This window comes from Micropterus salmoides, unplaced genomic scaffold, assembly GCF_014851395.1.
Source record: "Micropterus salmoides isolate LMB-PRFRI ecotype aquatic unplaced genomic scaffold, ASM1485139v1 Ms_hic_scaffold_23, whole genome shotgun sequence".
Taxonomy (NCBI): domain Eukaryota; kingdom Metazoa; phylum Chordata; class Actinopteri; order Centrarchiformes; family Centrarchidae; genus Micropterus; species Micropterus salmoides.
The window spans coordinates 14,366,751-14,655,108 of record NW_024041484.1 but is presented as its reverse complement, the minus strand read 5'-3'; the positions used below and the strand labels follow the sequence as shown (position 1 = coordinate 14,655,108).

The following is a 288,358-nucleotide window of genomic DNA, read 5'->3' as shown; positions in this document are numbered from 1 at the left end:
TAACCCGCTATCAGCAAGTGATATCGGCCTGCTGATGTCTCACCCCACGTACATGCGATGCTTGGAGAGTGATTATGTTCGTGGCTTCTGTTTAAAGATGTTTCAGATAACTCCATAAGGAAAAGATAGTTTGTAGTCTCTGGCTTTGTTTCACTGCTTCCTGATGTGTGTGTGTTTTGTGCTGGTAAGCCCATCTGTGACTGACACACTCATCAGCCATAATTATCTGAGCAAGACCAGACTCTCTGAGTGTGCATCCTGAGAGCGTGTGTGTGTGTGTGTGTGTGTGTGTATACCTGCGTGCATTTGGTGTCTAATTACACTGACAGACAGACTGACACTCCATACACACTTAAACACACGCACAAAACCCATGCGCTTATCTGTATTTCACAGCTTTTGCAGAAATCATCTCAGATGTGAAACTCATGTTATATTTGGATTGGAAAACAGGGAGAGTAGGGAGAAGCAAAAAGAGTTCAAAATAGATGTGTTTCTGTCGCTCTCTTAATCTCAATGCCTCTCATTCACAGTTTTTATCTTATTTTCACCATTTTGCTTCATTCTTTCTCTCTGTCTGCTTGTTTAGAAACATTAACGTCACAGTATGTCAAATCCAGAGCTCTGCTACTGTACCTATTGTAAATTCTCAGGAGCATAGAAACCATGATTATTAGGCCTGCATCTAAAAACAGCATAGAAAGTAAGGGAATTAAGAAAATAAAAAGACACAAAGACGCATTTGTTGATGGTTGATTGTAATCCAGTGATCACTGATTGGAGGTCAAAGGTAATAGATTGTCTATGTTTTTATTCACCACTGCATCAATGTCAAGTGGAACAGCTTTTCTACCAGCTGCTTCCCTTCAACAAAATCATAGAGGAAAAGACAGCATCCATGTTTTATGGACTTGCTCTCTCTCTCCCTCACGCAAAGATACACATTCTTACCCTCACACTCACGCACACTGCTCACCGTGCTTCACCCTCTGACACTCTTCCTTACCCTGTTAAATTGTCACATCTCTCTTTTCTTATCCTCGCTCTTCCTAAGCTGTCAGACCTATTCTGTCTTTCTCTTCCCCTCGATGCTCTCTTTTCCCCCATCGTGTCATCCTCTCTCTTAATTCTTTGTTTGCTCACTTCCTCTTCACGTCTATTTCTTGCTGTAGCTGTGTAAGTGAGGGCGGCTTTGTCATCGAGGGTCACGTTTACCTTCTTGAACACAAGGGGATTTTCAAAAGCTGCCTCGTCAAGGGCCACACACACACACACACACACACACACACACAGCACCACAAAGCTGTTGTGTACCCGCCTTTGGCATGACTCATATACTTACGAATGTGTATTACCTATGCCTTGATCTAGCATTTGAACACATTTCCATGTTTATACATTAAAATCAGCAAATGCAATGTAAGTGCTGTGCACAAAAACAGTTCTAAACAGATCTGTTACATGCAAATGTGGATCTCTGTAAAAACAGTACAGAGAACACTGCCATGTTACAGGTTGGCATAAATGTATAGCATTTTATAGATTAAACACAGTGGCTAAAATGCTGCTATTTTATGCTACAGTGCTGTATTTCATTGGTCAGGGAAATCTGGTGGTTGTGATTCCATTTCTGACCACTGAGTGTCAGTGTTTGTCTGAACAGAATGTGTTCAGGTTTCCCCAAGTGCCTCTCTGCATTCTGTGTTTAGCTTTCACGCTGATTTGGTGACAGATTTAATTTCTCCTTCTGTGATGAAGTCCAAGGATTTGGTATTTCAGAGGCTGATCCTAAATCACAGTGACTACAAAAACTCTGTGTTTATAATGTTCTAAGGCTCGGCAATGGATTAGTATATCTCTGTGGCAGAAGTGACAGGCTGTATGTAAATGAACCTAATGCGCTCCTATTTACAGAGAAACAGACTAGAAGAAAGAGAGATAAGCAGGTAAATAAAAAAGACAGAGAGAGTAGGGAAATCATAAAAAAGGATAGAGAGAGGATATTTTACATGGAGGAGGAGCGGAGGAAGCAGGGAATAAGGATACAAATGAGGGAGAAAAGGAGGTAAGATGGGGGAGGTGAAAAAGTGAAAAAAGACACACAATAGACCAAACAGAGCAAAGGATAAAGAGGGCAGAGATGACAAAAAAGAAGGTGAAAAGACTAAAAAAATTATGGGAGCAGAGGTGACAGAAAGATAAATGGTGAGAAGATAAGTGAAAGGAGAAGGGAAGGAGAGAGAAGATGAGAAATAGTGAAAGGTGGAATAAGATAGAGGACCAGGGACAGAGAAAATGAGATAAGGTACAGCATACAGATGAGCTGTTACCGACTTGTGCTGTCATTTGACCCCGCATTTATTCCACTTCAGTTTCTGACTATATCTCCTAACATCATATTTTCCCTTTTTCTTTTTCACACAAAAAAGTGATGCACACTGCAAAACATTTTGGAAGAGAAATGCCCCCAAACCACTTCAAGCTGATTGAAACACACCAACATTTATAAGTATCAAGTATTATTTGAATTCGTTCCAAGGTGTATAAATCTAAATAATACGGTTAGGTTACTGCAATTAACTGGTGTTGCATGTCTAAACTATTCAGTCTAGTCTTAAGATTATTTTACCTTCACATTATATAGTGCTATTGATAATTTTGAAACAATTGGTAGGCCTAATTGTTGTAGTCTTTCAAAGCTTCTTAGTGGTCTAAATGTAAATTTGTGTGATATGTTTTTATTTGAATCAATGCATATTGACAAGGAAATGCTTCATCATCATCATCATATCATCACAATCATCATGATAACACAACACACCATAGAGTTCTGGGCAATGTAGTGTTTGAGGCCCTCAATCATCATGGCTGCTGCAGGTTTACGTAACAAACTATAATTTATTATTCTTTACACACACAGGCTATAGGAACATGTTTTAGCTAGCTAAGATACTTAGCTACCAACAACACAAGACCTGCTGACCAGGGGGTGAGAGGACAATTTTCTAGATTCATAGACAGAGTTTAGCCATTGCCTTTCTTTCACTTACTGTCCCTGTGAAATTAATGGCTGTGTTTACACTTATATTTAAATGCCTTTAAAATATCACTTCACCATATTTTCACACATGCCCTGAAGATGCAAATTATTAATTTAAATCCATATCTCAATTAATTTTACCTGATCGTCTTCTCCATTTCTTTACATTTACATTACTGAAGTGTGTCTCTAGTAATGCAAACATGATCTAGTAATGCAAACATGATCAGTACTGGACTGAGGGATGGGGGATAATCATAGGCCTCACACCACCTCAATCTCCTGCAAATATTTTTAATATGCAACTAGTCTTCATAAATGCAGCAAAATGTTAGGGTGTGGAGTAGGGCTGAAATGATTCATCGATTAAATCGATTAATAAAATGCATCGACACAAATTATTTGCATCGAGGCTTCGTTTAATCCATATAACTTTATAGCACACTATTTCGCACGGACATTTCCGTCCACCGTAAAATTAAACTGAATGAAAATGAAAACGGCGGCACCTGATCAGAAAGCAGCTGGTGTTTTGCCAGCGGACCACAGACAAGGTAACAGTAACAGCAACTTTAGCATTTAACTGAAATCATGATTTATTGTTGAGTTGAAGGCTAGCCAAGTAAGCCGCAGACCTCAGCTATAAATGTCCACACGTGCGTTTGTTGTTCTCGTCTTTGGGCCTTAAGTTATAACCTTACAGTCATGAGTTAACTGGGTGTCGGGGAGCTGCACCTTTTAACTCACTTCCAGCTCTCAATCCCTGCTACTTGCGTGTGCTAATTCATCCTTTCACCCAGATTCTCTGTCTTTATAATTGCCATCTTTATAATAACAAACAACAGCTGTTTCACGTGCAGGAATGCTCATTTCCCGTTGTACATTTCACGTGTGTTTTCTTGACAAAACGTGGTTTGGAGACCAGCGTCGGGTGACAGAGCCGCTGTCAGCTCGTGTAGTGTGTGACCCCCTGTCACTGATCAGTCACATAGTGTGAACGCCACAACGACTTTAAGACTCCCGTCACAAGACGGCAAGTTGTGTAGTGTGAACAGCGCGGCGATTGGCCGAAGCTGAAAGTCGTGTAGTCTGCACGAGCCTTTAGTATAACTTATATAGCACTCGAGTTATGTTTGTGTTTGTAAAACAGCTGTCTGGTTGTTGGTCTGATGTTTGCTGTATGACACTCTATGAATTTCTGAAAGGACCAATAAATATCACCTATAAACGTACACAGCTGATCCTGTTACCGCCGCCAAGAAAAGTAGTTCTTAAACAACACATCAATGAATTGTTGAAATAATCTATAGAAGCTTAGAATACTAACATCATCATTAGCTGCAGCCCTAGTGTGGAGGTCAGGGTGGTGGATAAGAGTTTGTCTTCAGCGCTGTTTTCACTGACCTGATGTCCCATCTCATGCAAGGCATTAGCCTTGATATTTTTATTATTTATCCAGGATGACGACCTCTCGCTAACGCTTTTTCCACTTGGTTTAGTTGCCATAACTCAATCTCAGCTTTTGGATATTGCAGAAATAGTAACGAATTGAAAAATCTTGTAACCCAACATCTTGTAGATGCAAATGTTCTGTCTGATATCCTGACAACTACAATATGGGCAGCGTGTCTTTCCATAAATGTTAATGCTGCTTGTTATTTCAAATAAGTTGCATAATAAAAAGTTATTTGTAAGAGATAAAGTTGGTCCTATAGCACTGCTTTAAAAAAAGACCTTTCGATGCAGCATTATAGGGCCCTCATCACTCTCAATGGCCAAACTCTTTCTAAGCCTCTTGCAGAAACTTTACCAACTACTGAACACAAAGTCAATAAATGAACATGACAAATAAACAAACATTACAGAGATATTAAAACCTAAAACAAAACAGATCATAGACGCAATAACACAAGAAAAGACATACATCAGGAATTGATACAGAAAACCATGGAGAGTTACATCAAAAACCATTTTGGGGATCGCTGGGCCAACACACCATATTAGAGACTAATATAATAATATTTATCTGAATCATACCCAGGCATAAGATAACACACTATTAATATAGGTTTATTTCCAGCCGATTAAAAATTTGAGAGGGAACAATAGTTCTACTTTAAGGAAGCAATATGCAATGAAAGCCAGATTTTTGAAGTTGCTCATAACTGAAGACACAACTATAAAATGTTAAAGTTTACATGAATATTTCAGGGCTTATATAAGGATACTTATGGAATAAAACTATTGAAAGCAAACAAACTAACCTGTTTTTGTGAATGCACTGAGAAATAACTCTAATAAGTGATGACTACTAAGTTTATACAGAAGGACTCTTTGGCAGTAACACAATTTTCATGTTATGGTGACACAACTTCCATTGCATATTGCTGACCTTTCAGGAAAACATGAGGACAACAGTATGGGAGAAGGGATGGATGAAAGGAAAGAAAGGAGGTGGAAGTCTTTAAGGAAGCGTGAAAACCTTTCCTTAAATAGAACTGAATGGAAAGATTGATAGATAGATAAAGGGACAAGAAGGAGGAGGAGGCAGGGGGGAATAGCAGCTTATTTTTATTTAATCCCTTGTTCGTTATAATCCCTCTAGGCAAATCGTCCATGTTAGAAAGAAAGATAGGAAGGGAGGAGTGAGAAGTAGGCCAAAGGGGATCTGGTTGGGGAAATAAAGTGCAGGAGTCTGAAGTTTGTAGTCCTTAGATGACTTTTTGTAGTCTTTGCCAGGAGACAGGGTTCTCTGAGATAGTGCTTCCATGCCATAGTAACAAACATTCACCTCTGTGGGGTGAAATCAGTCTGAAAATTTGCTCAGAAAATAAAAAGTTAGTCAAAGCAAAGTCTGTGGTCCTTTAAACCTCAACAACTTCACTAAAACCATTGTGAATACTTTTCTGAACCTGCCTAGAAGCATAGTCCAAGTAATACCATTTGTTTGACTTTTTCACCATGTTATGAGACTTTTGATTGGTCCAGATACTGATGATATTCATTTAACAAGCATTAAGTAAGCCAGGGCCTTGTTCCAATGAAAAGTGACAAATACAGCAAATTCAAATTCCAGTTAAAACGGTTTGTTCCCCAATGAACTAAAGTGATAAAATTCATTGAAGAATCTCACCCCTGGAGACTGTTATTGGTCCAGAGGAGACCCAGAGAGAAATAGATCTGGTCCAAATAGGGGAGAATATCTAACCACTCATGAGTGATTATTTTGTCAATCCATATGGTTTCCTGTTCCATTTAAACATCTCTAAGAAGTTTCAAGAGACACGGGACACAGAAGACTGAGTTTGATTTCCTATCAACATATAATCTGTATGTTTCCCCAGTATTCTCTGTCACAAAGTGCTAGAGAGGTGTTGACTATATAAATGACATCTCTTTATGTTTATCCACAAAGTTTTCCTCGTTTTGCCCAAGCTTTCCACCGCTACCTGTTTCTTTGGGGTCCAAGGGAACGTCAGAGGAGCATTAGGCCAGATGAGGTTGAAGGGATCTTGGCTGGGGTCCTGGTTTTTTGGGGAAACTGTTGGCTTTAGAGAGGTTGAGGAGGAGAAAGATGCAAACAAAATGAGAGCTGAGCACTACCTAATACCACAAATTATTCTCATTGTTGTGACTATTGATACATATCTGTCCCTGAAAATTTTTACAAATACTGACTTACCATCTACCATGAGTGTCTTGTAACAGATTAAATGATATGTTTCATACTAGAGAGAGTACTAAACAGTTTTTTGATGGCAGCCAATATAATGGTAAATTCAGCAGCAGCCAAGAGCAGCAGTAGGTGGTTGGTAGGCGAGTTGGAGGAATGATTGGTAACAAATACTGCAGTGAGAATAGCTCCAAATAGGAAACTCAGAGAACAGATAAGGTATGTGTACGTAAGGGGGTGGGACAGAAAGGGAGAAGGTTAAAAATAGAAAAGGGAGCAAGAAAGGAAGACACAAAGTGGGAGCAAGGTGTCAGTTTGAGAGTCAGAGGGAGATATACCATAACTCTCTGTGTGCATAAAACAAGCTCTTTCATCTCTCTCCTCTTCGAGCCCTTTTAATTTTCGCCCCTTCCAACCTTCACCCTTTGACATGCCAACCCTACCCCGTCTTGTTACTCCTTTAGGCCACAGAGGAGATCTGTTTGTCCTCCCTATCCTCCCCATCTCCCTCTCCATCTCCCATCAGTGGCTGCCTCTTTTTCAGCTCTCTCTGGTACTTGGCCATCAGTGAGGCATAGATGCAACCGTAAGCCGCAGCTGCAACCATCATGATGCAAACGATGCCGCACACCACTCCGGCAATCACCACTGTGCCAATGGCGCGGCGCACGCTCACGGGTCGGTAACGGGCGCGGACACAATCTGACGGTCCCTCTCCACCTCCTCCTCCTCCTCCTCCACCACCCGTGTTTGACGAGGAGTCATCACCAGTTTTGCTGTTGTCAGAAATTGGTGTTGCCCCACTGGGGTTAAGACCGTTCCTGCTGCAGGGAGGACTGCCTCCTTGTCCAGACCGGGAACCCTCACCTCCTCCTCCACCGTTCTCATCTTCAAGTTGGAGGCAGTAGTTGAACATTTCTATTGGAACGCCACGGATGTCTCGCCCACGCAGATCCTTCGGCAGCGTGCACTCCACCGCGTCCACCTTCCCCCCTGATGGAGAGAGAAAGAGGTGCAGAGACAGAAAGACAGGGAGAGGTCAATTCTAAAATGCTTTATGCCTGTAAAACATTACAAATTAACTGAGTGAGAGGAAAAGCCAGAGAGGGGGGTTGGTTGTACCAACACTAGGATGAGTCATACATCACTTAACACACACATAAAGTTTGCTGTGCCCTCCACACTAAGTTGGAGATAGCCTCAACTAAGCCCTTCTATAATTCATGAGATGACATGCCTAGTTTCAGCAGAGCTCTAGTGTGTGTGTGGAAGAGAGAAATATCTGAGTCACTAATTCCCACAAGTGGCAGGAGGATGGGGGGATCTACTTTGTCATCATCACATACTGCATTTGTCTCCACACATTGTAATGATCTCGAGGTTGCGTGTTAGAAAGCCATTGATCTGTGCCCTCAGATGCTTAAAGCAACAGAAACAATGAGATAAAGGATGAGGATCATAGAAAGACAAAATGAGGGAAGTGGTATTTAGCCCCCAGATGCTTTTATCTCAGCGTGTGACGAAAGAATCCCCTCTGCAAACAGAGCTCGCTCTCCAAATATCTCCAAAAATCCCAGCTCTGTGTGCTTGAAGTGGTTCGCAGGAGATAGAAGTCAACACAGGCTGCTGTCACCAGGAATTTCACACTTGTTCAGTGCTTTGTCTTCTTTCTGTAACACATATCTTGCAGATGATCTACCATTTTAACAGCTACTGTCATGCTTTCATGTTCACCTACGAAATGTCTCCTTGTAATTTTCTCTGCTGCTCTGATGATTATTAATGTAATAATGTAATGTCCGCTGCATGTCAGTCTCTGTCTGAAGTGCACCAAACTGAGCTGGAGAGTAGGGCCCAGCAAAGCAGAAGAGAGCAGAGTGAAGCAAAGAAGAGAATGGACGAGAAAAGAGAAGAGATGCTTCATTAGCGGGGCAGCTGAGGCCCGAGGCGCTGAGGTGAATGTAGATTTTTACACATGAAGAGAGCGGAGAACAGCTGTGGTTATCTGTGTATTAACAGCCTGGAAGTACACGTGGGCAATACACAATACACAAAATGAGTGTGGTAATGCGCATTCACGTGCCGCTGCAGTTGTATTATGTTGCTAGAAGCACAGGCACAAACAGAAAGACACACCTAGTTATCTCTAAAGTGAAGTCCCATTCTCTGCCCACTACTTCTTCACTCCTTTGCGCTCATCCTATCTCCAAATTGAAATCTAATGCACCCTTTCAAAGCACATCTACCTCTGTACAGCAGCCACTCCATCCAGTGTTTGAAATCGCGGAGGTTGCAGTCACATTCCCAGGGGTTGTGTCCCAGTTCCAGGTGTTGAAGGTTGGCAAGTGGCTCAAATGCTGCCCTCTCCAAACCATGAAGCCTGTTACCCGCTAGAGACAGCCACCTATATTTAGAATAAAATTCATTTATTCTCTTAACTCCAACAAAAGAGGAAAATTTCTCCCTTGTGGCACTGATTTAAAAAGCAGCTGATAACACCGGCAGCCACCACATTTACGGTAACACCACTAGTGGGCAATAATTCTGTTTTATCGTATGTGGAATTTCATTGTAGTTGTATATTGATAATATGATCGTATTGTCATTTTACAAAATTCTGTTGTCAAAATGAATGATTCCAAGCTAATTGTAATTAAAAACTAAAATTAAAAAAGGAGTTATTAATGTTTAATATTTAAATGCATGAAAAGATTTGTCTGAAGTAATGCTTAACAATGGAGAACAAGTCATTGAACATCAATTTGATTTTGCATACATTTGCAACATTTACACTTAAATTTGTAATATTCTGTATACTGATATTGGAGGAACATTCTTGGTAATATACATTTTATATATTGATTTCAGCCATATGACCCTGGACCTATTATCACTTGTGCTTTAGCTTTTGTACCAGTTCATTAGTTCCAACTAGCCATCAGGCCTGAATCAAAGTTATTACTTTTTAAGTTGCTGTCTTCTGATTACTCCAGCTGAAAAAAAGTATGTATTGCCTAAGTTTTTATTCTGTTATTTCCCACTATTTCTTATAAAATCATCCAGTGTATACTGACCTCCTCACCGAAGGATGGTAATAATATTCATAATGTCAACAATGTTATCTTACACTAGTGTTGCTCTGGGGGTCTGTAAACATGTCAGTGTAAGTCGACATATACCTGAGGCTCTGCAGCTCATCCAGTACCCCCAGAGGGACAGAGGAAAGACCATTCAGGGACAGATCCAGGCTCTGAAGACCCCCTAAACCCTGTAGAAACATCAAAATAAGCTCTTTGTTTATCTCTCGTTGCTCATACGTTACAGTACTGTACAGTACACATTTACCAAAATTCATGCTGCATTAATATTATTGGCTTATTTCACTGTTGACATGGGGCACACATCATTTGGTGTGCTAATCTTGTTTAATGTAAGGTCCCAAGTGAAGTTATGACAAAAGCTCATCCTGCAGACTGCTTTGGTTCAGATACAAGTGGATTAGGAAATGGTTTATTTTAATTTACAACCTGGACGGGAGCCCAGTTATGTATATCCGCTCAGGTTGGCTCTGCTCCTAAGCAGAGCCTGTAGAGCCTCGCCCAGGAGTTGAAACAGTGTATCAGTATTGGTGTCAGCTTCTTTCTTTATTCACATAGTATTTAAGTGAATTGACTGATCTGATATCTCACACAGTATGGCAGCCAAATGAGAGTGTTAATGCATTCTGAGAGGAAATATTTTATAAATTACTGTATAAAATCTAGCACAATGTCCTGTATGATTCTTAGCTTAAACGAGACCATTCTTGTCTTGTTAGTGAGCTGTACTATATACTGTACCAAGCATGGTGTTCTATAATCTACAGTACCCACCTGGAAGAGTTCTCTGTCCATTACTGTTAGTGAGTTGTTGTGCAGAGTCAGTCTCGTCAGGTTGGACATGTCCCTGAATAATCCAGCTGGTAAATTATCCAGGTAGTTGTTAGAAAGGTCCAGCTCCTAAAATACACAAAAAAAAGACATTTTCACTTTTAGACAGGTAGCTGATGTTCTTATTGAAAATGACTTGAAAAACAAAAGTGGAATCAAATAATTCTGAAACTCTTTTCAAGAAACTTTATGCAGGATGAATCTTTTTGAAATTGATAATTGATAAATGCTACCTTATTAAGCTGACACTCCTATTCAGAGTAACTCAGTGTAACTGGAGTGTAATCGGTAGGATAAGTGTTCAAATCTACATAGGTCACCAATGTAACAGGCAGTCAGAATGGAGGACAAACTCCAACTGTTTTTATAGTTTTACAGAAGATAGATGCTCAGCAGTGGAGAAGTAAATTGTCTTTCAGTTCAGCTAACTAGAGAGCTGAACTGAGAATAGACTCTCACAAGGTACCAAATAAACAACACAACATAAACAGTTTTACTTTTCATCAGGCATTGGCAGCACATTGACCTAATCCATGTCCCAACAGTAGTAGTATCGAATATTGGATGTAAACTGCAGCCAGATGTTGTAACTAATGAGGATGTTTTTTAACCAGTCATATTTTAAGAGGAATACGTGCAGGAATAGTAATAAGTTTTATATTTGAAATACCAATATGGCTGTGCTTCGCCCTAGAGATGCACCAATCCGATATTGATATGGGATATTGCGCCAATAGTGACTCAAATAGCTGGGTCAGGTATTGATGACAATGGGGCCAATCTATTCAATAAAATTACGCACATACTACACACTGTGTTAGCTGTGTGCTGGCAAACCTGAACATTTTGGTAGGTGAGCTAACATAGCATGGAGGGAACTAAAAACAAAGGGTCAGCAGTTTGGTGGTATTTCACGCTTGCTGTGCCAACAAATTCTATAGCTACTTGCAATATCTGCAAAGCCAATGTTCCGAGGGGTGGCGGTAGCACTGCAAAATATAACACAACAAACTTAATCATGCACCTCCAGAAGCTTCATGCCAAATAACACGATTCCCAGTCTCTTTCTCTACAGCTTACACAGGTATCGATTCCCAAAGCCCAGGTATTGGGATTGAAAAAGTTGGATTGGTGCATCCTTACTTTGCACACAATATGCAAAACCTTTCTTAGCTTTTCAGACTGAGAGCAAAGGTTGTTTGGAGTTTGCTTAGTATGGATCTCACTATATAGTATCACTTATTATCCTGGGGGGAGTTCAGTGTGCGAGTGTACGCCTCTGTACACGACGTAACAACACATACAACATGTTCAGCTGTTAAATAATGGGCTGCAGACCTCCAGGGAAGAGAGGTTAGCGAAGGCAGAGGCTCCCAGCGAGGCAAGCTTGTTGTTGGCTAGCAGGAGAGAGCGGCTCCCCGGAGGCAGGAGGTGAAGGGGAGGCAGGGAGGAGAGACCCCGGCCCCCGCAGTCCACCACCAGGCCATCTGAATAGCAGAGACAGGGAGAAGGGCAGGAGGAGGCTGGGGGCAGCAGCACAGCCAGGATGCAGAGGACACAGAGGAAGACTTGAGGAAGAAGGAGAAAAAACAAACATGATTATTTAAGTTTTCAAGTGAATTGTCTTTTCAGTGTGGAAAACAGTGAGGAGGAGGAGGAGTACAGAAGGACTGCAGAGAAGTGAGAGTGCAAGTGGGTGCATAAAGAGGAATGAAATAAAAGAGAGGGGCTTTAAGTGGAAATTATTATTAGAATTTAAGCCGAAGAATCAGAGATTTGTCATTTGCCCTGCCTAGCTGTCTCTAAAATGGTCTGTCAATCAATAAGTTACTTGGTCAGTTAATTGCAGTACATTTTGCTAGATGTATGTTAGAAGAAGAGAAAAAATTGTAAGGTGAACCGGAAGTACACCTGACACAAATGCTTTTACAGTCTATAATAATGCAAAAAAGAGTGAATATTCAAAAGAAATGGGGAAACAGAAAGACTTGGAGAGGGAGGTAACAGCAGCTCGGCGTAATGAAATACCTTCCTATGCCAGAGGCGGTTTTGATATGCTATTTAAATGCTGGAATAACACAGGATATTTCCATTTCCACCATTTTGTGCCACAGAACGAATGTTTTCATAGATGTTTGAGGTCTGATTCTGCTTGATCAAAAATATATATAGATATAGTTCCTGCTTAAGTCTTATTCTGCCTGAAAGTTCGCCACAGAACTGAAACATGGCCAGACTAATTAAGTGTGTGTGTGTGTGTGTGTGTGTGTGTGTGTGTGTCTAGCCTACTCTGTAGTTAGTTAGTATTTCCATGGCAGCATTCTATTCAGAAGCCATCTCTTTAAAAAAAAAGAAATTCTGTACTTTGTGTGTTTTGCAGTCAGCAGAGTGACACTCATGAGGGAAATCCCTTCTGTTTTATTTCATTTTCACCTCATTGTTTTCCCACAGACAGTCATTTCATCCTTTCCACTCATTATCGTTTGTCTCTGTTCTTTTTCTATTCAGCTTCACGTTTTTGTGGCCGTTTGTGTTTTCCTCTGTTTCTAGAACATTTTTTCTTTTGCTCCTTTTCTTTCTTTATGTGCAATTATCTGTTCAGGCTTTTTCGTTGATTTCTTTTCATATTGTATTTTTGTTTCCCTCTGTCTGTCTTTCTGTCTGTTCCTCTCGCCACTCTGTCGAATTCTGTCTCTCCTGCTTATGTCTCTTTATCTTTCTCATTCTCTTTCACTTCAGGTCTCTTGGCACTGCTCTGTATTCCCTCAGTGTCTCGTTACAGTGGCTGACTTTGTTTCCATCCAATGGCTTATCAGCACGACTTATTCTTTATCTCTGTGTGTGTGTGTGTGTGTGTGTGTGTGTGTGTGTGTGTGTGTGTGTGTGTGTGTGTGTGTGTGTGTGTGTGTGTGTGTGTGTGTGTGTGTGTGTGTGTGTGTGTGTGTGTGTGTGTGTGTGTGTGTGGGCATATGCTTGTGCGCCTGTGCGTGCATGTGTGTATAGTGCCAGCAAAGCGTGATATTAAGAAAACTACTCTGTCTAAACTCCAGACACGGACACAGCACTTTTTACTTCTTGACAAGAATATTTTCTTCACCAGCCGATTTCATCGCTTGCATCATCTGCATATTATTAGCATCTATTTCTCAGTGTGCCATTGCCTTTTGTCACACTATGTCTCACCCACTCCCTGTTGTTGTATTTTCTCTGTGTTTGTTTGTCCATCTGTTTTGCTCTAAATTTGCTTTCTTTCTCATTTTCACTCTTCTTCTTTTCACACACATTCAAGGCTTTATTCCCTCTCATCATCACACATATTGGCTGTCTGGCTCTGTGTGATGAAACTCTGTGAAATAGCCCTTTAATGCCAGTCCACATCGTGATGTGACTGAAGAAAAACTACGTGATGAATATCAGAAGATATGAGTGACTGTGAAATAAAAGTCAGAAATCATTCTTCTAAAGTAACTTGACTTCCCTCAGGGCCTCTGTATCTCATCACTGATAAAATGTTTGAAGTTTGTAATGGCGCAGTGAGAAAGAGAGTTCAGTGCGTGGTTTATGTATCCCATTCAAATCACCTTTTATTCCCTTTAAACTGGTCATAAATAGACTTCTGATGAGAACAGAATGTACCTCCTGGAGTCTTAATTCAAGAGAAGATTAGTAATTTAGCTCACATTTAAATTACATTAGTAGTACGCAATTCATGCTAATTAGCAACAGATGTTAATAAAGCTGCCGAAAATGATGGCTGCCCTTTAACCTCTATAAAATTACAGTATGTTAAAGGAATAGTTTGAAATTTTGGGAAATATGAAGCTACTCAGCAGCTGGAAAGCGTAAAGACAGGACACAAGGTGAGTCTCCAGGAAATTACTGTGCCATAACATTTTGTGCCACAATATTTTGTTTTTACACTTTGTTGTACGGATTAAACAAACAAGATAATTTGTTTTAACTAGTGAGCTTTAGGGGTTCTGTTTTGTTTTTTAACCTTTATACAAGACAAGGCTAGCTGTTTCTCCCTGTTTCAAGTCTTAATGATAATCTAAGTTAACCGGCAGCTGGCTGTAGCTTCATATTGTATTGTACAGACATGAGAGTGGTATCAATCTTCTTATCGAACCCTCGACAGGAAAGTGTCTAACTGTTGCTTTAATAATGTTCATCCCCACTGCTTTATGACTCAGTTTTGTCTGATATTGTTAATTTTCGCAGCAAATACAATAATACAATGCATCAGACTCAAAGTGCAAGGTTTCTGTGCAATACAATATTCATCGGATGACGGATATAATACGCACTTGGTGTGTAAAGGCCTTAGCTCTTGTTTTTTTGAAACTTTAAAGGTTCCATCGGCATTAGAATTTTTATTACATAGCACTACATTGTGGTTCCTAGAACACACACCAACAACGATCTTGAAATAGCATCTTTTCCAGACAGTGTTCACCTGCCAGACACAACATGACCTCCCTCAACCAGGACACTGCCTCATTTTGCATTCTGAACCAAAGGATAAGGAAAGACTGTGTGGCCATGTGAGAAAGATCAGGGCGTGAACTCTCTCCTGTTCCTCTGTCCGTTATCCCCTCTGCTCCGTCCTAGAGTATAATCCTAATCTCTGGGAAAATTAACTCCTCTTCATAAATGGAAGAAAGCAGAGATTTTGAAGTATCCTGAAGCGTCCCGAGCCATCTTACTTTGTAATGGAAATGCTTCAGAGGGCCAATCTTTCACTGAAGCAGCTCAGCACAGTAGCAGTCTGGAAGGATTTTGCTGAGAATTTTCCATAACCGGTTTGAAATGGTACAGTAGTGCAGACGGTTTGTGAGGACAATGTAGCTCAGAGTTAGAAGCACTGTTATACAACTGAGAGAGCGCAAAAGAGAGCCAGGGAAAGAGAAACTGTATATGTTGCTGCTTCTTCCTTATCTAATGTCAAATTTCAAATTGCGGTTATCTTTGTGTACCGTTCATCTTTCTCAGCCTGCGATATGAGCTTTATTTTGCAAGGGTATTCTTTTTCTCCCCTCGCTCTTCCTTTCCTCTCTCCTCACCACAGCCCCTCTCCTGTCTTCTCCTTCTCTTACTGTACATTATAACTCCTCCTCACCCCCTCCCTCTGTCCCTCAGTGCTGCAGCCTATCTTCCAACATTTATGAGTGGTTTTAGCTGCTGTCGTGGAGGAGGTGGATGTTGTTTCGGCTTATTTGAGCTGCTCCAAATCCTCTCTGCTGGAGCGCTCTACGCAGCCAAACCAGAAGGAAAATCTTCAGCCGCAGTCACAGGAAGATAGGGCGGTTCAGTCCAAATACGTTTGTGATTCTGTGAAGTTTAATTCAGTCCAAACAGATTTCAGACTGAATCTTTTAAAAGAATCCCCAAACACATGCCGTCAAAGTGCTAACATTTTTGGCAAATGTAGGCTGGCAATGCTCTCAGCGATGGGAAACAAACTAAAACACAGCATTAAAATGCAACAAGATGTTCCTGTTTGATTGAAGCAAGACTTCTTAGGCAACACTATTGCCCAGCAGACTCCCAACACCCCATTTCGTTGTCAGAAGTGACAAATGAAGTGAAGATTAAAAATTTACAGTCTAAGCAGTCCAAGATTGAGCAACATTAATAATCAGTTGGCTTAGAATTACATTTTAGAAGACTGAAAATAAATTATTCGAATTCTTTCTGTATTTGTCTCATATTATTGACTTTTGTATATATTTTAAAGAAAAAATCTGATTTATATCTCTTGGAATTGCTAAGGTGGATTGTAAATAGTAAATGAAAACTGAATGATTTCTTTTTTGATATTTTTTCAACCTCTTTTGTTACTTAAAAATTGTAAATATGTCATCCTTACTGTTACCTTCACAGACAAAAAACCTAAACCAAATTAAACTAATTCCTGGTGTCATATGTCACATAGTTGTCCTGTAAACAGGGTGATGTTTGACAGTGTCTCATAGGCAATATGTCTTGACAACTCCGGGGGCCTCGGTTGTCTGTAAGTTTATATCCAGGGGCCCGTGGGTGACACTGGACCCAGCTATGATGTCACCACAGCGGCACTTGTGTTACTGAGCCCAGTTGCGTGTTACCAGGGGCCAAGCTTTTTTCCATGCAAGCGAGAGACGCGCTGCTATCTTATTACTAGAACGACCAGCTGTCCTCTATGCAGCACACTCACTGTCCTGTATTTCTTGACTCTTTAATGTTTCACATCGTCCTCTGTGCGGGAGTCTGACCCACATCTATCCTGCTGCTGCAACAGCACACAGTTTAGATTTGACTCCTGTGACTCCCAGTACCAGATAGATTACCTGATACAGTATCCCCTCACTTATTGTAGATAACAATCCCTGAATATCCTCAGTGGGAGTTGTTGTTTACCATAAAATACACACAATTAACGGTAGTGCTCAAATGATTCCAGCTTTTTATATGTTTGGATTTCTCTGTTTTATATCATTGTAAAATGTACGCATTTGTGTTTTTTTTTACTGTGGTTAAACAAAACAAGTAATTTGAAGACATCCCCTTGGGTATTAGGAACTTGGAATGAGCATTTTAAAACTAAACAACTGTTACATGTCTGGTCTTCACTGAAACCCGAGACCTCATTTAGTTCGGAAAATAGCCTGTCTGTCTGTCTGTCTGTCTGTCAGTCATCACCTGGAATGGTTGTTTGTGTTTGAATGTCTATATACACTAACAGTAAACCACTTCATTATGTGCTTTTCTGTCTAAGGCTCAATAGAGATATAAAAGGATATATACAACTCATGTACACATATAATACTAACGTCTCCGCAATACAACACGTTGGGCTTGGCAGTACCACCACATTATTTCAACATTGACAAGGTAATGCTGTGTTACCGTAGCATCCAAGTGCTGTAAACGACTTTCAAAAGAAGAGAGAAGAGTTTGTGGTTCATGTCAAATCCCATCATTTAACCCACATTATCTATTTTCTCTCACGCACACAACCTTTCTGCCTGACTCTTCGGCACAACCTTGCATAATCTCTTACTCACACAGAGGAAGTCATGGTCACACACACACACACACACACACACACACACACACACATAGAGCAGTTGAGGATAAGCGGGAACAGAGGGTAGGGGTTTAGGCTGTACTCCTGCTGACAGGTTGATGAGGAGAGGGGAGGTTTACTTCTGTCGCTCTCTCAACCTCCATTTCTCTCCCACCTACTCTCTCTCTCTCTCTTGCTGTCTCCCCTGTCCATTTCTCCTGTGATGAATTCCGCATCGGTAAGACAGAATCATTATTTTGACTTGGAGGGATGAGCGGGTAATATGTAGTCTGATCTGCCTCTCTAATTCATGCTATCTGTATCAATTTGTAGTGACACACACACACAAAAGCTTGGCCAATGGGAAAGTATGACATGGAGTGACATCGTTTTTGTGATAGTGGCTATTAATTAGCCACTTTCACAAAATGAATCATTAAAAATGTCAGGTAGGACAAAGAGATAAAAGGATATCAAGAAGTGATGGAAAACAAATTATCAGTAAAGCATAAGGAGTTTCAGCAAATCTAAAATAACGGCTATATATATTTCGCTGTAACACCATCTCTTTGATGGATGTAGCATTGCTTTCTAGTGACCACTCAACTGGGCCTCTGTCCAAGGCTGGATACATTCAGAATTTGGAGAGAAAATGAAGGACGCTTGGCTTTTGATGTCGCATCTGCATCAGTGTGACTAGAATAGAATAGATTCTGTCTTGGATGTGTGGCAGGTCGTAATGTATGCCCACTCATTCCTCAGAAGGGATGGATAGACAGATGATATTGATCCAAAGCGTGCGCACACATGCACAGTTTTGATTTGGTTGTTTGGTTTTAGGGCTGTAAACCACATTTTTTATAGATCAAGAGACAGAAAGAGATAGATAGATAGATAGATAGATAGACGTAAAGTAGAAGCTCAAATCTTTATATTAGATTTGGTCTGTACAGTGCTTGAGATCGCTTATCTTTCTAATTGGATGCCCTTTACAGTGGCTCATGGAGTGTTCACTAAGACAAACTGAGCACATCACAAATGGCTATATTATCCAGGACCATTATCAGCAATTCACCATGATTACTTGAGAGTAAAGTACATTTTCGTCTCAGCAATGGGCATTGCTATGATCATGATAACTTTTCAGTTTCATGCTTGATCCATACTGGACTTGTTTTGAGTGTAATACTGTATCAGCATCGTTTTGCAAAGTGCTGAACTGGAGTGGTACTGTTTGTGGTGCAGAGGATTATCCAGATTTATCCCTGCCAATGTTCTTTGAAAGTGGGCCAACGCCATATATTTGTGTATTTCATCTGGTACCAAACTCTACTGTGGTCAGAAGAAAAGGGTAAATAAACGGGGGGGACTGTGCTCACAGACATGTGCACTAAGGTTTCTGCGTGCAACATGCACAGCTGGACCTAGTTCAGTCACCTCAGCAGTGGAAATTCCTACATGACGCTGGTAGCCGAGATGATGTAAAAAATCACCACCACAACAAACTCCACTTTAATCCCCTGATAACAAACATTACAAGCCACAGGCCACTAAGGAGGTCAGGGGTCAAAGCCGCAGTGCCCTGACAGAAGATAATATTTCTGTGTTCCTAGAAAGATCAGTGCTATAAAAAGTAGGACAGAGAGAGGAATGTTCAAATTGTCCCATGTTGTTTAAAAGTTTAACCTTTGTGGAGTAAATGTATTTACCTGTGATCCCTACTTCTCAAAATAACTATCACATTAAAATAGCTATTGATTGCATACTTGAAATTGCCAGATGCGTTGGATAGTTTGCCAACAAACTGTCATTCCAGTTTGTATTTAACTTCAAGTCTCATGTAACACTATGTGAAGGGATCAGGCTCCACTCCAAACCTAATGCTAAACACACACACACACACACACACACGCACACACACGCACACACACGCACACACACGCACATACACACATACACACACATACACACACACACACACACACACACACACACACACACACACACACACACACACACACACACACACACTCTGTCACACTGCTGTGGCTTCATGCCGAACCCAACATCCCAGCTGGGTTTCCCAAACTGCCATCATCTACTAACCACCCAAATGATGAGTTTGATTTGTTGGTATGTTTTCACCGCTGACCAGTGTCTTTAAATAGTTCAAATTAAACTAGCCTAATGTTGACAGTGTTGTAGCCAGTTGAGCTCTACTGTGGCTCCGTTCCAGACCTTATGCTATTCCCTTAGTCACCGCACTATATTACAGCTGTGCTCCAAGCATAATGCTACAACCTAAGTGACTTTATGATGGCTCTGTTCCAAACCAAATGTTTTAACCTCAGTCAGTGTATTAGATCTCCATTCAAAGCCAAATCCTCCTGCCTCTCGCCCTCTCTCTCTCTGTCACTTTCTCTGTCACTCTTTTAAATACAAGCTATGTGGTCAGTTAATCTGTCGGCTTTGTTTGGGACTGCGACAAGGTGCATAAACACACACACACACACACACACACACACACACACACACACACACAGTATGATCAGATAAGCTACAATGTGTGTTTATGTGTGTGTGAATAGGAATCATTTCATGCCTGCTTGTGTGCAAATGTGTGTTTGTTGTGTCAGATGAGAGAGTCTGCTGGGATCGTGGAGGCCTGGAGGCACCATATGGTCTCTGTGTCGCTCATAGACCTCTCTGTTCTCCTCTCTCGCCTCTCCTCCTTCATCCTTTCTTTTCCTCACTGTCTTCTCTCTTCCACTACGCCTCTTTGATCTTGCATTTCTCTTCCACCTCCTCTCCACTACCCACTATTGCCACCTTTTCTTTCTCGCTTTCTCTGTCTCACTCTTTCTGTCACTCACATTTTATATTCTCCTCGTCTCGTTTGCACTGTTTTTAATGTGCTCCTATTGTCTTTTTCTGTGGTGTTCTCTGTCATTTTTAAGCTCTTTAACCCTGTCGTCTTTTCTCTTTTTAGTGTCAGGATTTTTGGTAACTTTTTCAAAATAACCGTCTTTATTCCGCCTTCCTTTTATTTTTGGAATTTGCGTAGATGAAGATTACGTGACTTAAAATGAGAATCTTTCTCGAGAACATGGAAAGTTTTATAAAACCATCTACCAGTTGAATTTCCAGTTGACTAATAGGTGTTTTAGTGGCGAAGAAAGTAAACAATAAACTGTGGTGGAAATGCATTTATTGATCAAATTAAAAGATTAAAATTGGGTTTGAAAGAATCAAAAACAACCATTAAGCATCATCCACAGCCTTTCAGGAATGACATATCACTTTCTGTCTCATGTAGGTTACAACGTTTCATCACAGCTATACGGCCATTAGTTGAAAGTATGGCCAACACTAGCTGACACTGAAGAATACTTCATGAAACACTCTCTATTTTTCTTGTTGATCTGTTCTGTCACTCAGAGAGCTTCTGCTTTTGCCCTGCAGATGAAAGCACACCTTTGATTTTTGTAACACTTCAAATGTTTGCGCAATATTAACCATATATTGGAAAGAAACACATCTTTTGTGTCCTCTTTGTCCTTCAAATTCCATTTCTAAGGGAACTTCATCAGCATTAGAAGGAAACACATTCTTGATGATTTGAACTCTGTCATTCTCAGTACTGTATGACATATTTGTTGGCTCTGATTTGATGGGATGCATACCCCATTCTACTCTTATTATACGCGTCTTCCAGTGGCTCAGTACTTGTTTGTGTATGACAGTATGCAGAGCAACAGCAGAGATCAGAGAGCTTCTAAGCTTTGCAAGAAAAATACAGACAGACAGTGGAAAAGCAAAGGAGAGAGGCAGAGAAAACACCTGTTACAAGTATGCTTGGCAAGGTTGATAATGCACATTTCATGTCATCAAAGAATATTGAATTGAATTGACAGAGAGAGACTGATTTGGCAATAATGTGTTACATTTATGCCAAGAACGTCATCGCATGGAGGAGACACTGATGTTTTTGATGACTAATGGAGAATAGTTTTAATTCTTTTTCCTGAAAAGGCTTTAGTAATACTGTTAATGCAATATGTATGGGGATCAAGCTTAATGAAATACACTAAGAGAGGATAACTGAGACAGTGAATGGTGTTATATTGAACTGAATTTAATTTGGAGATGGATGGAAGGATGAAGAAAAGGTGAAGAGACAAAGAAGAGGTATGAGGTGGTTGGATGGAGATGGAGATGGAAAGAATCTGAGTGACCCAGAGGGACGTATATCTATCAATTTAAAGGCGGTGTGTGGAGGTTCTGACAGATAGTGTTGCCCTGTTATTTAGTGTACCCAATGTTACACAGCAGTTCGTGGGGGCGTTTTTATTTGCCAGACACCTCTGGAACAATAATACCTCTCCAAAAGGAAGACAAAGATTCCAATTTTTATAGACTCTTTTTTTTGTAAAGCCATTTATTTGCTGCATAGATTGCAACATGTGTTCATGCATGCACACTTGTGTTACATTAAATGCACAACAAAAGATAGCAAGAATGCAGAAGGGAGCTCTCATGTTTGCCTATTAGCTGTTGAATTGTCTGGAATCTCTCAGAGATCAGGATCCAACCACTATACTGTCTAATCCACCACACACACACACACACACACACACAGGCACACAGCTGTCGTATCTGTTGCTAGGCCACCCGACTTCTGATGGATTTTTGTTTTGACTGAGTGTACCCGTGGTATAAAATGTGAGATATGTGAGAAAAAAGAACACGAAGAGAAGAATGTTTTGGGAAAAGAAGGACAGGGGAAGTGAAAGGAAGAGGAAAGCAAAGGGGAGCAAAGAAGGGTAGGGTAAGGGTAGAAAGGTAAAAGGAATAGGAAAAGAAAGGTCCCTCGACTATCTTTCCCTCCCTATGCTGTTTTGTTTATACAGATTGCGAGCTATATTAATACATACAGTAATGTGGCATTTCACTGGAGGACTTGGCACGTGGCCACAGCATGCTCAATAACCTCATCCTTTGTGTGTGTGTGTGTGTGTGTGTGTTTGGGCAGGCATGCTAACATTAGCAGCTGTCAAAACAGACAGTGGTTCTTCCTTCCATGTGTAGTGAGTAATACAATAGATGGAAGTAAAATAGAGCAGAGATGAGTAGGAAAAGAGCACTATTTGTCTCCTCTTCTTGACAGTTTTTCACATCTTTTCGATCTGCTTTCCATTTTTGTTGACTCACCAGGTCTGGCCAGGTGGTGGGTGGTAGAGCTGGGCAGGGGCAAGCGGATGCCCCCAGGGGGGTGGATGTGGGGGGGCATGACACAGTGCTCTGCAGCCTTCCTCTGTCGGAGGGGCGGGGGGCTATTGGGGGGCGTCAAGCTGCCATGCCTGCAGCCTCCACTAGGGCAGGCGACTGCAAAAAGCGACACCAGAACACCTGATAAGAGAAAGAAAAAAGACAATAGATAGATTTGCCGACAGCAGTGAAGGCTAAAACAGCAGGACGCTGTGTGTGTGTGTATGCTCACATTTGTAAGAAGGTTTCCGCGAATACAGTGAAAGTGTATTTCCATGTCTTTGCGTATGAGTGTTTGCACCTATGCTCGCTTGTGTGCATATGTATGTGTGTGTGTATTTGCATGTGCGCAAGCATCAGAAACAGCCCCCCAGTATTTCATAGGCATAAATAATAGATCTGTGTCTCTTCGGCAGTTTACACAATCAGTTTTCCTTTACCACAGACAGACCCCCTATTGCTACTGTCTGGCACAGAAACTGACATGGAGAGAGAAACAAAGCGAGATTGACAGAGGAAAAGAGAGGAGAAGAAGCGGGGAGGAGGTTAAAAAAATGATAGAGAAAAAAGGTAGAGAGAACACGGTAATAATGACATAAACTGGGAAATACAGATACATCTGGAGGAACAAAAACAGAACATAGAGTGAAAAGGAGGAGAAAGAATTAACGGGAAGACTAATGAACAGAGACATTATGTCTGTGTGTGTGATGCCAAATGACCTTTGTGCAAGGCAGCAAGGAGCAGGAAATAGTAGAGAGCTGCTGGCACTCTTTGAAATCTAAATAAAGGTAAGACAGCAACAGTAAACCTAAACTGAATCCAGTGCCTGCTGAGTAAACAGAGACAAATATTTCAAGTTTTTTGGGGATAATGGTGTCTAACCGTTTCCATGAATTATATCAGCTCTGAAATTTCTGAGGTTATTCAGCAAATCTGTAAAAATAAAGCTTTTCCCATACAGGAAATCAGCTATACAGGACTATTCACGTCAGGCTATTGGACTGCAAGTTTCAGAAGACAGTTCTATAGCCCACAGACCTGGCTGTGATCGACTCATACGAAATGTCATAGAAAATTGTGTTGCAAAAGAAACAAGTATTGTTACTGTTGTCATATATAGCTAGTTATTGTTTTGCAATTGTTATTTTGTTTTCTGCACTAATATGGTGGTTGGCAAATGGCTGTAAGTGGCAATCAGCGGAATGAATGGAGTTATAGTGACATGAACACATAAAACCACTTTTCTCTTGATAAAAAAGTTGAAAAAAGCAATGACCCACTGCAATTACAGCAGTGTGATGAAACATATCCCACGCGCTTTGAAAAAGATGAGTCTTCACTGTTGAATCATTACAGTGAAAATAGGTATTACGAGTGGGAAATTACCATGGGAGAAAGCACGTTGGAACCTCAATACCACATGACTGAAGCACTCTGTTGACTCGCACCCCCTGGGCCAATCAGTGTAATTTTGAAAATGCTGGAGTGCTGCTGTGGGATGCGTCTTTTCCCAAAGTATCATCAAAACCCTATCAGCAGTGTGTGAAATATCGCGCTAATCAGATTAGGCTGTTGTTCACTGGTTAGCTCTTTGTGGGGAAAACTTAGAAACACGAGCAGGCTTCTTCCCACACGTCTTATTTTCACATTTTTACAGTTGAATGGAGGTAACTGTGTTACTGCACTAATTTGTGTGCATGCATGTGCAGTGATTATGTCAGCTTCCACCTGTTCCAACTTAAATAGGCATGCTAAGCCAAAATCATGTAGAGTAGTAGGAGGATAAGGTGGATGAGTGAAAAGAAAAGAAAGGTGAAAACATCATAGATGCAGTCACTCATCAATCTGTTCAGTTCAAGTTATACATTAGTGATGCACTGAAATGAAAATTCTTGGCCGAAGACAAAACCGAATATAATGAAAAAATTTGCCAAACACCGAACAAGTACATTCACATTTTTTCCATTTATTTTGCCTTTTTTTAGTCAATTACATGTGTCCATTTACTTTTAATGTACACATGTAATATGTTTTATACTTTCTGTGAATATAATCCAATTAATCTTAAAATTTACATCCTGTATAGACACCTTATTTTGAAAACTGGACATTGTCACATGGGTATCCTCTAAATTCATCAAGTCCAACCCAATTTGATAAATGTTGTATGTGTTTCTCGTATCGCGTAACATGAAGACTTCACAGCCTCTCTTCATGTAGGACTCTCATACTGCAACACTGGTCTTTGTACAGAGAGAAAATGATAGGATAAAGTCTCTAACCTGCCTGTCAGCTCGCTCTGTTCCGTTTCAGTGGATTTACCATAAAGGCTTGAATACGTGTGCATCCCAGATTCAGGTGCAGCTAGGTTAATCGCCTTCTCAGAAACGAGTGACAGAAACACTCAAAGCTATTCAGACAGTTTGTTGCCTTTTTTTCAATTCAGCAGAACAATGTCTGCAAATGGAGATTTTTGCGTCATTCTTGGACACTTTAAAATGCTTCCACAGTGCCAACATGTCAGCGTAATTGTTGGCCTTATGACGTATTAGGCCGAACACTGAAAGTTCTTGTTTTCCTATTTTTGGACTATTAATTTCATTGGCCGAACATTCGGTGCATCCCTATTATACATATGAGTTAGTGAAAACTGGAGGAGAGGAGAAGAAGTGGGGGAAGAGCTGAAATAAGAGAGAAGGTGATGATGAGGAATTCAGGGGTAGAAAAGAGACATGGATGAAGGGATAAAAGGAAAAAATGGGGGCGAGGTAGGAAATAAAACAAGTGTAACAGAGAGGACATTAAAATTCTCCTCCACAACCTCCTGAGTGTTTTGGTGTGTGTGTGTGTGTGTGTGTGTGTGTGTGTGTGTGTGTGTGTGTGTGTGTGTGTGTGTGTGTGTATGTATGTGCGCCCCAGTGGTGCTATTTGTGTTATCATTATTGCTATTAGTACCTGCCAGACACTGAACAAAATATAAAACAGTACAGTCTACTCTGTCAGCGCTCTCTCCCCTCTTTCATTATATTCCCTCTGCATAATGTGCTCCCTCACTTCCTCTTCCCCTCTCCAACATCCCTTCCTCAGTCTTTCCATCTTTTCTCTTTCTCTATGACCTTCATCGTTCAATATCCACTATTCCTTTCTCTCCTTCCCATCGCTCTCATTCCATCTCTCCCTCTCTGGCTCTTTTTCTCTCCTTGACAAAGGAACACAGGCATGTAACGAGGATATTCGGCAGATGGATTTCCTGAGTGCGATTAAAGTCACATTAGCCGGACTCTGCTGGGAAATTTGTGTTGTTCTTTTTAAATGAGCACATGAGCTTCATTTGAAATACTCAGAGCCGCCGATGAGAAATGCAAGAAACGAGAAGAATTTAAGAAGATTCATCTCTCTTCTTAAATGTAGTATTTATTAGAAGTTATTTATTATTACTGATTTAATGACTACTAAAATGGTAGCACTGTGTAGCAGCTTAAAACATGTAGTGAATATATGACTATTTGAAGAAGAAGTGAGATTAACAGACAGTTCCGATGTGAATACAACATTTCTCGCATACTGTAGAACATTTAACAAAGCAGTCTTCACACATTGAGATGAATGCTATTTTTCCTTTGTCGTAGTCATTCATTAAATTAAATATTTCAAGCCAAGTGATCTTTACTAACTCCTGTTTCAGCTTCAGGACTGTAAATGATACCTTGGTCTGTGTTTATTTTGATTTAATTTGGGGAGGAGAACAGTTTGGCTGGGGAGCAACGTGTAACTTTACAATCAGAAAGTTATCAATTGAGTCTGCATTGATGCAAAATGCTGAATATCAGGTTATCAACATGCATCATATTTTTTTAGCCTAATACTGATTGTTGTTTGTTAGCCTCTCATTCACATCTCGTTGTTGATTGCTTGCTTCTTATTTTTTCTATGCCATTTTGGAAATTAATCGGAGTGGATGAAAAAGAGAAAGACAGAAATAGCGTTTAAGCAATTAAACATGCACAAGAAAACAAATCTAATTCATCAGGGTGAAATGTGCTAAAATGTCAAAATGTGCGCAATCATGCCGAAATTGTCCTATAAATGATGCATTGGAGGTTTAGCAGAAGGTCACCTCTGCAGCCACATGTTCTGTTTGCCCATCCATTCCCGTCATGTTAAATGGGTGGTGTGGCAAGCCTGCCTCTCAGGCTATTCTCAGAAAGCTTTTTTTACCAATTTGACCTGGACACAGGGGCAGCCAAAATCCACACTTGCACCCATGCACACATTCGCCCACACACGTGTAAATGGTTTGGTGCCAGAGTGGCCTGCATGTTGGGGAATCAAGTAACAAGTAACCCCTCCTCTGGGCTCCTCTGTTCCTCTTCTCCCTCCTCTCTCTTTCCATCATATTTTGTCACTATGTTATTCCACTAACTGTTTCCTGTCCGCACTTAAGCCGGATTTATACTCCGCGGGGTGCTGCAGGGGCTTCATGCAGAGCCCCGACGTGCATTTCTTCAAAAATACCCTGGGGGCTGAGATAACAAGTATAGACCACCAGCTGTGGTTGGTCAACTTGGGCTGCTTGTGTTTTCTTCCACATATTTATGATGCCAGTGGGGATTGTTGAGAGTGAAGAAGCAAGATGGAGAAAGGCTCAGTAATGTTCTCTTATTTAAATTCACGCTTGCCAAACATATATATACAGCGAATCCAGTACAAGCATCCCCGCTGTGATCATCGCTCTCTAGCACAAAGTGAATAAAAGAATGTAAACACGATTACTGTGGGTTGATTGTATGTCTCACTAATCTACAGGAGCTAGACAAATTTCTGCTTTGCTTTTCCCGTCATGTCTCATCCACCCATGAAAGAAAGAGTGTAAACAAGATAACTTCAGGTATATAATGAATGCACAACAGCTGGTAAATGTAAAACATGGTCATTTAGTCTTGGAGCTGAAGCACGCAATGCAAGTTCATCCATTCGCATTCAATCATCAAGATTGAAGAGAAAGACAGAAATAACGTTTACCAAATTGAAATCCACCTGCACACAAAAGTACGTCTATCCACGTGTGAAGGCAGGTGTGTGTCCGCTGAATGAGTGACTTCACAGCTGTAAACACAGCCCAATTATTCACCTTCATCTCTACCCTTTACTCACACATTAGCATTTGGCAGTTGGCTGTTGTTTGATTCAAGCCTTGTTTAAGGGATCTGTGAAAGTCAGATTTTTTGACAAAACAAACCACACAGGGAAAAGAAACAAAGTCATAATAACTGAAAGGGTTGAGTTCATACTTGCTGTTGTATGTTCATGTGATTGTTTGTTTGTGTGCGCCTGTGTTGGTGTGTTTCCCTGTGGAACAGTGCAGGTTGCTAACAAAGGCAGAGAGGGGCAAGCCAAGCTCTCCTAAATCAATTTTTAATGGCTTCCTTACATAGGAGATGTGGAGAGATTGGGGCAACACACATAAACACACACACACAAACAAACACCTAAGCACATGCCCATAGCATGACAAATAGAGCCACATATGTGTTGACAGGCACATGGTGCAAAAATATGTCCTGATATATAATTACACACGCATGTAGGTATGCAGACACATGCTGACACACACACGCGTGCGCGCACGTTGTAAGAGTGTGCACGTGTCCAAAAGCACACATGTTTTGTTCAAGCATTCCCGTACATGTAAGCTTGAACACATGCGTCACATGCCACTGATATGCTGAAAGAAAATATGGTACATTTTTTAAAATACATCTAAAATTAATCACATGCATGTCAAACAGCACTAACCGTGGAGGTAGATAATGACAATTGTTGTTTTCCCCTGGTTTGTGTTGACTGCATCTACATTACTTGGAGGTCATTCTGACAATTCCCATTAATGTAGAGAGGCACAAGAGCCTTAAGGACATTAGGCTGGAGTGTATCACACCCACTGCATTATCATATAATCACAGTGGAGCTCTTTCAAGTTAATCACTCTTACATCACACCTTCAGCAGCTAAACAAAACAAAATATTACTGCTGTGTATTCACATTAGATTCATAACAAATAACTGGAGCGTTGTTTGAGTTAAATGTCGATTTTCTTATTTACATTAAGTCTGTATGGAAAAAGTGTCAAATGATATAATATTAATTGTACTGTAATGCCATACATGTGCATTGAAAAATAAATGGATGTAAAACATTTCCTGAGCATCGCGCCAGATTAAAAACTTTCTGAGATTCCCAAGATTTTAACTTTTAGGCCTAATTTGTGGTAAGAATGGTTGTATAAAAACATTATTTTCATGTTCCGCCAACCAAGCATAGCTAGAAAAAAACTTTAAATTAATTTATACATGTTTTCGTATATAAACAGGAAGTGACCAAAACTTTTCTGGGCATTTTCACAAAGTGATTAGCTCTCACTGCCATGTTTGAATACGTTATGGAATTATAATACATCTATGGGGGGTACATTTTGTGTATGTTCATTAGCCATGCTAACTTTAGCTAGGCTAGATTATGTGACAAGAGGTTAGGTACAAGCAGACAAAGAAGTAAGCTTCTTCCATAAGCTTCTATTAAAATCAAGTGGCTTGTAGCAGGAATAAAACACTGTTCCCTAATATCGTTATCATAAGTTTAGTCCAAACCATTTACTGTTTATGCCTTGCAGGGTGTGTTGTTATTTTCAAATATTAGATTTCTTTTAAGGTGTTTTACACTTGAATGGTTTGCTGCTGCCTGTCTTTGTCTATGTACTTTTATGCGTAGCTGTAAAATATAAATAACTACAAAATCAGGGAATGCTCCGATCAGAACAGAACCTCACTTAAATCCTACTCCCATACTTGTGTGTGAATACACCGCTGATGCTCTCACCCTCTCCCACTGCCCACCTCTGCAAGCTTTGCCCTAAAACCACAGCCCAAAAAATACCAGAATGAATGTGCATGTTGTGTGTATCCAGGAAACAGCTTAAGGGCTGACATTTTCAGCATCCACCTCCTCACAGCATGCACCTTTAGCCCCATCAAAATTGCCCATTTGTTTGTGAGGGGGCAAAGGCAAGTCTGCCTCTGTCTGCAGTCTACTTTGTGTGACATAGTACATCTTTAATTCCATCCGTAAAACGAGATGAGGAGCAGTTACATTGAAATGAAGTGTGTGTGGGAGAGACTTACAGACTTACCTTTTAACCAAATATCTCAGACAGTAACAGCCTTATAGATTTCTGCCATCAGCCACCCCCCCAAAAATGCCCCCCTCCCCCCCAATAAAATCAAAAATCAAAAATTTCTCACAGGGAAAAACATAGAAGGAAAAATGCTTCAGTTAAAGAAATCCATACATTCAAGATCCTGGTCGAATGAATAATGTGCGAATAATCCTTCTTTCTGTGTAGAGGCAACCCCCCCCAGCTTCCCCTTCAACCCACCAATGAATGGTGAAAAAGGAGGGATTGTGAAAAAAATGTAGTGAAGAGAGGCTTAGAGACACAAGAGGAGGGAAGAGAGGATAAGGTCCGTAGAGTGAGAGGGATGGAGACCGTTAATCCTTTTCTTCGGATCTATTCCCTATATAAATGATACGTCCAGCACTGTCCTGTTCGCTGGCTTGTGCACTGCCGTGTGTGTCTGAGAGGTGTGTGTGAAATAGAGAGACGGAGTGTGTGTGTGAGAGAGAGAGCGAAAGAGAGACAACGGCATTAGGTTGCGGGCGTCATGCGCTTCTGTGTGTCGCTATGTTTGTGATTCCTGCACTCATCACGCATCAGAGTGTGTGTGTGTGTGTGTGTGTGTTTACACTACACTTGAGGGCTGTCTTTCCGGTGTGTGTGTTTGTGCTCCCACCTCCTCTTCTTCTTTTCCGTATGTGTGTGCAGTCGTGCATGTGGCAAGAGAATGTGTGTGTGTGTGTGTGTGTGTGTGTGTGTGTGTGTGTGTGTCTTGTCAAATATAGTAACATTAGTGTATGCCTGCCTCTGTCTGCCTGCAGCTCTCCCACTGTGACAGAGAGAGGATGAGGGAGGTGGAATACAGAGAGAGTAATAATACAAAAGAGTGAAAGCTGAGAGAGAGAGAGAAGGAGTAGAAGTGGGAGGGAGGGGAGAGCATGGAGAAAGTAAAAAGAGAGAGAGGTGGCGAGAGAAATAGAGCAGAGGTTGGCTGAACGAAGATAAAGGTAGGAGGAAGGAGGAGAAAGAGGGAGGCAGAGGACATGGAGGGATGGAGGGAGATGGAAGGGGGAGAGACGGAATGAGAGATGTGAGAGAGAATGCTTTAGCAGTGGAGGGAGGGAAGGAGGGATCAGTTGATTTCAGTGAAGATGAGAATCTCCCTCTGCCACATGGGCTTTTCTCCTCCCTCTTTTTTCTTTTTTCTCCTCACGTCTCCCTCGCTCGGCTTTCATTTTCATTCTATTCCCCGTGGCAGCTCTCGTAACGGCTGGCTTTGTGTGTGTGTGTGTGTGTGTGTGTGTGTGTGTGTGTGTGTGTGTGTGTGTGTGTGGAGCATGTTTGTGCATATGGCTGTACGTCCACACATGTTTAAGAGCGCCTTGTATGACTCACAGTGTGGGGACAAAATGTAGGGGAAAACAAAAAAAAAATACATTTTAGGGTAAATGTTGGGATTATTGTTAAAATCAGGGTAAATCCTTAAGAAAGTATTGTCAGTAAATGCAATGCCCCCCAAGTTAATGTGTGTTCATTAGTGGAAGTCATTGTGAGAAAGCACAATGTTTCCTTTGGAAGACACCAGTGATCATGTCTGAGACAGACAGAAAATGGTGGGGTAGTAATGGGGGGATATGAATTGGTGGGGGGATTGTGTGTATGTTTGCACACAGCATATAATTACTTGGCTGCTTCCTTACATGAACTGACTGACTCACATACACGCACACACATTGTGCTGTTAATGAGCATGTGAATCATTTGTTAAATCATTGATCTATTGTCGAGTCTGTCGTCTTCCCTCTCTTTCTTATTTGCAAAGAGCAATGTTTTTCAACATTCAGGTAGCCGCTTCTCATTTTTAGCTGCTGCTGACCATATCTTTCACAGGTTAAAATGGCTCACGTCACAGGGGACTGTTGCCAATTAACAACCTTCTTGTAAAAGTGCTCTCTGCAGTTGGTGTCTAAGTGTAGCACAATAATCAGTGACATCTAAATGGAAGTTCAACCAAACTATATGCCCACAGTCCAGAATCTGTAACTGGTCATATTTTAATTCATCAGGACAAATAAATAAGAAATAAAACAACATAAGACAGGAAATAACATGCATTCATATATTAAAAATACATACCAAGATAACTGTAACAATATATCATAATATGGGTGTCAGGCCATGTTATCCTGTCCTTCTATTTACCTGTACGCCTTCCTGAGTTTGCACACATCACTGTCTGTCGCTCCACTCCTTTCCACAGACCAGCTAAAACACTAGACTGGTCAGCTGCCCAGCACACACACAAATACAACCTGAACATGAGTCCTCTGGTTTCCTCTCCAAATGTGGGCGCTGTGCTGGCTTCACTGGTACTTCCTCACAAATAGAAATCTGTTTTAGCTGCCAGTCACTGTTGTCAGTGCTGGGTATAGAGAACACCCTCATCACTGCTGGTTATAAAAGATGATTGGCTAGATTGACTGGAATAGCGGTGAATACAAAAGTTTTACTTTTGCTGTCATTGTTAAAGGACCTTTTGTAGTAGAAATAACATGCACTTTTATAGTAATCAATCAACATTTATTTATATCGCACTTTACAGCAACCAACCGGTGTCCAAAGTGCTTTACATCAACCGAGAATAAACAACACAGCATTCACTAAAAGACAAGAAAACAAAACAAAACATGAAGCCTAGAAAACAGTAAGCCAGATAAGGTTACCTAAAATCAGCAGAAGAAGAGGGAAGTTGTTGCACCACTACTGCATATTAAAATGTGTGTGTGTGTGTGTGTGTGTGTGTGTGTGTGTGTGTGTGTGTGTGTGTGTGTGTGTGTGTGTGTGTGTGTGTGTGTGTGTGTGTGTGTTATCCCAAAGGGGTAATTAGTCCTCTAAGTAGTCCTGCCCTCTCTTCTTCAGAGTGCAGGGGTCATTGACCAGAGTGAGCAACAGTGACGCAACCTTTCAGCTGCTGATAATTTAGTGCCAGCCTCAAGGACACTTTACGACGGTGGACACTTTGCAACAAATATAGAAAAAATGCTTAAAGGTCTACGCTGTGGAAAAGAGCTAAAATTTTATTTACGGTTTACTTCAAGTTTTGTTGAGCTCTATGTGGTTGTTGTAAATTAATGATATGTGTTCTTATGTAACTATGTAATAGCTATCTTACACTGACATTCTTACCAGCTGTCTCTTGTAAAGACTTCCTGGTTAAATAAAGGTTAAATAAAAAATAAGCATGTTGTAACTTTATTCACAAGTCCAGGGAAATGCAGTTGTTTAAGGCAGAGTGATAACGTTTTGTCAGTGCCTCCACATCTGATAGTTGACTAGCAATTGTAAAACACTTCTCTTGCTTACCCCTATACACCATCCTTATGCTACACATGGTCATCAGGAGATTTTCTTTGCATCTGAATCAGCCATGAGCCAATCTTATGGAGAGAGCAGAGACGGAAGCACTTGGATTTTATGTCTCGCGCTGCACTCAAAATTTGATCTGTTTCAACTTTGACTTTCGTTTTCAATGACCTTTCAGTGGGCAGCAGATGAAATGACAGCTGACTGTGATGTAACCTGAAAGCAATCTGTGATGGAAAGGACAGAAAGGGAGTCTTGAACTCAAGCCCTTCTTGATCATTATGTTCTTACTCTGACTTTTCACCAGAGGATATTTGCCACTGCCTTTTGTTTTTGACTGGAGTACGAAAAATTACTAACATTCTTACTTGGCTCGCTCCACTTTGCCTCTGATTATGAGTAGAGTAGAGAGCCTTAGCATTTGGAAAGTGATGAATCTGGAATTACAGTAGTAGTCAGCATTGCTATAACCAAAAATGTAAGAATGTATATATAGCACAAGATGTAAAAATTATGTTGTCATGGTTAAAGGTTTGTTTAATTCTAGAAACAACAGTTTGGACTGTGACTGTCCTAATCTCCGTAGACAGCGCATCTGAGACTTTGTTCCCTGACTGAGAGGCAAGAGGTTTTAACACCAGATAAGAACGCAAGGTGAGCTTGATTTATTTGGTCCTCCAAGGGATGTGTCCACTTTTTCGGGCTGTTTTTGTGTCTGGCAAAGAGGCCTTCTGGCGTGAGGATCCATTGTTAGTGCCAGCACCTCCTGCCAAGGCGACTTTTATGGCCGGTTCTGTTCCATCAATGATGCAGGAAATAACGGGGTATGAAAAATGATTACTGGCAGTGGTTTGCAACAAGAAAGTGTATTTTTTAACCTTTCTGTCTGGCTATTATACTCACCCAGCATTTCTCTAGCAGTTTTATTCAATTCTTAGCTTCTGGAACATGGGTTTATTTATTATCTATGAGGCATGATTAAATCCCAGCAGTACTTGCTGTTCGTTACCTCTAATATTGATGATGTATGAATTTAAACGCATTCTGTTGCATTCATTATAAGTTGCTATGTGAACTATATGGATATCGTCTCTCTCCTTTCTGCAACATCCCTCTTCTCTCTCTCTTTCTCCTCTACCAATTCTGTCTTCCCTCATCTCTATCTCTCTCTTTCTCTCTCTATCTTTTAACACCCCCACCCAGTCCCCCGCTCTGTAATTTACTGTGCTATTGGGTGAGTGTCAGTGAAGATGAATTGGCTCTAGTCTTTGTATTAACACCAGGTCTGGCCAGGCACGTTTAGCGCTACAACCACTACTTCCCGCACGGAGCAAGTGACTTCAAAGCACTATCCATCTTAACACACACACAGGCACACTCTCACACAAACACACACACACACACACACACACACACTGGTTGTGTATGTCCATTGTTCCATCCCAGGAGTCGTTTGTGTCTCTGTTCCCATATATCAGAATTTTCTGTCGTCTGAATCAGCCTCATGTTGACCAGACAGTTTTATGGCCCGCCGGTCAATATGGTCAATGGGGATTGCTCCATTAAAAATCAATCATGTTTTAATTCATGCCTTGAAACACAATTTTCCAGAGCCTTTTCTTGGACAGCCCATTGTATTCCCATTGCCTTTTGCCTTTTTGTTATTTTACAGCAAATGTCTGATATTCTTGTTTTCCTTCGTAGCTTAACAATCCAATTTTTTCTGCCTTTCCTATCAAAACATACTGCCATTCATTTTACAGTGCATAGCACATTAGTTTACACTCAAGAATGATTACTGTCTTATGTCACACCCCAACATCATGTTTATACATTAAATACATTAAAATGTTAGCCAGCATTTGTATATCATTTTCAAAAACCAATTGCTACATTATTACAATAAGCTGTAATGTTAGGATTGACAAGTCATAGTATACTTCCTAAAGAAAACTTAAAGGCTGCACTCCAAAAGCTTTCACTTCCATAATTCCTGGGGACTCACATGAGACAGATTTAAAAACAAAGTACCAGAGGCCAAGGTATCCTGACTTTTAGTTCCTAGTATGGGCAAAGTATGGGTCACCTCAGGTTTTCTGTTTAATATTTGACTTTAAATTCAGACTTTGGAGAACCACAGAAGACATTACACAACTGTTTTCACGAGTGGAGTAGAACTCCTCGTCACAAGTAAACTAAGCCTTATTGTTGGAGTGCCCCTTTAAGAGAAGAAGAAGAAGAAGAAGAAGATACTTTATTGTCACATACACATACATGTTATGAAATTCATGATGAAAGATGCTGTAGACGGTGAGGTTATTTGAACTGCCAAAACAGTGAAACACTGTGATCAGCAGCCACTCATTGAGATCAGTTATAGTTGAGCAATTTGAAATGACTATGATTAACCTATTTAATTATCAGCCTTTTGTTAGTTAAATTAGTGCCTGTTTTTGAAACACTATATTTCCTGAGTGCTGCTTAATTTCTCCCCATCAGACAAACACTTCTAGACAAGTTGCTTTCCCTTCAGCGGCACTGGTGCTTCTAGTTATCAGAATGCAATAATCAAATGTAGTAGCCTATATAGTGACTCATATAGTCAGACCTTGGCTTGTGATTCATACCTACCAAACATACACACAATTGGACATCGAAATTCGGATTTGTGATCCCAGAAACATTGGTTGGCAATTGCCTCACATTCTACTTTTTGGATAATGTGGCTGGAAGTGAGCATAGTGTCTCATTGTCAATAAAAAAACAGCAGTTAACACGTGAAGATGATGAAAAACAGGCCCATCTGTGGTCCTGACCTATAATGGTTTAAGAAACTGTGTGCAGCCAGCCTAGTCTGTTGTATTTCCCTGTAACACACTGTCACTGCAGGATAAATTAAGTGGTAAAGTCGACAGATTATGAAGTATTTTAGGTGCACACGCTCACTCTCACACACAAACACTCTCACTCACACACACACTCACACAAAGTTTATCCCCTTGGAGAGTCTCATTAATTTGGCCAAGTTGATTTGTTCTGAAAGGCTCTGAATTCATCACAGCCAGACAGATGGTAGAGAGGGATTTCCTAGAGGAGAGGAAGAGGGAGAGAGAGAGAGAGTGGTTGGTGTGGGGCAGACAAGAGACGAGAGGGAGGGAAAACAAGGTAAGTGGGAAGGGAGAGCAGGGTTGAAAGAAAGAGCCAAAAAGAGAACGACAGAGGCGCGGGGAGTAAAATGAAAAAAAGAAGGAGGGAGACAAGCAAAAAGCGAGTAAAAGCAGAATGGGGTGGAAAAAGAGTAAGGGATAGGGGAGAGATAAATAGGGGAGAGGTGAGCGAGCACCATCTGTCTTCTTAGATAGAGACAGAAACAGAAGAGTAGAGAGAGGAGAGAGGGATGTCGAGGGCGGGAACATGGAAGTAAAAGAATGAGATGGAAAAGGGAGGAGAGAGGTGAAGATGCGTAGATGTGTATATATATATATATTTCTCTGTTTCCATGTTTTTCTTTCCTTCACCTTAAAGGAATAGTTTAAAATGTCTGGAACTTTGTTTATTTGCTCTCTTTTTGAGAGTTAGATGAGAAGATGAATAACAGTGCCACGGATGTGGATTAAACCCAGAGCTGCAGGCAGGATGTGTTTAGCCTAGCTTAGCACAAAGTTTGCAAGCAGGGTGAAATAGCAATCCTGGCTTTGTTGCAGCAATCAGTATTTAGATGCTAATAATGGAACTAATGTGAAAGTGGTATTGTATCAACAAACTCACAGATAATAATCACCAGTCTCTGATGTCAACCTCAGCTCGACGAGCGTTACAGCACGTTGTTTTGTTTATGTGAAAATGATGGTTTTACTGAAAGTTACAGTAAAAGCCGTCACTCTTTATTGGCCAACAACAGCTGGGCGAAGTAACCGTGCACATCATCACACAAGTTCCCATTTGTCTGGACAAAAATCTAAACTAAAACGAGGATTTGACAATCCCAAAATGTGGACCAATTCCTTTAAAATTCAGATACTTATGTTCTGCCGTAATGAAACTGGATTAGGGAGGTAATGTAAAGGGGGTGATTACACACAAAAAGACCCCCCCCACACACACACACACACACACACACACACACACACACACAGTACCGTGTTGATCTCCTTTTACATTATAAAAGATTGAGTAGGTAATTGAATTTCACACCAAATTAGTGCCTCAAAATGTCGCCACTTTAATTCCTTTTTGATGTGTGATGATTATTTATTTATGGTTTATTCTATTAGGGACCGATAAGATAGACAGATAAACTGAAAACAGCAATCCAATGTGCGTACCATAGTGTTTTTAGCTATCGCTAATTTGCAACACCTGTCCCGAGAAGGGACATGGTAGTTGTGAGCACAAACTACCATGTAAACATTCGGAACAGAAGAAAGAGCATAGCATTTTGCATTCACTCTTTCAATCTTTCTCCATCACACACACACACACACACACACACACACACACACACACACACATACACACACATAGGAATATGTTTCTCCCTGTCTCTCCACTATGAATGATTTAGTGAGCGTGCCTCCAACAGGCTTGCTCAAGAAGGCTGTAAAACTAGGTTAACTTAAGGTAGGCTCTGCTGACTTAGAGGGTCCACACACACATACCCAATGTGTACCCAATTTAGATGTGTCAGTGGGTTTCAAACCCATTAACACAGCTTTGTAAACATATTACTTAATTTCTCTTTTTTTATATTTATAACGTAGTGTTTGCTTCTTGCTCCACAGGGAACGCTGTACCTGCTTGTCAGATTATTTTGCACACATGTCCTGTGGGTTATATTCAGAGGTAGTCAGTCCTAGCCAAATACTCGCCAACCTTTTTTATTCTTTTAATTGAAAAAATACCACGTGGCTCTGACATGCGCGCGCCTCTGTCTGCATCCTTGACGTTGGAAAAGTTGCGCATGAGAAAGTGAGAGACACTTCTAGAGAGAAAGATTATGGTGAGAGAGAGGAGGAGGACGAGGGAGGTAGGTTGAGTCATCAGCCTTCCGTCCAATCGCAGCCCCTCTGCCTGTTGCTTTGGTAACGTGATGTCAGTGCAGCCTCTGGCGACTCCTCTGAGGTTAGTGAGCTTCAGCACAGAGGTGTGTGTGTCTGCATTATTGTGCCTCTCTCTTGAAGTTGTCACAAAAAACAACCCGTAAATAGACTTTGAAAAGTATAAGGTCAGAGGTCAGGTTTCAGTGTTCATCAGTTCATCAGTAGGATGTCCTAACTTGTGTGTGTGTGTGGATATATGTGCATCCTTTTGGGTCTGTGTTTGTATTTGTCTGTGTACTTTCCTCAGAAAGTGTGTCTGTTTTTTTTCTATGTGTATTTTGAGTCTATAAGTTTAAATAGCTCTTTGAGTGCACATTTATGTTTTTTCTGTACGTGTTAGTGCATCAATTGCCTTTTCATGTGCAGACTTCTGTATGTAAGCGTGTGTGGGCTTGTGTGTTCAGACGTCAAGGATTTCTATTCAAACTGATCATTATAATCAACTGTTGCTGAACTTTTTTTTCTCTCTCTCTGAGAAATCAACCGGAATTTGCAATAACTCCTTTTACTGGCTGGATCAGTGTTTGTTGCCTGGCAACATCGGTTTATTGAGCACTCTCCATCAGAAAGTCATGGGATCTGCTCAGGCTTTGTTGAACATAGCAAGCACTGCTGCTTATGGGAAACACAATCAGTGGTTTTGGCATTGAAGGGTTACTCTGTTCTGTGTTCGTGGAGTGAGTTTCATTTATGTTCTGGTCTTGAAAAAGAAAGTGGGATGGGAGATATTAGTCAGATAAACGATGCCCTTATCCAGAGTGACTTACAACTGTAGGAAAATCTTCACTTCCTATATTTCCAGCATCACAAATCATCATCATGAAATGCTTATGTTAAATAGATTTTATTTAATATATAGTACAGTTTAGAGCTTACTGAATAAGCACTCAGTTAACATGTGCTGGACTCATGCAACAAATAAGAGAGTAATAATAATAATAAAAAGAAGAAGAAGAAGAATACAAGACAGTTTCTGGTCTACATTTCACAACAAAACCCAAACTGAGATCAATGTGTTGCCACTCTGCATGTATTTTCCTTTCTGGACCCATTGCAGTTAATTTAAAGTGTTGAAAGAGTTACAGGCGTATGTACCAATTACACTAGGAACACATGGGAGTGGGACTTTTTGACTGATACTACAAATACTATTGAGTCAAAGGAATGCAGTGGGAACAGTGCTTGAAAAAAGGAAAAAATGTTCCTCCTCTCACACTATTATCTGTCTTACTGATGAATGTTTGACATTTGTCGATATAAACTATAATTATGTGTTAGTGAGGGAGATAGAGAGAAAGAGAACACAAGTGACATTTCTAAGTGTGAAAGCTATAATCTCTGCACTGAGTATGTGCATTTGTGTGCAAGAAAGCAGAAAGGAGAGAGAGACAATAGAAAGAGAGACTTGATAAGGCTTTGAATTTGTTCAGATAAACAGTAATCTTGTTGTCCACAGTTCAAATACAAAACAAAGAGACATTTAAGACGTTTAGGCACAAAACATAAACATAAAGGGGCAGTTTCCCAGACAGTGTTTAAATTAGGCCAAGACTAGGCCTTAATCTAGAATAGTTAATCACTGCTCAATAAATGGCTTTCTGAAACGCAGACTAATTAGAGATTAAGAACACCTGGACTATGAAGTCTGGAACTAAAGTAAACAAGATTAATTTAAAACCACCTGTGCTAGTCTGAATTAGCTGGATTGAGGTTGCCTATAAAACATGGAATTGACCCAGAAATCCTAAAACATAAGGAACTGCAGAAGTAAGTTCAAGGAAAACAATGGCAGCAGAAAAGAGACTGTGATCAAAAAACTTCAGTGAGCATGAGAAAACTCTTTTAAAGACAATAGTATCAAGACACCTGGTCATTGAAGACAAACAGCACACATCTGCTGTGGAATCAAAGAAAAGGAATGCATGTAAATCCATCTGTAATGAATTTAATGCAAATGAACAAACATCAACAAGAACAATACAACAGCTTCAGGTAAGAATTGTCAACTTTTATTGCCTTGATAGCTGTATTTTATCATTATCTTGTGTTATCAATGGATTGACACTACAGTACTATATCCAATACAGGTTTTGTGGAAGAATATAAAAATCAACCTTAAAAAAACTGCTGCAGAAGCCAGAAGAGAGGTTTAAGACTGGTGGAGGACCTGCAAATAAAGCTACTGATCAGTTGGATGACTTACTGACAGGAATAATGGAGAACCAGCAACCTTTGGAGAACATACCAGATGACCATCTAGACAGTTCAGATGAGGGATCACACACACATACTACAATGGGTATATTTTGGCATTTCTTACACTCCTTTCAAACTTGTTTTCATTCAATTAGTTAAATTTCACATTTAATGTGCATTTATTTGATTATATATGAACTGAACTGTTCTTGTTTCAAGGAGAAAGTCAAAGGGACATAACTGAAGCACTGCAAGGTAATTTACCCTCTACATCCTCAGAAGCTAGGGTGGCAGTATCTGCCAGTACTGGTCACCAAAACAAGAGTCACAATCCACGAAAAGCTGGCTATTGACTTTCATAAACACAAGTTGAAGTACCTTAAGGAGGAGCATGAAATGAAAATGAAGATCCTCAAAGTAGAACTGGAAATGCAGATGAAGGAGAGAGATGCAACTGTCTCAAATATCACAACAACGCATGAATCTGAAATAAAAATTGTCTTATTAAATCATTTTGGATGTTTTGCATGTTTAATATACCAGACAAATACACTTACTTTTAAAATACAGTAATTTGCTCATTACATGTGAAAATGTATCAGATCCCAGCAGAAGTGTGAAAAGGTAATGTCAAAAATGACTAAAAGTGGCACAATGCAAAAGCATCTTTGTAGACAAGTCCTTCTGCGTGGCCTGTTCTAAATGGTGGTACATCTAGATGGTCATCCTCCAGTATCGGGATCTGGGCATCCATGCTGTTTCAGGTAGTTGTGAACGACTGTTGCAATGATAACAGTGCAGCATCTTTTTGGTTGGAATCGAAGGCACTGAAAGCGACTCTTCCAAACATGCACTCTAGTTCCCCTAGTGCGCCTATGAGCCTGGTTGTAGCGCCTTTGCTCAGTAGTTGTTGGGTGCAAGTATGGTGTAAACAGAATTCTTCTGAGCATATCCACTGTCTCCAAGCAATATTCCCTTGTGATCTCCTTTCCTTTCACACAACTGAGAACACAGATGAGTTAAGATCTGGGAATCATGAGTTGCACCTTTCCAATGTGCAACAATGTTTGAAAACTGTAACTGGGGAGTGCATACACCACATTTATAGAAAACCAGTTCTTGCGGTTACTGTATTCCTCAGCAAGTCATTTTGATTTTCTTAATAAATTAATCACAAACAAAATTGATTCATTTAACAGTTGATTGATTGCAGCTCTAGAAACAATCCTTTATTGCACAGGAGAACTTTTTTTTTTTTAGCAACTTTGCCGTGTATTCAGAGTCACTTAATACCCCAAGAAAAATATTGTTCTTGGTGATTTCTTGTGGTTTTCGCCTGGCTGCAGTGATGTACAAGTGTGCTCCAGGGTGTGTCAGTACACTGTGTCCTCACTGATGCTGGGTGTTCTCATAGAGGGCCATCACTTGGTGAGCACAATGTTATTACCAGCAGGAACGATGCCTAAACTACAAAAATAACACTCCAGCTTTAATAAACCAGAATTATCTTGTAGGTGTGAACTTTATATTAAGAGCTAGTGCTCACACATTCTCAAAAACACACACGCACACACCATCCTTCATGCCTTGTTTTCCTGTCCACAACTCTACTTCTTTTGTTGTCTCTCAACTCAGACAGTGAAAGAATGACAAACACACACATACTCTCATGCACGCTCACGCACAACCATTTGATCTCGCTCGCTCTATTATTGATAGCCACGCTTGGTTGAAATGGAAAGGGTTTCCAGCTCATAACATTATTAAAAATCTATTCATTCTCTTTCATCCCCTCTTCCTATCGTCTTGTGCTCTTCCTGTCCTCCCTCTTGTCCTTCTTCCTCCCTCCATCATTCTCTCTCCACCTGGGCCACCTGACTCCATTACATCAATTAATCTGTTCCTTTGATTACAATGTCTGTGCTCTGTTGATGACCTTTCTCTCTGTGTGTGTGTCCTTCCTGCAGCACACACTCTTTCTGTTTTTGGTCTGTTGTGTGTGTGTTTGTGTCTGTTAATGTGTACCCTTCATTCCTTTGGTGTTCTTCTTTTCTCCGCTCTCTTACTTTGTTGCTCTTTTCCCTTTTGTGTTTATTGTATCTGCTTCATGCTCCCATTATTAAAGCATACTGCTGTCTAGTGAGTGTGTGTGTGTGTGGGGGGGGGGGGAGACGGCAAAGAACAAAATGACCTCCTCACTGGTGGCCTTATTTTCAGTGTCCCCTCTGTACCCAGAGACTTAGCCATTGTGCCAGTTTAATGAATTGACTCTGTGTGTGTGTGTGTGTGTGTGTGTGTGTGTGTGTTTGTGTGGGCTTGTTTTACTATATTTGTGGGGTCCAGAAACTGGGATTCTACTATATTTGGGTCTGACAGCTGTGTGTGGACCAAAATGCTGGATACCACAAATTTTAGGGGTTAGATTGAGGGTTAAAGTTAGGCGTGTAGTTGTGATGGTTAAGGTTAGGGTAAGTGGCTAGGGAATGCTTTATGTCAATGACGGGTCCCCACGCAGTGCCACAGGGCTGTGTGGATGTGTTCCTATATATTTAGCCTCGACTCCAGGGTCTTGCTAAGTGAACCATCACCACCGGCTCTGCTCTCTGGTCATTTAACACAAGCTGACCTCCTGTGCCAACTCGGCACAACAGACACACAGACACACACACACACACACACACACACACACAATGTGTGAACACACACAGCCACCCATTTATAGAATTGCACAGTCATCAGACTCTGTTTCAAACAAGTGCAACTTGAAAATCATAGATAAATATTGCCTGACCTCTCTCCTTCTTCCACCATCCTTCTCTCTTTCTTCACAGTCTGTCAGACACTTGACACTCTTGCTGCTCCATTTAGCAAAGGACCAGCAAGCTGGTCACCTTTCCCTGTCTCTTTCAGTCTCTCTGTTCAGTTATAGTAAGCTTTTGTGTCAAGATTATGCAGCCCCGGTTCTTAAAATTCTGTTTAATAGCTGCATGTGTTATGTTCACTGGTAATGTTTTCTCCTCACGTGCTTCATTCAGTCATAGTGTGGGAAAGTGGTTGGGGTGAAAGGTGGAGTACAAAGCAGTAGACAGATGGAGACAAGGGTTTGCACCTTGCATCTGTCGTGTGTTTTGATGACATAAAGCACACTTTCTATTGCTACACGTATGATGATTCTAATATAGTTACACTATATATCTTATGTTTGCAGTTTTTCGCCATTAGTTTCAAGCATGTTCTGAGACTACAAATGCAGTGATCACAATTTAAAATGCATTCAGTTAAGGGTTTTGTTACTTACTACTTACTTACTGATATTGAGAGAAGAGAGATGAGAGAAAGGTCATCAACAGACGTTGATTTGACGCTGGTTGTACATATACCATTCACTCTGTCTCATAGACCATAAAACATGGATGTAGACTCTGTGACATCACCCATAGGTTTCTGAGGAGCCGTTGTGAAGCTCAATCTGGGCGACTCCTGCTGTCGTCTCTGACTCCAATTAATCTAAAAATTGGCGCTATAAGAGTTGACGCTAAGGAAGCCTGGTTGCTGAAACCACCTAACGGCTGGACTCATAGCGGCCAGCCTTTAATTATGCTTAACCTCCATGCAGTTGTCATGACGGGGAAAATTTGATATAAAGACCAAAACTGCTTTTTATAATAGGATGTAAACATTTATTTCTGTTATAAAGTTGGGAGAAGGGGGTCTATGGGGACTGACTAACTTTTAGAGCCAGCCTCAATTTGCTGTTTGATTAACTACAGTTTTTGCCCCTCTCGCGTGCCTTCATTTTGCATGTTGCTGCTTGGTCTTTCTATGGGTGTTTGGCATTTTTTTGTTTGTTTCCTCTGTCTTCCTACCCTTCCATCTTTGTTTCTGTCATCCTGTAGTTCGTTGACCCCTCGTTGATTACACATTCTTTCTTCCGATCGTTCACATTTCGCATCCCTCCTTCTCTTATCCCTCTATCTTGTTAGTGTAATAACCAATTAACTCTGTCTCTTGGTTGCTTAAATGTATTTCCTCATTAATTCATTTCCTGTTGAAAGCACACTCCACTGTGATTGGCAGCTCACATTAATTGCACCTCAGACTGTGAATGTACAAGATAGTCTGACACAGGGACAAACATGCACACACAAACTCATGAGCACACACATACACGCACGTACACGCACACACACTCTTTCAATTGCATGCCTGCAAGGTCATGCGTATTCTTGTATACACACTTGTATGCAAAGTGAACACACATTGAGAAATGCTTGCTAGCTGTGCACACACATTATGAGAAAAAATTTCTATTACAACACACACACACACACACACACACACACACAGGGATCAGTGTGATGGTTTTAATTAGATTTGGCCTATCAGCCTCCAACTCAGAGAGGGAAAGAAGGCAGATTACTGCTGCCCTCCATAATGGCCTTTCAACACTATCTGAGATTATAGTGGAGGGAGACGACTTCAAGGTCACAAGCACTATTGAGCAGAGGAGACGTGTGTTAGAGGCTGTTTAAATAGCCGAACAAAACAAATCACCTGTAGAATATCAACATGGACAGTCACATTTGCTTTTGGCACAAATTAAATGGTAGTGAATTTGCATCCTTACATGAAAAAAGTCTTCATGTGTGACAAAATGGCATATCTGGAATTCCTACATATCCACAGAAGAATATTCATTATTAAAAACCAATGCAGTTCTTTGGTTGTCCGTGCCTGTTAGTCAGTAGATTTTCAGCTAAACAAACTTCTATGTACAGGACTGATTACTGGCTGATTACAGCCACGATTCAGCATCACAACTGATTTACACACACACAGTCCAAACATACCCTGAGACACACACCCTCAGACAAAACACGACAGAGCCTTTTCCTTACAATATACAGACCGATCCCCATGAGTACATACAGCTCATAGTTTAGTCTTAGCAGTGATCCATAATTCATCACCTAATAGTGTTTTACAAGCATAATTGAGTGAGCTGTGTTCTTTTCAGCCTATAGCTATGAGCTTAGATGAAATACGTCTGAACATTTAACATACCATTGTGTGTTATTTTAACTCTTTAGCAACAAATGATGAATACTTTACATTTTTGCTGACCATTTTCGCCACCATATTGCTATGCAGTGTATTTCTTGTGTATTTTTTCCTACTTCTCCAGGCAGACACAAATTTTATATAGATTTTACTGTTCTAAAAAACATTTAATACATTTAGTTGGTTAAGGATTTAGTATTCGCCATCAGAATAATACCTGGCTCCAGATCATGACATAGAGAAAAGAGCAAAACATATCCTTGATAAGTATAAATAAATTAAAACATTTTGTGATTTTTTTTTTTCACTTCAAAAAAGAGTTTGGTTGGTCGCAAGCCAAACATGTTTTAGTTGGTTTGCAGTTCTGCTGGGAAAATAAGGACTGACTATAAAACCCTAGCCAGCTCTTACATGGCAAGGTGTGAGGTATAGAATTTAGGAAAAAGGGAGCACTGGTATTGAATTGGTATTTGGAGATACCTGAGTTGAGGTATCGAAATCGGTAAAGGGATGAAAATCTGTGCCTGCTTACCTGAAGCGAAGTACTGTATCTGTGATTTTTAGAGTGGACATTTAGACTGATGGCATAGTCTTTTAATATACGGCTGAGGTCTGGCAATAAAACACTAAATGTATCCAAATATATCTATCGTCAACCAACAAAACAGGTGACCTCCCCTTTCACTCTGCTCTCTGTTGTCCTCCCACTTAAACTGTCCCTTACTCTTCCCCTTCCCCCCAGCAACCAGACCTAAAAATGACTAGCCCATAAACTAATCTCTTTCATAATAAAGCTGTTTTGCCACCTGCCTCCATTAAAATAATTATTCTGCCCTGTGTATTTATTACGTACATGATGATGTGCATGTGTGAGTGGTTGGGTATTAGTGCACACTGTATATGGTGTATGTATGCGTGAGGATGTGTGAGGAAAGGTGGGTTTGTGTGCAGGCGTGTGAGTTTATATGTGTCTTGTGTATTGTGAGCACCGTGGAGGCTTTCCCTATGTGGCTGTACAAAGCACGCTGGGAGGAAAAACGCTGAGTCTTTGATGCTAATATGAAGTGTCATATCTTCCCTCGCAGTGTGTGTGTGTGTGTGTGTGTGTGTGTGTGTGTGTGTGTGTGTGTGTGTATATATTTGTTGTGTGTGGGGGTGAATACAGTATGTGTGCACTGAGAACTTATGCAATTGCAGTTCCTTTTTGCATTACCATGCTGACTAAAACGCTGATGGACGTGCAGCCCTAAGCTGACACTAGCAATCACTCTGCCGCCGTGTGTGTGTGTGTGTGTGTGGGAAACACACACTAATTCTTGGCTTAATGTTTTGTGACTGAGAGTGCTGTGTTGTAGGCAGAGGTTGGACGCACATATACCCGTGCACACACACACACTGTCTAAGAATAGTCAGTTCTGAGGCTCAGAAGGCCAGTTACTGTAAAAGGATTTTCATAAGTTGAGTTCTGAAGGCAGAGCTGATCTGTACAGAAGGCCCTCTTCTACTCCTCCAGCCTGAGAGTCGAGAGAGATATAGTCTCTCACACTGGGACGTTAATCGTCTCATCAATGTTCTTTCTTCTAACAGCTGGTATTAAAGTTTTCCTCTCCATTTATGGTCTACTATTGCTGTTACAACCAGTACTTCTAAAGGAATTACTATTTAAACTGAAAATATTACCGCAACAGCGGTGTCTATGACTACCAATGTGGATACTAATGCTATTTACATAGTTCTACTACTCCTACTGGTATTATTATTACTACAATATTAAAACTGTTATCAAAGTGTACAGTCTTCATATCAGAGAGAAGTGAGTGTAGCATTAGGAATCTTACTTTTCCCAGAGTTTTCAGATTTATCACAAGTTCATCATCGACCTTAGAAATACTGATTTGACAATACCTGACATAAAATGCTATATGAAAATGCCACAGTAGATAGTGCAACTCCCATGAAATTTTAGTTAGCACATATATACTTATCTTTATTATTATTATGTAAATCCAGTGTGTATAAATACTTTCACTACTCTCTCTCGATTTGAGACGTGATAGAAAGCCATCAACTATGCACTTGACAAAAATACAAAAGATGGATACATAGACCATGGATACAAAGGTAGAGAGTGCAATACAAAAAAGGCAATAATACTGGAAAGATCATGCGGGGTATCCACAGGTGTCGTACATTGTTTTCTTCATGCTTCCATGTCGTTGCCATGACACTATCAGCATGTGCTAATAATGTTTGCAATGGAGATAGAGGCACTTTGGGATTCAAAGCCCCGGTCACAGTAGCAGAGATGTTTCCCTTCCTCTAGCCGTAGAGTGCATGTGCACTGTATCTGCCACATCCTCCACTATCAGTACTGTAAATACTATAAAAACATTGTAAGCTCTATCTTCTACTTCTTCCTCTGCTCCCTCACCGTCCTCATCTTCCTCCTGTTCATTCCACTTACCTTTATCCTCTCTTGAACGTATCTATTAAACTCTATATTATATTATCTATTTGTATTTTATGTTAAGGTTTATTTCCCTGTACTTAATGCACCTCTCTCTCTGTCTCTCTCTCTCTGCAGCCATCGGTGTCCAGATGACTCTGGAGTTGATTGAGTCCAGATTCTGGGCCATCGCAGCACAGGTTGGTACATACAGGACAGGCTCAATGTGATGCAGTGTTCTCCACTGTAACAGTTCTTGCAAATTTTTGTGAATTTCTCCAGTAGTTCATTAACACTTACGGAGACAGATCGTCACCCCGTGGATCTAAGGAGTTTGATAATCATGACACTGACAAAAAGATGAATAAAAGCACTTCACTCTTGAATATAATTATGAGACTTCTTGCTATGTTTTCAGCTATATGCAACGTTTCGCTTTCGAAACAGCGACATTTAGTGGATGTAACTATCTGAAAAAAAGAATGATGAATGTCAGGTATCACTGCTCTCTGTTTGGTAATTAAACCCTGTGATTATTGCATTATTGCCTCAGTTATACTATTTTGTTTGTATTTTTAAGGTTATAAACTTGTTTAAAACAAGTTGATTGTGGTACTATACTGGCACTAATGGGAAAAGTTTTATGTATTTACGGTTCTAGCAATTATATTGAACAATGCTTGTGGAGTACAAACAACACAGTCATGCTGTTCTTCAGTTACTGAAGAATAATACCATCCCCCACCGCCACCCTCCCAAATAATGAGTCAGATTTAATTCTTGTCGGACCACTCTCATACTGTTTATTTTTCATGTCAGATTAAAGGATTACTTTAAAGTGCTCTAATTTCAGATTTCAGACTTGTAGGTTTGATTTTAACCAGTGTCAATGGGTGTGTTCCTGATTTGACTTTAAAATGTCACATTTACATTGTGTGCATTAACCGAACACTAAATCCCTGTAATGGAATATGTGTTCAATAGAAGACATGGCTATTGATGAATACACTGTCCACGTCAGAGATTTAACTCATGGTCCTATATTCACGAATATCTCTGTAAATCACCAGGCCATTTTGACACCAGTTATTACTCTATGACAAGAAGTCAAGGATTAACACAGGTCCTTTTTCTGCTCCATTAGCTGGCAATTACAGCATTTACTCTTTGTTTAATTCAAAGCTTAATGCAGTGCTTCCCATATCACTGCACCCACCTTAAAAGGAGTGCTTACCCTGCCTAAAATATAATTTTGAAGGATTAAATGTCATCATTAGAATTGTTTTCAGCAGATATTTTTTTGCGCTGCTCAGAGAATTTCACCACAGCTAGTTTCAGTGGGGGATCTAAGTGTCCTTTGACTTCCTCCACATCTTCAAGAAAAAATTTTAGTCAGGAAAACTTGCCTAATTTGGCGTAACACCTTTGCTGTAGCAGGTGTTTGATAGCTTGGCCGTTCCCCTCCTCTGCTCCCATGGCTGTAAATGACAGCAGTTAAAAAAGCATTAAGGCTGTGGGCTAGCCATTAAATGATGGATAGCCACCACAGCTAGGCTCAGCAGCAAATGTGTGTGTGTATGTGTAGGTGTTTATGTATTTTATTTATTATTTATTTGTGGAGCTGTGAAGAGAGTACTGTATATGTCTGTTAATGTTAATGTGTGTTACGTCGACAGTGACCATATGCATGACCATCTGTGCACAAGAGTGTTGTTACGTCCATATTCATCAACTAAGAAGTCATTATCATAATTTGTAGCAGCCTTGTTATCCACTAGATTTATGCTAAATAGGAAGTCATTCCCATTTCAATTTACTGTGCGCGCTTTCAACACTTCTCCAGCCTAAATTCTTAATTTTCTCTCCTCTCCTTCCCGCCTCCTTCTCAATTCTTCCACCATTCCCTTTCTTTTCCTCAGTGTCTGTCCTCCCCACCTTTTGTCATCTCCTATACTTTCTCCTTCTTTCCTCATCTCCTCTCCTCAACTTCCCTCTTCTCCTCAGATAGATTATAGGTTGCATAATCGTCTTATCTTCCTGTCATGTGCTCACTTTTGAACATCTTCATTTCATAGGGTTTGTGTGTGCGTGCACTCACGGTATGTTCTTGTTTTGTAGACCGTCTATGTACATGTGTGTCCATCCATGCCTGGATGTTCATGTGTATGTGTGCGCAAAATCCTCTTTGCGGTCTATTTTAAGTGTTCAGCTCCCTGGGGGGCGGGTGAAGATGCTGTACCATCTGTAAATCCCAAATGAAATTGGAAGTACAATAACCTCTCGCATGGCAGCCACCATCTACCTAAAAAGATGGTGACATGTTGGCTGTAAGTGTTAAGAGAAAGAAAATATCTTGAATTACATTCAGTCTTTGGATCTTAATCCATCTTGCCTATGCATTGTATAGCTGTAAAGATGTTACAAGCATTTTATTTCATTTTAGTATTTATATATTGTGTTTATGCAATAGTAATTATTCATGCATGTATTAAAAATTATTGATTTTCCCCATTGTTTAAACTACTCCATCGTTAGGTGTTTGTGAGAGACATTTTAACCACAATTAACTAATTATTGCTTTTCTAATCTCTCTTTCTAAAGTGCCAACAATGTCAAATTAGCTTCATCTTTATGTGTTTGAATAGAAATGATCATTGCAAGGAACTCTGTACAAAGTCTTCAGATTATAGGGGAAGAGTTACATAAGTGAGGGAACTCCCATCTGACCTTATAGCTACAGTATAAGGTCGGCTACTTTAAAATAACATGTTATTAGTTGATGAATATTTAATGAGTCAGGGTAGGAATAAAGTATGAGCTGCCGATGTTAATGGGAAAATGTTCTGACATCACAGCGCTCTCTGCTTTGTCTGCCGTCTGTGTGTGTGTGTGGGGGTGTGTGTATCCGTGGTGTTTAAAAGAGAGACAGTGAAATTGAAAGAAACAAGTATAAATACAAGGGAATGCTGCATCGCCTTGCTCCACTGATGTTATGTTCCCACAATGGTTTGATCTGTAAATTCTATAAAGATACATCACATTAAAATATAGTGTGAATACTACAGTGTAAGGACCCATACGTCTTTCACAGTCCATTGCTGCTATATTTTGCCTGACAGCAAGTGGTGATGCAGTGAAAGGCTTTGAGGTGATAGTAATGAGAATCAAAAGATGATAGATTTTTTGCCATTCACATCTTGGCATGCTCTTTATCTCATGACAAGCCCCTGCTTTTTTTCCCCTCCCCATATAATCCCATATTTGCTACTTGCATATTGACATCAGAACGGAAGAAAGCCTCTTGGATGAGAGGCAAAACCTCTTCCAGTAAATCTAAATACTTGCATACTGTTTCTTCATACTGTGTTTGTGATAGTGCTGCAGTTATTTTATGGTTTATAAAGAATGTCTTCAGAAATGGAGCAGCGTTCTTCAAAATGTATTTATGTGATTTGATCATTTGTAAAATCTGTAGTGTGTTGCTTACCTTGAGTTCAAGTGTGTATATGAGCTGACAGCAGAATCATCAGTAGCAGTGTGAAACAGTTCGATTGACGTTCAGGGAATGAGAGTGATAATTGATGCTTTCACCATCACCTTGACTCTCCCTGGAGCTCCCAGACGAGACATATTTACCAGCACGGGATCCGGGGGAACAGCCTCTTAAATGCTGCCCAGATTTAGAAAGCTGTCTCTGAGGTAAAGGAGCTGCATGAGACACAAACTGGTTGCTTGTAATGGAGATAACATACATTAAAACAAAGCAAGTGTTCAGGGCAGCTAGCTGAGAGGAACAAATTGTCAGTTTTAATATTAATTCCTTAGCCGCAAGATTGCAAATAATGAGGATGGCTGATCAGCCCATCTTGTGATCCAACACGTTTTGTTTTTGCTGGTCTGTGTCCCCAGAGAAACCATCAGGGTAAAAATTGTACACAGGAAATATCATAATGTAATTTTTCCATGAAATGTACCATGCACATTCATGCTCCCCTGAGAATGAACCTTTTCCACTTCATTAGCAATGGTGCAAACAAATAATAATCTAACGTATTATTAAAGTTTTCTAGGAAATTTCCAAATGAATCCTCTCACCAAGATAATACACAAAGATAATCACAAAGATAACTAATCATGACAAAATTGTATTTATTGTTCCAATTTCTGCAAAAAGATGCAGGAATAGTATGTTGTTTGTTAAGTCCAATACACATAGTGACCTTTAGGTTTCACAAGAAGGTCTTAAGACTTCTTTGGTTAGACTTGATGTAATATGCAGAAATAGATGATATAGTTTCCTTCAAACGTTCTCTCTCATCAAGCCATGCTATTTACTAACAGCATGTGGGGAAGGAGCATCATTTCTGTCAGGCCGCTCACTGAATTGTAGTTTATTTCAGGATGCAGCGATGGGAAGCACAGAGAAAGACTGACACTTTTCTGTAATAGGATTGAAAAGTGTGATAGATTGTCTCATTTACGGTTTGACACGCTCTATATAGCTCTGTATATAGATTCCAATGACATATTGTCCATAGACACCAATCCACACATACTGTAAGGCATGAGATGTGACCATAAAGTCGTGAGCAGAGCTATTGACATTTTGACTCATGACTTCCACTGATGGAGGAAATTGTTAGGAGGTGAAATGTACTGACAGTGTTTATAGAGGGCTTTTTGTCTATCTGCAAAGGCTTAGACATAGTAGATACATCCTATTATTATGGAAGAAGCAGCAAACACCAAGTGCAAGTTTAGCATTTTTCATTTTCCTACTTTGATTTAAATGTTCACTGATTTGTTAAATGTCTTTCCTGCTTGAAAACCATAAAGAAATTGAAAACAAATCAGACAAACAATGTATAAACTGCATATATATACATATATATATATATATATATATATATATATATATATATATATATATATATATACATATGCAGTCTTTCATCCATTCTTGAAACATGTGCATGTAATGAATGGCTTTGTCAACAGCAACAGTACCAGTACCAGCAACAGAGTGAGACAGTCTAGTCAGTGCATTGACTTACACATCATTAACTGAAGTAATGTTTCTCTCTCCACTTCTCTCTTTTTATTCTCTCTTTGTTCTCCTTTTTGTGTCCTCTCAGCCAAATGACACAGATGTAAGTATGCATAATTTCCCCTCTCCTCATTTGCCAAAACATCACTCTTGTTTTTGTACAGAACCAAATTTAACATCTTCAGCACCTGCTGAGCTCTGTGAAGTCAGCTTCACACCAGTTAAAACAGACCCCCCCCCGCACAAACACAGTCACACACAGACACAGACATGCAGAAATTAAAATGAAACATGCACAAACTTGCAAACAAGACACTCATGAGCCTTTTCACAGGTAGAAAAGTCATATCACACACAAATTAATGCCTTTTCACCAACACAGACACTTTTTTTTTCCCATACTCACATGTACACATGCACTTGTCTACGATGACATACGCTCAAGCCTATAACAGACAGAGCATGTGTTCAAATCATTCACTCACATACACAACCTCCTGTAAACACATGTACTCAACAGATGACACATATCACACTTCCAGTCATTTTCACCTTTATTTCTTCAGTGAAATCCTTCTTCTATTTTTTAATGGTGCAACACATTGCAAACGTTTTCTTTTCTTTCATCCTGTCTGTCCTCTAGTGCTCTAATATAGAGGGGACTTGTCCTCTACGGTGTGACAGCTTTGTAAGTATATCTTGCTGTTTGTCTGATATGTAGTGAATATAAATTCTCAAGCCAGCATGAATTGATGTTATCTTTTGTTACTGAATGGAGCAACAAAAGTAAAGAAAGTTGACTCATGTAGCTGTAATTATGAGTCACTTCATAAATTGTGGTTTGAACTATCTGAATAATTGTGCTTATTTTTATCTTTGTCAGCGGTTTGACACAGCTCTTTCCTTATGTAAGTAATTGCTTTCTCTGTCTCGTTCTCTCATCTCAGGATATCGAGTGCTACGTGATTGACAATAATGGCTTTGTCCTAATTTCCAAACAGCGCAATGATGTAAGTTCACACAAACACGCACACACACGCAGACACAAAGAACATGTGCTTTCTAGACTCTCTAGTCTTTGACTTGATTGTTTAAGAGCTCTTGTGCCTGTCAATACTCATTACATTCCAAGAAAAGAAACTCACAGATTAAAAAAAGTGTTGTGCCTATTTTTTTAGAAATACATTTATAAATCTCACAATCACTTACATTTTCCTTGTGATTCAGTCCCACCTCTCATTCTGTGAACCGCTGTTAACTAGTCTGTCTGTGGCCTGGACACCGTGTCCAACAGACAAACTAGGTATGACTCAAAACCACATGATATTTTTGCATTTCCCATTGCCTTGCATAAGCGTGCTTGGTGGTTAATGTTTAGATGGACTTCCATGACCTTTCGGTCCATATAAAACTTTTAAAAAAAAACATTTAAATACTTGTTTTTTACCCAATATTAGTAGTAAAATGAGTCAGTACTCATGAATCACAACAACTATATTAGCTTATATGCGCATGGGACAACAATTCCCAGCCCACAATTTTGCAACACAACAACACCTAAACAAATCAGCAATGTCACTTAATACTTAATACTTTACCCTAGCAGTGATAGTTTATAGTGAGTTTTTATACTCTTGTCTCTATTTAGTACATTTTTTAAACATCCACATAAAGTTCCAGAGCAGGAAGAAGCACTAAACCAATCTGATAAAAATCTTTGTGTGCTGTTGTAATTTCATTCATTTGAGCAGACAAAAGTTCATAAACTAGGAATATCTTTTCAACAGACAAACCTATAATAATATTGATTATGGCCATTCACTTTAATAAAAATACCGACTCCTACAATATGCCCATATGTGTTTTTAAGGTTTGAGTGAAATTATGTTGAAGGAATAGTTAGACAGTTTGAGAAAATACGCTTATTCACTTCTTTATGCTAAGGTAAGCTAACGAGCAGCTGCTAGCCAGTGCTTCATTTTCATTTTCAGAGTTTTTTGATGAATGAGTAGTTTGATGAATAATAATCCTAATCATTCATTTCACAGTGAGGTGAAAAGTCGAAAGGATAAACACCAAGGAAGGGAGCAGATGTTCCCTCTGTCAGTTTATCATAATATGAATGTATAATGTTCAGCCACTTCACACAGTGTTTTGTTTTTTGTTTTTGCCCTTTCTCTTTTCTGCAAGGCGGGAAGATTCTTTGGGGAGATTGATGGATCAGTGATGACCACACTAATCAGAATGGGCATGTTCAAAAGGTAATGTTTGGTTGTCATTGCCTGAATGGTAAACAGGATAGTTGTCTGTCTGTCTGTTAGCAAAGCACAGAGGGTTACCTAGTCCTGGAAGGGCCTGCAAGAGTTAAAGCATGTTCAACTTCATGTAAACCTCTCTAAATCTCAAAGGCAAGAAGCTGCAGATGCCCCCACATTGCAACATTAAGTGCATCCCGGTGTCTCATGCTCATAACACTGTGCATTTGAAACTGCCCCATGCATTTGATTAGATGGCAACGACATGTTGTATCACAGACAGAGAGGATTGCTGTTGAGTCTTAACCAGGAGGTTGGCTTGTTTTCCGCTTTTTGGTTCTTATACACCTAAGCCATGCATTAGTATGCATCTGAAGCCCATAGCCTGGAGGGCGTGCTTTACTGTCATTATAGCGACTCAGAAGCTTTGTTTTTATTGCTATAAATTGGTAGAGTCTTTGCCCCCGTGTTGTAAGCGCTGCTCTATGTGCCGAGTGTAACTAATTCATCCGTCTTTGTATTTGTGGTATAGTTATCCCTGCTGCTTCTCCCCTTTGCTCCCCTTTGAGCTTCTTTGGCTGCTCTGAAATTTTCTCCCTCTTACTTTTTTGCCCGTCTTTTATGTTTGAAATCTCATGAGTGATGTGCTATTTTTAAACAGCTAAAAGATTTTGTCATGCTTCATTTGACACAAGATGTTACATAACTGGCTTTGAGCATGCATGAACTTCACTAGCTGTGTGTGTGTGTGTGTGTTTTGTGTATGTTTGCACTGTGTATGTGCATGCATCTGCAAATTTGTGTATATTCATGTTCTTGTGCCTCTACCTGCATAAGGATCAAATATTCACAGTGTAGGAAAGCAAGAAAAAGTCAAAACACTAGGTCAATCCTTAAAAAGTAAAGTAATTCCAGCACTGATATGATTTTCTCGTAGGTTTCTTTCTTTTCTAAGTTAAGTTAGGGATCAGGGTTTCTACAAAGGTTAAGCTCAACTATACAATGCTGTGTGTAGAAGAGGGTAAGGGAATCAATGTAAGCCAGTGAAATATTGCCTGAAGAGCAACACAAAGTGTGTGTGTGTGTGTGTGTGTGTGTGTGTGTGTGTGTGTGTGTGTGTGTGTGTGTGTGTGTGTGTGTTTCTTCAGGGTGTCCTTGTTTGACTACCAGGCCATGTGTAAGATGAGCTCCCACTCTGTCAGCAGCAGCCGTCCACTTCTCAGTGTATGTACACTATACTCACTATGTATACAATATTATCACCATAATGGTCCAATAAATTCTGCTGTAACTATGATATATCTATCTCTTTAGCCGTTTTATGGTTTGGCTTCAGCCTTCAAGTGGTTCCTCTCCAACTTCTTGCTGTAAGTGTTGCAAGGGGCAACCAGAATGTCAGTATGTCCAAAATAAGTTTTTTTTGTTTTTGTTCAAGTTTGCTATTATATATCAACACACAAAATCACTACAGTTTGACATTTTGAGAACCATGTTTATTTGATTTCTTGCGAGTTGGATGAGAAGATCAATACCACTAACATGTCCGTCCCATGCTACCGTCAACACTCAGTTAGCTTAGCACAAAAACTGCAAACAGGGGGACACAGCTAGCCTGACTCTGTCCCAAACTAAGATAATCCCCCCACCTGCATCTCTAAAGTTCACTAATTAAACACATTACGAAGAATGAACAACTCGCTGTTTTACAAGTGGACAATTTTGGCTTGTGGCGGTAACTATCTCTAGTCTGCACTCCAGGAAGTCATTTTGTCCTGAAATAGTAGTACAGCAACCCCCCAGAAAAAACAACACGTAGTTTTTACAGTCTTTAAATGTTTTTAATGGATTAAACAAACAACATGTTAATTAGTGAGCTTTAGAGAGACAAGTAGGCAAATTCTGTTCCCGTTTCCAGTCTTCATGCTAAACTAAGCTAACTGGCTGCTGCCATATTTACTTAACAGACGTGAGAGTGGTCTTAATCTTCTCATTTAACTCTTGTTATCAACCCAGTTTGGCTTTTTATTTAGAAAAACTGCTTCAGCTTTTACTGTAATGACTTGGTAAGGCTTGGGAAGTCACTTGATACATCCAGCACTTCATTAAAAAGAACAGGCTGGTTATCCAGTTAAGAAAGAAAAAAAACTGCTACCAAAGCTACCAATTACTGCTGAATAACTTGAGGACCCATTTTAATATCCCCATGACACAACTTTGGGTCCTAGCCCAGTTTTGGAAAGCTGCATGCAATCTGCTTTGGTCTTTAATGATGGCCGCCTAATTGACTGTCTCTCCCTGTCCACTCTCCTCTTCTCTCTTCCACGCAAGGTTTCTCCTGGAGTTTAATATCTGTGGTTTCTGGCACACTGAGCATTTTGCTGAGGGTGAGCTCCACAAGAGAAAACGTGGCCAGTTAAGGTCAAACTCCATCCATCTCAAGGACAAATGTCCCTCTATATGTGCTCAGAAATGTCCAGCAATATTTATAAAGCATGTATATTCTGTAAATCATTATAACCTTCAGAGCAGTTCTTGATTTCTTCAATATTTGCATTATAAACCACTTATAAATAATGTAATTATTATCTGTCTATTCATTTAAGTCAATTCTAATGGCATACCAATCCTTATTTAAATATTAACATAAATGTAGGAAGTCTGGGCTAATAGTGCTCACCTTCAATCCTTCTTTCACTCCAAACAACATTTTGTTTACACTACATCACTCTGTTCTACCAGTCACCGCAAAAGAGCTACAGTAATGACACACATTATGGCAGTTCAATTGTGTGCCACATTGATCACCGGTCTAGAGGCCATTATGGATTATCAACATCGTGTCCTCTGATCTTCTCACCTCTCATCTGCCTCTGTCTCTTCATCGATCACATATTCTCCCTCCTCGGTACTCCACCTGTCAATCATCCACACTTCCTCGTACTCCACGTCATCTTCATCATCATCACCATCCCTTCATTCAGCCAAGGCATCTTTCAGCGTGTGTGAGTATCTGTCTTGTAGTGTTTTTGAAGAAAATCTGTGTCCTGTAAAACTTGGTAGTACTCTTCAAACAAAATTAAATTTGGCGTGTCTGATTGTGTAAGTCGATTTCAGTTGGAACAGGGGGCAACTGGCAAGTTCTTTAAAACAAGAACTAAGCAAAGAGTTACGCTTAAACTACTGTAATTCTGAGGAAGTCAGACAGAAAACATAGCTCACATCCAAACATGAAATTTTCCAGCTCTGCCACAGGCTCTTATATCTGCTTTAAAACCCATCATTTTACCTGGATGCAGACACCAAATTGAATTTTGTTTGGCGTACACAGCAACCTAGAGTACCTCTTGTCATGGTAAAACAGTAGAAAGACCAAAAAATGGTGAAAACAATTAAATAGTATCCTGTGTTCTCATGTCACATACTCAAAGCCTGTCAGTCAACCAACAAAACGTCACACATGCAATCTTACACACACTTGTTCACATTGCCAACCTTGAGACGTGACTCATATCTATTTCCCCATTAGCATCAGCTCATAAGAAAAAAGGAGACATCCTGCAGCCGTGTGACACCGAGTATCCCAGCTTCGTCTACGAGCCGTCAGTCAAAGAGACCAACAGCATTATTAAGTGTGGACGCTGCCAGAAGTAAGCACACATTCACACTCAAAACTGCAGTGCAGTCCTCCCTAGACCAGTCATATTAAATCGTCCTTCCAAAATCCATTTTCCACAGCTTTGCTCTGCTTTGCATACTGAGAGCAGTGCGTGTTTATACCAGAGTATCAGGAAGGGGGGAAATAACTAGAAAGGGATGGAATTAGATCAGGGTGCCAAAGGTTGCATAGAGACAGATGTGCTTGTGGAGAGTGAGAGAGAGACTGGAAAACTGAGAGAAGGTATTAAGACAGGTAAATGAAAAAAACAGTGGGAGGCAAAGGGAGGAAAGCATCACAGCATGTGTTTGAAAGTGAGAAACAGGGAGAGAAACACTGTAGTTCTGCAGTTACGATATTATTTCAGCCAGTTTGTGATCATAGGTTGAGTGTTAACGCCCTCATGAGGCCAAAATGGGTATAACGCAGCACAAACTCTGCTTGCAGGGCAAGATTCTTAGAAGTGTTTAGCTCACTTTATTTCCCAGTACGACCAACTCACGCAGTCAAGTAAATCAGATTTTAGACATATTTGGATTTATTATTATTTTGAAAAATAATGCACATATTAAAGCTAATAAAGTAATTAAGTATGAATGCCGTACATCACATAAGATGTTTTCTTTCTCTGTGCTTTTGTTTGTGTGCACATTTTAACACTTTTTATATGTACGTGTTTGTGTGTGGCAGGATGTTTGTGGTGCAACAGATACCAGAGAGTAACCTGTTGATGTTGGTGGTGCAGGCAGACTGTGACTGCTCCAGACAATACCCACCCATCACCATGGAGCCTAAGGAAGTAAAATATATCCTTTGGTATTTTGGTATTTGTGGAATATGCTGGTTCATCTGAAGAAATCATCCCACCTTAACACACCTACTAAATTAGATGTGTTCTTGTTTTGATTTTTATTAGCAGAAGAAAATGTAGGACAGAGCTCTGCCACATTTTTATCTTTACAAGTACATTATAATGAACCAAGATGTACCTATAAACATCATCAGTTGCAACAAGAACAGGATATCTTACCAGCTTCCCAACAGTGAACACTACAATTGTTTTTTGATTAAGCTTTTCCCCTTGCACTAGGCATCCCCTATTCACTTAACATTCCAGGCACACAACAGGGATGTGATTTGTGAAAATGTGTCATTTTCACTGCAAAACTTTTGTATTAACATTTCAATGTGAATTCAAGAGAAACCTCTCTTTTCCCCGTTGTTGCTCCTTGACCCCGCTGTACATAATGACTCAGTGAAGTGTGACAGGATGAGGTCCCAGAAGATTCGCCGACGCCCCGAGTCCTGCCACGCCTACCATCCCCAGGTCAGCTTATCATTGGTTCACCCCAAGAATGACTTTGGCTTTATCCACTGTCTCCAGCCAGTCTTTGACTAAGTGTCGATTTTTTGATAAAAACTTAAATGCAATTATTATTTTATTAATTTTATTAATCATGACTTATATATCTGCTATCATATTTTGCTTGATTGCATTGACTAAATATCTAAAAGCTTAAGTGGTGGCAGAAACACAAAGTGAAATCACTTTCTGTTTTGTCCCTGCAGGAGAACGCCAATGACTGTGGAGGAGCTGCTGTTATATCTCTCTCTGCCTCTCTCTTCCTCACCTGTCTCTCCTTCTCATCACTTGTCTCCTGATGATGGACGATATGGCTCTTTCACCCATTCTCATGTAAAGAATCAAGAAATGTGTTTGGACACCTGAAGAGCATTTTTTTTAAAGTACTCGGCACATTTTGCTCATCACAACCACAAACTTTGATGTGGTTTTTGAGCGTGCATTGGTTAACTCCTGGAAATTAATACATCTGAAGTGAAAACTGCAAAGAAAGTCAGATAATGGGCTGTTGTTGCCATGGATACTTTTCCAAGAGTTACTTTCTCATACACCGCCTTGCATCTCAAAATGAAAAGGGACTTAAGAGATGCAGGTGGTAGCTATGACGTGCACTGATGAAAGATTATGAGTCACAAGATGCAACAAAGTCCAGGGGGGGAAATATGTCTCTCATTTCCCTTATCCCAATATTGCAGACACGTGTGCATATTATATATGCAGCTGTAAGCATGCACACCTTGAATACTTTATTATACTGAATGCTTCATCTACAGACTTATACATGCTTTTTTAAATGTTGAATGAGAGAAGGGAGAGAAGGGCTACAGCAATATATGGTAAACATTGTTGTGTAACATCAGTGTTGCTGCTTGAAGTTTTACAAGGTTATTTGTGATATTAGTTTCTCTGAATCTTCTGCAAGTCTGAAAGTGTGATGGTTTAGTGCCAAGAAAGTAATTGCAATGGAGTAGTTATAAAAAAAATTCACAAATGGGAAAAAGATAATTAAACAAATCAGAATGGGCTCGTTCAGGTTTAAATTTTTGAGTTTTTATTTCGATTACATCCAGAAGATATTTGTTTCTGTGACATTTTTTTTTTAAATGTCAGCCTTTCTGTCTTTGTCAGCTGTGTCTTTGTGCGTACTGTATGTAATTATGTTTGTCCATTTGGCTAGACCTCATTTTGGAAACTGGAACTCTCACAGGGTATAGATCTACAATCAACATTGATAACACAGTGATGACCTTAAATTCAAAATGTGTTTTTTTGTGCACTGACATGGTTTCAATGCAAATCTAGTCCATAATGTATATCCCGCTAAAGACTCTCGTAAATGTTTCTGGAATTAAAATAAAAAGGGTTTTAGGAGGCGTTGATTTCCTGGAGACTGTGGCATTTCGATACTTTACTTGGGCCCCAATGTCATGTACATAACTTCGCATAAATAACAATATAATTTTAAAATTCATGATTAAAGCAACATAAAAAAATGATGGGAAACAAGATTTTTGAAAAGGTCATATATGTAAATGAATGGTGTAAATCTAATGGTATAGGGTATTTTTGTATTTGCTTGTGTTTCACATTTTGAACTTCAGCATTTCATTGTATTTTGGGCTGTGAGTGTCCTTGTAGCTTTTTCTATGGTATTTCTCAATCATCTTACAAAGCATGCTGTGCTTACTCTGATGACAAAATTGCCTGAGCATTTGCCTGTTTATGTAATAGACTTAGATACATATTGTGTGTGGGTGTGCATCATTACAGTATGTTCTGTCTAGCTGAGAGTAATTTTATTCATTTGTCTCATTTTTGTTTATAATTTCCACAATGCAATATTCTGTATATTGTATGGTTGACATGTGTCCACGGTGGATGTTGATTGACTGGAGCCATGATTTGTAGGAAAATTAAAGTATCCATATGTTTTTTGTATTGTATTTGTTGTTAAGTGTGTATTCTGTTTTGTTGTCAGTGATTAGTGTCAGTGCACATATAAAGATACTAATGTTTATACCAGGCTACAACAGAGAATCAGTCAAGGAATTGTATACTCAAAGAGTTATTTCATAAATGTGTCCTAACTCTTTAATAGAGTAGTGGATTAAATCCCCCCAAATGTCTGTCCACTACCAACAAACTAACCTACATTTTTCCATAACTGGAATTTCATCAACAAATTGAACTTATGCTCTCATAGCTAACGTTATGCTCTCATTTAAGAAAATGTGGTACACGAAGTGCCTGAAATGCTTGTAATTGTTTGAAAATTTGACTTATAATAATGTTGTATATCAGAATATCAATAAAGATATGTTATATTTACCTAATTTTGAAATATTTAAATATTTGCTGAACTGTGAGTGTTTCTGTGAGCTGAGCTCTTAAATCCATCTACAAGATACCATCACTAGACACTGTTGCTGTGTGTCAAGAGACAGAAACAGGTGCAAATATGGAGCACATTTCTTCCTGCTGGGAGCTGGAAATTATCATTTTAAGATGACATAAAACACCCTGTTAACACAGCAAATTTGTAAAAAAAAAAAAAAAAAAAACAATTCCCCACTCAATCTACCTAAGCCTACCTAACCTTTAAGTTAGGTTAAGAAGGAATATTGATTGAATTGGTCTTAAATAAATAATATTTATTAATGAATAAATAATAATAATATACTTATTGAGACATAAATGTAGCTTTGTATACTATATCATAATTTACATATTCATTCAATAAATCTAATTTAACATTTGTGCTGTCATGAAGAGATTGCTAAATAGGAATCACAGTGTTCCTGTTTAAAACACCACATTTGTGTTTAGCCTAAAAACACATATGGTCTGTTGTACAGTATAGCGGCCAGTGGACCAAACCACTGTGAGATATATGAGAGGAGCTTTTGTGTACCAAATACATTTACCAGACACTGATGGTTATAGTACAGTGGTTATATTTAATGGTTTTGACCAAAATTATTGCTAGGGACAATTCAGTAGTTGCTGGATGTTGGTAGGGACCATAGACTGTATAAAAGAAGTGTGTCCCTACAAAACTCTCACCCTTGGTATAACCCATTTGTAAAAAAAAATTGTGCTCTGTGGCTCTATAATCGCACAATCACCTCTCTGGTGGGATCATAAAACATGCAACACATAGCCTATCCTATAATGACAATAAACCTGCTCAGGTTTCCTTTTCATTTGACATAATAATTTTTATTTTTCTGATATGACATTTCAGAGTGAAGCCCATTTCTGTCAGAAAAAGATCAAAACAGAAAGACTACTATACATAATTACGAGAGAAGTCCAACACCTTCTACACAAAATTCATGAGCAAGTCAAGAATATGTAACTTTTTTTTTCTTGTCTGGGCTAAAATTGGCCTCTTGTAACTTAAATTGTAACTTAGAATACAGTGACAAGAAAAAAGCCACTTTTCCCACATGTGTGCTTGGTTAATTGTTACGTGTTTGTACGGCTTACAGCAGGTGTTGTAAGTACAGAGTTGGACCAGCAGGGGCGCTAGTTATTCCTCTCCGGCTCATTGTTTGTGGCTCACAGCTCTGCACCGCCGTGCAGAGAGACAGCGACGGGTCAGAGGAAAATGGCGGACGGTGTGGATCACATCGACATCTACGCCGACGTAGAAGAGGAATTTAGCCAGGTAATTAATCCACAGTTACCAAGACCAATGGAGCTAGTATCTGTATATTTGTGTAATACTTTATTGTTCTTATGATCGGAGAGTGGCGTGCTCTGCTGGTCCGCCGAGCTTCTCTGGCATAACGTTACAGGCCCCCCTTTCACCATGTTGCAAGCCTACATCCTCTGCTACAATTATCTGCTCGAAATGTTGCATGGGTGGCGTTGTCAACATTTAACACGGCGTATGCTGCACGTATTAACGGATAGGCAGGTTGCAAGTATATATTTTCTGTATATAAATGCTAAAAGCATCCGATTTTATTGTTAAGCATTCACAGTTTCAGGCCTCGGCATGGCCGCCGGTGGCGGGCTACCAAGCCAAACAAACGTACTTGCTAGCTAGCTAGCTAGCTAGCGTTAGCTGTTTTTAAAAAAAAATGTTACTTGATGAGTCGTTTGTGTTTTAGTTGAAACAACAAGTGTATGAATTAGAAATGCATTTAATGGATGTATTAATTGTTAGCTTTTGACTGTTTGCTTCATCTAAGTTAGCATCAATGTGTCTGCTTTGTAGATTTATTCGTCCACACACACCCCTTGTCTGTACAAGCGGGGGGAAAAGCTGTACCAGCCTAATATGGGATGCAAATAACTTGTTTGTAGCGTCAGATCATTCAAGATAACATAATGTTCACCGTCATCTTAACGAAACAGCTTTCATAATGTGTGTTATGTTGACCCGGGGCACGCAGTAGATGCATTCAGTTGCCCACGCTCGGGGGTTACGGAAGTCCCACAGCTTGTCGTTTCACTCTGGAGCTTTTTCTGTTTGTTTTTTTCTGTAATAAAAAAAATGGTGAGAAAATAAGTCTTGTGTATTAGGAAGTTACTCAGATACACTTGCAACTGAACTGTAACGACAAAGTAAAAAAAACATGGCCTTTTCAATGAGTATATCTACATGCTCCCAGTCTACAATTAGTAGTATCAGTAATCTTAATGCTATTAATACATGTAAACAATGAGTTTGATTTCCTGTATAACCTGTTCTACGTGGATACAGTTAACATCAACAGCACATTGTTCTCTGCATTGTCTGCACTGCGTCGGGTTACATGCACAGAAAATATGACTTGGGTGTTCACTTGCAGCAGGCACTTACTGAAATCAAGGTGTGTTCACAGGCTTACACTTATACGGTTGAGTTTACCTCTTTTGAGATGATCAGATTAAAGTGTAAACGCAAGACTACTGGTATTTAACGTGTTAAACAACCTCTAATCTATTTAATGTAATGCAACAACACAATGTAAAGATCTGTCTGTGAGCAGTAAACTTTACTGGGAATTAATGTAAAATATCCATGTACATTTAGCAATTTATTGATGCAGTCTGGCAGTTTATTTTTGCATGTCTGCCTCATGTACACTAATACTGATATATAAGTGAGAAAGTGAGAATTGCTAGAGCTGCAACAAGTCATCGATAAGTTGTCAACTATTAAATAAATTGGCAACTATTTTATCCGTTTGAGTAATTTTTAATATATTCTGATTCCAGCTTCCTTTTAAATGTGAATATTCTCACCAGTCTTGTTGAGCTGATTGATGCGAGTGGTCTAGTGGATAAATATGACAATAACTTTTTCTGAAATCACTTTAAAACTTGATTAAATAATTCTACAAGTTTTGATATTGAATGTCGTAGAACTTTCTCAGATTTACAGACAGATGAGAGGTGTATGATCACTGTTGTGAAACTGCTCATAAGGTGTCGCATGTTTGACTGAACTGTTACTATTTTGCTTAACAGGAAGCTGACTACCCGGTTCACGAGCAGATCGACCTGTATGATGATGTAATATCCCCATCAGCCAACAATGGCGACGCTCCCGAAGACCGTGACTACCTGGACGCACTGCCTGCACCAGGTGGCACAGAGGGAGGGAAGAGTTCCCAACCCAACGTGGTGTACACCTACACGGGCAAAAGGATAGCCCTGTACATAGGAAATCTCACATGGGTGAGTATCAGAGAATTCTGTTCAGGCTGCTTAGATATGTGGAGGAAAAGTATTGACATTTTGCGCTCTGAAACTGCAGTTAATAAATAGTAGCAACATATTCTTTAAATCAAAGACAGTCCTGGAAAACATTCTTGTGCCATTTCAAAGGTAGACCCACAGTATATCTACTGTGAAACATCTTCTCTTCTCTTATGCAGTGGACGACAGATGAGGACCTGACAGAAGCCATTCGGTCGATAGGAATCACAGATGTGCTTGAGATCAAGTTCTTTGAAAACAGAGCCAATGGCCAGTCAAAAGGGTGAGGTCTTTATTATCTGTGTGTGATATGACTGGACTACATCACAGCCCGCAATAGGTTAAGATTATTACTCTGCTCTTCATTTTACAGGTTTGCGCTGGTGTGTGTGGGCTCGGAGGCATCGTCCAGGAAGTTAATGGAGCTGCTGTCAAAGAGGGATCTACATGGTCAAAATCCCATTGTCACACCATGCAACAAACAGTCCCTCAGCCAATTTGAGATGCAGTCACGCAAAAGTAAGTAGGACAAGCACACACTTTGCATCAACATATTTATCGTATACTCAGCAAGAGTCAAGTTAACTTGCATGCTTGTCACCATACTTATTTAAAGACATCCTGTAAAAGAAATGTGCAAATATTCTGATACATCAGTAAGTCGACGGAAAATGCACTTGCACGGCAGCAAAATGGACATTAGATACATACATAGACTTCATGTACAGTCATATGCATGTTACTTCAGTTATTGATCCAGTCATGTCTAAATGTGCACACAACATACACACTTATTATTTATTGTATATTGAATGGAAAACTGAGTTATTGTTGTCTCATCATTTTACAGGTACCCAGTCAGGCCAGATGTCTGGGGAAGGCAAAGCTGGCCCCCCTGGTGCTGGTCCTCGTGGAGGTTTCCCCATGGGTCGAGGCAGAGGCAGGTTCCCTGGACCACCCGGCCCCGGAGGAGACCGCTTCCCCGGTCCTGTTGGGCCTGGAGGGCCGCCACCACACTTCCCTGGTTAGTTTGGTAACAAGTGCTTGTGCTTGGTATGGTAGAAAATAGACAATGCCCCGCTAAGTTCACTCAGACGCAGAATAATATTTAAAAGGGGCAGAAATCAGATGGAAGGGTAAGTAAGTAGATTCAAATAAGGACAGTTTATGGTATAGCAGGTCTAATTTCTATTGAATATCATAGTTTTTTAAAAATGTACTAGAATGATTTATAGTTCGAGTGTATGAGGTAGCCTGGCTTTGAATGTTAGCAGGCTAATCCAGCCACTCACATGTACTATAAATTGCAAGCTGTTTCCTAATCTAATTTCAACAATTGTTTTTACATTATAAGCAAGGTGTGTTCATGGCAGAAAAGATGTTTGGTCTGGTTCTCTACTGGGAAACGGGCTGAATTCTCTTTTCGTTCTCATTGAAACAGACAAAACAATCATACAGTCTCCAGCAGTAGAAGCAAATTCATGGATGGATGCTTTGGGAATACACACACATCATGAATCACACGGTTAGCTCACTAAATGTGTGATCTGTGATGTGTTTGGATCAGTTTATTGGGGATCACAGCTGGCGGTGGTTGTGCTGTATCACCTGTTGAGGTTTATGTGTCAGTGGAATCCTGATTTAGACCTGGTATTAACATTAAAAATATAGAGGCGTCTTGTGTTTTTGTTTTCTGGCTTTTGTCATTCATGTGGTGTTTCTTTTCTCTTTTTTTTAAAACAATAATATAGAGTCCAACAGATTGATATAATCATCAAAGTATGACAAGTGCCATGAAAACTTAACGTGAGATTAAGAAAAAATTGCGCTTTTTGTCTGGCAGTGCTGCTCTTGTTAGCATAGTCCAGGCTTTGCTACTACTCACACCCGCATGGAACCAAGGCTAGTCGCCCGTAGTGTGTGTTTCTAATGAGGGATCTTTCACCCATTAATCCTGGCAGGCCTGAGTCTTTGCATGTTACCCCTCTCCTTCTGGTTTGTTCTTTCTTTGTCCCTCTAGTTGAACAAATAATCCTCCACTGGCTGCAATTTTCTGCTCACAACACCATTCCTTGACAAGCAGTTTGCTCAAAGCTTTACTTGGCAAGCGACCAACTTTAAACTCCTCGCAAATGTTGGATTGGCCACCATATTCACTTAGTGGGAGAGAATGGAGTTGCCAGCGTTTCTTTTTTCCATTTTTGCGTCTTTTTTTCCCCTCCATCCCACCTTTTTCACATCTCTTCTGTCGCTTAGTGGCTGGTGCCCTGTGCTGCTGGGCTGTGACAGGCCGTCAGTTAGTAGGCGGGAGTTTCTGAAGGGAAGAGTTGTGATTGGTTTGCTTTCTTCCCCATTAGGCTCGGGGATGAGACCAGATCTGATTAGGCACCAAGATGGCCCTCTGATGGATATGAGTTTCAATCCCTTCCCGCCGGGGGGCAGGAACGGGAGCTGGCGTGGCAGAGGTGAAACACCTCGATTGATCTGATTGATTTGATCAATCACCTTTTTGTCCTAACCCTGAGCTCTTTATTGGTAGGAGTTGAACCCGCTCGGTTGACTGCCCCATAAACGGCTGATTTACTCACCAAACTCTAAATCCCTTTTTAATGCAGTTTCCATAAAGTACTGTTGGCCCTATGTGAGGCCAGAGTAAATATTTTTTGATGTGTTTGCATGAAACTAAAATAACAGAAGCACCTCATTTGGAGCTTTGTTAGCTTTGTTTGTTTTGAAGGCCATCCAGCATTCTGCCTACTCCTTTTTTTTGTTTTTTTTCCCACCCTTGTATGAAATCAAGTCAGAATAAATATAGTACTAATGTACCTCTTTTGCCTCGCAGTCCTCTAATGAGCCAATGTCAAGATAACACTTCCCTTTAAATATTTTCATTAGTTGCTTCATGCAGTTGGGTGAAAAGTCTTTTAACCTCCATTTGCCTTAAATGGCATTTCATGAGTGGCCCTTTCATGGAATAATCCATTTGCTCACTTCATATATGCAGTATCTCAAATATATATGAGCTTGCCACGCTGATCTCTTGGGCTTGTGGCAAGGTATAGCAGTGCACCTTCTCAATTAATTGTTAGGGCAAAAGAATCCAGCATTAAATGCTGAGCCTCTGGTTTAAAAAAAATAGCCTGCTTGAAAAAATTTGCTATGACTGTATCTCATCGTCTGTTCTTTTTCCTTCTGATTTCATTTGCAGCATTATTTTGTGGCCTTTTGACATTTGTTGTTCCCTGTAGCTATGGCTTCTGTCTGTCTTTGTCACTGTCCCTGCTTTGAACTGACTTAAGTACCTAAGGTTTATCCATAATGTTCATTTGAAGGAAAACATGGAAAATACAGGCTACTGCAGGACATTCAAATCTTGACCAGTAAATCAGCCAAGCTAATGTGTTTTGTTTTAAATCGGCCAGTTACATTTTCCAAGTACAACGAGTCTATGTGAATTTTACCAGCACACCTATTTCCCCATCATGTTCATCAATCAGAAATGTTTGAGAGCTCTGCCTGCCATAACATGGCCAAAAGATAGCGTTCACTAGATCTAACTCATGTGCTTCTGTTGTCCTTTGTGTTCTCTTTTAGGTGGGATGCAGGGACCCCCACGTCCCCCTCCTGGCCCACCTGGCCCCCCTGGCCCCCCAGGACCTCCACCTCCTGGCCAGGGCCTCCCCCCTCCCCTTGCTGGTCCTCCAAATCGTGGTGACAGGCCTCCTCCCCCTGTTCTCTTCCCTGGTCAGTTCGGCCAGCCTCCAATGGGACCCTTGCCCCCAGGACCTCCTCCTCCAGGTTACGGCCCTCCCCCTGGTCCCCCACCCCCTCAACAGGGCCCGCCACCTCCGGGACCCTTCCCCCCTCGTCCCCCAGGCCCCATTGGGCCGCCCATGGCTTTGGCACCACCTCCACATATGCCAGGTCCCCCACCAGGTGGACCACCCCCAGCACCCCATGTCAACCCGGCCTTCTTCCCCCCACCTGGCAACAACAACATGCCCCCCAACGACAGCCGAGGACCCCCTGGACCAAACGACCCATATGGACGCCCACCACCATATGAGAGAGGGGACTATGGCCCTGGAGGACGGTAAGAATGGGTGGTTGATTTGGAACAAATAATCAACACAGCAATTTATGTGATCTTCTATCGCAGTGCGTTGCCGGTACATCTGCTCAAAGTGTTGCTGTTTTTCATTCACTTCAAGAAATGCTGGTTTCCATTTTAAAGATTTTTTTTTTGTTAAAGCTAGTTTGCATTGGTTTGCGAATATAACACAGTTAACACATTATGTATCTGTAGGGAGATGGAGGCGTCACGGACCCCTCTGAGCGAAGCGGAGTTTGAGGAGATCATGAACAGGAACAGAGCCATTCGTCCAGCGCCATATCTAGAGCGGTCTCTGACGCCAGTGCAGGTAAAACACAGAAATATAGGAAACATACTATGCAAGCACTATTTTGATGTGTGTGCTAAAATTTTTGACAAACATGGAAAAAAAATTAAAGCCTAATGCAACCTTGTGTTCTCTTCAGCTGACTACGGCAGTGCTATAGAGACCTTGGTGACAGCTATCAGTCTGATTAAGCAGTCCAAGGTGTCAGCAGATGACCGCTGTAAGGTCCTCATCAGTTCCCTGCAGGATTGTCTCCACGGCATTGAGTCAAAAAGCTACGGTTCCGCCTCCAGGTAAGATGTGCATATAGTGCAGTAGCTGTTAAATGTTACAATGAAGAAGTTAACAAACTAAAAATAAATGTAAAACAACTTGTCAGATATAATATCTTGGTAATATTTTGGATCTAGCACAAAGAAAATGAGATTAGCCAGCCAGACTTGAAAATGCATTGACTATTTGCCTCCCGTTTGATTCCTAGTTTTAGAAATATTGTGTAGTCTATATTTGCTTGTATGACTATTTAAATAATGTCTTCCAAATGGGAATTGGCCCTGGAAGATTTGAAATTTAAAACTTTAAACCCCTGGTACACAGTCCAATGATGCGTCACGTCTCTGCCAGGCGAGAGCGTTCCAGGGAACGAGACCACAGCCGCTCCAGAGAAAAGAGCAGACGGCACAAGTCCCGCAGTCGTGATCGACATGAGGACTATTACCGAGAACGCAGCCGGGAGCGGGACCGCCATCGTGAGAGGGACAGGGACCGCGACCGCGAGAGAGAAAGGGAGAGGGAGTACCGACACCGCTAGCAACGGGAGGTGGGTACAAATTCTCCTGTGTTTTCTTCTGCAATGAACCCACTTATGTCTGTAACCTAAATTACATGGCAGAAAAAGTAAAACACCAGTGTTGAGTTTGAAGAAGTCCGCTTTGATTGCTCACCTCCTGTCTTCATTAGATTAAATGCTTCAGTTTAGTTCACAAACCCAAATTTGCTGAAAAGATTTTCTGTGCCTGTAACATGTTGGCAAAATTTAACAGGATGTGGTGTGCTTTCACCCACAATAACTAAGTCTTTGTCTTCATGAGCCTCATCAGCCAGAAAAGGCTTTTGAAACCTTTTCAAATCATAAGGTCAGATGGGGTTAAAACTTAAAAGCTCTGAAAAAATTGCATTATAGAATAACATCAATTTTAATTTAATTGTCCCTCTATAAATATTTGAGGAAGGGGACAAGGAGAGACGAGGTAAGCAAAGAAAAGACTTAAAACTCATTCCTTTTTGGTTTCAGGTAGGTGGAAGGTAAGTCTGCTTTCCTTTTTAAAAAATTCATTATTAGTGAACACAGTTGTGGTGTTGTGTATTTGCTCTTTCAGACTATGTGTGTAATCCGCTCTTAATGTATTCACCATGCTGCTTTGCACAGAGGGGTTTGTAAGAGTTGTATATATGCTGTGGTCAAAAGAGAAAATACACTGGTAGTTACTGGAAGTTGACTTTGTGGATGAATTGTTACTTTTTGGTCTACATGCCACTGAGCTTGGTAATGTGCAAAAAATTGTCAGCCACTTTTTGTATTCTGCCAAATAAATTTCAAAATAAAGCAATGTATACACCCACAGCATAGAAAGCAGTACAGACCTGCTGCTTATACATGGTTTTGTACAGGTTTTGTACTAGTTATTCTGCCTTTTTGGCAGTTTAAACTCTGTGTAGATACACATTTGCTAAACATCTGTTTGGCTCATTAAAAAGTGGAAATGTATCAACATTTTGGTTTTACCAGCAGCTGTGGCCTGTGGACCAAAAGAGTTTTTATGGATTGAATATCAAGGTTCAATACTTAATTGCCATTTCATTATATGTGAGTTTAGGGTAACTGAAGTGTATTGTGCCTGCAGAGTTGGTTCTTGTAACAATAGTTCCTTGACTGATTGGCTGATTTCAGATGTCAAAGTATCCAGTAATTTTACAGTACTTAGTACAGATGTAACAGTTTGTGTGGTCTATTTGTTTAGATTGGATTGTATTTTTAGAGGGGGGTGGGGTTACAGTGCTGTACTTGTCGATAGTAGGCCAATCTATACTTTGTAAATGTTCCATTCATAGTAATGTTGTATACATAATTGTCATGTTATAACTACCAGAAGGTGATTTATATATCAAAGTGTCTAATGATTTTTGGACACAGAAAATTTTGAGAATGGGATTGTGCCACATTTGCATGTCGGTAATATTGCCTGACATTTTACTTTTGTCAAATTGAATGTTTTGCAGCCTAGTGTTGCTCACTTTTGAACCATTGTACCTCAATTTAAGATGTTGAGGTGAGGTGGAAAAATGAAAATACCTTTTTTGATATGTTCTGCTCTGATTCATCAGTGGCATTGAATTGAAATGATTTGTAATTTTTTGGAATTTAATAGTATTGGTTTACATTAAGGATCAGTGCATAAGTAATTGCAGTATCTTAGAATTATATTATTGGCATCAGTAAATGACATGTAAGCATGGAATAATAAGGGAATAATGGGAAATAGAAAGCTAGGATCAGAAAATGTTTTCAGATATCTAGATTTTGTCACCAGGCCATCATTACATTTTTTTTAGCTTAGTTGCCTAATTCAGTTAAACTGAAGGATATCATAATTTTTATTTGTGAGAACCTTTAAAAAAATATTGAAGGTATACAGTAAAATAATTTTCAATGCAATCCAGCAGATACATGATTATATGCTAATTATTATTTGACATAGACTGATCCATAGAAGAAATTTATTTTACTATTTGGTTTTAATGTTACTTGTATGTACATTAAAATTATTTCAGTTTAGTCAGCAGTATTTTAATGATAAATCATCATAGGTTGGCATGAGATCATGCAAGTATTTTGTAGTATTTCGCCTCATAACTGGCTGTTAAGTCATGTTGTAGATGAATTTCTTTAAAACTATTTGACACCAGCTTGTTCACAAATATCAATACCATTTTGTCATTGGTGTGTTGCTCGCCAATTATTTGAGGTAAATAACTTTGAGGCACATTTTCTTGCTGGTGTTTTTCAGGGATTCTCTGTGTTAGGGTTTCACAAGTAATTTTGTAATCTTTATGGGAAGATGCTTTCTTCCATAGCGTTACTTGCGTGTTGAACAACATGATAACTTTTGCAAAGTTTTGGAACTGTAGTTGAAATATCTGGTTTGAAAGATTGTGTGTCATTCTGCTGTCCTTTACTGCCAAAGATGTCTGTGGTAGAGTGAGTCTAGTAGGTTACATGGACCCTTTAGCATCTCTGTACATCACCCCAAATAATATTTCTTGTGATTTTAAATGAGCTTTCAAACTTAAACTTCATTCACTCTTGACACCTTGATGTCTTAATGTTGTTGTGCTCACAGAGCAGGATAAATGCTCGATACATTACACATTATTTATATATATATATATATGCACTTTTTCACATGTGCCTCCGTTTCTCTCGTACTGAGAAATATTAACTGGGGTGGTTTTGCTCATGGAGTTGCTAAATTCTGAAAGCAGGCAAAACTTATACCAAAAGAATGTAATTTAATGTCTCAGTAGTCTGCCATGTGATATAAACGGTGTAGAGTTGTGCAAATTTTTAGCTGTCAGCTCCAGCTAAAATGATATAATTCTTGTTGCGCCCCATTGTCCGATAACTACCAAACAATTGTTACTGAAAAATAAGACTTTGTGTCCACCAGGAACCTCTTTACAAAAGATGGATTGCGATTACTTTTATTAAAGTATTATTAGATTTTAACTTTTTCTTATTTTGTTGAAGGGAGAGTATTTTTTCTGTTTCCTTTCATGTACAGCATATAATTCAGAGTGGCAACAGCTAAATATAAAAAAACTTGCGTTTTTAAACAAATGCTGGATTTTGATAATAGCAACAACAATGGCTGCAGTCTCCTAACTCACATTTCTTTATCTTTTGTTAGATAAGAGATCCTCAGTGGGCACAAGGCCTAATAGCTTTTGGTAATATGCATTAATTGAGTATATTTTTTACCTAAATGTTTGTCGTCTAAATGAAATGACTAAACATCCAAATCTGCCTGTGCATTCTTAGAGCATGTTAATCAGGGGAAAAAGAGAATTAAGCATTTTGGTCTTATTCCTGATAGTAGTATGGCTGTTTGTTGTGTCCACAGACATGCTTTAACCCTGTTTTATTTGTTCATATTGACATGGGGGAATGTACACTGTTTGCACCAGGCTGAAATTACTTTCCGTGCTTTCTCTTCAGTCTGTCTGTAGGTGTATGTGTGCTGGAGATCACAGCCTTGATGTCCTTTTCAAAACAAGCATGCAATTTGCTCATGTCAAACCAGGGTCAAACAGAATTTCAGTTATACGTCAGCAATAAGCGTTCAAGCCCATTTCCCCAGGGAGGAAATAGAATTTATACTTGAAGAAACATGACTATATGTGAGTCTGAGAGACGGCTCAGCTAGAGCAACTGTAATGCTTTAATTATGTTTAGTTCCCAAGTTGTGATAGTCAACAAATCAGCTATGTAGCTGACACAGTGAATAGAATGGTAAGTGTACATTTTCCACAACTCCTTCATGATTAACTATTTCCTGAAATACTGGGAGCTTCCTTAAGATGTAATGATGGTGGAAGCAGAGGTGATAATCACAGGCTTGATCCAGTGTCAAAGTTTAAAAGAAGGTTTTTTTTTTGTTTTTTTTTTAATGGTAAGTATTTCATTAGTTACATGTCTGAGTATTTAATTGACTGTTTGACTGTGGTTTGACTGTGACCCCTTTCATTTCCATCCTGTATTGGCTACACAATTTAATGGTACTTTGAACGATAAGATTCCATAATGAACTGAAGTTCAGCAATATGGCATATTTTAATATGGCAAAATATTTGTTAGCCTGATATATGGATGTAATTTGACCACTGAAAAAAAATCAGTCATGTCCATTCGCACTTGTACTGGATGTTATAGTCCCTTTAAATAATAGTGTGACAGAGAACCGTTGAGTTTGACTACTGTGTTGTGTAAAATACTATTGTCGGCTGATCTGTGTTTATGTGTAGCCATGACCCGTGTAAAACACAAACCTTTTTACAGCAAAAACACTTCCAGTTTCACCATGCCTTTTTGAATCTTTGAACCATGTAAAATAATCTGTACTCTTTGACCTGCCTGTAAGTAAGGCCTTTTCAGAGCAGAAACCAGTTCTAATTAACCCTGCAAAGCAAAACCTTGTCAACAAGGCTTAATAGACTTGACTTAAATAGTAAACTACCAAATTTCAAATGACTCTCTGTAACAGAACTGTTGCCATTTCATCTGATGAATTTAACATTTCTGTTAAGAGGTGTTTAAAATTGGGTAATAATGTAATCAGGGTCAGTGGACCATGGTTGACAGTGTAATTGACTGTTGCTACAGCCATTTCTAATTAAGATAAAGAGGTTGCTTTTCCAGTGGCTTGCATGCTGGACTTTGTCTTTCTCAATTTTTAGTACAAAATATTGCACTTTCACTCACTGGCATTATGTTTACTAGACCATAAAGGGATGTGCCACATTACATTGACATGATGCGTGCCTGTCTCTTCGTAGTTTTGTGTTTTGATCTACAGCTTGTCCTTTCTGTGTCTTCTACTCCTGTATTCATTTCCTGAAAACTTTTGCACTGTTTTAATGCTATGTGTCACAGTGTTTTAAAGTTTTCAGTGTTTTTAGCTCTGTACCGTATATATCTACCAGTTGGTTGTGAGGAAAAAACATGTACTTGAAGTAGCTAAATGACAAACAGGGTTTTTTTCTGTAGTTGCGAGAAGTGGCTAAAACAGCGGGGTAAAGTGACTTTGCAGTTGATTTTTAGTCTCGGTCTTAAAATAAAACTACAAATGACCCAATAAAAAGCTACTGGATTTTAAAAAGCTTACATTTATAAAACCTCGGAAAGCCAGTGAAAGGGACTATGCTAGCCTTTTAGAAAACATCTTTTGACTACAACATGTAATGTTTTCATTCCACACATATTTTACCAGTTTACCAATAAATTTCATAACTTTTGCAAAACAGACAAGACGCTACACAGTGCAGAACTGATCATGTTAGGCCAGATGCACTTTAGAAGACTATAGGCTCAGTTAAGCTCTGCACAATTAAAGGATGAGTCTTGTTGAACCCAGCAAAGCTTTGCCTTTTTAGATCAGCGTTTAGACAATTGTGTAACAAAAATGTTCATCTTCACTGTCCCGAGTCTTTAAATATGTTTTTATATATGGATGTCAATTCTTGCCTGTCTAAAGTGAAAGCATTTTATCTATGAATTTTCTTCACTTGCATATAAGCAATTTAAAATCCATGTTTCACCAGCAGGGATGAATTGCATTTAGGCTTAGACTCAACTAATATGGTTATATTTTCTGGTGTGTGTACAGATTTCAAATTTGCTTCTTGGATATTTCCTATTCAAGTTTGCATGACATGTTTCTCTGTCTGTGCTGGGGTTGGGAGCAATAGACCTCAGCTGAGCATTAAAAGAATAACACGTTCTGCCATTTATATGCCTTGTTTCAGAGACCTTTTAAGTTTTCCTGAGCTTTCGCCCCTTGTCATTATAAAATGTTCAGTAAGTGAACTGCAAGCTTGAGACTCAGTGATGGTGAATTGAACCCAGCCCTGGTGTGCACTATGTATGTGTAGTCTAGAGGTATAATGGAGGGGGGAAGGGGGATCACTGTTGGGCTGCCTCGAAACCAAACTCCACCCTTCATTTTGACACCTTTCAGCTAACGAGGATCAAGGATGAATGGAAGGAAAAGGAGGAATTTCAGTGCGCCACCACCTCCCCACCCTGCATGACCGGACAGGACTACAACCACCACCTCTTCCTCCACCCCTCCTCTCAGTCTCTACCCATGCTTCTCTCTGTCTGTTCATCTTGTCTGCCTGACTAAGAGCAGTGGATGGAAGACCCTGACCTGTGTAAGGTTATGTTATCCAAACACCTTCTATACTCATGGTAACTAAAGATGAAAGAAAAGAAACTTTCCAAACAGCTCTTTTATTTTTATGATGTTTTATTTGACATGAAGATGACTATGTGCGATGCTTTTTTGCAAAGAAACAATAAAATGGCCCACCAATCCCCCAACTAGAGGACACAAACATTACATCCTTTTTTTTTGTCTCGCAGTACTGTGTACGTTCAGTTTAGAGATCAGTTTTTATAGGCTACATATTTGATGTTTTCTCCCTACCCCTCCCTCATTCTCAATTATTCTTTTCATGGTTAATATGTTTGTAAATGTCTCTGCTTTTGATTAAAAACTAGATGGTGTTGTAATAAAAAATGTTTACTGAGGTACTCAATGCATTTGGTGAATTCCTCTACATGTTTGGCTCATTTATATTAAATGTATATTTTGGACTTCAAACTGTTTTTTCATATTGAATTTGTCTACATTTAGATTATATTTTTTAGCTGTACTAGCAAGTGGCTTTATGTTTTAGAAAATAGATCCTTGTCGTTTATTCCCTTTTTTGTTTTTTATTTTTCTTCAAATGGATAAAACTTTTTACAAGGTAAGCCATTAGATGAATGTACTTTTTTACGATGTGCATTGATTGGTGGATGGAAAAATATGTAGACTTTGAACAAGTTGAAGGTCTAGCTGTAGTGCTTTGCAAAATTTTGGGGAGCTCTGGACCCATACACCGTAAACCATAATGCTATTCACAGAGTGTTTTCTGTTTGTGTGTAATAGCATTGAGTAGCCAATCCAAATTTTCTTTGAAGTCTTTGTTTTGTTGATGTGAAAGGTATTAATTCTTACACTTAGAAATTCAGGTTCATTCAAGCAGCCATTGTAGTTACAACTAACATGGAGCTGGTCAACCTTCAAAGATCGATTAATCCCATTGTCGAAAGTTTGCCATTTCAAGTAAGTGATTTTTTTTTTTTTTTTTTTTTTTTTTGCTCCTATGTTCCACAACTAACATTTTTATGTATGTTCATTTTTAACACCACCCTGTGACACCATAGCTAAAATTCATATGTAATTTCATGTTTGTTAAATGTGGAATGTGCACCTTAACACTAATGTTATCGTGTGCAGTGGAACACATCTTTTCTCTTTTATTCCACCACCCATCATGTTCATATCTTGGTTTTTTGACAGTTTGTGATACTGAGCTTTTAGTTTGTAATAATTTCAGATGGTCAATTTGGCTAATAAGCACTGAGTAACGTGTGTGTTTTTACTGTCCCCAATCAAAATTTAAAAATATATTGGGCCTTAGGTGTCCTAATATTTGACCTTGATTGATTGGGGCATACCAGTTCTTAAATTTCACTGAATAAAAATGGGTAAACCGAGGTTCATGATGCTGTATCTGTTTGGTCAGGGGGTGCTGTGGTTTGTTCCAGTTGTACTCCAAAACAAAGGAAAATGGTTAAATTGGTAAATGGTTGAATGAAACAAAACACAAAATCACTGATAAACAAGTTAGGTAATACAACTGTTGAGATGGTCCCCTCTAGTCTTTATATCTAATGACCCTATTCTGTGTTGTGTGTGTGTGTGTGTGCTTTTTTTTGTGTGTGTTATTGGAGATTATTGGTTTACTTGTCAAGGTGAAACAAGGTTTGTTTTTTAAAATCCATCATGTTGCGTCCAATCCATGGCCATCCCCTGAAATATTTGATCTCCCAAGTTTGATGATTGTGAAAATTGTGGACCTTAATTGCCATCTAGTCATTGTTATGGCTTCAGGAATTACTCTGAACTCAGATGAAAAGGTGGTGTTCAGACTGTAACAGCATCCCAAACATTTTTTTAAGCCCTCACAATGCTTGTGAAATTTTAACAGTACACTTAAAAAAAAATAAAAATAAATAAATGATAAAGAAAAAATGGTGTATAATCAAGAATGTTAATCCCCTTTGCTCCTATAACCCTGTAAAAGAGAAATGAAACCAATTGTAAGTTGGGTTTTGGTGCTGGCAAACAATGTGAAAACATGAGAAATTTTGCACCTAAGGGGAAAAATCGTTATGCCAGTTCTCTTGAATAATTCCTGAAAAATGTCAATGCCTATGCGCCAGTTTTTTATTATTTTCACTGACTGGGCCTCTCAGTACTGTAAGTGTGTTCAGATCATGCATGATTGACATCTCTTGCCCTCTTCTGTTGCAGCTATAGGGACTTGATACTTTACAACTTGATGAATCTTTCAGGTACATTGACTCCTCCCAATGTCATCCTAAGCAGAGGCCTAATCAGCCATAATAAGAAGGTCTGTGTTCAGGGCTTTCATTAAAAATACTCAGGTGTCAACTTTGTAGATTTCTTGTGCTAACTTCTATCCACAGCGCTGAAGGTAAGTGTTTTCAGGTCACTGCAGAAGAAAAAAGCTCCAGTCTAGAGGAAGTCTGCAGCATCAAGCCAGGCCAACTCCACCTAACACAAGCAGTTGGAAAGTATCTTGTTTGTGTGTTTTCAGTATTTGACTTACATGCTGTAATAGTAGGATGATTCTCAGTGGTCATCTTAAGCTACCTTCATTGTAACATAATATGAAATGTTTAAACATTTAGTTGTGTGTGACGGAAAACTGGGGTAAGCAACTCAATAGATAAGTGGTAATTTACAGTTGATGTTTCTTTCTGTAAATGTAATTGATTGTACAGCTATGCAGACCTGCCAGTGAAAAAGCAGGACTTATCCTCAGGGCTGCAGGACTTTAAGAAGTTGTTTTACAACAGTTAAGCACTTAACTATTAATTGTCAAGGTTATGGGATATCTATTATTAAGGGCTCTGGGGGTTAAAGGTTAATGGGGTCAATTCTAGTTCATCCTACAATACCACCAGCAATGTCTTGTTCTAATTACACATTTCCTGTCACGGGAAAGGCACATTGCAGCCAAAACAAATAAATGGTCATTGGTCTCAAAAAATAAAAGATTTCTAAATTCAGTTTGGGTTTGTGACTTTAATTTGTACATGATGCATCTAATTAGTCGCAATGGTGGAATGGACTATCAAGTACTTAAAGCCAGTCAATGCAAATGAGATTGTAATATTCATGTGGTACACCGAGAGTCGTTTTTCCTGAACAGAAAAACGTTTCTCAAAATTCTCCCTACTGTTAGTTTTGAGGTTTAAGTGATAAAAAAATATAAAATGGAAAGGCAGGGATTAAAAGCCAAAAACTTGCATGATTTAAGAGTGTTAAAATGACGTAAGATCTTACCTAATTGAAAGCCATTATCTACAATTTAAGTAGACTCCGCTGTATTTAAGTGAAATATGGTTATATATGGTATATCGCCATTTTCAATCAATTTTGACCTCAGGTAAATGAGACCTCAGTCTCACGGGTACAGGACGTCGTGAGTTTGATAGTAATTTGGTTAATTTATTTTGCAATGTTAATAAACTGTAACAGACGATAGAATGCCGTTTCCAGTGCGTATGAGAGAGAAAACAAGGTGTACATATATATATTTTATTTTATTTTATTGATAGATGCAACATATTTGTTCGACGTTATAGTCGCCATCAGCCGGAACTTTAATGCCTCAATGTCGTTCTTCTACCGTACAACTTAACACGTTACACTTGTCACTTCCGGCGCTTGTTTGGCTGGCAGTTTGAAATGAGACCGCTGGCTCCATAAAGAATACTTGAACTGCTTAAATGGCAGGTTTATTTAATGTGGATACACGCTGTGGAACAAGAAGAGTCCTCTAGAGTGTACTGCAGGCTCAACTTCTCTGTCTTGCTACCGTACTATGTTCAAAAAGATGACTGAATTTGGTCCAGATTCCGGGGGGCGAGTTAAGGTAACGTAACGTTACGCTACAACCGTCTGGGCAAATGAAAACATTACCTCGTACGTCTTTTAGGAAGTTTGATGATTAAAAGAAGTATTAAAATAATCATCAGAACCGGTTCACGTATCGCCACCCATAGTTTCTATGTTACTGTTTTTGTTATCTTGTATTTGTGGATATTATAACAGGAGCGCGTTCAGATATGTTTTCCCTCTGTGATGTGCAGGGAGTAACCATTGTGAAGCCCATCGTATTTGGTAACGTTGCCCGCTACTTTGGGAAAAAGAGAGAGGAGGATGGACACACACATCAGTGGTCTGTCTATGTGAAGCCTTACAGGAATGAGGTTGGACATCCGGATCACATCACCATCACTGACAAACTAATTGGTTGAAAAGATAATTACCAACCACTTCTACTGTCAGGTTGAAGGTGTCTATATATAAATGTATAATATTATTCTTCCAGGACATGTCTGCGTATGTGAAGAAGATCCAGTTCAAGCTACACGAGAGCTATGGTAACCCACTGAGAGGTGAGCAGACCTTTACAGAACATGTATGAAAATATGACAAATGCAAGAAGGGTAAGAAGAACGTGATTAATTTTATAAGCATATAGCCAGTGTGTAGTGGCTTTATTGTCAGTCTTAACTCGCTGTTTCTCTTCCTTCCAGTGGTGACAAAGCCTCCATATGAGATTACGGAGACGGGATGGGGGGAGTTTGAGATCATCATCAAGATCTTCTTCATTGACCCCAATGAGAGACCTGTGAGGATGTGTCCTGGCTCCATACTAAATGCTAAAACTATCTTAACACTAAATACTCAACACCTGATGATGATGATGATAATTAATATTAAATAGATAGGAATGTTGAACTTTAACTCCCTGTGCTTATCTTGATTTGTGCTTGTGTGTGTCGTAGGTCACTCTATACCATCTGTTGAAGCTGTTCCAGTCAGACTCCAGTGCCATGCCTAAGAAAACAGTTGTTTCTGAATTCTATGATGAAATGGTACACCTGCTTTCATGCTGTAGCTTATGAACACAGTTACTATACTGCATCAATTTCTGTTGCTTTACTGTGAAAATGGTAGTTTCTACTAATATTTCATCTCATCACTATAAATGGTAAATAAAATAAATCGCATGTCGTTTCCAAAGTTGATGGACTTTTTTGAACTTATATCACCACATGGGATCCATATTTTGCTGTAATAGATGAAATTGGGGGGGGTTTGGCTGTAAATTGAGAGTTGTGTGAGAGTGACCCCGATGCACTTGACGTCTACTTTTCAGATCTTCCAGGATCCTACAGCCATGATGCAGCAGCTGCTGACTACATCAAGACAGCTCACCCTGGGAGCATACAAGCATGAGACAGAGTGTATGTACACACAATTAACATAGAAAAACAAGACACAAGTATGTATATATACAGACTAGTTTTGTCGCATTGCCCCAATTTTGACTTTTAACGTCAGTGCCCTGCACAAGGGAAAAATCTAGTTGGTGCCTTATACCATGCCTTGGTACCTATTGTGAGTCGGCGACATATTGTTAATGTGTTTGTGCCTGCCTGTGTCTGCAGTCATTGAGCTGGAGCAGAGAACCAAGGAGAAAATGGAAACCGCAAAGAAGAGAACCAGCCAGGAGATCACAGAGCTGAAAGACAAACTAAAAGCCAGCAGAGAGAACATCAACCACCTGAAGGCAGAGATCAGGAAACTGGAGGAGGATGGAGACCACAAGGAGCACTGAGAAATGGACAATGTTGCTTGTGGCTGAAACAAGCATTTTGTGATTGGTTCTTTACATATCTGTCACTTATATTTTTTTGGCCATAACAATGCTGGATCAGCTGGCTGTATTTTTGTTTTTGCAACACTGGGTTTGTCCAGTCATCTCGATGTAATTGAAGCTGTGTTTTTCTATACATCTACAAGTCAACCTGAGTTGAGGTCTGATCAGACAGATTCAGTGAAGCATCCCCATAGTGTTCACACATACCTAATGAGATATCCACATTAGTGTGGACAGTTTTGAATGTGAATAGCTCCGTTGTTTTTTACTGATCTTACCGTTTTCCATATAAAGTAAATGTGTTAACAATATTGCTTGTATATGTTTGTTCTGTTGTAACCTTTTGGGTTTGATATGGGTTGAGTCATAAAACATTTAAATCTGTTTTACACTGGACTATGTGCCAGGTAGCAGGTTAAACCCTGACTTTCATATCATGTGCCATAGAGTTCGACCTGCCTAATCCTGATCCTGTCTAGGTGTAATTTTACCCATTCACACTGACCGTCCCCATGTACAAATGATGGATCACTAGCCAGGTGTGAAATGGTTTAAACAAGTAGATTGGGAGCTTAGGAGGGGTTGGTAGCCTGTCAGCAGTTGATTGGATGCTTGTTTTTTTGTTAATGTACCCATGATGTTTTTCCCCTCAGAAATGAAAAAAATGATTCAAGTGAGTCCTTAAGAGTAAGACTCATTCTTTAAAGATTGCCAAGATTGGGTGTACTTCATATTCTATTGTGCAACACCAGAATATATACAGTGGGTACGGAAAGTATTTAGACCCCTTTAAATTTTTCACTCTTTGTTTCATTGCAGCCATTTTCCAAAAATCAAAAAAGTTCATTTTATTTCTCAGTAATGTACACTCAGCACCCCATCTTGACAGAAAAAAACAAATGTAGAAATTTTTGCAAATTTATTAAAAAGAAAAACTGAAATATCACATGGTCATAAGTATTCAGACCCTTTGCCGTGACACTCATATTTAACTCAGGTGCTGTCTATTTCTTCTGATCATCCTTGAGATGGTTCTACACCTTCATTTGAGTCCAGCTGTGTTTGATTATACTGATTGGACTTGATTAGGAAAGCCACACACCTGTCTATATAAGACCTTACAGCTCACAGTGCATGTCAGAGCAAATGAGAATCATGAGGTCAAAGGAACTGCCTGAAGAGCTCAGAGATAGAATTGTGGCAAGGCACAGATCTGGCCAAGGTTACAAAAAAATTTCTGCTGCACTTAAGGTTCCTAAGAGCACAGTGGCCTCCATAATCCTCAAATGGAAGACGTTTGGGACGACCAGAACCCTTCCTAGAGCTGGCCGTCCGGCCAAACTGAGCTATCGGGGGAGAAGAGCCTTGGTGAGAGAGGTAAAGAAGAACCCAAAGGTCACTGTGGCTGAGCTCCAGAGATGCAGTCGGGAGATGGGAGAAAGTTGTAGTAAGTCAACCATCACTGCAGCAATCCACCAGTCGGGGCTTTATGGCAGAGTGGCCCGACGGAAGCCTCTCCTCAGTGCAAGACACATGAAAGCCCGCATGGAGTTTGCTAAAAACACCTGAAGGACTCCAAGATGGTGATAAATAAGATCCTCTGGTCTGATGAGACCAAGATAGAACTTTTTGGCCTTAATTCTAAGCGGTATGTGTGGAGAACACCAGGCACTGCTCATCACCTGTCCAATACAGTCTCAACAGTGAAGCATGGTGGTGGCAGCATCATGCTGTGGGGGTGTTTTTCAGCTGCACGGACAGGACGACTGGTTGCAATCGAGGGAAAGATGAATGCGGCCAAGTACAGGGATATCCTGGACGAAAACCTTTTCCAGAGTGCTCTGGACCTCAGACTGGGCCGAAGGTTTACCTTCCAACAAGACAATGACCCTAAGCACACCGCTAAAATAACGAAGGAGTGGCTTCACAACAACTCCGTGGCTGTTCTTGAATGGCCCAGCCAGAGCCCTGACTTAAACCCAATTGAGCATCTCTGGAGAGACCTGAAAATGGCTGTCCACCAACGTTTACCATCCAACCTGACAGAACTGGAGAGGATCTGCAAGGAGGAATGGCAGAGGATACCCAAATCCAGATGTGAAAAACTTGTTGCATCTTTCCCAAAACGACTCATGGCTGTATTAGATCAAAAGGGTGCTTCTACTAAATACTGAGCAAAGGGTCTGAATACTTATGTCCATGTGATATTTCAGTTTTTCTTTTTTAATAAATTTGCAAAAATTTCTACATTTGTTTTTTTCTGTCAAGATGGGGTGCTGAGTGTACATTACTGAGAAATAAAATGAACTTTTTTTGATTTTTGGAAAATGGCTGCAATGAAACAGAGTGAAAAATTTAAAGGGGTCTGAATACTTTCCGTACCCACTGTATACAAAACATTTCCGGATTTAAGGGGACACTTACTCAATAAATCAAAAAACTTAATAAATCTTCATTTACATTTTTGTATATAAAGAGTAATATAAAACATTCAATTAAAGCCACGATGTGACTTTTCAGAAATCCGAGAGTCCATGAAAGCATCTAGCAGGAAGTTCGAACAAGTTTTGCTGTCGGGACGCAGAACAACTTCCCTTAAGCTGTACACAACTTTGTGTCCTCTGGCTGTTCTGTAATAAAAAATGAAGCTAGTATGGTCAAATACAAAGAGTTAGAATGGACACAGTGTTGTGCAGGCCTGTACATTTGTTGCCGTGGTGTAGCAGTAAGTTTAGTAGATACAGTGGGCGTCTGAATGTAGTTTGCCTGCTCGGGTTAAGATCCCTCCAGGTGTTGTTCATCGGGAGGAGTAATTCAAGGTATGTTTACAATGGTAAAGGTTTTGTAGATAGCCAAAAAAAAACTATAGACAAAGAGTCCTCAGGATCGTAGTAGTCCAGGTTTGCTTGCTTTCTCAGTTATCTAAAACGTTTATTAAATCGTTATCTAAGTAGAAATGTGTGCCAACGATGAATTTCTCCTCTGTGATAAGTCAGCCAGTGCCGATGACACATGCAAACATAAACTTACTTTAGCAGTTCATTTATACAATGTAAATTAACGTAACATGGGTATTTAGTAGAATGATTAATCTTAGATGAATCAAGGGATAACATTTTTATCTAACTTAGTTGTACATTTCAAATACACAGCATAAGCTACACATTCCTGTGCAAGTAGCTATTTAGGGCTGCCATGACAATGTGGGGGGATGATTAAATAAGCAATTAAATATATATCCAAGTTATTATTGGATTTTAAAAACAAAATTATGTGTATCAGACATGGTAGTGGTTGCAAGAATAAGTAAGATACACATTTTATAAATATTTTGTAAGACATGTTTTTATAATTTTACGATACAAAATATTATTTACCCCTTTGTTTCTAATTGAATGCGTTTATAGTTATTTATTAAATTATTTATTTTTGCCTGCAGTCATAGCCATAGACGAGTGTTTGTCGGTCGGTCACGTGATCAGAGGGGTTTTGCACCGACGTCAGAGAAACGGAGCTGGTGCCGACCAGTCTATGAGGCTAACTAATGATCCTCATCGTCCTACTGCATTCAAACTCCCTTTCTTACGTGTTTGAAAGACGTCTTTCCAGCGGCATTTACTGACTTAAGTTCCCACTCGCCAGCGTCCTATAACAGAGACGATGTAGGAATGTAAACTGTGTTGGAAATGCTCAGGGGACCGTATAGCGTATGTTAACGTCACCCAGCTCGCATTAAGACAGTAAGTGATACGGCTCACGTAAATGCAACGAGCATGTCTCCGCGCTAAAGAAAACAACTGGTGGTGTTCTGTTGCGTTCAACTTTTCAGGTAAGTTGGCTGAAAATAGTAACAACAACAGCAATGTTTTGTAACCCGTAATGACGCGTGTGGTACTCTGCAGTGAGTGTATGGTGGCCTTATTGTACCCATTTAATCTGTTTAGCGCTATCACTACTATGTCCCCAAGGGACGCATTTTGCGGGGCAAATGTTCTGTGTAAGTATACTATAACGCTGGCTTCTTATTTCTTGTATTTGGAGAAGAAGTTCATAATATAGCCTGTGCTGCTGCCAGTTTGTCGTTAATCAGTATTGTTGATGCTATCTTTCCTGTCTGTGTCAACATCTGCTCACACATTTTGAACAGGAACTAGTTGAAAATGTCTAAAGATGTTAAGACTCTAGTTAGCATGTTTTTGCTGACAGTATCACAGGTGACTAAACTAATTCATGTTTATACTTGTGTGTCTTGTACTGTCATGATAATAGCATTTGTTTCCTCATCGTTAGTGACATTGTTTTTCTTCAAATAACTTGGATACACTGATAACTTAATAGGAGGAGTTTAATTTAACTAACGTTACACTGCAGAGAGAAATAGGGCAAACTGAGAATCCAGGTTGTGTTTGTTGCTTACATGTGCAAATCAGGCACGCTGGCTTGCTATGAAGATCTTTGGTTGTTGTTCACAGAGCTCCATTGTTCTGGTTTCTGTGTGTAGTGTGCAGTCCATTCAAGAGGCTGAGTGCCTCATCAGCACGCCATAGCTTTAATGCATGGGGTTCCCCAAAGAAGGCAAGTGCACTATGGGACACTAGTTGCATTATTGCAGTGGTCCTAGCATGACAGAGGACCCATTTGCTGACCTCTCATCAATTTCATGCTGTGAAGGGACCACGATATACCAATCTCTAAAGTCAATATCAGAAGGCCTCCATCAATACACATCTGCATTTTCTCATGAAGTATAAGTGCATGATGGAAACATTTATGAGTGGGTAGTACTTAGTAAGGGTGTGTACTGCACTGTGATTGCTGTGGATAATAGCAGGATAAGGAAGGGCTGTGATTAGGCTTGCTGGCTTTGGAGTGTGTAGGTGCTAACATTCATTTAGCTGAATGCAGTTCAAGGTTTAATATATTGCACCACCATGTTTGAGGTGTATATTGTCTAAGAAGGAAGTTGCCAGAGCAGTTTTGGCTGTTGCACTGGGACTGTGATGAAGTAACCATATGAGAGTTAATGACTGCAGTTAAGTTTGAAATTGGTTAACATGAAAGCTTATCACTTTAATAGTTAATGTGGCCTTTTTTTTAAATGGACAACCTTTATTTTTGTATCATGCATGCATCACCAGTCACTTCCCAATTAGTATTACACAAGGGTAACAGTAACTCTTTGTTTGCTATTATTGTCATAGGCTACTTACTTGGCAACTTGTGTCATAATCTTTCCTTGTTAAGAGATTAAATGAATGTAAGAACTGACTGAGACACGATATTAGTAAGTCTTGCTATGGTTTGTTAGAAACAAGGGTAAGACGTTGAATTTGGTGCACTGTGGTAGCACTAAAATGGCATCCCTGATAGTAGCGTCATTTGAATAGTGAAGTTGATCTTGCTTTGTGTCTGATTATCTTTGTGTCTCATATGCAAATGATTAGGGGTTAACTGTCAGCTGTTAAATGTAATCAGTTATCGTTGTAGCAGCTTAACGGTCAGTAAAAGGAGCCAACTTGTGACCTGGTTACTATTGTGAACGTGTGATGCTGTCGCCATCCACAGCAGCTTCTGGTGCACGTTTTAATTGAGGCATGTGATCCATGGCTGCTTCAGAAGAGCAGGTTGAAAACGTTTCTGCTGACTGTCAAGCATTTCGTCACTAAAGGATGTTGTAAAAGTTAAAAAGTGCGTGTGTGTGTTTTTTTGTGCTAGGTGTGGTGGCAAGCCCATGGAGAAGCCGTCATCTTCAGACAGAGCAGCGCTGGAGGAGAGAAAAGGCCTGGTTGAGGTGAGCAGCTCACTCATTAACTGGGTCCGAACTATATGTATTAAATGGTTAATTTAATATATGAGAGAAACATTTTTCAATGAAAGGAAATGCATGTTTCCAAACTCACTTTGGGGATATGTGTTTTTGCAATTGTGGTCGCACATTTGTTATAAAGAGCTGAAAACAGACCTTTTTTTCACAGCAGACATTTTGACTTTGTCATAGTCGAAAAAAGCACAGGTGGAACCAGTTACATTAACGATGGCTCCGTTCCATCCAAGTGCCCCAGTAAGCCTTTCCAGTGAACCAGCATGAAAAATAGCAGGTACTGCTATTCTCAATGAAATGCAGTTGTTATCAAATGTTATTGATTACACCGGTGCTCTTCCTATTATGTTGTTGAGCTTCCTGACTCATTATGTCTGTTAAAGAGGAACTCTGGCAACTTGACACATCATCATCTGTTTGCAGGTCTTTGGTGGACAACAGGATATGTAGGGAAAAAACTGTACAAAGCTTTTTGTGACCCCGGAAGGATAACTTTGCTGGATATCTGATAATTTGTGTGTTAATTTTGTGATGTCAATTGTCATGACGGTTGGGGCTCAAGTTTGAAAGTGAAAAAAGTCTAGGGGCATTGAGTTAGAAACAGTGTTATAGGACTGCGATGCTAAATCGGATTATAGTAGATTATAGATTATAGATTATAAGATTATAGTAAGGGTAGGACTGTCCCATTTCCCTTCCTGTTTTCAAATGCCTTGGAGAATGCAAATTGACTCATTCACTGTGTGTGTGTGTGTGTGTGTGTACTTCAGGATGGTGGGGCGCTGAGAGGTGCTGAGGGTGGAGAGGTGGATCCTCAGCCGCTGAGGAAGAGCAGCTCCTCTCGCTCCTCCCGCAAGAGCTTCCGTTTAGACTACCGGCTGGAGGTAGTCCTGTCCCCTAAAACCTCCTCCTACCTGAAACACACACACGTTTGCACCACCTCCTTCCACCGTCACCTCAGCTCAAACCTCCATAAACTCTTAACACTCTTATAAATGGCTAAAATGTAATATTTTGATTGCAGGAGGATGTGACGAAGTCCTGTCAGGACAAACATGGCCGCTGGACCAACCCCTGGCCCACATGGCGGTTTCCTTCCTACACCACCATGCTCAGGTTCATTTTGTTGGATAAAAATCACAGCAATGTACCTACTAGTAAAGAGGTAAGTAATTATTAGACTAAAATTTTATAGTTTGTTATTAACTACAGTTTTGGCTTTGTTCCATAATATCACCAAAAGTCTGTGTGTACTGTATGTACTATGTATTGTTTGTCTCAACATTTTAGCATCATGACCAACATCATGCCAGAAAAGAACAAACAGCAGAATTTTCCCCACCATCAAAAGAGCTGGGGCGCAGCGCCTAAGGGTGTTTTCACAGCACCTAAGCCAAATAAACAGCATTTTATTTATATATTTATTTAATGCAATTGTTAAGATAGTCCATTTAAGTACTTTGGATGTGTGGTTTTATTTCATTTATGATTTATTTAGTCATGTAAATTGTCTTAAATCATATCTTTTGTCGCAATCATTTCTGGGACAATATATCGTCCAACAAAAGTAGTTATCGTGAGAGACTTAAGTGTATATTGTGGATGATGTAGAGCACAACTTCACCTTAAACTTAAACACTTTTGAAAAGCTGTAACACAATAAATTTTGTTATTGCAGAGCACAGAAAGTGTTGACTTTCACACTTAAATTCACTGGTTAAATTGATACTGACTACTGTGTAAAAGTCAGATATCCAATGTGTTCAAGCCAGTGTATGCTTTTACGTGTATTATCCTTTATAGTGATCAGAATAAGTGTTCATATACAGAATTTCCCACCTGTGTTAGTAGGAACATTGCCACGACTTTCACAACCCACAGAGTATTTATAGCTCCCAATGGAAACCTTACTGAGCTCAGTAGATAGCAGGCATCAAAGGCTGCTTTCACACAGTAATCGAAAAATGTTTAACCCCTTAACTGCACAGCAGGGTGCCATTTGTGTAAAAAAAAAAACAGAGGGGAGGATTTATTTTTTCACTCTTCATGCAGCTCCGACAGAGCCAAAGTAGTGCATTTTAAAATAATATTAACCCTAACAAAACTACGGATCGAGATAGTGAATTGGATTCATCATTCTGAGGGGGGGGACAAAAATTATTCATAAATCCTGCAAGCAGCAACGAAAACAGGTTAATCCTGTGTTTAGGGGAGCAAACAGTGCCGCAGTGTATCATTTGCAGAGTAGAAAGCTGTGACTCAGTTATTAGGGTTCGATTCATTTTATGATCAGACGAAGTTGTGAGACAAACATTCTATTCCTCATGATCAGTGTGCGGTTGTTTTTTCTCCTTTTCTCTCTCCCTTTCTCCTACTGTATTCACCACTCTTCCTCTCTCTGTGCGACTCGTGCTCATCATCATCTTATCCCCCTACCCTTGCTCTATTTCTCACCATCTCTGTTCCCATAGGCTCTGGATAGGGAACTCCCAGTGATGGAACCGTACTTCGTCCAGAACCCAGACCTCTCTGACTCTGGTCCAGGTCTGAGAGTCACCTGGCTGGGTCACGCCACGGTTCTGGTAGAAATGGACGGGCTGAATATTCTGACGGACCCAATTTTCAGCCAGAGGGCCTCACCATTCCAGTTCATGGGGCCCAAAAGGTACCGAGGCCCCCCCCTGCACTGTGGAACAGGTTTAGTGCTTTTTGTTTTTAATTTTCTAAAGCAAAGATCTCCATCACAGTATTTGATCCATGCCTTGTTTCTTTGGCTGCTTCTTTGCTACCTGGTTACATTTTTTTTTTATATCCTCCTGCCAACAGCTTCCCAGGATCGATGCTGTCGTCATCAGTCATTCTCATTATGACCATCTGGATTCTGGATCTGTGGCCAGCCTTAATGCACGCTTTGGAGGGGAGCTACGCTGGTAAGTGTGGTGGATGTGTTGTCAACAGTAATGATTTGACACCCACAGTCTTAATATTATTTATTAAGTGTAGTGTTCAGTTTACACTCTTACAAAGTCATAGTCACATGTTTTTTATGTTGAGTAAGTCCAAGTGTGTTTCACAGGTTCGTGCCCCTGGGTTTGATGGACTGGCTGGCGAAAATGGGCTGTGAGAACGTGATGGAGCTGGACTGGTGGGAGGAGAACTGTGTCCCGGGTCATGATGACATCACATTTGTCTGCACACCCTCTCAGCACTGGAGCAAACGCACTGCGCTGGACGATAACAGGGTAAGAATTCATTACAATTATTAGAGTTTACCTGTATGTGTAATATATGTATTAATTCATACCTCCATACCAAATGTGTAAAGTCCAATAGCTGGTGCTCGAGGATTTTTTTTCAGTAATCAAGTAGAAAAGGGCAGTTTTAAAATGTTTTTATTAAGTTCAAAGCATATTCAGTACATAACCAGAACTCTTTTCCTCTCAGTCTTTATGGGGAAGCTGGTCTGTTTTGGGTCCGGACCATCGATTTTTCTTCGCTGGTGACACTGGCTACTGCACTTCCTTCCAGGAAATCGGACGACGCTTTGGACCGTTTGACCTCGCAGCAATCCCCATTGGAGCTTACCTGCCCAGGTCCTGTACATATTATTATTATATTATTATTATTATTATTATTTAGTGTTTATTTTGAATATGTGTAAAAAAGAGACAAAATACAATCAAATTAACAATCAAAACGATTAAACAATACAATAATAAATACATTTATAATATTTACAGCCAAAGAAATTTTTAAACTCTTGTCAGTTTCTTAACATATTTCAAAAGGAGTGGGAAGAAGGTACACCTGTACAATCTAATGGAACTGTTCCGCCATAAAGTCTGTTTTTAAGATGCCTCTCTGCCCATTTTTAGTCAAGACTGTCAGGTGTAATTTCAATTATATGTTCTAATATTGAGGTCATAGTTAGGGACTGCACTGTATTGAGGCATTTAATATTCTGCCCCCCTCATGTTGTAGTAACACCTCAATATAATGTAGTCCAGTGCAACACCACCTTTAACTATGAGCTCATTAATAAACATAATTGAAGTTAAAATTTCAGACAATGTCAACAAACACTGAACATTATTAACTTTGTAGAATTTATGGCAGATGGATTGCATTAGATTGTACCAGAAGCCTTACAGAGGGGCCACTGTCCTTCCTTCTGTGACAGATCAAATTTAAATACTGGACAACTGTAATTTTTTTATTGTTACTGTATGTAATATATGAATTGGCATTGAAAGTTTTAAAAGACCATGCACAGCCACTGTTGCAGAGAAAACCATGGAAGACTATATTGAAATCTTCTTTGGTTTAGCAGGGATGTGATGCGGGGGCAGCATGTAGATCCAGAAGAGGCTGTCCAGATTCACCAAGACCTTCAGGCCAAACACTCTGTGGCCATTCACTGGGGAACCTTTGCTCTCGCCTATGAGGTAGGGAGTACATACATATTACTTAGACATCTGACTAATTGATTATTTGTGTGGTTTAAAGGAATTGGTTTGGGCTGTACGCTTATTGGCTTTCTTTCCAAGTTAAATTAGAAGATTGATACTCATAGCTGTCCATTCAATATGTAGCTGGAGCAAGCAGAAGATTAGCTTAGCTAGGAAACAGCCGCTTTGTCAGACGGAAACTAAAGTTCACTAATTGTAAAATATAAGTGTGTTAAACGGTTTTGCGGGTGTTATGTGCTAGACTATTGCTGCGTTGGCAGACTGCTTGGAACTGGGTTGAAAAATCCGACTTCTGACCTCCAAGTATTCCAGGTGCATGACGCCGAAAGTGAACAAAAACATAGCTGACCATGACAAACTCTTTGTCAAGTGTACACAAAGTTGCACCCTCAGCACTGCCCTTGATGTTAGGATGGCTGTTTTATTGAAAACAAGTTACATAAATAGCCTATACGTTACTAGTTGACTGTGTACCGGTCTAGCTACATCAGTTAGTAATTCTCAGTCAGCTAATGTTTTAGGCTATATTTTCTAATGTTTTCAAATGTTTTGGCATTTCTTACATTTCACTGAATAACGTTTGTGCAGAGAAGATGACTTAGATTCTTTAGTCACCTGCTTGCTTCAGCTACACTTCAAGGTCTGGTGATAGATCAACATATCATTTTACAAGAAAACTTGCCTTCCACCCAATTATTGGCACATTTCACTGTGTATTGATAACGGACAGATATGAGAGTGGTACCAATCATCTCATCTAACTCTTGGCAAGAAAGTGAATTTCCTAAAATGTTAAACTTTTGCTTTAACACACAATGCAATTAAAGTGCAGTCAGTTTCCAGTTTATTAGCTAAATCAAATGTAGTCTAATTCAACAGTCCTACCTTCATAAAAGGTTATAATGGGTGAAAATTTTTAAGAGGCGTTGATTCAACTTTCAGATCATTTTGGAGGGTGCAATTTGGGGTTCTGTGGAACTGTATTGCATTATTCTGACAGGTGTTTCTATTATTTTTCCACCCCATTTCTATTAATGAAGGCAGGCTAATAGAACACCTCTTTATAAAGCACCACAAACTACAGCCTCCAAAAATGATCAGAAAGTTCTCTCTGAAAAAGTTCATCTAAAGCTCAACATTAACACCTTAATGAAGGCAAGGTTTATTGCAGACTGTATTAGACTGCATTAGTGTTAACTAGGTGTACCTAATAAACTGGCAACTGTTGTGTGTATGTTAGGGTGCTGCTAGGAGGATTCAAATGTTTTAAACACATTTTGCATTGTATAAATATAGCTGAAGCGTTAATAGTCATGGTCATTACAGTAGCCCACAGTGATGCTCTGTGTGTTACTGCTTTCAGAGACAGGCAAAGTGTGTGTGAGGTTAAAAAGTGCTGACACTATTATGTTCTGATAACACAATGTAACAAAAGGTGTCATTGTTTTTTTAAGCTGCATGATTATTTCAGCAGCTAACACAGTTTAATGCAACCTCTCTCTCACTGCCACGGTTAGAAAATTAGGGACGAGCTGACAAACCTGTCAAACACTCAAACTTGCAGCACTGTGCTAAAATGAACCTGTCCTGAAGTATTGTGACACTCAAGAATAGTCTTTAATACTCACTTTTTCTGTGGTCCCTCCTTGAATCAGTACTACTTGGACCCGCCGGTTCGTCTCAGAGAGGCCCTGGAACAGAACGGGCTGAAGCCAGAATCCTTCTTCACTTTGCATCACGGGGAGTCTCGCCTTATAGTGTCACAGAAAGGAGACTTCTTCTGATCCTCTCTGGAGCGTTTTGTTGTGTCTGTAATAAAGTGCAGCACATTTTGTTGATCATATATAAATGGACTTCAGTGATTTAATTTGAAATGCATATACGTATGCAGCTTATCCCAACTGAAAACAGGAAATTCAGATGTTCATCAACTCTGTTTACATACTGAATGTTTGGCCTGCCATCATCATGTTGGGCAGTACTGCCTACACGAGCTGTGAAGGCTCCAAGAAAAAAAAAAAACAAGAAATCTGATTCATTAGATTTACTCAAATATGTGTGTGTAATTCTTTCAGGCAAAGATCAGCTATTCATAAGATTTAAACTCAGATGCTAAATGTTGACATCAGCACATACTGCTGTACAGCCAGTGTTGTTACAGTGTGGTTAGTATGCAGTTCAAGTAACGAATAATTCCAATTAATATGGTTTTTATCTGTGTAATGCTGAGGGATAAAAAAACCAAAACTGGTGATGGTCCCATGTTACTTTAATACCAGTACTCTTGAATGGAGAGAATGGAGATCAAGTTTGTAGGAAACAATGTGGGGTTGAACTACAAACCTTCAGTATGAGGCTGGACTGGAGACTACACAGTGTGATGTAGCTTTCTGCTGTGAGCTGCAATATAGAAGAGAAAACTAATTAGAATGTTATTTAGAGTAGTGATTTTTGATGATTGGTGCTAGGTAATGCCACATTACAAAGGCTTTTTTTCTGAATGTGCTCTGGCATCCCAAAACAACATAAGATGCAGAAGTGTCTTTTGTACTTTGTATCTATACCGTTGTATGCTAATAGAAACTGCAGAAGTTGAGCTGGGTTCAGCTTCATGCACTGCAAATATTGTGCACTGTTCCTGCTTCAGACATTTCCCTCCCCCCGCTTATCAGCGTTATCAGTCACATTTTCACTTGTTGAACAGATGTATTTGCCTTAGAGAGAAAAAGTAGAATAATCTTACTGATCAACTGTTCAAGTGATTTTTTTTCAATGCTGTATCTTTAAAGCCAGAATGTACGAACAGTTGACGAGCACAATGTTGAGTTAATTTAGTAGCCTGGTTATAACTACAAGGCCAGCCAAACAGTGCTAACTGGTTTACATTTGACCATGTTACTGAATTAACTATTAAATATACATTGCATTTGAAATGTTTGTTTCTTGTTGTCAACAGTAATTTGGAGTAAGACTTCCAAACCCAAGACAATCTTACAGTTGTTTGTTTTTATGAACCTAGATGTATGGGGGGAAAGTTTAGGCAGTCACATAACATTACTTTAAAATCTATTTAGTATAGTTTTGTTTACTATTTAGTATACTATTTGACTATTCTGACAGTATTTGACTCCATTTTGTCCTGAGGCAGTAAAGCCTACACATCCAATCCTAGCAAGTAGTGCAAATACTGCAGGTTATTAGGGTTCATACCGCGTGTTTGTGTGTTTTAGTTATTATTATTATTATTATTTGTTGTCTGCAGCACTGGCTCAAATTCCCGTGAGCTGGAATGAGCTAGAAACATGAAACTTGCAGGAATAACTGGAAATGGTGTGCATCAGCTTCCATAGAAAAATGAACCCAATCGGCCACATGGTGGCGCTATAATTAAGGCTTAAAAATGCAAACTTTGAAAGGCCACGCTCCTTACACCGTAAGTCCGATTGACTTGAAATTTCTCACACAGGTGCAGCTCAATGTGATCTACAAAAAAGCCTCAAGGATTATTAAGGTCCGCATATAAAATTTTTCCGCCATTTTGAATTTTTTGAAAATCATATTTTTGACATCTCCTCCTAGACCGTAGCTCTGATTGCCACCAAATCTTGAGTGAATCATCAATGGCTCAAGCCTATTAAAAGTTGTATAAAGCATGTCGATATCTCAATTACTTTTCAAGATATGGACCAATGAACTTTGTAAGGGGCGTGGCTCTGGACATACATGACCACAAATCAGCAACCGTAGGGCCGATCATCACAAAACTCACAGGATATGTTCAGATAGGTGCCTCGGATATACCTGGACAGTTGATGTACATACGTCCCTAGGGGGCGCTACAAGTGCAAGAAAGGTGCTTAGCATTACACAAATTACACTATAAATCCCATATTCATTCTCCAATCATCACAAATCTCTCAGGATGTGTCCTCATAAGTAAATGAAACATGCCCTGAAAGTTTCATTCAAATTGAACACTAGGGGTGCTACAAATGCAACAAACTGCAGGGGATAAAATGCAAAACAGGCTACAAAATGCATTTTGTTTGTCCAATAAACACAAAACTTGCAGGATATGTCTAGATAAGGACCTCACGCTACACTGCAAGTCTCATTCAAATTGACCACTAGGAGGCACTACAAATGCACAAAGGAAGCTATTGATCATTTTATGTCCCATCCAGTGGTGCTACCAGGGGGGACCATGGCCACCCTAATAAAATTGGTGGCTACCCCAGTGGACCCCCCTGGTGAGGAGTATATGCATAAATGCTTTATACTGTACATATGGGCCAGATGGTGTGTCTCCATCCTGCCTGAAAATCTCTTTCAACAGTTCACTGGAGCTGTGTGAAGTTCCCTCCTGCTTCAAATGTTCCACAATCATCCCGGCCCCCAAAAAACCTTCCATCTCTGGATAAAATGACTACAGGCCTGTCGATCTGACATCTGTAGCCATGAAGTCCTTTGAAAGACTGGTGTTGGCCCACCTGAAGGACATTACAGGCCCCTTGCTGGACCCCCTGCAGTTTGCCTACAGGGCTAACAGGTCAGTGGATGATGCTGTCAACTTGGGACTGCATTACATCTTGCAACACTTCGAGTCTCTAGGGACACATGCAGATTCTGTTCGTGGACTTGAGCTCGGCGTTCAACACCATCATCTCAGAAATCCTCAGCACCAAACTCACCCAGCTCACTGTGCCAGCCTCCACCTGTCAGTGGATCTTCACTCACTTTGGTGAGTGAAGCATCATTAATCATCGTGACGCTGTGCTCTGCTCCGTGTATGGGACAAACTGTTGTGCTGGATCGGTTGATACCAGGCTATGGATTGCGCTTGTCATGTAGCCGCTTTCAGCTGCTTTATTATCCGCGATTATATTGGCCGCTGGCTGCGCTGGATGACAGGTAAGGAGCTAGGAGTGTAAATGCTCTCTCTCTCTCTCTCTCTCTCTCTGTGTTTGTGGAGCCATGCGTTTTGTTGACATGTTAGAAACACAGTAGCGAGAGAGTATTGTAGTTTTACTGGTATTTTTTTTACTGGTTAATAATACTAGTATTTACATTTATTTCAGTTAAATTACCTGTCAGTGGATCACAAACTTCCTGACTGATAGGAGTCAGCAGGTGAGACTGGGAACATCACATCCAGCACCCGGACTATTAGCACTGGCGCTCCCCAGGGATGTGTGCTCTCCCCATTGCTCTTCTCTCTCTACACCAACGACTGCACCTCAGGAGACCCATCTGTCAAACTCCTGAAGTTTGCTGACGACACAACGGTCTATCTCAGTGCTGGTCACACTGTTCATACTGTTATATTGTCATATTGTATACTGTTTACCAAACCCACCTACCTCAAGTACATAACACCTGCACATAATACTTATTCAATCCAGCATCCTTTGCACTATGCTCCATCGCACTATTGTCTCAGTCTTTCTTATTGTTTCTTATATTGTTGTTGTTTATAGTGTGCATATGTGTTCTCTACACTGTAGCCTGCGTTTGATTTTATTATTGTATAAGTAAGTGCATGGTGAGCAATGTACAATCCAGAGTCAATTCCTCCTATGTGTACACATACCTGTCAAATAAAACTCTGATATTATGTAACTTCTGTGTTTGAGTTCAAATGTCTTAGCAGCATATAGGTGTTGTCATATTAGCCTCTGTCACTTTAAGAGGGTAACCTCTGACCCTGAACTGTGATGGATCATGGTTGTTTTTTTAAGAGAGGCCTCCGATTCGTTCATGTAGATGCCTGTCACCTTTCTAAAATTGTGATTGGTTAAGGGGCGGGCCTAACAGCCAGAGCTTCCAGCGTGTGTTTTTCTCTGGAGGTAACTTAGCCACAAGCTGCAGCAGACAGAAAGGTGTAATTTAATAATTATACAGACAGTCAGTAGCCTGGCTGGTTTATAATAAGTTTGTCAATCTGCTACACAGTTTTGTGTACTGTGTGAGAGCCGTGCTAGTCTGCAGATAGCAACAGGTTAGCAACATCGCTAACAGCAAGCTAACGTTAAACGGACAGTGTCTTCACTGACAGCGCCCCGCCTGACCTGATAAGCACCTCTGGCTTTGAGGGAGACCATCCTGTACCTGTCTTCATCTTCATCTTTCTGAGAGGATTGCAAAACATGACACCAGCGGGAGTTATCTGGAAGATGCTGGGAAACTGAACTTACTTTAAAGGGTTAAACATGCTGGCCAACAAACAGGTGGAGGAAACTGCTACGAGCTCAGCTATGGTCGGATCGTAACTTTTATTAAACTCTGTGGAAAATGTTAAACAGCACTGCGGGGCCGCAACAAGTCTGCGGGCTCTCTGAAAACTTCAGTCCTCCAGAAGTTTGCCCAGAGGAAAAGCCGCCCGCTTTTCTGCTGAAGTGAGCCTGCTTTGGTGAGTGAAGCATCATTAATCATCGTGACGCTGTGCTGCTGCTCCGTGTATGGGACAAACTGTTGTGCTGGATCGGTTGATACCAGGCTATGGATTGCGCTTGTCATGTAGCCGCTTTCATGCTGCTTTATTATCCGCGATTATATTGGCCGCTGGCTGCGCTGGATGACAGGTAAGGAGCTAGGAGTGTAAATGCTCTCTCTCTCTCTCTCTCTCTCTCTCTCTCTCTGTTTTGTGGAGCCATGCTGTTTGTTGACATGTTAGAAACACAGTAGCGAGAGAGTATTGTAGTTTTACTGGTATTTTTTTTACTGGTTAATAATACTAGTATTTACATATTATTTCAGTTAAATTATTATATAGTCTAATATGAAAGAAAATTATTAATGCTCCGTGATGTCTGTAATCCTGAGTGGGCTTGTTCCCAGTAAATGTTTTGTTCTTTGCAGTCAGTGCTCTCCTACAAATAAAAGCTGTAGTTGTTTTTTAAGAAAAAGGTCAACTAGCGTATTTGAAGAACTATTGCCCAACACATACAGATACATTATAACAGGATTTTTATGGCCGCTTGCCATTATGCAAACACATTTTTTACATCTCCTCCTAGACCGTAGCTCCAATTGCCACCAAATTTTCTCTGGATCATCATTGGCCTTAGCATATATAAGTTGTATAAAGCTTGTTGATAGCTCCTTTCGTTTTAAAGATATTGACCAATAAACATGTAAAGGGTGTGGCTCAGGACATAAATAGACAAGAATCTGCAAGCATTGGTCCAATCATCACAAAACTCACAGGATATGTCCACATGAGTGCCAGAAATATGCCCTGACAGTTTCATTCAAATCGACCACTAGGTGGCGCTTTAAATGCATCGTAACTGGATGTGTAATGATACAAATCAAGCTATAGATCAGAAAATGGTTGTCCAGTTGTTACAAAACTTGCAGGATATGTTTTATAACAATGTTGAACCGTATGTGTGAAATTATTTTGATAGCGATATTGCGAAAAAAGGTATGAACCCGCTAATCGCCGCTTGCGGCTATATTTTTCATTGACATTGAATCCTCAGCGCCACTCGCTTTGATTCAATTATTAACAATTAAGTGGGTATTTTACATTAAAAAAATGGAAATGAGGCAAAGATATTCTGGTCTTTTGATTTTTATTGACTTGAGTGGTTAAATATGTTGGCTACATTAACACTGCCAGAGTTAGTGGTTGATTCCCTCCAGTGGTGTATGTAACACCAAAAGTACAACTTTTAACTGCACTTAAGTACAATCTTGAGGAAGTTCTTTTACACCACTACATTTTGGACACCAGTACTGTACTTTACTCCACTACATTTGTAATTAGTTACTTTGCAGATTAAGATTAATAATCCAAAATATGGACTAACTAATGAATTCTAATGTCTTATTACAGGTTAAGCTATCTGGCAGTACATGAAGTAGGTGAAATTAGCAACATTATTGATACTTACACATGGATCACTAATTATAATAAACATTTTTCTGAAATGGGCCATTTTGCTTGAGTACTTTAACTTTTGGTACTTTAAGTAGCCTAAATTTGGTGCTAATTCTTTTACTCAAGTAAGATTTTGAATACAGGACTTTTACTTGTAACAGAGTATATTTACACTATGGTCACTTGAGCCCTGACACCCCTGGTACCGGGGGCAGCAAGAGATTTTCACACAATGCCGACTGAGAAATCCATGTCCGATTCTTGTATTTCGTCAACCTTTTTTCATGTTACACACCTCCATGAAGCTAGGAGGCTCAGCTAGAATCTAAAAACCAACCATTTTTATCCAAACCACATACACATCAAACACCAAGCATCTAAATCAGCTTATATCACAACATACACTATATTACCAAAAGTATTGGGACGTCCATCCGATTCATTGAATTCAGGCATTACAATAATTTCCATGGCCACAGGTGTATAAAATCAAGCACCTAGGCATGCAGACTGCTTCTACAAACATTTGTGAAAGAACGGGTCACTCTCAGGAGCTCAGTGAATTCAAGCGTGGTACCGTGATAGTTTGCCACCTGTGCAGTTAGTCCATTTGTGAAATTTCCTCAGTACTAAATATTCCACGGTCAACTGTGGTATTATAACAAACTGGAAGACAACAGAAACTCAGCCACAAAGTGATAGGTCACATAAAATCACAGAGCGGGGTCACCACATGCTGAGGCGCACAGTGCGCAGAAGTCACCAACTTTCTGCATGTCAGTAACTACAGAACTCAAAACGTTCTGTGGTTTTCGAATTGGCACAGAAACTGTGTGTAGCCTTACATCACCAAGTGCAATGTAAAGCTATGGATGCATTGGTGTAAAGCACGCCGCCACTGGACACTAAAGCAGTGAAGACGTGTTCTCTGGAGTGATGAATTACTCTGTCTGGCCCATCCCATGGACGAGTCTGGGTTTGGCGGTTGCCAGGAGAGCAGTACTTGCCTGACTGCAATGTGCCAAATGTAAAGTTTGGTGGAGGGGGGATTATGGTGTGGGGTTGTTTTTCAGGGGTTTGGCTTGGCCCCTTACTTCCAGTGAAAGTAACTGTTAATGCTTCAGCATACCAAGACATTTTGGACAATTCCATGCTCCCAACTTTGTGGAAACAGTTTGGGGATGTCCCCTTCCTGTTCCAACATGACCACCAATGTGCACCAATGCACAAAGCAAGGAGCAAGGTCTATAAAGACATGGATGAGCGAGTTTGGTGTGGAGAACGTGGAGACCTTAACACGAATAATTAGAAGGGAGACTGCGAGCCAGGCCTTCTCATCCAACATCTGTGCCTGACCTCACAAATGCGCTTCTAGAAGAATGGTCAAAAATTCCCATGAACACGCTCCTAAACCTACTGCGGTAACGTGAGCCGCCAAATGTGAAACCGTGGTCAAGCCAACCCAATATTAATATATTACCGTGGTATGTATTTGTGTTCAAATAATCACTAAGAACATTGCAAAAAAATGTGTGTGTATCTTTCAGGACCTTCGGCTCGCTCACAGCCCTTCCTTACCATACTTACACTGCTTTTGGCGCAACAGAAATCAGCCGGCGGCTGGTCTGACCACGGTTTCGCATTCAGCGCTCACATTACTGCAGTCTAAACCTTGTGGACAGCCTTCCCAGAAGAGTTAAAGATTAATCTTCGTGTGCATAAAGGCAGGTGTCCCAAAACTTTTGGCAATATAGTGTATATCGCTCTGTGAACACTGTACATGCCTGCAGTTGTTGCCATCCAGATATCTATCATATCATCATACCTGTACCTGCATGACAGACAGCTCTAAACAAAGCTGAGAGCCTCCTGCGATCAGCTGTGTAACTCATATCACTCAAAACGCTAAACTCACAAACTAATTAGCTGGATAACAATAACAAATGCACCAATATACATTAACAATTGCAACAGCTGACTTACTTTTGCTGTTTTTGCTGTTTTCAGTCCAAAAGTATTGCTCACAAAAACAATGCCTCAATGCCATCTTGGTATTGCACAATACCTCTCGTCGATCTAAAGGCCAACCCGTAGTATTTACACAGGCATCCAATATGTCAAAAGATGGTGGGACGTTCTCTTCCTAAGTTATTGGCCTGTAAAGCACAGGAGTTCTGTCGGTCATTAGGAATATTGATGAATATTCACTGTATTTAACAACATTTAAATGTTTTAGAAAATTAATTTTATTTGTAACGTGGTTGTATACACATATATTGTTTTGAAGAAAACTCCCAGTAAAAGTCAACATGTAAACAGTCAATATGGCCAAAACATGGACATTCACCTGTGTAGTAGACCTAAATTTATTAGTTATGCATTTTAATAAATTTATGAGAATTGATACCCAATTATGAATTAAAATTCATAAAATCAAAATTTCCTCATTAAGGGCACCACCGGAGTTGTTATAATCCTAGAGTCTCCGGACCTCTAGGTAGTTTGAATAATTATACAATTATTACTAGTGATCAGTTACTTAATAATCGCTCAATTATCTTAAATCAGTCAGTCAGTCTCATATCTAAAGGGTCAATTCTCTTGGCAGGAACTATAAATAGGCAACACACACAGCTCTTGATTATTTTACAGTGAATTTATTCTCTAACTAAGGTGATAAAAAGATGGTTGGATACAGGGAACATAAACATTTTCTGAACAATGAGCCTGGAGGTTAGATTGTGGGAAGCATTTGACTCATACGGCATAGAAGAACTACTGAAAGTAAACTAATGCTATAATTTTAGGAGTTAAAATGGACATCTGATCACAAAACGTGTGTTAAGTCTTACTGCTTGTCGACAGCCTGCTTTTGGCCTGTTGCACGGGTCCCACGCTAGCTGCCCGATCCTGGCTTTTGCAAGGGATTCTTCGGGTTCTCCGTGTCTGATTGAAAACGCCTCCTCCGTCTGGCAATTCGGCTGTTTTCAGGTTTCCTTCGTTGTAGCTGGCGAGACCACGTGGCTTGGTCTGACCTCGGTGAAGGTGGCTCGACGAGAAAGGCTTAAAATGGAACTTGGTCGTTCCTGAATTAGTCCAGTGTAACTTAACGGAACTCATAACTTTAACAAACAAAAGAAATAAGAAAATAAAACAAACTGAAGGCAGATCGATGTCTCGGCACTTCACGTGTGTAGCTTCAAGCGAACAAAAGGCCTGTTTCGCTGGTCGACTGAGCGTTGCCTGGCGAGGCACGCTGCTCGTGCCGAAACGTCCAGAGGGCCGAGCAGAGTGGCAGAGCCAACAGCGAAGAGAAGAGAGGAGCGAGGTCGCGTGTCGCTCTTTTGTTGCCTGGGGCGTGGTTCCCAGGGGGCGTCTCAGGTTTCCCAAGGGACTGCCTGAAAAGAAATCTATTTGCACGTATTATAATCAAACATTTTCCACAATCGAACCTCAATGGTTGAACGGTTGTACTGTTCTAAGCATTTGGTAACAGGAAACAATTGTCACATTATTGGTCAGGATATTTATACATTTAACGGCATTTCCGACGAGGGCATGTAATACTTATTTCGTCCACTTGGGGGAGCTCAGGTTACATGAGGAAAGCTTGGATTAAATCAAAGATCGTCTCTCTTTAGGAACCGGGGAATTTGTTGATTCATCCTTAAATTCAAGCTGGCGATTAAGAGTATAGTAAAACATTTCTTTGTCATCATTTCTAAAGGGATTTTGTAGGAAAGTATTATGAACAAGCATTGATTACATCAGATGAAGGGGTGTCTTGCTGAAAATAAAAACACTGCACAAGTAACTTCTTTTCAGCACTAATATCAACAACAGATAGCAACAACAGTTAACATAACTACTCAAATAGAGGCAAACGTAATCAGGTAACTAAAGATTTAATTAAATTTAATTAGAAGCTTTGAGTCTTTTGGAGACTGCAGTCCTTTTACATTGAAAGTTCAGCTGTCCTGGACAATGTCACACTTAGGTGAGACAAGGAGTATCCCTTTGATGTGGTAATAAAACAAAGAATAAGGTCAGTTGCCACGGAAACGTGTGTGGTGGGGTAAGTTTTGATAGGCTGTTCAGGGAGATGCCAATGGCTGGTTCGTGTCCCTTTGTCAGTTTAACAGTCAGGACCCGCGTTATCAGCTACGGAATCAAAAAGGTGCCAGTTTTATGGTCGGGATAGCACTTAGAGAAAGCAACTTTGACCCCTCCCCTTCTTCTTTGGGGAGGAGAAAGGAATTTAGAGTAGCTCCAAATTTATTCAATATGAAATGCACAAATCCACACCGTTGTTCACTACACCTGGTATATTGTTAAAAAATAATTGTATAATAACTGTTGTATATTTGTTTCTTTTCATTAAATTTACAGTTGCAGTTGGATTCTAGGTGTAGTAGAAGATATTCATTTGTATGATAATCTTCAGCATGATGGTTTTAATGGTGATATTGCCTTTAAAATATAGATTTTATACCACACTAGGATGAAAATATCGTTTTCCTTTATTGAATCTCCATTTAGTCTGTAATGGCATAATAAATAGATGCATTTATGGATTCATATTCCTTAGCTTCTGACCTATCAAAGGAGACCAGAATTATGCATCTGGCCTAATGAGTCTAGGAGTTATTGCCGATTCATTTAGGGTATGTTATTTTGAGTGTTTTTCCCCGAAATAGGTGGCAGTTTCCAACAGTTCAATTATTCAATTGTGTGGATACTGTGCTGGCTGCTTTTGCACTAGGAGACAGATGACACAAGATGGCAGTGTCTGAAAAGTTTTCAGACACATTTGGATTTAATGAAAGTTTTGGGATTTTACAACAATGTTTTTACGCAGAGTAAAACAGTTCTTATGGTTTTAATTCAAAATGGCTATTAATCCTAATGTTTTTTTTTTAACAACAATATCTAAATATTGCTATTATGAGTTAAGTCTATTTTTGAATGAAAGGTCACATTTGATTATTAGGGACATTAAATTGTGTCCACAATGTGGCAGTTAAACCCACCCCCATCATACTTCTTTAAAATGCAGCATTCATTCTGGAACAGAAAGTGTTTGTGGCCTGGATGTGATTTTCTTCCGGATGTGTAAACAAGGAAAACTCACAAGGTTGTTTGTCTCTGTTTGGATGGACTTGGGGAGAACATACTGTAGCTACATGACAGTCTTTACATGTGGCAGTGGGTACAAATACAATGTGAGAAGAGCTGACACAAGTACATGTTAGTCTCTGGTTACAAATTGTCTGAGAAACAGCACTAGTAAAAGCCCTGTGTGGTCCTGTGAAAATATTATCTTTGATTAACATCGGAAAATGTTTTTAGAAATTATTACCATCAAAATAACCACATTAAAACTGTCCCCACACAGGCTGTTTGACTAAAACAGTTTCTTATGAAAAAAGTTAATTTACTTGATTGAAGAGGCACTGACTGAATCACTGACTCACACATCCTCTGAGCTGACGCAGAGGCGTGTTTCAGTGAGGATTGTGAAGTGGGAGGAAGAGGTCCAAGGTTTGAAAACAATGCTTGAAAGAAGGCGGTTATCTTCTTGGCAAGCATCAATGACCGAATTAATCATAATTTATAGGGTTTATTTTTCAGAACTAAACTGCCTTTAAGAAACTGAAGCTGTAGACTACTATGATCATTTATAGTAGTTTCATAGTAATTTATGAATTAGCACTGGGACCTGCTTTTATTTTGCTCAAACATCAAAGCAACAATGAAGTGTGTCACTGATCTTATGTAGATGAGGCCTAAAAAAGCAAATAAACTGAGATACCTTGGAACCATTTCCAGCCCCGTCTTCCCCTGAACTGCTGTGTAAATACAGCTCTCTCAATATACTAAATACGGCATATAAAGTTAAAGACAAAACATAAATAAGCGGTTTAGATTAGATTAGTAGTAGAGAAGCAGAAACCAACCAGTTCAAAATTCATTCAAATTAACATTTTAATCATCAATCAATACAATAAGTTCAACCAACAATAAACAAGCATCACTGGTCAAAATGGAGATTACACATTTGAAAAGTTTAAAAAAGTTTGAATTTGACAGCTAAAGCTATTCAATAGCTCTGCTCTTGGAGAGATATTCGACAATGGTAAAACATTTTCATTTTTCAGCATGCGCACCTGCCTCTGGGATGGAGTTATCATCACTGGCTCTATGTTTTTTTCCCCCCGAGTTTTCATATATAAGAGAAAACAGGGGGGAAAAAATCATCTCTGAAAGAGCAAAACCTGTGACACAACCACTTGTCTATACTGATTCATGTGAGTATAGTTTCTCAGAGTGGCCTGCTCTGATGTTTCCAAGTGGGGGCATATGCATATTGATGTTTTTACCAGTCAGTATGAGGTTAGACTTGTTTCTAGGGATGGGTGACCATATCTTATAAAAAAATAATTCAGTTTGAAAGAATCCCTGAACAATCTAGAGTCTCAATAAAACTGCAGGAGGTGCCACAGGGTGTGAGGAATGTCGTGGCTCAGCATTGTTCGCACATGTCCCTGCATCAGAGTGTGTGTCCTCAAATGTGTGTGTGTGTCACGCCACACTCTGCCTGTTGCTGTCTAAGCTGCGCGTCGACCCGTCAGAACAGTGTCGTGAGAAGTCCAGAAAGATGCCGTTGTGCTCCGGCTCCGAGTCCAAAGACTCCAGGATGTTGTCCATCATGATCTCCGAACTGGATGAAGGACTGGGACCGGAGCTTGTGTCATGAGCCAGCACTCTGGAGGACGCTGGCGAGTCTGACACCAGCGAACCTATGCAGTGTATGTCCTCACCTGGGGAAGGATCTGGGAAGATGGAGGGGGAGTGATGCTGCGGCTGGAGAGCGAGGGGACCTGTGGGACTGTCAGCGTCTCTGGGCCGGAGGTCCTGACTGGAGGTCACAGTGTCTGTCCAGAGGAAAGCAGTTTTATAGTTAAAGGAATGAATGATTAAATATGATCACAACTCTCTGGGTCCCTTATTGATTAGCTGCCTGTTTTTAGTCTTTCCTGTAGAGAGTAGGCTACAGTAACATTTACTGTCAGTATTTAATACATTTAAATGTGACTTCTTTCACACTAAATGTCCAATTTTTTCAGATGCTTAAAGATACAAAAAACAGTTTTTAAGATGCAAAAGAGTGTGATTTAAAGGTCAGGGATTCAGCACCAAAACACATAACATACTCTGGAAGATTGATACCTCCAGAAAGAATAGCAAGAATTGCAATCTTGGAATTTGCCATTGTTAAAGATTTGTTGTGTTTTTTTCCAACAGTGTGGCCGTACCTGAAAGTTCAGCAGAGGCTGTGGAAGCTGGAGAGTGGTCAGCGAGGCTGGATGTGCTGGTGTCGCTGGTGTTGTTGATAGCAGTGGTCGTGGTTTCAGCCACAGAGCTGCTGCTCTCTTCTAAGCAGGAAGTCATCTCAGACACTGAGTGTCGCCTGATGCCCGCGCCACCTCCTGTGGAGGCATCAACGTCATACTCCACCACAGGGGTCAGCATGGGAATATTGTAGCTCTTAGAGCGTACCACTGGGTTCTTGGCGACGGGGGAGTTGCCTGGTTTGGCGGGCCAGGAGCGATGCAAGCGCTTTTCTGGAGAGAGAAGACTGTTTTAGAATTTTGATTACTTTATAATTAAAAACATGCATGAAAACACAGAGTACAAAGAACACATACACACTTAAAGGATCATGGCACTTTTATCCTTTAAAAGCACATCCATTGTACATTATCTTTGCACACATACACACTCACACACCTAATAGGCAGGAGGAGTAGTGCAAATTGGAAGAGCCATCTCTGGAATATAGCCCATGAGTCCCGAGGTAGGGAGAGACCACCTTCTGGATGAGAGACTCCAGACGAAGGTAGTCATCTGTTACACCTTTGGATTCATGGACTCCCTGCATCAGACACACAAACACACACACAAACACTAGATCACGTTAGCCAGTAATTGCTGCTTGTTGGCCTGTGGTAATGGAAACTTTAAAAGCCATAAACACATTTCCGGGAAGGGGGGAAAAGTAAGAGTTCAATTTGGCTTTCTGTGATTTTATCAAACCCTTAGCCACTAACTCAAAGGTATCTGAAAAGTTTGCTGAATTTCAAGATTATTTAAAACATAATGGGGCGACAGCTGCCAATAAGAGACAGAATGCTTTTGTACCCCCGGCCAGAAGACAACATGACTTAAACAGCTGAGAGTGTTGAGTGAATTTGGTCCCAATCTTAAGACCTGTATAAACACGTATAAACACGTATAAACATACTGAGATAAGAAAAACATCAACAGCATTGCTCATTTTAGACAGAGAGCAACACACAAAACAAACCCATGCACCTGGTTTAATGTAGATGGGATTTCTGTGAGGAAAGTGAACACTGGATGTAAATTGATTAATGTAAACCACTGCAAAGAATGTAAACTTTGAATTGGCATTGTTGGAATAAACTTTACGGCAAGCAAAATAAGTTGTTGCCTTGTAACAGCTAACACGAGTGGCTGTCCAGTTTTGCGTATTAAGTTAGAAAGATGACGTTACATCAGAAGTGTGCGTTTATCTGAAAATGATGCACATCCTCAGACTAAACAGAGCTTGACTGGGTTTCTCTGTCTATTTGTTTCATTTGTTGCGAGAAGATTGGCAGTACCCAGTGGAAACAGAGGAAGTCAGCTAAATTAAGCAAAACTATAGTTTTGGGTCTTGGTCAAGTCTTAAACCTGCATTCATTGTGCAACAAACTGCACACACAGCTGACACATTATCACCTTATAAAGTTGATCTGACAGTTACTTATTTACACATCCAGCAGACATGGATCAGGATTATTCTGGGGTCTGGGGGTTGAAGCAGCTTTAAAGGCGTGAGAATGGGCTCGGTTTGGTGTCAATTCAGAACACGAGTAAGAGAAATCTCAGGACACTGTTGCATCCGCTATCTGAGCACTATCACAACCAATTTCTTTAATGGGAATAAAGTGGACATTTCTGCCCGTAAAAGGAAGCTTGCAAGTTTGCACACATCCCGCTTTACCCTCTCTGCATTTGTAGAGCCCTCATTGCCCTGTTTATTGGTTCTTCTTGTTTCATGGGGCCCATGTAATTATTTCTGCACTGTCGCCAGGGAACACAGGCATTACAGCTTTCATCTCTGCAGTGAGGCTCAAACCCACTGCACACTTGATGTTAGTGTGTGTTTAAGTAGATCAGTGGCAAACAAATTACCCTCATAATCAATAAGGCACTGTTTTATGAACTCATGAAAAATAATAAACAAGAACTTTTCTGTTTGAAAGGTTCTTTTTTTTTTCTGTCAAGTGAAAGCTGCCATTTCCTGATGGCATATTCGGTTCTAGTACAGTGGCGTAATGCTCTGCGTGACTTTAGACCATTTAAAAACATAAAACAATTTTTCTCCCTTTTTAAAGTTGGATTTGGTTTGTCGCTTCAGCAATTTCGATGACAAAATGTTCACGCTGAGGGTTGTGACACATATGGACCAAGACCTCACTCCAAAGGCTTCAAATAACAAGAGAGAGATCAATCAATTTCGGTACTCTGAATCATTGAGTTCATGCATAAAAACCACAGCACAGAAACAAACCACATAAATAGACCAGACTTCGGTGAACTGGCGTCACAAAATGAAAGGGAAATTACTAACAGATGAAACAACTTCAACCTCTTGTCTTAGCTGCCCTGATTTCCTGTCTGCTTTCTATATCTTCGTCTTTACCTATTTTTCTGTTCCTCTTTCTCTGCTTTGTGTAGATTTGATCTTCCTTGTGGGCGAACAAAAACAGACCTATTGAAATTACTCTGCAGCTGTACATATCCTGTTTCCTTTTCTTGTGTCAGTTTTGTTCTCCATACTTTCCTCTCTCTTGCTGTCTTGCTGTCCCTCTGTCTGCGTAGGGAAGCAGCAGGTTTGGGGCAGTGAGTCACTACAATGATGTCCAAAGTAACCCACAGAGAAGCAGCCTCACAGACTCATAGTTCATACTCCCGGACACTTGAGAGCACATTTAATCCACTCGTATTCACTCCCTGACTCACATCTTACCTCTGACCCATAAATGTCTAACTTAACAATATGAAAGGTATAAAAGGTGGAAGATTAGGTGAAAGATTAGAACAGTTTTACTGTTAGCTGGTGAGTCAAAAGCATCTTTGATAGGTGCCTCCAGTCCTCAATGCACAGTAGAGACTGCCACTCTTAACTTAGCCAAAGATTGCTAACTAATGCTAACTAAAAAAAAAGTCACGCTACATAGTCCCTGAAAGGTTAATCAACAAAAGTCACAAAACAAAACAGGTTCTTCACGGAACATTGAAATCCTTTCTTACATTAGTCAGTGGCTTAGAAGTTCTTGTAAAAAGTTTAGTCTTTGCTTTCAAAGCTGGAAGAAGATGTTTAGTTAAATGTTTAGATATTACATGACATTTGTTCGAAGAATCTAATTTCTCCAAGGTTTAACTACACCTGCATATTTGTGAATAATCCTATATATGCAATAAGAAAAATCCATGGACAATGTTGTTCCTTTATTTTCATTTCTTTCTGCCCTTTGCAGCCTGTTGTTCCCGGTTGGAAAACACTGCCTTGATGCACTCAAGAGGAGAGGTAAAATTATAAATGTATCGTCAAGTACTACAATATGGATGTGAACAATGAATGCAGGAGATAAATAAAACTGGTGTTTTTGTGAAATGGGCAGCCTCATAACTTGAAAATCCGGTATGTGTTGTCTGCATGAAAAGTAGAGAAAGACCATAGTCAAATGATAAGTAAACAGCTCTTTTCCTGTTCCCACAGGCCGTGAACATAATGGACAATTAACTATGTGCAGCCACAAGTCACTGCACACTGGATAAATAACTAACTAACCAAATAAATCTGGTTCAGCTAAAAATAAAAAACATAAATGTTTAAAGGTATAACACTTTGAACTCTAAAGGTCAGGCTTCTTACTTTGGGGCGATATCAGCTGCCTACTGTTTTTAAATGTTTACGAACATCAAGACAATAAATAAATACATTTTAATTCACAATACATATACATACAAAATGATGTTTTTGCTAATGAGGTCTAAAATTCTCATTAGTCTCATTCAGACCCAGGGCTCAGAAGGCACTGAGTGGTCATGGGAAGATTATTGTGCTGCTTTTTCACACTGAGATTACTTCCTGTGAGATCCCTTTGCAAGAAAAAAAACCCTCTACAGCTCTCTGCACCCTTTGCTCCTCTTTCCCCATCTGTTGTTATTTACCCTCTCCCCTCACCCTACATCAGCCATGGATGTTTGTCTGTGCAAGCCACGTGAGAGAGACAGCATGAGACATAGTAAGACAAAAAGGGTGAAAAAGAAAGGAAAAGATAAAGGTATTATGTATGTGCGTACCTGTAGTATTAGCAGCATCTGTATTATAGAAGGAGGAACTCTGGCTCGGGGTCGAGACAGAGCCTCGTCCAGTTTCAGGTTGAGGGTGATGATGTTCCTGAAGTGCAGCAGAGCCAACTGACGCACCGACGGCTCCTTTCCCTGAGGACACATACACACACACACACACGTGTCAACACACAGTTTTATAAGGAGAATATTAGCATGTGAGCGTGTGCGTACCTGTACAGGATAGAAGATGGCCAGCAGCATGGACAGAACATCACAGAAGAAGAAGTCCCATGTGTCGGCCAAGGAGTCCAGCAACTTCTGACCTATAACACACAAGCAGAAAGACAAACAACCAATCAGGAGTGAACCCCAAAGTCAAAGAAGTTACAGTGACGAAGACTGTGCTGCACATGCAGTCAACAAGAGTTAATGTGCTACAATGTTTACTACTACAACTTTAGAAACTTGTTATCTGAGAACTTCATATGATTTGTTATTTGTGCCGTGTAGTTCGTTTGTGTACTGCTGCTGTGACACGCAAATTATAAAGTATCTATCTATTACGGCCGAGGTTGTTGGTGTTCTGAATTTGATGCAAATCTTACACGTCTGTAATTTTGAACATGACAGAGACTGTGATTTGTAAATAAAAAATCTGATGCAAATTACAGGCCATATTTGGCCAAATGTTTGTCCCATGTGAGCTGGCATCTTGTGTTTCCTGTGTTTTTATGAAGTACAGTATTAGAGACAGATTTAGTAGCATTTCAGATACAAATTAGATTTTCTTTCACTCTGACTTGCATGCCTGTGTGTGTGCAGGTGTGTACTGCAAAGAAATGTCCTTCACAAAGAGTGATGGTGGGGAGGCATGTTCTCACAGTTCAAACTAATAGTTCAAGGGTTAACTTAGCATCTGACATTTTAGTCAATTATTTCTTTTCCAGACTAAGATAAAAAAAACATTTACATTTGTGTTTCATTGGAATGACTCACTGGCACTGAGAACATTCCTCACCAAAGCCAGGAGGCACTGTTAGATAACCATGTGAAGCAGAGCAAACAAATGAAGGCTCTTAATAGTTTTAGTGTCGCTTCTGTCAAGTTGTTTTACCTAGGAATTTTCCACCTCCTTTCTCTCAAATAGGATTTTTTTATTAATTAGAATAATTCTTATTAATGCATTCTTAAAGGTTAATCAAATTACTTCTATGTGAGATGGCAAATTATTTAACTTGTTTTTTAACAACTTACATTTTCTTCCATCTTGTTAATATGTATTTATATCCAAACCACAACCCGTACTTGTTACAACCTATTTATACTTAATTTTATTTAATGTTTGTCTAATTGATCCTGTGTTGCTCTTCCTATGGTTTCTTCCATTTTTTCCCCATTAAGAGGTTGTTTTGTTAGGGTTTTGCCTTATCTCAATCGAGGGTTGAAGGACAGGGGATGTTGTATGCTGTATAGATTGTAAAGCTGAGGCAAATTTGTGATTTAGGCTAAATAAATAAAACGACTTTAGCTAGGCTAGCTCTGCCGCTCTAGAAAAAGTAATGTCAGCCTATCTGTCAGCTAGACCATCACTTTGGTCTAGATTTAAATATCTCAACAATTAACGGAAGGATCGCCATGAAATGTTTACAGGCATCCATGTCCCTTTTGGGTGAATGAATTGTAAAAAACTTTGGAGATCACCTGACTTTTCATCTAGCTCCATTATGAGGTCAAAAGTTCACTTTGTCCAACATTTTGGAATCAGCTGTGTTTAGTGCTAATTAGCAAACACTGGCATGCTGACACACCAAACCATGATGGTAAACATTATACCTGCTAAACATTAGCATAACGTTGTCATTGTGCGCAAATTATACAGTCTGCTCCTCCTCCTTTCCCTGAATGTGTATGCATAAAGTATGTTGTGTTAACATTTATTTGTGTGTGTTTGTGTGTACCTTCATAGAAGCGGATCTTGTCTCTGAGTATGACCATGCCTTTAGTGAGCAGCTGGTTCTGAAGGTACTCGGTGAAGAAGGAGCCCAGTTCCGTCTTCAGCAGCTGCCTGCAAAAAAACATGAGTGCATATGAGTATATGCGGACACAGACATACCACACCCCATCAGTAATACCTCCTAAACATGAACCAAAACCAATTAGTTCTCACGCACTGGAGCGCTGCAGTGTTAAACCAGCAACAGACTCAGGAAATGAGAAAAGATGTTTCACACTGAAATCAAAGGCTACAGCAACATCTGAACAGTTCAATAACAGGATTTTCCACTGACGAACTGTTAAACCTGATAAACACAGGTACAGATTAGTCTGACAGCTTGCTTGCTGTTATTACAGGAAGAGAAAATGTGACCTTTAATCTCTGTGGGACACAAATTATTACTGGGCAAACAGTGTATGTCTGGACACATAAAAATCTTTGATTTTACAAAGCTTGTTGGCCTAAATACATAAATGGTCATGACCACTGCTGTGTTTCTGCAATGTAATGTGATGCTTTTATGTTTAATTTTAGATTACTTGACAGCTTGAGTCTATTCCGGGAAGATCAACCATCACTGTTGCAACAAATAATGTGTGTGCATGTATGTGTATACTGTATACAGTGTGTGTGCATGTAAAGTATTGTATGTGTGTGCAGTGTAATATTTACAATACATGGAGTCGGTTTTGACAACCCTGTCAAAACTGCTCTCAACTACACCGTATTAAACACAGCAGTGACCCCTCTGAGACCTCGACCAGTCATTTCCCCTTTTAAACAACTTTAAGGTATTTCTGATTCAGCAGACAGTACACAGCCAAGAACAGCAGGAGCGAAAAACATTACCCATTATGCTACTGAGAGTGAAGCAGCAACAATAGCAGTTGCTGGGCATGTGTTAATGTTTTAGTAAAGACTAACTTTAGCATTCTGAAGCTGCCATTATGTGTATGTGAGTGTCTCTGCCGGCACGCTAAAGCAAGGGAAGGTGGGAAATTACAGAAGAAAGCACTATAATTTAGTCTGTTCCTAAAATACAAACCAGCTCAAGCTCAACATTCAGCATGCTTGTATGAAAGTCAGTAAGAGAGAGAGAAAAACAGACAAATTAAAACACTAAGAGACAGACGGATAAAGAGACTGCTAACCTGACACCTTCATTCAGAGTGTAGAGTTCGTTTTCCCCCAGATCCTTCTTCTGGAAAACTGATATTACTGCGTTGTGGATGCTAAGAAGAAACCAGTGTGTGTTTAGCAGACACATATTCACAAAGCTATAATATAAAAGATTCTCATTCCTTCAAACTTGAGATATACTGGTGATCATATGTGTCATATCAGTCACAAACAAAAAGCAATGGAGAAGGTCTCAGATCTAATGTTCCATATATTATTTTTACTAAAGTATCACCGGCTGTCAAGGTTGATCAGCTTGAGCATTTGCTGTTAATGATTTGGGTCATAAAAAATAAAAATCATAAAAAATGTTTAATCCTGATCCTTACTTAGGGTTAACAGCAAACCCCCAAGCAGGCTCAAGGCTCACATACAAACACCCATACATACATGAATGCAAACACATACAGATGCTACACCTCAGGGAGTCTGCTGGTACTCCAAATACAGCAGAGAAAAAGAAACACAAAATAAAAGCATCTGTGAGGCAGAATAAGATGAAAAGAGGGGTGAGGGATGGACGGAGATGAAAAGAAATTGTGATGGACCCCGAGGGAAGAGAGACAGAGAGAGCTGATGCTTATGTGCATGCATGTGTGTTTGCGCGTAAAGGTTCGTATTCATAACATGAATAATGGCACCAACAGAGCTTTCTGCTTGTGGTGTTTGTTCAACTGCCAAAGTAAGAAGGGACTCACACTCACATTTTCACATTCAGTCATATATGAAAAGTAAACTCACACTTCAGACTGATTAAGAATATACACATCAATCTCTCACACTCTAACCTGTTCCAGGTGGCGTTGGCCCCGGCCCTCCTATGCTGGGTCCCTCTGTCCTTGCTGCACTCCTCTGCCAATCCTCCAGTTGTTCCTCCCTTATCCCCCCCCCCTCCTCCAGGGGTTTTTGCCTGTGAGAGGTCAGTCAGACTGGAGGACGAGCTGCTGCCCAATCTCAGCTTGCTGTGAAGACTCCTTGAAATCCAAAAGACAGAAATAGAGAAATCATAATAGTCCACTTTCCACATATGCTAGTGGAAATGCAAAGAAAGTACATAGAGCATCAGAGTCATCCAAAGACAATAAAAGTAGTTTGTTTTCACCTCAAAAGCTATATGTTGTTGTTGATGAAAGTACAGTGGACATGGTTTGAGAAACTGAATCTCACTCAAAAATGTTCTATTGCAGGATGTGTTATCTTGATGTCTGTGGTCTATGGTATGTTAATAATCAAGGCACCACACTGAACAGATAAAATACAAAACAACACCTGCTGAAACTCAAAATCAGCAGAAAATCTGAAGAGAAAAGGTACAACTGTGAGGTGTTGTGCACAAACACAACTGTAACTCTTTCTGATTTTAAGGGCTTACATCCTTAGCATTTACTGATGAGTGATTACTTTTTATTAACTATCTGTTAATGTTTACACAGGCTGATATATTATTATACCGCTTTGGAAACATACAGTAGACAAGTAGAGACAAATAGGAAGAGCGATCGGGAGTAGAGTAAAGTCAGTGTGTGCTCACGCATGCTCTTATGTGTCTATCAAGGTTTAGACGTTGGAAGTAAGGATATACTGTATTTGGGAAGGGGAAAATGAGGATATTTTGGCCTGTCCTCTCACCTTGAAGAAGAAGATATACTTTATTAATCCCGCAAGGGGAAATTCAATGTTTTCACTCTGTTATTATTTTTAGTATTAAACACACAGGTCCGAGACACACGCACAAACACAACCCATAGCAACACACGGAGAGATGTCAGAGTGAGGGGGCTGCCACTCTGTGCGGCACCCGGAGCAGTTAGGGGTTCAGGTGCTTGCTCAAGGCCACCTTCAGCAGTGCCCAGGAGGTGAACTGGCGCCTCTCCAGCTACCAGTCCGCACTCCACAACTCTGGTCCGAGCTAGATTTGGACCATCGACCCTCCGGTTCCCAGACTAATGCTTACGGACTGAGCTACTGCCGCCCCAAGACAAGCTGGAAAGGTTAGAATTGTTGGTTTTTAGTTTTACTTTTTAGGATGTGGGTTTGGTTTAGGAATGTAGTAGTGATGGTTAAGATTAGTGGATTAGTCAGTGTCCTAAAAGTAAAGAAGAGGAGCAAAGTACAAAAGTGCAGTGTTATTGTATATGTGTATTTATGTTATATACTGTATACATGCAGGCAAGTATAAATATGCAAACTGCAATATCTTTATATCTCTTTATCTCTCTTATTATTACTGTTGCATTGTCTCGACTGTCCAAAGAATGAAATACTTTCACAAAAATTCAAACAACCAAACCAGCTATTTCTGTAATACAACATATCTCCCTCCACACACAGACATACCTGCACAGTATGTACTTACTCTAGTAACTGAAAAGGTACCACATATCCCCACTCCATGAGTGTGTGTGTCACTCTGGACAGAGCAACAGGTGGATGTAAGAAAGGATGAATTTCCTAGAGGAGAAAGGGTGTCTCTGTCCTCATGGGTCTCTATCCCAGTCTTTCACATGCCCATTTTTTAATAATTATTTCTTGTTTCATTTCTCTCCCTTTCCATTCTCCCTCTAATTCTGACTTGTTTCTATTCTTCATTACCCTCCTCTCTCTCTCTCTCACTTTCCCACTGTGCCAGTCGGTGACCATGTGACCCTGTGAGCTTTTGTGCCAGGCGAACAAAGGAACTCTTTGAGGTTCAAGAGGTGCCAAGGGGGAGGGGAAGGATTTAAAGGTGACACACATTTTAATTCCTCCTTCTCTCTGTCGGTCTGTCTGTCTGTGTGGGGCCAAGGACAGATTGAAGTTGTGTTTGATTTATTATCAGATGTTAGCCCAATTTGCTAATCACTGTTCAATATATGTTTATCACGCTGATTTGCTGATATTTGCTTTTTACTGTCATCTGCTGTGGAATTATTTACTTTCCCTCTTTGTTTCAATACATTTTTAATGCCCAATGAACATTGTTCACATGGACGGAATTAAACTGAATTGAATTTAAATTAATTTACACACAAAGAGCAGAAGAAAGAGAAGAAGAAGTGGCTAAGAGGAAGATAGAAAGTGGCGAGGGAAAATCAAAGCCATGTAAAAGAATATGGCAGGGAAGAGGAGAGAAGGTGTGTGCGTGCATGTGTGTGTTGTAGGTCCTTCTGTCAACCTGGATCTTAGTTCAGCGCCACATAAATAGGTCAGTGTGAGAAACAGGAGCCCTGGGCTCAGACACACACACACTCACAAGGAAACTCTCTCTCTCACACACACACGCTTTTTGTGTCAAAGTGAGGATGAGTTTCCAAAATTCTCTCAGAAAAGGTGCAGTGTTGTACCTTGTGCTACTGAATCTACAGACACTTCAGTCAAAAGTTTTCTCCTAAATAATGGAAACAGAAGCAGAAGATACAGAGTAAACCCTGAGTTGCAAACCGTGTCTAGGGACGATCCCTCTGCTGATGGAAAAAGTGATATATGGCTTTATTTATGTAAATTAAAGGGACGCTGATGTAGCCCAGAAGATAGATACTTTTTTTGTTTTTGGCTCTGAAACAACAGGAAGGAGTTGAGAGACAAAATGCTGTGGTCTAATTACTAAACAAAGGAGGATAAGGGGGGATGTTTGTATGAATGAAAGAATGAATGAGGTCATTCAGGAATGTGTGTGGGTATACGCGTGTGTTCTTCACTTTTATCTACATTTGTGTGTCCCAAAGGATAGGGACAAAGAGGGAAAAAGGAAGAGAAAAAGTAATAGAGCTGCAGTGAACTCTGCATAGTGAATAAGAGGGGCTTGCTGAAGTGTGTGTGTATGTGCGTGCGTGCCCTTACCTCCTAAACGACCCATCTCGTTCCATGCTAGCCCTGACAGACCGCTGCGACCTACTGACTGCCCTGCAACCACCCCAAGTGAATCAGCATCTGAGAAAGGAAACAAGCAGAATCACTGGTAGAGAACATCATCCGACTTCAAACAAAATTGTCACCAGGCTGAAAGCAACACAGTCTAGAGCTGAAATGATTAATCACGTAGTTCGTTGTCAACTATTAAATTAATCGGCAACTGTTTTGATAATCCATTAATTGGTTTAAGTAATTTTCTAAGAATAAAAAAGTCAAAATTTTCTGATTATAGCTTCTTAAAGGTGAATATTTCCTGGTTTCTTTATCCTCTATGACAGTGTACTGCTAACAAGACATAGTACTCTAATCAAATTACAGAAAAGTGGTTGAGAAGGACATCTGATCCTACCACGAACTCAAATACCCCTACTCACACACACACACACAGATAGAAGGACAAATATATCAGGCAGGTTTTAGTACAGGATAAAGCTGAGGCTTCCTCATGACCTATATCCCTGCCTTAACCAAAACAACACTTCTGATCTTTATTTTCTGTGCTCCACAGCTTTGTAATGACATTTAATAAAATAAAAGTGTCAGTGAATTACTTTACAGTTACAGTGATGGTTTTTAGACTTTTGGTTGCAAAGCATGCATGTAAAGTTATATAGCTCAAAGCTTAACTTTATTGAATCAGTTTTACTGTCAAATGCATTGTACGTGGTGTTTAGGTATGAGGGCCCTGGTGTGGTCATGATCAGGGTAATCACTGTCTGTTTAGATAAATAAACTGTAATGTGGTTGTCTGCTTGGCTAATGACTCTCCAGAGGTACAGGCTTTACTTCCTGGAAATTATATGTGTTGCTACCAATATAAACCATGACCTGCTGTTGCTTGGCAGCCAAAGTTAAATGGATTACCTAGTCTATCCTTCAATATATATTTATTTTATTTTTATTATCTAGTAATTTATCTGTGAAGCACACTTGCGTTGACCGATGTACTTGACATAAATTTACTTGACCTCACAACATGAAACTGATTTTAACCTTCTATAAGAACCAGGACTTTTTTAAAGTTAATGAAATACGTTTGTCTAGGTGGATGTCTGTGGCCTTGATCCTGGTGTCTGTCTCTGACCAAGTCTTTCTTATGCCACACTTCAGTGCGCTTTAATGCCTTGCTTAAGGGCTTTTAAACTTTAGATATGTGGATTGTGCTTATGGGAGCTTCAGAGTGTTTCTCCATCAGACTATGGACAGATTTTCATGAGAGGTCCAGCGAATGAAACCAGCGAGCCTCCTCCTCCCCCCACCTCTCTCTCAGACAGTTTACATTGTAAGTAGATATCATAAACTACACTGCTGAAAATGAACACCCATAATCGGCTTCAACTGGAAAACACAACACACACAAAGACACACACACACACACGCACACACACCATTCTGCAGACTGGAAGCGCAACAGGGAAATTACCACATTGCACCAGACAAGTGCTAAAGAAACTGTTTGCTCTGTCTTGTAGCAGGTTTTCTGCTCTACAAGACTGTGACAGAAAACCAAACCACAAGTTGGACGTCCTGCTGTACAAATCATTGGTGTCTATTTACAGCAGTTCTCGAGGCTACCTCATGTCTACCTGAGGGCAACTAATGTGCAATACAACACTTTCAATTTTAAAGCGCACAGAAATCCTGGCGTAGGCCTATGGTATGTTACATATGTAAGTAAGTTATTTTAGGCAATAATATTTTGCTATTGATTCTTCTATCAGTAGAAAACTTATGAGGACATTTGCTTTTCTCAAGTTACTGAGTTGATCGATTTTCATTCAGCATACTCACTTTTTCAGAAGCCTTCCTGTCCTGTTAATAGCAAGTGTCTTCTATGTTAAAATCCAGCAAGAAAGCCAAAAATAACTCCTGTAAATCCGTGAAGGCTGGAGGTCTACGCGGTGGCAAAGTAGTCCACCGTCACAGCTCTTCAGCTCAAATGACAGAGCGCGCGAGGGCTGAGAACATTCTCCTGAAAAGATATGGGGACTTGACCCCGCGTGAGCTGCGAGCTGTCAGCGCGGTTTCCACGGCTCTCCGCAACTCTCCGTGCGCGAGAGAGGGAGGAAGTGAGAAGCATGAAGCTGTATGTGTAAGAGAGAGAGAGACAAAATGAGGGGGGGGGTGCGTACGTTTGTGCGCTGGAGTCGATGGGTGAGATAGTAAGCTATGGAAAGTGTTTGTGGTTTAGTGTGTGGGGAGTGTAGGCTATATGATAATAGGCTACACATAACAGTTGAACAGATATTTAAAAAGCAAAGAATAAAGAGAGAATTTTTTTTTTTTATCCATGTGTTATTCTACTACTGCTATGAATATTCTATCTACTATGAACATTATGTCTAATGCAAGTGGACTAAATGCAACTAGGTACAATATTGAGGTAGCCTACTTGATGGGTTTTTTGGCATTTAGCTTTATTTTGACAGTACAGTAGAGAGAGACAGGGAAGGTAATATTTCCATTTTATGCTACTTTCAGTGGCAGATCTGGAAAACTTTGCCTGGGGTAGCAGTAGGTTTTGGCAGGGTGTTTTTGGAGGGTGATGTGTGGGAAAAATACATAGCCTACCGCTTCTGTGGGTAAATGACAAAAGTAAATAGCCAATAATTATAGTGAGTGAAACTGTCTGTTACTGCACTGGGAATGTATACAAAGAAAATGAAAACATTCACTATCATAACATCCAGCTAGATTTGTGGCTACGATCAAATCAATAAAAAGGAGTGAGGCTTAGATTATGGCTAAAATATTCCCAGCCTGTATGTGTGTAGACTCAGGTGCTCACATTAACAGATGGATGTTAGAGATACAGATAGGCTGCTTTTAAATATATTTATTCAATTCAAATAAAAATCTGTTGTCATTAACACTGCTGTTGTACTGATATACTTTCCACCAGAACTTTACCATAACCACTTAAGTCATTGCTACTGACTGAAACAAAGGGTTCACCAAAATGATTACAGTTTATGTTGAAGAGGACATGGATGTCTGCAACAAATTTCATGGCAATCCGTCTGACAGTTGTCGATACATTTCACTTGAAGCCAAAACTTGCTTAAAAGAAAGAAAGAAAGAAAGAATGTGTCTCCTGCCTCAACATGACTTTTTAGTGCAGATTGGAGGCAGCTTTGTCAGCAGGTTGAAAACATTGGGCGTCTCTGTTGTCAGCAGATTTGACTCCCATCATGTTTAATTCATAGTGAAACAATTCATAGCCAAACCCATACAACAGCAGCCCACTCAATACACTGGTCATTACACTGAGTGCCTTTACTGCTGACAGAAAAGGCCACTCAGCAGCTACACAGGCTTCTGTGTGTGTTTGTGTGTGTTTTCTCACTTAAGAGCCAATTTGCATTTACTGCAAACAGTATCTAATGTACAGATCCCAGTATTAACCACAGAGCCAACTGTGTTCCATCAGACAAATTGCACTCTGTCTGCAGAGACCGCATAAATATGCAACTGTACTCCTCTGTTACTGCATCTCACACACACACACACACACACACACACACACACACAGAAGCCTGTGTAGCTGCTGTGTGTGTGTGTTTATATCACTTCAGAGACATGACAGATATTTATTGATTTCCTTTAGAGATACCCTGACCCCAAACTACTACTTGCCTAACCCTTACACTAACCTTAACCTAAACCTAACACTAAACTTAAAATGTCTTCACCCTAAAATGTAATGATTTACGTTATGGGGACTTGTGTTTTGTTCCCAAAAGAAAGGCGGCTCTCCACAATGTGATCGTGTAAACAGATTTATATCTCCATAACATGAGTAAAACATGTCCACACACACTACACTGTCCCTCCCAATTTAATAAGGATCAGGTTTATAATAACAAAGTCTACTGGTCAAGGCCAGATTGTATCGTAAAAGTTGTCAGGACTATAAAACAACCACACACACACACACACACACACACACACACACACACACGCACCTGGAAAAATACAACTCGCCCAGAGTTCACTAATCACAGAACATTATATAAGCAGAGTGTAACTAATGTCTCTGCCTGTGCACATACACACAAATATTCAGGGCATACAGGACAAACTTGGAATTCCCTCTGTAAACTGAACACACCATCATCTTGAACATGTGTCATTTAATTTGTAATTTATTCAATGATAGTTTTTTGAAACCAATTTTGTGGTGAGATACTTTAATATTATGCCTTTTATTAATTGTTGGAATTGTACTCTTTGGATATAGTCCATTCCTAGCTATAATTTTAAGAGCACAAGGTTGAAAGGTTAGGTCCGAAAGTGTAAAAGACACTTGAATTCTGATTTCCACAGTATAGAGGCAGCAACACTGCTTTTCTGTTTCTCTTTCACAACCTCTTTCCTATATAGTTTATGGCTGGCAATTTGCACTACAGCACACTTTGAAGTTGATTTCAACAAGGAAACTCTGTAGGTTCAAAAACCACAAAACATGCTGTAAGAATGTGCAAGCTCTTACATGATAATATGGCATTCATTCTGTTTATTTCCTGAAGAGAAAAGCTTTTTTTCAGTGTAATATTGTTAGATAATCCAACGTGGGCGTTTGAGGTCATTCTAAAAAAGTTGCAATAGTTCCTTATTAAGTGTGAAACCTGTAAGCTCATATGAGGATGAGTTGTTCTCAGTCTCCCTGGTTTTGCTTTTCATTTCCTCTCCTACGCATACACCTCTCACTCTCTAAATACTTCAGCTTCAGAAGATTTCACGTGGTGAGGGGCTTCCACTTCCTGGTTCCTAGTTTTATAATGTTTTACAAGTGAAATGCCATGTCTTTTTCATGACATTACACACAACTGAAAATATTGGATGTTACTACACCTGAATTCTCCATTTCATCTCAAATATTGAAGTTGTTCAAGTACCTGATTCTCTGACTAATAAATTCTCTACTGATGGAGCAGGTAGAGGTTTAGTGCGTTGCTCAATGGCAGTGGCAGGACAAAGTGTTCCTAAATTGGCGACCTATTGGTTGCTGGACTGGACCTCAGTCTATTTAAAAACACACACAAACTCACATTAGGCTGACACAAACAAACACACACACACACACAGGGGACATGAACACACACGGTCGCGACCACATGTGGACAGGAAAAGCACATAAAGCAAAGGTGGGCATGCACTTTTACCAAAAATTTACTGAAATACTCATGTACACAATCAAATGCACACACACTCTCAACACAGACAAACTGGTGCGCCATTTAAAACTCGGTGCCATGTAAATCTGGGCTGTGCAAACAAACAAGGGGAGAAAAGCTGCTCTCACGCCAAAGGAAACAGCAGCAGGAAATTGTACTGACTCCACTCAGGAGACCACATCACCCAGCGTAAACTAGCAGCCTCTGCTTACACAAGTACACGATTACACTAAACATAGCAAGGCTGCAACATCATCACTACTGCATAGGGGAAGGGTTGGATTTTCTTTCAAATTGGTCCAATTTCGCAAACATCCAGGTCATTTTTTCATTCTTTTTTTTGTTTTACGTTTTAGAAGGGTGTGTTATGTCAGTATCTAAACCAAATTAAAGTGATCCAACACCATTTAACCAAATATTTTCACAATAAAATGCACTTAAAATAAAAGATAATTTTACTCCCACAATCTTCATCTCAGCTCTTTCAGAACCTCAAAATATTTCTGTAATTCATCTGATTCTTCTTATCTCCACCTTTGTGCCCATAGATGTGCAGCAGATTATGACTTTTACCTCGATTCACCAACTCAGTGATAAAGAAAGAGTTTTAAAAAAAGTTTTGTCAGATCAACTTGATTGAGAAACTGAGATTACAAAAAGAGGTCAAACAATAGCCCAGCCTTCCTTCCTTCCTTAAACCACCACAGGTGCTGCAAAGGAACCAAAGTCAGTACTAACCTGTATTTACCCAGACCACAAGTCTGCATAAGTGTTCCACTTCAGTAGCATCCTGGTCCACACTGGTCACCGTCTGGCTGCAGTTAAAGGTTAAAGGCTTCAAGGGCAGCTGACGGTAGTTGGAAAGCAACTAATACATTAATGAGTAAGACAAAAAAAAGAGGAGTATCTGTTTACTTTGGATGACACACATTTTAAATATCAAATTATATCAAAACTGTACATGATTTCCATGACTCTTATGAAACATATGGGAATTGGGTATAGAAGCCACTGATTACATTTTAGGGGCATATAGGATTGATCATTTTAAAACTATACAAACTATTAGAGACAGATTACACACACACATATATACATACAGAGTCCATATGGAAACCTACTCAGCTAAAAAGGTTATCTATTACGTATTTATCAATGTTTATATATATATATATATTTTTTTTTTCTTTTTTTTTTTAGAACAATCAGTGGTTTGTCCCACCATTGCAATAACAACCAGTTCAGACTGCCTGTGTGTGTCTGCTCCTCTCTGCCACTGTTTAGACACAACAGAGAACTATGTGGAATAAGGATGTAATTTAAAAAACCCAACAACAAACAGCAGTGATATCATTTCTAATAATTATGTTGTATTGGCAGATTTTAATAGTTCATCAGGGGAACTGACACTCCAGGTGAACAGTGGGGAGAAGGGCAGAGAAACCAAAAGGATTGGCAAGCACACATATTTAATTTATCACAATCAGTATCAAGTACTGTGCTTCCACCACCTGTGTGTCCCCATACAATGACAATTTCAGAACCAGTCTGCCCAGTCCGAGACTGGGAAGTTCAGGTGGTGGCATGAGACAAAAAAGTAGAGGAAAGTGAGGTCGTGGAAAGAGAGGGAAAGCATCATTTGTCCTTTCACATTGGACAGAGGTCAAACTGGACGCTACATTGACTCTCTATCGCATCTCAAGGCACAAGTGGTATTGCAACACAGACACACACACTGGGGCTAGCGGGTTAACATGCTAACTTCAACAGATATTTCTGCAACACATCACAAAGATGTCTTTGACAATATGTCAGAGCTGTTACTTCTTTGCATTCTATTGATCATGTCAGTTCATTTTTTTATGTTTTACAGAAAAATGTTGGTCAAATCTTACACATTGTACCTTTTAAACAGTGATATAAATAATCTGATAAAGATCAGGTCATTCCATTCCTCTGCTGACTTAGAGAAGGTCATCCGTGCCTTTCTCTTCTCAAGACTTGATTATTCCAATGCTCTGCATTGTTGTATTGTATATACTGGTATTAGTAAGGGAAAGATTCATAGACTGCAACTCATTTAAAATGCTGCAGCCAGGCTTCTAACTCGCACTAAGAGGAGTGACCACATCACACCAATTCTTGCTGCCATTCACTGGTTACCTGTGAGTTTTAGATTTTAAGATTTTACTACTTGTTTTTTAAAGCCCTGAACGGTCAGGCTCCTGCTTGCAACTGTGATTTGATAACTCCCTACAAGCTGGATCTTCCGACAGGGCTCTACCAAAGTCTCGTCTTGTCACTAAAGGTGAGCAGGCTTTTGCTGTTTGGGCCCCTCAGCTGTGGAACTCCCTGCCATCTCATGCAGGCAAACTCACTGGCCTCTTTTAAATCTCTTCTTAAGTCTCATTTTTATGGAATGGTGTTTTTATAAACATTGTATTATTGCTGTTGTTGTTGTATTATTTATTGTTGATTATCAATTACTTTTATTTTAAGTATTTAAGTTTGTTTCTACTGCATAGAACCTTGTAACTTGGTTTTGAAAAGTGCTATACAAATAATTATTATTGTATATCATTGTCAAATTTATTCTACATTTCTGTTTACTTTACTGAAAAGGAAGTCATTTAATCTGCTGTTGCTTTTATTTGCTCTGTCATCCAACATTGTGAGAAAGTCTGAAAACCATTAACTGCTTCAAGACCACTTCCTGTTTTGTGCTGTAAAACTGCAGGGTCTCCAATGTTTGACCTGGTTGCACTGTGTAAAAACTAACGATGCTCATGCTGACTTGTTACCTGTGGTCCCCATGGTACACCTGCTACTCAGATAGGTCACATCATAAACAGTTATATTTTAACAAAAGCTTGCTTGTCATAAGAAAAGTGCATAAAATAACTACTTAGATACACAAGAATATGGAACACAATCCTTGTGTTTAGTGCTAATTAACAAAATGTTTAGCATCCCAACATGCTAAACAGACCTGCATAAGATCAGCATTGTAAGAATGTTAGCATGCTGGCATTTCCATTTAGTATAGCTTAACCCAACCGCTATCATGGCTGTAGACTTGTTGTATGGGGGGCTTTTTTCTTCAGTTAACACTTACTACATAAAAAAGCTTGTCGTTTCAGTGTGATTCTTACCGTTTAATATTTGTTCAGTAGACCATTTGACAGAATTAGAGTGTTGTGGCGGTTGACTGGTGATTACTGGTGACAACATGCAGTTTCAGGTTGTGTCATTGTTGCAACACACGTCTCCGGCCTACAGTGTGGAATCCGCTAAAGGATACCAATCTTCTCAGCCAGTGTTTTATGTTTCTATGGTAATTCAAAACGTACTCCAAAAGTAATGTGACTTACTAATGCTAATATGCTGTACATGTGGCAACTGGGCTCAAGTCAGTTACAAAGACATTTTAAAACATGAATAGGAGGCAAAAGATCCAACTCAAGGCTTATAATTTTCTGCCTTTTTTGAAATTTTCTGAATGTCATATTCACTCATTCTTTACATACAGAAATGGAAACCATGAAATGGTTTGTACAGCTTATTTGTGTTACATAAACTGAAGCACAGAACTAGCTTTTCTTTCCCTCTGCAGTCTGTACATTTGTCCCTTTCTCCCACACAATGACATCTGAAGACCCCCCCCCCCCCCATCTTTCTCAGAATCCCTCACCACCATTTCTCGCCCCTCCGTCTTTCATTTCATTCTGCCATAGAAAAAAAAAGGCCACTATCATGTAAGTCTACAAATTGGTCACGACAGAAGGATGAATAGATGGAGGCGACACATACTGTGCACACACATAAAAAATATTTAAGCTGATTTTTTTTTAGATTCATTTGCATCCTGTTTATTCATTCATCTCTGCTCTCCTCTTTAACTTAAAAAACAATAACTTTTTTAATTCCCACATTCATGTGGTTTCAACAGCAATCTTACATGTCAATGAATAGACCACTGCTGATTTCTTCTTTGTCTTCAATGCTCCATTAAGTGCTCAGCAGTGCTTGGACTGACTGCTGTTACTTAGTTATTCACCTCTGATTCTGGTGTAAGCAAGATCATTCTTGTCCTTGGACCACAGTGTAAGCTAACTGCCAAAATTCCCCAGTCAAACAGGACCCCTAAATGTTTGCAGTTGTCCTGCAAAACTAGGAATCACAAAAGGAATATCAATACATGAATCAGAAAAGCATCATACTATTATCGGTTGTAGTCACAGTCAAAATGTACCAGCATGTGGTGATCTGCCTCTTGGAAAAGTTCACACATGTAAGAAAATATAATTTGCACTTACAAAAATTTAAAGAAGCCAAATATGTGTGGGAGATCTGTGTTGAAAGGAGAATGTGACCTTTAGTTCTTACAGAATCAGTATCAGTATAATACCTCTGCATCTTGTGCGAGTTCACCTGCAAACACTGCATTTGCAGTGGTTCACAGTAGCCTGTAAACCAAAAGCCCTACTCTGTAAAAAATTAAATACTGAGTTTTATATTCAGGCTTATCAAGCTGATTACACGCCATTAAGTTCTAAATGACTTCCTGCTATTTACAGCTGGGACTAGTAAAAGTGTCCTCAAAATAAAAACATTTAGAGCAAAGACATTTTTAGGAGCATACTGTGTGTGTGTATATATATATATATTTTTTTTTTTTGTTTGTTTGTTTGTTTGGTTTTTTTTAAAGCTCAATGCAGATTAAAATCCCAATCTCAAAGTGTGCTTTTTTTGCAGTGCAGTATTCATGTCATAGCAGGAAAACTGCACGATGGAAATGTATTGTTATAATGTACCGGTAAGTCTCATATTCCTTCCTCCCTTCCTTCCTCAAGCCTCTCTTTTTCCTCTGGGCTGACCATATCATTTTCTTTGTATCCAAGGTGACAGATATTAAGCACGGATTCACACCTCACAACGAGCTGTTTTCCTGATTGGCATTGAAGCAAGAAGCTGTTTAATATGGTGTGGAAAACAGGAAGGAGACCAATTTATACAGTAAATCCAGGTTATACACTGCAATGGACTGGCGACCTGTCCAGGGTGTACCCCGCCTTTCGCCCGATGTCAGCTGGGATTGGCTCCAGCCCCGCGACCCTGTACGCAGGATACGCGGTTGACAATGGATGGATACAGGTTATATAATGAATCAAGGTTAGTTCTGCCACCGTGTGGAGAGGACGGGTACTGCAACAAAAGGGAACCTCTTTGTTGAGTCTTAATTTTGCTCAGAGAAAAGACAAACCTGACCATATTGTGATATGATGGGGTGATGTTTTACATTTGGGGCAAAGGTTAGTTATTCTGATACTGCATCAGGTCTAGAAAAAAATGCTGACAAAATTATTTTAAGGGAGTGAAAAATCTTTTGTACTCAACTCAGTCTGACTGAGCCATTTCTACCACTTGGTTAAAGTATGCCAGTGGCATAAACATTTGTGGTATTTGGCATATTTTTAGTGAAATTTTTAAAAGCTAAGCATTTTTTTTTATGCAGATTCAGAGGCTCTTTGTAAGATTTTTCTACAAACATGCTTAGTGAATCGGTTGAAGCATTAAAACATTTGCCACTGCCTGTTAATTCAATTAAACCTGGGGTTTAATCAGAATTTTTCTATCATAGCTTATTTTTTTCTTCTGTTATTTTATTCTTTTAAAATCCTGTTTTTCTTTTTTATATTTCCTGTGTTCCTTCCTGTGTTTAATGCCATTTTATGACTGGCAGTTTTTATCAAATTAAACGGTTAAAATGAAAGGTCTTGAAAAGTCTTCAAACACATTTCAAATGCAGAGTATCTTACAACTTTGACTGTGTCCATGTCGTTGTCTATCTTTTATGTTCTGGTTCATGGTGACCCAAAGGCCTGTTACATAGATTATGTTTTAATATCCACAAATCATTAACAGCAGAGAGACATGATAACACATAATTCCTATCTTTATATAATTTAAAGTCCAGTCTCCCCAATTCATTTGAACAACTTTTATTTATTAAGTTTTTACAAATAAAGTAACAAAGTTCATTGTATTGTAGCGCAAAGCGCAAGGTTTTTTTAATATGAAGCTTGAACACTCTATACTTAGTGCAAAACATACCTTTAAAGGCTGCCGATGACTCCCTACATGTATTTTATTTTGCTTTCTCTTTCATTCATTTATCCTTGTATGTTTTTAATCCAATAACTTTGTACAATGTCAAACACGATACAGAAAAATGAAAACACTGAATTTAGTTAGGTGCCGCTACAGACATTAAAACTGCTGATAAAACAAGTGAGAAATAAAAAATAAAACATGAAAGCATCAGTGAGACCAAAAACATAATTAAAACGTTGAGACAAACAGTCTGTAGAAACTGTTGCTGTGCTCGAGACTCGACATAATTCCACAGGAGCAAGCTACACGAAATAGCAAGTAGAATTGAACTGAATGAATCTGTATGTGTGTGTGTTGATCTGTTGGTGCACTGAAAGGCATTTTTATATATTACATGTGGGCACTTCTACAGTAAAAAGCATAAAAAGGTTAGCGAGTCCTGAAACTGTCAAAACAGAAACTGAATCTAATGCAAGCGAGTTAAAAACATCTATTGCTACACTGTAAGTGTGTCACCAGAAAGAGAATCCTACTTGAACCTCAGGTAACTTCACAATAAGAGTGCCTGCACACTAGATAACTCTCAAGCCTTTCACAGTAAGAGTTCTCCACTCCAACTCTTTAAAATAATTGCACCCTAGTTTAACTCCAGAGCTTTAATAAAGTAAGAGCCCTACAGCATGCAACCTCAGAGCTTGATAGCATACTGTAACATTAAATAATATTGCATTGCAATCCATTGAAAGTAGCCTAAGTGGAGACACAGCAAAATGTTATCAAACTCCTACAGTGGAAATCATCCGAGGCTCGAGCAATGGCAAAGTGAAAATCCAGGTTGTTACCTGGCAAATGTAACAGCTCCAGTGAGTAAAAGCAGGTAAATACACTAAATTTTCTCTTTTAATTCTTTATCTCTGATGTTTCCACTCCATTGACAAAACATCAAATGGCACTGAGTTGGTGGCATCATTAAAGGTTTGACTTCTTTTAACAGATCATGATAAACAGAATGATCATAACCAGAACTTAAGCAAAGTGGCTCAATGATTATTCACAGCTTCAACCAAACTTGCCAAGTAGTAAAAAAAATGTTGCATTATTATTCATGAGAAATGGAAAATCTCTCTTAAAAGAGGCAAAAGCAATCAGGGTTTTTGTACAAACGTTACACACGCGTTACCTTTTTGTGTTTTTATGTGAATCCAGAACACCCATTCTAAGCAAAAAATAAGAAGACATTTTTAAGTGAATGTCAAAGTTTGTACCAGATATGAGAAAGAAAAGAGGACAGGGTGTCAAAGCCTTGAATCCAAAACCACCATAAGTCCATTATCAACATTACTTTCATCATCATAACCCCCATCATCACCAGTACAATCATCATAACCACCACTGTGCTCACAGTCATTTTAACCACCACTGCCGTTATCACCACCACCAACACCTCCAGCAGTCTGATGCCCTTATGTTAAAATATCTATTTTTTTAATTTTTGGTTTACATAGTGATTTCTGTGACTATTAAATGCTGTTAAACCCCAATGGTGCAGCTTCGGATACATACAGTGGGAATAGGAGAGGATGAGACAGTTTTCATACCTTTAGCAGAATTTATTTATTTTTGTCCGATAGCAGCAATTCTCAGAGGAGGCGGCATTCCCAGCCAAATCTGTTAAAAAGACAGTAGAGTTCGGCTGGCCTCGTAATGGCTTTTTGATTATAAAAAGGTTAGATAGCAAAATAAAATTGGACAACAATGGGCTAGACTTAAGGGGCAAGATGGCTCCTATAATGTGGAGTTTGTGGACTCTTGGAAGATTAGCCAATGACTTACAAGCGATCCAAAATCAATCAAATTCTATAATATGCATCTTTGGAGTCTGTATATTGCTGTAATGCTGTAAGCATTCGCAGCCTATGTTCTTTGATTCTTAATACTTTTTATTTTACGCTGCTGTTAACACTTAAAGGCCCTGAAAAAATATTTTCTTCTTTCTACGAGTGATGGGTCCCTACAAGAAAACACTATTTTATGCCAAAGTTTGGACAGCTTTGGTTATTGTACATCAGAGATTTCTGTATTTCTTCGTTGATTTGAAGTGGGTGGGGCTCAGTGGGAAAAAGTTACTACCAATATGATATATCTAAAATATTTATAAAGTTTTCAGGGCCTTTAAAGTCTGTAATTGCATAATTACTTCATGGTAATTATTTTTTTGGGCATGTGGTCATGGCTCTATAGTCACTCTGCTCAGTTTGAGGCTGCCGTTTCACTACGTTGTGGTCATTTGACTGCAAATCCATGTAAAGTATATAGAAGATGTGCCTTATATAGTACTTTCAGCAAAACAAAACAGAGTGCGCTGTTTCTCTGTGGCAAATGTCTGCACTCACTATTCACTGAATAATAATCAAATTGTGCTCATAACCAGGGCAGGAGATGTTTTTTAATCCAGAGGTCATAGCATCATCATTTGTTTTTGTAATTAAAAGAACATTAAAAGACAATAACTTTTGTTCGCTGTACCAATGTGTCCTCTACTGAAAGCATCCTGCACCTGGGCCAGTGCCTCTGAAGTAGAGTGGTCCAAATACAATATTCAGTAACTCCCTTCTTAAAACCAGAAAAATATCCCCCAATATCTACATTTTAAATACTGGAGAGAAAAAAAAAAAAGGCAATGATAGACTAATGTTCGGCTCATCTTTCATAATGTTGTGGTGTAACCTCACGTGTATGTAAAGCACAGCAATGGGAGTCACCTCCCAGAAACAGCACTGACTTCAAATGGTGCCTTTTTCAATCTTAAGTGGTCAATCTCATTGGCTTAAATGGCAGCAGAGTTAAGGTCAATTCATCTTTCTATCAATTCTCAGCTAAGTTTGTCTTGTTAACAGTTATTTTCATTTTTTAAATCCAACCTGGGGAAAATACACTCTCAATTAGCTGAAATCAAGGAGAACTAACCAGAAACCAGCTGTAGCGCACACAGCAGCAGCTGACAACTAAAACAACTATTATTACTGCATCTCGACCAAAAATACTGCATGCCTTCTCCACTAACACCAAGTCCAGTCACCACCATCATCACCACTGACTTCAAAGTGACACCACCCAAAACTCTCCACATCTGCTGTCAACTGTGCTTACTTTAACCCAAGTCCTCAATCCCCACAACGAAACAAGCAACAGGAAGGATGCAAGGCACTAGTAAGTACCTCCAGTATTAACCAGAGGCTCTAGGGAGAGGGGGAAAGCAAAAGAAACGAAGTGAAAATAAAAGACAGACCTTTTTTTCAAGTACATTAAAATGGACACCATTGGTTTATACATTCACATTCATCTAACAAAACCAGGGAGAAAGGGAAGAGGAGGGCTATTTAAAGTGTCTGATATACAAGAACTGTATTAAGAAAAAAATAGCTAGCATTACTTTATTATCTAAATATCTATCCTGCCATTCACCCCGGTTTGTCTTTATAATTGGGCTTGGATGTCAGTTTCGACTTTCAATTCAATCAGTTCTAAAGATGAACTAAAACTGCAGTCGATTAGTTGTTAGTAAGGCATTTGTTTTGGATCACATCCTCAGTAAGTGATTGCGAGGACAGTTATTGAAAAGAGGGATTTTAAATTTTCACATTTTGTTGAGAATCCATTTGCTGTAAGCAGTGAATTGAAAGTGAAAGGACCCCAAACCGTTCTCTGTATGCTTTTGTTTTTAATTTCTGACATTTCACCCTAAAACTAATGTTGTCCAACAACATTTGCTAATAATAAACAACAGTAATCACAGTGTTTCCACATCGTACACTGATGTGCGCATATAACAGGTCCATCGACAGAACATGTTCTTGTTTTTGTTTCTTTTTAAATAGAACAATAATCATTAACAACAATAATTATGACAATAATGTACATTGCAATCATTTCAACACAATTGTTGAAACCAACCTCATGATGAAACTAAGAACTAAGGCATTAGTCTCTGAAACTATGTCAAACATCTGCTACGCGTCCAACAATGCGCGTGTATTTACATAAGTCTGTGCATGACTGTGTGTGTATGTAGGCATGTGTATTTAAATGAATGTCTCATGCACTCTGTGTGTGTGTGTGTGTGTGTGAGTGAGAGAGTGTGCTTGCTGGGGGCAGCAAGCAAAACAAAACCACCAAAACAAAATCATAATAAAACAACAAAATGGAATCATCATAGCTGACATTCTAAAAAATAAACGGAGACACAAACTGTACAGGGACTCTATATTATTCTGATAACAAGGCCACTTATTTCCGGTGAGTTCTCTCATGTTTGGGTTTTTATCCCCCCCTCTGAAAGGTTTCTGCTGTTATTGCTTCAAATGGCAACAGAGAGGCGGAGAGAGGAATGGAGGAAGAGGTGGAGTCGTGATGATGAAGAGGTGTTTGGTGTTTAGAAGCATCTGTCAATGTGCATTCAGCACTGTAGCAGTGGTGCACACAGCCAGTATGTTCCTAAAATAAGCAGTGGAACATGAAACAGATGAGGTGTTTGACTGTTATTTAACATAAACACTCATGCTTCCCCTCCCTCTTCATCTAGTTTCTCTCCTCCATCTCTCTCCATCTGTTTGAATGCTTTGTCAGAACAAGGGAGGAACAAGACACAGGTCGCAGAAGTCAGAAATTTTCTCAAGCTGACGAGTCAAAACTCCGCCAAGTGCTGGACAATACCTACTCTAAACCACGCTCGAGGTCAGCTCAGCTGCAGCCGTTCAAATTCTCAATGTGCGTATTATTTGTTTCGGATTGTTTTGTGCTTTGAATGAAAATTTTCAAATTCTGAATACTGAAGAAAAAAACGATTCCTGAACTTAAGATAAACTGCTTGCTTTCAGAGTGATACAGCCCTCTTGTGCATCATTTGATGTTGACAATGACCACTAAGAAAGACAACCCTAACGCGATGGCCATCCATGCTCTCCTCTGTATCCACCAGTTACTTCTTTAAAGAATGCCAAAGTCTTTTCTGTATTAAATTTGGGAAAACTGCATTGTTGCATGTTTCTGTCTTCGATGAGAACTTAAGGATTAATACTCAGTCCGAGAGCTAAAAGTTAGAAATACTTTAAGCTTCAGCATTATACGCTTTTAAGAGGTGCTGTGTGAACCCCCCCGCACTCAACCTGATATAACATCTCCCCTCTACTATCTCACAAGGGTGATGGTGTGACCTAGAGTTGTTCATCAATTTAAAAATTGAAGAGGAACAAATGTGAGCGTGCCTATGCACAATGCCTTACACACAAACAGTTATTAACACCAATCCCACATCCTGTCACAACCTCTTTGGCCTTTTAACATTGCACTCATGAGTCTTTTCCATTATCCTTGAGCATTTGGCCAGCTGTTACAAGCCCACAGTCAAACACAGCAGAGGGGGAGGTTATGTGAACTGTGGAGATGGCCACATCGCATTCCTGATTTCTTCTCTCCTCTTCCTTTCCATTTTTCTTTTCTCCTCTTGAACAGGTCAGCTTCTGTCACTTCAAACTCCTTGCTCACCACGCTTCTGCAGTTCTTCCATCCTCTCCGGCCAATCAAGCCCAAGTAACACTCTGTTCCACACCTGTCCAGTCCAGTCGGGCCGTGATTCAAACCAGCCCTCACCCCCAGCCCTACGTGGTCCTCAGGTTGGGTCCTCCTGGGTTGCTGACCGACTTTTGCAGAGTGTTGGTCAGATGGAAAGCCTGGAGCGGCCCCTGCCCGGAAATCTGGCCCTGTCCACCAACCGTGGTGGGGTAGGGACCCAGGGGCTGGGAGGTACTGACCAGCAGAGGCCCAGGCTGTGCTGGGCCCTGGTGTGGGGTCGACAGGCCGTGAGCCGGACCGGACCATTGTGCGCTGTAGGCAGCGGTTGGGGTGTAGTTGATGAACTGGGGAGGTTGGGGTTGAGATGGAGTGGAGGAGACAGGGGGGTGGCACAGGGAGCCCTTGCGAGTGGCCATAGAGGTAGCGGTGGTGGCGTTAGTAGGGAGGTGGGCTGAACCTCCAATGCTGCTGGTACACAGCTGGCTGGGAGCAGAGTACTTCCTACTCAGACTGGCTGACTGGATAACCTGAGGTGGAGATTTCACGTGAAGAAAGAGTTTAAAAGTTTATTCATGCAGACACTTAATTTAGTAGATATCACTTGATTTTTGTGATTTTATCATTTGCAAGTTTGTTCAAGAATTTGCACCATCAAATTGGGCATCTACTGGATTATTAGCTCAATCTGAAGTCCTGTCCTGAGAGATCAAGTGTGAAATTTAGTTTTAAAGACTTTTATCATTTTAGTCAATATTGGGCTCCTGTGGTGCATGTTCCAAAATAAAACTGTACTTAATGAAATTACTAATTGAGACACCTGGGGCCACTTGATATTATTTCATCATAGAAGCACTGGATGAGCTGATCATGATGTGATGTGGTATATTTTTAAACTAACCTCATAGCTGTGTCCCTGTGCTGGGGCCTGCTGCAACTGTTTGGCACTCCTCTTCCCCTGAAAAAGTTTCATATTTAGTTACATTTACTCACCTGTACATTACATTATTCAACTATAAACTGCATAAGAATAATTACTGAAAACAGCTACTTTCTAAACCTCAAGAACCAATTACTAAAATACAAAGAAATGGTTCTTCAGGAATGTTCGAAGCCCTAATTTTTTATAAAAGTCTCACTATCACATTATTTAATTAAACAGAAATCTTCCACAAAACTAATTTACATTCCCTTTCTTTTCTTAGCTGATGTTTTGGTCAATGTAAACACACACACAGTGCCAAATGGATACAGGACAAACATATCATCAGCCAAACGCCAGCCGGTTTTGGCTGAGGTTTGTTTACTCTACCAACCACTTTGGCTTTTAACAAACTACCATTTAGAGTTTAGTTCCTTCCCTTTATCCATCTTCTTGTCTTGTAAACTAAATACAGGAACTGGTGAGTCACCTGTGAGAGGTTCATGGCATCTCTGGCCCAGTTGTCCACCAGTTTATGAAGGTCATCGGTGAAGGTTCCTTTCCTCTGGTGGGGGGTTGACATGTTGGGGGGCAGGTATTGAGAACCCCCCTGGCTGTGACCCAAACCTCCTGAACCACTCACGGCATTGGTGCTGTTAGTCCCTGTGGAGGGAGACGGAGAGAACGGAGGACATGAGACATTGTTCAAACTAGAAATGCTAACTGACGTTATCTGAATGAATGAGAAAGCGCTCCCTGTGTTGACTATGAAAAGGGACTTTACGTGACAGAGGCTGGTCAGGACAGAGTTTTAGGGTAAGTCAGCATGTCGACATGGTCATAGAATTAAATGTTTAAGTTGTAATAGTGGAAATAATGATGACAGATGGGATCATGAGAAAACTATGACAATAGAGCAACCTTTTGAAACAGAACATGGGCACTTTTGCTGACAAATACTAAACCTGTTTCAGAATATATCACTAAATATTGTCAATCTAGGTTCTCTCAAGAATCTCTGTGATTCAGGTTAGTGATACACTGGGCAACCAGTTAAGCTGACATGCCCAGCAGCATTCACCCACAAGATGCCCCAAAACAAAAGAGGTAGTGCTGAGACAGTCGTGCTGTTGATCACAGTTGCCCCGTGTACCACTGGCCTTGTGTTTTGGTTTACTTTTTGACCATTAGATGGCACTCAAGCTCTGCTGGTAGTTTGCATTTGCCAACCCTGAGCATCAACTTCAGAGCAAATTGAGCACACACTGCAAACTGGCCAGGGTGTCTGCAATCTATGTTAAGCGCTGTGCTATTGTAACATCTAGCCTTTGTTCAAGTTAACATTGGCTATTTTATAATACCAGTGCCATCATCATAGCATGTTCCAAGATAGAACTTCCTCATGTTCATGCCTCTGCCAGGCCAACAGGAAACTAAGCTGAGAGGTGAAAGGAGGAAGATTATAAAATAGCTCAGTGCTTTGCTACAACCACTCTGGTTTAGATATTGTCACAAAATTTCAGAATTAAAGGCTACACTTCAATCAAATCTGGATCCCCGATAGTGCAGACACGGCCCTGACAATATGCGCGTGTATTTTTCACAAATACAGAGTTTTATCATATCGTTCAGACCAGTAAAAGAGAACATCAGAATTAACAAGTTTTCTTTCTGTATTATCATTCCTTTACTATACCTTAAATCCCGACTATAGTAACAAGTACAAGAATCTGAAGCATTTCATTTGTAGGAAAAGGGATCCCAAAGCCATGCTGACAAAACGAGCAGTTTATATGACCTGTTCATTTCAGATTCTACACAAGAGGAGACACAATATGCAGAGAATAGCCAGTAAAAACTATATTATACAGTTCACAAAAACTGTCATGTCATGCTATATAAAATGGAGGAAAATAAGAATGAAGAGACGCTGAGTCGTGACTGACTGCAGCAGCATGGAATTCTGGGCAATGTAGTCAAGACCTCAAGACATGACGAGGGAGGAGAGGAAAGGGAGGGGGGCAGAGTGACTCATAGCTGTTCAGGTGTGTTAGTGTGTGTGAATGTGTGTGTGAGCTTGCGGGTGCATGCACTGTCAGTTTGAATCTGTGATGGCTGGTCAATTCAGTCATTTCAGTCTTTAAACTGGGTGTTATTTGATCCTTTACTATCAAAATTGAAAATACAATGCTTCTGTGAGTCACAGTCGCCGAAATAACTGAATTGAACTGATCTCAAATCTGGCAGATTAAATCTAAAGGGCATTTAAGAGCAGGGGGAAGCGCAGGGGGGGCAAGTGCAAGGATGGTAGAGGGGATGGATGGAGGGAGGAAAGACCAAAAAGAGAGATAGTTACTACAGAGCTGGTTGCAGGGGCAGACTTTTTTCACCATCTTCCCTGTGTGGCCGGAAGACAACGATTGGAGGATTGGGAGAGAGTCAGAGTTAAACCCCGCCCACAACACCCGACAATCAAACACAATGCATTCGATTATGATTATCTGAACTTCAAAGTAGTCAACACTTTGGGGTTGAGTTGCCCAGTAACATCTTAACACTGAGATCAGTACCTGTCACACAGTGCACTGGGAGTCAAACCCTGGACAGTGAAGTTAGAACTGGTGTAAATTCTGTTCTCTGCACTATGAGAAAGGCTGACCCCAGATGTCAAGTCACAATGCTGCAATCTGTATCAACGACGAGCAAATATGCTTTTTCTTCTGACAAAGGAAGCCAAAGACTGAAGATAATACTTGTGTTTAAAAATAAACTAAACTGTCCTTGCACACTGCCGCAAACTCTTGTCAGTCTGCTTTGGCTTGAAGATGCTTCTGGGTAACCAACCCCTGGTTCTGTCCTCTCTACAGCTCACAGGGACACACCAGAACTGGGTCCAAATTGATATTCATATATACATATACACCCAGTTTCCAGACCTCTGAACTGCTGCACAAATCTCTGATTTGAGCGATTAAATAGAAAGAAATTGGCAGTTCAGTCTTACTTTCAGGCTAATATCAAAGGTCATTTACATAAATGAACATAATGCCAATGTTACATCACTTTTCGTCCGGTAAAGGTATGATAAAAAGAAAGACCCAGGTCTGTCTCTTTCCCCTCCTGGCAGTGCAGTAATAGGGGAACAGGTGCGAGAGAGGGGTGTAAGGAAAGGGAGTGAGGGAAGTAAGGGAGGGAGAAAAAGGGTTTGAGCTGCAGAGGGTTCAGAGAGCAACATCCCTTCAATAAGCAAAAAACATTTAAAGCTACATATTATGATTATAATATGATTAGAGAAAAACAATTTCTCTATCACGGAAAAAAATTAAATAAAAATAAAAAACTAAATAAATAAATCAGTCATTGCAATTACTCAAGTTTAATTAAAACAAAGACTACATTTCCTTATAAAAACAAAAAAACTGTATGGCAGAAATCTCAAATCGTCAGTCGTCTCAACTGTCTTTCCTAATTAGCCTGCTTGTTTTTACAGAGGCGAAGGTTAGAAACAGAAGCAGTCAGGATTTGTAACTCAGACTGACACACACACACAAAACTGTATCATCTATCTCTAACTTATTAGGACTAGAGATGAAATGGACTGTATGTTGTACAGTATGACTGTAATCCTGCCAGCTGCTTACAATGCTACTTATCAAAGAAGCTTATTTGACTGTTAGGAGGTTGCCATGGAGCATTAGCTAAATGACTAAAATGTAAATGTGCAGCATAATTAAGCTACTGGCACAATCCATGTGCATTTTAACTGCTGTCAACCAGTCCCTTTCTCAAGTACTTTTGTTTATGCAATCAGTTCTGGTTATACTGCACTAATGGCTACGACATTAAAATTATAATCCTATAGCTTTTCATGAAACCAAACACCATTTTTGATAAGCATTTCTTTAGCAATAGTCAACTACACTGCAATACTAATTGCGCTGGTTTATGTAAATATGTTTTATGTTATAGAATCACAGTTGGTGATTTGTGATTTGGCTGGTACATATCACATGGCCTCTAGATAGCTAACAGGTAATAATGAAAAAGGCAGATCAATTTGTTCTGATGCCAGCCTTTTAAAGTATAACTTTAGACAGTAAACACTTTGCTGTGTCCTTCCTTTCAATTATGATGCCATTATTTTATTTTTGACAATGCTGGTGCAGCCAAAAGGTGGGCACTGAATGTGATAAGAGATGATTTGTTTGGAAGACTATGTCAAAATAAAGAAAGAAAGAAAGAAAGAAAGAAAACTGACTAAAAGATTGGGGAAAAATATTAAAAAGTAAGTGAAGATGACTATGAGAAGCTCTAGGGTGTCATTGTGCTAACTTTCTGTGTCCTGCAGTAAGCTCTTATCTTTGATTTTCCGTTTTTCTCCAACATATACAATAAGGATGCTTGTAAGGTAGTAGTTAAAATAAGGAGTAATAAGCAGGTAACTGCTATTTTTACCTACAGAAGGTAGCAAACCTAGTTTAAAGGCTCTGATTTTAGCTAGAAAGTTAGTTTGGCTCATCATTTTGGGTACTTATACCCCTACATGCTACAGCGAGAAAGCTCTCAGGTGAACACATTCTCATTCCCAACTCGTCAAGACCCCTCTAGCGTTGTGTTTGGATGCAGGGCTCAGCAGTCACATTAACATTAGCAATAATTAATATGCAACGTCTGGTCTAGTTAGCAATAATACATATATAACATCCGGTCCGATTTAAAATAAAACTAGTCGTTAACAAAACATTGCAATCTGGTTAGGTTAGGCACTAAAACTACTTGGTTAGGATAAGGAAAACATCATGGTTTGGTTAAGTTACATATGTTAAGTAATGTTACTTAAGTAACTTAACTAAAAACAATCAATGTTCACTTTTTATTTCAGACAGGAAACAAGCACCAGTCTCCTGGATGAAAGTTCGGTTTCTTTGTCCACCCCAACCACCTCCTTACCCTGAATTTTCAGTTATTTATATACTACACCTATGTTTAGTGTTCAAAAATTACACTATAGGACTTCCCCCGGTGCGGCACAAACTGACACCAAGGGGTCTTGACCATGTGTCCATATGTGTTGACTTGAGAGTGAGAAGGGGTTGGACAGGTGTGAAGGTGAGCAAAAGTATAAGCCTGCATGCTCAGCTGCTTTCGCCTGGGGGAATTAAGGTTTTCTACTAAAGCTGACTTTTTTGGCGACACCAGTTTTCTGCAGGACACTGGTGATATCAGAAGCAGAAGGCCTTCCTCCATCAAAGAAGGAAACCATGGGAAGACAGGACGACCGTGACTTGACAGATACAGGAGTAAAAAAATAAGAACAGAAGTAAGTAAGGATGAGGGGTAAAAAGAGAAGAGCAAAGAAATAAAGCGTTACACACAAAGAGCCAAGCAGGGCGTACTCAGAAAGCGCGTCCTCCTGCTGCCAGGCTTGAAGGCCAAACGCTCCGAACCCCAGCTGAACTTTACACAGCCTGAAGAGAGGGAGGAGGGAAGGAAAAAGATGAGAGTAGAGATGAGGAAACAAGAAAGGTGCATAGAAAGGAAGGGAGATGTAGAGAGAGGGAGAGGTGAAGAAGACAAAAGGGAGAGACAATGAGAGGAGAGCAGAGCAATAATAGGACAGAGAAAAACAGGGAAGAAGGAAATAGAGATAAACAAGAGAAAGATAGAAACGGTATAGATGAGAGGGAAGGAAAGAGACACAGGTGAAGAAATAAAAAGAATGTAACAGTCAGTTAGCCATCACACTGCTTTACACAGAGAGAGAAACAGATAGAGAAAGACAGAAAAATATGTGTCAACAAGTGTCTTGTTGTGAGGGAGTGAAGACAAACCAACTGCATGCATTTGTGTTTGTATGCAAAGTATTTCTTATGTTGTGGGGAAGCTGATGAGGCCTGTTGCAAACTGGGATTCACAGTGGCATGCCTACCTGGGGTGGGAGCACATAGGCTGGGCACAGAGAGCGCCGCCTCGCTGGTGTAGGCTGAACACAGGTTGTTGCTGGAGGGAGAGGGTTTGAGTGGCTGGAGCAGAGTACTGCTGCCCGAATCGGCTAATCCTCCTGGGGCTAAAAGAGCCAGCTGGCCGGGGTACATGGTGGGGACGCTCTGGGCGGATAAAGTGCTGCCTGGGGATAGCATAAGGCATAGGCAGGAGAGGACAGGGCAGGAACGACACACCACAGAGACACGCACACACACACACACACACACACACACAAAGATAACGGACAAATGAGATATCCGTCACCCCAGACATTTACATAGACACCCCCACACACACAACCACACACAGAAAGACAGACAGGGAAAGCAATCAGAAATGTTCAAGCTCCGAGCCTGCTCCAGCGTACACCCACATGCACGTGTAACCAAGCAGATAAACACACACACACACATATGTACACACGGATGCATAAACACAGAGATGGTGTAACGTTAGGGTAAAAGTTTCAACCATATTGCAGTGTAGTGGACTTAAGATTAAGGTGAATATTTTGGTGGTTTAGAGGTGCAGGGTTAAATGGTCAGTACAATCAAATTACAAAAAAAAAAGACATATTTCCTTCCTGTGGTGGTATCTAGCTATGCTTTGCTGTATTTTTGGATAAATTTGTCCAGGTTTTGGTGAAGTGAATGGAATTTCATTTGTGTTTCTCACAACATTCAAGAATTTAATTTAGCATTAGAATTTAATTAGAATGCTATGTGAGGCAGTTCTTTCTGCAGGGACAGCGGTGCTTGAGCTAAATGCTAACGTCAACATGTTAACATGCTCACAATGCCAATGCTATCATGCTGATGTTTAGCAGGTAATGTTTAATGTGTTAAGCTAACATTTGCTAATTAGCAATTAAGCATTGTTTTTGGTCAAATTACATTTTAACATCGGTTTCAGTGACCGAGACATTGTTTCTGAAAGGAAATGTTGCTGTTGTATTTCTTTACGTGTTTATTTTTAGTACTATGAGCAAAGTCTATTCATCACTGTTGTGTTGTGGTGGAGGCAGAAATCTTAGAGAAGGATATCTGGACAAATAAAAGTAATCACTGCCTTAGCTAGAAGTAAGTAAGAAATTATGTTTCTTTGGTCTTTGGGTGAACCAACACTTTAACATAAATGTTTAAACAAGAGCCTACCTGGTTGTAACGGACTCTTGCTGCTGTGCGTGGAGCTGGTTCTGGACGATTTAGAGGATTTGCTTTTGGTAGGTCGTCTCCTTCTGCCAGTCAAGGCTATAACTGGAGGGAGCACTGCAGTTGGAGGAACCTACACCAAGACCAAAGGAAGAATCATTGCTTGTTACGTACTACATGTGATGCCATTTATAGTGTCTGCACAGATGTAACCAAGGTGAATTACCTTTCCCAGCTTGGTAAAGAGACAGTCAATTTCCTCCTTCTGGCGGGAGTGGAGGGCCTGAATCTCACGCATGTGCCTGGTGGTAAAAAGAGCAGAGGAAAAATATAGGTATAAAATATTGACAGGCAAAGGAAAGCAAGAGATAATGAGGGTGAGGAAGCAAGGAGAGAGGTGGAGGGTCTAGTTTTCTAGGAAGCGCTGAACATCCGTTTTCAAGAAAAGAGCAAGTGAAAGAAGTAATGAAGGAAAGTGGGTGGTTAACCTCACTCTTGAGGGTTAGGAAAGAGGAAGAGGAGAAAAGAGAAGCAGAGCATAGACTACAAGCTATTTTTGTGGGTACAGAGGGAGAAGAAAGACGAGCGCAAAACCTGGTTTTCTTCAAAGCAGTTAATCTTAATAAAGAAGAGGTACAAGGAGAGAGAGTTGACAACAGACACAGTCTTTTCTGTGAGAGGAAGGGATAACTTACTTTTCTCTGAGGCGACTGACTTCCCGTTTAAAGTCTTCATCCTCAAATTCGGAGTCATTGTCACTGCTGATGTAGGAGTTATTGAAGGAGTTGTTGTTTAGATTTGGCAGCGAAGCTTTATGAGTGGAGTCTGGACTCAAAATCGGACCAGGATCACTGGGTCCGTTAGCAGCCCGGGTGGCGGGGGGAGGCGTCTGCCTGGACTCAAGGTTCTGCTCCTGGGCACGACTGACTGAAAATCTACCAACACGGGCCTCGGGGCTGGTGGTAACCTGAAAAAATATCAACATATTGGATGAAATATTGAATTAGTGGAAGTTAGTGTAGTACCTGTAACCAACAAACCCCTCACTCATTACACTACTACAGAGATCAAAAACAGGAAACAGGAAATACCTGGAAGCGTCCAATGGTAGTGGTGGGTTTAGGGGAGGGACAGGGTGAAGTGAGGGGGGAGGGGTGGTGAGACCCTCCCAGAGTCCTTTGGGGGAGTCCGTCCACTACATCTCCTCGTTGTCCTCCTCCCCCTCTCAGAGGAGACGAGGACTCCTTGTGCAGTGTATTCTCCGGACTGGAGAGACTGGAGGAGGACGAGGAGGAAGAAGACGAGGAGGAGGAGGTGGTGGAGGAAGACTCCGTGCAGGCCGGGCGTTTGACAGGAGGCTCTTCAGCAGCCAACGAGACCTAAACAGGGAAAAGGGTCAATGCAACAGAGAGACAGACATACAGCATTAATTAGCTGTTTCCCTTTAACTATTCTGCAAGTTTTCTTCCTCATTAAACGTCCAAGACTTCTCCATGATCTTCCCAACCATTCCCTGTATTACCTCTAGGTTTTATAAAATTCCACATTTTGTAATTGAACAGATTCTCACACTATCCCTGTAAGGAATATACTTCTCAAACTTTCATGATACAGTATTTCAAACAAGTGTGTAATAAGTGTGAACAATTTCAATTTAAATATACAGAGAAACCGTCAGGGGGAATTCACTTCAAGGCAACAAATCAAGGCGAAGAAGTGTTCACAACCTGAAATGAATTTTACATTAATTTCATTACAGGCTACATTTATTATGTTACCCTTAGACCCACGGCAAAGGAAATGCGTAGGTATTCATGTATGGTCTGTAGTGCGAGATAAATCTTACCTGAAATCTTCCCAGTTTAATTGCAGGACCAGCAGAGGACACAGTTTCTTCCTCCAGAGAGAAGGGAACTGAAAGACAGATGTAACAAATATTCAGCAGATGGATACAATACTTACATAAAGACAAAGACATTCAATTATATTAAAATAATATTATATTATTATTAATATACATACTTTGTCCCACTGAAGGCATGCCACTGTGAGAGGCCTGGGGACAGCATGGGGAGAAAATGTATTGAGCGGTCAGTGACTTGAAACAGTATATACAGTATGAGTTAACAGAATAATATCTAAACGTGTTTGTGTACCTGTGGGTGTGCGCTGACGGAAACCGTCTCTGGGCTCAGTGCTCGCCTCAACTGAGCATCTAGGTCCTCCAGAGGCTGCTGGGACTGGAAACAGACAGATACACTTTAGATACACACACACAGGCTTGGTCACTCAAGTCGATTAGCACAGATCAGCCAAAAGCAAACATGCATGGCTAGTAGGGCTGGACAATATTTCAATATTATTTTCGACATTTAGCAGATGTAATTAAGAGTCACAAAATTAGCTAACTCAAGTTTACGTTTTACTCATATGTGTAAGGTATAATAGGAGTTTGATCGATGTAATGCATAAGAGTGGAAGACAATTCATTCATTTGAACACCGGTTTGATTGTTTTATAGGTCCATATAATTGAAGTATCATGACACAAATCAAAAAATTTCCTGATTAATTTCATGATAATGATTTCAACCATTTCGCCAAGTGCTGATAGCTACACTCTGCATTGTTTCATGTGGTCCAATCAACTGTGACATCAAAATCAAACACATAATAGATCCCCATCTCTTGGTCCAATTAGTAACGAGGTGCAGAATTCAGATTTCATCAAGTCTAGAAAAAAAGTGTAGACATTAGGACGACCCCTCTCCTGTTCCATCACACACAAAGATAGGTAAAGTGATGTAGCGGGCTTAATAAGGTATTCTGTTCTCCTCAGCATTTTAACTGCAATTAAAAAAGAAATCATTAACAATCAAATCCCTTGCGAACTTCGACTACAGCAGGATTAACTTAATCAAACAGGACAAGTCTCGGCCGTGAGAGTTATGTAAGGGACAAGAAGTGAATGTCTTGGCACGTCAGATTTTTCATGAAAGAGCTACAAGTCCTATCTTATTTTTCAGTGGTTAAATGGAAAGTTTATTTTTAAATGGCAGCCTTCTCAGCCACAACAACTGCCACCTCTGTCTCTCTCTGTCCAACGGTGTTTCCATGTCCCTTACCCTTTCTCTTAATCAGCCTTTATCATTTAGAGTAAAACTAGAGGCATTTCTTTGTAGTTTAATGTATCTACTTTATGTTACATTCTTCTCCCTTGTTGAGTTCTGCTGTCACTTATTCAGTTGTTTAAAACGTAATCTTCTTTTGAAGTGAGAGGGGTTCATGATGGACATAACGTAATCTGTATCTCCTCTCAGTGTTTGGACACATGTTAAGTTTCACTAGTTGTTAAAATATTAAATATGCACTATGGATGAAATGACTTTTTGCACAGCAGAAGTACAATTTATATAAAAAGAGATACGACATGGATTTATAATCATAAGCATTAGAGGCTCAGTATAAATACAGTATTGCATTGCATTGAAAATAGAACTCAAATGAGCAAAAAAACACCTGTGTTAGACAAGGTCCAGGGAAAGATGGCAGGAGTTCTGAAGGAGGAGAACTGGCCTAATCCCAGAGAAAGAGAGGTGATGAGAAGACAGAGGGGGAGATTTGTACAGGAGGTTATAAGAAAGGAGTCCACTGTGGAGAAGGTTAAAAGAAATGTCCATGCCAGATGAGTTTTAAGGAAAGTGAGTGGAAACATCTTGGAACACATTAGGGCTGCACAGAATAGTTCAAATATATGAACTAGTTCAAAGATATGAACATACCCCCCCACCATCACCACCACACACACACTCTCAAGCACAGCGGACAGGATGATGCGTGGCTTCAGCTGCATGCATTCACACAAAATCTGGCAATATGGTTCCTTCCCACATGGTTGTAGCTGTGTTTATCTGTGCTTTTAATATAACCTCCATAAAACAATAACAACCAACAAATTCTATTCAGTCTTCCTGTACTTAACAAAATAGGAAAAGAAAAAAACGTAACAAAATATGGAATAAAGTGAATAAGCAGATGAAATTAGTATAGTCTCTAATTTCATCCGCTTATTCACTTTATTCCAATTGAAAATTAAAGATTTTTTTATAACAGACATTTGAAACTTTATGCAAAATCTTACTGAAAAAAAAAGACATTCAGTACAGCCCTAGAACACATGTAATTTCTAAGATTAAATTATCTGTAACTTTTAACATTAAAGGTGCAGTTCTGTGAATTACCTGGGCAGTTTCTCCTAAAAGCAACACTGGTCTGCTAGCTGACCACAGATTGGAATAAATTATACAACAATTTGCTGTTTAACTAGATCTAAAACACTAGTATTGCTGTCTATAGCTAAACTGGATCACTCACCGGTGCCCTGGATAAGGGGGGTTTGGATGGAGTGGTCTGGCCAAAGGATGAAGCAGGGATGACTGTAGAAACTGAAATCATGAAGTCTGTAAGCAACATTATTAAAACACAGGTTAACTGACACTAGCACACATGCAGTAACATAGTCATCTACCTACCGATCGGTGCAGGGGTGGAGATTGGTGTTCCAGGGCCCTGGATTGGAGCAGGGGACATCAGAGCTAGGGTGGTGGGGGGCTGAGGAGGATTGGCTGGCGGGCTGGAGCCAGTTGCAGTGACAGATGTGCTGGAGGTAGAGCAGGGGCCAATCGGGGACGAGGTGCCTGCTACGTGGGCTCCGGAAGTAGGGTCAGCAGCTAAGATGTCTCCCTGGGACGATGGCACCCCTCCACCGAGGTCCATGAAGAGTGACCGCAGCTTCTTCTCCAGAACTTGGATGTCGTCCGGTTTGCCTTGGGAATCAATGGATGCCTCACACCTGAGAAAGATATCAATGAATGTTTTGCAAGAGAATAAGTAGGAGATGATCAGCCAGTCCACGCCAGCTTTTGATACTTGACCGTTTTCGATACTCAATCCTACGGACACATTTCAGTTGGTACCAAAAAAGGGAGAGTCAGGTACACAGTCCTAAAAAGAAAATAAAGTAAAGAGACTAAATAAAGACGCGTCGGCCACCTCTCACCTTGCATCACATTCCCCACAGTGTGTGTGCACCTGCCCAGGCAGGGCTGCTGTCTGCGGCTGGGAGTGGACCAAGGTTGGTTGGACTGAAGGAACATTGGTTGTCACCGGCAGGAGCCCCACTTCGGAGGAGGAGGAGGGGGGAGTGGGGTGGGAGGCGGCGGAGGGAGCAAGCTGGGGGCCTGGGATGGCAGTAGTGGGGATGACAGAGGAGGAGAGGGAAGGAGTGGAGAAGGAGGTGGGAGAGACTGACTGATGATCAGAGGAGACTTCGCTGGCTGTTAGAGTGGAGGAGGGAGGGGAGGATACAAGCGGAACAGTCTGGGCGGGAGGAGGAGAGGTGAGCATTGTTTGGGGGATGCCAGAGATGCTGGCCAATGGTAAAATGGAAGGTACTGAAGGAGCAATGACAGCAGAAATAGTTTGAGACTGAGGCTGGGTGAAAGCCTGGGGCTGTTGTGCTTGTCCCTGGACCTGCACCAGTCCCTGCGGTTGGGGCACCTGGGAAAGTACCTGTGACTGAAGGATGGACTGAGTTATGACAGTAGGAGGAGGAGGGGAAGAGGAACAAGGAGGGCTGAGACAGACAGCGGGCACAGAGGAGGGGGTGGAGGAGGATGAAGGGGGAGAAAGAGAAGGCTCCAAGACCTGCTCCTGTGCCTGGTTTAAATTAGAAGGGACAAGTCCAGCACTCGCATCCAAAGCAGGAGTGACTGTGCTGGCCTGTGATGGAACAGAAGCTGCTGCAGGCTGTAGAGGAGGATGGGTGGAGTAGACAGAAGCTGGGGCCGTGCTGGGTCCGGCATCAAACTGAGCCTGGTTCTGTCTGAGCTCAGAGAAGGCTTGTTGTAAGCTGATTGCTCCGGCAGACTGGGACAATGCCAAACCTTGGCCTGCAGTCTGAGGAACTGGGGGAAAAAAGAAACACTGTTTCAGTCCACCCCGGTGTGAGATAATCCCTCACCTAACAGTACTTGTTAAATACTTTGTTTGTTTTCACTGACTCTAAGATTGAGGTTGGGTCTAATTTTCCACATGGGACAGGTCATATGTCCAAGAAGGCAACGATCAAAGGAAGTGCAGTAGATGAAGGGGAATTCCACTGATATTACACTTCAAAGTCTGCTTACAGGTCTAGGGGAGGACTACTGCATACCGGTATGTTGTGGAGTTGTGGCTGAAGTCTACAAGTTTGAAAATGAAAAAAAATCTAGTTTGATGATTGTTTTTTTTAAACTGTCCATCAGGAGTGCAATGTTAAATTGGTTGAATAGTCTTAAAGGCTATTTTTGGGTTACAAAGAAGGCTGTCTTGTGGTGGTTATGTCAGTGACTTACTAGTAATCCTAGGTTTGAATCCCACTTAGTCAACTTTTCGTTTAATAAGAAATGTTTAGGTATTGCTTTGTTATAGATGGACAGGTTTCAGAGTGTCGAGGATGATTAACCTCTTGTGAGTTCGGCTACTTTAAGTCTAGTGATATATCCCAGCACTCTCCCACTGTCTCGCAAAGGTATGTGATTTCAATAACAAAATATGCCTTTGCATTGCATTATTCAGAAAATAGGGAAGAACAAAACATTTTTGAACCACAGCTGTAGTTCTTTTTGAACATTGTGTAATGCAAAACCTATTTTTTATATACTTTGATAGAATAATATTAAAATTCCACAATATCTAAATGAAGATTGGAGCTACAGCTATTTATATTCCAGTGTTCCGCCAGAAGATCCTATGGCATCAGTTTAAATTAATGCCAGTGTGTTATTGCATTTGGACAGAGCATTTGGGCAATTTCCTTGAAAAGCATTACAACTTAATCTGATAAGTCTGTGTGTGGGAGACAAGTACAATGTGTGCATTTTTGTGTGTGTTAGAAGTTACAGAAAAAATCAGTTTCTCGCTCTTCTTATTTTACAATTTCTTTCTCTTTTTTGCCATCATTATAATAGCATTCCAACAAAATGTTGTAATGTTCTTAACACCAATTTATTTGCTGGGAGTCCAATGGGGTGAGAAACATGGTTTGTTGTAAACAAACCCCACACGTACCATACTTATTTGGAAAAGAAAATACTTGAACTTTTAGCTGACCTTTAAAGGTCTCTCTCACACAGACACACACAAATACAATCCTTTACCTGTTTCAACAGGAGGTGCAGGGGCAGGAGAGGTGGGAAACCTTTGTTCCTTCAGCCTGGCTTCAGGTACTGGGCTGACGATGAACCGTCGGCCTGCTGAATGGACCACTTGTGCTGTTGCACAGGGAGGAATGTCTGGGAAGAGATGAACGTCATTAAATAGCATGGTTAATTGTTAATCTGAGAGAATAACATGCAGACTACGATTCCCTACTACAGTTCGTCTGCAAAATAAGCAACAGGAAGCTTTTGGATGCAAAGTAGAAGCTTTGAAGAGAAATTATGGAAAAATCTCTGTGTGGAAATTCTGTCTCATCTATAGATTTGGTAATATTTCAGTCCTGTGCTCAAGGACACAGACACATAAAGCCGGATCTTAGGCTGTATTCACATCAAATAAGGCGCTGCGGCGAATATGCCAGTTGTCAGATTCATTTAAATGTGGGTAGTGAGTTTAGGGTGCAGTGGTGGGGACCACAAGGGATGACACACACACACACACACACACACACACAAAAAAGGTAGTGACCCTGCGGCAAAAAGCTGAAACAGAATCAACTTTTGGAGAAAACACAACCCAAAATCACACTGCGGTTGCCTATCACGTAAGCCAGTGATCAGACTCGAAGATGTCCACGGGAACAAGAACCTTGTTTACCATGTAGCAATGTGCTTCTGAGCAACTGTGAAGATGGAAGAGACTGATCAGCATCGTGATGACCTTTCCAGAGCTGTACAACCCTGCCATGAGGGAGTACAAAGAAGTTAATCTGCGTGCTGTGGCTTGGCATTGTATTGCTCTTCAAGTTGAGATTTCTTGTTATTATTTCTACTTGCCGCGCTAACTGCTGCAACGCCTGATTTAGTGTGAATACAGCCTTACAGTAGCCTGCGCCACCCTGTTGCCCCGTTGTTATTTTTTTATTTTGTTGTTTTTACCTGGCATGGGGGCAGATATAGCAGGAATCTGCTGCTCCATATCACCTGCCATCTGTAGATCAACAAGACAACAATATATGCACACACACTATATAAAAGCAATAAAAAGTTCATAAAAAAATAACAGCAGCTACTTCAGCATTTTTGATGAAAATCCCAAACAACTGAAACTATGCACCTGAAACTCTAAACTAAAAGATGATGATAAAACGCAAAAAAGAGAGAAAGAAATAAATAGTCATTGATGAATTTACCTGGCTATTTGTGTCTCTCTCCAGACCCTTCTCATCAGCGTTCGCTATCACCTCTCTGACCTGCTCAATGAACGACTCCCTCTCACTCTCCAGAATAAACTCACTTTGGACCTAGACACACACACACACACACACACACACACACACACACACACACAGAAATATAATTCTGCCTCGTGCCTAGTGAAGAATCTCTCAACAAAAGCACAAGAACAAGTGCACAGCAATTGTGTGTCCATCAGTGGTTTTTGATGACAAAGACTACACAGCACAAGGACTGTCATGTGAAGCCTATTCTAGCCTTTATACAGAGGCATTATTATGGTTGGAGAGAATGTGAATGAATGACAGAGTGGTTGAGAAAATCAAACAGGTGACGGTGAGTGTACCATGATCATGGCGATCTCCTCGGGGTTGTCTCCATCCAGGTCAAACCTGAAAGTCACCATCTTCCTATTGTGTGTCTCCAGCTGACACTCTGCAACCCTATCTCCTCGGTTGGAGATCTACATGCACATACACACACAAACGTAGAAAATACACCGAGAAATATAATTAGAAAGGAGACAGAACGTAAACGATGAGTATCTCGATTAGAAGTTTCTCATTAGTTTTATTGCAACTCATCACTCTCTAACAACCAATAACAGTGATAAAGTACATGAGACGATTTATTGTTTAATTATGACTTTACAGGATGTGCTATTACATTGAGAACATTGAGTTTCGCCTTGGAAAGCTTCTCATGGCGTGATCGACTTCGTACAGAACGTCTCTGATGTCGCTTGGTGGAGCGACCTTCATGGCGACCTCCTCCTCCCTCGTTCCCGTCACTCAGACCTGAAGTCTCAGAGTGGCCACTGAGGTACAGAGGAGACAGGCCACATTGAATAAGAGAAAGAGAAGTAAATAGGAACTGAGTGAGAGGCAGCGTCAAAAAGATTAAGTATGATCAAGAAATTTTGCTTTGGTTTGAGGAATGTCCATTACCTCTCTATAGATGAGAGAACTTGAGGTGGCTGTAGTTGTGACTGGGACAGCTCTGAAGACTGAGAGACAGACTGAAACAAATACAGACACATGAAAATGTACATACATACTCAATCAGTATGATTGTAATCACCAGGCACACCAGGGAAATTGTGTGTGGGGGGGCTGGAAATACAAGCAAAGTGTGACAAAAGTAAGAGAGAAAACAAACTAGATTGTAAGAAATGCCGTCATGATTTTTCACCAAGGACTCATTTGAATTAAATTATATAGTACAGAATTGGACAGAACAACAACTAAAACTAGAGCATTGAACAAAAGGAGCCAAGCAAGAACTGCCACAAAAGAGAAAAGAAACTGGATTGTATTCATCCAGTATCTCCAATAACACATGCAGCCCTCACTCATAATGAAGTGACAAATGATTACTTAGGAATAAAAAACAAATGGTCTGAGTTAGAACAGAGTTTAACTAAGGATGACACTTTGAACAAATCTGCAGACAGTGACTGATCAATGTCATTAGACATCATTTATTTGTAGACCAAGTTTCTCTTTTTCACAGATGTTTTAAATCTTTCACTGGCTCAGAGATATCACACAAACAATCCCGGAAACCCTTCCAACAATTATTGCTTGACTGTGGGATTTTTAAGTAAATCAGTGTTGCAACACTCAAACCCAGCCAAAAAAGCTATTTAACACAAACAGCATATAAATAAACAGTAAACCAGCATACTATCAGCATTTTATGGATCTCATAACGATGAACAGCCTTTATCATTGCCTCTCAGTCATCATTAATTATCATCAAAATGCATATACTATATACTATACTGCTAACTTCAACAGTACCATTTAACACACGGCTACAAAACATGGATCGTACCATGTTATACCCAACACAGACATGAACCGATAACAATAGTTATCGGTTATCTAAACTCTTACTGTAGGGTGGGCAGGTTATTGGTAGGTAGGCAGGTTACAGATATGTCCTTAAGTACCACATACTAGTGATTTAAAAGAATTGCTCACACTTGGAATTCAAGTGGTCAAGACCTGTGTTGAGTCATGTGCAGATAGTCTGCATTGCTCCACAGGGAGAAAACAATTTGTAGTTTAAATCCGATACTTAAGTTAATTCAAATAAAATATATAACTAAAACAAACTTGATATAATTTTTTTGTTCACCATATTATCATCATAATGGCTTCCTATTTTACTCATTACTTTAAATTTTAGATTTTCATATAAACTTGTAGAAACTATATTATAAACTCAATAGGAAAGTTCTCTACCTCCAACAGCTGCCTCAGGGTCATCTGTTGCACCGACAGTGTAACATCACCTACTGTAGGCTATATTATTTTGTCATCTAATACCCTCATGGCCTACTTTGCTTCAGAAAGACGTTTTTTAGCATCTAACTGTGGCATACATCAGGCGGAAACAAGCGATTTATGATTTGTGCAGTTAAAGAGGTCATATTATGCTCTTGTATTTAGGGTTTGTACCAGGAAAGAATTTTACCTGGTTTAATTTCCAAAAAAAACACCATATTTTTGTCGTACTGCACACTGCTGGAGCTCCTCTTTTAACCCTGTGTGTTTAACACTCCATTTTAGCTAGGGAGGGAAGCATCTCTCTTCTATTTGATCTTTGTTGGGAGTTGCACATTTTGAGGGCGTGCCACTAGGCAAGCATTTAGATGCATCTTGTGAAGTGACACAGATGTAGAAGTAAAGGCTGAACTACAATTGAGCTGTTTTCACGCAATTCAGAGCGTTGTTTTCCCTTTGGGGTGGACTTTTTCACTTTGCAAACCAATAACATGCACAAAAAAAAGATGTGTAACACAATAAAGGAGAGGGAAAAGCCTAAAAAAAGCCTAATGTGATCTCTTTTAGAGAGTTTGGTGATTCTAACTTATAACTCTTTTAGGATAAGATATGATAAGATGTTCTTGCACTAGGCCCATTACATAATATTAAGTCTATAAAGCTTTCTGTCCATCCTCCCGTTTAAATACATATCTCGGACCATAAAAACGATGTTGAAAATCCCAACTCATAATCCAAGGCTCCAGAATGTGACAGCATTCAACTTTGACAAATATGGGCAGAGTGAACAGGAACAAGACATCCACTTGGTGGGTTTGACTATCCATAACCAGTACCTGGGGAGGGGCTTCCATGGGAGTATCGGGTGGGGCGGTGACTACACTGATGATTGGCACCACGGTGGCCAATGGCTGAGGCACAGGTGTGGGCACAGGATGAGGAGGAGGGGAAACAATAGTAGACACCACCCCAACAGGGAGAGGCAGAGGAGAGGGAGGGGAAGCCACAACCGCTGCCGGCATGGTAACAGGGAGGGATGGCGACGGAGTGGGCAGGGTCACCAAGGAAACGGCAGATGGAGTTACACTGGGCTGAGAAGAGGAGGAAGGGCCAGGAAGAGGCAGAAAGGAAAAAGAAGATGGTAGATAAGGCAGAGAACGGGTCGGAGGAAAAGGAGGGAGCAACGTCATTGGGAGGACGTGGAAGTAGAAACCCGGCAAGATGTGATGAGCACAGACAGATTACCAAGTCAGTCGCCTTGGTAATGGGACAGTGAGCTAAAGCCGGTCTTTAGTTTAACCTAAAATATAATAAAGACTTCATCAAAAGATGAATGTGCTGGGGAAAGAAAAAAAGGTTGTGAATTTGGGTCTTTATTGATCTTCATGATAAATCAAGTTCAAATAAAGACATCAGGAAAAGAGCCATCGATGGTTCACTGACCCATTACTGACACGTTTGACTCCGAGACCCTCAACAAACAACTTTCGGAGCAAGACAAATGAAACACTGGTCAAGCCTATTAGTGACAACATCTCAAATTAAACAACAAACTCTGTGACAGGACGATTTGTGTAAAACACACATGACTCAAAGATCATGCAACCACAAAAAACTTAGATCTCTGCAGACAAGGTACAGTACGGGTTTACAGGCAGTGAAAGAGCAAGCAAATTCTTTGTGCAGATGGGAAACACTCTCAACACTGAAAAACACAGGGCTGAAAACCTACCTACAAATGTTTCCTCTAGGGCTGCATGATTAATCTAACCGTGATGCTGTCATGTGATTACATAACCGCAAAAAGTGTGCAATTTAGGATTTAATAAAACAGATAACGTTAAAGTGTGTGTGACACTCTTCTCTGTGTGCGCTGCAGTCTGCTCATTATCCACACCCACACCGGGCTTTCGCCTGTGCCTCTACAAACAGATGGGCCTACCTGCAATCAGAAAATTTTTTTATGAGCAGTGTGCCAGTGACTTTTAAGACAACAACCTACCATAACCCTCCTCCCTGCTCCGCTGCTAAGCGTTCAAAACATATTTGGACTTGCCACCGGAGCACCAAGAGAGATGCCGGTGCTCCGGTCGCTCTGTGACAGAGACAGAGGGACATCGTCAACAGCTGAAGCGGTAAGATAGAAGAAACCAGGGAGAAGATATGGAAGGTTTGGGTTTGGCTCGCTGGCCATTTAACGTTAGCTGTATTTTTGCCTTTTGTTGTTCAACATGTTCAACTTTTCATAAAGCCGACGTGCTTGTCAGTTTCACTTTTCGTCAACCAACTAATCACAGCCTGGGTAGGGCAGGACGTACTACAGCAAACTTTCAAATGTTGAACAATATGATTTTTTACAAGTTAGTACGTAGCACTAACAAATAAGAGACCAATGTAGAGCCTTTTTCTTGCACGAGATTTAAATAAATAAAAAAAAACAATTGAAACTGCTGTAACTGGATTTAATATTCAACAAGTAGTAGAATAGTAAACTTTTAAAAGAAATTATAATGAATATAGTAATTAATATAGGCTATTATTGTTATACTAACAGTATACTATTAACTGAACATTATACTTTTTATTTAATGTTATAATATTATAATAATACATAATACATACAATACTCATGTATACTAGTTCCTCCTCCAGGTTGTGGATAGAGTCTCTGCAGTGGACTAATGTAGATTAGCCAGAGCGCCAATATTTGCTCCTTCTAGCCGCCTCCTCCGTAGAGCAACACGCTCCCTTGGTTGTGTTTTACTAGTTATTGTTATAAATATTGTTTATTGTTTAACTTTGTTCATGTTGAGAAAATGTCACTTTTTGTGCATTTTCCTTGATAATCAAGCAAGTACAGTGATAGTACCATTTGTTCCATTATTATCAAATCGCAAATCGCAATATTGTCCACAATAATTGCAATATGACTTTTTCTCCAAATCGTGCAGCCCTAGTTTCCTCACACACAAGAGATTTAAAGGAGCTATGCTAAGGCAAGTCTTTGTGCTCCCCTAGCTTTACTTTTGGGGAAATTGTCCAACGAATTGATTTCCTTAAAAGTCATGATTTAGAGACAACGTAGATTAAAAATAGTTTCTATCTTACTAGGTGGTAAGCAGGTACAAGTTCTTAGATTCGAAGCTGTGGGGCCCTGGATGAAAAATACTTAACTGAAAAAAAACAAAAAAACCCCCAGAATAATCCCTGACGTCTAACATTTCCTTCCTCAAAACATTTGCAAAAGACAATTTTTCTTAAAACGTTTGAAACCTGCTTTTATTACATCCATGTTTACCAGCTTGCAGTCTTTTTCCTACCTGCCTTTGTAAGAACCTTGCTGTGCATTACAGCCACCTGTCGAGCAGTGAAACAGTGTGAAACCACTGGCAGGACTGTGGGTGGCGTCACCTGCGTGCACATGAGCACCCACTCACAAAAAAACTGCTCCAAAGTGCTATTAGAACTCAAACACTCCACAGGGTACCTTTATATAAACTAACTCTGTACTTTCTATCTATTTACTGTATGCTCAACAACACAAAGATCTAAAAAGGTAAAAATAATAATGAATAAGAAACCAACAAGCCAGGCAAGCGGATTAATTTTTGTTACTTGAAGGGGTCAACCCAACCTGACATTGTGAATAAATAAAATTCCGCTGCTCTTCATACATACTGTCACAAAATGCACTTCTGACATACATGAAACTTTAACGTTATTTTCCATTCCAATTACATGTGTACAGCTAGACAGTGAAGTATTTTGCACACTTTACAGATGTACAATAAACATCAGCTCAGTGACATGTCAATTTACAGAATGCTACCTAAAGAATATCAATATTTCTTTAATTTCTTTAATACAAAACTGGACACTGCCCTTGACACAGGCACCTTCCAGTATTCTTCACTGCCTTCTGTTACCAATATTCACTTTTTACTGTTTATCAGTACTGATCCAGTGAATTTAAAACATCCTCATTTCATAACAATGTGTTCATGTCTTTGCTATCCATGCTTTTAATAATATAGTAGAAGGAGAATCTGGGGTGAACAAAGGGGAACTGCTAACAATAGGCATCAACAGACAGAGCTATATCCAAAAAGGACAAAAACAAGAGGGATGTGAAACAGATCCACCAACCAAATCACACAGATGAACAATTACTTACTAAGATGCACACATAAACACACTTATCCATGAGGATAGACAACACACGGGCACCCACATACAGTATATCATCATATATAATGGTACCTGGACCAGAGCAAACCGAGCCGCTTGGTACAGAAGATAAAGATGTTCTATACTGGGAGATGGAGTGAGGTCACAAAACTAACCACACACAAATATATACACACCCCCATATATTTTTGTTGTGGTTGCAAAAAGCATAAATATATGACCAAACATACGAGCACAAGTAGGCATGTATTAAACACATATAAAAACAAACCCAGTGATAAAAACAGGCAGCATGCCAATGGGAGAGACAGAGAATGGGAAGAAAAGTACAAGAAATAAATTGAGCTGACGAAGAATAGTTTAGTGTGGAGAAAAAATAGCAATTCAAGATGAGCAAAACATGCAATAATCACACATTATTATAATTTACTATCAAACTGACATAGTTAATATATGCCTGAGACAGTTGACTGGGTGGATAACTGAATTGAAAGGTCAAAGAAATACCTAATCAAAAGACCTCTGAGTGGCACATGGTTTCCCAAAGATCCTTCTACTGAAAAGTTGTACATTCATGTGTAAATTTAGCGGTAGATTACAAAATGTTATGTAGAGAGCTTTGCTATGTTTCCACTGAATGTGGAGCTTATTAGAGGAGTTTTTATGTCCATGTTTGTCTCACATTTACAGTAGAGTGTCTGGGAAAACCACACTAACAGAGAGTTGTTTGTTTGTTTTGAACTTAAACTAACTCTTAGGTGTATCCATGAAGGCCGTAGTGAGTCAGTTTTTATTAGATTGGCTTCAGCTTAGATTTTAGTGTGCATAATTACTATGTATAGGCAGGTAGTTGTGTGTGTCTGTAAAGACAAATCCAGACATGTATGGCAATCTTGAATTAAATCCAGCACCTGTCTGCAAGAGCCAGTGGCAGCTTGTGTGCATTAGGGATGTGTTTATTTATTTATTGTTGTGTTGTATATATATTTAATAGTGGCGCTACTTTGCGTACCTGTGCAGACGCCTGCGGCATAGATGTATGTGTGGGGCTTTGAAGAGATGTACTACTCTGACTAGATGAAACCTGGAAAGAAAGACAGTGGGAGAAACAGACATAGTGTGAGAGGAAAGGAGAGAGAATATTACTAAATATAGAAATGTAAACATTTACACACACACACACACACACACACACATATCCTTTTTAGGTTTGATACTTTAAGCCATTGCAGTTCACAGTCAACTCCTGCTTATAATAACCTGGACAAACTCAAATCCTGGTTATGCGAAACAAAAATTGCATGAATAATGCTTGGTCTCTTAAATTCAGTTAAATATTATACCCTTCTAAATGAGATATTAAACATGTGACAGCACTCTTACAATGTTGTATCATGTTTTATGTAAAGCACTATGAATTGTCTTGTTGTCAAAATGTGCTATACAAATAAATTTGCCTTGCCTTATAAAATGAGAATTAGCAAACAGAATATTCTGCAAAATGTAAATGCAATATTCAATGCTTACTATGAACATGAGTGTAATTATGGTGGAATGGCTGTTGCTAGTTCAAATAATGAAGTATTCTGATATTTTTCTGACAGGAAATATTTGCTCTCCGATTAACATTCAATTTTATGCTCAGTCAAATAAGTTTAAGGCTGCAATTAGTTCATAGCAGTGGTTTGTGCTGGGGGTAACACACTCATTCAGAAAGACTGTGGTTTTACTGCAGACAGTGCCAGCTCTGTGGGAGTGGTTTCCTCAAAGCAATGACTTAAAAGAGAAAGCCGACATATGAGTTATTACTGCATAAGCATAAAAACAGGGAGGAGTTATTTTCTGTATTTTATCTTTATGGGGTTTGGAAACCAAGGGCATACAGTATTAAAAGTATGAGAAAAGAGATGAAATAAGAGAAGTGAAGGGGGGAAAAAATTTTGGTTGTATCAAAAGTGACTTCCATTTTTAGGTTGCTTCAGTCATTTTCCTAGTTGTCTTACCTGTTGGGGGGTCCCTGGGGGACCTGCTTGGTTGGAGGCAGGGACCAGAGGGGGTCCTGGAGAGGGCTGGGACGTGGGAGCCTGAACCTTCGGCTGAGCAACAGATTTAGAGAAAGACAGACAGAAAGATAGAGGACGAGATGCGACGTTGTAGGTTATGAAAAGAAGGGGGGATAGAGGTGAGAAATCAGGGAATTGGCAGGAAGGAGAGAGAAGAACACAAAATAATCAGAACATGTTTGCAGCTTGTACACCAGAAACTGTACATAAGTGCAAACACAAGGTACTGCTGCTCGCTAGTGATCCGTTTTTAGTGTAGATTTTCTTCTTGTGTATGCACAGATGCACACAGACAGCATGTATGCACATTGATCTATGCGGCAATGCTATTGTATGTATATTCGCATATACACAGCTTACAGTGTAGCATGTACTGTACATTACAGGCACAATACTGGGGTTAGGCAGGGTGTAAGTACAGGGTTTCTTTTACATGCAGGTCAGACCCAAAATGATTGGTAGTGATAATATGTCAATCAAGCACAGAGTAGAAGCTGGAATACTGACACCAAACTCAATGAATTAATTAACTTAAATTTAACAACTGCGGTTTTCCCTGAAACATCCTAACACAGGCATCACATTTGGATCTACTACATTTTATATAGGAGTCAAACTACCTGTTTATACCTGCCTGAGTCACGTTTAGTTGTATGTGTTAGATGTCAGATTGATGGAGCTTGCCACATTGCCCGATCCGATCACGTTCAGAAAGTTTTGATGATCATTACAGAATAAGATTTCTAAGTCAAATCAAGTGTGTGTTTAGGTTTTTGAGATTTCATGACACTGACACTGTATTACCTGTCCTACACTCAACATTTGTTGTGCTCTAAATATGGGGGAAAAATTATTTGATTTCCGGTCCTGGTACATTTATGTTGAGCATCAAGCCAATGTCTCTTTCCTTTCTGTATTCTTCAAATAACCTACAGCCCTAAAAGGCAGCAGCATACAGACAAGTACGACCGTTCTATTGACTGAACCCTTAGAAGGCTGTTTACAACGTTCTACTTATCAGGAATCCCACCCTCACAAAGTGTGATGGGAGCTTACACAAGTGTGTTGCACCAGGCACACTGCTACCTACCTTTTTCTAACATCATAGGCAGTCACGCAAACACAATAAGGAATTTTAGAGCACAGATATCTGATAAATAAAATACAGAGAAAGGTAGAAAACCTAAGATAAATGACATGAAAGAAAAACAGACGAAATGACAGACCACAAAGAAGAAGAAATGAGAAGACAGAAAGTAAATAATGAAGAAAGTAAAGATGACACTGATAATATCAGCATTATAAGGGTTAAATTAATTTAAATTAGGGAACCTTCGAACCTTGAGTAAGAAATTGATTTCTAGTCTGGGTAGGAAACACAATATGCTATAATAAAGAACTGACTTAAAGCCAATGTCATTAGCAATTACAACACAAAACAGAAAGAATCTAAAATATACAAATGAAGTGTCTATCTGGCTTGGTTTGTCTAAGCCCCCTTGGTTTTGTTGTATGTTTCTGTGTGTTTGTCCGTACAAATCATCAAAGTCTCTCAGCTTTATCACACTTCAATAATTTTCATAGATTCACTGCATACTATTCAATGTGCAGGTGTCTAGCATAAAGTTTTTACATAGTTAGTTAATGTGGTCTTAGGCCCAAATGGACTTTGGATTTGTATGAGCAAAAATTCAAGTATACCATACATGCAGTATACCGCCACAAACACACATTTCTCATATACATTCATATATGAACATACAGACAAAATATTACTTACTGATAGTGACAAATAAATTAAATATACAACAAAAACACAGAAAGGAAGAGGGCTCAGACTGTAAGGCTTGTACACCAGAGTTTGTCTCAAAGACTACCTTCTGAATGTTGCTTTTAAAATTATGGTTTGACTAATAACTTGACTAACAATACTGACTCTTATGTTGGACACAGATGTGCTGTGGCTCATGACCTTATTTAAATGCTTACTGAAGCAGTGCTGACTAAAGGTATGCTCCTGATCCTGTCTTCTATAAGCAAACACTGTCAGGGAATGTACAATGTGAGACATTTTGAAGGCAGACCATGAGACGCACTCTGTTGATATGACTGGAGGGGATTAAAATCACAAAGACTACATGATGACAAGTAAGCATCAGCTGGGTCTCCTGGTTTGGTAGGGTGAAAAAAAAAGACAGGGATTGGTATACCGGCCTCTGGGTCAAATTACTATTGTGAGTTAATTCAGTTGCTTTTCATAGAAGAATTCACTGTACTTAGTAGATTACATTATCTTCTATTTATCTTCTCTAAATAATACTTTTTTGTTTTACAATTACAAATGGCCTAAAGCGCGCAAGATCGTAAAAAAATAATTGTAATAATTGCCTTCACAATGTTAGAGGTCTATGGCAATAGATTAGAAATTGTCAACCTATGAGATGTTGACAATTTGCAGTCAAGCAAGAAAAAAAGAGCATTGAAAACTATAATATGGCAGTTACAATATATCAAGAGCTGGCTGTGGATCTTTGCTAAAAAAGCAACTTATGTAATCTCAGCCAGTAATTGACCCAGGGGTGTTTTTAAAGTCTAAACTCAGTACCAGAGTGGGGTTAGCGGCCTGCATGGCCAGCAAGGACTCATGGTATGTCATATCGGGTTGGGCTGGTATCACCCCGCCATGCCGGGCCCAGGCATTCTGGATCAGAGACTCCAGCTGAGTAGATGATGTTCCCCCAAGCTGGAGCTCGGAGGATGGAGTGGGAGGTAGAAAGCTAGGCATGGAGGGTGGATGTCCTTGGGGATCTATGGAAAACACTCCGCCGGATGAATCGTAGAGCGCAGCGGAGGATGAGTGAGGGATGGACTGAGCAGCTGAGGAATCAAATGGAGGAAGGAGAGGAGGTGACTGGAACTCCCCGGCGTCAGAGGAGGCTAAAGAGTCACTAGAAGGTTCTGGGCTTCTGTCTTTTGTGGTTAAACCCAAGTGGTGAAGTAGAAGACTTCCTGGAGGTAAGGGGAGCTCGGGACTGACGTATGAGTACAGCTCTTCTGTAACTGGCTGGAGACGGCTGTACGTGCCTGAACCACCTGATCCAGCTCCGGTGTCTTCTAGAGGGAGGTCCATGGAGCTCCTTCGGGCCCGGTAAAGTCTGGATGCCAGCAGGCTTGGGTCTCCAGCAGCAGCTGCAGCAGCGGCTGCAGCTAAATGGAACTCAAACACACTTCCAGTTGATGGTGGGGTGTCAGTCATTACTGGAGGTGCAGAAATAGGGAAAGATGAAGAGGAAGCATGATGTGGTGGAGGAAAGCATCCATCAGAGGACGAAGAAGAAACAGAGCCACCAGTGGACACACTCATGGGTGGTAAGGGTGAAGGAACTGGGCTGTGTGCACTCAGTCTCTGCATGATGTGTGGGTGCAAGAACCCGGGTTGAGGTGTCGGAACAGGATCAAAACCCAAACTAGCAGCTGCTGCTTGCCTCTGCTGATGAAAACTGAAGCCAAGCTGGTGTGCAGTCATTGGATATCCTCCATATGCCATTGCTTCATAATGGTCCAATAAGGCAGCTTGACTTAGACTTAATCTCCTCACTGCTTCCTCATGCTCCGCTCTCATGTCTTTATAGCTGTAACTTGTGTCAGACTGTCCTGGGAGATGCAGCGACTCCCCAACACCAAGTCTTTGAGCAGCTGCAGCAAAACTGGGATTTACCATGAAGAGAGAGGGGGTCTCAACACCTTCCATCCCAGAAAAGGGATGCAGGCTGCTCCCATAGCGAGTGTAAGCAGGCTGAAAGTGTCGGGTATGAGCCTCGAGAATCGACGTGCTCTTGCGTCTCTGGGTGTTGTAGGCCTTAGAAGGCCCAGTGGGAGGAGGCGAGAAGGAAATGGGCCGCTCAGGGATGGAGGGGAAGAAAATAGTAGTGGGGTCTGGGAGAGTTGAGTGGGGAATACTCCCTCCTGCTACTCCTCCTCCTCCTGCTCCTCCACTGTAGTGATGTGGCATTGAATGCTGCTGCGACAATGAGATACAATGGATTTAAGAATAAAATTTAGAGAATGAGAGAGCAAGGGGCACATGAAATGGAGAAAATAGTGTATCAAGAGCATCATTTCAGTACAGAAAAAAAGGAACATATTTTGTTTCTAGTGTGGAGAGAGAATATGTGGTTAAGATAGAACAGAAAACCGACAGACTGTAAAAAGGAGTGATGAGATGAAGTGAACAGGTAATGTAAAGACACAAAGCTGCAGTAAAACAGGGAGACAGACCAAGTGACAGACTGGTACAGCACAAGACAAGAGAGAAGAAGTTTGCAGTGGGGCTGTAAATACAGAAAAAAGAAAGGCCAAATGCTGGCTCTAAGCTCAATAATATCACAATGAATCTGCACTCAGGAAATTTGTATTTTATTACAGAACTTCCCTCTGCAAAATGTTAATATTCTAAGTAAGTAGTTGTAACCTGCAACTTCAATTAAGATGAAAAAATGCATGTGATTGCACAATAATTTGTGCTGTAGTTTCTGAAATGGAAATGGATACCAGGAACAAGAATTGTTCCCTGCCAAATGCCAGTTTTTAGGGGCAAGAGGATTGTCCCGTAAAACACTATACTATCTAGACAAGGTATGTTGTTTTGTGTGTAAAGTTAAAATGTTTAGGGGTTGGCCTAGGGGTTACGGCAGCCACAATGAGCTACAACCTTGGCTGCATGTCATTCGGCACCTTTCTCTCCCCTCATTTCCTGTCATCTCTCTACAGTCCGCTGTCTAATAAGGGCACCAACGCCCCAAAACACAAAAAAACAATTTTGTCTGTCAGCTGAGAAGTTTTCCTGATGGCAGATGCACATGATATTAGACATTAGTATCATAGAGCAAAAATAAAGCTCAAGTCAGTCAATCTGTATTTAATATGAACAAACGGTGGTCTAATAGAGGGAGAAAGAGAGAATTAATGAAAGGTGGATAAGTAGAATAACAGACTCACAGCAGGGTCTGAAAGTTTGAACAAACACTGAGGTCATACTAATTTATATTCTTAGATAAAAGTGCCACTTAAAATGCCTTGAATTTCAATAGAGGTGTAGCATTTTTCTATTGATTAAATATTGCACAATTAGATTTCAAGCCAATGTATAGTTGTACACTTATCAATATTCAGTAAAGGAGTCTGGGAATGCTGCAGTGGTACTAAACTACTTCAAGATTTTTTTGAGCAAGTGTACATATCAACTTGCACTTAATATTAATTAGAAAATAAAGTTGTTTAGGCTTTTCTAGTTTGGCTGTACAAAGGTGTACAAATTTGTGCCATATCAGAATGAGCAATACAAGCTGTTTCATTGACATTGATCCTCATTGTCATAGGATTTCATACACAGCGACATTGGGCACTCCTCTATAAATACAAAAAAAACATGTTTTAGCAGTTGTACTACTCTACTTTCAGACACCTGCACAGCCCATTTCCCTCAATTTTCTCTCTCCCTTCCTCACTGGTCCTCCCCACCACTGTGGCCCCTGGGGATTGAGATTGTGAACCTACAGGGGTGGAGAACAGAGCAGGTAGGCTGGCCCTCCGCTGCCTGGCCCTGGGCAGAGAGGAGGCAGACTGAAGGGGCAGGACTGTCTCCAGGGCCTGGGAGAGGCGCCCAGCGAATGTGTCCCTCTCAGCTGTGAGAGGCATGCAGGGGGAGGTGATGGTGTAAGAGGATGAGGAGAACGGGCCTGGAGGAGGGGTGGAGGGCTGCTTTGGAGGAACGGCCAGGGGCCGGAGAACATGGGAAAAGGAGTAGGAGGAGGGGGGGACGCAAACAGACATGCTACGATTTCGACGACGGCGCAACTCAGGCTGTAAACCAGGGAGGGGTGATGGAAGAGGGTGGGGCCACCATGAAAAACAAACATAAAGAAATTAAAACACACAAAAAGTACCTGAACATAGAAAACAACAGACAAATTAAATACACAACCACAGGACACACGTATTAAAATTAAGTAAAGAATACACAAAACAAAATAAATTATCTGATGAAAAAAGTTCCCAAAAAAGTGACATTAAAGTTAGTTTTACATAAACAAATACTTGACATTATTTCCATAATTAGAACTTACTTAAACAAGAAAGATTACAGTTCCTAAATTATTAAGGATTTGGAGAAAATCTCAATCTGTAAAGGAAAAATCACTGCACCAGTGACTTTGCAGGAGTTCCTATTTTGTTCATCAGCAAATTTCTGAATGGAGCAAAACCTTTACATGTTCTGCATCATACTGTTAAGAATATCTAACAACACAAACTGCCCAACAACACAAAGAAATTAAAATTTACTTGGGAACAACTGTAGGAAAGACAAATAAAAGACAAAAAAACAAAAAGAAAAGAAAAGTCAATTTAAAACAAAATATAAAACTAAACCCAATATTACATAAAAGGAGAGAAGGATCATTCAAGATATTCAATTAGGTAGTTGGTATAAGTCTGTCATTAAGTCTGTTTATCTACACAGAGTCCGTTGGCTCCAAGAAATTACTATTGAAGAGGAAATAAGCCTACTGAGAAATGTTATGTCCCTTCAAAGACAGACCTCAAAATAAGCCAGAACCATCATTAAATTATTCAATCAGCATGCAAATCGACATCCCTGACTATCCAGCGGAAATAAACCAGTCAGTGGAGGTGCTGGTAAACTGGAAGTCAGACAACAACATTAGTTTCCAAAAGGTCAGCAGATGGAAAAGTCTAGGGTGGGAAATTAAACAAGAAATGCTCCCCTCTCTTTAGTAAGTACTTATACGGTGCCCTGCTGGTTGCTGTAAGGCTGCTAAAAGGTCATCAATTGAGGATTATGGTAAAAACAGCAAGTATGTTCAGCAAACATTCCCTGAGTGAGTGAAGGAAGCTAAATAAAATCCTGGGTCTTAAGAGAGAAGTAGAAACCTGCTCAGTCTACAATGTGAAGATTTACAATTCATCAGTATTCAATATGAATGAAATGTCATGTAATGTGAATAAAGAATGACTTGAACAAGTTTTAAAATATTAAAACAAATAAATATACAGCATAACAATTATAACAAAAACAATAGTAACTGAATAAACAACATATACAACAAGTAGATGTGTAGATGATGGAGCATTACAAAAATAAAACGAAAATGCAGAAGAATGGAGGATTGACGGAAGAAGATAGAAAGAGGTATATTGCTGATAAAATGGCAAGATTGAGGAAAAGAGGAATGCATAACATCTGGTAGGCTTCTAACATGAAATACAACAGAAAATGAATGATTCACTGACACATTATGTAAGTAAGTGGTTGGCTGACTATGTGGATTACTCGCCTGCTGGCCAACTAAGTGGCTGAGAATAGACTGGGTATTTGATATAAGCTGACTGATAAATATTGGAGTGTGTTATTAATTGACTGATTGTTGGCCAATACTTCATAAACTTAGACAAACGCACTGTGTTTTGTTTGGTAAATGTGTTGCTTTCTCTGAGCGGGCAAGAAAAAATTAAATAGCTTCTAGTACTCAGCTTCTCCAGGTCAGAGGGGATCATCTCCAAATAAATAAAAAAACATCAACAACACACTCTTGTGTATTTAGTTTAACGCACACCCAAGCAATCATCAGCCTACTCACTAACACTGCAAACATCATTCCAACTCACTCCCACTCCAAAACACAATGCGGTGCTCACTTCAAACTGATAATTTTCAACGTCACTCACAGATGTGTCAAACATGACCTAGCCCTCACAAGTGCAAGAGAAACCTACACATGCGTAATTGTCTAATTTGGATGACATCGCCACTCACCATTGACTGCGACGGCTGGGCGTAGCCTGGGTGCTGCTGTGGGTTAGCAGAGGGGTAGGGGGTTTGAGGCTGGGAGGGGGGCTGGGAGGAGGGGTAGGGGGTTGGGGCTGGGAAGGGGGCTGGCTGGAAGGGGGGCAGATGTACGTCATGGCCAGCTGACCCAAGTGGGGGGAGTCTGAGGAGAAAACTGAAGAACCTGTGCCGCTGTCTAAACCTCCTTCAGCTGAGGGAGAGAGAGAGACAGAGAGAGACGTGTTAAGAGATCAGATCAGACATCTGCCAATTCTACTACATCTCTATATTGTCTAATAAATTCCAGGAATAATCTTTTTTTTGCACTCCATGTATATATACACACACACACACACACACACACACACACACATATATATATATACACACACACACGTAATATTTCTGCTGTTTGAATAAATGGATGGGCCACAGGGGAGGACACAAGTTGTTTTTAAAGGGCACGACAATTTATGAACAACTACAATAGCATACAATAACAGGAAGAAATAATTAATAGTTCCAGTAAACTTTCAGTTTACAATAGGAGGACTGTAAATTGTGTGCCACATTTGAAAGGTAAATCAACAATGGCTGCCCCCGGTTTACAGTCTCCCCAGCCAGCATTTGCCAGACGTCTTTATGTCCCCATACAGAAAACTTAAATCAACACATTATAAATGCTTAAAATATGAATATGTTTCTTGAAAAAACAAGTAGGTTTATGTTTAAAAGCATTGAAATAATCTTATCAAAGTATGCATGCAAAATATTTTTTATAAATAAGGAGAAAATAAATGAAAGTGTTCAAGGACCTTAGCAGGCTGAAATATATGTGGCAATGCGGCGCACTACGATATCGTCTGTATCTACTATTTGTAGTTTGTCTTACATGTGTGTGAGATGCTGGTCTGCTGATAGTGACGCTGCTGTTGCTCCATTTCCGTCTCCTCTGTCTCTGCCTGCAGACACACAAACACAGGGGTCAAACTAAAAGGAAAAGTAACAACTGACGGACAGCTAGGTGGAAATGGCATTGAACATTAATGGTAAAGACTTCTTGTGTGACGAATGCGTATTGCAAATCATTTGCAATACCCATGTACTTGGATATGTTTTCATACGAACTTAAAACATAAAATACATCTCCTGATCAGTCTGTTCAACAAGCAATCTATATTACAAATATACAACTTAAGTACAAAAGTACTTAAAGGCTGATATACTAACAAACGAAAAACCGTTTGATCTTATAAACATTAAACTAGCTGACAAACCTGTGTGTGTAAAGGTTTGAGTGACTCTTGCTGCTGCTGCTGTTGTTGCTGTTGCTGTTGTTGCTGTTGTTGTTGTTGTTGTTGTTGAGTCTCCAGTTTTCTCTTCTCCTGTTCCTCTCGTACCTGCTGCCTCTGTTCTCTCTTCCTCCGGATCAGAGACACGCGGTCCTTGATAGCCTTGGCCATGGTCTTATGGTCACCCTCAGCAACGTAGCCAGACTCAACCTGGGGAGTTTTGTGGAGTCACACAGATACTCTTTTTAACAAAACATGCCCAAACACCCCAACCCTTCCAATCATTATTTCAAACCTTAATCTCCTCCTTTCCATCTTTTCTTACCATCTAGTTCTTTCTATACAATATTTATCCTTTCTGTCCATTCTCTCTGAAATCCATTCCTTCCCTACCCCCACCTGTCCACTATACATACCATTTCCTGGGCCACATCTTCTGGGACGTCTTTGTTCAGGTCAAAGGAGAATTCGATGGCTTCGTTGTCTTTGTATTTGCCTGCAAACAAGTTACAAATGGCTGGTCAGGCAGCTGCCCCTCTGTTTTCTTGGGAGTAATTAGTAGTAGTGCTTTGATTTTTCAACAGCTAAATGGTGATTTTTGGGCAGCTAAGAAAACCTGCAACATGTTAATATTTGCTTAAAAGTATGTGTTTATGGGTATTTTACAACAGCTAAGGATGCTAAGACATATGCAAAACATTTAAATTTGATGAAAATATTAAAGTATTCCTTGCCTTTGAGCTTCTTGACATCATCTATCCTGAGCCAGAGTTTGATGGCAATCATTTCCCCATCATCCTCCTCTGCCAGTTCAACCCTGACCCCCGTGTCTTCCTGAAAGAACGCATGGTTCAACAGGATCTTTATAGCATACCTAGAGGAACAAGACAAAAAAAATAGATAGGTAAGAGAGGATTTGCTTCTTGATACTACCAGCAATGCCTTTTGAGCTGGTCTCTGCTAAGTAAATAGAACAAACATGGTTTTCTATTTATCGGTAAGCTTTAGCTAACCTAACTTTCTTTCTAAAGCAGTACACATGAACGCTTTGGCACACCCACAGCATGGGCAGAGACTGGGAACAGAGGACTTGTTGTTTATGACCAAGAAGCCGTGAATCAAAACAGGATTTAAAAAAGAGGGTGATTTTGCCTGTAAACCTTATTGGATGTAGAGTAGTGATATTGTGATCTTTGACTTCTTCTAAAATCCCCAAATCCAAAAGATATCACTAGATATTGATAGTCTGTGTGTGTATGTGTGTGTGCGTGCGTGTGTGTGTGCGTGCGTGCGCCTCACCTCTCATCCTTGTTTGTTCTGATGCAGCAATCTATAATTTCCTTCACCTCAGGAATGGCTACCTTGTCAAAACTGGCAGGCTTCACTCCCTGCACACATAAAAAAAACAAGAGCAGTGAAGACGAAGAACCTTTTAGTGAAAGACAAGCAGAAGATCACACACACTAACACACAACGGTAAATACATTTGCTGGAGTGTAAGAAAAGCAAAAGCACATGTGGTGTTTCGCACTGATGTAGATGAGATGTACTCTCTACTGCAATCTTTCAATACACACACAAACATACCGTACATACATACTGACCATACATTCATTCTCTGAATCTCTTAACGCTAAACCACTTCATTTTGTTCAAGAAAACAGACCAATGTTTTTGTTTTGCATCTGTATGTGATGCGTCATAAAATTATCCTTCAGAATTGGAAAATGGAAAACAGGACAAATTAAATGAGAAAATAAAATAGAAATATGAAACAACACTTAACTGTTAAATCCATTTTATGTACAGCAGGATTAACTGTACTATCTATGAAATACCCAATCTGTAACTATAATGAAAAAATGCAAATAGAACATTTTGCCATTTGACAGACAGCGGTCCTACAGTAAGAGAGACCGTGCGGGGTTAATTCTCAGAACCAATTAAGAGAACTGGAGCACATTTTGATGGATAACACTAATAAAAAGAATCAGCAAGGACCCATTCAGAAGTTTGGCACTAAGAAAAAGCACTTCTGAGGCCTAATATTAGAAAAAGGCCACACTGGAAAGCCTGGGTCCAGAAAAAAGCAAACAAGACAACATGATACAGCACAATGTAGGATTTTAGTGTTTGGTGATACAAGGGAAAAATGGTAGTACAGTATAGTATAGTAATAAACTTGTTTTGGGCACTAAGAACAAGGAACCGCTAAAGGCCCATCAAAGTTTTAGATACTATTCAGAAGCCCAACACAACAGCCAAAAGGCATCTTAATGACCAGCCCATTCGTTCATATGCTGCTAATGGAGGAACAAAAAAAGAGACTGAAGCAAAGACAAGCAACAGGGGAGCTGAAGCTAAATTCTGAATAAATAAAAAGGTAGCAAGCTTAGTTTTTTCCATTTGTCATTATGCTGGTAGGGAGAATGCTACAGTGTATAATAATGCCAAAAAAAGTTCTGGGCAATCATGTAATCAGTTGAATGCATTTAGTTGTTCTGTGTAAAATCTCCTAGCTCAGTTGTGCCCACCTGAAAAGCAGTTATTAGAAACAGATAATGAAATATAATTAACATAGATGAAAACTTTTTGTAACGCATGTCATTTTCCTCATATCACATATAACACATCAAACACAAAGTGACTCACAAAGATGAGTCCAGATTTGATGCAACAAAAACCTCTTAAAAACTGTTACTATGAGTTACATGACAGGTTTAAGATTTTAAATAAAAGGGTAGGTAACTTACCTAGAAGGTACTAAGACAAGTAGACTAATGGCCTACTTGACAGACAGTTTTCAGACTAAACTGGTTGCAAACAGACAGAAAAACTGACTGTTTATCTCAACCTGTTTGTGCCAGCAGACAACCACCTCCTTCTGCTCTTTTCCTCCAGCCCCGTCTTCCCTTCCTCCTTTCTCTCTTTACTTTCTTGGCCTGTTTCTGTCTTGCAACCCCCCCAGTTCAACATTACATAACAATCCCCCCCCCACACACACACACACTCACACACACACACACACACACACACACACACACAAACACACACACACACACGCACAGATTCCTAGGCCAAACAATGTTAAGACTGATGGAGGAAGTAATGGCATTAAGTCTGACAGAAGAAGGGAGGCTAAAGGAAAGAGAGAGAGAGATGGAGAAAGCAAGATTTCAGTTCAACAAGCCTGACTGGAGTTCAGGAATGTTCCACTAAGTACATCAACAACATGTATGACCACAAGGCAGGACCTTAGAGTCATACAAAATAATCGAAAGAGCTTCCAACCTGTATGAAGTTTATCAAAATTAAATAGGGTGCACATTATGATCCTAAACGGATTTTAAGAGTGACATATTGATGTGAAAATAATTGACTGTATATATGGCAAAATGTTCATGTGAGTGTATTTCCTTTGTTGCACATGCTAGGCCAGTGGTTCCCAACCTTGTGACCCCCTAAGATGAAGCAATGTCTAAGTGTGACCCCTTGTCATGGGTTCCATATGTCTATAAGTTATGACCTGAAAAAACTTGTATGTTTGTACTTCCTGGCTCTTAAAAATAATACTTAGCACTGTGTAGCATCTTAACCTAGCTATGATTGCTGTCTACCAGCAATGGCTATCCTAGCAATTATGAGTGCTTGAATAGTTCACCATTGACATCACCAAAGTGATTTTTGAAGTCGCTTTGGACAAGAGCATCTGCTAAATGCCACAAATGTAAATTACCTGAACAACCAAAGTGTGTTTTTTCTAAGTTTTGTTTGAAAAAATGCAAATAAATATAATTTTGTAAAGCATGATGATTTGATCTGCTTTCCTATCCCTTTTGATTGTCTCATGACCCATCAGATTTTTTCTCCCGCAACCCTTTAAAAAGGGACCCAACTACCAATGTGGGAGCCACTGTGCCAAGCGTCAGTTTCTTTGGGGTCCAACTGACAGATCAGGCTGGAAATTCAAATTCAGATTCAGCTGGTGACGATGCAAGTGCCTGATATCTATACAGAGATGACCAAAGTGAAAAGAAAATACCTGGGTAATGTTCAGAATTGGCACAATAGACAAAGAAAAGAACTGCCAAACATCCTGAAAGACTCAACCTGTTTGTGACCTGTCTTAATAAGCTTAATAACCCATCTACAATAAAATGCTAGTGAAAGGAGGCAGTAAGGCTATTTTTTTATTTTCTAAAGTTACAGTTTCAACACCTCATGGGTTAATTGAGGTTTCTAACTTAGTGAGGACTGACAGAAGAATTGGAGGGTGAAAAGCTGTAAGGATGGATTAGGCAGTGAAATGAAAGGAAGCAGGTGACTGAGGCACCCTGTGGTTGTCACAAGGTTGTGTGTGACAATAACAAATACAGACAACTGAAGTTGGTTGTTTGACTGTTTTGCTGAATGCCCTCTCGCTTTCAGTTTATGAGATTACTGCTGTTTAGTTATAACTCAAACACACACACACACACACACACACACACACAGTGAACCCAAAGGCTGAGGTCACAACGATAATCAGATACAATTTGATCAGTTTTGTGTGAGTAAGAGGAGGGAAAGGACAGGCAGAGGGCCAGACAGACATGTGGATTGAAGTATACTGTCTGAATTTCTGCACATGAAGCTTCACAAATATTATCTAAAATACTGTAAGTGAAATAGAAAATAAAACACATCTGTTTTTATTTTTGGTACACGCGTTAAAGGCTGCCAGTGTGTGTCTAAAGTTACCATAAAATTTTAATGTTAGACTTCACCAGAGGTGACAGAGGGACTTGTTTTAGCTGAGGGCTACAAACAGCACTGCATTTCTGTAGTATTACTAGCAAGATATTTTGGTATACTGGTAGAAATACTCCTTTAGGTTTTGCAAAAACTTTATTTTACTTTATTTAAGTAAATTAAAAAGTGCACACATGTTTGCGCATCTTTTCTGATTTGCACTGTTGCTTTGGCGACATAACAATAATTTTATTGTTTCCAATAAAGCTTAAAGTGAACTGAAATAAAAGATGTGTTAAGAGGAATTCAGAAAGAACAGAGCGATAATGGAGGGACCGATGGAGGATAGAGAGAGAGAGAGAGAGAGAGAGAGAGAGAGAGAGAGAGAGAGAGAGAGAGAGAGAGTTTCTAGTAAATTCCTCTGGTCCATTAACCGTCACTGTCAGCTTTAACAAAGCTTTCCCGTGAGGAAAGGAGGGAGACGGCGCTCATCTGCCTGTATTTGTGTGCGTGTGATGACCTCAGCAGCACTCAAGTTAAAACAGCCTCTGATAGCATCTGTCGTCCTCTCTGTCTATGTTTCAGTCTCTGTCTCAGTTTTTCCTCCACAGTGTTTCTAACCAACCGTCATCTCAATTTTAGCAAATGTTACCAAAAAAAAAGTTCTCTAGGTGCTTTTTTAATCAAAAGGGATGATGCAATGGTCTTTTTATCAGTCAATTAATAGATCCACTAAAAATAATGGAAATTCACTCTGATGTTTTTGTGAGGATGTGGTCGACAGACCCTGTGCAACGTTTCAGAGCACCAAAACATACTTATTTTCCCCTCATATCAAGCCAGTGTAAAACCTTTGGTAATAGTAAAGAAATTAAATTAATTTTTTGTTTTCATTCAAGATATTTGCCTCAAAACTGTCTCTTGGTGCTCTGCTTTTACTCTTTTACTAATCTCTGAGAAGCTCCAGGGTTAAAGTGCCTTGCTCAAGGCCAATACAAGACAGAGCAAGAGTGAGAGGTGGGGAGGGAGGGAGAATAAGCGAGAGACTAATTAGTACAAAAACACAGTCATATGACTGGATTTCTTACAGCTCATGCCAAACTTATTACTACAGTCAGTAAACAAGTATGTGGGGAGTGGCAGAGAGAGCCGGTGGTGAGACTAGAGACAAAAAAAGACAGACAAGGCTGGTTGATACAGCACATGAATGTCACTGCATTGTCATTCGCATCTGAGTCATTTAAAAGCCATACTGTACAGGAAATGCAGACTTACACTAGTAACCCGCCTATAGATCTGGGCAGCATTTTGACATTCAGAGTAGGGGTACTCTGAGGTAGCCATCTCCAGCATACACATCCCGAATGCGTAGACATCTACAGATTCATCATACTTCTCCTCATACATCTCTGGAGCCATGAACTCTGGGGTTCCTGATGAAAAGGAGAGGAAACAAAAATGAGCTATTCCATCTCTCAGTCAAGTTTTTTTTTAATATAACACACTGACCAAATATCCCTCTGAGAAACACTGTAGTACTGTAGAGTAATTCTGTATATGATGACTGCTCCACATTGACTGTTTTGTCTCAATTGTGTGAATAATATTTGTATATTTCTCACTCTCTGTGCATTGCTCACAACAGTATTTCGCTGATCAGATTTTGACAAGACAACACAATATACTGTATCTGCACCATGAGATGTAAATAAACGCCATGGCTAAAAAACACTAACTGGCTCAGTCAGTTATGCAACACTAAAATGGTTATGGCAAGTAGAAGAGGATCTCTAAACACACAGCTTGGAAAATCTTTCTTACAAACTCACTTACTGATACCACATAATAGCCCTGTTGTGTGTGTGTGTGTGTGTGTGTGTGTGTGTGTGTGTACATGCTCATTCATACATGTGTGTGTGTTTGTGGATTTCTGCAAGTGTCCAAATACTTGAGGTCTGCCTAATTACTACAAAGCAGCTGTGAGATTTACAAAGCATATAATTCTTGCCTCAAGTGACTATGCGAACCACAGAATACCTGTGGTCAACTACACAACTGGACTACTGAGCGGCAGCTAAGTGTATGTATGTAACACAGCAGACACTCTTCACTCCACATAAGTTTAAGTGTGTATTATACGGAGGGTATGTGTGTTTGGGGTGTATCTTTGTTGTATGTGTTTGCAGCCATCACATTTCCAGATAGCTTAATCCTAGCTTACTAGCAGACTGAGTGGTGTGTATTTCACTTTCCAAATACCTGTGGTTTGCATTCACAACCAGACATTTTAGAAGCAGTAAAATTAATCTACAGTAGGCATGTGTAGGTGCACAGAAAGTGTCCGTGTTTGTGGTTGTGCTTATACGAGACAGTGTGCGTGGACATGCGTGTGAAGCGGTTATTGGCAAACTCACGGAAACGATCTCACGGGTTTCACTTTCTCCACCTTCACAAATCTAAACATTTCATTCTGATATACAAATTTAAGTCTGACTACAGAGACGACAGTATGCATGCATGCAAAAGATAAGGAATGTGCGTCTTCAGCGGCTCTGTGTATGCATTTTTCCTACCGATGACACTCTTAGCAAAGGAGGCCCTCTTCAGCGTGGCTAAACCCAGGTCCCCAATCTTTACCGAGCCTGTGGGCCCCGTGATAAAGATGTTGTCACATTTCAGGTCTCTGTGAATAATGGGTGGAGCTCTGGTGTGCAGGAAGTGAAGGCCTTTGAGGATCTGTCTGCACCACGAACGCAGGACCTTGATTTTCATCACCTTGAAGCGCTTCAGGTAGCTGCAGGACAAAGAAACGCATAAGACAGCATGTCATTAAACAAAGCAAGATTAAGTGTACCAAAATATACAGTAAGCGGCAGGTTCAACATAACATTCAAGTGGCCTTTGTCCGACATAACTGCCAACTACCTTCCTCTTGAAAAGTCATTGTACTACTACAACACATCTGAAATCTCACATGCTCAGATGTATCAGAATCATTGTATTGAGGTTGAGGGGCACTCAGATGACACTTGAACTGTTTTGAATGTATTCCACAGTAATATTATTGCAGGACACTGAAAACCATTAATTATTCCAAAGCAAGTCATGGAGAGGCAGACGACAACCAGATAAGAGCCACGGAAATACGGATAATGCTTCAATTAAAGATGAAAGCTTACACAACCAAAGTGGATTACTGTCTGATAATTCCAGCTTAAAGACATACATCATAAATATTCACAAACACGAATGTGCCCTCAAAAACAAAACAAAAAAAGACAGGCAGTCACTGACAGACAATCTGGTGTCTGCATGGTTAGAGACGGAAATTGCTTGCGTGCCAAATTGCCATTGGAATACTGAGACAGACAGATATTTTAATCTGGATTCACATATGTCTGAAAGAGCTAGATTCAAGACAACAAGAATGACAGATGCAAAGTCAAGGAACAGCCAGAACGCATGAACTCTGTCTTTAGTCTATTTGGCCATATGACAACTTCATGTAAATCACACATTTTAGCAACTTCTAATAGCAGCCATGTTAATGCACATTATAAGAGAAATTTTAAAGGTGGTTTCTAAGTGGGAGCTGTCTGTTTTTAACCACTTCCTTCTGAAGAGTTATGAGAGTCTGGAACCTATCCCAGCATACACTGGGTGGAAATCCTCAGGCCATCACAGAGCTAACTGATCCACACCTGCGGGTGATCTGGAGCCTCCAGTCCAGGTGGTTTGCGTGTCTTTGGAATGTGGGAGAAAACTGACAGAAACCCCACAGGATGACAGGGAGACCAGGACAGGAATTTTACTAGGGGTGAAACGGTTACCGGTTTAGTGTTAAATAAGTAAAATCCCCAATGGTTAGTATTTGAATTTTAATAATGATTAAAACAGTGTTTGATTACTGCGTTTGGAAAAACATGCGGTAAATACTGTCCAGCATGACGCAGGCGCAGCATGCAGCGTCAATCATTTGAGTCATCTTCATCACCACCATCTTCTTTTTTATAGTGAATGCAGGGTAAGTACATTTTTTTCTGCACAATGTGGGGACTTAAGAATGGGGGGAAAATGCCATGGTTTGTCAGTCTAGTTTTGCTAATAGCTTTTAAACTGAGTTGTTCTGCTGCTACATGTGTCGTTTGTCTGCAATCTCTATGCATTGTGCTACACGTTATATAGTTCAGTCACCCAACCAACATATTTTGTTCATTTAAAATCCGGCAGTAGTAACTTTAGAGACTCCTATACAAGATTACTCTGTATGTACTATCACTGTTTACTTATGACTAATTTGCATTTATGTAAATTGTTCATGGGGTCATTACATATAACATCTTTAATGTTAATGCACATTTGATATGGTTTTCATATTTTTACATAAGGTATTGGCTGTTATTATTTTAATGCAAACAAAAAGTACACAGTGCTGCTAATTTTATTTGTGGTTTTCAATATAAAACTTGATGAAATGGTTTCAGTACTTTCTGAACATTCTCAGCACATTTTAACAATACCGCGATAATACTAATAACCTGATATCATTTTGGTGATTATAATTGTGATATGAACTTTTCATACCGTTTCAGCATTTTACTGTGTGATATTTATTTCAGTCAGCTGCACGACAGCATTCCAGACTTAACATCTCTTTCACTTTCAGTCAGATAATTTAAAGATCATTTCTGTTTTTATCGATTCAATTAGATGCAATTATTCAATTAAAAAGGCTTCTGTCAAAAGTTCTCTTTAAGAGCTTTGGGAACTCATTCAAAATCCATTTGCCTGTCACTCTTGATAAGCTAATTTAAAATCAATGTTTGAATTCCAAGCAAAGTGTTTCCCCATTTTCTATTGTCAGCTGGAGACTTCTGCCTTTCTCTCTTCAGCTAAATTCAAGTACAGAGTGAAGACCAGACACGGGACGCATGGTAACCATTCCAAGACTCGTCATCTTTATGTATTGTTTGATTCTGCTGGTATCTGCTAATTTCACTGAATCACAGCATACAGATTCGATTTACTGCAAGTAAGTCAATGTCCAAGCTTTAAACTTGAACCGCACAGTGATGTAGCCTCCTGGTCCAGACAGCTAACCCGGAGCAGCATCAGTGAGTCTGGCTCCAGCATCACTGGCAGCTCCACTTACGCACGAGTGGCAGCAGCTGCTCTAACAATGCAGCAACTGCAAATCTGTCTTAACTGACAAGGAGCCGTTCAGACAACTCTGGACTCATCACAGACACGCTGCCTCGACCAGATCTAGGCTGCTGGTAGAAGCTCCAGTGACTTTATTGTGACCCTGTGTCTTTACCAGAGTAGACTACATCCATTATTCCTCATAAAATAAAGAAAAGCAGCAAATGATAAACTGGAGGGGGAGAATTGTTGCTTAATTCACTGTTAATTCAGCATTTGAGCTGCATACGCCTTTTTATCTTAGGGATGCACTGATGCACTACTGAAATTGGCCCGACACTGACTCAGACAGCTGGATCGAGTATCGATGACAAAGGGGACGATATATGGGGACGATCTATTCAGTTCAACCAAATGCATACTACAGGATGCGTCAGCCGTGCGACAGTAGACGTGAACATTTTTCCAGGAGAGCTAACGTAGCATTTTTGATTTCCAAAGTTAGGAAGTGATGTTTAAGTCAAGTCTGATATTGCCTTACACACAAAAGAATGACTCCCAGTAGCTTCCTCACAGTGAGGAATACAGCTTATTAATTTTACACTGGTATCGGATTGGTACTCAGCATAGGCCAATACCCAAAGCCCAGATATTGGTATTGATATCTGTACTGAAAAAGTCAGATTGATGCATCCCTACTTTACCTGTAAAAATAGCTTCATCCCTAGTCATAGCATCATAAGTTGACAGAAGCTTCATCATAAAAGCGTTGAAAAAGTGGTTTTATTTATACATGTTACCATATATCACTGCAGAACCCATGAAATGTTAATACACACAACAATTAAGTACTTCTAACAATAAGAATAATAAATTACACAGTGAAGTGTCTCTCCTTACGTTAAAAGATTAGATTTTCTCTTATAACCAGTTCTAACCATTTTCCTGTGTCTTTAGAGGTTAAACAGAGGAATTTTTTAGACCAAATCATCAGGGCAGATGCATGTATTTTCATTGGCAGTTTGCCTTCAGGGCACGGAACACATTAACAGACAATGAAACAAATCTTTTAGGGACTTTTTAAGGAACCTACCTTAACATGTACATCTGAATTACTGTGTATACACTAAAAACTTTCAAAGCCTCCCCCTCTTCCTCACCTCCACCTCCATTCCCTCACATTCAATCTCTAAGTTGTTTTTATTTCTTCTTCTCACATATCTTTTAAGAAGCAGTCTCTTCTTCCTTTCCTCAGTCTATACCTTTCTTCCCTTTACCTACCCGCCCTCCTCTCCCTCGCCTGTCTCCTCTACTTTCTTTCTCTCCCTTTCTGAAGTCAGAACAGTGTTGACAGAGAAGTTAAACCCTGTGGCATGTGTTGCTGGAGTGACACTGCACAAAGCATCACACACACACACACACACACACACGCTCAACCATGCCCTCTTTTCAACACATATACCAGAAATATGCAGACATATGTGTATATACAGTATGTGAACAGTACATACACAGTACACATATGTGAACAGATAAACATCAGACACAGTTTGATCTTTACACAGACACACATGTGCAGCAGCAGAAACACCTCTGTGCCTCTTTCTCTATCTCACACACACCCCTGGCGACACAAAGATAAGGGGTCTCTAATACCCTGAACCAACACTGGTCAGTATTTCCATCCTCACCATCTCCCTCCTTCCCTATCATTCCTCCCACTCATCATCTCTCTTTATTTTTCCACCACTTCAGAGTACAACAATCCCCTCTCCTTTCTGAGTCTTCATTGGACAACAGCCAAATCCCTGTGCAGCCTTGATCCTGTTCATATATGTACATGCATGCATTACACATCCTTAAAAACATACATGCATGTGAGAAGACTTAACTTCCTGCATATATTATGTAGAGCTAAAAGATTTGATTAGTCGACTAAACATTTAAGTGATTATTTTAAGCAAAATGCCAAGTTGCTACTGGTACCAGCTTTTCAAATGTGAATGTTTTCTGGTTTTCTAAGTCTTGGTAGTACACTGAATAGTTTTGGGTACTGGAACTTTGTTTGTCAAAATAAGACACATGAAGACCCATTTTTATACTTGCTCTTCTTAACATTAGGCTTTTGCATTCTGGTGACTCATTTTGTCCAAGATCTTATATGTATATTTATGTATAATCCTCATATAGTAGTAATCAGTGGAAAGTGTCAGAAAGGTTCGGGAAACAGAACCCTTTTTTAAACTTCCTTCATTTTACTGTTATGTGTGAAACATGCCAGGTAGATGCAGAATGGAGAGCATCTGTTCTGCTTCTGCATTTGCTAACAAATTTGTGAAGCTTTTTCAGTCTTCCAGTGGAGGGCGCTACTGTCCTTTGTAGGACTGTGCTGCTGGATTAATATCCTCACTCTGTGGTCACAGGTGGTTGATTAGTTTGTCATTCACAAGCTGTATTGAAACTGGATATCTAGTTATTTACTTGTCTATTGTTCAGACTATCTGTGCATCTATCCGCCTATGAGCTTATCAGACTGTTTGACTTTCTCTCTTCCTCTTTCTGTCACTTCCTAAAACTGTACATCAGTCTGGTCATCCGTCAACCTCTCCCTCTGTCTGCCCCCCCACCACCCCCACCCCTGTCAGGAATGACAGGAATCTGCAGCAGAAGCAGCAGCTGGCAGGTGGGCCAATGTCCCGCGAAGCACTGCACTGGCACGCTGTGTGCCACACACCCCACTTTTAGCCTTTCATTGTGTCAGGAGCCCAACAATCACATTTGCGTCCACAGACACACATCTAATCTATACAAACAGGCATGCGGTTATAGCATGGACAATGACAGCCACAGATGCATCAATTCTCTACAGTGAATTTTTAGGGAGGGGAGCAGAGATTGAGGGGAGAGACTGACATTCATAAAGAATTTCCTCTCAGGCAGCAATAAAGTTTTGACATGCTAACCGCAGATACACAGTTTGTCACACACAGAAAGGAGTCTTTCTATGATTATTTTGTGTGTTAGATGATACAATCGGATGAGGAGACCTTATTCTGGAACATACGTACATAGATGGTCATATAAATACTGTCCATAACATACACACAAACACATACAGCACGGAAATCCTTCTCACGACATCATAGTGAAAGGCCATTTGAACAGTTGAAAATAGAGGAAAAACTGCATACTGGTTTGACAGGAAAAATGATACAGGTGTGTGTGTGTGTGTGTAATTTCTACATTTCAACAAAAAACTTGAGGTGAGTCATGATCTGTAATGATATATAATGATATCTATAATGATCAGTAGGAAAGGGGAAAAGAGGTGGTTAAGAGTGTGTGTGTGTTTTCTCTTGACATTTGAACATCTTTACTTTGAACTATTTTTTGTTCATTTTTGAAACAATTAGCAGTGTATTTTTTTTGCAGTTGTGTTTCACACTTTAAAGTCACCTGAAGTGGTAGTGGTAGAAACTACAGAAAAGAAAGTACTCCTTTTGGGTTGCTAAATGCAGTTTTCCCCCGACCAAGGTCACTAAATTGACATATTGGAAAAATGTATTTTCTCTCTCATGTACTCACGTTTTAAGGGTCCCAGATGTCATTAGCTCAGTCACCAGAACAATACATTTCTTTCCTTTGCATGGTCCCTCCCAGGAGTCATAGAAGCGGACAATGTTAGGATGCTGGAGACCCTTCAACATCCCGGCCTCCTCTTTGAAGCGCTGACGCTCTGACTTGGACAGCTTGCGATCCTTCACCCAGGAGAGAAGAGGAAAATTAGTCATACATACAGTATATAAAAACTAAGGAAAGATTGTTCATCTGAAATCTAGAGGAAATAAGTATTTACACAAAAAGAACACAATGTATTAATAGTACAGCACTATTATGGTGAGTGAATCAAATTAAGAGGAAAGAGGGTTTGAGGGGTGGAAAAGAAACAAGTTAGGTAAAGAAGAGAAATGAGCGGAGAAATAATTAATGCTTAGAAAACATAAAACCATGGAATGATTTTATATCTACAGGAACTAACTTTTTACATTGGTGGAACAGGTGTGCCTAACCTTTTAATTTAGCTGCACCAGAAAATGATTTAGATGCACCCAATAATACATTTTAAGCGGAAGGGCAGCTGGCCATGCACCTGTCATGGCACGGGACGTGTTTCTTGGAGACATTGTACTATTAAGTATTAATTCAGAATGTCAATGCTCCGACAACAAAAGCACTGTTTGAAATAAATGCAATACAGAAGTGCGCACCCATTTGTTTTTTGTGTTTTTCACTGGTGTGACCGAAAACCAAAATAAAAAATATTGCCCATGATATTGATGCCACTAAAATACAACTGTAGATAATATGAAACCTGGTACTATCAGAGGAAAATGGTGCCACATTCCATTCAAGTTCACTAGAGAAAAGGATGTGGATATGGATAAAATAGTAGACGGCTCTTTCATCCTTTCAACTCAAAGAAGCCACAAACATCCCTTAGAGTGAGTACGAGGCTGTATTTTGATGTGTCTTTTTTAATTAGTGCAGTACATGCTTCATTTCTCTGACAGGTAATTTGTGACAAACTAGTTTCTAAAAGTGAATTGTAAATGAACTGATGTGACTTTACATAGGAGGCCAAATTAGGTAAGCTACTAGTGTGTGTTTTTAATCTTACATATTTCCCCCTTTATTCTGATCCTGTGGTCACTCCCCGAGAGTTAACAGTGGGTAAGGTTGTAAGCTGCGTTTCTCCTCTGATACAAACAGGCCTTTCACTCCACCAGGAGGGTGTAACATGCTCAAATACCACCGCCCTCTATGTGAGTGATGACATGATCCCTCACTGGCTTCTCCCCAATAAACACCCCCAATTCTTTCCTGAAATGCACATCAAATCTTCAGGTAACAGATCCCACTTCTTGTGTCCCTCATAGTTTTGTTGTTTGGATGTGCATCATAGTCTCTAACACAGACGCCAAGCTATAACTGAGTCTTTATTAGTAGTGGTCGTGGTTACCAAGTGAGAGCTTGACCAAAACAAGCTACAGTTACGTTCAACATTCTTCCATCCTGTGGAGGACTAGCTTCTCAGAAGAGCCCTACATACACACAGAGTTTAATGGGCATTCCAGCTCTACCACTGATACCTCAATAAACACAGATGCAAAGGGCAGTGTGGGCGGGTCAGACCTCGTAAAGTAGTGTGTGTGTGCATGTGTGTGTTCATTTGTACAACATGTGTGTAAAAGGTGTCATGCATTCAACTTACATGTAAGCTTTTATTACAAAAGAAGAAAAGCTAAAAATAAATGCATTAATAGGCATTCATTTTGTGCCTTTAAACAATTAGTTCTGCTGCAGATTGTTTGTGGGGCTTGTGTATCATGTTTTAGTTAAAGCGTGTGTATGTGTTTATAGTTGTCGCCAACACATTCAGAACATCACTGCCCCAAAAAGAAACAGGGGATGAGGATGTAAGCCCATATATGGTTGCTTCCTGTGTGACTCTAGTAGTTACATAGTTACGTTTCAAGATTATAATGGTTATCAGGTCATGTATGTTCACGTTGTCACAAGATAACCTGCAGTTACAAGTAGCTTGCACCAGAGATTAAAACAAGTATCAAAAGTGATGTTTCAATTAACCTGCAACAAACTGAATTTTGTGCTCATGACAATGTCTGTGACCCTTTTAGAGGATGAAATTACATGCAGGCGAACAGACAGCTTGGTCTGCAGACAAACTCAGAAAGACAGCAAAACAAATTGTCAGTTTTATTTTCAAGTTGCATTTAAAGACGCAACAGTATTTTTAAGGTGATGCAAGATCAGACGTTGGAGGTTAGACACCTACTCCCGGCAACAGTATCAGGATTATCACCATGGCAACCAGTTTTAAGAAGAGGTCCAATGAGTGGCACCTTGCCTCCAATTCTGTTAGGGGTTTGTATGTATGTATGTTCTAAATCAAGCACAGACAAATGAAATGTGAATCAGTACAGCATTGTTTTTTAGTACTTCAATTGAATTACAAATGAAAAAAACAAAGCATCCACTGCATTAGTGCAAACCATCTGAGACGAACCAAAAGCATAGCATCAATCGTTCATGGTGTTTAAACCAACAGTGCCACTAAATCCCAAAATTCTGGTATATGAAGGTACTACTGAGCGTCATAACAACATCAGGGAGATATCTAAATAGTCACGTGGAATTCCTACTTTGATAATCCACGCCTACCTCGCCAACCAATCAACAACTCAGCACTGAAGGCTCTGCCAGGTCACGGTGCGTAAGTCTTTTGAAATGTTATAAAGCTATTAGAAAACCTTGAGAGCTGCTTCAGAGATCAGGACAATCTCTGAGGTGATGATCTCATATTGTCATATTGTATAACCTGGGGCCTCGTTTATATCATATGACTTACAAGAGAAAGAGAACATCTGAAAGCCTCAGTGTGATTCTGAGTGCATTAATGTGTGTAGAATCCGTGTGTGTGTGTGTGTGTGTGTGTGTGTGTGTGTGTGTGTGTGTGTGTGTGTGTGTGTGTGTGTGTGTGTGTGTTAGGGCCCGTAACAGCTTATCCCTTCGTCCTGCAGCAACCACTTCAGTGATGATGGCCCATTAACTGACAAACATCCATGTATGTGCTTTGCAACCCTTACTTCTACGGTCTCCCTCTTTTTCATAATGTGATCACATGACCCTGTGACAATAGCTGTAGGTCACCTGACTGACTGGAAGCCAACATTCCATTTCCCAGCAGCACTTAGAAAAGACCCTGACCACCCATATCACTGTTAGACACCTCCCCGAGGGCACTAGAAGATTACTTCTCCCTCTCTCACTCACTGTGTATTTCTCTCCCCTCTTTCTCTTACCGTGTGTGTGTGTGTGTGTGTGTGTGTGTGTGTGTGTGTGTGTGTGTGTGTGTGTGTGTGTGTGTGTGTGTGTGTGTGTGTGTGTGTGTACATAAATGTGAGCAGAGAAAGCAGACAGCAAGTCTAAAGGGGCTTCCTAATACATTATTAATGTTTCCTTCTTCATTCTAGTGTATAAATGGGTACACAACTCTCACACATACAGTAGAGGCTTTGTAAGAGACATCGAAAAGACGTGGATATAAACTGTTCCATCATCCATGGCGCATAATTCTTCCTGTGATTGTGAGTGATTGTTTTCTTTCCCTTTCCCTCGTTCTCTCATTCCCTTCTTTTCTGCTCTGAGCTTCAAAACATCATGAGACTTGAGTTTGTCAAAAATACCTTCCATCCAAGCCTCTCTCTCCCTCTCTAATACACAGAGGCTCATGCAAACACACACCAAGGCAAGCTTATACACTCAAATCTGCCACCTCTTATCTGACACACACACAAACACACACACACTTCTTTTCGACATGAGGACTTCTCACTCTCCAAGCCCAGCTTCGCTTTCTCGCTATCTTCCTTAAGACTTTAAAGAAGCTACCTATACATCTCTGTGTAAGTGACAGCTCTAAGTCTGTCCGGCCTATTTCTGTTCTGTAACAGCCAACTGAGGACGCATACGAACACACACAGGCATACATGCACCCACATACAACGAGGCAGGCAGCCAGACAGGCAGGCAGAAACAGAATCAGCAGTGTTAAAGCATTATGCAGCTTCCTGCAGAGAAGCTGAAAGCTGATACCCTCTGATCAACTCGTCTAGCCTGGACATCCCACTGTGCTTTAATACTCGGTGATCATCTGCTCTCGTCTTCTCTGGTCTGTTGCACCCAAGCAAGTGAGCACCCCTCACAGCACCAGATGGGTGGAGGTTGCAACAGAAGACAGTATGCCACAAAATTCAGACAACTGAACACTGTTACTCGACTGAACTACAACAAATGATAAAACTATTAGGTATGGTCTTTTTTCTAGATTTCTAGGTACCAAATTTGCAGGATGCTGTCTAACATGCCCAATCTCTCCTGGGGACAGTGGAAGACTAAATATAACATACAGTAAATAATTGTATATTATTGTTCCTGTCCAAAGAGGCTTTGTATTCTATAACAGCAATTTAAATGTGTTTTAAGATGATACAAATCCATAAGGAAAGGAAGGGAATGAAACTGTTTTATCAGGCAGTTGGTAAATTCACAAAGTCATCTGAACCTTTTCACAAGGAAGTAGGTTTTGAAAAAGAGTAAGACCTGTTAGCTGCTATAGGGTCTGTTAGAGTTTACCATCCTACCAGACAGATTTTTATTAGCATTGAATATTGGTAAATATTTCCAAGGGATTCTCTCACCAAAACCTGTTTCCATTTCCCATGAAAACTACCAGCAGGCTCCCTGAAATGTTAGCATGCATCAGCTTATGTGCATTTGGAAGCTGAAGAATATCATATTTACTGAAACAAAGCCGCCTTCCCCAAATCTCAACACTTGGACGCAGCTGTCATAGATAAAGTCTGATCTTAAAGTCACTAAACATAAGCTATGCAAATCTCAAACCAGAGCAGTAGGGCTGATTGCTGAGCAGCATCCAACAGATGAAGCTAGAGGGCAGATTGCTCTGAATGTACTAATGAACTAAACATCAATGAAAAATACTCCAGGTTATCAAACCACAAAAATAACATGCCACAATGGATTTTCTTACCACTGCAATAGTAACAATCTACCGTCAGCTCTATAAAGATGACAAAAAAGCTGGTGCCCTTTTCAGAGAAACTGTCATTCTACTAAGCTACTACTACATAATTACATGGTACATAACTGATAACTGTACATGCTTTTCATCATTAATTTATTTATCATTCTCCTGATTGTTTTAGTATAAATATGCAATATATACCCATGTGACAAAAAAAACAAGTTAAGAAAACTCCATTAAAAAGCATTTAAAAGATGATTTGGTTTAAAACTAGATGATGAAACCAACTCTGTCCAAGGTCTGCAGCTGCACCCTAAAATAAACTTTGTACATGAAGAATATAATTAGGAGAATGAGAGGGGGGATGAAAATAAGACTAGCTGCAGATGCTTTGAGAAATACTGCACTGTAAAAAAAATGCTGCAACTTTTTTTCCTAAAACAAGGCATGACTTAGCCTAACAGTTTTATCTTAAAAATCAGAGCAATAAAATAAAGATTATTTAAAAGCATTATTCCAACACGCAGCAAAACAAATGGCAGCATCAATCCTTTTTGCCATAATCATGCAACCCTTTTTGGAAACCTATCTGAACTATCTCAGTTTCTTCAGAGTGTGTTGCTGACCCACTTCGATGTTCCTCTGATCAACCTTTGAGTCTTGACCCAAATATTGAAGAATGCTGGTCTGTAACTCCAGAGAAAAATCAGGACCTGTAAATCTTTATTACATTAAGCCTCTCGGCTGAGTGAATGAGCCGATTTGTTTCTTTATACAGTAAAGACCTACAGCTGAGCATGCGTGCGTGTGTGTGTGTAGTGTAACCGCAAGAGCGTGAAAAAGGCCCAGTGTGTTCTATTAGTATGTAGCCAAAGTGTCTCTCAGACCCCCCACACTCTGGAAACACTCTCCTGCAAAGAACCACAAACCCCCTACAGCACCAACACACACATACACACACCCCTCATAGACATGTGCACAAAAAGATACACGTGTTTCACTTGCACACACAAACCAAAACCTCTCCAAGACCTTTACCACAGCTTGTTATGGTTAGATAGCATATGAGGTAGAGAGCAGCTGTTATGAATAAGGATGACTGAAAAGAGATTGCGTAAGTATCAGTAAAAGTCAGAAGTGGAGAGACAGTGATGGAGACTGATCTCATCATTTAAAAGTGACATGTCAGCATAGGGTGCCAAACGACAAAGGAAACACCAACATTTGAGTTACACATTTTGTTCACACCCTCCTCCTATATTCCCTGTGTTTGCTTTATATTCTTCCCTTTCTTGTTTCTCTTTCCAGCTGCCTCACTCACTCTTTGTTTCTCCGTCGCCCCACCACTCCCTCCTCCTTTCCTCCTATTTAGCTGGTTTTTGGTTTCCTATCAGTCAACACTCTACATATTGCAGTAACCAGGGCCATGTGCCCGAGAACATGTGTGTGTACATGTGTGTATAGTAATCTGACCTAGCTGTGGCTGAAAATCAGTTTGTTTGAAAATATGGTGAGATACATACACTACGGTTATCCTTGTGGTTTTTCTGGGGGGGGTAATTCTTCCTTTGTCTGATTTGTAACAGGCACTACAAACAAACACATTCATCAGGATAGGTTCAATAACAACCCCAATGTGCACACACATGTTGTGTACTCATGTGCACTAACAATAGGTGCCATCTCAGCCTGCCACTCACAATGCACCGTTGTCTCATCTCTCTGTGCCTGGCTGTGCAACACACACACACACACACACACACACACACACAGCCAATGCAGGCATTACCCTCTGCTCTACTGGTCACGCCTCACCTCCCCTCCGCTCCTCTTTCTCCTCACACTGCTCCTCTCCTACGTTTTCCTATCCATTACTCACTCGTTTACCCTCCTCTCTTTTCCATTCACGGGATTCCCCCAGAATATAAGCAGGATGTATTTCAAAAAACGGCCCCTCTCCCACATCACACCCTACAGTTCAGCCACTTGATCCAATCGTCTTGATCCAAGGATAATGAGAGGAAATCTGAGGATAATTAGTGGAACTTCTGGTGTACAGTTCTTGCCCTCTAAAGTGTTAATCCTTAACAGAACAGCATGCCATGCACAATGAATCACGTTATACCAGGAATTATCCCAAAGTTGGAGCTAATGAGTAAAAATGATGACACGCTAAGCTTGCAAAGTTCACAGAGACAACTGGAGGACAAAACATGTTTTAAATAATAAGATTTTAAATTTAAATTGCAATAAAAATCAAGGAGCAGGTAGGATTCAGTGCATTGTTCAAAACATGTCTGTGAACCTGTAACCTTCAAGTTACAGGATACTGTCTCTCATTCCCAGGCTAATAATCTAATACTAATCTAATACCCAAATCCAGAGTCAGCTGAGCCAACCTGTTCCAATATCCAGGACTCTAATAATGCTCTATTCATTGATTGTGGTTTTGACTGAAATGATTAGCAACCAACAATGGCCTCCTTTGTCGCACAAACAGAAAACAAAGATCAAATGAAGTCACGGGAAGACAACAAGGATCCAAAGTTTTGCAATCAAAAAGGTTACACATTAAGGCTCATTATCAAGGATAAGAATCACTGGACGATGATCAGGAGTAATCTTAAATAAAAGGTGAAATCAAACTTTAAGGGGTTCAATTTGATGACGAGGTTTCTGTGTGGAAATTATTAATCCTTAACGCAAATTTGGGACAGTTCAAAGATCAAGAAATAATAGTTTAAGTCTTAGTAAAAAATGTTTGTGAACATACTATATGCTTGCATATATAGTGAAAAAGTAAAACAAAATAAAAATAAGTTAGTTAATTTTTTACTCAAATGCACTGAAATGTTTTTCTATTTATTCCTGTTCAATTTTTTAAATACAAGTGGCATCTAGAAAAACTGCTTTGTGTGTCTTGTCTGATTGATAAGGCAGTAAAATGCTCTTTGAACTATAACAAAGATTAATTTGAAATACGAGACATTCGAACGTAATGGCTGTCATATATCAGCCATCTTGTCTGCCTCGAAGGGACCCAAACATCTTTGAACTTTTAAGGATTTGACCCTTTTTGCAGAGGAGGCCACACGGCTACTTATGCAGGTTGTGTGTCATGTGTATGTCAAATTGTGAATAAAGCAGATATGTGCAAGAATATTTGTGAACCTCAGGCTTTTTTAGTGCACGCGTCTGTGTGAGAGCAAAAGGCTGCAGTCTTAATATGGCACCTCTCTGTTAACGCATCATAACCAAACACTTACAGACCTCTAAATCCTTTTCACTACCACTACATCTGAATGAGTTGCAAGTCTGTATGGCTTGGAAGCAAAAATCCTCATCCCTTATGCTGTAGGAGGATTGTGGATGAAATCCCTACTAAAGCCTTGTAAAATACCAACAGATGCTACCGAGCTCATTACAAAGAAACATTATCCACATCTGCATGTTGCTATGTGCTGTGTGCTCACATGCATGTCTCCCCTGAATCCACAGGGTGTAAATGACGTCTTATAGCGAGGTCCCGATACTGTTACAGTAACTGATGATCTAACTTAAGGTTAGGCCAGAGAGGGAAAGGGCTGCCAGATAAAACTATTACATAATCTGGGAGGACTATATCTTTACACTCCATTAAATCTGGGCCTCCACTATTTAACGCCTAGACTGAACTTAAGCACTTCTCGGGTTTCCACTTTAAAGAACATCAACAACAGTTGGCATCCAATCATGTAGCAGCACTCTGCGTTTCCAGTATATTGTTGCAAACAATGGGGATCCTCGGCCATAGTTACAATAAGTGTGTGGAAAAGGCTTCCTGAATGATCTTTACATGATACGTCCACTCATCTTTGGTAATTGTTAGTCTTTAATTAGAAAGTGAGAAAGTACAGCAGTAAAAGCAGCACAACAGAGACATGAGAGATTGCGGTATATGCTCTATACAAGCAGTATTAAGGATCCCGGAGACTCTATCATACATCAGTACAGACCTGAAAAACGGGTATTGTTATCAGCAGCATATCAGACTGATGGTAGCGGGATGTTAATGAAGCTACAAAGCTATGACCAGCATATAGGAAGAAATAAATGTTTCGATAAGGGGGTCCTTGTTTTGTAAACAGTAATGTGCCAAGGAACGTGGCAACCCTACAGAAAAAACAGGGAAGAAAAAGACTGCATGCTGAGAAGACATGGATGTTTATAATGCAGGTTTAAAAATGTTTCTAAAAATTAGTTTTACAAATGTCATGAAGAAGGAAATGCTCTCAACATATTTGTTAGGCATCAAAGACACACACAATACCATTTGGTGAAAAACAGCTATTGTGAACATAACTCTTTGTTTACAAGAGAACTCCATGTGGTGCTTTTAATTAGGACCACTAATCTTTTACTGAATTTTTTGCCTTTATTATGATACATGACCATGGATTGACTAGAAAGCCAGCCAAAATCAAATTGGAGACATTGCTACTACTGTCCATGGTATGCGCCCTATATCACTAGGCCAAGGGGAAGTCCCATACAGCAGTGATGTCACCCACTGGTTTCTGAAGAACCGTTGTGAAGCTCAAAGTGGCCGTCGCCATCTTGGTAGTCAAGTCCCGCTAATGATAAATGGACAAAGAGGTGGAGGTGAGGTGGGCCAGATGAAGCCTGGTTGCTGAACCACCTAGCGGCTAGCCACCTGTGACAGCAACCATTTTTTGTACCAGGTGGTAAACGTGTTTATTTCTGCTGTAATGTTGGGCATTTTAACATGGGAGTCTATGGACATTGACTTGTTTTTGGAGCCAGCCTGTCGTGTGGGCTTAATCTTTCTTTTAGGCTGCCACTTGGGAAGCCCTAATAATTTGATTAATTTAATTTATAGTTATTTTAGTTATTTTTCTGTAATAGGGACACTCACCATTTGGTACCATTTGAAACAGAGACAGAGTGGAGAGTAAAAGCAAGCAATTAAAACGTGAATATTTAATGCACATGTTACAACTACTTCAGTGTGAACATGTATACAACATTGGCACAAAAACAGACTAAGAATATTACACACATGTCAGTTATGTGTGTGAGTGTTTGTGTCGTGGTACCGTTCCTAAGTACTCCACAAGCTCCTGAGGTTGTCAACAGATTAAGAAAAACCCTGAAGGGACACACACACACACACACACACACACACACATACAGTACAAACGTATGTGTGCAAAAAAACACTCCCCTCTACACAATAAACATAAAAGAGGGGGATTAGCTCATGCCAAAAGAAAAAGAGAGTGGAAAGAGATGAGAGGGAACAAAACAGAGGGAGAGCTGGAAATGAGTGGAAAATGAAGGGAATTTGAAAGAGAAAAAAATTATACCATCAAAAGTCAACAATCCCTCCATATCTCTATGCCCCCTTCAGTGTTCCCGTCTCCCTGTCGTTTTCCTTCCCTTGCAGTGGCCTATATTTCCTCTGCTGGTTAGTTGAGACGAGGGAGAGGAACTGATTTGGGCTCCAGCTCAGACTGGGTAACCAGAGAAGTTAAACAGATACAGGCTACCGATGCCATGCACTAGAAACTGAAGTAATCGGCGACAGACAACTGGACGGGCCCCAGAAACATCCACCAGCCAAATGTACATGCATGTGTGCAGCATGTATGCTGTGTGCATGTTTGTGCCTGTTTCTATGTGGGCCTGTCTGATGAGTGACCGTGGTTTTGTTACATGCAGGTTTTAGGGGTAATTTGTTCCAGATGAGCATTCATTACTGCCAAAGCGCACACTGTTACAAGACATTAGCTTAGTGTTTCTCTTACTTTTGCAGCACTCTTCTCAATATCATACCTACTACATACTCAATATAAGACACTCACATACTTTGAAGCAGACACATTTAAACTAAAGAAGGTCAAAAATACATGTTAACATCTGTAACATTATTAACGGTGGTTACTTTTGCGATAATACCACACACATAAAACTGCAGAGAAAAACACATGAAAATGTTTTACTTTCGTTTTCTTACTTTTGACTTACAAGGACACAAATGTACAATTGATTATGTAGTTTCTACAGATTCAGACGCTGTGCGCACACGTGACCGACAAAACAAGGGTGGAAAGAAAGAGGAGGGGTGAGAGAAGTAGTGAGGACGGACGTGGGGTTACAGGAAATGGGCATATTTGTCCTCTGAAGTCTTTCCTGTTGGGAGGAAACTGCAGAAATGTTCCATAGAGTAAACACATACCATGTAAGCAATAACCTGCATATTTGAATGGTGACATTTAACAGAAAATTTCAAGGAAACTACACATGAATGTACAGGTCAAAAAGTATGCTTGCAATAGCAAGAGCAGTCTTCTGGACACTGACAGCTAATTCCAACCAACTGTGCAAACGACAGCAGATGGAGACATCAGAAAGGAGAGGAGAAATGGGGGAAAAGATGAGAGGAGAAAAGACAAGGGAGGCAGAAATGGAGGTTGGATTATATGACAAAATGATGCAATAACTGTGAGAACATCATGCTCACACACACACACACACACATGCGGTGTAGGGTTACTGCAGAGGTGCCTGTCTGTCTCAGAAATGCCTCACTAAGAGACGGAGATGTCAATGTCACACATCAACTAGAAAACACACACTGCCTTTGTCAAGGAAAAACACTGCTTCACAAGCATGTAGGACAGAACATGAGCGTTGATGCTGCTGGAGAGAAACCCTGTAAGCCCAGTATAGAATTTGTTTTACTTAATAAGAATTATTATAAATCTTGCTTTTTATGTGAATAGATATGTAAGAAAAGAGGGGAGAAAAGGAGTAGCAGGGGTCTTAAAGATATAGGGGAGAAGCAGAGTTTAAGAGTAGTATAAAAGAGAGAAATGGGGAAATATGCAAAGTAAAAATAGGAAGAGAGAGGGGGAGGAGGACATATGGGAGCAGAGAGGAAGATGAGAGGAAAGTAGCAGAGCGACAGATGTTAATGGCTGATCAGGAGAATGAAAAATGAGCACCAGTAGAAAGGAGAGCTGAAAAAGGTAGGTAGGAGATGACATGTTGGAATACGGGTTAAAGAAGGAGAGGGCTGTGAGGGGGGGAGAGATGAGGAGGTGGGAGGGAAGAAAGCTCAGATAATGAGCTGTCAATTGAGACAAAAGCAGAATTGAACAACTTCATAATGAGTCTCATTCTCAGGAAATATAAGTGTAATGATGACAATGAGGGCTCGCTAATGAGAGACTACTACACCAATTCACACACGATGTAACAACCTTTTTTTCCCCGAGCAAACTATTATACTAAGATAACAGCGAGGCCTGATTAAAACTTTTAACAAAGACACTTTTATAAAGTAGGAAGTTAAAAGGTTTATTCAGAAAGTGACGGTTGTTCTTAACTCAGTTCAGACTAAGCCTGGCTAACATTGTTAAAATAACATTGTTTAAAATAATGAGGCATTAAATTATCTTCTTTTCTTTTAAGTTGAAAAGGTTTGTTCTTGTTATATATAGCGGCTGCCGTTTTCTTTCACGACACTCATAGGTGGAAAGAGTACTAAAATATTGTAAGTAAAAGTACTGTTACATTGATGAATTTTTACTCAAGTACAAGTAAAGTTACTGGTATAAAAATCTACTACTCAATTACAGTAAATGTAATTTGTTCCTTTCCACCTCTGACCACCCTCACCTATTCACATGATCTATTTTTCTTTCTAAAATATTTTTAGGAAGAAGTAAATTGAAACATTCACTGAGCATATCATAAAAAGTGTAATATGTTCTCTTGGATGTTACTCTGAGACCTGTAAGTCTCACAAACCATTCAGCTACCCTTTCAGTACTAAAGACAACATTTTGCACTTCATATTAGGACTTAAAAATTACCTAAACACAAACATTTCTAGCTGCTTTTCTCAATCAAAGTCCCACAGGAGTTCAACCCGACCCAAAAATTTAGAAACAAGCAAGTTATGCTATTCCAGCTGCATCTGCTTTAGTGTAATGATTGGCAGATTTTTTTTATGGTGAAGCTGGATAATTACAATAATGTACAGGTCTGTCGCCTCTGAAAGGAAACCATGTAATTGATCACACAGTACATCTGGATACAATTAGGTTAACAAAGACCTGTACAATAGCTGAGCTCCTACCTGCTGTCACAATGTACATGCAAAGGGATCCACGTGCGCACACACATGCTCGCAAAAAAAATCTATATAGCTTACAAAGTCACAATACAAAAACACTCACACACATACACACGATATAACAAAAACTTTCATTGTGCCTATAACCTATTTTACAGCTGAATACGCACCTGTGTGTATGTGAGGGCAGATTTAAGATGTCCAACTTTCTTTCTTGGGAACATTGAGCAATGACAATATGATTTCCAAGACTGGGTTAACAAAATTTAAAATATCCATACAATGAATGTATATGTATACAACGACACCAGGGTCATACCAAGACTTTTTTCTTTTCTTTTCATGTGTCAGATTCCTCGAACTACAGCAGCAACTGCCCAAAAGTAAAACGAGCAGGACCATGAGGCTTGAATTTCCACTAGATGAGGTGAGTTAGGTGACGGGCGACAAATCTTGGCAACATCTGAGCAGCTGCTTGATTTGAGTTTCTCATTGGTAACTGTAGTTCTATTGAGCACCTAGCAGTAAGCACAGGTGTAACATACCCTGCCCCTTTATCTACCGTATGAACAGGTTACGTTGTTTATGAAAGAAGAACAGTTATTAAGTAACATAACGGCATTAAAAAAAAGACTAAAACAGATCCCAGTAGGGCTGCAATAAGGATTATTTTCATTATTGCTTAGTCAGCCAATTATTTTCTAAATTAAGTGATCCACGACAATTTCTGAGAACCCACTGGTATCTTAAGCCTGATTTATACTTCTGCATCGAGTCTATGCCATAGCCTACAGCATAAGCTACACACGTCCCCACAAATTTATACTTAAGCTCGTTACGCAGCCAACTTCCGGTTTAGCCCTACCACAACTTAAATAGCGGTAAAATGATAGTGCTTCTATCAACCGAATGGAGCATTTAGCGATTGGTAGCGATGCTACCAAGCCGACCAATCACAGTTCTTGCGGTCCGTGTCGGCCCAACATGTAGTTACATCTTTGGGGAGGGGAATGTCAGGCTATGCCGTATATTTGACGCAGAAGTATAAATAACGCTTTAGCCCTAAAGCCAGATACTTGATTTTTTACAATGTAGGACAAGAAAAAGCAACATGTTCTTACACTGAACAGGCTGAAACCATCACGTTTGACATTTTTAACAATAAAATTCATATTCAAAATAGTCCCACAATTTATTTTCTATTAACTGACTTATCCTTTCAGCTCCAAGTACTACTTTGCAGATTAGATTATTTTAAATGATAATATGATAAAGATATTTTAAAAAAACAAATATACAGTGGTGTGAAAAAGTGATTTGTTATTTTTTTGTTTGTCACACTGAAATGTTTCAGATCAAACAAATTAAAATGTTAAGGAAAAAAAATCCAAACCTACATGGCCATGTGTGAACAAGTGATTTTTCCGCCCTGTTAAAACATAAATCAACTGTGGTTTATCACATCTTTGGAAGGCTGAGTTCATTTTCTCAAGCCATACCCAGGCCCTGATTGCCCCTAAACCTAATAACTGGTTGGGCCACTCCACAAAGCAAAAACTGCAATCAAGCATTTGCAATAACTGGCAATGAGTATTTTACAGCGCTGTGGAGGAATTCTGGCCCACTCATCTTTGCAGAATTGTTGCAATTCAGCCACATCGGAGGGTTTGACCCTTAACCGCTTTTTTAAGGTCATGCCACAACATCTCAATCGGATTCAGGTCAGGAGTTTGACTAGGCCACTCCAAAGTCTTCATTTTGTGTTTCTTAAGCCATTCAGAGGTGGACTTGCTGGTGTGTTTTGGATCATTGTCCTGCTACAGAACCCAAGTGCACTTCAGTTTGAGGTCACGAACAGATGGCCGGACATTCTCCTTCAGGAGTTTTTGTTAGACAGCAGAATGGTTCCATTTACCACAGCAAGTCTTCCAGGTCCTGAAGCAGCAAAACAGCCCCAGACCATCACACTGTTGGTATGATGTTCCTTTTCTGAAATGCTGTGTTACTTTTATACCAGATGTAATGGGACACACACCTTTCAAAAAGTTCAACTTTTGTCTCATCAGTCCACAGAGTATTTTCCCAATATCTTGGGGATCATCAAGATGTTTTCTGGCAAAACTGAGACGAGCCTTTATGTTCTTTTTACTTAGCAGTGGTTTTTGTCTTGGAACTCGGCCATGCAGGCCATTTTTGTCCAGTCTCTTTCTTATGGTGGAGTCATGAACACTGACCTTAACTGAGGGTTGTTGTGGGCTTGTGAGTTTTTTTTGTGAACTCTTAGATGAGTCGTCTGTGAGCTCTTGGGGTAATTTTGGTTGACCGACTGCTCCTGGGAAGTTTCACCACTGTTCCATGTTTTCACCATTTGTGGATAATGGCTCTCACTGTGGTTCGCTGCAGTCCCAAAGCTTTAGAAATGGCTTTATAACCTTTTCCAGACTGATAAATCTCAATTACTCTGTTTCTCATTTGTTCCGGATTGCAGCATCTAGCTTTCGAGGATCTTTTGGTCTACTTCACTTTGTCAGGCAGGTCCTATTTAAGTGATTTCTTGATTGAGAACAGTGTGTGAAAGTAATCAGGGCCTGGGTATGGCTTGAGAAATTGAACTCAGCTTTCCAAAGATGTGATAAACCACAGTTGATTTATGTTTTGACAGTGGGGGCAATCACTTTTTCACACAGGGCCATGTAGGTTTGGATTTTTTCCTCTTAATAATACAAACCTTCATTGAAAAACTGCATTTTGTGTTTACTTGTGTTATCTTTGCCTAATATTAAATTTTTTTTGATGATCTGAAAAACAGTGTAGCAAAAAAAAAAAAAAAAAATCAGGAAGGGGGCACTTTTCACACCACTGTATACCTAACATCTAATGTCTGTTATAGAGAGAGGTGTGTGTGTGCAAAACTTTACTATGACATCAAGTGCAAAAGGATGAGAATATTTCCTATGACAGATACATAAAAAACATTAACACACTAAATGCAAGACATTAGGTCAATATGGTCTGAATACACTCAAGCATGCACACACACACTCGGACATGGCAGAAGAAAAAGAAAGAAAAATCTGGAAAACCTTTCCAGCGAGAGGGAGAGGGGGCACGGACAGAGAATGGGTGGGTAATGTCAACAGAAATGCTTCTACTAGGCTCTCTGGCCCAGATAAAAACACACAAAAGCAAGTGTACACATACAAAAACACATGTTACATCACGCTGCTGGAGGTTTATGAGGGGTCAGAAAAACAGGGTTGAAGTCAGAGGGAAGAAGAAAGAAGGCAAGAAAGATCGAGAGTCCGGCAGAAACAGAGCATGCGAACATGTACTATAGAGACATACAATATAAACTCAGGCGCACATCACACATGTATGGGTACCAAGCTGAAAGGATGTGCTGCTCTAGCAGGGTGTTTTATCTGATGAATACATTTGGCCTTTCATAAGGCAGCTTCATCATAACTGGCTGTCTGTTCTGGGGGCGCATACACGTTATGTGACGACTGGCAGCTATTCAGATTCACTCAGGTGCAAAGCCCAAGAGAGGAGAGAGAAATGTGTGCGCTATGGTCGGATCCTTCAGGACTACAGCTTCAAAAGACTTCCCACACCTGTCTATACAGTGCTGTGCCAAAACACACAACGGCATCAGCGCGTGTAAATGTTGTGGTTGGAAGTCTGGGGTAAATCATTAATTTATCTAATGAAAACCTGAAAAAAAAAAAACTCTTTGTCAGTTATTTTCTGACACAGTTACCGTGTGAAACACTTTACCCGCAGTTATGAAAATACTGTATCTGAGCAGGACTTTTGTGGCATTTGCAGCATTTACCATATCACGGGCACAAGAAATACTAGGCCTGCTTTGCTGTCTGAACCCCAGCCCTCTGACAACATTACTGCCATGGTTTACCCGCTGTGGAAGGAAAGCAAAACCTGACCTAGTAGCGTGCCCTTACCATTTCCAGCTACACAGTCTCACAGATGAGGAAAAACCAATGTCACACATTTAGAGATGTAGAATATTTTTAAGCATCTTTTTATTAAATTTTTACTTCCTGAAACTTATTTTTGTGACAGATGAGGGAATCAAACCCCTAAAATTGCCATGCTAAATTTCGACAACATCGGTCACATGTTTTCATGTTTGTATGCAAACTTGATAGATTGACATAGCAAAGGTGTGTTCCTAATCTTAATAAATCTTTCACAATGTACCAGTCAAACTGCTGTTACTGACATAGTTCAATGACAGGAGCTACTGTGTATTCTGTACAGTACACTGTTATTAAATTTTTATCAATAAACAACGCTGTCATAAAAACACCTTTTCACATGTTGCAAGGAGTCATCCACTGTCTGTCTATTTATTGAATACCACAGTATTTTAAGCCATCTGTAACTGCTACAGATATAGAAAGTATCTAGTTTAAAACCCAATATAGCTGCCAATAGCTGTTATGGTGGTGATCTCATTATGACAACAAAAAGGTTAGAGCCACATGTAGTAATGAAACAGCTTTACAAGGAAGTACAATACACGGACTATACAAACAGTACATGATCTCTCCAACTATGAAGAGACAAAGAAAAAGGAGGAGATAAAGATGATTAAAAGTACAAAAGACCTTCATTTTGAAATTTTACCACTTCGCCGGAATTACAAATTTACATGGATAAACTCGGCAGGAAAACAAAAATTGACCAACACCAAACCATTTGCCTCATCGAGTTCACCAAGGGGCCAAACAGTGATAAAGAAGAGTGAGGAGGAATTGGCACATAAACACACACACACACCAGAAATGACTATGAGATTGTGCACTCCCATCCTGTGAAGGCAGCACAGGACATCAGATTTTCTCCTTTTCTGCTTCGTCTTCTATCTGTCTTTTCTAATCTATCATCATTCAGAAGGTCTCCCGGGTAGACCCCTTAAGTGACCCAAACGGTGACCCTACATATGACCTTAGACCCTTCTACTTAATGGAAGCCTTTTTTTTTACTTCCTTATTTTTGTGAAAGTTGAAGGAAATCAAACCTAAAATTTAAGGCTTAGTGCAAAGCTTACCCTCCTATAACAGAAAATAACTTCGGTCCCATGTTTTCATGTGGCAATTTTGCCATTTGTGTGTGCAAACTTCATAGATGGACAAAGCAAAAGGTGTGTTCCTAATCTTCATAAATCTTTCACAATGTACTAGTCAAACGGTTACTGCTACTGACATAGTTCACTGACAGGAGCTACTGTGATTCTGGAAAGTACACTGTTATTATCTAGATTTATATCAATAAACAACGCAATCATAAAAATACTCTTTCACATGTTGGGAAGTTCAGGTGTGATGTCTCCGTGTCGGTAAACAAGGAGTCATCCACTGTAGGTTATTTATTGAAACAATTCTAAGCCATCTGTAACTGCTACATATTTAGAAAGTACCTACAGTAGTTTAACACTCAGTAGAGCTGCCAATAGCTGTCATGGTGGTGATCCCACTATTACAACAAAGGTTAAAGCCACAGATAGTAATAAAATAGAAAGTACCTTTAAAATGAAGGAAGAAGTGTACCATGTACAGCATGTACAACACGCAAACAGACTATAAAAACAGTACACGGTCTCTCCAGCTATGAAGAAAATAGAAAGAAAGAAAAATAGAGTAGAAGTAACGGGAAAGGGCAGAAGGCATCATGCACACAGAGAATCTAAATCCCAACAAGGACCTTCTTCTAAATAATGGTGGATGAACTCAGCAGGATAACCTGTATTTACCAATGCTTTAAAACCAAACCATTTGCTTCATCAGTTCACCACAGGGCCAAACAGCGATAAAGACTGATGAGAAACTGGCGCACACACACACACACACACACACAAGAAATGACTGTGAGATTGCACCCTCACATCCTGTGAAGCCAGCACAGGACATAAGATATGATTCATGTGTCGGGTGAGTTGTCCACTTTCTTTCTTCTTCTCCTTCATCTGTCTCTATTAATCTATCATCATTCAGAAGGTCTCCACAGATAGACCCCTTAAGTGACCCAAACGCTGACCCTACACATAACCTCAGACCCCTCTACTTAATGGTATCCTCTGTCTTTGTCCCTGTGCGTGTGTGTTTCAAGCATGTCAGTGTATGAATGTAGAGATGCACGTGTGTCTATCATGTGCTCTGTTTGCACATGTATTTAACCGCACACATAGGTATTTAAATTATTGAGTACATATACTTTGGTATTTGCAGTCACTGTGAAAGTCATGTGCATTTATAAAATGGCCAAGATGAAGTCACGCAGTCTGTAGTGCAAAAACAAACTAGCTGGAACAACAGTAGGATTAATATGAGAAATTTCATCAAAATCATTAAATCAAGCAGCGCTCTTCAAATGGGTGCTTTGCAGATGTTTAATGAGGAAGGAAATGTGTTCAACACATTGTTAGAGTTCAAAGCTCGCTGACTTGCTGAGTAACACACAATGTAAACACAACTTTTGTTTGTATGCAAGAAAATGTCACAAGGAACCTTTAACTACTTCTATCACAACACACGCTCCTTGGTTTATGTATTTAAAGTTCATTTAAAAAAAAGACTACTGCTTTAATGGATAGATTGGCTGCCTGTACAGTCCATCCCACTCTTCCCCTCTCTTCTCTCCTCTTTCTAAGGCTGGTCAGGCCATCCGTGCAACATGGAGCATTAAAAAATTACTTTTAAATAGCATACTTTATTAAATAACACATTCCTGCACAAACTCCTCACACAAATACAACTACTACACAAATAAAATTACTTCTAGGAAGAGGAAACAGGGCATATCTTCCTGCCACACATCAACATGCCACACAACCTGATGGACAGTGAGTGACACACACAGCACCACACATGCACTCAAACACAAATTAATAAAGAAAACATTGCAGATTTTATATAGTTCTCACTTTTTTGTATTTGTAAGTTCTACCTGCAAGTCTACACTTCTAGCTTATATATATATAAAGCACTTATTACAGATAAATTATTCTTAGCTCAATAGTGAGAGAAAGATCTTTTGCTGCTGAACGGGTTTTGCGCAACACACTGTTCTGCTGTGTGTGTGTGTGTGTGTGTGTGTGTGTGTGTGTGTGTGTGTGTGTGTGTGTGTGTGTGTGTGTGTGTGTTTTCAGTCAATGAGGCAGGATGAGGCAGGGGAAATAAACTTTACTCAGCTGTAAACACTGCTTACAGTAGTATCTCTCCTCCTCTCTAAAATTCGCTGAGAATGACTTGCTGATACATGAGTCACATTCACAGGCCTACAACCAGTTTCTTCTATGCCTTACCACTAAGCAGTTATACCAGAGCAGTTGGAGGTTATTTGGGAGTTTAAAAGAGGAGACTACTTGATGAATGGAGGCCGTGATTGTTCGTGGCCTCTATTCAGGGAGCGCACACACACACAACACACACACACAAAGTTTACTGGGGTGAAAGTAATTTGACTATGATCCAGATGCCTTCATGTGTGAAGAAGAGAAGAGCAGGAGTCTAGCAAGGAGACTAGTGAAGGTAAATAAAAAGGCCGATCTAAAATATGAATCATGCGCTGCTGTTGCTGCTGCTGCTAACACCTTCAGCCCACGAGACTGCTATTTATAGACTGAGAGAGAGGGGGGAAAAAAGAGAGCAAAATGATAGCACAGAGGAAGAGAAGTTCAGAGACAAATAACATAACACAGAGAGCAGACAGCAGGAGAGGAATGAACGATTGAGGAAATGAACAAGAGACAAAAAAGGAAAGCAGAGAAGAGAGAAATCACTTAAAGGGAGAGTAGCACACAGGAGAGAGAAACAGAGTGACTGAAGGGTTGGACAGAGAGAAAAAAGAGATGGACGAATGATTGTGCACCAGACTGAGTAAATACTTGGGTTAAACTGCGGTCATCTGGAGGATGGATGGAATGACAAACCAAAAGTACAAGAGAGAAAAAATATAGAGAGCATAAATGAATGGGAACAGGCTAGGTGATGGAATATGCAGTTCGTCATGTGACCCCCCCCCCCCAGTCTGCCAACACAGAACACGCGATAACAAGTAATTTTTTTAATGACGCTTTGTTTGCATTAACCAAGATTCAACCAGTCTGAACAAATGAAGCACATAAATGACGAAATGAAATGCTTTATTTAAGAGTAATGCATTTCTATTACAGCTGAAACAATTTATCGATTAAATCGATTAATAAAATGCTTTGACACAAATTCTTTGCATCGATGCTTCGTTTAATCCATGTAACTATACAGCACAGTATTTCGCAGGGACATTTATTACTGTCGCACATCGCACTTACGCTGTGAACACGACGTGAATATGATGGAGCTGTCTGCAAAGTGAGGAAGAGAGAGAACAGCAAGGGACAAAGAAGAAAGTGTCCAAAGTATGGGATTATTTCAAGCTAAAGAAAACAACAACTCTAATGTCACAGTCCGTCCACCGTAAAATGAAACTTATGTCGCCTTGGTAACAGCACGGCGGCACCTTATCAGCAAGCAGCCGGTGTTCAGCCAGCGGACCACAGACAAGGTAACAGTAACAGCAACTTTAGCATTTAACTGAAATCATGATTGATTGTTGAGTTGAAGGCTAGCCAAAGTAAGCTGCAGACCTCAGCTGTAAAGTCCACACGTGCGTTTGTTGTTCTCCTTTTTGGGCCGTGAGTTGTAACCTTACAGTCATGAGTTAACTGGGTGTTGGGGAGCTGCACCTTTTAACTCACCTCCAACCCTCTCTGTAGCTCACACAATCCCCTGCTACCTGCGTGTGCTAATCCATCCTTTCACCCATATTCTTTGTCTTTATAATTGCCATCTTTCTAATAACAAACAACAGCTGTTTCGTGTGCAGGATCGTTCATTTCCCGTTTCACATTTCACGTGTGTTTTCTTGACAAAACGTGGTTTGGAAACCTGCGTCGGGGGACACAGCCGCTGTCAGCTCCTGTAGTGTGTGACCCCCGTCACTGATCACCAACGCCACAACGATTTCAAGACTGCCGTCATATGACGGAAAGTTGTGTAGTGTGAACGGCACGGCCATTGGCCGACGCTGAAGGTCGTGTAGTCTGCACGAGCCTTTAGTATAACTTGTAGCACTCGGGTGATGTTTGTGTTAAAGCGGCTGTCTAGTTGTTGGTCTGATGTTTGCTGTATGACACACTATGAATTTCCGAAAGGACCAATAAATATCTATCACCTATAAACGACGCATCAATGAATCGTTGAAATAATCTATCGAAGCTTTAAATACTAAAATCATCGTTCGTTAGCTGCAGCCCTAATTTCTATGTAATATTGTTTTATTATCTCGTGTTTGTAGGGGGGGGGGGGCAACAAGTAAGTTTCATTCCCAATAAATCAGCAGATTATATTCTCCAGTAATCAACATGTGCATTCGACTACTCACTGCATTATATTCTTATCTGATTATTTTAAACTCTCAGATATCAATATCGGCCTCAAAACGTCAGTATCTTTGAGGCTGTAAAAAAATGTCATTTAATATTTTAGAATAAGTGGGATCAAACACAATGGGATAAATCATCCACACAGGCGCACCTCACATTCATGAACACAAACCCACAAAAACCTTTTCACACACCCCCTCGTACACTAATGGAAAACAAGCTGAGTTAAGGTTTGCCAAACCCCCTTAACAAAGGCAGGTGTGTATGTGTGTGTGTTCATACTGTGTATTCATATTAAATAAAAGATGGGATAAAAGAAGAGCGAGCAACTATCGCTTGTTTTGTTTTGTTAATGAGGCAGAAATACTTGCTGGCAGGACCTGTTTTCGTTGATGAGAAAACACCCTCCCTAAATAACAAAGGCATAATTATGAGCGAGGCAAAATGGAAAGCGGCCATAAATAGCCGCAATACAGCTGAGAATCCCAGGAAGAAAACCTCAGACCAGAGATGACTTTGGCAGGTAAAAATATCAAAAAATCACAGACATGTTGAGGCCAGTGTCAGTGACACCAGAATTTACAGTATTTGTCATACTGTTTGGCTTGGGTAATGGCCATTTCCCATGGAGAACTGTTAACTGTTCCCATTCTCTAACAAACACCCATACAAACAAACACATTCAGATATTGCTCAATATTTTACCTAACCACGCAGATGGATTTCTCAGTAATCTATGGTGAAAGAGGGAGAAGCCCGGTGTCACCCACACACACACATGAATCTTTCCACCACTGCAACAGCGTTACAGATGTTGAAGACGGACTGAAGAAGAACATGTTACAGTATTAAAACCACCAGTGTGGCACTTCAATCAAGCTAGCATCAGAGGAGGATTCATTGCAGTTTTTGGCAGCTTTCCATCTTCCCCTCTCTCTTCCTTCTCTCCGGTCTCCATTCCCCTCCACCGCCCCCCCTTTTCACCCCGTTTCCCCCTTTGTATCTACTTCTTCTCATCCTCCTCCCTCTTGCCCGCTTCAGGCTACTGAGCTGAAACAGAGCTAATGTTTGGGCTAATTAAGGACATTCCCCACTACTGCAGCCAGGACAGATTTGCTGTTTCACAAAAAAGGAAGCCTTCTAAAGAGTTTAAAGTTAAATCCTCCCTAAAATGTGCTGCAAGATACTTACCACAAATGCTAGCAGTTCTTAACCTTTTCAGCTCAGAACCCAACCCCGGAACAATGCCAAGCTCTGTTGCAAGTATTATTACACAGGAATGGTAGAATTAAACACCAAATGATCTCCTAATGGTGTCATATTTTTAAGTTTATAATGAATTTGAAGAGGCAAAGTACTAGCAAATATTCTTATCCTGCCAGCAGACTATACATATTTACCACAAAAGTAATGAAAAGAAACAAAAAAACAACACAAATAGCAGATTACTGAAATAATCTTCCAAGACTAACAGCCAATTGTATGTGTCAAACATTTCAGAGAAGCCTTTTACAGGAGAAACATTTTGTAACTGTATGTGTGTGCGTCTGTGTACGAGAGTGTGTAGAATGACTGACCTGTACGGTTTCAAGTATCTGACAGGTGACTTTGGTAAGAGGGAAACAAATTTTCTGGTGTAAACGTTCATCCTTGTTCAGCAGAGGTAAAGCTGGGGCTGTCGCAAAAACCACAAAATTGAAATACCGTGCTACTGGCCAAGCCAACCGCAGAGGACGGCAAGACCCGCAACAACCGCAATGTTCATAATTTACACTTCAGAGCGTGTTAAATTAATAAATTAGTACTTCAAAAGTTCCACAACCGTAACAAGCTCTGTAATGGTTTAAGGACGGATGGCCATTTTCTGTGCGTGACCAGACTTAAAACTGTAAGCTGTAAAGGTGCTCCGATCAGGATTTTTTGGGCAGATCACCGATCGCTTAAAAAGCAGTATCGGCCGATACCGATAACGATCACCGATCACTGGGTCTATTTAGAGCCTTTTATTTATCATGTAGCATTATACAGTATACTGTATATTTATTTAATTGGTCCTAAAAACAATGTATTATGTGTTAAAGTTAACAGATGATAAAGTATCATGAAATGACAACTGTTTATTTTATTGCCAGGAAACATGGGCAACAAATTCCGCTCAATCTGTGTTAGAGACTTAAACCATAGCAGCCTTTGCCTGGTTACTGTGAACATCTTATAGCTTAACAAATATAGCTTTACTGTGGAATAAACTACAAAAAAAGAACATACAGCATCTTTATAAATTTACTACAACCATAAAAACTGCAACAAAAAAGGCTGTAGCCAAAATATTTAGGAGATAAAGGAGCACAGGCATCATGAGGCGATGATAAACGCTGAAGTAGCTGGAGGCGGAAACGCAGCAAAAGGTCTGAGTCGGATGCCTGCAGCTGTTTTTCAAGTTGCTTTCTGTGGAAATTTAGTTATAACGTTGCCATAACATTACTACTATTGTGAGTTGTTAAAGATGAATGGAAGCCTGTTGTGCTCCGCACCCGTGTGTGTGTGGTTTGTTGCTGCGGTATGTAAAATTGGCTTGATAGACATGCAACGATACAGCTATCGATACAGCTATGTGTGGAAAAAGACACGTTCAAACAAAAGTTACAGAAAGTAGTTTGTTCGGCAATGTTGTGTAACTTTGACTAGCAGCCAGCAGCTAACGTTGGCTCACTCAGACCATAAAGCTGCTGTTAGCGGCTCGCTGTGCAGTAAGGTGAGATCAACAGACACACTTACTATGCAATATGGTACCAGATTACTTCATTGATAAAAAAATAAATGGAAATAATACCTCCACAAACAATTACCGCGGGGGAAATTACTTCACCGCGAGAGCCGTAGGTGAACCATATTCAAATATCGTTATAGACAATCTTGACTTGCATATTCGACTATGTACTGTCATTAACAACACAGACTAGTAGCATGTTCCTAGAGCAACAGCTTTGAAATCTATCTGCAGCGGTCCCTTTACTGTTTGTTACATTCAAATTAAAATAACTAAAGGACTAACTATGGTAGAGCCCCGTGTCAATTAATCTGTTGGAATTAAACAGTAGTGTGAAAGTATAAAGCAACAGATGGGCACACAGGTAGCAGAGCTCATGGCTCACCACAATGTCTGAAATATGCTTCTTAGCGTACAGAAATAGCACTGTGCAAAGTGTCTGTCTGCCCAAGCGGTGACCACAGTGTGCGGATGTGCTGTAGAGTGTGGTGTGGTTTAGCACCATCTGCAACAGGCTTCAACAGGCTGCAATGCTGCAGCATTTAAATGCTTTTACTTTTTTTTTACCCTTTGTGTCTGCTTTTTTATCACCTTCCCCTGCTCTGTCACACAAAGATACATATGAAGCATTGAACAGCAAACACCAAAAAGCCCCCAGATACTGAGCTGCTTCCACTTCTGAAGAATCTCAATTGCCACAAGTTAGAAAACCTACCTAACCTACTTCTCCTCAAGAGATTTCTATAGACAATAACAGAGGCTGTCTTGGTGAAGATCCAAAGATACATTAACACCCTAACCTGTTCTTCTGCAAACAAAGCCACATGGCTATGCATGCATGCATGCACGAATGGCCACACACACATAAAACAATTCACAAAAACGCAGAGACGTTGAGGCTCAGTGAAGCATTTTCAACATGAAGTGCAGGCATAAGGACACCAGGATGTCTTTAGTGGGGTTTGCAGAATAATCCTTGTATGTTTCTTCATATGCCCCGTTTCTTTCTCCCCTTAATTCCTGAACTAAACGGTTTAATTTTAACATAAAAATTCAACCTAACATTTCATATAAATCCTCTATGAGCAGAAACCAAAGTGTAGCACTTCGATGGATGGCTGTGTGAGCTGCTCTGTACTCTTTTGCAAAAGCCCCAGGGCTGGGGAGCATCTGGATATTGAATATACAATGGAGCAGACAATGCCTAAAGTACACAGGTTGAATGGGACTACCATCAGACCACAGGGGATCCACAGTCCATTACCTTCTAAAGCTCTCCATTAGCTTTCTGTCTCACCCTCGCACTCACCGTCTGCGTCATCCTCACTTACTCTCTCCCACTGTCTCGCTCTTTTTGTCTGCATCTCACTTATTATCTCCCTCTCTCTGTCTGTCTGCATTTATCTCTGCGAGTATCACACTCTCTTTCCGGGTTGTTTTCATCAGTCCTTTCTGTCTCTCTGAATTGTCTGGCTCTCTCGTTGTCCTTGTCTCTGCCTTTATCTCTCTCTTGTGTAGCTTTTGCTCATGACTTATCTCGCTGGCTGTTTTATTGTTTCTCTGAGATTTTGCCACAATTTGTGCCTGATATTTCTCTTTCTATATTTGTTTCTCTGCCTTAGTTAATGCCATTTAATGGCCCTTTTGTCAAATTCTTGGAGTTCTCAGGCAGCATATTCCCTTTCACCTAGACTAATCTATAACTTCTAATGGAGGTCAACTGTTTATAGATCCACTTTTACACTAATTACAGATTCAGTGCACACACAAACACATCAACTAAAGGCCCGAGACAAAAGGATCTTAAATTCAGTATCCTTGGATTTTGGGCTGTTGGTCAGGAAAACACTTGCAATATGAAGACATAATGTAACTGTGATGGACAGTTTGCACCATTTTCTGACATTTTATAGACTAGATAATTTTTCAATTGGAAAATTAACCAAGAGATTAATCGATAAAAATATAATACAATATACACGTTCAGTTGCATTACAGTAGTAGCCGCCCTAATATGTTACTGTATGTACACACACAACCATGCACATGTTTTAGTGCACCTGCATGACTGTTTTACCCACATGCAAACACACATGCACACTCAGCACTAGAGGAAGAACAAGAGATGTTTCCAATCAAATATTGATGGAGTGAGAACGAACGGAGGCTTTCAGATGAGGCAAGGGAAACACACACACTGGAAACCATTCAAACAAACATAATCGTTTAAGAAAAAGGCCCAGTCCCGCCTGTACATGTCAGACAAATGAGCAGCATAACTCTCTGCTTCTCTGTCTTTCTTTACATGTCTGCTTCTCTAATTCTCTCAGCTTTCTTTCTTCCTTGCTCTCCCTCTTTCTGCAATTTCTTCATCTTTCTACTTCTTCCATCCGTGTCTCTCCTGCTCGCTCGGCGTCGCCCTCTTCTCGGTGTAACTCAGCCCGAGTCAACAACGGGGTGACGGAGGTGAGCTGTTTATCACCCACAACACAATGAATAGACAACACGACACAGCCCACACACACTCACGCACACAAAGGAAGGACAACAGTAAACAAACAGACCTGACCTCTATGTCAACCCTGCTTTGTTATAATTTGTGTGTGGCCACACACATGTTTGTGTGAGCAGGAAAAGGCGGGTGGGACGCCACTATAATGACAGAAAATATGAATGTTTTGTTAGATACTATAGTCATAAAAAGTCATTACTACTCAGCTGTATGAGCTCAGGCACAAGTGATCTCAATAAAACATTATTTTGGGATTCATTCTCAACAATATTACACATAAAGTAATGTAGCGGCAACCAAAATCATATTTTACACAGTAATAATTCAAGAGTGTTGCGCTGGTGTGTGCTGCCTGTGAAATTTAATCACTAGCCCAAACTGGCCCAATTGATTCTCAGCCTTAACAACAACCAAACTAACAATTAAATATCAAAACTTCCTCTTTCTGTCATGTCAATTAGTGGATCTGTATACTCACACACAGTCCAAAATAAGTGAAAATACCTTTCCTGTAACTTTTGAAATATTTGCAATGACATATGGCATAGCTTGTTTTAACAAAATGTTACTTTTGGAATATGCAAAAACACCTGTGGGATGTTGTTTTTATATATGATGATTTGTGGTGCTGTATGCGACGGGTTGGGTTTCTATGTATAGTATATTAAGTGGAGCTCCACACATGGTGATGGATAAGAGAATGTGTGATTGGCCTTTTTCACAGCAAGCACTTTGACTTTTCATGGTAGGAAAAGCAAAGGTGTTACTAATAACATTAACGACGGCTCTGTTCTATTCACAGTGAGCCAGCATGCAAAATACCAGAAACCTAAAACCAAAGCGGCTAAATGGGGCCATTTAATAATAAATAAATATAATAATCAAATTCATTTGATCATTTACACCTGTGCTTTTCCTACTGTGACATGTTAAAAAGTAATCTACCAATTGTCCACACAACTCAAAACTTTTAGACAAAGTTGCAGCTTTTCTATTTCTTTATATGAGAATTTTATAAAAAGTGTATTGCTCAGCACGCCTATGCTGGAAGAGGCGATCTGTTATGTCCTCAGGTGGCTCAAGCCCAGAAGAAGGAGAGGAGTAACAATATAAATGAAAAGCAGGCTAAAAGAAACTCATATCACATCACCTTACTTAGTGAAAACACCTGTATGTGTGTGTGTGTGTGTGTGTTCCGTTGTTGTGTGGGGACTTTTAACCATATTATCTAAACTCCTAATTCAGAGGTGAAAACCAGGGCAAATATTCAAGATATTCACTGTGATGAGTGATCAGTGTTTTAAAAAGCTGTGACTTAAAAGCAGAGTGTCCAGATACTTCCACAGTCCTCCACTGGTTTTCACGTAAATTACACACATAGATAAGGAGCACAAACACATACACAGTATAACTATGTATTTAGTAAGCTGTTTGTTAAATTAACTCTGTGTTACTAGTAGAATTTTCTCTGTCCTCTTAAATTTCTTTGTGTGCTCCACACAAAGCACATCTTGGGAAAAAGCCCTGTTAATGTGAGCCTTTTTTCCAGTCCATTCAAATGGCCAAAGTTACTAACTATTTGTTCAAAATCATTTTTTTTGGTCACAGGTTCTACATTCATTGCTGCACTCTAGTCTATTGGTTATTTTTCTGCCAGAAAAATAAGACCAAGGTTAGAAACACAGACAATTCACCTTAAAAGGACACTTGCACAGGATCCAGCATCTGACCTTTCGATTCTGAGATAAGACCACGAGGCAATATTCCCACATCCCATCTTATCTCATCAGAGAAACTAATTTCTCAGATAAATGCAACACCACTGCGAGGGAACATAAAACCTGCTATCAGCTGAATCTGGCAAACACTTTCTGCATCCAGAATCTCATCATCTAAGTGAACTTGGTGACTTCAACCTTAAGCCATCCAGCTTATGGACCACCACTCTGGACACATGTGTTGATAGCATGTGGTACTAAAAAAGAATCAAAGAAGTAATACTGAAAAGTATTTTTGTCAAACTGTCTACACTGTCTCACAATATCATGGTTTATTACACATTAAAGCGATTTGTGCTGCAAATCATGCAGCTGTTCATCCTCATACACCCACCATAGCATTAAAAGGACAGAAGGGGCTTTCCCATTCAATTCAAATGGCATTGAGCATCGCATACCATCCATGTGACCTCGCTCTGTGGTGATTACATCATTCAGACTGTGGCTTATGAGGGATTGACTCCTAATCTGGTGGGGAGAACTTCCTACCTCACTCACCACAGTGTGATGTGTCTAAGTTTGTGTGTGTGTGTGTGTTCTCTCTCACTGACACACCGTTGTGTCAGGCAGACATTCTCTCCACTAAATGACCATGAAAGTGACCATTAAGATTAGAAACGCTCAAAGTTCAACCAACTTTCTAACAATGTGGCATTATAAGGACGCAACACATGCAGAGGAGACTCGTGTTAGCCCTAAAAATGTAAACATCAGGCCAATCTAACTGTGAAGGAGCCTACAAATAAGCATCTTAAGCAACAAGTGTCAGTGGAGTATAAACGCCTATAACATATAATGATCAAACATGCTGCCGACCACGTTTTCCAAAGAAAAGTGATGGTCTGTGCCAACACTGTCTAAATAAATGTCAAGGCCACACTATCTTTTTGTTACCATTTAAAGTTTTTTTGAACGCAACATGACATTTTCATCCTGATGGTGTGATATGCATGTAGATAAACAATATGAAAAGATCTCCATAAACCTCTTACACCACTCTCTTACAGCATTATCCACTAAAGCTTTAATGATTAATCGATTAGTTGACCTGTAACCAACCTAAATAATTAAGCTATTTTATTACAATGCTTTGAGCTACAGGACATTTTTAAAAGGCATTTCATAGACAAAACCTTTAATCGATGATTTGAGAAAATTAGCTGCATCTATCCAACATTATGCTAATAGCCCCTAACAAATTAGTACACTATCAGAACTAGGGATGTGTCACAATTTTCATTTTTTTGGAATGGTCATTAAATTATAAAAAAAAAAAAAAAAAACAGTTTATATGACTCTGGTCTTCACTTTTTAAATATAAATATATAATGATCTTCGAAGAATGGTCCAATATTTCCCAGTGATTATGGAATAGTATTTTTTCTTGAAATGCCCATCCCTAATCAAACTTTAGGTCCAGAAAGTAGACTAAATATTTAATTAGGCCAATTTAAGCACTTAAATCCTTTATCGACAGAGATAAGTTGATGTTACAGTAAAGTAGCATTATTGTTTCTCTTTGCTTTGCTTAATAGCTTAAAATCTTAAATTTTTAAAGTAAGGAGAGCGTAGAAAGTAGACCCTACACACAAAGACAACAGACTCTGACACACATAGGCCCATATCCACTTTGACACATGTAGCCACACACAGTCCTCACTGATTCTGCTCTAGTTATGGCTCAGCAGAGGACACTCTGCTGCTCTGCTGCTATTTATAGAACAGACAGAAAAATAGAGGGGGGAAAAATCCCATCTCTTCTCTCTCTCTTTGCTCCCTCTCTCCGTCTGTCTGCCCCCCCCCCCAAAAAGGTTTTAGTTAAGGTCATAGAGGATGGAGGGAGAGAGAGCCAGGGAGTGAGAGAGGAAGCCGGAGACAGAGAGAGACACAAAATGAGAGGGAGGGTGACAGAGAAAGAAAGAAAAAAAAAGTATAAAGTGACAAAATCACAGATACACATGCACAGTTGCAAGCAGACAGAGCGCATCAATACGACACTTTGTTCTTTTGCTCACGCGCTTCTTCAATTCTATTTCCAGACGTAAGTGAACCTGTTAAACCCAAAACTGTTTCTGTTGGGTGGGTTTTTTTGTGTTGCATCTTCAGCATCAATTGAAGCATTAGTAAAAAAAAAAAAGTTTTACTTGAACTCTCTTAATACAGACAGAGCATATATCAAAGACAAATTTGATGTATCCATTCCGTCTAGCTGTCAGACTGTGTCAGGTGGTGAAAAATTCATAATCCACAATATTTTCAATCAATTGATCGTCAACTGATAAAAAGGTGTGGTCAGTGTCTCTAGGGGGGTGAAAAGTACCTAACATGAGCAGCACTAGACTCACTAGGGACTGCCGTTGAAAATGAGCCAAGCTCTAAACTGACGCATTTACGTCTATTAACGTGCACTGTCCCTGTAACTTTAAACTGTATAAGTTAACTACAGAAATGTAAACTTCATCCAGAGAATATTCAATTGGGGGTAGCCTGGTAGCCTGGGGGGTTTAAGACATCACATGTCCCCGTTTGAGTCCAGTTAAGTCTCTCTCCCCCGACTCCTGTCTCCTCTCTTTTATCAATATAAAAAAGGCAAAAATTCAATGGGAAGGATGTAACAGTAGTGGAGATACGGCATTTAGCACAAAAATAAAAAAAGAATTTAAGGAACTGGCAAAGTAACATCATCAGATGAAAGGCATGTGGATCCATGGGGGAGTAGAGATTCAGGCTTGTAAGACATTCCAACACACACACACAGATTAAGCGATCTGTGTGGGTGAGTGGGGGTGGGGGTCACATTATGGGGTACCACCCACCTATTCCAATAAGGAATGACATTTTATCATTGGAATGTGGGGAATCTGAGAGGGATACGATGAAACCAGGGAGGAGCCCCAACCCCAATCACACACACACACACACACACAGTGTAAGAGGTGAACACAAAGAAACAGGAACTCGCATGTGCACACACACACTCTATACAAAGACTGAGCAGCCCACACACAAAATAGTCTGACCAGAGTCAGTGCACAGACAAAAGCGAGGGTAGACTAAACACACAAAGAAAAGAGACACAGTGTTGTAGAGCAAGCAACCTAGATGTGCAGCCCAGGTCACTTTACGCTGATGCATACGACTAGCAGTTTAGAGACAAGGTCTATTTTAGACTGAGGTCACACACACACACACACCTATTTCCACTTTCGTACAGGAGTAGCACCATCTATTGAACACAAACTCAACCCTGCAGTCAGCAGTTGATAGAACAGAGACGCCTGTTAACTAAAGCCGAGCAGCATCCGACCAGTGTCGGGAAGAGTCATCATGAAGCCAGGTCAAATGACTAGGATTGACCGACTGCCATTAACAGTGTTTGGATATGAAAAAGATGGCAGACATTTCAAGTTAAGTAAAGTCAAATCTATTTATTTATATAGCCCCCTTAAAGGGCTTTAGAAGCAATATAGCATAAGACCCGTCCTCTTCTTGAACCCTAGATACGGATAAGAAAAAAAATCTAAAAAGAAAATATCCCCATCAAAAAGTCTGGCATTTACTAGTTTATGAGTAAAAAAGTGTAATTTTCCTTTATTGCAGTAGTTACAGACAGGTGTGGAAATGAACTTTTTGGCTCACCTGCCAATGGGACTGGTAGATGAAAAAAATCCACCAGCCAAACATATTTTTTACCGGCCAAAATAATAACTTGCTTTTTTATGTCACATAAACATTTGTTTCAGTACTTTTAACGGAGATAATAAGGTATTCTGTCGAATACAAACTTAAAGACAACACCAGATTGAAATTTGAAGCAAAATAAATGTATTGCTATAAAATGTACTTAAGACATAACAGGTAATTGTTTTATAAACTTACGAGATGCTTATTAATCATTCAACTTAAATCTCACCACTGATCACTCTTAATCATGCTTTATCATTCAACTTAAACCTCCTCATTAATTTATTTTATTTCATGCTCTGTTTCAGCCTCATCCCCCCCAATATATTCATTAAACTTTCATATAAAGTTTATCATTACTATAGGCCTAATTGTAGGTTGTTTTCATTTATTAAATCTTTGTGCAAGAAAAACAGTATACGTTGGTCTGTAATTTATTAATGCTAAGTACTAACAAAAACATCACAACCATTCATGCACAAAAATGCCTGTAGGTTGTAGTTTTTACTCGCACATAGTAAATCATTTTTCTGGTTCGCTCATCTCTCTTTTACGGGTAAATGCATGTGAAATACTCTGTTTAGCAACGCATCATCTGTCCTGAACCTGCCGCGCTGCTTTTCTTCTTGTTGTTTTATTTGCGGGTGCTGTGAGCTGTTCTGCATGCTGCCACTGGCTTTAACGGAGGGGAACGTAGCAAACAGCGGGTATAAATAAACGGGAGATTTCCGGGGAGATATTTTAACGTGGGGATATCGAGAGAGAACGGTAAAATACGGGAGAAGCCCGGGGGAAACGGGAGGGTTGACAGGTATGCACGTTATAGTGGTAACTAGCTAGCTAAATGCTAAAGACACTCCAGGTACTCCAAGCACGACTTGACGGCTCCCGACCCCGACTTCAATCCCCTAACGCCCACCCCCTTACATATGTACGCCAATCAGACACAAGTAACCTGAAATGAACATAAACAACAACCAATGAACGCCCCTAATCCGAGTGTTACACGATTTTAGATCCCATTTGAGTACGACCCACGGCAAAAATTTACGCTGTTAGGTACCGTCAAAAAGCTATTATATGTCGATATCGTACCGAATAGTTTACCCGCCAATGAGGAGGATAGCCTTCCAACATTTGGCCGCCAAACGCAAAATCTACCCGCATTTGGCACTTGGCCGGTGTTAAGTTCCACCCCTGGTTACAATAATGTCTGGGAGAACTGGGTAAACGGGTGCTGTTTTATATATGATAAGCACTTTAGCTAGACACAGAATTTCTACTGATTAAAGTAAAGAAAATAAGGGTCCTTGAGGACCTGCTCTCTCTGTGTGGGTCATGCAGAATAACACTATATTTAGCTTCAATATTTAGCTATTATGGTCACGGGTCTTGGGTCTCGGGATTAGCTTGCTGCATCCACTATAGTTTCAGCCTGTCTGAGGAAGAAGCAGCAGTCCATCTGATCCCAGATGTGTAATTTCAGGCTCAAAGCAACGTGACCCAATCCCATGCCTCTGATCTGCAGCTGTCGGCCAATCGTGGCTCTGAATTTCCAGGAAGTGATTATTCTCACAATGTCTGTATTGTTTTGCAGATTCCTGGCAAAAAAACATAAAACGTCGAAAAACAATAACCCTCATTTCGCTAATCAGGCACACACTTGCATTTAGTCAGGCTACTGTGTGTGTGTGTGTGTGTGTGTGTGTGTGTGTGTGTGTGTGTGTGTGTGTGTGTGTGTGTGTGTGTGTGTGTGTGTGTGTATATGGTTGTCTGTCATCATGTCCAAATTAGAAAAGATTTCAGGGCTTTCTTTGGCACAATGCTGGATATAATGCAGTAATAGTGGTGTACTAGTGTTTCAAATGCAAGCCCTGTATTTCCACACACACTCACACACAAAATATACAATGTTTCTGCAGCTCTCTTCTCTCTAAGCAATGTAGGATCTAGCAGATCAGAGATGCCTTGATAATAATCTTCAAAATGGAGAATACTAAAAGATCAACGATGGAGCGAATGAGTGAGCAGCTGTTGAAGAAGAATCAGACATAGAAAAGTCACTCGTCCTTTTAATGTGTGGAATTTAAGAAGGGAAGAAGATTGATTCCAGGGGAAGGGATTAAGATGGAGACAGAATAAGATGAGAGAAGGGAAATAATGAGAAGAGCAAGAATAGACAGAGGAAATAAAGAGAGGGAGGAGTGAATCCGATTGGAAGGCGCAAAGTAGGGGCGGGATGAAAAAAAAAGGAGAGAAACAAAGAGTGCCTCAGCCATGTCATCGTGTCTCAATGTGCAAGTCATCTAACATCTGCCTGATGCATTCACTGTGCCTGACTCACACTTAACACACACACCCTCAGCAGTTTCTAAAGCATCTTTCAGTCTCTCTCTCAAAGCTCTTTTCATTCGCTGGATGACTTTATTTAGAAGAAGGTGCCAAAACACTTCGGCATCTTCATCTCAACTTGCACAAACACACAAACATGCACAAAAATCTGGGTTCAGGATTACACTCGCTTCCGATTTATTTCTAAATAAACACAGAGTGAGAGGGAGAAAGGTCAGTCATTTTTCACTGTGAGCACTCACACATAACTGAACTGTATCCAAGGCCTCAAAGCCATCCAGTGAGATTTATGTGCATGACAAAATGCTTCACTCCAATGGGTATCCATCACACTTTAACCATTTGAAGGCCTGAAAACTAATAACTCAACCTGAGGTCATGTGACACTTTAGCCCTCCACTGAAATCGATACTAATGAAAGTCTTTAAAGGGCAAAGTGGCCTGACCTTACTGCTGAGCATTAGGGGGAAACTCTGGTAAACACAGAGTCAAGCGTTACAAGGAAGGAAGGACGGGGATGGTTTGCATATGAGGAAGTGTCAGCTGCTCTGTCTCCCTCCCTTTGATGCTCCCAGCTGGTGAGTGACACATGACGACAGCGACGGAGGTGGCGAGACGGCGCTCGAGTAGGAAGTGAGGGCGGGACAAAGCAAGAGGAAGACCGAGTGTTACAGTGAAAGAGTGAGCAATAAAATGAACCAAAGAGAAATATCTTCTGTGCCCTCTTCTTATCCTCTGTCATCTCCAGATTATCCAACATCAGAGCTGAACAATGGGCGACCTCAGCCCCTGCCATTTTCCAGTTTTATCACTAATAAATCCAACTGGCTGGGCTTTAAGGCCTTTACATATCTCAAGTACACATCTTGCTGTGTGTTTTTGTGCGCAAGCGTGTGTCAGGGTTTGATGTGCTGGAAAGCCGTGTGCTTGCTCACTTTGACACGAAGTCCTAAAGATTTTCCTGGATACTCTTCATCGCTGCAGTTTACGTGGCAGGAACCTTGTTTGTCCCATGGTAACTGCTAGATTGAGGCGGGGCATTTGCCCATTTTATAGCTGGATGTTTCAGAGAGGAGTAACAGCTTTATGACTGATAGCCGATCTGCACAGACATACATGCCATTTACCAACAACTGAATAGTGACTGGAGGTGATTTTCCACCCTAGCTACAGCAGAGAAATTGCTCACTCCAGCAACAAATTCTCTTTTCAGGTGGTTCTTAAACTACTCAGTCCACAAAACCATCTGTCTGTCTGTCACATTAAAAAGACAGGAACTATCCTGCAAGTTTAAAAAGCATTTCCCCTTTAAGGTTTTTATTATTAAACAGTTGAGCTCATATGCAGCTCATTTGCTCAGCCAAATGAATAAGTTAATAACTATCCCCAAAGCTAGCTGCAGTATGTGCACTTACACACCCCATTTGCATACACACATAAACTCATATATAAACTTATATTTATAGGCAAATGGGCATTAGATTAATTGCTAATAAGGAAAAGGAGTAGATTATTCGTAGTGAGCATTTAAAACATTTACGAGAAAACTGCAAACACAATTTCCATTCCTTTTTCTGTGTGTGTGTGTATAATACTACTTTATAGCAACTTCAGAATCAATCAGCAGTGAGAACCAGCCGTTGCCCAAAGCTTGACACAGCTGTAGTTTGCTGTTTTGTCAGGGAAATCTGAACCTCTGGAAAGTCTAACCATTTCACCTCAGCCCTGCAGTAATCTGGGGATATTTATCTTTCAGTAAAATACAGGATGCAGCTTTTACTCTCTTTAATAGATGTGTACTAGTATATATCATCTTCAACTCTAAATATTTAGTGTTTCCTATTTATTACCTAGACCGTGGCAACCTGCCACAGTTTTATAATGAACCAAAATTATTGTTTATAATAACATAAATATGGAGCCCCCCAGGTGTCAGCTGAGAAATAAAAAGAGTCATGTTTTTTCACAGTGCTTCATTCTTTCTAAACTTCACTCAACATTTTGATGTCAGGAATTTTTTTTTTACTGACATTTTAGATTTCTTTCCAGTGAAATATTTTTGAGTGAATATAGTGACTTGGCTGTTCAGTTTACTGTTGCTGCTCTACAAACAATATTTTGTTCATTTAAAAATCAATACTAATACTAATAAGTCAATACTAATCTTCTTAAATGATCCTGTAGAATGAAAAAGAAGAACAGGTAAGCTTATTGATAAATTATTATTGATAGTTAAGAGTACGGAAAAGACAAAGATCCCGTTTTCACGATACCCACCCCTACAGCTGGTAGTGGCTTTACCCTGACTTTAATATGACATCTTAATATCTTCTTCCTCCCTCCCTCTGGCCTTTTACCAACACATGGACAGATTTCAGGCCAGTACCAAGTTAAAATGGGTCATCGCTATAAACAAATTGCCGCAATGCTAAAATTGGACACAGCGAGCCATATTTGTTAGCCTTGGTGGATTCCTTTTGTCTATGTCAGGAGACTACGGTGATATGACTTCACTGTAAAAATGAATGACACCAGTATTAAATTGTAAAAATGTTACTACTTTCCATGAAGAAACAAACATTCTGCACTGGTCCAATACTTGCACAGGGCCAACAGAGCTGTCTGAGCACATTGGCCAGTAACCCTCTTGTGGCACTGATTGAATGACTGTTATTGAAGGAGAGCCTTGAAGCCCCAAAAATGTGTGTGTGTGTCCTTGTCTGTGTGTGTGTGGGGAGGGGGTTAATCTGCCTTGTGTTGCTGTCGACAGAGAAATTCCCTAAGGTCTTCGAGTGCTGGTGGAGCTCAGAGGCTGAGGTCACACGCACACACAAACAGAGACTCGGGGTCCCTCTTCTTTTCATCCTCATTCGTTTCTATGCTCCTCTCCCTCCTCCCTTTTCATTTCCTTTGTCTTTTCTCTCCCAACGTTTTCCTCCCTCCTCCCAATGTTTCCCATTCTTCTATTCTCTCACTGAGCTCCGTCCACGATCACCTCCTTCTTCTTCAAACTCCTGCTCCTGATCTTGCCTTCATCCTCCTCCTCATAATCTCCTCTGACCACCTGTCTTCCAAACGTTCTCCCAAAACTTTTGTTTATTTTGCAATTTATTCCATCCTTTTGCTTTTTACATACATGTCTCACTCAGCCCCCTCTTCAGAAAGGTAGCTGAATGCTGAACAGGCTCCTAGTGATTTCCTCGGGCACAACAGGGCTGAACTTTGACCTTTCTCCCTCCTCCCTTGATCCCTACCCACTTATAAGACTTCATTTCTCTTCTTTCCCTCCCTGCTTTCTCCTTTCTTTTACCTCTTCTGACTGCCTTGTAGTTGAATCACTCTCTTAACTTTATCTCCGTTTCATTGAGCATGTCTCCAAATCTGTTGTCACTTACTGGTAGTTGTTTTGCATGCTTCACCCTAAGAGCTCACTGCTGTTCTCAAGTGCTACTCCTTTCAGACTATATGTTTTTCCCTACAAGCCACAGATGAAAATACTGGTTTTGCCTGATCAACCAGTCCCAGAGATATTCAATTTAGAGTGATAGAAATTGCAAAAAATTTGCCAATTCTTAGATTAAAAAAGGAAGAAGCAATGTTTGACATTTTTCTTTATGCATAACTTTAATAACCACATTTATTTATGGTTTAATCTCAAAATTAATTCACCTCTTTCACCATTTCATGAGCAACAAAGATAAAGCTTACCTGCCTCTGAGAATATAAAACTTACCAAAGTTTACCAGCATCATAACCTCTATTTTCCCACCTGAGAACTGATTTAAACTCATTTAAAACTGTTAACACTGTAGCCATTTCTGTCTTGCCCAAACATTTCTCCTCCTCCATTTTCTCTCATTTCAGAGAACTGTGTCAATGTCTTTTTGCCCAACCAATTTGGATCCATTCTAACAAAGCATCTTAAGAAGCTACTGGGTGATACTGCTCCTCTTATGTCTCCACTCCCTTTATCTATTCATCAATCTCTTTCTTCACTAAAGCTTAAGCAAACTATCTGCTCCATCTCCCTCTTCCCTCCTGTTCCTCCATTTCTATCCACTTGTGCATTCTCCTGGAAACTTTGGATTAGATGCCAAAGAATATAAAGACACATAACCTCCCCTCCCAAATTTATCTCTGAAACACACAGACACTAGAATTTAAACAACTGCAGCTCAGTTACATATGCATATGAGTCAAAGGGATGGAAAGACACTCACACCACGTATGCATACGTATGTACACACATACAGAAAACCGACCGAAGTTCCAGATGATCCTGACTCCCACAGATCTCCAGTTCCCCTGCCCACCCAGTGTGAATGTGAGTGGATGTTACGTACGTGTGTGTAACTTTACTCCCACTATTCTGCCACATGTCAGCAGTTGCTCAGTCATCTTTGACACACACAGGATTACTGCCAATACTTGTCTCTGCATGCATATAGCCTGGTTACCTCAGGCTTTCCATACCCTTATAATATGCAGTATATAATGTTGAGAATTGTCATTTCACTAATCCAGCGTGTATTAAATAAGCCCATAATTCTTTGTCCAAGTCTGAATCTGACCTGGTAAAGACCCCTTCGACCCACTTTTTGACTGGCAAGAGAGAAAGAGAGAGGCATGTGTGATGGAGGAAGAAAGCAACAGAGGTTAGACGTTGTTTTCTGATAAACAAAGTGGCGTTTCCAAGACGCAGGGCATCAGACGAGGCTGATTTTAGTTTCTGGGATTCAGGAAGACTCGAGGAGCATCTTGTGATGGAGATGGGGGGGGGGGCTCCCACAGGAAATAATCAAACACTGAGAAACATAAACATGTGAGGATTTGCAGCGAAAACATTCAATTACACAGTCTCACCTTGTTTGACTTCCAGGCATTGAGGAGAGAGAAGCAGGATGTTCAGAGGATGGAATAGATCTAGCCTACTCATCATATTGAAAAAAATGTCATGCCCTCTCCTGTCATTCTGCAGAGTAAAATGTATCATGTAAATTTGTTTCTCTGGCACAGTAACAACTATGTCATCAGAGCAAGCAGAACCACGTGAGTCCATGTCACGGTTTTCTCCCTCTGCTAAAAACCTCAGTTTAGTCAGTGCCCTGAATGTCATATGACCAGCTGAGACTGTTATTCTGAATCTCCAACTACTGAACACACCTCTGTCTCTGTGCTTATACTTGTCAACAAGATGAGCTGCAAAGACACTATTTTTCCCCCCCCACTTTCTGTTGGCTTCATCTCTCCCGCCAACACACGTGTCTTGTTCACACTTTCTGTCTTTCTCGTTTTCTGACTCTCTCTCTCACACAAACACACACACACACACACACACACACACACCACCAGAAGTTGCATCAGTGCACCATAGTGTAGCAACAGCATCCTGTGGTGAACTGTGTGCCATCCTGTCTCATGTTTACACTGTGTACAGGACGCAGCCTTTTTGTTAACCTTTTATGCATCTACAGGCTGAGAATGAAAGCCGATTGGGCGCTGCACAGTGCAACCTGTCTAGCCACAGAGAAACTATAGTGGAGCAGCTAGGAAGTCATCTGTCCTACTCAAGGGCACCATAATGGGGACACGTAGGTGAGAGATGCAACAGTGTTACTCATTCACTTTCAGTAGCCTGAATATCCCACACTGTCTGGGGGTTTCGGCAAGTAAGTCTTTTCTTGCAGAATAATACTGTCCTAAATAGTGATCCGGCATTCTACAGATATCAAGCAGGCAGATTCATGAGGTTTGATTACCGGCAATCATGAAGTCAAACCTAAGCATTTTCACTTATTCAATACTGATATATGCAACTTGTGGTAGTGGTAATCCAAAGTACCGCAGCATCCGTTCACATGCATTTTAAAAAAAAAAAAACAACCATTAATACCAAACGTCTGTAGGATGTCTGTAGCAAACCAAAACCATGACTGAGCTTCAGCGACAGGGCAGAGCTACACCATACCTCCATTTGTCAGATGTGTCCGTAAGGTGTGGAAATATCTTTATAACCAAGGAGAAGAACTGTTTTGTTTTCTGCATCACACAACTGTGTTTCAGCATTATACATACACAGCCCAAGGAGCTACTACAGGTACAGGTCAATATTATAAAAACATAATGACCAAGTCAACCAAATATTTTCAAGCAGGGCCCTCCACTGAGAGACAGCTCATCTCGCAATAAACCAGTCCAAGAAGCAATTTTTTAGAGAGATGCATTCAATCATTTGTGGGAAAAAACAACAGTCTAGACAAACAACAAGAGGAAATGTGGAATTAAACTCAGAGCAGCTGAAAAGTTTTACAAATTAATCCAAACCATCAGTGCTGCTGCTTTAAAGAACACATAAACAATGCAAAAATCTTGTTGATAGGACACTTCTCAATAAAGTGTTTCCCCGCTATTGCACTTTGCTGCCTGCTGAAAGGGCTATGGACCCTCTAGACTAGTCACGCTTTATCTAAAATGCAGCAAAAACCAAATAATCGACCGCATCTAGCTTTAGCCAGGATGTAATCTGCACCAGTATCTCAATCTCAATCAGATTGTGATCTCATTTTGTATTACAGGAAAGAGTCCGGGTGAACAGGAAGTTCTCGCATCTCAGTAATCTCAGGATGTCAAGGTAAAAAAAAGAGGACATGCAAGAAATAGTAAAAAGGAGACGTTAAGCGACCACAACCACAAAATTACATTTAATTCAAGACTTAGTCAGATAAACAGGAAGAGACACAGCGCACAGACACTGAAGAGGTAACAGTTTTATGTATCTGGACTCACCTGGAGCTCACACCATGCCACTTCCACAGTAGTCTCTGTATCCAGTCCCTTGTAAACAGTCTTAAAGGACCCTCTTCCGATCTCGATGTCAAATTTTAGGAAGCGTCCATCTGGTGAAGTCCCCACAGCTTTTGTCTCCACTTCCTCTATATCGTCTTGCACTCGTTTCTCGGCCTCCCTTTGCTCTGCCCGTGCTTTCGCTAGCTCCTTCTCCTCCTCCGTCTCCCTCTCTTTCTCCTCTCTAACGCTACCCTCATCCACATGTTCTATCACTTTTCCATCTTTCATCACCTGTTGTGTGGCCTCTGACCCTCTGGGGCGCAATGTCACGTCAGGCTCCTTGCCTACTATTTTGGCGGTAACATCCAATACTGTCGGGCTGGGATCTTTTACTGCCCCATCTGGACCATGCTGAACACTGCTACTGGTGGGAACGGCGATCGTGATACTGCCCACAAGTAAATCTTCCTCGTTTTGTATGTTCCCCTCTGCAACTGCCCCACCAAGCCCAGGTTGAAGGGTCTGGCTTTGCACATAGAGACCTACTGGGACCTTCCCATGTTCTTTATCCTGTACCCCAGGTCCAGGCTGTTGAGGGTAGAGAGTGAGTGGCCCTTCACAGTCTGGAGGTGAGGACAGTATCATGGCTGCTTTGCTGGGCAGGTCCAAAGCTGTGGCATTGGAGTCACATATGACACTCCGGCGGAAGAAACGGTGCTCGGCTGTTTTAGAGTCTCTATCCATCGTGTGGCGCCGACGTTGGACCTCAGGGTGTCCGTCGAGCTTCTCCACCACGTGAGAGTCTGAACTGGCAGGGGTGTTCACATTTTTGTGGGGGGTCTGGGGTGAGGGACAGGGAGACGCAGAGGGAGGAGGGGGGGCCGGGGCAATGAATTCCACCGCTTTGCTGCTGCTTTCAGACATTGCTCCGTTAGGCTCAGACCACAAAAGAGAAATTCTGTAAGTATAAATAAGGATTTATTTTATGTGAGTAATCAGACCAACCTATGTGTAAACTGTGTGCATGCGGGCACAAATCTTGACTAGCAAGCTTTGTTTTTCAAGTGAAAAGTTCTCCAACCTCTGATCAAACTCCAAGAAAAACAAAAGGGGAAGGGTAACAAAACAAAATCAACTGAACGCAGTCATTTTCATTGTGGTTTGTAGGTTTTTTTAGCAAGGATTTATTAACTCTACTTCCTCTTTGCAACGGTTTCAACAATACAACCAACAGTTCCTACAAGGTCCTTCTGTTCTTCTGTAATCAGGGAAGCCCCAGGAGAGAGGAAGGGGCTTTCTCTTAAAGACTGGGGAGGGAGGGGACGAGAGGCAGTCAATGGAGGGGGGGTGCAAGCACTGCAATGAGGTGACAACCGTCAAATTAACACCCGAATCCATCCCGATAGCAACATCCAGAGAGGGATGACAACAACATGGACGAACTGGAGTTCCAACAGACCAGTATGGCCTCCCCCAGGCTGATAAGATGAAATATGACTGAAATCCAATCCAGTTTCAGCTTGACTTGAGCTCTGGTGCAGTTTGTGTAAGAATAGGATGAAGCCCCCCACTGCTCGCTGAAGATAGGGCTCCCTGTAGAAGTTGCTGGCCCGTCTGGTAAATCCAGACAGAAGGCTAGGTAGGCCTAGCCTAGGCCAGCTTAGTCTGCTTTGGCCCTTGTCCCTGAAATGAAAAAGTGAAGAGTCAGATGAAACTATATTTTCTTTAGATATCTTGCAAAATTTACTATCTGCTTTCACTCGACTACCCAACTGACTCGACCAACTTCAAGAGACCCCCAAATGATACTTGCCTTCCCACCAAAGTGGCTGGTAAAGCAAATAAAGCTGCCAGTTACTCCTTTTACCGCCATTTGGCCTGTGGTGACTATTATGAGTGACAGAGGCAGGGTGGGAAATGAACACCAGCCAAATGTTGCTAACAATTTTAGTTGCAGTTGACAAATCTGACAGCAATTCCAACCACTAAACAGGGATCAAACCCTTATGTGGATGTTTGTTTCCTTAACAATTTGGTTGGTAAAATAGTGAAACTAGTTCAGCACAAGAAAGTAGGTTTTCTTACACCAAAAAGTGAATATTCACATTAGATATAGCACGGTCTTAAGTTATTCATTATTCCAGATTTGGCTGTTAAGAGGATTCAGCTGGACTCCTGCACTCTTGGTTTGGGATTTATCAGTGAACTCGGGTTGAGGCCGGCATGATCTTTGGTCTCCAGCTCAAGCCTGTTAACAAAAAACTGCATCCCACCCCAATTTTTCCCCTCCCAATTACCCCCGTGTAGTTAATGCAGTGGAAGGATGCAGTAGGGTGTGCGCCTAATTGCTCCACGTTCCAAATTTAGCCCAAAGTCACCACAGCCTGGCTGACCTCAAGGTTAGGCCACTCTTCGGCAACTTGGCATGAGAGGAATGACATAGATAGAACCACTGCGTAAAAACTAAATACATATGAGGACAGTGTACTGGTACATTACTTTAGATACTACATTACATAAAACTTAGAAAGTGGTAAGAAATATGCTTGCTAAGTTTGCAATTTGCCTCACATAACATCCTACTGTTATCATAGTGGCACTGGGACAGGGGAACAGCAGCTGCTTTGGTGTCATGTTTAAAACTACCCATAACGCGTGTTCACAAGTCTTATCGACAAAGAAACATGCAGAATAATTGTCACAATTTCATTTAGTCTTTTACAGATTTCTTCAATTAATCTGTCCCCCATGAATGGGGATTTAAATGGCACAAGGCGGCTTTGCACACACTAAAAGTGTGTCAGTAAACTGCACAAACTGCTCACATTTATTAACCCAGATGGCGTGTGACCACTTCATAGCAAAACATAGGCTACAAAGTCTGCCACAAAGCCAAATGGATCTCATTTTAATACATCAATAAGTTTCTCTGCAACACAGAATATGCAACATGTTACTGTTCAGAAGATACTTTAAAATATAAGTGAAGTTTGTCCTGACAGTTTCCCAGTAATGACCAAACACAACACCAGAGATTCATTTGGCCTATTGTATATTATCTCGGTTAAGGGAAGTGGGTGCAGGATTAGCGCTGAAGAGGTCACAGTAGGTATGCGCCTTAAGGCAATCGGGTAGAATCTGGTTCCTTAGCTCCTGAGTAGCTTTATTGCTTGAAAAAAACCTTACAATAGATGGTAACTACTTTGCATTTAATGGTACCCGATATCCCCAGAGGTTAAGATGAGTAATTTACCTAATGTAGGAACAGCCCTATATGGTCAATTAAGTAATACATTAGACAGCACAATGACACCATCTGAAGAGACCAGGCTGATGGCTTGTATTGCTGTGTGCCTTTTTGTTGTTGTGAATATGGCTTATCTAAGAACTGAGCCATGAGAAGATGTTTCACAGTGATTTTACAACAGCTAGGGGGTGTTGTTAAGGCAGACAGAAAAAAAAGAGCAGAAATTGTACACTCAAGTTCATTTCAAATGTAAAATATCAGCCATTATAGCCTATGGTCATTTTAAGGTAAAGCTTGCAACATTAATATTGAAAAGAATTTAATTTTAAACACCTAATTATCATTAGGTGTGCTGCTTTAAAGAATCAGGGCTGTCCTTTTTTATAACTGAAATAAGTCTGGCTAACTTTACACAATATTATGCAAATGAGCAAAGTTTTGCAAGAAAAACTGTTGCAAAAAAATAAAGAAGAAAAGATTCCTCTGTTGCCAGGCTGCCTGCCAAATATAATGCGCATATAAACATTCAAGCATGGCCAGAATTGAATGGTCAAAAGTACTTTTCAAGTAGAAGTAGGGCTTATATGGCTAATATATGCATTATATCATTAAATGTAGAAGGTTAACAATTACATTAATTCTGTCCGTTATGGTCTGCTCATTAAATCCTAGTGAAAAATGGGTTCACATCCTGTTAAAATGAGCACAGGAGCTATTAGGACTCCAGGGGAACAGACACGGGAGTCGCTATAGTTAGGGGGCTTATTGTTGATACAGGCTAAACTTGAGACAAAATGTATCTTCAAGTTATTGGGGGGGGAGGCTGCATTTGCATTGGTGAAAAACTGTGAGGAAGTTACTAACTGTGTTAGAAAGGGTGCAAGCCCCCGCTAAACGTCCTGAACCGTGAGCATTGTAGGAAAACTGTGAGCAGCAATCCGTGCAGAGAGGGGTTCGTTGCTGCCTGTTGAGGAACTCAAACGAAACGAGGCAATACAAAAAAACAAGACAAGCAACAACCAGTCACGATTTGGACACAGCATTATGATGATACAAAAAATGTACCGTTACCTATTACATCGGTGTGGGCTGTAGTGGTACCGCAGAAAAATGAAGGTAAAAACTTGATTTAAACGCCTTTAACTCCTCTGCAGTGGGAGTCCGCTCCGATTTACAAAGCTCCAAAGTGTCAGTATAGTGCGTCACATTAAAGCCACAGTTGGTTGCTGAAAACCCCGAAAAAATAAGCTATTTACAAAAACATAACTTAGCTGCAGCCTTATCCTTCTTTTTTTTTTTAAAGGGCCGAACAAGCGCCGCGGTGAGCGGTACGTGCAGCGACTCGCAGCCGACAGAATGACACCTCCCACAGGGCAGAGAAGCCAAGTTCGCTCGCTGGTGTCGCGGCGGCTCTGGTACTTCTTTATGTCTGTCTCTGTGTTGTCTGTGTCCGGGTCTGCTACCGCAGCCAAAAGAGGCAACGCTCTAACTCAAAGATGCCGTATCCTCATCCGTATCAACACCCAGGCCGCTCCAGTGGCCGCGGTTCCGCTCCTCTTGGCTTGTGTGGTGCAATTAATCCGCTGTGAACCACAGTTATTCCCCGTTTTCAAGCCATCAGACGGCTGCACCGTCTGCTCTCTGCTCTTCTCTGGCGATGACTCGACAACGCGACGGCAGGGCTTTCACGCCGACGTGCCGCGTCAAATCACCCACTGTTAATCCCGAGTATACAGGAAGAGAGGCGTTCTTTCAAAATAAAACAAAAGAAATTGGACTTATTACCCAAAGTCTCTCTCCCTGATGTTTGTATAGATATACCTAACTTGTTTGTATATTTTCCTCATTTTCAATAAATTAAAAATTGATTTATTTGTCCTATGCTATTTTTTCATAGATGACAGCAGCTGTCTGATTTGATCTGTAAGAGAGGCCCAGCTGTGCCCCTGCTGTGTGCGATCCGGGAGGAGAGGAAACATCTCTCACCTTTTTTTCTCATTTGCTGGAACAGTTGTAAGCTCCCAAACTTTCAGTGTCATACCTCACATAATGCAATTTTGTGAAATGTTAGGCATATGTTTTGAAAATTGGGATGGCGTAAAGGGTGTTGAGAAAGAGAAAGATTTCCTTTTGCATTAGGAATTTGGTCATCTGGTCAGGGATTCTCAATTGTTTAAACTGATCAGTGGTTCTATCATTTGTTTTGATGTTTAGAGAGATAATTGGTTTTCTTTACTAAAATTAGCAAAGAAAGGAAAGTAGGCTACATAGTATTTTCCTTTTGGTCTACGTATTTTATTACAATTATGGATTTAAATTCCTTGCTGGTATTTTAAATAGGCTAATGTATTAAATATTTAGTTGGAAAGATACTTTTGACATATCGGTTTCCCTAAACATTTTAAGGCATATCAAAATTGACCTATTAATCCTGTTTGTAATCTTGTGTTTAATAAATTCCTTTTGAATACAAACCTATCAAAAGTTTATAAATTTACTAGTAGGCCATTTATTTGTAGCCTATAAACAAATCATGGAAACAGTCCTGACAAATTCTAACTTACTGCACTTTAAAAATGACCACTATAAAACTGAATCAAACTTAAACATTCTTAATTTGCATCTTGTCAAGTGGAAGCCAAACAGAGTGAAATGGGACTCCTGGGGAAAAACATTCTGCAACACGTGCATCGTCAACAGTTTTATTTTGACAGGTCAAACCGGACGTACTATTGTTAATTCTGGTGGACTTGTCGACCAGAGACAAGCTGGGATGCTGAGGCAGTCAACAGCTGCAGTGTGAACCAAAACATGTCGTTCATCATGCTTTTATTTTATGTCTCGGTCATGTTTTACACATCCAAAGTCAACCTTTCTGACTGATGTTTATTTAGTGTGTGATTCTCTCTCCCTTACTGTGTGAATATGTGAGTATGTGTGTTTCGTGTTTTCGTATCCCGGTGGGGACTGCGCGAAAACGATGTGGACTCGATCGGGTCACCCTGGAAACAAAAATTGAGGTCCCCACGGGTAGAGACGGGTTTTGTTATGCTTAAGACATGGTTTTAGTTTTGAGGTTACAACTAGATTAAGGTTGGGGTTAGAGTAAAAGTTGTGGTTAGGCATGTGGTTGTGATGGAACATGTTAGGGTAAGAGGCTAGGGATTTCATTATGTCAATGAGATGTCTCCACGGGGATACAGGAACAAACACGTTTGTGTGTGTGTGGCCTTCTCTTACAGATTTACTACAGTTCAAAAGGTAGGGAATAATCAGAAATGAATAATAAGTTCATAATGGGCCGTTTTAATTAATTCATTGTAATTTTTTTGGTTTGGTTCTTAAGGTTAAAGTCAGTTCCTATCAAATCCTGCACATCAGAAACCACAGTTAAGATCTGAATCTGTTTGTCTATCAGATTTACACACCCTGATACTGAGCTGCAGCGCCTCTTGCAAGAATAATCAAAACAGGATAATGGTTTTATCCTGCTCATCAGTGTTGTTTATTTTTCTCTGTGGCTCATCCTGTTTATATTTGACAGCAGGGGTTCAAACTGTTTAACACCAAGGCCCTTGAAATCAACACGCACCAAAGAGGTATCCCTGACTTAACTTTGAATAAATAAAACAATTTCCATAAAGAGCAACCAGTTTGAGACCAAACTGCCACCTGTTCATCAAATGACCTATCAGGCATTTAAGTGTTAAGTGCACAGGTTAATTGCTTTTTCAGTTGGCAAAATTAAAGTGGTCCCCAATTCATTTTAAATATAACTATGTTGGCACAGAACCTAGAATAATAACTAATTTACCCTAAAATGGTGAAATGGTGAGGGCTTTTACTTTTAATTTGCAGCTGGGCCACTTAAGCTCACACAATAGCCTTTTTTTGTTAAACAAAACTTTGTATCTTTTCTAATTAAGAAACACACTGCACACTTCCTCCAGTTACTCATGCAAATGTTCTTTCACAAAAGTAACAATTGTGAAAATGACATAAAAATGACCATTGACCAGTGGGGCTGTACACCCTACTGACTGATGTATAGTCATTGCCGTGTCTTATCAAATATAGCTCTTATCTCAGCTTCCACTGTTAATAGCAAGATAATCTGCTCAGTATTGCTGCTAGGAAATCAGCAAACACCCCACAAATTTAGATTAGATTAAGATTTGTTAAATTGTAGGCAGGGACATTAACATGGTCATGGACTTGTTTTGGATCTTCACATGACCAACAGGAGGTTAATATTAGCCTCTGTGTGTGTGTGTGTGTGTGTGTGGTGGGGGTGCTCTATTGCCTGTGTGCACACATGCTGCACATGTTCATCCTGCACTTTTCTTAAGGCGGTGAAACTATATGCCTGGTTGCCACAACAACATGACAGCAAGTCAGGACAGAACACACTTTTGGAAAGTACACAAAGACTTTGTTGAGTGCATCTAATGTACATACAGTATATTTACAACTGCCAACAGATAGTCTACCAACTAATGTATGGTTTGTGCAAACTGCGTGTGAGATTCTGATGTCCTCTTTTTGTCAGTGAAGCCTCCATAAATATTATCAACCTTTACAGCGGCATACTGAGAGATTCACTGTTGCAATAATTCTTGTACAATCCCTCTTATCCCCTTATGACAAATGTATCATGCATAATGCTACATTTTATTTATTTTACACGTCACAGATGCTTCACTCAACAGAAAAGAACTCCTGGCTGGACAGGTGACGTGCCCAAAAACTACAACAATATAAAGCATTTAAAAGTCAATTTGATGTGTAACTCTTTCTTTGTTGTTCTTTTACTTTGGTGAATGTATATTTGAATACTTCTTCTTCTGTGCTGGAAAACAGCATATATAGGTTTGTGTGTGTGTTATGTTAACAGCTTGGTCTTTTCAACTCAATTGACAACAAGAGTTTGACCTCAACATTTCTTCTGTACACACACACCTTGACACACCTATGCCTATTCCTTCAGGAAGCTGTAAAACTATCACTGAAAATTACTCTGTCAGAATGACTGATTTATTCTCTCTCTCTGTCTCTCTCTCTCTCTGGGTCTGTCCTGACCTACCTGTACCTAGGTTGTACCTAAAGGAAAAATGCTAGCCAAATTGTGTTGTATATTTTGGGCCCCAAAGTTCAGAGATACCAGGGCCCCAAAGTTCAGAGATACCAGAGTGAAAGAGGAACACAAAGCAGTTACACCTTAGGGCGACTACTCTCAAAGTAGCTGTAAAGCATGAGGCCCCAGTGAGGTAACAAGAGACCTGAGCCGCACCATGATGAATCCACATTTCTCTCAGCTCATAGGAGACACGCTGACCTCACTCTGCTATATTGTGTAACTAAAAGTCACACTGAAGAATAACAGAGAGATTTTTAAAGGAGTAGTTTGAGATTGTGGGAAATGCACTTGTTTGCTTTCTTGCTGAGAGTTATTTCAGAAGATTGATAGCAGTCTCATATTTGTTTGGTCAACATAATGCTTAGCCAGTAAACAATTAGCTTAGCACAAAGACTGGAAACAGTGGGAAACAGCTAGACAGGCTCTATCCAAACATAACACAAGCTGCCTAAAGCTGACTAATTAAGATGTTAGATCTCATTTGTTTAATGCGTACAAAAAGTGTATGCAGATTTTGTTACATTTGGACAGAGCCAGGCTAGCTGTTTCTCATCTTTCCCCAGTCTTTATGCTAAGCTAGTTTTTCATGCAGCCTTAAAATGAATGTACAAACTTGAGAGTGATTTTGATCTTCTCATCTAACTCTCAACAAGAATGCAAATCAGCCTCTCTCCCAAAATGTTGAACTATTCCTTTAACATTATGACAATCACAACTTCCTAAATGATTTGCCCAACAGAACAGACCATATTGGTGTAAATCACACTTGAATCACACTTCGCTGGTAAAAATGCCAATCTTTGGCTGACTCAGGAAGGAACTATCATTGGGTTATACGGTATTTGAGCAATCTAGAAGAACCTGAAGCTTATTCCAGCGTTGCAATCATTGCACTACATGTCACTCTGGAAACCACGTTCTATATAGTTATGTATTAGTTAGAGTCTAATTTCTCTCAGTGACCCAGTCACCTATTTTTGTCTGTCAATCCTTCAAATACACTGTAATCTAGACTTTAATCAGTTGATCAGTGTCCAACTTGTTTTTCGTCTTCCAGAGAACTCTGGGATGAACTTCCTGATTTTTGGCATGTGATTTTATTAAAGATCAAAGATGGAATAGATTGTACATAGTTTGTAATCTATCGTCTAATGCCAAAGAAAGGTGATTGATTTCTCGACAACACTGATGCCTGCCAACCTTTAGTAGTAATGTTCACATGAACTACTGGATTATCCACTTATTCTGACTGAAAAATAGGATTCTTACAGAACAGCACGCTTGCTCCTTTTTTAACATCAGTAAGAGAGCACTATTTTCAGTGAAAGTGGTGAGGAAATTCAACAAATTCAAGTTAAATTCAGTTAAATAGAAACAAGTCTGCGTAATTGCTCACTGCTTTTCCTCCCTTTGGCTATATTGCCTCTCTTACAAAAATATGTTATAATATATTATCTTCATGCCTCGCTGATAAAAGTAAGACATTTTGAGACCTTTTTTTTCAGATTCATTTCCAGTTTACCTTTTTTGGTGAAATACATTGTTCAAAATACGGTTCAAAAAAGGTTGCTGACATGGCAGTGTGTGGCAGTGTCTGTGTGTCTTGCATGTAATTCTATGGTCTGTCCCTGCATTTCTGCAAACATAAGTATGTGTGTGCATGTCGATGTGTGTCGATGCAGGTTAAAGAACTGACAGATAGTCTCTCCTGTTAAAGGACAAAGTGTGACCTGTGTTGACCCAGGCCAGCTTAGTTCTATCAGTGAGAATATGTCCTGCCTAACGAGTTACAACAGGTTGGAGAACTCGTCAAAACAGGCAATTTAGGCCTCTCTGTCTTTCTGTGTGTGTGTTTCCTACAAACGCACAGGCACTTCCTTCTTATCCCCCTGTTTATCCCTTACTTTGTGTCTTTCTTTCTTTCTTTTACTTTGACTGGACTTTAATCAAGCAGTATAAGGCATCATAAGCACAATTACAATTTGACAGTGTGATATAACAAAATTAATTAAATGAATATTTCTATAATGTAATACATCATTCTGTGACATGTGTTCTGCATTGTGTCTGAGGATTTTTCTCAAATGATCAGATTGTAAACACTTGTTATCTAACTGAAAATCAAAAATCAGAATGTCATGCATGTAATTTATCTTCTGATGTGCACATTCTCCTTTTTCATTCTTCCTGTCTTCATCACCTCAGCCTGTCATGTGTGACACATGACAGTGCATTTTTGTGCTCCTCCTCTAACATAACATTTGTGAGATGAATTTAACACTGAATGTTTGAAAAAAAGGACAACCTTTACAGAACAAGGTCTCCAACATACCCATAGCCTCTAAATTATTATATATTACATTATTTTTTTAAAACCCAGAAACAACAAATTGTCATTTATCAGTTCAAATTAACTGGAGAATCAAACAGCCTGCTGTTCTGGATACTGAAACAAAAACTTTTGTGCACTAACATTTGACTTATTTCACATCATTCTATCTCTGCTTTGCGCAAATGTATAGACACAAAGAGCTTCTTAGTACAACTAAATTACACAAGTGAAGCAGCTGGTTTAGTGCCTTGATCAAGGGCACCTCAGCAGAATTTACTGAGGAAGGGAACAGTACGGTTAATGTTTTTCTTTTAAAATACAGTAGTTTACTCTTTGCGTGTGACAACATCACACAACAGTCTGTACAATCAAACCCTTGAGTTGTGACTGGTATGTCAGTAACTCGGGGTGTGTGTGTTCTGTATGTAATTGGGTGTTTGGATGTGCTTTGAAAGAGCTCATGTTGCAATAGTGAACTTGTCACTTCCCTTGTCAGTGTCACTGCACGCAGCTCTCTCTGTCTCTCTCTCTCTCTTTTGCTCTCTCTCACTCTCTCTGTGCTTTGGTGTGAGTGTGTGCATCTTGAGAGAAAAATGGACCAAGTCTTGTAGACGCATAATGTGCATTGTAGGATATTGGATGTTCATGCTGATATTTTTCCATCATGGTTTCGGGTGTTATTTAGTTATTTCCTGTTTTATGTTGACAGAGTCCTAGCGTAGTTATCTTCCTCTCACTAGTAGTTAGTCAATGTGTTCCCTTGTTTTCTGTGTTTTCAGATTTATTTCCCTGGACCTTGCCTGTCATTTGGATTCTGGGTCTATTTCCTCGTATTCCCTGTCAGCCTGCTTGCACAATTGTCACCATGTGAAATTTTTGGAAATTATTAACTCCAGTGGAGTGAAAATACTGAAATATGCAAGTCATAAGTCCAGTTCACTTTATAAATTAGCCATTTATCTAACACTGGTACATATACATAGGTAGTGATAAATGATTTTGCCATTGTGCCACAGTTCTTCTTATATTAAGGAACCTTGGCTACACACCCCTGGTTCTTCATCTGAAGAAGGTTGGATTCAAGAGTGCAATCTGATTCACACTGTTTTTGTTGATAAATGTGCCGTACATCCTTTTGCTAGTGAACATTTGAATTGTGTTTTAATCTTGTGTCGTAAATATTGCAACAAATATGATATATAGGCAGTATTATACAGAAATATGCCCTCAGCAGTGATAAAGTACAGATACAGTTTGATTCAAAGTATGTATAACATAATAAAGTTAACTTGATATCAGTTAAGGCATGTAATTAAGTGTTGTGGCATAGTACAATATGGAGATCAGTGCAAATCACTGAGCAGTACATCCTTCTACCAGATAGTGGCACTGAAGAGTCCAGTCTGTCATTCTCAGTAAATATCTAGTTTTATTTCACCTGATATTACTGCTAACTTTCATCCTCCACCATCTCATTTTGTCCTTTCACTCTGTGGTTCCTTTTGTCTCCCAACAGACCTGTTAGAAACCTATTATTCTACTCGGGCCAAAGTCAATATATTTACACATTTTCTCACTCATCCTGCTAAAAGTTCAAATTAGAGGCAATTAACGCAAATTAGGTCTTTCTCCCTGCGGAGAGAAGAGTAGGTTAAATATGACACGGTGGTTTGGTGCTGAGCTGTAATTGTATAAGAAGAGAATGCCTGAGAGGATGGGAGAGGAGAGGAGAGGAGAGGAGAGGAGAGGAAGACAAATGTGATTAAACATGGAGAGTGATTAAAAAAAGAAAAGAGAAAGACCCAAAGAAGACAATTACATATTTTCATCTAGTCCCATAAAATTGGCTTTGTTTGGCTATGTTTCTAACTTGTTTTAATAGCAGTTTAACATAATGGCTTGATTGTGGGACAAAGGATAACCCCAAATAATAATTCTCTGTTTGCTTTTACCTTTTGGAAATCCATCATGGGTGGGTTTAGATCAGCTGAAATGGTGGAAGGGATGTTAGCGGTTATACAAAACTATTATCAAATCATGTTAAAGCTAAGTATTTGCAAATACTTAATGGTTGAGGGATTTCAATCCCAGAATTACTGGGATTTTTCCCCCAAATCCATTCCTTTTCATTGAGGAAAATAACTGCGGGAAGCCGGCATTATCAGCACGTGTGTGCCTGTCAGCACCATTGTGCATGTGCATGTGCCGGAACCTACATTCTTCACAAAACAAAGCCACATTGTCCAAACCACAATTGTCATAAATACTGTATGGCCTTGAAATGTAGTCATTGAGTTAACAAAATAGGATAAAGCTTTCAGTCAGCAACTGTTTCTTTTCATGCAAAAGCTTACAGTAAACCTCTGCAGCTAAATCTTGTTAAAACAAATGTGCAGCGTTGAAGATAAAATGTGCAGATGGGTCAAGAAGTCTCTGTCTCCAAAATTGGGGTGTAGAGGAGTATTCAACAGGTGGAAAATGTTACCATCTAATTTAATGAGTATTTGAAAATGACAGCAAAAAAATGAGCGTGCACCATTTTTTGATTATCTACAGTTCTGCTTTAAAATCTAATTTCCTGTTTCCCCCGGAAAATAAGTAATGTATTCCTGGGAAGTAAGGATTTTAAAGCCACAAGAAAACATTCAGCCTTATATTGTGTGTGTGTGTGTGTGTGTGTGTGTGTCAACGAGGGTAATTTTCATGTGATGCTGAGATTGAAGTAATTTCGAATACAACAAAAGCAGTTTCAATAAGGAAACATTTTATTTCTACATGGTTGAACGTCATGCACGTCTGTGTCTGTGTGTGTGCATGATGAATTTTGCTTGCAGTCTGTCTCTCTCACTGCCTGGGTGCTTTGTCAACCTTTTTTGTTATCAAAGCCCTCCTGCGGTGACTGAATCATTCAAATTTTATATACAGCACCTTCAGAAACATCCAATCTCCATAAATTGCTGCAACATCAGTCCTCATTTTGTAAAGATATTAATGGATACAGCAGGGGTCCAGGACACACACACACACTTAAACTAGAATGAACTGTTGACCCATTTTACCTTGTAGAGTTTTGGTTTCTCAAGCTGTATGTCAGGACAACACACTCAGTGCTTTGATGTTTTCCTTAAAAAGCTAGTTGTTTATGCCACTGCAAAGTTTGTAAAAAAATAAAAATAAATTAATGTAATATTTGTATGTATATTTAATTTATACATACCATCATTCGCTTTCTTGCCAAGAGTTAGATGAGAAGATTTATACCACTTTTATAGCTGTCGGTTGATAATGAAGCTCCAGCCAAGAGATTGTTAGCTTAGCTTAGCTCAGCATAAAGATGGTAGCAGGGAAATTTGGCTAGCTTGGGTCTGACTGAAATACATATAACCCCCTGTAAAACCACAACTTGTTTTAGCATTTCATTTTTTATATGGATTAAACAAATAAAATATAATGTCTTATAGTGCAAGCCAGATTCTTTTCCTTCCAAGCTAGCTGTTTCCGCTTGTTTCCACTCTTTATGGCTCCATTATCCTTGTTAAGACAGAAAATGTCAATAATTTTCACTAAACAATTCATTTGAGGTATTTGAATTTGTTAAACTAAATTTTACTTCTCTGTTTAGCAGGCTTATCTCTACATCGGTGTTTGTGTGAATTAAATGGATCATTGTTTTTACTGTACACTATGCTTGGCAGTAGAACATGTTTGGGGTCCTAGAAAGACAATGGGGAAGCCTGTAAGTCAAAACTGTCACGCTCTGAGCAGGTGTACTACATGAAAGCACATGTGCACCTGCTCGTCTGTAAGCGATACAAACAGCACTTGATCTGGGCTTTTAGTTACACCCTCATCCCAAGGTACCCTGCTCCTTCACTTGTGTTTGCAGTGTATATGTTTGCAGGTGAATGTGGGCATGATCATATGTGTTTACATATCTGCTAGTGTGTGTGTGCAGGCACGTGGGTGTTTGGTCTGATAAGGTATACTGTTATCAGCCAGTATCAGATGCTTGGATTTGCAAAGTTGCTATATTAACTTTGAAATTGTGTGTGTGTGTGTGTGTGTGTGTGTGTGTGTGTGTGTGTGTAAGTGTGTGCTTGCATCACTATGATGAACATCTAAAGCATAAAGGCCCCTTTTATCATCGCCAGAATGAGAGACTGGCACTGTCTGCTTGGTGTTTGTAAGTGCATGTGTGTCGACAGAGGTAGCGAGAGGTCAGCGCAGCCTGGTACTCAACTGTTGAAACCCTATCTTTGTGTTTGTGTGTGTGAGAGAGAGAGAGAGAGAGAATGTGAGTACAAATGAATGAGACAAAGATTAATAGCTCCACAAAGAGGATTGTATATGTCCCTGTCAGTATCATTACACAAAGTGTCACGTGTCACCACAGTTGATTTGTCCTCTCAAGATCAACCCCCCCCCCGAACTTCCCCCCTTTGCATTTTCACACAGCACACATGCAGTTTACAATGATAAAGGTGGCAGATTTACCACTCATAATACTTAATTTTTGTTTTTTTGTTTGTTTTTTTTAATTTCAGAAATGACAAAGATTTCATTAGCTGGAGCTAGCTACCAAATTGTGCTAACATTAACTACATGAGTGGTGACAATACGATGGCTAACTGCATTATGAAAATGCTCCCTGGAGAAGACATGGAAATAAAGAAACACTACTGTTTTTGTATTTCAGAGTAGAGCACTAGTATTGTAATTATAATAAGGAAAAATGTAATGTCATACTATTTTGTTCTAACCTGTGGCTGCTCAACTTACTTGTTTGCATTTTCAAACAGGATGTTTTTACTTTTAACGTTAGAAGAGGTAAAGCTTTTATGATGAGAAATAACTGTTGTATTTGTAGACATAACACTATCTCAGATAATGAAAGTGGCTGGTGTTGCTGGAGTGTGAACTTTTTAGAGGACATTAAAGAGGAGGACAGATTACACTCTGATGGCACCCAGGACAGGTTTCCACAGTCAGAAAATACTACATCGTGAATGTGTTTTTTGGGAACGTGCTTAGTTTAAATATAACCGTATAAGCCAACAAACTAATGCTAGTTAATGATGTGCTTTTTGCGCTTGGAAATAATGGTCAATTACCGCTATAGGTAGTAAGCTAGTAGCCTGACATGCTGGGGAAACGAAAACAACCATTACACAAATGCAAGGCTTAACACAAAAGGGCCAACTCATCAGGCTAAGACTCTGCAGTTTATCTACATTTGAAGGACAAGGGACATGCTTTCAATGACAACCATGTACATATTTTGGACTGGGAGGACAGATGGCTCAAAAAGAAGAGTGAAACAGGCCATTTACACCAGAATAAAGAGACCATCGCTGAATGGGGGAGGCTGTCCCTTAATCTCTTCCCAGGAGAGTGAACAAACACTCACATTTGGCCTGTGACAATGCTGATGTGACAGTGCCGACGATGGTCATTCAGACTTGGCCTCAAGTGACTCCAACATCCACGATTGTTGTTACAACAGCCAGGAGGACTAACGAACCAAGCGGTATCGATCACCTTGACAACAACCCCACAGACGTTAAACGGCTGGGATTCCCTACCTGTCAGTCAGAGCAGACAAAGCCCCTCGAATGAGAGGCGAAACGTCTTCAAGTATCTTCAACCAAGTCCAGTTGCCCTTGATTTTAACCTTCCTTGGGTACCTACTATGACTTGGAATCTTCACATACAGTAGAGCAGTTAAATATTGTTTATTCCATTTCTACACTTTTAAACTTCAGAGTTTTGCCCCTGCGAGAGCCTTTCCCAGAGTTCTTATGAGACAACTTGTAACTTCACCTCATTAACACCACATTACTAGTGTCATGCCTGCAATTGTTGTGTAAGTAAAATTAAAACAGCACATGAGGATTTTCATTGAGAACAAGGCCATGCATTTGCACCTGGAAGTACACACGTCATACGTACGACATAAACCCCGTTAGTTCACTGACCTTATCCCAAGAGCTTCATGTGACATGTAATGTGTTACTTTTATAAACTAGCATGAGTCATTTTTAAAAATGGATTCAAATGACCTCAGGCTAATCACATCTGAAATGTGCTTTCATGGAAAGTATGCTATTAATAACTATTAATTTTCACAAATAAAAATTATTTCCATTTCCGGAGAAAAGACACTGTAAACACAAAGCCTGTGTAGCAGGTTTTGTGTTTCGCAATACCTTCTCACTACATCAAGAGCAGAAGTGGCACAAAACCCCTGAATGCAAAATGTTGTTGACGATTAAACAAAATTACAGGTATTAGATTTTACAGCTTTACTTTTGGCTTTCACATTTACTGTAAATATACACATAGAAACCTGCACAAACCAGGCAAGCATGCCCTGAAGTACTTGTTCATCTTCACTGTGTTTACAGACGTGTACAAACCAAAGCAACCATTTTTTAAATAGGATTGCACATTTAGGTGGCTGTCTGTCACAAACATCATAATGTTAGTCTCTGTAAACCAGGACAGGGAGTAAAGATGTTTACTATATATATCAGGAAACTATTTTATCTACACTTATTTTTTCTTGAGAACTGGGAAAGCTAGATGTCTTCTAAAGACTTTCTGTTTTTTTAGGAACCAAAGAATGAGGAGGTTTGGCTGAATAAATGGTGTCTGATGTCAGTTTCTAGGAATGATTAAAGGAAAAGAAATGTGGGCAGAATGGTTTGTTTTTAACCTCTCATTTAGGGATTAACTTGGAATCTGCTGCTCAAATAGTCCAACTATCCACGCACGAGTCAAATAGTCCATTATGTGCCACTGAATAGATTCTATACAACCCAAAATCCCTGAAGGACGGCAGAAGTGTAATTCTGGAAAACCTCAAAACCCAAATAACTTCTTGGGCAGTGTCAGCTGACATTAGCACAGTTCCTGGAAGCTTGTTAATGCAAATGTATGAAGAAAAAAAAAGTGAAAGGGCAGATGCTTCAGCTTATTTGCCCTGAAGAGAGCAAACACATTATCTATTATTGTAGAGAAAATTGACTACAGCTCAGTCCCTTAAGCTGTGTCCTAAATAAAGGCCAACACACACACACACACACACACACACACACACACACACACACACACAAGGTATGTTCTTCTGTACATTTGTGCTTGTGCTTACTATAGATGTTGTATTAGAGGTGTTAACAGTTTATGTTGGTAGGTTTATTTGTTGTGTTAGTTATTAGTTTATTAGCTGTTTGCTACTATTTTTATTTTCATATTAAAGTGGAGAGTGCTCAGGACTGGAACAGATCAGGACTGATGGATATTAAGCTATACAATACTTATCTCAGGAAATGAATTACAGTACATCAGCTCTGTCAACAGTTAATGATTACAGAAGGCCGCACGCCTGGATGCATTAGCATTAAGTGGGATAGATGTGGGGTAGGAGAGCCATATAGCACTTATAGTACCAAAAACATCAAAGTTTTTAGAAGTGATTGAAAAGAAAAATAATACACCAAGTTACCTGTTGGCCCAATATGGAAACCACTCCTTTTCTTAAACCAAAGAGCCCCACTTTTCTTCACAAAGTGGTTTGCTGTACGTGTGGTTTGTGTGATGTTCTGTTCAGGTACACTTAACCTAATGCAATTCCTGCTATTGAGGTGATCATTCTTTTGAGGATTATGAGCTTGCAGCAGTGTGTTTAATCACTGTTGACAACCACCAGTCCCCTCAGGACACAGTGTATATGTGTGTGTGGGTTTGAACAAGACAGAGAGAGAGCGAGAAGAAGAGACAAGCTTTATTCTCTTGTCTTTCACGTATGTTTCTCGTCAGGTGCTGTTGGTCTGATGTGTGTGTTGTGTGTATGAGAGAGACGCCCGAGAAAATAATTCAGTGTTTCAGTTGTGTATTTGTTTGTGGTGTGTTATCCTTGTGTGTCCACTGCGAGCCTTTTTTTTCTCTCTCTCTCTCTCTCCCCAAAGTCAACTGCACACATTCCAGTGTCTCCTCGGTTTCACAAAAGACCTTTCAGCCTTATGATCTAATAAACCTTCCTTTTCATTTTAAAACTTTTTTTTTTTCTAGTCTCACAGGGAAGGCTATTGGGTCCTCTATGTTTATGTTCTTCTACATTTTAAATACTGCTGTTAAATGTAACTTACATTGGTCTAAGCCTCTATAATAGTAAAGCTTTTGAAAGAAGCGATAACACATTCTTCCTCTTTCAAATAAAAAGTTAAGTTCACAAGCTATAAAACGTACCCTTGCTCAATTCAAAACACCAGCCTTACTTAGTCTGGTTTGACCAGTCACTGTAATCACAAATAGATACTTCTGTATTCCTGGAAATAACCACTTTACTGACTTTAACTCTTCTTTGCAAATTATAAAACATATATTTGACTTACCTCGGGTGGTGGGCAGCTATGCCGGCAGTTTTGATTTTATTCGTCCAGGTTTTGAGATATCCGTCTCTTAAACTGCTGGTGTCACTTGGCCTCTCTCCTTTGCGCATGGTATGTTTGGGTCCCTGTTACAGAGCCTGGGGACCCCAGAGCCGTAAACTCCTTACAGTGGAGCCTCAGTGCTTTCATGAGAAGACGTGTGACCTCAGAAAACGTAAGAGAAATACAGCAGAATGTTTTTGTTGAGCAAACACGCACAAATAGACACAACTTTGTGTTCATTGGTTTGCAGTACTTGGTAACTCAAATAAGAGCCATAGAGAGGGACAAGACTAACTTTAAATATGGTACTAGTCGAACACTCTGACAATATTTGCCTGGTTTTCAGCATGATGGTTCATTTGGTATTCCAGCCTATTTTTACAACCTAGATTTGATGCAGGGGGTAGAATGGAGGGAGACAGAAGGCTGAAAGAGTGCAATGTGAGACAGAGGGAGCGGGGGAGACGCGGATGGAGTGAATAAGCTGTTTGTTTGTCTCTGCGCTGTCCTCCCTGGCCTTGCCTGGTGCTTGGTGCCTGGCGTCCAGGATCATTTCTTTTCATTACGACCACTGCCATCCTTGCATTAGCATTTTCACTGCCGTGGGGGCAACACTCAAGTGCACGAGTGTGTGTGTGTTCTTGGTTGCTTGCTTGCTACGGGTCTTATTATGCAGGGACTCGGGAAAACAGAGAGAGGGGAGCAGGGCCGAGACATCGACCTGACATCGCTGAGATCCACCATGCCAGCCAGCGGCCCTCTGCAGGTTAGTGCACCCAAAAAAGACAGAGAAAATTGTGTGGGAAAAGAGAGAGAGAGATAGAGACAGTTAAAGACAGAGAGGAAATAGAAAGAAAGAAAACAAGGGAAGAAACACAAGGAAAGAAAAATGTGAATAGTAGGAGTATAGGTGCATTTTTCTGTCTGTCTACTTCTTTTCTGGTTCCCCCTCTTTTTCGACCCCTCTTCCCTTCACTCCTTCATCTCCCTTTCTCTCAGTTCTGGTCAATCTGTGACTCTGAATCTCTGCTCCTGTCCTAAATTTTGCCGCAAAGCTGTGGTATGTCCTGCGTATGTGAGAGCTGAGGATCAGAGGGTTGCTGTGTGGCTCACTGGGTTCAGCTGAGTGCCCGTACTCTATTCTAAGACCAAGTTACGATGGCAACATCCATCAAATATCAATTAGGGCCTGGGTGCAAAGGCTAATAAAGTTCTCTAATGCAGCAGCGAGTCAACAGAGCAGGTACTCACCAATGCCAAGAGGAGGGGGTTGAGATAGGTTAGCGCACCAGATATTTAATCATAAGACCCTTTTAAAAATAGCTTTCTTTTCTTTCTTTAGCATATACATTGTAAGGCATGTTTTGTAATTTTTAAAGTATCAAACATTTCGGTTATTAGAGTTCAGTTCTGTCAAATAAGCCTGTGAGTCATAATTCACTACAGTTATGGGTATGCAGACAGACTTCTTAACTCTACTGACACCCCACCACGCACACACACACAAACACAAACTGGTGTCTGTTGCAATTCATCTTCAGTATCAGTGTTAGGGCCAGCAGTATTCCTGCCTGTTAGGTTCCTCTGGTGGTATCAACCAGCAGGGCTATCAGTTACTGGTATATTTAGCTACACAGTTTCCAGTGAACAAAGTGCTATTACTCAAGACTCTCTCTCTCTCTACATGTCTGTGTGTGTGTGTGTGTGTGTGTGTGTGTGTGTGTGTGTGTGTGTGTGAGAAAGAGACAGTGACAGATGTGGCAGAAAAGGCACACAGGAGCTGAGTGGGCTTCAGGGTCATCCACACTTAATATGCATAATCTCAGTACTTTTAAGTGTTGCTTTTTCAAATGTTGTTCATTTCAAATCACTTTGCAAAATTAAATAATTTCTTCAGGAAGTGACCTTAGTAACTAATGGGTTTCCCCACCTAAATGAACTTTTTTATATTTTGTGAAAATTATGTATCTTATATTTTCTAATTTTTACCTGCTTTTTGTGTGTGTGCATGCAAGAAGTGCTGTATGACCTGAGTGAGTTAGATTATTTGTTGCTGTTGCAGCAATTTTGAATGGATTATTTAGAGAACCATTTGCTTGCTGTAAATCAATGATCACAAAACATTGTTAACATTGGTATAATCTTAACTGACTGGCACACAGCTTTACAACAGCTTGACAACGGCATTAGTCCCACCTGTGGTGCTGATCAGCTAACTGTTAGTCCCTTTTAACCGAGAAACCACTGTTTGATGTCATGGTGTTAGACCAGCTCGGGGGAGTGGACCCAGGCAAGTCTCTGTCAACAGGATGACAGTTGCAGCAGTTGTGTGTAACAGGAAAAATAAGGTTGTTTACCTGCTTGCTAACCACCTCCAAATCTTTCACTCATGAATGCTGGTTCTGTACTTTCATGTAACTGAACACAGTTTATACTGGAATTATCTCTCTCTCTCACACACACACACACACACACACACACACACACATACACACACACACAATAACTCTCATGTTTTGACGAGTCACACTTGCATATCAGTGAGACCTTGAACAATACTACCATTTGTAAAAACATTGTGCAATGTGCCCTATATCTGTAATGTTGGGGACAAGTGGTCACTTTAACCACAGTAAGCTGTTACAGAAGCTGAAGCAGAGCACTGGTCTATATTTTAGTAGCAATTTGCAAGAATTAAAGTAACAACATGACGATGAAGACCACAATGACTGTTGGCAACACCTGTAACATCAGATAAGCTGATAACATATAGCACATTTATCAGCCACTAAGGCAGTGACAATCAATCATGTGGCTCAGAATGTAAATGTTTACATTCACAGATGCCAAGGCTTTGCCACAACTATTTCATTTTCACTTCCATTTCATTTCAACGGCGTAATCATAAGTTGACAGATGTGAAGGGAGAAATGTGGTTATCCCTAGAAAAGCAGAAACGAGTGCAAGCATGTGCATGTGTGTAGATGTTTAAGTAACTGCTTTGTCAGCACAATTCACATCCTGTATGTTCATAACAGCAGCTAGCGGTTTGTATTCATATGATTGATGCTAACATCACTACATTTTGCATCTCACATGTCTTTGCCATGTTGTTTTAACCAGACAGATGGCTGGCTGCTACTGTACTTACGGTTTAAGATGCAGCAGGTGTAGCGGTGTGGTTGTGAAAAGAATTATGAAATGGATATTCTCCTTTAGAATACTAGCTATATAATTAGATGTGGTTTTCCTTACAATCTGAAACCTCCACTGGTAATTTATAGCCTCAGTTGATACATATGGCTCATTCAGATGACTAACTAGCAAATACTGCAGCCAGCCTTTAAGCTTGTTGGAATCACATGTGATGTCTTTTTCAGCACAGGGTCCTCTCAGTAGCTGCTCTGAAGCTTTCGATTGTGTCACACAGTCTTCCTCAAGAGCTGGAGTTTCCCTGTTGTTTTGTCGTTTTCAAGGGGAAGAAAGAGCTTCCATTATCAAACTTAAGCTAACATGGATGAGAAGTCTTTAAAGTGGGCAGTCTCTATCTGCTGAGGAAGATCAAGTGATACGATTAAAAGCTCCAGAATGGAGTGGACCATGTGGTGATGTTGTTAAATGACGACTGCTGTTTCCAAGATCAAGACTTTCAAGTGCAATGATGCTGGTGTTTTTCTTTCCTTTTGGACTGAATGATTTATTAAGATTCATTATTTTTTATTTAGTTATTGTTTAAATGGCTGAAAATTCCCATATTCCAGTTTTCATACCTAGAAATCTTGACAATTCGTGATGATCCTTAGTATCATTTAACAAACCAATTTAAACCTTTTTATAGTGTGCTTATTTTGTGCCATGAACTAGTACTTGTGGTGCACCTTGAATGTCTTTTAGTACTTGGTGAATCCCATGTTTTGTCCAGAAGAGATTTTAGTGAATAAAAATGAACTTGATCTAAACTATCTGGATTTGCCCTTTAAGTCATTTTGGGATATGACCTGGCTTTATATAATCTGCTATGAGATAGCACCTTTGTAAAAGTCACACAGGACTTTAAATACAGTTTGACGCTAGATTTATATTTGGACTGCTTGATTTTGAGTGAGTTTCTGAGTTGATGACATCTTCTCAATATCCCGACATACCGCTCTCAGCACAGCTTCAAGCCCAAAGGAAAGCGTGTAATTTGCCAAAATTGGATTTATGCTGTGTCTGTGTGAACCTACCACGATGAATCTATTTCTATGGTGTGAAGGCTTTACACCTCTAAGTCACTCTCTATGTATAGACCACAGCAACAGGGTGTGCAGCTCTGACACAGAATTAATGGGAGTCACACAACCTTTCTAAGCATCACAGTCATGTTTCAAAGACAGCTAAATGGTCACACTCTCAGAAGAGGGTAGCTCCATAGTGGTTAAATGGTGCTTTAAAAATAAAATGACACCACTTCCCTGTAATATTTGTCTGTGTACAACAGCTTTGAAGGTCTTTCTCATAATCAATCAAATTAAGCAGCCTGAAAGAATAGCATCTGGTGAAAGTGGTTACCATTCAATGTGCTTTGCTTGCAAGATGTAGCACTTCTTCCTATATTGGTCTGCCACGCCATTATATGGTCATAAGGGTGATTAGTGTTGACTTGCTAATTGTATTTAATGGGGGAAAAAAGTTATTAACTTATACCTTTAAATCTGTAGAAGTCAATGCAGTAAGGCTTTTCCTCCATACAAGATCTAGTATGGGTTACTTTTCAAAAGATAAGGGAGGGTGATATTCTATTTTCTTTATTTATGTAAATCAGTCTTCTTAGTGTACCGTACAGTTCTGTAAAGAAACATAGACTTCACCTCTTAGTGGAAGGGTGTGAGGCACAAAATGAAAGTTAAATTCACTGCTACCCTGCGAGCATGACAGCTATTTTTCAGATAGGTGCAAAACTGTTTCTTGTGAACAAGCCTGAACTGGCCATTGAGTGACTTTGGCAGATGCCAGAAGGGCAGGGTCACTTTAAGGCCGGTCTTACTCTACATGCCACTTATACCAACAACAATAATAATCATATTGACAGATGATCAAAATAATAGGTCTACATGTGCTTTAACAATGGCAACAACTGTATTCTCAGGTGTTATCCTTCTTGTATTTTGCTCTGAATAACAGTGTTTTTACCGGAGGAGTTTATTTATTTTATCCATCTGTTTTTGTGTCTGGTGCTTTGTGTCCCTCCATGACTACTGTCCCTCTCATCTCCTTCCCACTTCTCTCACCTCCCAGAATACATTGCTGCCTCTCTTTGACGCTATGTGTGTGTGTGTGTGTGTGTGTGTGTGTGTGTGTGTGTGTGTGTGTGTGTGTGTACATAACCCCTTCTTGACCCCTACATGCCAAATGCCACATTCTGAGTATGGGTGTGAAGTACGAGAAAGTGTGTGTTTGTGTGTGCTTGTGTGTGTGATTCTGGGAACTTTCATCCGAGACCCAACTGACCTTCATCTTAAAATGAACATGACGAAATGATGATGATGTTGTGTAATGGGTGTGTAATGTTATCTTTGTTTTGTATGTCCAAACTATATATAGTATTTTGACCCGGTAGAATCTGATATCCATTAAAGTGAAAAACCAGCATGTGGTGTAAGTGGTTACCAATGTGCTTTGCTTGCAATATGAAGTCGTATGAGTGATAACAATAATAATCATATTAATGGATGTTCAAAATAACAGGTCTAAGCTTAGGGCCTATTCAGGATTTGAATTGGGGGTTTTTTTGCTGCATAATACAGGAACACTAAGACATGGTTATGTTGTATGATCAAGTGTGTGTGTACTCATTTTGAAATTAACTTTTATAAAGTGAATATACAGTACTTCATATCTTTGTTTCTTTCTGCCCTCACTCCCATTTTTTCTCTGCTCTGTTTCTAAAATTTTGTCATTCCGCCTTCCTCACAGATTCTCCTTCATCTTCTCTCTTTTTTCTTTACTGCCCCATTCCGCTTTTCATATATCTCTTTTCCTCTCTTTCCTCTTCTTCCTCTGTCTGGGGGGTGGAGAGGGGGCTGGGGTGTTTTCTTTTCATATTGGGGGGGAAATGACAGCCGACTCGGTTTGAATCTTAAGCAGCTTTATGGGAAGCCCAGTTCGCTGCCGTTTGTGCGTGTGTGCAGAAATGTGAAAAGATTTTCACAGGTTCAGAGAGGGAGCTTTTGCGAAAAGAGCCAAGATGAGCGATACCAGACAAAACTTCCACCAGATATAAACAATTCAATTTTCACACACACACACACACACACACACACAGACCAGTCTCCCTGTCTCCTGCTCTTTCTCTTTCACAAATCTGCAATTATTGTGTCACAGAGTGAAACACAGCAGATATAAAGCAGAAGTATTCTTACCATAGACACATGTCTCCTCTCCTTAGTTTGACTTGAGTAGGATTTAAAATATTGACTCCGATATTAAATTTAAATGTTATTTTTCAACCGGCGAAAGACTCATTCTGGACTCTGCATGATATATTTCATAAAGACATTATTTGTCAGGGTAACTAAATGATGACCCTTAAAACCTTGAGTTGATTAGTACACATGAAATAAATCACTAGCGGCAGCCTCAGGCCAACAGTGTTGTGTCACACTTTTGTTCCTCATCCACTTGTTCCAGTCATATCTGCCAAGAAAGAACAGGAAACCCCCTCTCTAGTGCTGAGGCTCCCCCACTGGGACACTGTAACTCACAACACTATAATTCACTCACACACACACACACACACATACACACATGCATACACACATCTATTACAAATGCACAGCAGACTTAAATCCAAGTTCACTGTATGTCTATCTTTTCACAGACTTTCCATGTAGCTTTGTGTACACACCCTGCTCATAAAAACAATGTAACTATTTAATGGTTTTTCCTAGAATTCATAAAGATGTATTTATTTTTTTAGAGAAGTGCGCGTTGCTTATCAACTGCACATGTAAAGCAGCTACATTTAGCTGCCGTGTTTTGAGGTGCCATACACTTCACTTAAATGTGTAACTCATAGAGGTCTATAGTGTACTGTGCACTGTGCCTGGATCCCAGCCAATCACATATAGAGAGACACAGCCACACACTGTGGAACAGCATACCGATAAAAATAGACATAAACATGTACAATGTCATAAACATATACGATGCTTTAGAGGGTTGTGGTGGGGGTGTAAAGCATAAAGTGTGTGCATTAAGTAGGAGTCAGTTCACAGATGTGAAATTGATTTTTTTTTAAATCTTTCTCATTTAATCACCGGAAAGAAATCGAATAAGTGTAAGTCCCAAAATGTTGAACTATGAACTATGAGAACATGTAAATATGTGGCTTGTGTGGCTGCCAGCGTGTGTGTGTGACTGTATGTGGATGTCAATCATTGCGTGTGTGCCGGTATGTCTGTTGTTTGTTCAGATGTCAGCAAGAGTCCACGAGATAAAAGTCTTTGAATGTGGTTGCCAATAATTTATTTTATTGACTTCAACCAATATAAACAATGTCAAATACAACTTTAGCTGCTCTTATTAATATTTTTATATTAACAATGGGTCAAATGACTATATGTGTCATGTAAAAGGGTCATTTGTAGTGGCAAACCTACACAGAATTATCAGTCAACAACTTCAGTTCCTTCTGCTCTGTGGGGCATTTTAGCATCTTTCTGCTGGTTGTATTAGCTTTACTGTTTTGATGAAATCTGGTCGCTCTCATTGGCGTAGTTTCCAATGCAGCAGGCGGCTGTTGTCGGCTAAAAAACTCACTTTACGCTACTTGTTCAGCACCAAGAGGCAGACAGACACAGTTAGCTGGTCAACATAATGGAGCATTTACCAGCGAAAACTCCAGATATTTTCTGCAAGAGTTGGTGGAGACCAAAAACAGAGCTATAAAAGAGTGAATATTGGGCTTACATTCATGAGGTGGCCAGAAACATTACAACGCTAATGTTGCTTCATGTCTGCGAGATGTGTAAATAAGTAAATGTGTGCTTTATCAACTTATTATATGGCTGTTCAACACACATGATAATATTTTGGTTAATGCAATAGTATTACTTAGCTGTGTGAGGTCATTTGTGATTTCAAATGTATTAACGGAAAATAGTGGGAGCAGGGCAGGAGTGATGGGGAAAGAACAAGGGTGGGTGGTGGGTGAGGTTCTGCTTTACCTCATGATCCGCTGATGTCCCTCAGTGCCTGTGCTGCTCATGGGACCATTGTTGGTTTCAACACAATGAAAGGATCATACTGAAAGTGAAACAATGGCACTCTGTTATAATTGTCCTCTGTGTGAAACCATGAAGGCATCAAGCATGTCTAAACTGTGTTCAATCAATGTGATAATCCTTGCATATTTACACACAAACGTTGCATTTATTCTACCATTACTTGAAAAATGTGTTGTTCTACTATGCTGTTTCATTGTCATTCATGTTTTTGTTTTTAAAAGACAGTGACACAAGGGGTAATATGTTGGGGAGATTTCTTTGGAGAGACAAAAGTGAACGGCATTTAATTAAAGATGCTGGCTATGAAGTTGCTAATTAGCATTTTTTTGCATCTCCATTTCATATTCAACAATATACTATAATACACTGCTCAAAAAATAAAGGGAACACTTAAACAACACAATGTAACTCCAAGTCAATCACACTCCTGTGAAATCAAACTGTCCACTTAGGAAGCAACACTGATTGACAATCAATTTCACATGCTGTTGTGCAAATGGAATAGACAACAGTTGGAAATTATAGGCAATTAGCAAGACACCCCCAATAAAGGAGTGGTTCTGCAGGTGGTGACCACAGACCACTTCTCAGTTCCTATGCTTCCTGGCTGATGTTTTGGTCACGTCTGAACGCTGGCGGTGCTTTCACTCTAGTGGTAGCATGAGACGGAGTCTACAACCCACACAAGTGGCTCAGATAGTGCAGCTCATCCAGGATTGCACATCAATGCGAGCTGTGGCAAGAAGGTTTGCTGTTTCTGTCAGCGTAGTGTCCAGAGCATGGAGGCGCTACCAGGAGACACGCCAGTACATCAGGAGACGTGGAGGAGGCCGTAGGAGGGCAACTACCCAGCAGCATGACCGCTACCTCCGCCTTTGTGCAAGGAGGAGCAGGAGGAGCACTGCCAGAGCCCTGCAAAATGACCTCCACCAGGCCACGAATGTGCATGTGTCTGCTCAAACGGTCAGAAAAAGACTCCATGAGGGTTGTATGAGGGCCCGACATCCACAGGTGGGGGTTGTGCTTACAGCCCAACACCGTGCAGGGCGTTTGGCATTTGCCAGAGAATACCAAGATTGGCAAATTCGCCACTGGCGCCCTGTGCTCTTCACAGATGAAAGCAGGTTCACACTGAGCACATGTGACAGACGTGACAGAGTCTGGAGACGCCGTGGAGAACGTTCTGCTGCCTGCAACATCCTCCAGCATGGTGGGTCAGTAATGGTGTGGGGTGGCATTTCTTTGGGGGGCCACACAGCCCTCCATGTGCTCGCCAGAGGTAGCCTGACTGCCATTAGGTACCGAGATGAGATCCTCAGACCCCTTGTGAGACCATATGCTGAATGACAATGCTAGACCTCATGTGGCTGGAGTGTGTCAGCATTTCCTGCAAGAGGAAGGCATTGATGCTATGGACTGGCCCGCCTGTTCCCCAGACCTGAACCCAATTGAGCACATCTGGGACATCATGTCTCTCCCCATCCACCAACGCCACGTTGCACCACAGACTGTCCAGGAGTTGGCGGATGCTTTAGTCTAGGTCTGGGAGAAGATCCCTCAGGAGACCATCCGCCACCTCATCAGGAGCATGCCCAGGCGTTGTAGGCAGGTCATACAGGCACGTGGAGGCCACAAACACTACTGAGCCTCATTTTGACTTGTTTTAAGGACATTACATCAAAGTTGGATCGGCCTGTAGTGTGGTTTTCCACTTTGATTTTGAGTGTGACTCCAAATCCAGACCTCCATGGGTTGATAAATTTGATTTCCACTGATAATTTTTGTGTGATTTTGTTGTCAGCACATTCAACTATGTAAAGAAAGGAGTATTTAATGAGATTATTTCATTTATTCAGATCTAGAATGTTATTTTAGTGTTCCCTTTATTTTTTTGAGCAGTGTATTTTGCAACCACTGATTTTGATGTGTACTACTTTAACAACCATGTAGGGCTTATCTCACAGGTTTTATTTTGAAATTTCCCCGTGACCAGACATTTTTTTCTCAGTGTTCTGCCTACATAAGCCTGCTCTGTGCAAATATATACATCATGTTCAGGAGCCTCTGAGGGCCTGAATAAATGCCCTTAAAGATGTAAAGTTTGATGATCCATTGTGTTCATGTTTGCGGTTGTATGTTTGCGTTGTTGCTTGTTCAGGAATGTCCGTTGACCTCTACAGCGAAAATAAACAGCTATAACTTCACTTAGTGAAATAATCAGTCACCACTTGTCAGAGCCTCACACACACACACACACACACACACACACACACACACACTCACACACACACACACACACACACACACACACACACTCACACACACACACACACACACAGACACACACACTTATGAGCTGCCATTTTAAATAATAATCTAAAAGATCAAATAAAAAATAGATGCATATCTATAAGTAGATGAATACATATGTTTATATGTTTTATCTATATATTGATTAAAAAATAGCAAATATAACTGTGTGAAAAATTTTGTTTTGCTTTGAAGTGATGCACGATCTATCCTGAAACAAAGCAACATTGCTTTTAGCCATGCTAGCGACATAACATTTACATCTTCCTCGGCTGTACTTTGCCTTTTGTGCCAAGTAGCAAATGTTAGCATGGTCACTCGCTGTGGTTATATAACATAATAAACATTATACCTGCTAAACATCAACAGACTAGCATTATCAGTGTGGGCAGGTTAGCATGCACACATAAGCATTTAGTCCAACAAACCACTTTTATTTTTTATTTAACCTTTATTTAACCAGGAAAGTCCCACTGAGATTAAGGATCACATTTTCAAAGGAGACCTGGCCAAGACAGTCAGCAGCATAAATCAAAACACATAGTTACAGACAGAAAACACAAAAGGAGACAAAATAAAATGCCACACTGTAGGTAAAAGAATAAATAAGACAGCATAGGGGACTTACATTTCAAAAGGAGAAAATTTAATTTTTAGTAGTTGCATAATCAGGTGAATTAAAGACATTGACATCCCATGGAATCTGCCTCTAATTCTTTCATTTTGGATTTAAAAGCATTTAACAAGATAAATTAATTGAGTTTCAAGTTCTGCAACATATTACATGCTGAGGATGTAGAATACACAAAGGCCAGTTTTCCGAGTACTGTCTGCATGATAAAGCTACATAGGTATCGTGGGAGCATACCAAGAATGGCCTTATATATAAAGGCGTGCACCTTTATATATAATGTATGAGCCTATACGGGAGGCAAGAGCAGGCCATCCTACCTGAGAGTATAACTCACAGCAACAAGTCAGTGGTTTACAATTTGTAATGAACCTCACTATGCGTTGACATGTGGTTAATGCATTTCATTTTCAAATGTCTGTATGTAGGGTTTTCTTGCCCAAAGTGTTTGACATGTGGCTTGATGGATAAATGGACACACTGCATCATTAAATTTACCTATATGTTTTTGTGAGCTATGTGATGGGCAATACACTGCCTGCAAAGAAACATGTAGCTGAACGTAAATTGATTCAAATTAGTTTATTTAAAGGTGAGGATGTGCAACTACTGTATGTTTGTGAAAACATAAAGCAGATGTGTCACTGAATGGTGAGTGGTTTGTCTCAGTGGAAAACTTCCATCATGACGATTAAACCCTTTTCAGCGGTGGTAGTGCATCACGGTCTTGTGGTAATCTGAGATTACAAGTGGTTGTTGAGGTAGCTTTGATGACAGGGGTCTTAGATCCTTGTTGATCATTACCACATTGCCACAGCAGTACAAACTGGTGTGGTAACCAGGGAGCTAGACTGTGCTTTTTCCTATTTTCTTTTCTTACTTTGGGCATACGTGTGATAAAAACAGCTGTATAAAATCTGCAGAGGAAGTTCTTTAAAAGTATACTTCTGGTATAAACCCATTGCCCATACAGTTATTGCAATGAAGACTATCTTCATGGCTAACTTCCCTGTGTGTGCAAATAGGCTGCTGAATTGCAGTAAATACACCGGAGTATAGCTACTGCAATAGGGTAATGAAAAGTTTGCTGTCATACATTCATTGGAACTAACACTGCGTCCATGTGTGTTAAAGTGTTTTGAGTATTTTTGCTTAGCAGTGTGGACAGAGCATTATCAGGACGTTATGTACAGGTATGTTTTGCAATTAGGAAGCACAGATGTGCATGCGTGCATGTGCAAATCTTTGCTCCTGTATAATTACACTTCGTTTACATGACACATGCAAATATTCTGACAGTACTCTTTCGGATCACTCACACACACAGTCACACTTCACCACCTCCAGGCAGTGGCTATGTGTACCTTTGACCTGCATCTTATCGTGTATGATTTACTCGTGTCATGCACACACTCTGCCTGTTGACTTACTGACAAAATGAAATTAAACGTGCGTTTTCCACCTGCTGTTACTGTTCCACATGAATGAAAAAATTACCACTTGTTGTTTTTCTATACACATATTAACTTGTGTTTTAGGCTAGTGAGACATACACATAACAACAAAGTCGAGTTTAGGGTCAGCTGTGTGTATACACAGAGAAAGTGAGACAGTGACCTTGTCCCACACTCTTTGTTTGCTTTGGATACAGACAGTCCAAAGTGACTGTAAGTCAAGATCATTTTGTGGCAAACTGCCTTCTCGAGTCAATGAATCATAATTACGCCAAACCACAAACACTGTTAGGACACATTGTGTAATCACAGGGGTTGTTACATGACTCATATGATTAAACTATTTAACAGGTTTCTTGCTGTTTCTGATGCTTCAGTGATTTTTATTCTCATACCTAGAGCATGCCAAACGCACACCCACACACATGCTGCACAAACACACAGTGGATTTTGAATTTAAAAAAAATATTTTATGAATGTCAGGAGTGGTAGGTTACTGTAGGTGTTAATTACAGGATAAACTAGTGATTTTACACAGACAGCTTGAAGTGTAAATTTCTGAAAAGTGGGTGAAGATAGAGAATGGAACCTCAGTAACACTGGCTGTAACTTGGCTGCTTCATCAATCAAATCAACATGTCTGCCTGTGCATACAGTATGACCATGTGCCTTTAAGCCTTCTGCGTAATACAGTGGCAGTTCTGCACGCAACTGAATTATGTGTTTGTGGTGTCATTAACATTGGTAAATAGAGGCTCATAATGGCAAATGTCTAAGTCCGTCTGCTTAAATAGTTAGATTGTTAGAAAGAGAACACATTTTCCCACGTGTTCAGTGAAAAAAAAACATGTTGGAAGAGTGAAAACTGTGGGAGAAAGATTAAGTTGAAGAGAAATGTTTAAGTAGAGTTTAACCCCACTCTGCGTGTGATGTCAACCACTCAAACCCTGAACCTTCAATCTGTTCATTTGAATGGTGGAAATATTACAGATAAAAACTTCCATGTAGTTTCCTCCTGCTCAGCAGCCTCATGCCCTCCACAACTCCTTTTCTTTTACTTTCAACAATTGTCCCTCATTCTGTTAATTCTAACGCACTTTAGTTGGCTCTAAAGCAAGTGGCACAGTGAGCCCTTCCAAACGCCTGCACATACTGTATGTTTAATGGTGTATGTTTGGGCAATTTTAAAATAAGTTTTACAGAGTCTTTTTGTAGTGGGGTCATTCATTTGTTCAAATTTAGAAAAAAAATAAGCCTATAAAAATTAGTAACTATAATATTTTGAGATTGTGATTATAATATAGCTTAGGGTGTGGTGTGTCAGGTAAACACATTTAAGAAATCCAAACTCTCAAATCTTCTGGAGTACAACTTGGATGTTACTGACCTTTACTTGTTAAAGAACCTTAATTAAAAAACCTTTACATTTGCAGGTAAATGTAATTTACAGTAAGGTTTTTTTAATTAAGGTACCACTCTTTTATCATTATCGTTTGTCTTCACTGCATAGAATACAGCACTGCAGCATAACTCCTAAACTTCAGTCTCACAAGATACAAAACACGAGTTAAGCATTTTTTTCAGTGAAACATTTAACTCTCAGTGTAAACACTGTTCCATGGGCAGTTTTACTTTGAAATGACTGGTGCGCTGCAGCAAAGGTGTTTAGAGGGAACATTCCTTCAAAGGGAAGGTCTGCAAACATTAGCGCCCCTGAAGGTCCTTGACCTCTGACCTCTTGAAAGATGGTGCAAGAAAAAAAAAAGCTTTTTAACAGCTTGATGAAATCATTGCGACTGTATTATTAGTTTTTATTTATTACTGCAAAATGACTGCAACAAGTTATTTCTAGTATTTATGATGCTCTCACAGAGTGCATAGCCATATGCACATTTATGACAGGTTAAACACCCCAAAGAAGCACAAGGAATTCCAGCTATGGCTGCCATCTTCGGCCTCACAAAGACTCTTTGATATCAGTCCATCCACTCTCCAAACATGCCTTCCCTGTAATAAAAACACTCAACAATGAGTGGTATATTTTTACAACTCCACAAATCATCCTGGAGGGAACCAATGGCTTTTTATATACCGTTGTGTTATGTTGTGCAAAAAAAGCTACCGAGTAGTACCGAGATCAAATAAGGCTCAAAGAGCCAACAAAAACAAAACTGATACTCAATACTTGAAAAACTATACAGAACATTTACATACATTTGGGGAAATGTGCTTCTTTGCAGAATTACCACGAGTTAGATGAGAAGATCAAAATCATCTTTGTGCGTTTAGCAGAGGGATTAGTCTAAGAAGCCAAGCTAAGACTATAACAGATTTGCAAATAATTTAGAATTTTACAAAAAAATTAAAGACATATGTTTCACTGCTAGCTTTATGTATACAACATCTATTGCATGTCTGTCCATCCTTGAGTCCCCCTGTGTCGCTCCTACTGAGGTTTCTCCCTTTTTTCATTGCTGTTAAAAAAACTTGAACAATGAAACTGTGAATTTGTGTATGTGTTTGTGAAAATTAGATCAGCTGCAGACCTGTTTGATTCCACTGTAGATCCAACAGTGTTGATGCAATTTAAAAAATGCAGGTTAGGAAAATGATCAAATTAGAGACTATACCATATGCTACAGTACAAATTCTTTCTTATGTGTAAAGTGCAGTAACCTACAGCATTACTGGACACTTTGTTGAAAGAATATTACATTTGCATGAAAAAAAGCTTCAGTACAAGGTTATACATTGAAGCTGTCATTATAATTAGACCCAAAAGAAGTCTCCTTGACACCAGTCTGACTAAGATATACATTTTTCAGATTTGAACTTGCTCTAAAGCAGTGAGGTTACTCAGGCTGGTCTTGTCATTCCTGCTTGTCAACACAGAAGTTAACAGAACATTTCTGTTTATGTGTGTGTGTATGTAATGTTGCCATGACAGCATGTAATGTGTTTAAGAACACATTGATGGTGCACACACTACTGGCATGTGATACACACCCACACCGTCCTGGCACACACACATCTGGCTTACATTTCTTCAAGGGTATTTAGCATTCCAGATCATGCTATAACACTACGCAACTTACGTCAACCTCTTATGCAACAGACTCTTCCAGCATGGCTGACATCAGAGGAGAACGAGGTGTTTATGGGCTCCTCTTCACACACACCACACACACATGCACAACTTGTGACCTGCACATGTCACCATTGTCAAAGTCTGCCTCATAATATAGACAGCTGCCTCCTAAACACAGAGTCAATATGTTAGATTAGTATTTTTTTAACATAAAACTTAAATAGATGTTTTAATCAACTAGTTAATTCCTGTTTATTACAACTTGGGTCTTATTTTCATAGTTCTTCTGACCCTCATTTTTAGTGGTTATTATAACATCAAAGACCAACAGGGCAAGAAACACAATCAGTCAGACTGACTGAAAACAAGTCAAATGTTTTGCCATATTATTAAAATTAATGTATTGGAGGTAAAATTGAGAGTGAGCACACTTGACCTTTGTTTTCTCCCCCAAATGCTGTAGGTTTGTCATTGGAGGGGGTTTGTTTAAAGCATGTTTAATTATCTGACTGCTCGTGCTTCTTGTCATGTAAGACTATTTTTTTTATGTTGTTGCATTCCCAGATCTCATCAATTTACTCAGTGATTTATAAAAAAAAAAAGGCCACTTTTTCTCAATTGCTTAAACACATTTCTTAAAATGATGCCTCTTTTTCTCGAAACTCTAAATACAAATCCACAACCCCTCACCCAATTCCCCAAACATCCTATTTTCAGGTCAAATGAAGCTCTCTACTCAAAACCATTCAATCTTGCTGAAAAAACAAACTTTGCCCTCAGACATAATACACAAGCCCTCAAAAACACACACTACAACACAGTTTTACACACTGGTGAGATAAATTCAAAACAATACTACAAAAACTGGTTGTTAGTAATGTTGCATGTGGTTCTCCCCCTCAAAAACCTTTTCACATGATGAACACAACAAAAGAAATAACAACATTTGCACACATTTTTTATTTCTTAGTGTGCTGTACAGTAGAACACACCAAACAACAAATTATTCTGCCCCAGCATCCTGTTTTTGGTCTGGGACAGCCCAGAGATTCTCGTTCTCCACCTCCTCCTCCTCCTCCCTTCTCCTCCTCCCCCCTCCTCCACTCTACTCATGCTCCACCTCCTCCTACTCCTCATCTTCCTCCTGTCACATTTCCTCCTCCAACTCCTACTGTTCCTCTTCTTTCACCTCTTACTCCTCTTCATACTGCTCTTCTTCCTCCTCCCCCTCCGGGGTGGCAGGCAACATAGCAAAAAGGCCTTATTATATCATGTATGTAAAATCTTTCAGTTGGAAGTGTGTCCCTTTGTTAGGTTTCCTTAGGATGCCCCTGCAGGGCTGGAGGAGCCAGCTGGCTGATTCACTGATATGGGAAACTCTCATGTGGTTATGGTTAGGAATGCAGAGTCAACTGATATTAGATTACTGCCACGCTTTTTCCCCTACTTCCAGATGGCAGATTGGAGTCCAAATGCAGACACACACACACACACACGCTCACAGAAGCACACACATGCACACACGTGGTCAAATATACCAGTTACTCTGTGTCTGTATGTGTCATGTTAAATCATAGTTTTTAACTTGGTTTTCTGGTCTTGTGGGTGACATTGTGGCACTGCATGTAGGCCTGTGTGTGGGCCATGGACTGTATATAAAAAGTGGACGTAATCATCGTGACGTCACCTGTTTCTTTTTTAAACCTGTCCTGCCTAGCAGCCTGGTATAGAGTATGATGAGCTGGATACCATATTGTGCCAGACAGATTTTACTTTAACAAGAGAGCATTAATATACTCCTTTGTCTGTTTTATTATTTATTTAATTATGTATTGATTTGTCACCGGGCCAGACCGGGGGGCAGACATGGGGATGGGGGGGCACAAACAGACAGCACAGAGAAAGGACAACACCTGTAAGAGAAGGGGGATGGAAGGTGGGGACAATAGGGAATAGTAGAGGGAAACACCGATTGCAGAAAGCAAAAACAGAGAAAAACTAAGGCCGCCCACGCCAGCCGACATCCCCCATGCACAGCACGCCCCCAGGCCGCCGTGCAACACCAGCCAAACCAGCAACGAGGCAAAATCAACCAGCTCAGCTGCATGCCACCACCAATCCACCCACCCGTCAAGGACCGAGAACTCCAGGCACAAGCCCAGAATAATCCGGAGCACAGCCCTGCCCCGCACCCACACTGCACATCCCGAAAACTAACTTTATACTTCAGTATCCAGAGGGGTCCAACAACTGGCCGACAGAGAAATGGGGAAGCATGCCAACGAAGCAAACCAGGGGCGCAAACTGGTCCCTCCAAGCCAGCAAGGAAATGCCTCCCCGGACTCCAATGCACAAACTAAACGCCCAGCAGCCATCCAGAGACCCTGCACAGGGAAAAAGCACATTGCATCAAGATGCATCGACAATCGCCCTACAATCCCAGCCCTTCAACCTGCGCAGCGCCCAGAGAACCCCACCCTCAGTAGCCAGGGCACCCCGCGACCCCACAAAGCGCAAAGGACCCCAGACCGCATGTCCCGGGGCAAGCTGCACCTCGCCCCGAGGAAGAACAGCAGAAAGCCGTGCCAGGAAGCTCCCTGCCGCCAGGGAGCGATAACGCGGAGAATCCGGCAGTCCCCCAGCCCGACAGTCCCCCAGCCCAGCCAGAGGCATCCCTCCCCAGAGTGCAGGCAGAACCAGCAGCCCCCGAGCCCCATGAACCCGAGGCCAATTTCATCCCCGAACAGGGGCCCAGCCCCCCCAGTCAAGCCACCAAGGAGGAGCACCAAAACCTACCCCAACAACACCGGCCATGTGCCCCAAAGACTCCAGAATGCCCCCACTGTGAGAGAGCCGGCAGGGGGAAGCAGCGATAGCCCCACCCCTGCCGAAGTGGGCCCAGGTGACAACGGGCCCCCAGGCCCAGGGACACACCATCCGCCCAGAAATGAGCAAAAGCCAGAAGCCCGAGTCCCCAGATCCCTAGGTCCAGAGCGGGCCCCCATGCCAGGAGAGCCATCCCCGGGGCTCAAGGGGCAGGACACGAGGCCAATGAGAATCCCCCCCACTCCTTCGACCCCTCTACCTGCCTCTGTAAATGTATTGTTTTGTGTTGGATGCATGTCATGGATTGTGAAGTGTTGTATGGTGGAGTAAAGATAAGGTGTGTGGTAACTAAGGTACAATTAAAATTGGAGGGTAGTTGTGACACAGGCACCCCACAACTGTCAGGTAGTGGAGCCTCCCATCGTGCCCCTCCCACCCCCCAAGCCCTCTGTGTCTAATGTGTAATTAAAATTGAGGGGCGGTCAGTGGGGGAGGAAGAAGGGCGAGGCCGCAATAAAGCAGCCCCACCCACCAAACGCCCTGCAGCCTGCCCGCCCCCCAGAGTCCTAAGGGTGTATGTTGTGAGACATGACCAAAGGGGGGAAGGTGAGGGAGGTCATAGGGAGGCTAGAATGGTCCTCCTCACTGGGACCAGATACCTGACTGGCCCCATCATTCAGTCCTGTCCCCCACCCCCCTAAGCAGGAGGACGCCAGGTCCCTCCAGCCCAGGGCTTATAGCAAGAGCCCCTCTAGCACCGGCAGCACCCCAGAGTCAGCGACAAACCCGCCCAGCCCCAGGACCGGTGCAGGGGGGCCCAGCCCCCCCAGCGCGCAGACCCGCCCCAGATCCAGAGGCTCCAAAACCCCGAGCCCCAGACCCCCACACACCCCCGAGGCAGCTTAGCGCAGCTGGCACATCGCACGTTCACCACCGGACAGAAACTGTACTTCTAATTTCCTGGTTTCAAATTAAACCATTTCTGTAACTGTGTTTTCTTCTTGGAAGTGTACATCCAATCCTGTGTCCGTAAATGGGTAAAAACGGGTAAAACAGTGGATTGGCCAATGCCATGTGTTTACTTTTATTTGATTGGTAGCAGAAATACAAAGCTCAACTTATTGCTTAGCAACTGCCCGTGCTTTCGTTCGGTCGCGCGCATCCACACATCCAGGATAAAACAGTGTGAGTTCAGTTGCTAGTTAGCTTTTTAAAAACTTTCTATATAGTCAGTTTTGTGAAATGGGGGGAGAGACGGATGAGGAGGATAACACAACAAAATCGGATGAACCACCAGTGTCAAAGAAAAAACGATTTACAACCTACAACTCAGACGGGGCGAAAAGAGAAAACTTTTCTGAATGAGTAAGGCCCACCCAAGGAGACCCGTTCTCTGCTACCTGTGTTTTGTGTCCTGCCAAAATTTCAGTTAAATATGAAGGAAAAACAGTGCTGGAAAATCATGCAAAAACAAAGAAGCACCAGAGTTTTGCATTAAGCAAACGCAAAAATCTAGCCATTGCAATGTTTATGACAAAGAAAGGTTCACCAGAGGAAGACAGGATAGCAGTAGCGGAGCTTAGCAGTGTCTGCTCTGATGCATCAAACTCAAGGAGCGCCAAACTATATCCATACACAGTCCAATATTTCCACAAAGATGAGGGTGTTAAATATGGGCTATTGGAATTTTACGAAGACCCCCATGGAACCAGCACAGCTATCTACGAACAAATTGTGGATATTATAGAAACAAATGGCTTGTGTACCAGCCAGATCAGTGCATATGGTGCTGACAATGCATCTGTAAATTTTGGCAAGCATAATTCTATCAAAAAACTGAAAGTCCACACATCGTAAAGGGCAACTGCAAATGCCACTTGATCCACAACACCCTGAAAAACGCCAGCGCTGCAGGTTATGATGTTGAATCCATTGTCCTAAAAATCTACAGCGAATTATCATGCTCAGCCAAAAAAGTCGAATCTCTGAAAGAGCTTTGCGAGTTTACTTCAGTACAGTACAAAGAGATACTGAGGCATGTTCCAACATGGTTGGTTATCTCTATTGCCTGCAATTCAACGGATCCTGGAGTGTTGGCCTGCCCTCAAGTGTTATTTTTTGTCACTGGGAAAGAAGGATTGTCCTGACATTATCTGGAAGGTTGTATGCAGAAGTGGTGCTGATGCTGCCAACAGCAATGATAAGGATGATGTGACGGTGTCTGAATGCTTCCTGTTGCTCATGCACAATGTAATGCAGGAATTTGACAGCGCAATTCAGAAGTTGGAAAATGAGAGTGCTACTCTACTGGATGTTCACGGAGTAATTAGCCGATTGCGCAGCCAACTAATCTCGCGTTGTGCAGACAGATTTTATGACATTTGAGTCCAGCTGTGTTTGATTATACTGATTGGACTTGATTAGGAAAGCCACACACCTGTCTATATAAGACCTTACAGCTCACAGTGCATGTCAGAGCAAATGAGAATCATGAGGTCAAAGGAACTGCCTGAAGAGCTCAGAGACAGAATTGTGGCAAGGCACAGATCTGGCCAAGGTTACAAAAAAATTTCTGCTGCACTTAAGGTTCCTAAGAGCACAGTGGCCTCCATAATCCTCAAATGGAAGACGTTTGGGACGACCAGAACCCTTCCTAGAGCTGGCCAAAGGTCACTGTGGCTGAGCTCCAGAGATGCAGTCGGGAGATGGGAGAAAGTTGTAGTAAGTCAACCATCACTGCAGCAATCCACCAGTCGGGGCTTTATGGCAGAGTGGCCCGACGGAAGCCTCTCCTCAGTGCAAGACACATGAAAGCCCACATGGAGTTTGCTAAAAAACACCTGAAGGACTCCAAGATGGTGATAAATAAGATCCTCTGGTCTGATGAGACCAAGATAGAACTTTTGGCCTTAATTCTAAGCGGTATGTGTGGAGAAAACCAGGCACTGCTCATCACCTGTCCAATACAGTCTCAACAGTGAAGCATGGTGGTGGCAGCATCATGCTGTGGGGGTGTTTTTCAGCTGCAGGGACAGGACGACTGGTTGCAATCGAGGGAAAGATGAATGCGGCCAAGTACAGGGATATCCTGGACAAAAACCTTTTCCAGAGTGCTCTGGACCTCAGACTGGGCCAAAGGTTTACCTTCCAACAAGACAATGACCCTAAGCACACCGCTAAAATAACGAAGGAGTGGCTTCACAACAACTCCGTGGCTGTTCTTGAATGGCCCAGCCAGAGCCCTAACTTAAACCCAATTGAGCATCTCTGGAGAGACCTGAAAATGGCTGTCCACCAACGTTTACCATCCAACCTGACAGAACTGGAGAGGATCTCCAAGGAGGAATGGCAGAGTTTACCCAAATCCAGATGTGAAAAACTTGTTGCATCTTTCCCAAAACGACTCATGGCTGTATTAGATCAAAAGGGTGCTTCTACTAAATACTGAGCAAAAGGTCTGAATACTTATGACCATGTGATATTTCAGTTTTCTTTTTTAATAAATTTGCAAAAATTTCTACATTTCTGTTTTTTTCTGTCAAGATGGGGAGCTGAGTGTACATTACTGAGAAATAAAATGAACTTTTTTGATTTTTGGAAAATGGCTGCAATGAAACAAAGAATGAAAAATTTAAAGGGGTCTGAATACTTTCTGTACCCACTGTATGTCTAACGCTAGCTGTCTGCGACTGAGCGGTCCAATGGAATGGGATGCTCTCGAGTGACTGGTCAACAAATTAGCTTTGAGCATTGACGAAGACAAACTGTATCAGAACTACACTGTACTGAGCGATGTATTTGAAAGCATCCCAGAAAAGCTGGCACCAGACAAGAAATAGGCTTTTTTTTTTCAAGAAGGAGAAAACAGCAACTGAATTGCTCAAAGTGGTATCATTTGTTTTTTCTGTCCCTGTCAGCAACGCCTATGTTGAGCGTGTATTTAGCCACATGGAGGATGTCTGGTCAGACAAAAGGAACAGGATGTCAGTGGGGTTGGTCAAAGCCGAACTTCAAGTTAGATTAAACTTTAAATTATCATGCATTCATTGAGGGACAGTCGGGACTTCTGCAGGCAGCAAAAAGGGATGAGAAATACACATGGAAAAAGAGGTGAGAAATGTCAGTGTTAGGTTGCCCAAATTTATTTATTTATTAAGTTAACAAAAACAAAACAAAGTTGTTTATAATCTATTATAATACATCTAATCATGTTTTAATTGCTAAAGGGAGTATAGCCTATCATTTGACAAATGATTAGATTTTATAATAGATTATAATTATACAGTTAGTATATGTTTACACAATGTTTATACAAAAGTGTATTTAATGTATGTACTTAGTGTAGAAAGGAGTCCAGAGTGAGTGCCTCTAGGTCAGGGAGAGCCTCTATGTCAGGGAGTGCATCTACGTCAGGGAGAGCATCTACGTAAGGGAGTGCCACAAGAAAACAAAAACAAAAACACAAATCAAAGGTGGCAGCCCTAGACATGACCATATTTGGACAAGACGGTGGAGTTAACGGCCGTGTGTGGCGCCAGCTAGCTAGTAATTTTAACCGGCTGATTAACCGGCTAATTTTGTCTAGCAAACAGTCTTAAAACTAAATGCCAACTCCTTATACCTTTAGCCTGATTGACAGGTCACCATGGTAATGTCTTGTCAATCATAGATAATCCCGCCCTGAAGCATACTCTGCTTTATGGTCTATTTTCCTCTAAATAGGACCATAATTTACTAAATGAACATCATGTTGTATTGAAAAAGACTTGAAACTAGTGATTGAGACCATAACTCGTTAGGAAAGTGTTTACTGAGGTAATAAATCAGGTGAGTACGGTCATTTTACCATCATTTCTAATGGAACCGGACTTCTTTTTGCAACCAGAAGATTTTCCCCCTGCTGGTCGTTCAATAGAATGCAGGTTTAAGGGACTTCCGCATTGGCGTCGCGTCTCAGACCGGAAGCTTCCCACTTGGTGTGGTCAAGTGTCCGAACACTGGGGGTGAGAGATCAAAAGTCATAGGTCACTGAGGTTGTATGGGTTGTTCATTTTCCCAGTGCTTTTTACACACACACAAACAGCTTTACTTTTAATAAAATAAAATAAAATGTAAAGATTTAAAGGTCATGAAGGTACACAATGTCTGTTATCTACAACACTGTAAAAGTACTTCTTAAAAGGTATTTTAAGCAAAATGTACTTAAAGTAGTAAAAGTACTCATTGTGCAGCAGAATGGCCCTTGTCAGAGTTATATTTTGTTATATCTTATATCATTGGATCATTATCACAGATGTATTATGTGTATGATGCATCTGATGTCAACTGGTCTAGGTGGACTACTTTATATATTATTGGGTAGTTTAATCTGTACCAATGTATCAAATTTCATTTAGGTATCATAAACTGATAATTTGATTTGTATGTAAAATGATAATCTGTAATGTAATAGTAACTCAGTAAAATGAACTGTACTTGAGTAAGTGCCCCAAGTTACTTTCCACACTTTCTACTACTGTTATGTATGTTTTTGCACTCCTTAGCCCCTAACCGTAATGCTACATGTCTCTCAAACAGAAATGAGAACCAGAAAGAAATGTCCTCACTCTCTAGGTCTAAAACTTGAATGGGGTCTCTTACACACACACACATACACACTCACACACACACACACACACTAATGGATTTCTGTCTACATCCTGCCCAGCAATTACTGAGGCTTCGGTCCTGCTATATAACAGCTCGTCCTCCATAGGATAACAGGAAGATGACACTTTGGCCATCACAGAGAGACAAGATAGGACAAGAGCTCAGCAGATAAACAGATGAAAGGAAGCAGAGAGATCATGGTTTACAGAAAGGTGGTTAAAGATCACATTTTATTTGATTGTAATTCATTTTATTTATAGTATAGTTTTAATATTGATGCTGTATTGTTTTTCAATCTTTCGAAGCAGAATGCAGTAAGTGGAGTCAAGAAGCAAGTCGTGATTTATGTGATAGTAAATAGGAGAGGAAAAGGGGAAAAACAGCACTAAGGGAATGATCAAAAAGGATGAGGAGGTGTTTAAAATGACATGTGGGTTCACTCAGATGTGACATAAAGGACACAGCAGGGTACAGGTTTGTTAGAGAGACGCATAATAAAGTATGGGCCATATTACACACACACACACAGACACACACACTCACACACATTTTAACGCCGTTTTTTCATGCCAGCTTTGCTAAGAAACCTACTGCATGTGGGTGAAGGGGACAGAAATGGTCTGTGCATGTGTGTGGATAACAGCCTCCTCCCTATTTTCTATGTCTTTCCATCTTCAAAGTTTTCCCAATAAATGTTTTGACTCCAGCACAGTTTGTGTGTGCCTGAGTTGAGCTTTGTCCACTGTAGTAAGTATATTCACCGACATGCCCACCACCCCCACCCGTCGTCAAGCACGCACATATACAGACAAACAAGTAAGCTGGCTGGAACGCAGCATTTCACGTGCTGACCCCAGTGTCCCCCAAAACAAACACAGAAAATGTCAAAAGGTGATGTTTGGCTTGTCAATATTTGACAATAACGTGATATTTTTAGAGTTTAATGGTTTCACAACAAGCAAATCCCCAGTATTTCCACGATGAAGGCCCCCGTGGAAACTTTTTTCACTGTTAGTTTTAAATTTTTTAATAAGTTTTCCTCTGAAGAAACACAACATTGACATATTAGGATGCTATAATGTTGATACGGTAAACTTTTTAGCAAACAGTTGCTGAGTTACACACCTAGGACACACAGAGTTACATTGGTATTCAGTTGGAAACGTGTTTCTGGCTAATATTAGCTCCCATTGTCAGCTCTGTTTTTATCTCTGCTCTCATGATGGGAAATATGAGGCTCTTTAGCTGCTAAATGCGCCACTATGACACCAGCTAGTCGCTAACTTTGTGTATTTGTTCTTTGTGCTGGGCAGGTAGTGTTGAGTTGGTTTTCAAGCTTTTTGGCTGCCTGCTACAGCTGGAAACATGAGAGTGGTGAGACTAGACCACAGCAGTAAAGCTGTAGGCCATAAAACTAAAGCTTGCTAAAAGCATTGCTAATGCTCAAATGCATCTTAGAGTTGAGAGGAACTCTAGACTAGGGTTTATCAATAACAACGCCTTTTATATTATACCTAGTCAACTGACTCATTGTTCATGTAGAAATATTTTTATTAGTGCAGTTTTAAAGTTACAATTTTTGGTTTTGTTCAGACTGCCAGCCGAAAACATTTTTTGGCATATCTAAATTGTATCCAGATTAATTTTAGAAAGTGTGGACACAAAAAACACATGAAATGCCATTTTTGCAAATCAGATCCAAGTTCCATTTTGAGGTGGTCTGAACTGCGATTCCAATCAGATTTCAGAAAGATTAATAATGTAATTCGTCTTCTTCTTCTTCAGTCAAACTGGATTTCTGTCTTTTGCGTCACTGGCAACATGACACACAACGATGACTTCAAATGACAGAAGGGTAGAATTCATGATCTGCGCTGTCAAGTTGCGGTGCAGAACTCCAGATAAACTCAGCAGTGGAGTTCTGCACCATGACTTGAGTGTTTGGAGGCAATTGTTTGGAGGGCAAGCAGATGGATCTCCATTTCTTATGCTTCTGCGTTGAAGAAGCAGAACGCAAATACATCCATCAGCTATTAACTGTTTAAAATGGGGTTTGATATAAAGAAATCGTAAGGATTATACCTTTAACAGGAGGTTTCACCTCTCCTCAGGGAGATCGACCAAGTGACCTGTGATTTGTCCTTTGAAAATCCTTTCAAATCAGACATTTATAACAAATCATGGCGCTTAGTTACTAAAATGAAAAGCTTCATGAGAAAAGTTATCTCGGGCCTGCTCCTACTTTTAGGCAAAATACGGGTCATAATTATAGTAAAAACCATTTGTCAGTAGTAACTCAGACACTGTTCTACTGCCAGTAAGCCAGCAAGAGAAAACACAACTCAACTCTTTGTTACCGCCTCTCTTCCTCCCTTCATGCTGACTCCTCTTCTTTGTGTCGCTATCTGTTTCTCTTCATTTGCTTTTCTGCTCTCTTCCTACTCCCTCAGCCTAAATGACAGTTCCATAAAAACCAAACAGAAAGATGATGCCTTCAGGCAGAGAGAGCCTTGGAAAAATACAGAAGAAAAAAAAAAAATTCAAATAGGCAAGAGACGAAGAGACAGACGGACATTACAAATAAGATACTTGAACAAAACCAGAACTCCACTCCTAGTTGGGCATCCCTGCCTATTGGCTATTGTGGCAGCCAATTGGAGTCCAGGGGAGGAGCACTTCCTGTGAGGTTGTTGGGGGGGGGGGCTTCCCATGTCGTCAGGTTTGTGTGTTTGTGTGTGTATGTTTATGTGCAGTTAGCAGTGTAAAAGTTAGAAGTGTATATTTTTGTGTGCACTGGTTGTGTACCTGTTCATGTGGAACAACATATTCTTGTATGTACTTCATACATGTACACAACAAGTATGTGTTTATGTGTGTACTGTAGATCTGGTGTGTCTGGGTGAGGGCATGTGTACATTTTGTGATGTGGTCCTGTGCCCTGGGCTGTGGATCAGTGAATTTCAGGAATGGGGTTTTACAAGTACTCTGGATTTCTAGGAACAGTCTGTTATATAAATACCATACATCCTCAAAAACCAAAAAAAGAGAACTTCTGTGTACAGAAGTACAGTTTACTTACTCAGCTCAAGAATATGTTGGGAGTTATGTATATTTATATATACTATTATTATTAATATTTGCTATAGTTATCCTTAGATGCAGGACATTGTTACTGTGTTTTTAGCCAAGTTAGGGGCTTGGCGCTAAGGATGGTAATATCGGTCTGTCAGTCGGTCCACCACTTAGGTCCAGACTGAAATATCTAAACAACTTTTGGGTGGATTTACATTAAACTTTGTACAGACGTTCATGCTCCTCAAAGGATGTACTCTAAAGACTTTGGTGACCACCTGATTTTTCTCTTAGAGCCACAATAAGGTTGACTTTTTTGTTTGTGTCTCAACAAGCATTAGATGGATTTACATGAAACTTTGCACAGATGTTCATGGTGTCCAGACAGCGACTCTCACATGATGTCACTTCCCCTTCCAGAACACACTGGACTGAGTGGCAAAGCATCTGTTACCGTGGCTGCGTTTAGCAAACCGGGAGTGAAACAAGTGATTATTTGCTCAAATTAAAGGCAGTCGGACTCGACAGTGATCCTAACTGCTTACCAAAGAGCCAGTGCTCCAGCTCTTTCCCATTTTAGATGTGTTTTTTGTGTTTTAGCTGATTAAAGCTAACGCTGCTGCTTGTCTTTCTGCCACTCAGTGAGCGTAACTGTGTTCTGTGACATCACCTACCAATCTCACAATTATTCTTTGTGTAGCAGCTTCTTTTCCCCAGTTCATCTTTTATTGTATGTGGATGTGACTGACTTGTGTGGGAACAGTATTTTTAATCGTTCAGAAATTAGTAGTAGTAGTTGTATAGACTGCTGCTAAGTGTACGGAGACCGTATAACTGGAAAATATCCAGTAAAACCAGGATATCGAGACACTAATTTGGTGTTAGCTATGTGTTTGACCCTTAAGAATGAGGAAAGAGCCCCCCCCCGAGCCTAGCTGGTTGTAATCCACAGCTTCTAAGGGTAATTGTGTGTAACCCCGCTGACCTCCTGCAACCACCATCTCCAGACTACTGCTGTAAAAAAGGATCTATCCCTCCACTATATGAAACAAAGGGTGAAACACTAATTTATGCACATATTATAATAAATCAAGTTAAGTGCAGATTAAGTGTGATAAAAGCACAATTGGTACATTCAGAGCGGTAATACACTAAGTGAACACACATGGCGTGTAAAACTCTATGTAGGCCATTCCAATGTTTTGATTGTGGTGTGTGTGTGTGTGTGTGTGTGTGTGTGTGTGTGTGTGTGTGTGTGTGTGTGTGTGTGTGAAGTATGTGTGTGTATTTTGGTGGGCTGCCCAAGGCTGATGTTGATAAAGTGTGACCACATGAGTCCCAAGTGGAGAAAAGATGGAAACATGCCAGTATTCTTCTCTCTCTCTCTCTCTCTCTCTCCCAGTTTCTCTGTATCTATATTACTTCCTCACACCCCTCCGTCTTTCTCTCCTTTTCCTTGCCTGTTCTCTTTCACACACACTCCAAAAAACATACATAAGGTCATGGTACATGTGCTCATGGTGTTTTGACAGTCTTACAGTTCTAGGAATTGCTTCATACTTTCTTGAATATTAACTCAGTCTGGATCAAGCTGTCCTGTAACACAGACTGTATGGGGAATAAATCAATTTTGGGAAATAAATCAATTTTCGGCGCAAAAATATATCATGTGTACTAATTTGATGAGGTTCACAGCAATAGCACATGTCCACAGAAAGATCCTTAATAAGATTTAAAATTAAACCCCAGGATTAGTAAACATTTGGATAAACTGAGCGGTGCAGCGGTAAAAATACCCCCCCAAAAAGCATTCTTTTCGTCTTATGTAGAAGGCCAGCCTGTTTTGGTTTGGGTTTGTGGCCCTCGAAGAGTCCAAAACCCACATCTGAAAATGTCAGCATCAACATCTTGTTCCAGAAATCATGGCACAGTTATGATAAGCCGTAGACCTCAAATGAACACTCAATGAAAATTATTTGTTACCAAAGTATACCTGCCAAATTGCTGTCTCCACGCAGAAGGAAGTCTGCCAGTACTCACGGGCAAGAGGGAAGTGGATGTAAGTAGTTTTGTGGAGCTATTGGTTATAGCCATCGGTTAGCTACAGTACATACAAGTTTGCAAGAGCAAGCATTGTAGGAGTATGAGGCAGAAACAAAGACACATGGTCTCAGCCCACTAGAACACTGAGTATCCTTGTTTGCTCACGCAACCACTGAAAACATGTTAAGTACGGAAGCCCTAAGCGGCCATCGATTCATATCTTTATTTTACTCCGTTTTCCCATGATAACGTGATCATTTTCTCGTGATCTCGAGATAACAAAACAGTAGTTTAACATAGGGGTTGGCAAGAACGTTTCTTAATGGTAATTTCATGGTGCGATTAGGGTTACTGAATAGCTCAGTTGCTAAGGTACATGGTTCAAAGCCTTAAGATTGTGTGTTTAATCCTCATGGAAGACTAATTTTAAAAAAAAAATCTTTCATGTTATTAAATATTTCATATTCCAAGTTGTTATGAAGATGACTGATTCACATGCTCACAATTAATTATGTGCTGGAGTAGACTTTTCATTTCCCCATCATTCCCAGGCAGAGGAAATTCATCCGCTTCTCATTCAGGGGAATCCATTTAACTACACATTTCCTGACGGCTATTTCAGAACCTTTGAAATAGCCGTTGGTAAATGTGTGATTGGATTCCCCTGAATCTCTTGATAACAACTTTGTTGAAGACAATGATTAAAAAACACACAAAAAAAGAAAAAACAAACCTTTACAGAAAGCAAGGCTCAAACCTGAAATCCTTAGGGTGCAAGTCCTGTATTCTACCAACGGAGCTATCTGCTGGCTAAGTAAATTGGCATGAAATTATCATAAAGAAACACACCTTTCTATGCATGGTGGCTTTAAAGAGTAATGAAGGTCCACCAAAATGTTGACATACTGTACAGTACATCATGGCACAGTGTTTGTGCCTTGGCCATTACCATGTTAACATTATATCTACCAACGGTACTGGCCATGGTACCACTCATCAATTTCACAAAAACTATGCTCACATTTTTGAGTTTTGGCTGATCTGACACAAAATCCTGGTTGAGGCTATTTTGCTGTACAATATGATGCTCTTCATAATTATAGAATTCAGTAACGGCCTTTGTTTGTCTCTCTAGAAATAGTGAAGAGCATTACTCATTCACAAACAGGTTTAGGCTTCTTAAAGAGCATTAATTTCATAATTTAATTAATACATTTCAAACAACCCAAACCTGTATTTGGCAATGTTTTTTATGAGACTATTTGTTTCATGTCATTTAGTTGCTCACATTATTTCCATTGTAGTGTGGAGCAACAGTGAAGGAGAACTGCACCAAGACACCAGCATGGGACTTAACACAGTACCATATAAAAAACAGAGGCAGCACACTAGAGAAGCTGCAGGGTTTAACAATTACTGTACATGTACAGTGTCAACGGTTTGTTTATTCTGGAGCAGTAAAGCACATTACAGCAGAGTGAGGTCATAACGGACAATGTGTCCCTAGAGTGGGCAGAATTGACTTTATATATGTGATGTATGTCTTCCTTAAACACATCTCTGTTTCTGTGCAATCTAAAGAACAGACAGCACTGATTCAAACTACACTGACACAGCCAGTCTGTTTGTGGACAGAACACTTTAATCTATATTGCAGTGTTATGTAATGCAACACACACACACACACACACACACACACACACTTACTTACTTTACTCTAACATACAACACATGTACATGCATACACACAGTTGATTTCTGAAGCCTCTAATGTGCAACCAAGTGCAACTATTCACCACTCAAAAAACAATTACTCCCAACCATCGGAAAATGAGCTGCAATCAGAGCTCTCATGGTAAATGAAGCATAAGAAAAATTAAAACATTTTCCAGCTTTAAACTGCCAAAATAAAAGAAACGCTTATCTCATCCCTACACAAATACAGGAAAATGGCTCCTGAAACTGTGTGATGACAAATATAATTCCAATGTTCTATGTAGGGTCCAATTAATAAGCAATGACAACAGTTTACTTATCTTTTGATAATGAAAATCAATATCTTGTTGACCTGGACGGTGAATCTGTCATTAATACATTTTTCTGGCTCGGATTTGGTCACAAGAATTGATAAATAAAACACACACTTCATCTGATGCGTTTTTCTTGATGTCTGAAATCTGTACCTTTCTCTTTCAGGGAGGTTCAGCCTCTAATTTGAACATGAACCTGTATGCCACCAAAAAGACAGCAGCTGAGGGCATGTTGGACATCGCTCTGTTCCTGGCTAACATCACACACATGAAGACTGTAATCGAACAGGGAGCTGGATACAGGTACAGTATGTGTGTGAGGGAAAGACAGATCACTTTCTTTTAGTGTTTTAAATAAGAAATGTTTACACGGTTTCCAAAGTTCCACTGTCAATTCAGTTAAAACTAGTGTTTTGCCAAGGAGAAAATATAACTGAATGAACAAACATTCTGCCTATATATTCATTGAAATTATAGAAGAGTTTTATTAGGTTTCAAGGTCTTGAATTTTCAAATTTACTGTTGCTTCAAACTGTATTTTTTGATAACTACATATTGCATATTTTTTTTTTCTCTCTCCTCCTCAGGTATTACATTGCTGTCCTGACACTCATCTCCTTCTCCTTGGCCCTCCAGATAGTGGCTGGAGTCCTGATCATCATCATTGGTAAGCCAATCACATTAAAGCATTAGTCTGCTTCAAGACCACCTCCAGAAATCCATCCTCCATGTTTTTAACCAATCATATTAACATACTAATAAACTGACACATTTATTTGAACACACAGGCAGTGTAGGTTGAAGTCCACTCACTTTCTTGTCTATTTTGGCAGATAATATGTTCCGTGTTAAACGTCGAACCAAACAAATATCTTCTATAAAAAACAACTATGAATATAAAAGGATGATGAGAGCAGTTTTGCAGTTTTTGTTTTGTTGTTATTTTTGGTATTTGTGTGTGTGTGTACGTGTGTGTTTGTTGCAGCGCGGCGAGACGTCACCGAAGAGACCAACCAGAAGCGCCTGGACAGCCTGAACAACACCACAACCGTCATCATCTTCCTCATTTTCATCACCAACATCTTCATCTCCGTCTTTGGGATGGAGCGCACGGGCCTCTTTGCCAGGATGCATTTCTGAATTTCTGACGTAGGGAATTATTTTTATGCAGATGTTTTTTATTTTTTTGAGAAGCAGGGAAAGATTATGACACATTCAACATAGGGCACACGCACACATTTACATGTAGCCTACTCATTTAGCTGTCGCTTTATCCAAAGCGGCTTACAATTGCTATATACATATATATATATGTATATATATATATGTATGCAACCCCCACCCGCACATGCACACACACACACACACACACACAGGAACACATACTCATTGTTCTACTTATAGTACTAATCACTATCACTATTACTGTACTCTGATGTCTTTATTTGATTTTATTCAGTGTGAATGGACTGGGCCAAAGGACCAACTAGTGTGTGTGTGTGTGTGTGTGTGTGTGTGTGTGTGTGCTTGTGTTCAAATTGCCTGTGCATGTAATGTATGTTCTTTGTGTGTGTGTGTGTGTGTGTGTGTGTGTGTATACAGCTCGTCTTGAGCTAACCCTCCTACCCTCATATCGGCGGTTGTTGAACTTCCTTAACAATTTGACCACCGGCATCATCTTCCTCACCCTCATCGTCAACATCATCAAAGCCGCCTTCGGCACACAACGCAGCTGCTTCCTGCGATGGCTGCTTCAGCGTTTCATTCTATGATACACATTTGGGACATTTGCACGATATACGTACGTTCATCCACAAAAACTAACATAAAAGCGCATATTCAAAGTTGCTTTGTGTAGAATTTATGTGTCTAAATTGATAAAAACTTGCATACTTCCACACTATTCATGATACTACCACCAGATGGCGCCACAGTAGAGATGTAATCCTACTAATCCAGCTTAATTTTTTATCCATTCTGTTGCTGAACAAAATGCAGTTTATAACTGTAGTGTGACACACCTTTACACTCATGAACATACACACATTCAGATTGGGAGTTCGCTCCAGCATTTAGCCTCAAAGCAAAATGTAGAAGGAAACTTTCAGTGTTACGTCTGTGTGGTAAACATGAATATACTGCCAGCAGCCAGTTTGCTTAGCTTTGCTTTGCTTAGTTTAGCTTAGCGCAAAGACTAGCAAAAGGGGAAAGCAGAGAGCCTGACTATGCCCAAATGTAACAAAATGTGCCTACCTGCACTTCTAAAGCTCACTTTTTTAGTTACCAGCTGCTAGCTCCAACTTCATTTTTACAGTATGAGAGAGGTTATCATTCTTCTCATCTAACTCTTGGCAAAAAAGTATATATTTCCAAAATTGTTGAACTATTCCTTTAGGATGCTGAACATCTATTGGCTGCTGTCTGTCAGTTTCAGGAAAACTCTAGTTGTATTTAATTGAATGAAAAATATAACTGTCTCAGTAGCCAATGTAATCCTTAGGCCTACAACATTTGTTTTTCTCAGATTTAAACATTTCTTCACCTGCTCTACCTAGGGAACATAATAGCTAGAGATCAAAGCTCAGTGAGTTAAGACCCGTAAAAAGACATCAAGAAAACTGTGTTTGCCTTGATTGATCGGTGCCTCAGCCTATCACTCGCACCATTTGCTTGTCTGCCTCAGCTCCACAACATCTTCTCAAAGTGCTACTGAGCAGCTTAATCTAACAGGAGCCGCTGGGGGTTCTTCCCTCGAGGGCAGCATTAAACTGTATTTGTTGAGTGAGGGGATTACATCTTTCATGTCGAATTTATTTAATACAAATAAAACAGCAGCTGTGTTATAAGTCTGGTCAAAATGTCACATAAACTAGACAGAAGCTTGAGGGTGACTGACTGCTGTTTGTATGGGTGCGTTTCTGTATGTTTGTTTTAATGGGATCATTGTGAGTAGGCCTATGTGTACGTGTGAGTATGCATGCATCACCTGTATGTGTCGGTGTGGATGGAAGTGTTTGAAACATTTGAAATTGTGTGTTTGTGTGTCTGTCCGTGTGTGTTTGTATGCCTGTGTGTTGTAGCCCGCAGGGACCTGAACGTGGTGTCCAATCAGAAGCGACTCGACTACCTGAACAACCTTGCTACAGGCGTCATCTTCATCACCACGGTGATTAACTTCTTCGTCAGCTTCTTTGGATCCAAGAGGACTGGCTTCTTCCGCTGGCTGCTGGCTCGACTCCACTACTGACACACACACAAACAAAACCCCATACGCACTGACATATCAAACACATTTACACACCGCAACATGCATGCAACTCACACACCATTTGCATCATTTCCATTTGTACACACTTGTTGATTCAAACAATTATGTATTATTCACGCTTTGAAAAGCTGTAATCCAACTAAAATATTTTCATATTAACCAACTGAATATCTGTGTAAACATGCATTCTTTTACTTGCTGCAATAATGTGGTTGTGCAAAAATTGTGCATATGTTCCATTATACGAATTTCAAACAGTTTTACACTTTACATGTGTTTCCCTGGATTTTTTATAGAATTTATTTTTAATATCTTGTTTGACATAGTAAATTACGTTACGGTTCAATACCAGACAAAAAAACAGGGTAATATTTAATATGTACTTTCACAAGCTGAATAAATGTAGTGATTTAACAGAAGCCTGTGCTTTGCTTATTGTGTTTTTTGCTGAAGAGTGACATGCAAAGTAACAAAGTGGACATGAAGTGGGCCTAATGATAATGTGTGTGTGTGTGCAAGGGTGTCCGTACGGCTGACGATGTCAGTGTTTGAAGGAGCGAAGTAAAGTTGCCTTTGCCCTTTATTTTGTGTATTTATTTTAAAGGAATCGAAATGTAATGCATCTTGACCAAACCAGAAGTCTCAGTGTGTGAGAAGCAAGCGTAGTTTGAACACTCACTTCTTTACTATGTATGTGTGTGTCTTGTGTGTGTGTGTGTGTGTGTGTGTGTGTGTGTGTGTGTGTGTGTCACAGGGCGTCGGGACCTGAATAACACCGCCCTGCAGAAACGTCTGGATTACCTGAACAACGTAACAACCATTATAGTCTTCATCACCACAGCCCTCAACTTCTTCATCAGTACCTTCGGCATGCAGCGCACTGGACACTTCCCATGGCTTATGATGCGAATTCACTGACAAACACAAACACACACACACAAACACACACTTCCGCTGAATATTAAACTGCACACCCACACAGGCACACTCATCATAGCTTAGCAACGTACATTCAGTGGACTTTTTTATTTAACATTTAATGTCTATCTTAGCTATGCACACATTTGTATTTGACAGAGCTGTTACATGTTAATATCTTATTTTATGATTACATAAATACTGCATTATCAACCTAACTTTTTAAAACTATGTCAAGTACACATATGGTAAAACGTCATTTAAATGGGACATCTACAACCACACTGTATAATCCTCCTTCTCCACACTTTTATTAGGTAATGGTGACATCTAGTGTCTGAGAGAAGTCAGGATCATAAAAGCATCCCTGGACTAATGTCAGCCTCACTACAACAAACAAAATCAACAAATAAAACACATGGTTAAAAAAAAGAAAAAAAGAGCATGAATTATTATTATTATATGATTCTGAATATTGTTGGTACTTTATTATGTCATGCAAGAAAGTTGCCTGGACCATCACAGCAGGTCAGAGGTCAAGCTTTAGACCAATCTGCATGCCCTACTTTATTGTTTTTAGATTAGTTTTAATAGTGTGCTCATGATGACTGCATATTGGCCAACTTTACAGCAAGTGAAGAAAAATTTGGGTCAGGACATATTCAGCTGGAGCTTCCTCAAACTGGTCAGCCATGGCTGTTTTGAGCGGAAGTAAAGTCAAAGAGAAAGGGTCAGCTTTCTCTAGTTGTTTCATACTATAGTTAGGGAGCCTAGCTGCAATGTTCTAAATTTCAAGTATGATACGTTATAACGTGCTGTTAAGGTTTATAGTGTAAGGGAATGCGGCAGGATGGAAAGCAAACCGAACTTTCCGAAGTATGTAACCGAACTACTGCGGTATTTCATATTTCAAAATGTGAACGCCCAACGTGGGGCTCGAACCCACGACCCTGAGATTAAGAGTCTCATGCTCTACCGACTGAGCTAGCCGGGCTAGAGAACGCACGCAGTTGGGTTCATTCTGTTCGGATCAACGGAAATGGCTTAATAAAGAAGATTATGGTAGATTATTACGCCTGCAATATTAACAGTCCTCTTCTAATGAACTATTGTAGTCTACGTGCTGCGTGTAGCTATGACCTTGTAGCCTATTGATGCTGGCTAACAGAACTACACCCTACATCAACCAAAGATGGTTCTGGTGAGAGTCGACATAGCCTACTTATTCCGTCTGTGTCCGGTTTCCATCTATCATGATTCCCACACATCTAAACAAATCGCTATTTTTAACAGTAATATTCTCATTAAAATCACAGACTTTTATCATGACTCTTAATACATAATGTTCTCAATTCTGCAACGCGTTTCTATGTTTATTGATTCAGCCTATCAGCTACATGTAAGTTAGGCCTACATATTCACTTTATTTGGTGCAGTCCTCCAAATAAAGTGAATTGGCTAAAACATTTGTAATAATCTGCAAACAAACTTTATGACTCTTATGATTAAAAATGAACACGTGCATGAGTATGCCCTGTCTTCAAAGAGGCACCTTCTCCATTTAGACATTTTTTAAGTGTTAAATTGCAGAATTAGCTCACATTACATTTATTCATTTAGCTGTCGCTTTCATCCAAAGCGACTTACAATTGCTAAATAGGCTATGTCAGACATAACGTTAGGCTATGTCGGAGAAGCAACTAGGGGTGAAGAGTCTTGCTCAGGGACACATTGGTGGATGGGTCACAGTGGGGAACCAAAGGTATGTGGCTTATTCATTTCGCCATCACCACCCCATTAAATAGAATGCCATTAAAGAGATTCATGATAATGTAACGTTAGCGTCCCTCAAATAAGAAGCTACGAGATGATAGCTGGTTTGCTCCTTCTTTATTACTGAACAAAATACAGGCTACTATGGGCCGTAGCCAACAACCAAAAACAACTGCCGTGACTACCCTCAACCATCGACTGTATATAAAAAAAACTCACCTCTCTTTTTTCACACACACCCTCCCTTCGGCCTAGCAGGAACAATAACAACCATCCCTCTAAACTCTCTGCCAATCACAGGTACGAACACAGTTGATTGACAGGCTTCTAAACATATCGCACATTCACTGACAGGAAAAAGACATTCACTGACATCCTGGAACATTGGAAAACATACTGCTTATGGTAAACAGCCCTTTCTGCCGGGTGACTAGAACAATCTTACTAGGGACATTCTGACTCCACAATAAACACCAACTAGTCATCCAGTCCGTTACAATAATGTTTTATTATGACAACTGGCAAACCATAAAATAAAATAAATAAAATAAAATCTAACAACAATAAAGAAGGCAAGTATACATGTATAAAATATATATAGTTCGCAGTTTTGTACACAGTGAAAAGAAGAAAAAAAAAGTCTGAGGGTAATGCTAATGCTGTTGTCAGATTTAATAACTTTTTTTCCAGTGAGCGGAGGGAAAGAGGAAGGGAGGGATCATGTGTCATTCCCAGGAAATGAAACTACACGTCTAAAGGTACATTTAAGGGCTCTAATTCTTTTTTTGTGTCCAAGTGGAAAATATCCCAGTAGCTAAACGCTCACTATAGGTACTACCACAATGCTAAACTACCTGGGCTGTGTTTGAAAGTGGCAGGATCTGCAGTGTGTTCTGTATTTAGTCTAGTAGAGTAATTACTAAATTCACAATTTTATTGCTAATTGCTAATAATAATTGCTTTATTTTATTGCTGTTGAGCTCAAATGTTGTCTTCTTTAGGTGTCAGAGGGGAAATAATCATTGGCTCATTGCCAGCATTACAATTCCCAAAGCTTTTGTTTTACTGACCATACTGTGAGTGTTAGTATGACTGTAACCATAAGATAATTCATACACTTTGAACTTCTAAGAGAAAGAATCCAGCCTGAGAAACTCACATCCCATAGATCATCATACTGAAGGTCTGCACCATCTTGAAGGGCCAGTTAAATCTAAATGACTACATCCACTTCAGTTGGTGATTTGCCTCAGGAAATTCACCCTGTGTTACTGTGTTCAGTGACTAATGATGCACTGCCTTTGACTCTGTTTGTCAGTGTACACTGCTGTGACCACAAGAATGGTGTTTAATTTCCTCTCCTGTACTTTTAGACATGGCCTCAGACAGTAGCCTCCCACGTGAAGAGCAGCTCCTGTGTTCAATTTGTTTGGATGTGTTCGCTGAGCCTGTCTCGACTCCGTGTGGACACAACTACTGCAAGACATGTATCACAGGGTACTGGGACAGCAGTGACCTGACACAGTGTCCCCTCTGTAAGAAGAAGTTCCGCAACAGACTACAGCTCCAAGTCAACACAGGGTTCAGAGATATGGTGGAGCATTTCAACAACATGAGTGTGAGGGGTGATGATGACATCCTTTGCAAACCAGGGGAGGTGCCCTGTGACGTCTGCCTTGGGCCGAAGCTCAAGGCCCAGAAGACGTGTCTGGTGTGTTTGGCTTCATACTGCCAGCCTCACCTGTAGCCCCATCAGAGGTCACAAACCTCAAGAAGCACCAGCTGACGGACCCCGTGTCAAACCTGGAGGAGAGGGTGTGTAAGAAGCACGACAAGATGTTTGAGCTCTTCTGTCACGTGGATCAGATGTGTATTTGCTTCATGTGCTTGAAAGACGACCATGCAACGCATGAGGCCGTCCTGTTGGAGCATGTGTTCGGAGAGAGGAAAGCCCAGCTGGGCGATGTGATGTCAGAGATAAAAATGATGGAAAACGCTAAAAAAAGGAATATTAAGGAAATCAAATACTTAGCTGAATAGAGCAAGAAAGAGTCAGAGAACGAGGTAGCAGACATTGCTGAGGTTTTCACTGCTCTGGTGGTCTCTCTGCAAAGAAGCCAAGCTGAGCTGATTGAGTTCATGCAGGAGAAGCAGAAAGATGCACTGAAGCAGGCCAAAGACCACGTGACACAGCTGGAGCAAGAAGTCGCTGAATTGAGGAGGAGAAAATCCGAAATGGAGCAACTTCTACAAACAGAGGACCACCTCCGCCTGCTGCACAGCTGGCCATCTCTCTACATCCCTGTACACACAGAGGACCTATTCAACCCTCTGTCCCACTCCACCCCTGCATTTACCCTAGACCTCTCTGACATCAGAAGACAGAGTTATGTGGTGAAAAAAGCAGTGGCTCAGATGGAAAATACACTCACTAATGAGATAGAGACGCTTATTCACGAGGTCAGGTTTTCTGATGGCTGTGAGGCCGCTAGACAGCCGGCGGCAGCTGAAAAATGGATGACGGATGAGTTTATTAAAGAAGTGTGGGATCCGCCTCAGGACAAGCTGATGATGATCCAGCAGTGCGGTGTCTGAGGATGGGAAACAACTGAGAGTTAGTGATGGCAGGCTTTTTTTTCCTGCTTTATTCGGGAGAAGATTTGAATATCAACGCTTCGTCCTTGGGAAAGAAGGTTTTTCTTCAGGCAGGTTCTTCTATGAGGTTCGGGTCAGTGGGAGTGAAGCCTGGCTCTTGGGAGTGGTCAAAGAGTCCACTAACTGGGAGAAGTTTTTGTTTCCCTCCCCTGAGGACAGAGCCTGGACATTTAGTGGAATCACTACCCAATTCCAAGACCAACATTTTGGTAATAATATTGTTGACTCTGCTACCGTGTACCTGAGGCAAAGGCCCCAAACAGTTGGTGTTTTTGTTGATGATGAGAAGGGAGAGGTCTCCTTCAATGATGTGGACGCCAGGACTCTCCCACAGTGGATGTACCTTCATTGAGACAACGCCAGCACTAAAAGCCTTTCTCTATTCTATGGCTGGCACTTCCTTAAGTAGCAGACCAAAGCTCCACCCTGTTTTTGGTATCTATGGAGATGATTCTGACAACATGCTTGAAATTACTCATATGGTCTGCACAACATAAGGTGCAGTATATATCAAGGAAAATCCATGTGTAGCTTCTACCAAAAAGCGCATTTCAGATTTCTTATTGTATGTTTGTTAGTATTGGGGCACACATTATTGGAATATATTACAGTATATTACTTGCAGCAGAGACCTATCAAGAAATCTAGACTGTAGTAATCGTTGTAGTAGTATCACACTTTACAAAAATACAATAAAATTCAGTGTAATATATATATTCTTATATTTAATTCCTAGCTTTCTGTCTTTTTGTTTTTTTTTACCATATTGCAAGAAGTCAAAGAACAAAGCAGGGAAGATCACTTACTTGAAGGTTGGTGATGGTCATCTTTCAGTCATTCATTATTGCCACATCTATGTTGCAATTCCTGTGTCTGACCAGGAGATGGCTTCATTGTTTAACCGGCATTCTAGTCTGTTTCTCAGGGATGATTTAAGGAAACAACAGAGTGGAAAATGGGATCATAGGAGCCTAATTTCATCCTTGTCACTTTCAAAAATGTGATTAGTCCTTACCAAAAATGAATCTTCAATAATTTTGATAAATTAATCGTTAAAGTAATTTTTTTCTCTGGTTCTTGCGTCTCAAATGTGAATATTTGCTTGTTTCCTCAGGCTTATATGATAGTGAACTAAATATATTAGTGTTGGTCGGACAAAACAAGCAACTTCAATGTATTCATTTGGGCTCTCTGAACTTGTGATGGACAAGCTTTTCTGTGATTTTATATACCAAATAATTAATCAGCAGATTCATCTATAATGAAAATAACCAAAAGTCACAGCATTAATAATTTTATCAGCGAGCTTAAGCTTACACTTACATACTGTAGTCTCTGGGGGCACCAAATTTGCAGTTAATTTACTTGTTGCATTAATGAACATTACTTATTTTATTTTAGTATTCAATTATGAACACATAATATGTGGCATTTTATGTCTTGATCACTTTGTGTTGACTCCAGGGTCCACATTCCATTCATTGCACTTTTAAATACAAGCTTTTTGGAAGGCCAAAGACATCCATCTGGCATACTTACATGTCTGACAAATGTATGTAATATGCAACTGATATGTATTATACTTAATAAAAGAATTTCTGGAAAAATTGCTTCATGTGCAATGTGTTTTATTATGATTAGAAAAGTGGGGCTTTTAGTCTTTTTTTTTTAAATGATAAAATACATAAATCCACCAATAACAGTTTTCGCTGATCAGCTTAGCAGAGACATTTCAGAAGGGAGCGCTGGTCCACGTCTCTGGGAGTGTTTCTCTCAAGGGGAACTTTACCCAGCAGACTATTTATACTTCAGCTGACTGACTGACTGGCGCCCTGGGAACTGGACACTGTGTGTGTGTGTGTTTGATCATTGTCTAGTTGGAAAGATTTCTTTAGGATGATGTATAATTGTGTTTGAGAGACAGGCAGAGAAAAAGAGACCTGAGAGGCCACGGTGACCAGCTATGAAACATGCCACATACTCTAGTCAGATACTGTATGTAGGTCAACATACCACAGGTCAAATGCATGGATGCAGAAAGAATGAATAAGCATCACACTAAAAAGAGAGGACTTTTTCTTTAAAAGAGAGGAAGTTAAATTAACATGTATAAATGTTACATTGCACACTACAAATTTAACTCAAAGTACAGATATGTCATTAAAAATGAGTCCTACACCTGAGGG

At 40.2% G+C, this 288,358-nt stretch overlaps 9 protein-coding genes, 1 long non-coding RNA gene and 1 other non-coding gene across 23 annotated transcripts in view; 7 read left to right on the top strand and 4 right to left on the bottom strand.

The window, feature by feature from the left end:
• cacna2d4a (calcium channel, voltage-dependent, alpha 2/delta subunit 4a) overlaps positions 1 to 62,951 on the top strand; it is a 92,735-nt gene extending 29,784 nt beyond the window's left edge. For 4 of the 5 annotated variants that reach the window (XM_038738398.1, XM_038738400.1, XM_038738397.1 and 1 more), the window contains 13 exons: positions 48,437 to 48,498; positions 53,434 to 53,448; positions 53,989 to 54,033; positions 54,293 to 54,355; positions 55,536 to 55,606; positions 56,749 to 56,824; positions 56,915 to 56,967; positions 57,929 to 57,984; positions 58,582 to 58,602; positions 59,127 to 59,247; positions 59,946 to 60,061; positions 60,500 to 60,582; positions 60,825 to 62,951. In XM_038738398.1, the coding sequence (XP_038594326.1) occupies positions 48,437 to 48,498; positions 53,434 to 53,448; positions 53,989 to 54,033; positions 54,293 to 54,355; positions 55,536 to 55,606; positions 56,749 to 56,824; positions 56,915 to 56,967; positions 57,929 to 57,984; positions 58,582 to 58,602; positions 59,127 to 59,247; positions 59,946 to 60,061; positions 60,500 to 60,582; positions 60,825 to 60,917 (875 nt within the window). In that variant the 3' untranslated portion in view covers positions 60,918 to 62,951. The remainder of the gene's footprint in view (positions 1 to 48,436; positions 48,499 to 53,433; positions 53,449 to 53,988; positions 54,034 to 54,292; positions 54,356 to 55,535; positions 55,607 to 56,748; positions 56,825 to 56,914; positions 56,968 to 57,928; positions 57,985 to 58,581; positions 58,603 to 59,126; positions 59,248 to 59,945; positions 60,062 to 60,499; positions 60,583 to 60,824) is intronic. The other variant, XM_038738401.1, reaches the window with a different exon arrangement.
• LOC119917951 (leucine-rich repeat and transmembrane domain-containing protein 2-like) lies at positions 4,167 to 30,850 on the bottom strand. The gene is made up of 7 exons (XM_038738403.1): positions 30,149 to 30,850; positions 22,902 to 23,099; positions 11,981 to 12,210; positions 10,586 to 10,711; positions 9,893 to 9,981; positions 8,960 to 9,117; positions 4,167 to 7,706 (listed from the first exon to the last, which is right to left on the bottom strand). Exons 2-7 carry the CDS (start codon positions 22,978 to 22,980, stop codon positions 7,174 to 7,176), a joined length of 1,215 nt encoding a protein of 404 aa, XP_038594331.1. The 5' UTR covers positions 22,981 to 23,099; positions 30,149 to 30,850; the 3' UTR covers positions 4,167 to 7,173.
• On the top strand, positions 40,338 to 41,303 carry LOC119917953. Its single transcript, XR_005447371.1, has 3 exons — positions 40,338 to 40,587; positions 40,683 to 40,894; positions 41,011 to 41,303. It is a non-coding gene; the product is annotated as an uncharacterized LOC119917953 (long non-coding RNA).
• Positions 62,952 to 64,141: 1,190 nt separating the features above from the next.
• Positions 64,142 to 80,697, top strand: cpsf6 (cleavage and polyadenylation specific factor 6). The gene is given in 12 exon segments (XM_038738402.1): positions 64,142 to 64,288; positions 66,082 to 66,291; positions 66,492 to 66,595; positions 66,686 to 66,831; positions 67,163 to 67,336; positions 68,670 to 68,777; positions 69,907 to 70,405; positions 70,619 to 70,686; positions 70,689 to 70,733; positions 70,852 to 71,005; positions 71,337 to 71,532; positions 77,507 to 80,697. Coding segments are annotated over 11 exon segments (1,755 nt in total). The 5' UTR covers positions 64,142 to 64,228; the 3' UTR covers positions 71,524 to 71,532; positions 77,507 to 80,697.
• A 641-nt stretch (positions 80,698 to 81,338) lies between these two features.
• yeats4 (YEATS domain containing 4) lies at positions 81,339 to 84,040 on the top strand. Its single transcript, XM_038738404.1, has 7 exons — positions 81,339 to 81,566; positions 81,784 to 81,903; positions 82,026 to 82,092; positions 82,234 to 82,328; positions 82,486 to 82,575; positions 82,860 to 82,947; positions 83,152 to 84,040. The coding sequence occupies exons 1-7, from the start codon at positions 81,516 to 81,518 to the stop codon at positions 83,319 to 83,321; spliced, it is 681 nt and encodes a 226-aa protein (XP_038594332.1). The 5' UTR covers positions 81,339 to 81,515; the 3' UTR covers positions 83,322 to 84,040.
• Positions 84,041 to 85,947: 1,907 nt separating this feature from the next.
• Positions 85,948 to 95,673, top strand: LOC119917947 (N-acyl-phosphatidylethanolamine-hydrolyzing phospholipase D-like). The gene is given in 11 exon segments (XM_038738396.1): positions 85,948 to 86,182; positions 89,079 to 89,154; positions 89,955 to 90,068; positions 90,209 to 90,349; positions 91,656 to 91,859; positions 91,861 to 91,881; positions 92,011 to 92,114; positions 92,261 to 92,426; positions 92,629 to 92,777; positions 93,515 to 93,629; positions 95,309 to 95,673. Coding segments are annotated over 11 exon segments (1,362 nt in total). The 5' UTR covers positions 85,948 to 86,039; the 3' UTR covers positions 95,438 to 95,673.
• Positions 95,674 to 107,505: 11,832 nt separating this feature from the next.
• LOC119917946 (proline-rich protein 5-like) lies at positions 107,506 to 122,112 on the bottom strand. Of its 4 annotated transcripts, none has more exons than XM_038738392.1 (10): positions 121,826 to 122,112; positions 119,963 to 120,052; positions 116,932 to 117,126; positions 116,116 to 116,196; positions 114,927 to 115,033; positions 113,200 to 113,291; positions 112,978 to 113,118; positions 109,330 to 109,474; positions 108,855 to 109,163; positions 107,506 to 108,473 (listed from the first exon to the last, which is right to left on the bottom strand). In XM_038738392.1, the coding sequence occupies exons 2-10, from the start codon at positions 119,986 to 119,988 to the stop codon at positions 108,121 to 108,123; spliced, it is 1,449 nt and encodes a 482-aa protein (XP_038594320.1). In that variant the 5' UTR covers positions 119,989 to 120,052; positions 121,826 to 122,112; the 3' UTR covers positions 107,506 to 108,120. The 4 variants fall into 4 exon arrangements, with proteins under 4 accessions (XP_038594320.1, XP_038594322.1, XP_038594319.1 ...); XM_038738394.1 differs by having other exon boundaries at positions 116,932 to 117,117; positions 121,826 to 122,111; XM_038738391.1 differs by lacking the exons at positions 119,963 to 120,052; positions 121,826 to 122,112 and adding an exon at positions 118,500 to 118,665 and having other exon boundaries at positions 116,932 to 117,117.
• Positions 122,113 to 131,197: 9,085 nt separating this feature from the next.
• On the bottom strand, positions 131,198 to 232,012 carry wnk1b (WNK lysine deficient protein kinase 1b). Its single transcript, XM_038738390.1, is given in 40 exon segments — positions 131,198 to 137,423; positions 137,795 to 137,851; positions 138,306 to 138,478; positions 140,172 to 140,213; positions 143,191 to 143,283; positions 143,745 to 143,942; positions 144,955 to 145,084; positions 145,178 to 145,253; positions 145,647 to 145,918; positions 146,043 to 146,330; positions 146,798 to 146,865; positions 146,974 to 147,007; positions 147,108 to 147,191; positions 148,470 to 148,526; positions 149,325 to 149,395; positions 149,483 to 149,802; positions 150,010 to 150,916; positions 152,150 to 152,284; positions 153,089 to 153,140; positions 153,343 to 153,453; positions 153,732 to 153,848; positions 154,052 to 154,202; positions 154,333 to 154,403; positions 156,513 to 156,767; positions 160,877 to 160,948; positions 161,868 to 161,960; positions 164,533 to 165,948; positions 167,484 to 167,789; positions 169,762 to 169,854; positions 169,857 to 169,984; positions 170,666 to 170,735; positions 171,051 to 171,275; positions 171,482 to 171,561; positions 171,800 to 171,939; positions 172,365 to 172,453; positions 177,072 to 177,229; positions 178,370 to 178,590; positions 184,524 to 184,696; positions 227,041 to 228,723; positions 231,359 to 232,012. Coding segments are annotated over 39 exon segments (8,391 nt in total). The 5' UTR covers positions 227,965 to 228,723; positions 231,359 to 232,012; the 3' UTR covers positions 131,198 to 136,982.
• Positions 232,013 to 246,596: 14,584 nt separating this feature from the next.
• On the top strand, positions 246,597 to 282,201 carry LOC119917943 (ninjurin-2-like). Of its 6 annotated transcripts, none has more exons than XM_038738387.1 (5): positions 246,598 to 246,954; positions 277,725 to 277,861; positions 278,146 to 278,225; positions 278,544 to 278,707; positions 280,639 to 280,776. In XM_038738387.1, exons 1-4 carry the CDS (start codon positions 246,859 to 246,861, stop codon positions 278,696 to 278,698), a joined length of 468 nt encoding a protein of 155 aa, XP_038594315.1. In that variant the 5' UTR covers positions 246,598 to 246,858; the 3' UTR covers positions 278,699 to 278,707; positions 280,639 to 280,776. The 6 variants fall into 6 exon arrangements, with proteins under 6 accessions (XP_038594312.1, XP_038594315.1, XP_038594316.1 ...); XM_038738388.1 differs by lacking the exon at positions 280,639 to 280,776 and adding an exon at positions 279,161 to 279,279; XM_038738389.1 differs by lacking the exon at positions 278,544 to 278,707 and adding an exon at positions 281,581 to 281,740 and having other exon boundaries at positions 246,600 to 246,954; positions 280,639 to 280,724.
• A 464-nt stretch (positions 282,202 to 282,665) lies between these two features.
• Positions 282,666 to 282,738, bottom strand: trnak-cuu. The gene has a single exon. It is a non-coding gene; the product is annotated as a tRNA-Lys (tRNA).
• Positions 282,739 to 284,892: 2,154 nt separating this feature from the next.
• Positions 284,893 to 286,112, top strand: LOC119918537 (tripartite motif-containing protein 12A-like). Its single transcript, XM_038739314.1, has 3 exons — positions 284,893 to 285,142; positions 285,253 to 285,487; positions 285,632 to 286,112. Exons 1-3 carry the CDS (start codon positions 284,893 to 284,895, stop codon positions 286,110 to 286,112), a joined length of 966 nt encoding a protein of 321 aa, XP_038595242.1.
• Positions 286,113 to 288,358: the final 2,246 nt, after the last annotated feature.

Bases quoted from the DNA above. Each gene is read 5' to 3' on its own strand.
- LOC119918537 (XM_038739314.1), top strand. From the start codon at position 284,893: ATGGCCTCAGACAGTAGCCTCCCACGTGAAGAGCAGCTCCTGTGTTCA. The intron at 285,143-285,252 runs GTGATGATGACA...TCATACTGCCAG, and splicing joins CAACAACATGAGTGTGAGGG to CCTCACCTGTAGCCCCATCA. The intron at 285,488-285,631 runs GTCAGAGATAAA...CTCTCTGCAAAG, and splicing joins GCCCAGCTGGGCGATGTGAT to AAGCCAAGCTGAGCTGATTG.
- yeats4 (XM_038738404.1), top strand. From the start codon at position 81,516: ATGTTCAAAAAGATGACTGAATTTGGTCCAGATTCCGGGGGGCGAGTT. The intron at 82,329-82,485 runs GTGAGGATGTGT...TGTGTGTCGTAG, and splicing joins TTGACCCCAATGAGAGACCT to GTCACTCTATACCATCTGTT. The intron at 82,948-83,151 runs GTATGTACACAC...CTGTGTCTGCAG, and splicing joins ATACAAGCATGAGACAGAGT to TCATTGAGCTGGAGCAGAGA.
- LOC119917946 (XM_038738391.1), bottom strand. From the start codon at position 118,537: ATGGAGTGGGGATATGTGGTACCTTTTCAGTTACTAGA. The intron at 113,119-113,199 runs GTACGCACACGC...ATGTGTCCTCAG, and splicing joins CCATCTTCTATCCTGTACAG to GGAAAGGAGCCGTCGGTGCG. The intron at 109,475-112,977 runs GTACGCACATAC...TGTCTGATGCAG, and splicing joins AGATGCTGCTAATACTACAG to GGAGTCCATGAATCCAAAGG.
- LOC119917943 (XM_038738384.1), top strand. From the start codon at position 246,859: ATGCAGGGACTCGGGAAAACAGAGAGAGGGGAGCAGGGCCGAGACATC. The intron at 246,955-277,724 runs GTTAGTGCACCC...TTTCTCTTTCAG, and splicing joins CAGCCAGCGGCCCTCTGCAG to GGAGGTTCAGCCTCTAATTT. The intron at 277,862-278,145 runs GTACAGTATGTG...TCTCCTCCTCAG, and splicing joins GAACAGGGAGCTGGATACAG to GTATTACATTGCTGTCCTGA.
- LOC119917951 (XM_038738403.1), bottom strand. From the start codon at position 22,980: ATGCCCCCCCACATCCACCCCCCTGGGGGCATCCGCTTGCCCCTGCCC. The intron at 10,712-11,980 runs GTCTGCAGCCCA...TGTGTATTTTAG, and splicing joins CTAACCTCTCTTCCCTGGAG to GAGCTGGACCTTTCTAACAA. The intron at 9,118-9,892 runs GTATATGTCGAC...TTCTAAATATAG, and splicing joins GATGAGCTGCAGAGCCTCAG to GTGGCTGTCTCTAGCGGGTA.